The sequence below is a fragment of the Vipera ursinii genome, assembly GCF_947247035.1.
Source record: "Vipera ursinii genome assembly, chromosome: Z".
Taxonomy (NCBI): Eukaryota; Metazoa; Chordata; class Lepidosauria; order Squamata; family Viperidae; genus Vipera; species Vipera ursinii.
Window position 1 is genome coordinate 40,775,185 of NC_139517.1, and position 288,358 is coordinate 41,063,542.

The window sequence follows — 288,358 nt, forward strand, 5'->3', positions numbered from 1 at the left end:
AAACATTCATTGTTTAGCTGAAGATCACTTAAGGGAGGATGCTATCAACATTATGGAAAACTTAACATGGCTTCTCTAGAATTTATCAAATGTGTAGCTTGTGGGGATGGTCCAAGTGCAGAGTTGGATCAGGGATTATTTTAAAAAAAAAGGAAAGTCCTCTATGAAGATTCTTCAGTTTATGGAATTTTTATGGTTTTACTTGCATGCTTTGCTTTATATACTTTTTCAGAAAAAAGCTTCATAAACTCACCAACCTGTAATACTTAAAAATGACTTACTTACATTCTGAGATTTTTATTATCTCCATCAGTGTTTTCATGTTGAGGTACTTCAGAAATGAGCTAGCTAGAATTCAAATATTCAATTATAATTAAAAATAATATCATCATAGCCTGTGCTTGCTGTCTTAGTTTCAGAGCCAGTTTTTCATATCAACTATGTGTTAAGCTGCTTTGGGATGCGGTGGCTCAGTGAGTTAGGACGCTGAGCTTGTCGATCAGAAGGTCATCAGTTTGGCGGGTCGAATCCCGAGTTCCACAAAACAGAGTGAGCGCCTGTTACTCGTCCCAGCTTCTGCCAACCTGGCAGTTTGAAAGCACGTAAAATGCAAGTAAAAAAATAGGGACCACTACGGTGGGAAGGTAACAGCGTTCCATGTGCCTTTGGCGCCTAGTCATGCCAGCCACATGACCACGGAGACGTCATCCGACAAGCGCTGGCTCTTCGGCTTTGAAACGGAGATGAGCACCGGCCCCTAGAGTTGGAAACGACTAGCACTCATGTGCGGGGGAACCTTTACCTTTATGTGTTAAGCTACGACCATTACATCTACATTCCACTACTTCACCTGAAAAATACATGCATGTTCTTACCTTACTGCTCTATAAATAGGAATTATCAGGGATGTATATGATAGGCATATATATAAAAAAATAGAAGAGGAATTGCAAAAAATCAGCTTTACTTGGAACACATCCTGCTGTGATACTTCTTAACACCATCAACCATCCACATCTGCCTATCCCAGGTCCTTGGCAAAGACTCAATAGACAGACAAAAATGCCAAATCCAGTCTGAACATCTGGTTGGCTGAGCATCGAACCATAATAGAAGGGATATCTACATTGATAGGCTTATACAAGTTGTAGGTTTATCAGATAATGACCTTAGTTGAACTAAATATATTTCATTTGCTGGTTACTTATAAGTCATCTGGAATATACCATCTGGTAAGCTTCACATTTGCTTCAGAAGACTCATCAAGTGTGTGATATATGGTACATGTGTCTCTACATAAATGTAGAAACTAATGGAGAAAAGAGATGCTTGCATTGTGGGGTCCTTTGTGCTCTCTGAGCTTGGTTGTTTTCTAGCAGACGTTTCACTACCAAACTACGTTTTCATTAGAAGTACAACTGAAGTATATATACAAAGAGGGCTGAATCTAATTTTGGCTCTTTTTTCCAGGAAATGTTTACCTAACTCCCCCATTTTCCTATGTCACCTTGTTTTATTGCTTCCTCTTTTCATAAATAACACTATTATAAGCCCTTTCCCTAGATTTAAATCCTGAATTTAAAAGTCTTTATGTTAAAGTGCTGAAAAACTAATATAGAACATAATTCTGTATCATAATTTATGCAACTTAAGCTTGTTTACAGTCTTTGTGGGGGTCAGCTGTGTATTATTAGCTGCAATCTCTAAAGATTTTATTTTATTTATTTATATAGCATCTTAATTAAATTTATGAATAACTCAAGGTGCCAAGCTTATTCAACATACCTTCCTCCTATTTTAACCAAAACAGCTGGCCCAAAGTCACTTAGGTGGCTTTCATGGCTAAGGCAGGATAGAAATCAATCTCCCACTTTCTAGTTTGGTGCCTTAACCACTAGGTCAAACTGGCTTCCATATATCTTGTGAGGAAGGCTGAATTATTGGGACTTCTAGTTTATCAAGATTAGAGCAAAGACGAAGAGAATCTTATTGAATATAACCATTTCCATGGTAGCAAAAAAGTCTGCTACTGTTGAATCTATGTCAATTCCATGTTATAAAGATTTTATGACAGCTTGCTTTAAATGTTAGCAGTGTTCAGAAATCCCCTTTGACAATTCTGTGAAGAATTCTGCAGATAAAAATGCCTGGATCTGTTCTAATGTGGGTTATGCTCAATAGTCGTTCTGGAGAACACTGTGCTTCGTCTTGGTAATCTTTGTTGAATATTTTTCACTTTGCATGTACTGATAATTGGACATGGAGAAACACATTTTTAAATGCCCTGAACTGGATCTTTCCAAGCCTTAGGAAGTATTGACCAAACAAGACTGAAAAGACTTGTTCAAATTTTGAACAGTGAAGCCACTGAAATACATACATTTTTCAAAAGTGTATTTTTACAAATATACATATGTACATGGTACTTTACAAAATTAAGAGATAAAAGTCTTTGTCCTAAAATGGTTCACAATTAAGCATTGGGATGAAGCAGGGAGACAAGTGAAATAATAAAACTAAACATACCAGAATAAACACAATGAGTTGTTTTCCAACTGGACAATCTCATCCATCAATTTTGTTACAGTGGCTTTCTGAAATTGAAAGAAAAATCATTTTCCTGTTTTCTGCCATGTGATGCATGCCATTAAGAATATTAAGCAACTCCAGAACCTTTTGTGTTCTGTTTTATCCAGTGCTTTTTTTGTAAAAGAAAAAGGTGCTGGAACTCACATGTCATACAACCCGCCTTGCTTACCTTACAAGGTTCCATCCAAAAAAGGTGCCGGAACTCTGTTTTGAGCGTTCTATGACAAAAAAAGCTCTGGTTTTATCATAAGATACAGCAATACAAGATAGGGGCAGGGCTTTGTTTGTCATAGAACACACCGGAACAGAGTTTCGGCGCCTTTTTTCAACAGATTTTCCAGAGTTGCATTCTTTTCGTATTGTTTCCCTTCCTATCCTTGTTTGTTTTTGAAAATGCTCCGCTGGCAGTATGGTGCGAGCGGGGTCCCCTCCAGCGTTGCCTGCCTCCTCTAGGAGGAGCCATGAGGAACCAGAGCACCACAGTCAGAGCGTGCCTTGATTGGCTGGGTGGAAGCCGATGGTGGCGGTGGGAGACACATAAACATGGAGGCCATCTTTCATGAGAGGGTGAGTGAGCCTTTTGCCTTCCCTTACAGAAGGTGGGGTGCGAGGTTAAAAAGAGGCCAAAGTGAGAGGAAAGAAAGGCAGCTGGTGTGGAAACTTGCCCGACAGCAAAACTTTGCTGTTTTGGTTCCTTGGGTAGTTGAAAGGCTGGGATGTCTACGAAAATCTCTATAGTCTTTTATACCTTATATTCAAACTGCAGAGGGAAAGAATAAGAATAAAGCCAATGTCTTGTGATTTGGAGGTGTTATAATTAATAATATATATTAACTATGTATTGGTCAGATGTAAAGGTAGACCTACAGTACGAGGTTTAATCTGATCTATTAAATTGGAAGAAACATCAACAACCTAAGATATGCAGATGATACCACTCTAATGGCAGAAAGTGAAGAGGAACTAAAGAGCCTCTTGTTGCGAGTGAAGAAGGAGAGTGCAAAACCTGGGTTGAAACTAAACATTAAGAAAACCAAGATCATGGCATCTGGCCCTCTCAATTCCTGGCAAATAGATGGGGAAGAAATAGAGGTAGTGACAGATTTTATTTTCCTGGGCTCCAAGATCACTGCAGATGGGGACTGTAGCCAAGAAATTAAGACGCTTGCTCCTTGGGAGGAAAGCCATGGCAAATCTAGACAGCACACTAAAAAGCAGAGATATCATCCTGTCAACAAAAGTGCGTATAGTCGAGGCTATGGTCTTCCCAGTTGCAATGTATGGCAGTGAAAGTTGGACCATAAGAAAGGCTGAGCGCCAAAGAATTGAAGCCTTTGAACTATGGTGCTGGAGAAGACTCCTGCGAGTCCCTTGGACTGCAAGGCGATCAAACCGGTCAGTCCTAGAGGAGATCAACCCCGACTGCTCTTTAGAAGGCCAGATCCTGAAGCTAAAACTCAAATACTTTGGCCACCTAATGAGAAGGAAGGACTCACTGGAGAAGAGCCTAATGCTGGGAAAGATTGAGGGCACTAGAAGAAGGGGACGACAGAGAATGAGGTGGCTGGATGGAGTCACTGAAGCAGTAGGCGTGAGCTTAAATGGACTCCAGAAGATGGTAGAGGACAGGAAGGCCTGGAGGAACGTTGTCCATGGGGTCGCAATGGGTTGGACACGACTTCGCAACTAACAACAACAACATTAAATTGGGTTTAACTTAAAAGTAATCTGTTCACTGACAAAGTTTCAACTTTAATTTGTTTCAAGTCAATATCCATATTAAACTCCAAATGTAAATTTTTCCACCGTTTGACAACTTCTTAAAAATAATTCAATCTTTTACAAGCCAGCAAATTTTGTTTTATTGGGCCAATTTCATTCCACATAGAAAGCTGACATTTCCACTCATTAAACTAAATTGGTATGCCAGTGGTAAATGGTTCCAAAAGATTAATAAAATGCTTTCTTGTAATTTAAAGCCACAAAGTGCATGGTAACATTAATAGTATTAACTTACCTTGAATAAAATCCTAGTCTTTTAGATACACTAAAAATTGAAGGGTTTTTTTTTTCAACTAGAAAGGTAAACCTTGTAGGTTAGGCAAGGCGGGTTGTATGACTTGTGTGAGTTTGAGCACCTTTTTTTTTTTTTTTTACAAAAGAAGCACTGGATAGGGGTAAAAGCAATTCATCATACAGAAGTTTTATTAGGGTTGGAATATAATATTCTAATATAGGATTGGAAAGCAATACTGCCCAGATTTTTTTAAGGAAGTTACCTCAAAGGGGGAGATTAAGAAGAATTGGAGAATAAGAAACCTTACCCACTGTGGACAATAGTGAACCACAGTGTTGTTCTGCAGTATGGCTATTGATTTTTATGGCTATAGATGGTCTTTAACATTAGAATCTCAGTGCCAGCTGCTTTGGACCAATACTAGGAGTATGATAGTACTTTTAAGCTTTTCGAAGATATTTGCTTGATCACTCTTAAGAACAAAAGGTTAAATTAGAATAGTTTTCTAATTTAATGGTAGTTGCTCAGATTTGAAGAAGCAAAACCAGAATCACAAATAGCTTGGATCTTGCCAAGTTTGTTTGACAGTAGCCTCTCCCGTTTTTGCTTGCCTTCCTTTGGCTATTGTGATTTTGTTATTTTGCAGCTTGATTATTCATAAGCTAAATCTGCTTCAGCAAAATTTTGTGGTCGAAGTAAAAATGTAAATATTGTAATAAAAATCGAGGCGGCTAACTTGGTCTTTGCCTCTTTTAGCGCCCTCCACTTCTCTCCTGTTAGGAGTCTAATCAGGGCTTACTCTATCAGAAGACTACTGGAATCTTTTAACACCCAACGGCTTTTGGTAAAAAATGTGAAGGAAGACATCAATTGGCTCCGATTAAGTTTGCTGAAGAGAGCCATTTTAACCATCTGCCGCTAGAGGGAGAATTTTCGGGTCTACTTTGGAGGAACGCCTCTACCAGGGCTGCTTCGAAAGAGACCCGAGGATGCTGATGTCCTTTAATGCAAATTGGTTTCGCGACGTGGGTTTATAGAAATAATGCATTTCGTTCCTCTAGTGTTGTCCCTTTCTGCCTCCATAGCTGAGGGAGATTAGCTGAGGGCCGGGCGAGGCGAGGTTATTCAGCAATTGCGGGATGTGTCTTGAAAGAATGATGGCGCGGGCGCAGGATGCGTGCACTCAACGACCAACCATCAAAATGACGTCTATTTCCTCTTCTTGAAAAGGTGGCAAAAATTTGAGGAACCTAAAGGCCCTCCATCCTTGGCAAGTGATTCCTCCCGCCCTCCGCTCCCTTTCCCAATGTTATATGTACACGGGTACCTACATCCTAAAATAGATATAGCTGAACATGGTACATCCTACCTCGGGGACTCAATGCCCATTTCCTCTTCTCTTGCCCCAGTTCGGGCTCTATTTTGTCTTCCCACTCTTTCAGACAGCCTTCCTCCGCCTGTGCGCCCCTCCCCACTTTTGCTGACTGGGGATAATAGAAATTACTGTAGTCCAGCACATCTGGAGGGCGCCGACATAGGGAAAGAGCCTGGTCTTCAGAACCTGCAGTTCTGGCAGAAATTCTGAAGCTCGTCCTATTTTGGAAAGGAACTAAGAATAACCTAATAACACGCCCCGAACGGGAATCCATGGGCTTTGAGACCCAGGGAAGCTCTCCTCCCGTCTCTTGCCTTGGCTGCTGTTGCTGTCCGAGACCCTCATTCCATTAGCAGGTGACTTTGCTATTTCGTCCCTCTCCTTTTTTCCACCGGCGTCTCCTTCTGCCTTCCAGGCCAAGGATCCTGCCTGGGGAAATGGGCAAGCTGCGTCTTCCCTCTCGCTGGCTTCCCCTGCTTTCCTCATCTATCCATCCCAGCCTTTGCAAAATCCGCGCGCTCCCTCTGCGGCTGCTTTCTGCTTTTCAGCCCAACTGAAACCTTCCGTGTCAATGGACGAAGCCACCCAACGAGAGATTTAACGTTTTTGCCTGCGACCTCTATAGAAGAGGACCTGCAGCGCAGCGGTGTAGCAAAGTTGCCGCTAGCTTATTTTCGGTGCACAAATATTCCAAGCCAAACACCTGCATTGTGACTTCCTGTGCTCTCGCTTTCGATCCTTCCTCTTTTTTTGGGTGGAGGCGAGGGGGAAGTTAAGCGGAGGAGCTCGTCACTTCTCGCCTTCTCAAGAGCCACCACGCGTTGTCTCTGCCGCTTGCAGCGGATCAGAGGATGCACCTTTTTCTGAAAAAAGTTCTGTTGCTACCTTCGCGTGGAAATTGAACCCATCAACTTGAATGTAGAAAAGCGCGAGGCAGAGCTCTCCTGTCTAGTGGTGGCCCCAAAGGAGCAGGGCTAAGCGGTCACCTCGTTGGGCGACGTTCCCTCTAGTCCACCACGGCCATTTCTCCTGTTTCCGGTAACTCCAAACGCCAGAGCAAAGTCATGGGCAACCGTCACAGCTCCCTGCCTTTGAAGATTTTTTAAACACGTGTAGGGAGCTTCTGGAACATCCCCCTCCCATCTTTTTCCCGCCTGTTTTTTTATTATTATTATTTTATTTTATGGGGGTGATTTTTCTTGTACGAGACTCTACCTCCCCTTGATCTGTTTTCTGCTTCAAGGGAAAATCGGGGGATTTTTCAACTTGCAGCCTTTTTTCCTGATTTTATTTTGCAATCTTAAAATCCGAGAATGGGCAATGCAGCCAGCAGCATGGAAATGTCTCCAGCGAAGGAGATTAAAAGCCAACCGACTGCTTCTTCACCTTTACCCCCCAAACAGCCTGCAACCCCCAAACTACCTATGCCCAATGCTGAGGAATTGGAAGAACGATTCGGACATGTTCTGGTAAGTCTCTTGGAAGCCTTCCTCAACCTTTACCTCCTCCTCCCGGCTGCAAAAGCCATTCTTTAACTTCACCTTCCTTTCCCCTTCATCATTTTTGCTACCTTGTATTAGATTGGATAGGGGGGGGTGTCTTTAACATCAAAGAGATATCAAGGGCAAGGGGAAGAGGTATGTGCAGAACAGAGAGGTTGTTGATGTGTAGAGTCTTTGAAGTGACCATAGCTGGTAATAAATAAATAAATAAATAAATAAACCTTTATTGTCAAAGTACAACATGTGTACATTGAGATTAGCTGAGCCTCCCCCTGTGCTCTCTCCCCCCAACACACAGTGACAACAAACCCTCCATCCCACCACACTATGTGAACCAACTACACTACACACCGGCCTCCCAAGTCAATTCTGCATAAGATTATGTCCCATTTAAAAGCCTAACAGCCCATGAGATAATGTTTGAGACTTCTGTTGGTGGATTATGTTATCAGTAGTACTTCTTGTGCCACATTTCTCTCTTGATTAAAATGATATGAAATCCAGTTCTTGTGCTGAAAATCTGTAATGGGGATAAAATAAACCAACAAGAACAGTATTCGCAGACCCATAGTCCTAGCTAAGTTAGAGGGAGGGTGTGACAATGGATGGAGGAAAGAGAGTGAGATCAACTCCCAGTTCATTTATCTGGAGAGGTATGTGCTCTTGTCTTGCCTCCAGTTCCAAATGGAGGTTAAATCTTCCTTAGCATTCACAGAAATCTATTGTAAACCACAGATCAACTTCATAAAAAGTTAGCTCTCCTTTTCCTGTTTTCTTATTTGATGTTGGTAACAACAGCCAATTCCTCACTGCCCTTTTCCAATCTTGAGTGCCCAAATGAAGTAGGACTACATCACCCATTGCCACCCAGCTCTGGGAATAATGGGAATAATGTTCCCCCTGAAGGGGGTTACCCTGTCCAAATTCTACAGCACAGTGCTTTATCACTGATGTCACAGTTTACAGCTATGTTCCTAAAGCATTCTTCTTGGTTCCTGCCTTCATCATGCTGGGGCTGAGATTTCAAGGTAATTGTAATCCCAACACAATGTGGGAAAAACTGGATTGAGACAGTCTGGCCATAGCTGATTTTTTTCTTCTTCTGGATTTGGTGGTTTTCAGAATCACCTTGGATTTTGTCTCTAGGGAGACAGCATTCTCAGCACTTAAGTTTAAATGTGACGAGATAAATCCCTAGCAAGCCACTTTAAAGACACAGAAAATAAACCTCTTTGAGAACCATGACTGAACTTTGTACTCCATAGCTTCATTAAAAAAAATCAAATATTAATATACTCTTATCCTATTAGTTTGCTCCAAAGCTTTACAATAATCCAGGTGCCTGCCAGAAAAACAAAACAAAACATTGGTTTATTTTAAGTATCCTGAAATGAATGATCAGCGCTCTAGTGTGGAAGATGGTAGCAGAACTATGTATGATGTACAGTTCTCTATTTGAAGCTGGAGTTGTGCCTTCAGATAGTTCCTGCTCTTTTGTGTGTGGCATTTTGTGTAAATTCATAGTTGTGGGTATTACCTTTTTGGGACCAGCTAGAAATGGTACTTGCTTTATTAAAATCAATAATTGAAATACTGTGCAAATTTGCTTGAATATTATTTTGACAATATTCAAAAGAAGATGCCTGGATTGAAAAAAAAGACATCTGAAAAGCAAGAGATATGGGTATTGTCAGCAAAGAGCAGAGAGTTGAATGAACATTTATTCACTTGTAGATGTTAAGAAATGTGTGCTCATATATTGCTAAAAGCAGATTATTCTCCCTTATTTTTTTAATAATTCTTATAGAACCATAAAAAATGTCAATATTCATTTTCATATTCATAATTAGCAAAATCTTCTCATAAAACCAAGAGTATGAGTGTAAAATGGAGAAGGCATCACTAGTTCTAGGTTTGTGTATAATTGTATAAATTACTCTGCAACAATTAGGAATGCAACTTTCAACCTGTTTTCTATACATAGTGAGGAGTTGTACAAATCTCCTGATTTTAAAAAACTATTATCCAGGCTCTGGGAATGATCCAGCTTGTGGCTGAAATTGCTGCATAGCTTGATCTACCATGTTCATGTTTCTGGAATATGTTCCTTTAAAAACTGGACTTTGATTAAGCAAGGAAGCTTTGAAATTTGCAGTTCAGAGACCCTCAACTTCCAGGCAAATAGGCAGAGAGGTTTCATGCAGAGGAAAGGATTGGTTGTAAATTATCCTTTTCTGAATGTTGCAAAACTGATTGTCAGAAGGTTGAAGAGGAAAAGAATAACACTTTTTTTCTGTAAAATAAATTGATTGTTGAGCCACTCAGCAAGTTAGCACAAATTGTGTAATTGTGACACAATTGCTCGGAAACAATCAGGTGTAGTGGATAGTTAAACTTTTCTGACCTAAGGTCACTCCACCTTTCCCAAAATACAAAAACTCGGATAATCAGCAGTCATAAGCCAAATCTGTTAACGGTTACATTTCTGCAGTGCTCCTCGTCACTGATCCATTACAGCATTTTATACACAGAATAAAAAGTTTTCAGCTTCCCCTTTTTTTGGCATGAATACCACAGCACTGCCACTGACAGCATGGGGGGGGGGGAACAGACTGTGGCCATAGCTCTAGCTATGCTGATCCTTATATATGGTCTAACAATTCACATGTTTTTAGATGCCATGAAATAAAAGCAAAGCACTTTGCCCTTTACACCGTTCAAAAGCATATTTTTTTCTGGGCAAAATTCTGTGTGATGAGTATGGAGTAACTTAATTTGCAGTCCTGCTTGCAATAGAGCAGCCTTCTGAATACAACACCCTGCAAATATGTTAGGATTACATCTTCCAGAATTTTCAGCTAACATGCTGATATGATTTCTGGGAGTTACAGTCCAATACTTCTGCAAGGCAAAAGGATAGAAATGATAAATTAGAGAATAGTATCTGCAGTTAAAACACAGGGGAAATTACTTTTAGCTACATAGGAATTTAATAATGTGATGTAATTGCTCCAGATACAGATATACCCAAGCACTGATAGTCAAACAACATGGTTAATAATAATTATTCTTTTCACATTCATTGCCAATCCAATCAATGATTTGCTATTGAACCTGTCAGCAACCTACTTTTGAAATAGCAGTATCTTGGTCCACAACTATTTCTCAGAACAATATAGCCTTTGGGGAAACTAGTAGTTGACTTAATTGTAGAGGGTACTTTTGTAAGTGTTTGAAATTCATATTAAAATGCCTGTTTTCACACTGAAAACGAATGCATGGTGTTACATTTTGTTTAAAAGCCTGGAATTCAGAAAAAAAATAGTTAAATGGGGCCTTGATAGGGTACTTCCACCAACAAAATAAATCTCCACCCATAAGATATTAGGGAAGAACAACAGGTGTGACATCTGTATAGCACTAAACAATTGAGTGATAATTACAGCACTGGGATAATAAGATAAACCTGATTACAAACCTGAGTCCTATTTAGAAAGCCCTCTCAGTTCATCTATTCTGATCATGTCAGGATAATGCAAAAAAGCACAGTAGGAAACCAAGTGATAGAAAAACTTTAGGGAAGTTAGATATGTTTGGAACAAATCACCCAAGAATGAGAGCAATCGCCTTTTCTTCTAGAAGTTGTTATTTAAAGATTCTCTGCTTATGTTCTTGGAAAAACCATATAGCTGTTCCCAGAATTTTAACACTGGCTAAAAGCTCCGGGGTTCAAATCTGATGCCCATGTTTCTTCTTCCTTCTATGGAGAATTAACAGTGATTGGAGGGACATGTAGCGGGGCTGAAGAACAATTGCCTGGGGATTTTAAATCCTAGTATATTACCCTCAATTAGTTTATAGTCTTGGTACTTGTGAATCTGTCTAGTTTGCTGTTAAGGACATCCAAGCCGGTAGCCATTATTATATGTTAAGTAAAGGTATTCCAAGTCAAAATATGTGTTTTGTGGTGAAATGCTAGTTTGACCTGCCATTCAAGTTCATTAAATGTTCCAATTCTAGTATTATGAGAGAGGAGGGGAAGATTCCATTTTCTTTATTCAATGTATAATTTTATGTACATTTATCATCTTTCCTGCTATTTACCCTCGAGGATCCATCATCTTCCAGCCGGGGTCATGGGATACCTCCAGAAGCTGAGAAAACAGAACATTTCCTCTGTAGTTTCTGTCTAGTAGTAGGAATCAAAAGGGTTGAAGATGGAATTCCTTTGACTCTCATACAATGCTCTACTAGTAATAGTAACTCATTTCATAAGAAGCTCTCTAGACAAGAGAACTACTTGACAGGATTTTTGGAAGAGTTGTGTTGATAATTTACATAAGCACATTTTTCTTTTTTAAGACAAAAATACTTAATAAACAATATCATAGTAAATTAAGTGCAACAGGAGGCTTACTCTTTGTTCCAGGAATACATATACAAATTTGGATATTATAAACACATGAAATTGATTGCTCGCTCCACCGTTAAACTACACGACTCATTCCACTGGTCTGCAAAGTAATGTGTGAAGATCAATGTCACTGCTGTCATTTTGGATCAAAGGATCCTTTGCAGGTTTATGTGCTCTATTTGTATTAAAGGAAAAAAGTTTTTTAAAAAATCATTAATACATTTTTGTGACACTTTTTTTTAATTTCCGTTGCTGCAGAGATTTCTTCAACTAACCAGATAATGCAGGTTCGATGAGAACAGAATTGTCTAGAGATACTTTAGTGCATTAAGGGGGGGGGGAAATCCAAGTATTGAGAGAATTGAAGCGTCCCCATTTCTCCTTGGTGTGTTTTCCTTATCCTAGTTTACAGAATTGCATTTAGGGCTCTAAAGTTTTTTGGGTCTGATTCCAGAAAGATAGTTTGGAGCGTGCAGAAGTGTGAATTATAGCATTGGTCTCAAATTCATCAAAATATCTGTAACATTTCTCAAAATATTGGACTGCCTTCTAAAACTGCCATGCAATCATTGGCAGACAAGTGCTACTATAGATAGTCCTTGACAGTCCGTGACCACAATTGAGCCCAAAATTTATGTTGCTAAGTGAGGCAGTTGTTAAGTAAATCACTGCAGTTGTTAAGTTAGCAACATGGTTGTTAAATGAATTTGGCTTCCCCATTGACTTTGCTTTTCAGGAGGAACTGTAACCATCAATTGCCAAGTCCAAATTTTAATCACATGACCATGGGGATGCTGCAATGGTCATAAGTGAAAAACAGTCATAATTCACTTTTTTAAGTGCCATTGTAACTTTGAATGGTCACTAAATGAACTGTTGTAAATCAAGGACTACCTGTATTGCACTCACATATGCAATGAAATACCGTTTTGAAATTGAATTTAAAGAATTGTCAAGCATTAATAACATCAATGTATTTAATAATAAAAAGTTGATTATTTTCTTTGTCACATTTTCCTTCCTCTTTGTAATTTGCACCAAGGGAAGATTTATAGAGATAATAAGACTCTTGAACCTATTTCCTAGATGAATAGATACTCCATTAACACTGTGTACCTTCTGAAGCTCAAATAATAGATTCCCCCTATTGTAATCTGCTGGATAATAATCTGACCTATCAGGATTGTTATAAGATTCCAGTTTAAGTGAGGTGAACACTTGGAAATACTGTGCAAATATATATATGTAAAAATTCTTGTTGGCAAGAAAAAGAACTCACTTGAAATCTAAGGATGAACTTTTAGGGTATTTATCAGACATTTAGGAAAGGTTGCTTAACATTAGGCAGTAGTTTATTTTGGAGCGTGTCCTCCTTTATAATAATTTATTTTATCAGGTTAATATGCTGCTCCAATCAATACCATTTTTCAGTGGCTTACATACCTAAATATATAAGATGTTATGGTTTGTTCCCTTGTAAGCATTACAGCTTCCTAGAATATACTGTATTTTCTGGCGTATAAGACGACTGGGCGTATAAGACGACCCCCTACATTTCCTGTTAAATTATAGGGTTTGGGCTATACTCGCCGTATAAGACTACCCCCTTCCAATGCACACCAAATAAAAATTAAAAAACATCAGATTTGATTTTAATACGGTAATTTTAATTCAAATGGTTATGACATGCAGGTGCTTAGTAGGAAAACTGTCACTTATAAACATAAGGCTGTTTGTCATCAAACATGTAAACATAAAACTGCAAGTGGATTAAACTATAAGAAGAAGAAGAAAAAGAAAAAGAAAAAAGAAAAAAAAGGAAGAAAAAGAAAAAGAAAAAAGAAAAAAAAGGAAGAAGAAGAAAAAGAAAAAGAAAAAAGAAAAAAAAGGAAGAAGAAGAAGAAGAAGAAGAAGAAGAAGAAGAAGAAGAAGAAGAAGAAGAAGAAGAAGAAGAAGAAGAAGAAGAAGAAGTTGGAAGGGACCTTTCAGGCAAATGGCTGTCCAGTCTCTTCTTAAAAACCTCCAGTGTTGGAGCATTCACCACCTCTGGAGGCAGGTTGTTCCACTGGTTAATTGTTCTAACTGTCAGGAAGTTTCTCCTTAGTTCTAGGTTGCTTCTCTCCTTGATTAGTTTCCATCCGTTGCTTCTTGTCCTGCCCTCAGGTGCTTTGGAGAATAGCTTGGCTCCCTCTTCTTTGTGGCAGCCCCTGATTCCAGCAACCATTCCCTATTTTCCTAATTCACTTTTTCACTTTTCCTAATTCACTCTAAAGCTTTCCCTGCGCAGAGCCTTAAGTAACACAAGCTGCCTGCAATTAGTGCAGGTTCGCATCCCACCAGGCTCAAGGTTGACTCAGCCTTCCATCCTTCCGAGGTAGGTAAAATGAGGACCCAGATTGTTGGGGGCAATAAGCTGACTTTGTAATAATGTTCCTTGGGGGGGGGGGTGAAAGCCCTAATAAACAGGCATATACAGAGAATGAAGGCTATTGCTAAGCACATTGATTTGTGCTTTAAATTGTAAGCCACCCTGAGTCTTCGGAGAAGGGCAGGATATAAATGGGATTTTTTTAAAAAAAAGACCAAATGGGAGATCCGCTCCAGGTTTTCCAGCCAGCCCGCCCAGTTCCTGAGTCAAATGTGTCCTTAGAGCTAAGCCGCTGCTCTGGCTGCTGGCTTCCCCACCTGCCTTTCAAGTTGGGATATACTACAGCTGGTCTTCAACTTTAGAAGAAAAGACGCCCAGACCCCAGCCTGTAAAAAATCACAGACTGCAGCTTCTTCTCCAATTGGTCCCGCTTTCCCTGTGCAGACTAAATGGGAGATCCGCTCCAGGTTTTCCAGCCAGCCCTGTCCCTAAATTTTCAGCACCCGGCCTATAAGACGACCCCTGACTTTTGAGAAGATTTTCATGGGTTAAAAAGTAGTCTTATATGCCGGAAACTACAGTAAATATATATTCCAGACACTCTGCCTCCCATTGACAGTCTACTGAAGTCCAGCATGAATCCTATCAGACTATATCAACTTCAATCAGACTTGTATTGAATAGGAACATCAGTATTTGTATTGGTGTTTAATACTGTTACAACATCATACCAGCTTACCTGAAGGTAAAAATACACTGTTACCGGTGTATCTAGGTCAGGGGTAGGCAACCTGGGCTCTTTTATGACTCATGGACTTCAACTCCCAGAATTCCTGAGCCAGCCAAGCTGGCTCAGGAATTCTGGGAGTTGAAGTCCATGTGTCATAAAAGAGCCGAGGTTGCCTACCCCTGATCTAGGTAAATGAATAAAGACTTGCCTGGATTAATAACACAGAGAGACAATACGTGGAAGATGCTGATTTGAAAGAGGCCTTTACTTTTCCTTTCTGGTTACTGGAATTCCCTTGCCACCTTAGTTATTGACAGAAACCTCCAGTTGCTATCTAGAGTGCTTAGAACAACTCTTCTCATCTTCAGAACATAACCCTCCTCATCTATGATGGGGTATTCTAGCCTATTTAGAAAGCATTAGTTGGAAAAGCCAGTGGTGAGCTCTGGGTAAACTGCTTCTGGCAAACTAAAGCAGTTACTGGTACAAAGGTGGGAACTCTTGGACCTCATGTGACTTTGAAACCATTTTATATAAATTCTGTAGTACTCAGAATTTGCACTATTAACATTTGTTAGCAAATTACCCAAAAATTGGAAGCAGGATTTCCTGTTGCTCCCCGTGGAAAATGAACTAAATAAAAATCTGCTAAACTTAGTTTATTTAAAACCAAAAAAAGTAACACCTCTTACTTGGAACAATGTCAACTAATTATTTTGGAAAAATTATTCCCACTGCTTAATTGCATATCATGTTTGGCATAGCGGCTGAGGCATCAGGCTAAAAACTGGAAGGTCCTGTGCTCTAGTCTTGCCTTGGACACCTAGCCAGCTGGATGACCGTTGGCCAGTCACGGTCTCTCAACCCTAGGAAGAAGGAAATGACAAACTAATTTTAACAAAATTTTGCCAAACATTTTAGGGACTGTCAGACACAATTGAATAGGGAAAAAAGAACACCACAGGAATATAAATACTATTATTGTTACTACTACTATTATTAATAATAATAAATATAATGTAATGTATAAGCTATTCTCCAAAGCACATGAAAGCAGGACAAGAAGCAACGGATGGAAACGAGTCAAGGAGAGAAGCAACCTAGAACTAAGGAGAAACTTCCTGACAGTTAGAACAATTAACCAGTGGAACAACCTGCCTCCAGAGGTGGTGAATGCTCCAACACTGGAGGTTTTTAAGAAGAGACTGGACAGCCATTTGCCTGAAATAGTATAGGGTTTCCTGCCTGAGCAGGGGGTTGGACTAGATGACCTCCAAGATCCCTTCCAACTTTATATTATTATTATTATTATTATTATTATTATTATTATTATTATTATTATTATTATAATAATAATAAATATAATGTATTCTGTATCCATCCTTATGATATAGTTGTATACCTGTTAATTCTGTAGAGCTAAAGTTCAACTATCAGTTCTTCAACTACTAATGATTCTTTCTTTAGCCACATTGTTACTCAAGTGGAAGATTTGTCTTATTACTGCAAGACAAATCATAATTTATTAGAATTTGTACTTTTAATTATAATAGAAACAATGCTAATATTAATAATATCTCTTGTCAGTGGGAGGCAGAGAGTCATCCTGGTTTCTGAAAAGCTATGGAAAATAAATTTCAATATTTGTAAAATGTTATTTTTTTCTGAAAAACTAACATTTTAAAATGTAAGGTGAAATAACTTCAGTTTAGTGCTAAGAAAAAAAAAGTATAGTTATGTGATAAGTCTCCAGAAAGCCTGTGTATCTGAGTGTAGTTACCAGTTATAAGGAAAGTTCAAGAATCTAGCGGCTATTAGAATTTTATTGAGTTATTTATTTAATCCATTTATATGCCCACACATTTCACAAATTGTGGCTCTGGGTGACTGATTAAACCAGAAAACAACTTAAAAACCAAAAACATGACACAGGCAAGACAAACCAAGTTCATAATCCACCATTACAAAATGGGCTAATGCATTAGCTTTCCACCAGGTGGACCTTTGCCCCAACAGGCCATTAAAATGCATCTTTGAGACCAAGTAATCCTTTTCATTTTGGACAAACACTGGTCAGGAATTGCCCATTGCATAAGAAAGCTGCAAAAGAACTCTGGCTTTCTGGAACATTTCTCTTTTGTCAGGTGCTCATAAAAAACATCCCATCTGTGGTTGCAGATTCTCATCAAAATCCCTGGGGATTTCCCTATTATTTATTTTCTGAACTGCAAGTGAATTTTTCCCACCTTTTATTTCTCACGATTGAATGGAAATATGAGTTTATCAGGGGCAAAGCCCACGCTGCCTAGTCCTAGTCTATACAGCAGTAGCTTTTGCCTGCCTATCCTTGAAATTGCTTTGATTTTCCTGAGGTAACATCACACAGCTGCCTTGTCCTCCCTCCTCCCAGGAATCTGCCTCAGAAAAGAGGAGAAAAACTGTGTCTGAGAAAGAAGCCTGCTAGCCATAGATTCATAAAAGTGGAGAAGCTCTAACCTATTATCCAGGTAAAGTTTTGGCGTTATAAATCTCTCACCAAGCTTTATTTTTACACAAAAGTAAATCATACTGTTCAATGGAGCTTGTTCCTCCATAAACATTAGAGCTGAAATCCATTATTTATGTATTTTAAAAGGTTTCATCTTTAATTGAAAAGTTTACCTGCTGCCATTCAGCAAAGCTTCCAGGCCATTCCATAAAAACAAGGTAAAATTTATAAATAAAACATATTAAGTTGAAGGAAAAATAGCCACAGTATGGTGTCCTTCAGATATGGGATTAGAGCTTCCAGTGGGATCCTGGCTGGAAATTCTAAGAGTTGCATTTCCAATACATTAGGGGGATGCCAAATTGGGGAAAGGGACAACCCATTGAAAATTTTAGGGAAGAAAAGAATCTTCCCTATGCCAAAAGATACTGATTAATTATGTATCGTCATGTTGTTGTCTTAGCAACCACATAGATTTTCTGCCTGCCAGTCTATTCCTAACTCTGTCTTCCAACAACCATCAATTGCCACTGTAACTGAGTCCATCCGTTTTGCTGCTGGTTGTCCTCTCCTATTTCCTTCTACTTACAGAAGGAATTATAAGACTCCATTAAATTGAAGACACTTGTCTAAAGGCTTTGGCCTTTACATAATGCATCCCAAATAGAGCAATCTGAGCTTGGACATTTGTGAAAACTCTGTGCCAAAGGATAGCAATAGTGTTAATAGGTAGGCCTCTCTGGAGGGAATTTGAGATGGTTTTTTCCTTCTCTGCTGTTTTACTTTGAGTGGTGAAAGTTGCCTGGAGGAAAGATCTCCCCTCACATGTCTTTATGAGTTAGGTGGTATGGGAGTACAGACAGTCCTCAACTTACACCCACAATTGAGCCCAAAATTTATGTTGCTAAGTGAGACATTTACTAAGTGAGTTTTACCCCACTTTATGACCTTTCTTGCCACAGTGGTTAAGTGAATCATTGTAGTTGTTAAATTAGTAACATGTTATTAAGTGAATCTGGCTTCCCCATTGCTTGTCAGAAGATCACAAAAGCTGATCATATAACCCCAGGACACTGTAACCATCATAAATATGAAACAGCAATGGTCATAAGTGTAAAAAAATGGTTATAAGTCACTTTTTTCAATTGCATTGTAACTTTGAGCAAAACAAACTGCCTTAAGTTGAGGATTACCTGTAAATGGTTTTTCAGTATCTGCATCCTACGCCATGTAGAATTTTAAAGGGACTTTGAACCAGTTTGGGAAATACACTTAACACGATTAATATCTTTAGATATATTCTCATCTAATAGCTAAGGAACTGTATTCAGTACTACATTTTCTAAACAAAATATCTCCTGATTGTATACATTATTGTAGTCAATCTTAACATTACTGCAATACTGTAGTCCACACATAAGTAGCCCAAGTGGCAAGTCAAGTCACAACAGTTTGTTACAGATACTATTGGAATCTCTGGGGACAAGGTTGGATCCAGAATAATCTCAGCATGAAAAACTGATTCTTTAGAGACAGAGATGAGGAACTGATGACCACTGAAATTTTGATGAAATTCTATCATTCTTCAGATTGACTGTTCTAATTGGGATTGTTGGGAACTGTACATATAGTACGTAAGAGCTGGAGGTCCTCAGATTCCCTATCCCTGAGAAGGCCATGTTGCCATTATAATCTGGAGCGGGTGGATCACTCACTCCCAGTTATTCAGCAAGAGGTGGAAGAGATTAAAACCTGCTTCTTCTCTTGACACATGAGCAGGATTTGAGTGTGCTACCAGTTCAAGTAGCTGATGAACAAACAGACTTATGCAACTGAGCAAAATCCCACAAAATTAGGAAAAAATAAAAAGAGCCCAGACTTCCCAGTGATTAAGACATTCTTATTCATCTATCTTTGAGCCAGTTAACTGATTAAATGTATTTGTAGGTGACCAAAAGTGGAAGACCACCGCCTTTTTATGATAAGGAAGTGTGAAGAAATGCACAGTTTAAGAGATGGGTGTTACCATCCATTAAAGAAAAGATATTTTATATTTTGCATTATATTCTCACAGCAACAATATATGAAAACCAATGTAGCTTTAAAAAGTTAAATATGCCTTTAATCCACAGTTCCTGATTTAAAGTTGGTGCTTTAATCATTTCAAGCCTTAGAAATAAAACAGCTCTCAAAACAAGAAGTTCATTAAACTAGGTCAAATTTTAAAGGTCCCTGCAGATTATATTTTTTTTAAAAAAAACTAATACTAAAACACTCAAAATTAGCTGCACACACAAATAGGATAAACTGCTTTCTTGGATTCTGTTTATAGTTTCAAACCTGCACTGAGATGGCAAAGCCTTTTTTTTTTTGGTAATGATTAAATGATTGCATGTCATAAAGGAATATGGCAAACATAAGGACTGATTCAAAACATACAGCTTTCAGTAGGCAGGCAGGAAAGGAAAAGAAAGGAAAAAGTTATTCTGGGTTTTCTTTTCTGTGCTAAGGAAAAGATACAGAAAGTCATGGAAAATATGGATGGACTACAAACGTGTCTTCTCTCCATCCCCAGATTAAAGCAGAAAGGCGCTACAGAATGAAGCACTTAAGGCAGGAGCCCCAGTGATGGAAGTGCTAATGTGCACAGGTCACGGATGCTCCCATAAATTGGTTGCCACAGTAGTTATGGCCACTCACAAGACGTTCATGTAAACAGGTAGTCCTTGACTTACAAACACATTTGTTTAGTGACGGTTCAAAATTACAGGAGCTCTGGAAAAAGTGACTTGTGGCCATTGTTTATACAACCGTTCCAGCACCCCCATGATAACTGAGCAAAATTCAGATGTTTGGCAACTGGCATGTATTTATACAGGTTTCAGTGCCCCAGGGTCGTGTGATCACCTTTTATTTATTTATTTATTTATTTATTTATTTATTTATTTATTTATTTATTTATTTATTTATTTATTTATTTATATTACATTTATATCCCGCCCTTCTCCGAAGACTCAGGGCGGCTTACAAGCTTAGCAGTAGCCTTCATTCTATGTATATGCCTGCTTGTTAGGGCTTTCACACACACACCCCAAGCGGCATTATTACAAAGTCAGCTTAATTGCCCCCAACAATCTGACAAGCAAAGTCAATGGGGGAAGCCAGCTGTGTTACTACGTAACCACTTCAGTGAATCACTTAACAACGGTGGTAAGAAAGGTCATACAGTGGAGCAAAACTCACTTAACAATTGTCTTGCTTACCAATGGAAAGTTTGGGCTCAGTTGTAGTCGTAGGCTGAGAATTATTTGTACCAGGAGGCAAGCAAAACACTGCAAGCTGCAGTCACACTCTCATTTCTGAACTGCACCAGGGATCTGTTGAGGCTCAGAAGCATTGTTATGCATATAGGATACTCTTGAGGCTGATGCACTAAAGCATATTCTGTCAATTAATCATTTTCTAATTACAAGAATCTTAATTTATTATAATTAATTATGCTTTTCCAATTATCACTTTGATGGCTTAAGTCCTATGGCCTCTGTCAGATCCTATGAAAGGGCAAGATATTAGGAACAAAATAAGTAAAGAATGACAGGAGGAATAACATAATTTCTTTCCTTATTGAGATCAGAGTCAGTATGAGTTGAAGCCACGAAACTGTTTAATCTGGGTCTCTAGTGGGAAGAGAGGTCCTGAAAAAGAGAAATAGGAAGGAGATGAAGAAGAGTGAAGTGAAAGAACAACATGTCAGCTTGAAGTAACTCTGTAGCTAGGGACACCTAATAAGTTTTCAAACTTCAGTTGCTGTTTTAACCCACATAATCTTCATGAACAGGAAGTGGATTTGTGCAAGACATTTCCGTCTTTTGAGAGCTCAGCTCTTGCAAAAGCACACAGCCCGTTTGTCAATAACTTTAAGGAAATGCGGTGAAGAGTAAACGGTTAAGATGAAACTGCCAAAGACAAAGGTAGTATGCTAGCAGCTGTTAAAAAATTGTAAAAGAACTGTGGAGGAATTTTATTCAATTTTTATAATCTAATTTTGTAGTTCAAATCTGTCTGCATATATAAGTAAAAGCTTTTTTCCCTTTTTGGTTGTGATGCCGATCCACTCTTTATATAACAACAGTAGCCTATGGGTAAGTCCCCAGGTGCAAAGATGCAACTCGGATTTAATAACATTGGTTAGAAATGTGAATGGATTCCCTTTAATAGCACTCTGTTGTCTTGAACTAGGGAAAAGATAGTTGCCAAGTATAATCTCTACAATGGCAAAGTTCCCATGGTCAACCCTTGCCATATCTGGAATAGAAAATTGGGGATCTAGAATAGAAAAAAAAATCATGAACTACTTGAAGAGATTCTGGCAATCAAAGTAGATAATGCAGGAATGAATAATCCAATGGTCTGATCAGTGGTGGAATTCAAATATGTGAACAACCGGTTGTCTATGTGGATGCCACTTCCAAATGTCCATTCTGGGCCTGGGCAACAAAAAATTAGCTACCGGTTCTGCCAAAGTGGTGCGAACTGGCTGAATCCCACGACTGGGTCTGATCTGACATTAAACATTTCAACTATGCAGGCTAATTTGCAGTTTACTTACATTTACAAGGAATGTTTGTATGCTATGCATATATCCACATATAACAGATCATTACTGCATCTAATGGTCAGTGCAGAAATCTTCTAGTGCTTTATGTAGCTATAAGCTGAGCTTTAAGCAATCGACGTCTTATGTGCTAAATCTGATTTCCAGGCTTTTAAAAACAAGTCTGTTAACCATATCCCATCTTTTTCATGAATAGAGAATTATGTGGAACTTTCCAATTGTTTGTTTGGTTGGTTGGTTAAGAGCAATCATTTGGTGTTAAAATCCACATAAATACTCTTTTTAGAATGATTTGTCTGGAACCTGGTTTTTCAGGTTTTCAAATAGTATAATCACTGCTACAATTGGGTTAATCAACCTTGTGGCTTTTCCTCTTTTTAAAATGGTATAGGGTCTCCTACTTGGGCAGGAGGTTGGACTAGATGATCTACAAGGTCCCATACAACTCTGTTATTCTAATAAGAAAATTTCCTTCTGACTTTTCTAGATTATGATTCCCCAGAGGAGTTGGGTCTTTGCGTAACATTTCTAAAATATAATAATTTGAAGTTAATCATTTATATTTGAGTGAGAATTCTAGATTGATTTGTTCTGTAATCCCATTTGTTTGTTTTCTTGGCTACCCATGGTATTCTCAGGAATCTATTCAACACTAAAGTTCAAAAGTAACAAAACTCTTCCTAATTTGCTTCTTCAAAGTCTAACTTACACTTCCATAGACTGTCAAATGAAAACCACTTCCTGCAATATTCTAATCCTTGTACATACAGATACCAATACGGCATCTGAATATCTGTTCCTCATCCTTCATTGGTCTTCTGCCAAATTCTAGGCTGCAGTGGGTTTCTTGATTGCTGGTCCCTTTATTGTTAATAATGAGCCTTAAAAATCAGAAGTTATCCATCACTTCAATAGCTTCATTGTCAATTCTGGTTGCCATGTCAGTTTGGTTTTATTTGTAGTTAAGCACAGTCCTGCATTTTCATTATGTCCGTTGACTTTTGTGATTGGAGAATATATATCACTTGCATTTTCAGCTAACGGAGCAGGAAATTTCCTTAATAGTTCTAAAAGCCAAGATATGAAGCAAAAAAAAAGGCTACTATTCTGCTCATTTATTTTAAGAAACTCTTTCCCATCACACACACACACACACACACACACACACACACACACACATAATGAAAGAAGGCACAGTGGAAGAAATTTTCTGATTTCCTTTTCACAGTAAGACAGTATTTTTTAACACAATTCCATGATGGGAAGTGATTGCTGCTCTGTGGGGGAAAAGAATCAGAATCTAATCATGTGCTTATTTTAAAACAAATAAACAAAACCAAAGAAAGACAATAATTTGTAATATTTCTAACTGTTGAACTTTTTAGTAGTATTTTTCTGACAGTGGAAACATAAAAATAATCCTGCTAATGCATGCAGGTAAACTCCACCATTATTATATACACATTGCAGGAGGCTGAAAACTATCATGCTGACATAGCAAGATCACCCAGAGTTATTATGCCTGTTTTTCTGAGGAAGGGAATGAGACTTGTGAATGGGAACCCTTCAGTATAGTCCAATACTGTTGACTGTTCTTCAGGAGTTTTGTTTTGGGAGATTCAAGGGAATGCCCTGAAGATGCATTGTTGTTGTTGTTAGTTGCGAAGTCGTGTCCGACCCATTGTGACCCCATGGACAACGTTCCTCCAGGCCTTCCTGTCCTCTACCATCTTCTGGAGTCCATTTAAGCTCACACCTACTGCTTCAGTGACTCCATCCAGCCACCTCATTCTCTGTCCTCCCCTTCTTCTATTGCCCCAGCATTAGGCCTTTCTCCAGTGAGTCCTTCCTTCTCATTAAGTGGCCAAAGTATTTGAGTTTTAGTTTCAGGATCTGGCCTTCTAAAGAGCAGTCAGGGTTGATCTACTCTAGGACTGACCGGTTTGATCACCTTACAGTCCAAGGGACTCACAGGAGTCTTCACCAGCACCATAGTTCAAAGGCCTCAATTCTTTGGCCCTCAGCCTTTCTTATGGTCCGTCTTTCACAGCCATACATTGCAGCTGGGAAGACCATAGCCTTGACTATACACACTTTTGTTGGCAGGGTAATGTCTCTGCTTTTTAGTGTGCTGTCTAGATTTGCCATGGCTTTCTTCCCCAGGAGCAAGCATCTTTTAATTTCTTGGCTGCAGTCCCCATCGGTGGTAATCTTAGAACCCAGGAAAATAAAATCTGTCACTACCTCCATTTCTTCCCCATCTATTTGCCAGGAATTGAGAGGGCCAGATGTTATGATCTTGGTTTTCTTAATGTTGAATTTCAAGCCAACTTTTGCACTCTCCTTCTTCACCCGCAACAAGAGGCTCTTTAGTTCCTCTTCACTTTCTGCCATTAGAGTGATATCATCTGCATATCTTAAGTTGTTGATAATTCTCCCGGCAATCTTAATTCCAACTTTTGATTCATCTAGCTCTGCCTTTCTCATGATGTGCTCTGCATATAAGTTAAATAGACAGGGCAACAGTATACATCCTTGCCAGACTCCTTTCCGAATTTTGAACCAATCAGGGGTTCCGTGTCCAGTTCTCACTGTTGCTTCTTGACCCGCATATAGGTTTCTCAAGAGACAAATAAGATGGTCTGGTACTCCCAACTCTTTAAGAACTTGCCACAGTTTGTTGTGATCCACACAATCAAAGGCTTTAGCATAGTCAATGAAGCAGAAGTAGATGTTTTTCTGGAACTCCCTAGCTTTTTCCATGATCCATCATATGTTGGCAATTTGATCTCTAGTTCCTCTGCCTCTTCGAAATCCTGCCAGTACTTCTGGTAGTTCTCGATCCACATACTGCTGGAGTCTAGCTTGTAGGATTTTGAGCATAACTTCACTAGCATGTGAAATGAGAGCAATGGTGCGATAGTTTGAACATTCTTTGGCACTGCCTTTCTTTGAAATTGGAATGTAAACTGATCTTTTCCAATCCTGTGGCCACTGTTGAGTTTTCCAGATTTGCTGGCAAATTGAGTGTAGCACTTTTACTGCATCGTCTTTTAAGATTATGAATAGCTCAGCTGGAATACTGTGACCTCCACTAGCTTTGTTGTTGCTTAGCCTTCCTAAGGCTCATTTCACTTCACATTCTAGAATGTCTGGCTCGAGATCAGTGACCACCTCATTGTGGTTATCAGGGACGTTAAGCTCATTCTTGTATAGTTCTTCTGTGTAATTTTGCTACCTCTTCTTAATCTCTTCTGCCTCTGTTAGGTCTCTGCCATTTTGGTCCTTTATCATGCCCATTTTTGCATTAAACGTTCCCTTCATCTCTCCAATTTTCTTGAAGAGATCTCTGGTCCTCCCTATTCTATTGTTTTCTTCTATTTCTTTGCACTGTTCATTAAGAAGGCATTCTTATGTCTTCTAGCTATTCTCTGCAATTCTGCATTCAATTGGGCGTATCTTTCTTTTTCTCCCTTGCCTTTCACTTCCCTCCTTTCCTCAGCTATTTGCAAAGCTTCCTCAGACAGCCATTTTGCTTTCTTACATTTCTTTTTCTTTGGGATGGTTTTAGTTGCTACCTCTTGTACAATGTTGTGAACCTCTGTCCATAGTTCTTCAGGCACCCTGTCTATCAGATCTAATTCCTTAAATCTATTTTTCACCTCTACTGTATATTCATCAGGGATATGATTTAGTTCATACCTGAGTGGCCTAGTGCTTTTCCCTACTTTCTTCAGTTTAAGCCTAAATTTTGCAACAAGAACCTCATGGTCTGAGCCACAATCAGCTTCTGGTCTTGTTTTTACTAACTGTATAGAGCTTCCCCATCTTTGGCTGCAGAGCACATAGTCAGTCTGATTTCTGTGTTGATTATCTGGTGATGTCCATGTGTAGAGCCGTCTCTTGGGTTGTTGAAAAAGAGTGTTTGCTATAACCATCGTATTCTCTTGACAAAATTCTGTCAGTCTGTGCCCTCCTTCATTTTGTACTCCAAGGCCAAACTTGCCTGTTATTCCAGTTATCTTTTGGCTTCCTACTTTAGTATTCCAATCCCCCATGATGATAAGGACCTCATTTTTTGGTGTTAGTTCTGTAAGGTGCTGTAGGTCAGGGATTTTCAACCAGCGGTACGGGTACCACTTGTGGTACATTGGCACCTGGCAGGTGGTACACGACCATCCTAGAAAAGTGGTAGTGGGGGAGGAGAATGAGCTGAACCAGTGGCAGCACTGCACAAGCCTGAGCAAGAGATGGCTGGAGCTGCAGGGCTCTCAGAGCTCAGCGGAAGCGCCAGGATCAGCACCAGGCCCCAGCTGGAGCTCAGCACTGATCCTGATGCTTCTGTTGAGCCAAGAAGAATCGCCGATCAGCTGGAATGTTGCAGCATCTCCAGGGTCTTGTGATTTACATTCAGATGCTTGGCAAGTGATTCATATTTATGACAGTCACAGTGTCCCAGGGTCATGTGAAGTAATCAAAACCTGCTGCAACCACCCAGCAGAAGGGGGGGAATAAAAACCAAACACCCACCCCCCACCCCACCCCTGCTGCCAATCCTCAACATCAATGCTCAAAACAATGAAAACCTTGGACAGGAGGAAGAGCGCCACTGGGCAGGCAGGCAGGTGCCTTGCTCAGCTGTGGCTTAGGGGGCACTTTTTTCAGTGCCATTGTAACTTCGAACAGTCACTAAGCTAACTGTTGTAAGTTGAGGACTACTTGTACTCCATCACTTTTTTCCTTTTTTTTTTGGTCATCAATTTTTTGACACCTTACTAGGCGACTGGTGGTACTCGGATGTTGCCATATTCTAAAAGTGGTACAATGGTGAAAGGTTGAAAAGCCCTGCTGTAGGTCTTCCTAGAACTGGTCAATTTCATCCTCTTCAGCACTAGTGGTTGGGGCATAGACTTGGACTACTGTGATATTGAATGGTTTGCCTTGGATTTGAACTTAGATCATTCTGTCATTTTGGGGATTGTATCCCAGTATTGCTTTTCCTACTCTTTTATTGACTATGAAGGCTACTCCATTTCTTCTGAGGGATTCTTGCCTGCAGTAGTATACCTGATGGTCATCTGAATTAAATTCACCCATTCCTGTCCATTTTAGTTCGCTGATACCTAAGATGTCAATGTTTAGTCTTGTCATCTCTTGTTTGACCACGTCCAGCTTGCCTTAATTCATGGATCTTACATTCCAGGTTCCTATGGAGAAAAAATCTTTACAGCATCGGACTTTCCTTTCACCACCAGACACATCCACAGCTGAGCATCCTTTCGGCTTTGGCCCAGTCGGTTCATTCTTTCTGGCGCTACTAGTACTAGCCCTCTGCTCTTCCCCAGTAGCATATTGGATGCCTTCTGACCTGAGGGGCTCATCTTCCAGCATCATATCTTTTTGCCTTTTGGTACTGTCCATAGGGTTTTCATGGCAAAGATACTGGAGTGAGTTGCCATTTCCTTCTCCATTGGATCACGTTTTGTCAGAACTCTCTGCTATGATCTGTCTGTCTTGAGTGGCCCTGCACGGCATAGCTCATAGCTTCATTGAATTACGCAAGCCCCTTCGCCACGACAAGGCAGTAATCCATGAAGGGGGAAGATGCATATCAAGTTCATTTAAGTAGTATTGCTATTTGCAGTATTACGGTATATTTTTGTAGTATTAACTGTAAGGCAAAGAAACCAATATCAGTTTCTTGTTCCTTATGGTTTGGGCTGCTTCTTTTCTCTTGGTGAGAATATTGCAGCTGAGGTAGCATGCCACATGGGTGAGCAATAATGAAATTTTTTCATGTATTACAGCAGGGCTTTTCAACCGTTTCACCCATTGTACCACTTTTAGGATATGGCATCATCCGAGTACCACCAGTCGCCTAGCAAGGTGTCAAAAACTTGACCAAAAAAAAAGAGAGGAAAAAAGTGATGAAGGATAGGTAGTTCTCGACTTACAGCAGTTCACTTAGTGACTGTTTGAAGTTACAATAGCACTGAAAAAGTGCCCCCCAAGCCACAGCCGAGCAAGACAACTGCCTGCACGCCCGGTGGCGCTCTTCCTCCTGTCTGAAGTTTTCATTGTTGTGAGCATTTCTGTTGAGGATTGGCAGTGGGGGTGGGGTGGGGGGGTGTTTGGTTTTTATTCGCCCCTTCGGCTGGGTGGTTGCAGCAGGTTTCGTCACTTCACATGACCCTGGGACATTGTGACCATCATAAATATGAATCAGTTGCCAAGCATCTGAATGTAAATCACAAGACCCTGAAGATGCTGCAACATTCCAGCTGATTGGCGCTTCTTCTTGGCTCAGAAGCACCAATATCGCGCTGATCCTGGTGCTTCTGCTGAGCCCTGACAGCCCCAAAGAAGCGCTGATCCTGGCATTTCCTCTGAGCCCTGACTGCCCTGCAGCTCCAGCCATCTCTCGCTCAGGTTTGTGCGGTGCTGCCACTTGTTCAGCTCATTGCCCTCCCCCGCTACCACTTTTCTAGGATGGTCGCATACCACCTGCCAGGTGCCAATGTACCACAGGTGGTACCCGTACCAGTGGTTGAAAAGCCCTGTTTTACAGAAATAAATATTACCCTGGTACATTGGAAAGCATTACCTTGGAAAGGGCAACAAATTGAGTTCCTATATAAGTAAAACAAAGTGGGAGCAATAGTGATCTGAGTTGCCTATTTCTTAAAATCTGGCAGACTAACAATAATAAAAATGAAAAAAAAAAGAATTATAAGTAACAATCATTAAAACGATGATTCTTTGCTTACTGGCAAAGCGGCAATAAAGTCTGAACTCCATTAAGATCTACTGAGAAGGCCTTCCTCGTATTGCTGATTTTATGGCAAGATAAAAAGAAGGCTGTTTCCTCAAGTTTCCTAAAAACCAGATAGACTTCTATGGGACAATGTACTCTTCAGATAAGCTAAGCCCAAGCAGCAGAATGAACACCTCAAACATGCTAGAAACAAATGTGTAATTATTGGATTTGTTTAAATGAGGGAGTCACACAAGTCTCATATTCAGGCCATTCATATTATTCTGGATCAGCAAAGTTTGCACACTAAGCGGCTCCATATAGAAAATGCCATAAAACGTCCAGATGGGAATGCATCTAAACATACATCATATATGTGAAATCTTTAAGAACAGATTCAATCAGAAATAGACCTGTGGACCTGGTAGATCTAACAACTAGGTACCTGCCTACTAATCTGTCAAGATACACATGACCTTATACCAGGTATTATCTTTTGTTTCCAGGCCTAGCTCTTGTTCTTAGTTTGTATACCTGTTGAATGGAGCATACTTAGGGATAGCATCTAGTACAGAAGCAAGTAGGCAGTCCATAACAGGATGACTTTGTATGCATAACATGTTAGGGGAAGGGCCACAGGCTGCACCTCTGTCTCATTTGAATTAAGATTTGGTTTATGGTCCATTAACAATACTTACCTTTCTAACTTCAACTGAAACGAAGTTGGAAAGATCCCAACTATACAGTATAGTAGTAGAGTAGAGTATAACAATATATGCTATAAAATATATAAACTGGTAGCAATATACATAACAGGACAGGACAGTATAGTGTAGGTAATAGTAATGTTTTTAGGTGTAGTATAGTACAGTATAGTGTAGTAATAGTAATACTTATGTGTAGTATAGTATAACCATTTCTCTAAGTTCTTATCTTGCTTGATATATACAATCAGTAGATTTATTTGTCCAAATTGTACAGTTCATCAGATACAGCAGAAATTGTATATCTTTTCTTTAATGTTGCTGTTAGTTAAAATTATTATTAAACATGCAATTAGGCATAAATTTTGTAGTTTCAGAAGCAAAAAATGCCGAAAGTAGTAAGTTAACTGCTGAATAAAATGGGTGATTAACAGGTGAAAGTAAAGCATATCCAAGCTTTAGCTAATGTCACCTATTTCTTCCTATGTAAAACCATTCCTACAGGAGTCACTTCCACAGTATTTTCTCTGGAAAGATTTTCAAGATGTTTCCTATCAACAATTACTTAGCCTGGGATATTATGAAGTAGGTGCTTGCCTATTTGAATTCTAATGTCCTAGAGCACCATAGCTTGTTAATTTTCTATTACAGGTAGTCCTCAACTTACATTTGTTATTGAGCCTAGAATAAGTTGTTGCAGTTGTACATCGAGGAATCCATGTGACTGGGTGTAATTTTCCAGCCTTTTTCAAGGTTAAGTGAACATCACTATTGTTAAGTGAACTGATTCATGTGAATGCGTGTTTTTTGGTGGAAACTGGCAAAAATGAATCACAGACATGTGACCATCGAACACCCCAACGAGTTGTAAAGCTGATTTATTTGACATGCAGTCACATGACTGTGAGGGGGAGGCAGCATGACCATTTAAAGCAGCCAGGGATATTTATAGCTCCTAAAGCACCTGTTCCATGGCTGCCCTGTTTGAAAGCTTTGTAAAATAATTGATTGTTAAGTAAAGATTACCAGTACTTTGTCAATTTTGTGGTCCCAACAGTTCTTGCCTGCAGGAAAATGCAGATATTCCAATGTATCATTGTTGATACTTTGACCTACTATTGTTTTGCAGTCATTTTGTGCAATTTTCTTGCAGCAGCTAACTAGGTGATACTATTTCTTCAGCTTCTTTGAAAAAGCAGCATTTGATGTCTGTTGCCACCTTCTCAATTCTGGCGTTATATGCATTTGTTCTTAAGGGTTGGCCTTGTGCAGCCAGAATTTAGCCCCTCTGTCTCTTTCTTTGCTTTCCCTGTTATTGCTGCTGTTGTTGTTATATAAGATTTAATCTTCAATTCTTTTCAGTCTGAGACTGGTAAAATATTACAGTTCAAGTCCTAACTAAGGACCTAAGAGCTGTTAAGGTAACATTAGAATATATAGGCAGTTCAGAGTAATGTGGTTTTTTTTTGTAAAGTCAAAATATTCAGGTCTAATAAGTTCAAACTTTCCTCTAGGGAGCCTTTTAGTTATTGCTCCAAGGACTCCTATCACTATTGGTACAACCATTGATTTCTTCCTCCACAATCGCTCAACTTCAATTTGCAGATAGCAGTATTTTGCTTTGGTTTTTTTTTTTTGTAGCTGTTTCTCTTCAATTTGTGCATCAACTGGTATTGCAATATCAATGAACCAGACTTTCCTAGAGAAAAAGGTCCATTAACAATCATTTGTCATATTTGTGAAGTGGAAACAATGAGTTCAGAGGCAAATGTACCTCTATTTTACAATTTGGGGGCTGCAGGCTAGCAAGCCACATTTTTCTTTCAAAATAATACCCACTTCCTGTTGATGTCTTCTCACAGTGCCCAAGTGCTGCATACACTATATGCACACACCCAAAACTACTTTCATTTCAGAGTAGTACAAAAAGGAAGTGGCACCTATAGAAGGCCTCAAGATCCAGCAACTTTTTTATAAGAAGCTCCCAGCAGGGCTGTCCTACTCAAGAGGTAGTCTTTTGGTCTGTCAAATCCATCAACTGTAATCTGAGTACAAAAGCCAGAAACCGAGAAGGAAGGAATTGAGTGCTTCAAAACCTTTTTGGAGACAATATATTTCACCTGGGCCTTTGGTGAGGGAGAGTGAGATCTCCCTCACTTCCTTGTACTTGGAATCTTTTATCTTTGCTTTTTATTGATTTTGTTTCTTTGTCTTGAGCTTCTCAGAGACCTTAAGAGTAGGTAATATACAGGTGGAATAAATAATAATTTTAAAGAATATTTTTATCCTCCTTTATTATTTTTATGAATAACTCAAAGGGGCAAATAATACCTCCTTCCTTCTCATATTTTTCTCACAATGAACCTGTGATGTGGATGGGGCTGAGAGAGAGTCACTGGCCCAAACTTACCTAGCTGGCTTTCATGGCTAAGGTGGGACTAGAAACCAGTGACTCCTGGTTTCTAGTCTGGTGCCTTAACTACTAGACCAAACTAGATCTTCCATTATATTCTAATACTAAATTATCAGTATTAGCATTAGTGCTAGTATTATTGTGTCAAAACTGAGTTCACAGATTTTCATGCAAAAAACCCTCTATAAATCTTTCTTCGTTTGATCATTTAAGATAGTTGAGGGGAAGGGTTCAGAGCGAGAGGGCCTTTTTCTTTTAAAGTACTAATTGGAAGTCAGAAATCTTTGCAGAGCTACATAAAGTCATCTGAAAAATCTGCCGGTAGATTCCAGATGAACCTCTGTTGGGTACTGTGCTTTAGCATTTGTATAATCTGTTCTTTTCAGTGAACAGTGAACAGATGTATGCTGAATATGAAAAGAGAAACATTTCTGTAAAGTAATAAAAGGAAAAGAAAAATCTAACTACATTAGCAAGGGAATCCACTCTTGTAGTCCTACCAGCATACAACAATGTGGAACCCCTGACAGTGTTAATTGTCAGACAACCGGAAAAAGGAATGCAAAGAAGTACATAGGGATTGAGGATAGACCAACATTCATTCTACTTCTCTTGCATTCTTTAGATCACAGCGTCTCTAATATCAACCTGTATCTATTTTCTTAAATCTTGTTTTAGCATATAAACTTAAAACATTACAAGGAGCAGAATTTCTATAACATTTCTTCTCTTCAAAGCATATTGCTACCTCAGTGTGTAAGAAAATGTGCTTTCTTGCTCTGCTTCCCCTCTTCTATTTTTCCACAGCTGCTATTTCCATTTTATCTTGCAGATCATGTTTTGTACTAACCAGAAATAATAAAACTAACATACCCCTTAAGAACACTTGACAACTGAAAACCAATGCAATCCCATAAGAAAAGACTATAGAAAAAATAATTTTAGGGCATTCCTCAAGGTCTATAGTTAGGGAGATTGATCAACCTTGAATGGTAATGAATTCAAGGGACACTTTCTGCCCTACTTCTGCCAATTGGACCATTCTTAGTACTAAACAATAAATAATAATAATAATAATAATAATAATAATAATAATAATAATAATAATAATAATAATAATAATAATAATGTTGGAAGGGACCTTGGAGGTCATCTAGTCCAACCCCCTGTTCAGGCAGGAAACCTTATACCATTTCAGGCAAATGGCTGTCCAGTCTCTTCTTAAAAACTTCCAGTGTTGGCACATTCACCACCTCTGGAGGCAGGTTGTTCCACTGGTTAATTGTTCTAACTGTCAGGAAGTTTCTCCTTAGTTCTAGGTTGCTTCTCTCCTTGACTAGTTTCCATCCGTTGCTTCTTGTCCTGCTTTCAGGTGCTTTGGAGAATAGCTTGACTCCCTCTTCTTTGTGGCAGCCCCTGAGATATTGGAACACTGCTATCATGTCACCCTTCACTCTTCTCTTCGTTAAACTACACATACCCAATTCCAGCAACCGTTCCCTATATGTTTTAGCCTCCCGCCCCCTAATCATGTTTGTTGCTCTTCTCTGTACCCTTTCTAGAGTCTCGACATCTTTTTTACATCGTGGTGACCAAAACTGGATGCAGTATTCCAGGTGTGGCCTTACCAAAGCATTGTAGAGTGGTACTAGTACTTCACTTGATCTTGATTCTATCCCTCTGTTAATGCAGCCTAGCACTGTGTTGGCTTTTTTGGCAGCTGCAGCACACTGCTGGCTCATATTTAAGTGATTGTCTATTAAGACTCCGAGATCCCTCTCACAGTTACTACTATTGAGCAAGGTACCACCTATACTATACCTATGCATTTGATTTTTCCTGCCTAAGTGTAGAACCTTACTTTTTTCACCATTGAATTTCATTTTGTTAGATAGTGCCCAGTGTTCGAGTCTGTCCAGATCCTTCTGTATCTTAAGCCTATCTTCTGGAGTATTGGCTATTCCTGCCAGCTTGCTGTCGTCTGCAAATTTGATGAGTTCCCCATCTATCCCCTCATCCAAATCATTAATGAAGATATTAAAGAGCACTGGGCCCAGAACAGAGCCCTGGGGCACCCCACTACACACTTCCTTCCATGTAGATGCGGTTCCATTGAGGACCACACACTGAGTATGGCCTGTCAGCCAGCTATGAATCCATCTGGTGGTGATGCTATCTAACCCACATTTTTCTATCTTATCAAGTAGTAGGTTGTGATCTATTTTATCGAATGCCTTACTGAAGTCCAAGTAAATTATATCTACAGCATTCCTCTGGTCCACTAGTTTTGTCACTTGGTCAAAGAATGTAATAAGATTTGTCTGGCATGATCTGTTTTTGACAAACCCATGTTGACTTTTAGTGATGACTTTGTTTGCATCAAGGTGTTCGCTGATTTGTTGTTTGATTATCTTTTCCAGAATCTTCCCAGGTATTGAGGTCAGGCTGATAGGTCTGTAGTTTCCTGGATCTATTTTTTTCCCTTTTTTGAAGATGGGAACTACATCAGCTCTCTTCCAGTCCTCTGGTAGTTCCCCAGTGCTCCAGGATCTTTGAAAAATATAGTTCAGTGGTTCTGAGATCATGTCTGCCAGTTCCTTGAGAACCTTGGGGTATAATCCATCTGGTCCTGGTGATTTGAACTCGTCTAGGCTGGACAGGTGCTCACTTACCATTTTCTTGCCTATCTTAACTTGCGTTTCTATTCTGTTTTTTATGGCACTGGTTTGGGTAGGTTGGACTGTTTTTTCCCTTTGTGTAAAGACAGATGCAAAAAACAAATTAAATAGTTCTGCTTTCTCCCTATTGCTTGTCACCTTCTTGCCACTTTCCCCCACTAATGGACCAATCATTTCCTTAACTTTTTTCTTGGTTTTTATATGTTGAAAGAAGCATTTTTTGTTATTTTTGACTTTGGTCGCAAGCCTTAGTTCATTTTGAGCCTTAGCTTTCCTCACTTCATCTTTGCAGGCACGGGCTATTTGCTGATATTCTGACTTAGTTATGTGCCCCTCTTTCCAATTCTTATACTTGTCCTTTTTATCTTTCAATTTATCAGAGAGTTCTTTATGCAGCCATGCTGGTTTCTTTTGAGAGCTGTTATTTTTCTTCTTTGTTGGTATTGTACTAGACTGGGCCTTTATTATCTCACTTTTCAAAATTTCCCAAGCTTCTTGAGTTGTTTTCCCCTTTAGGATTCTCATCCATGGAATTCTTCCCATGGTCTCTCTAAGTTTATTGAAATTAGCTCTTTTAAAATCCAAGACTCTAGTTTGGCTGTGTTCTATTGCTTGTGCCTCCAGAATGTTGAATTCCAATATTGCATGATCACTTCCCCCCAAGGTTCCTGTGGCTTCGACACCTTCTATCATTTCATCTCTGTTTGTGAGAATTAAATCCAATATGGCTAATCCCCTAGTTCCCTTCTCTACTTTTTGGGAGAGAAAGTTGTCTGCTAGGTTTGTCAGGAATCTGTTTGATCTTCCACTTTGTGCAGAGTTTGTCTCCCAGTTGATATCAGGGTAATTAAAGTCCCCCGTTACTATTGTGATGTGCTTCTTACATACCTTAGTTAGCTGACTAGCAAAAAGTTCATCTATTTCCTCTGCTTGGTTGGGCGGCCTATAGTATACACCTATGGCAATGTCATTTTTTCCCCCTTTTATATTGACCCAAATGCTTTCAAGTTTACAGTTTTCGTCATTGTTGTGCTCTATTTCTGTAGAGATAAAGTTATTTCTTATATAGAGAGCAACTCCTCCTCCTCTTTTGTTTAGTCTGTTTCTTTTAAATAGTTTAAATCCCTCTAGCTGTGTGTTCCATTTGTAGGTTTCATCCCACCATGTTTCCGTAATGGCAACAATATCATATCTGCCCTCATTTACCTGAATTTCTAGTTTCTAGGAGCTCCCACTACAAATCTTAGAACAGGATGGGCTGATTTGGATTGAGTACAGGTAACTTGGTCCCATATCATTCAAGACAACAGAGATTAATAGGCATTTTAGAGTTCACTCAGAAATTGCACTGGAAATCAGTGAGAATGGAAATTACCTAAACCCAATTGTAACTCTTCCTCCAGAGTGCTAGATTTCCTTATTTGCAGCAACTTTGTCTTACATAGATTATATTACATTTTGTTTGTCCTCATCAGTTGCAAGACTGTTCCTAATATCCACATATGAGTTTCACATCTCCCTGAGTTTGAGAAATAAAAACAAGAGGTAATGCTGAAGATTTTCTAAACTCTGCAGTTTCCAGGACCATAGATCAAAGATTTAGGGTAAAATCAAATATTTCTGCCTTTGTGCATATAACAGTTTGCTGCAGTTCTCATAAAGCTCCATAGTTTTTTTTCCCAGCTGCTTATCCATCAAATCTCAAAGGCCAATAGTTTCAATAGTATATGACTTTTTAAAATCTTCTGTATTATTTATTATGTGTAATTGAGCCTAAAACGTTCTGCCATTTTACATGTCTACGAAGCATGATAAAATGTCCCTTCTTGTTGGTTATATTTCCCACATATGTTTGAAGAGCCTGACTACATTCTAGTCAGTTTTTTCAGTGACATGTGTCAATGTTATTATCATTTTATAAAAATTCTCTTTTAAGACTATAACATAACATAAATTTAAGACCTTTCACCACATATTTTCCTACTGATCCATAGGTACATTATAACTTTTTAAACCCCATTTTATCCTACATTCTTTCACTTGTTCTTTTGGTTTGTATTTCAATAAAAGTTTATAAATTTAGTAATAATATAATCATCATTTGTACCTAGCTCCATTTCTATTTCAGTCTTACATTATTTAAAACCAAGAACTCCTTTAATTACTTAATTACTGTAGATCACAACCTACTACTTAATAAGATAGAAAAATGTGGGTTAGATAGCATCACCACCAGATGGATTCGTAGCTGGCTGACAGGCCGTACTCAGCCTGTGGTCCTCAATGGAACTGCATCTACATGGAAGGAAGTGTGTAGTGGGGTGCCCCAGGGCTCTGTCCTGGGCCCAGTGCTCTTCAACATCTTCATCAGCGATTTGGATGAGGGGATAGATGGGGAACTCATCAAATTTGCAGATGACACCAAGCTGGCAGGAATAGCCAATACTCCAGAAGATAGGCTTAAGATACAGGAGGATCTGGACAGACTCAAACACTGGGCACTATCTAACAAAATGAAACTTAATTGTGAAAAAAGTAAGGTTCTACATTTAGGCAGGAAAAATCAAATGCACAGGTATAGTATAGGTGGTACCTTGCTCGATAGTAGTAACTCTGAGAGAGATCTCGGAGTCCTAGTGGACAATCACTTAAATATGAGCCAGCAGTGTCTTGCAGCTGCCAAAAAAGCCAACACAGTGCTAGGCTGCATTAACAGAGGGATAGAATCAAGATCACGTGAAATACTAATACCACTTTACAATGCCTTGGTAAGGCCACACCTGGAATACTGCATCCAGTTTTGGTCACCACAATGTAAAAAAGATGTCGAGACTCTAGAAAGAGTACAGAGAAGAGCAACAAAGATGATTGGGGGACTGGGAGGCTAAAACATATAGGGAACGGTTGCTGGAATTGGGTATGTGTAGTTTATTTATTTTTATTTTTTTTAATTCCATTTATATCCCGCCCTTCTCCGAAGACTCAGGGCGGCTTACAAGCTTAGCAGTAGCCTTCATTCTATGTATATGCCTGCTTATTAGGGCTTTCATACACCCCCCAAGCGGCATTATTACAAAGTCAGCTTAATTGCCCCCAACAATCTGGGTCCTCATTTTACCTACCTCGGAAGGATGGAAGGCTGAGTCAACCTTGAGCCTGGTGGGATGCGAACCTGCACTAATTGCAGGCAGCTGGTGTTACTTAAGTTTAATGAAGAGAAGGGTGAGGGGTGACATGATAGCAGTGTTCCAATATCTCAGGGGCTGCCACAAAGAAGAGGGAGCCAAGCTATTCTCCAAAGCACCTGAAAGCAGGACAAGAAGCAACAGATGGAAAGTAGTCAAGGAGAGAAGCAACCTAGAACTAAGAAGAAACGTCCTGACAGTTAGAACAACTAACCAGTGGAACAACCTGCCTCCAGAAGTGGTGAATGCTCCAACACTAGAAGTTTTTAAGAAGAGACTGGACAGCCATTTGTCTGAAATCGTATAGGGTTTCCTGCCTTAGCAGGGGGTTGGACTAGATGACCTCCAAGGTCCCTTCCAACTTCTTCTTCTTCTTCTTCTTCTTCTTCTTCTTCTTCTTCTTCTTCTTCTTCTTATTATTATTATTATTATTATTATTATTATTATTATTATTATTATTATTATTATACATATCTATGGAGATTCTCAGTCATCCAGGTCATGATTGTTCCAAAGGTGCTTTTTTTTTTAAGGCAACCAGTCTTTCTTTTTGCTTGAAGACATGCCATTCATCTTAATCACAGAAATTCTTCCCAACAATGATAGTTGTTGTTTCATCCATCTTAATATGTGTTTTTTATTACAATCCAAGGGTTAACATAATTATTTCGAAGCAGCATATAGATCATATTTATCATTAATATCCAAATGTTTCATCTTCTCAACTTTAAAATTCATGTTATTCATCAATTCTATTTGATCAGGATATTCATATTTTCTGTTAACATCTTTGTCTTCTTTTTATTGATCTTAAAATCTGCAAATGCACCACATTTTTTAAAATTTTCCATATATATATATATATATATATATATATATATATATATATATATATATATATGTAGATCTAGAGTCTCGGGTTTCTTCCCACGTTCCTTTCATCTTCAGAAAGTTGTGGCGACGTTTCGACGAAATCCCATCCGTCATCATCAGGCCGGAGTGTTCCTCCTGCTGCTTTCAGCAGCAATGCGTGGTCTGTCTGTTCCTTTCCTTCCAACTGCCGGTGGGGCTGTGTTCTGAGGCGTGGCTGTCTTCTGATTGGGTGGATGCGTGGTTGTCTTCTGATTGGTTGGAGGCGTGGCTGTCTTCTGGTTGGGTGGGGTGTGTTCTGAATGGGTGGGGTTTTTTGTTGTGTTGTAATATCCTGAGTGTTGTGATTTGGTGTCCTGAGGAGTGGGCTGTGTAGTGGCCTCCAGAGCTTTGGTTTGGCTCCGAGTTCGAGGACCTGCTATGTATCTCTGGTATGGGTCAGTCAGGTTCGTGTGTGCGTTCTTCTGTTTGGGTGATGGCACTTTTGCTTGACTTGAACAAGCAAAACACGAAGCACACACGAACCTGACTGACCCATACCAGAGATACATAGCAGGTCCTCGAACTCGGAGCCAAACCAAAGCTCTGGAGGCCACTACACAGCCCACTCCTCAGGACACCAAATCACAACACTCAGGATATTACAACACAACAAAAAACCCCACCCATTCAGAACACACCCCACCCAACCAGAAGACAGCCACGCCTCCAACCAATCAGAAGACAACCACGCATCCACCCAATCAGAAGACAGCCACGCCTCAGAACACAGCCCCACCGGCAGTTGGAAGGAAAGGAACAGACAGACCACGCATTGCTGCTGAAAGCAGCAGGAGGAACACTCCGGCCTGATGATGACGGATGGGATTTCGTCGAAACGTCGCCACAACTTTCTGAAGATGAAAGGAACGTGGGAAGAAACCCGAGACTCTAGATCTACACATACAGACACCCGCGAGAATCTACGAAAACATATATATATATATATATATATATATATATATATATATATATATATATATATATATAACAGGCGCTGATCGGCAAGCTCAGCGTCCTAACCCACTGAGCCACCGTGTGTGTATATGGACGTGGTGGCTCAGTGGGTTAGGATGCTGAGCTTGTCGATCGGCAGTTTGGCAGGTCGAATCCAGAGTGCCACATAACAGAGTGAGCGCCTGTTACTCGTCCCAGCTTCTGCCAACCTAGCAGTTTGAAAGCACATAAAAATTGCAAGTAGAAAAATAGGGACCACTACGGTGGGAAGGTAACAGCATTACGTGCGCCTTTGGCATCTAGTCATGACAGCCACATGACCATGGAGACATTCTAGGATAAGTGCTGGCTCTTCGGCTTTCAAACGAGATGAGCACCAGCCCCTAGAGTTGGAAACGACTAGCACACATGTGCGGGGGAACATATATATATATCTCATCCGTCATCCTCAGGCTGGTGGCTTCAGCTTCGTTCTTCGTTCATCCACTCAAAACACACCCCCACCCAATCAGAACACAGCTAACCCCCCACCCAATCAGAGCACACCTCCACCCACAGAACACACCCCCTCTGGCAGTTTAAAAAAGAGGAACAAACAGCCACTACCACACACTTCTCCCAGAAGAACGAAGCTGAAGCCACCAGCCTGAGGATGACGGATGAGATTTCGTCGAAACGTTGCTCTTATACCTTCAATTCTACCTGGGGAAAAAACCCGAATGACCAAAGATCTACATACAAACACCCGCGAAAACCTCAGAAAATATAAATATATATAATAAGACAAGAGGAGATGATTAAGGGGATGGATATATATATATATATATATATATATATATATATATATATATATATATATATATATATATATATATATATATATATCCATCCCCTTAATCATCTCCTCTTGTTACTATTTCTAAAGGTGGAATAAATAGGAGACAATGTACAACTCTGCCTTGTTCCTTTTTATGTTGCACAGTTTAGATGAATCTCCATTATATGTGTCTTTTGTGAAGTATAATTCAACGTTATCAATTTAATACATTTCTCCCCAAAGTTTATATCTGTCAATTTTTAAATAAAAAAGTTCATTGTGAAAAATTTTCCTGCATCAAAAAAAAATTAATGAAAGTTATTTTTCATTGTGCTGTTCAAAATATTATTAAACGTCCATTCTAATATTTAATTTTCTTTTTCGTAAACATTCATCTTCATTAATAAGTTGTAATATTATTTTCAATGTATTAATAAGCTATGATCATTGTGAACAGTTTATAATAAGTAGTCATATCGGTCTATAATTTCTTTTCTTTGTCAAATCTTGTTCTTCTTTAGGTTTTAATATCATATATGTATCTTTTCATGTCTCAGGCAACTTTCCTACCTGTAAGATAAAATTCATTACACATCACAAAGATTGCTAAACTTTCCAAAGAATTCCTGATCCTTCTGATATTCAGTCATAAGGGTGCTCTCTGGGAAATTTAATACTTAGAGACCATTGGAGAAATGATCCCTTGAGGACTTTCTAATTTGTATCATTATGGTGAGATTCCACTAATGTTCTTTAGTAAATGATCTAGCCTAGCCAAATGTATGCCAGTGCCCAGAGCTGGTGTAGAAAAGTGATTGTGTTTTGTTGTGATGGCAAATACAGGCAGGTCCGTAAGGGACTTCTTTTTTATAAGAAAGAAATTTAAAACCAAGAGAAAATGGTGAAAACTCTCCCCCACTTTGAATAGTTAATTTAAGAATGGTGCTGTCACTGCAGAATCTAGATGGCTGAATCCATCAATAATCGTAGGTGGCTGGAAACTGGGATGTTAGCCCAGAAACTGTCATTCAGAATTCCATTTAAGATTCTGCATGACTTTGGGCAAGCCAAATCCATAAAACAAGTAGAACTGAGTAGATTTTTACTGACTGTTGGTAAACCCATGCAAATTTTGTGTGCCATAAATAGGTTTTGGTTATGTAAACATTAGTTAATTAATTTGTTACTGTATATAGTGCAATATTTTAAAGGCTTGAGGTCACCAGCAGCTTTTCATAGCTTTATTATAACCCATAGTTTAAAAGTTGAGCATGGTCAGGATAAAGAAATAGGTAGGACCAGAAAAAACTACTTGATAGAGAGCCACTTTTGTGCAGTGGTTAAGGCACCAAATTAGAAAGAGGGAAACAGTGAATTGTAGTCCTGTCTTAGGCCCGATGGTTTTCCATGTTTCACCCTATGTTCTCTGTTGTGGCATAATGTCATGACAGCCATATGACCATGGAAACACCTCAACAATGCTGGTTCTTTGGTTTAAGAAACGGAGATGAGCACTGCCCATTAAAATCAGTTACAGTTAGCAGGGTAAAACCTACAGGGCCAGTCATTCTGTATCAGCCCCAGGAAAGAGGCAATGGCAAACCACTTACAAAATCTTGCCAAGAAAACTGCATGGGCTTGTCCTGGCAGTCACCAGGAGTCAACAATGACTTGAAAAGGCAGACACAAACATATACACACACAAACCAAAACATTAACTGATATGTTAATTAATTTCCCCTACCTAAGACATATAATGTAGCTGAAATTTTTCAGAGATTCTGGGGAGCTTATGGACCATCTCTTTTCCCCAGATTCTTTTGATTCATTTCCCTTAAGTGTTGAGTTTTAAAAGATGCAAGCCTTCTGCCCCAGACTGGCTCCTTTAATAATGCTGAAGTTGCAACTCCTCGAATTCCCAGCTAATTTATTTAATAATAGATGAGAATTCCAGGATGGGGAATGTTGATGTAAATAAACAAGAGGCTAAAATGAATTATTCTCTATTTTTAACTTAAAGAAAGTGCAAGCCAGATTTCTTCAAACCACTCAATGGCAATAGGAATCCCACATTTCTCCCCCTCAACATGATTTATAAATATACAATAGTTTAAAAAGTAGGTAAACAAGTCTGATATAAAAAAAAATCTGAAAGACAAGTGGGAAGAGGTTGGATCCATTAAGCTCATTGTAAAAACACTTAACTGATGATTTCAAGTTGGCAAATGGCTTCAAATAAGTACCTTTACAGGGAGAAGGCCGTAGAGTACTAAAGAGATTCTTAATGAAGAGATAGAAATAGGTCCACAAATATTTCAAGCAGTAATGGGCAGGGTGCTTTAAAATCAAATTGTGAGGGTCAAAACAAAATACAAGAATGTTTCTCTGTTCCCTAGGTTGTTTCAGTTTATTGCAGTCCTCACTGACAGGAAATTGATCTTTCAAAATCTATCAGATCATCATGCAACAAACATTACCCACATTTTAACACCCATCACAAGAAATATATAGGTAATCCTTGACTTGCAACCATTTGTTCAGTGACTTAATGACTGTTTTTCATACTTATGCCCATTGTAGTATCCCCACAGTCACATGATGAAAATTCAGACGCTTGTCAACTGGCTCATATTTATGACGGTCACAGTGTCCCGGGGTCATGTGATCACCTTTTGTGATCTTCTGACAGGCAAAGTCAAAGGGGAAGCCAGATTCACTTAACTGTGTTACTGATTTAACAATTACAGTCATTCACTTAACAACTATGGCAGAAAACGTCATAAAATGAGGCAAAACTCACTTAACAACTGTCTAACTTAGCAGTGGCCATTTTGGGCTCACTTGTGATTGTAAGTCAAGAATTACCTGTATTAGCATCATTCTGGAGAGCAGCTCTGATACAAGGAGTTGTGCTCAGGATGGGAACCCTGAGTAGTGTTCAGGCTGTGTAGCTGCCCATCTCAACAGATGACTTTGTGTGGCCTGCATCATAAAACCTATTAAATGGTTAAAACAATGCAAAGTAAATATACATATGGCTCCAAGTAAAAGTGTTACTGTCAATGTTATAGCCAGGAAATGGTGCCCTTAGCCTACTCAGGGACCCAGGCATTTGCTTAAGAATCTCTAAAAATAAAAGTTCTATAGCACTTTGTTCTAATCTCACGCCATCAAGAAGTTCTTCCTAATGTTCACACCACATATTTGGAAACATTTGATTCAGTCTCTGCCCTTGGAGTACCATGTAGAGAAGAGGTCAATGGCATCGTCCGAGAAGGATGATATTGTTTTTATTTCTTAATGTTCTGATCCTGAGAAGTGCTGACAAGAAAATTGAAAGCAAATCATGCATCAGTGATTCTGGGGATAGGATTTATTTTCAAGCATTAAAAGTCAGAGCGAACAGATCCTCAAAGCAATAAGAGGGCAATAAGAGTCGTTAACTGCAGTGGTTTGGTGTGGCTAATTTGAAATTTAGGAGGTTGTGTTCATTCTTTTAGAAGGAGTGCTATATTCCAGTATGCTTTAAAAGAGCATTTTGAAAAATAGCCAGGTATCTTTCTTAACAGTTAAATAGATTCCTAAACAATATGCTATGGTAAATTTGTTGTAGGCTCAGGAAATGGGTCTCTTACTTTCAAGGAACCTTTCCTATCTTTTGTTCATTTTCTGTCAAAGATTCCTTCTGTCAAAGATTCCTCCCCTTATAGTGGCTTCACCATATATGGCCCAGTACCATACAGGTAGTCCTCGACTTAGGACCACAATTGAACCCAAAATTTATGATGGTAAGTGAGACATTTGTTAAGTGAATTTTGCCCCATTTTATGATCTTTCTTGCCATAACTGTTAAGTGAATCATTACAGCTATGAAGTTAGTAACATGATTATAATGGTTTCCCCATTAACTTTGCTTGTCAAAAGGTCACAGAAGGTGATCACATAACACGGTAACTGTCATAAATATAAACCAATTGCTAAGCATCTGAATTTTGATTGTGTGGCTATGGAGATGCTGCAACTGTTGTAAATATGAAAAAAGTCACTTTTTTCAGGGCCGTTGTCACTTTGAATGGTCACCAAATGAACATAAATAGAGGACCAATTGTACTTTACAATAAGATACTTTTAGGATTTGCATTTGTTTATGTATGATCAATGGCTAGCTGATTTTGGCTGATTCAAGAATTCAAGAATAAACAGGATTGGACCAGATTAGTATTTGGGGTGGGGGGTAGGGTGAGGAGGAGAGAATACCAGCAGATATTCCAGGGCTATAAGGTTAACTAGAAGTATTCCCAGTATTCGGTCAAAATATCTCACTAAGGAAGAATGGGCCAACAAATCTCAACTAAGAAAAGTGAATGTTCCAAGAATAGTGTAGGACGTGAGAATTTCCTGGAATTGATGCGGCCCATAAATGGACTATCCATTTAAACAAGTCAGTGGTAAACATCTGTGCCATTCATTACCTTAAGAAACCATTATTTGCTTAATAGCTTCCTCTAGATTAGAAGAAAGTTTTACTATCTCATAAAAATCCTAATCATTCCTAAACTGGACACTCTATCAACATTAGCCCTTTTAAAACCAAGTTGCAAAATTATTCACATTTCTTTTTAGTAATCATCACCCAAATGAGGCCCTGAAATAGTATAATAAAGCTAACAGGTGTGGGTTTTGTTGCCTAGGGCACACAGCAGAAAATATCAGAAAAACAAGGAACAGAATTGTAAGTAAAGTCAAGCACCAATTAATATTATTGTCACCCAATTCTATAAAGCCTTTTTGGAGAAAGTCTTTTTTAACTTCTGAAGAATAGAAATTTTGGCAGGAGTTTACTCCAGGCAATTATGATATTTTTATAATATTTCATCAGCTCACATCAAAATTGACAACTTTAAATCTGGTTTTGGAAACATTCATAGCTGAGTTAGGCTGCCCTGCTTTTTGATTTATCAATTGACCCATTTACAAAAGCCATTTGTGGCAGGACCTCTTATTTCCTACCACTTATGTCTGATGGACATTTCTTAAAAGATGCAGTATAGCAAAATAATAAACAGATTTACAAACTAGCTCCCAAGCAGAAGTTGCTGTGTTTGCAATGCTTAGTTCCCCACATGGTTTCCATTAACCAACACCACTGTAAGTTATGATGGTCCACATCCTTATCATATGTCTTCACTACTGCAGTACACTATCTTTGAAGATGACTTGGAGGCTATAATTGGTCCATAATATAGCACTTATTCTGAAGTCTCTCCATTGGATGCTAGTAAACTCAGATCCAATTCAGAGTTCTGATTATGACCTACACAGTTGTGCATGGCACAGTACTAAGTTGAATTAGAGACAATTTAATTCGGTAAGGTCATTTAAAGGGGGCTTGGTTAGGACTCTATACACTTGAAACATGAAAGGGATGTGGCTCTGAGACCAGATCTCATGACAAAGACTGTCCCAAAGATGGCTTGCTTCCCTCAGTTCTGATGTTCTGTCACTAGATTATGATTGCAGCCCATGCCAGATTTGAACCTCCTGGCCTCCTACATCAGTGAACCCTGTATCACCTTGTCATCCCATTGCCCAGTAATGCCATGGAAGCAAGCATTCACCATAGAGCAGAACTGCAAGTCAGCTGGAAGATAAGACAATGCTATATGAGATCTAATGAAGATCAACAAGATGATGATGCATTGTTTGTTTTCTTGCTATGAGTTTCCTTTGAAAAAGAGCTGGAATTCTTCCTTTTTGTATCAGACAGAGGAGACCTATTGATTTTTATACTGTGGCAGTTTTTTAAATTGCCTGGTAATTTGAATGCCAGCAGCTTCTTTCAGCGTGGCTGCTATTAATAGCAACAAAGATGGAAATTCCTGTAGAGTCTCAAAATCACATATTCTCAGTATCCAAGAGATTTTGAAAGTGAGAAAGAGGAGTATTAGATTAATTTATGAGGCCATCATGGAGCATTCACCAATAATATAGGGCTTGTTTTTCACCTTGATTTCTTTCTGAATGCATTTATTTGGAATGTTTCTTTATGATTTTAAGCCCCCTCTGAATTTGCACTGCTAAAATGTACCAGTCGTTCCTGAATTTTAGTTTTTGTTTTAGTTTAATTTAGTTTTAGATAGGAGATTAGGACTGCATTCCCACGCTAGACATATACCATGAGTTTTAAACTATAGAGTTTGAATGTTACACTGCACTAAGCCAGAACTAAACCAACCTAGCATAATATGTGAGACCGATTCCCCACTCATTGGACTGAACCTAGATTATAATGAATCTAACACAGAGCATTTTGTAAAGTAGTACAGGTAGTTCTCCACTCTTCGTTTAGTGACCATTCAAAGTTCCAATGGCACTCAAAAAAGTGACTTATGACTGTTTTTTACCCTTAAGGTCATTGTAGCATCTCCACAGTCATGTGATCAAAATTTGGAAGTTTGAAAGCTGGTGTGTATTTTATGACTGTTCCACTGTCCCAAGATCATGTGATCACCATTTGTAACCTTCCCAGCTGGCTTCTGGTAAGCAAAGTCAATGGAGGAAGCCAGAATCACTTAACAACCACATGATTCACTTAATAACTGCAGCAATTCACTTAACAACTGTAGCTAAAAGGTCATAAAATGGATCGCAAGTCACTTAACAACTGTCCTGCTTAACAATGGAAATTTTGGGCTCTGTTTTGGTTCTAAGTTGAGGTAGTTCTCCTAGATGAAGTTCACATCTTAAAATTGCTCAGATTGAAAAACACTGCTGTGAAGAATGGATCTGGGCAAACTGCTTAAGTGAATATTGGCTGATTTTTAAGCATTTTAAAGAAAGTTGATTTTTTAAAATATCCATTTCTGCTGGTTTTAGATTGGTTTTCAGGTCAAAATGAACTTCGGTTCTTCAGTGGAATTACTTTTGCCAAAGAAGATAAAAAATTGGAGACCTCAGCAGCTTTCCATCTCAACAATCACAATATCTTTCTGGATGATTCATCAGAATTGGCCATTGGTGGCAATGCCTTATACTCCAACTTGGATTACCATTTCCAAGAAATGTATTGGGGCATTAATGCTTGGAGAGAGAGAGAATGGGAAAATGAGAAATAACTGATTGTTGGATAGAGTTTATAGTGGGAAAGGAGGAGGAGGAGATCTCTTGGAATTAACTATTGAAGATTTTTGATGGTGTACCTATTTTATGCTATCTGTTCAAGTCAGACTTACATAAAGTTTCAACTGTTTATCATCAGCTGGTCGTCCAGATGAATGAAAAATAAAATATTTCTCCTCTCAGGCATATACATCTCTGCCAAGAAAAGAACTAATGAGAGATGAGATAATATGCAGATGTTTATCCTTTTTGGGTACGAACAGCAAAGCTTTAAACTGTCTAAGAAACTATGCCACTTCTGACCAAATAAGTCTAATTTCATCATACTGTACTACTATTTATCCCACATTACTTTTTCCACGTTCATGAAATGACATGTAGGCAGTCCTCAATTTACAACCACTATTGGGACCAGAAATTCCATTACTAAGTGAAGTAGTTAAGTGAGTCATGCCTGATTTTATGACCTTTTTGCCATTGTCATTAAGTGAAGCATATGTTCATCAAGTAAATCTGGCATCCCCCACTGACTTTGCTTGTCAGAAATCATCTGGGAAGGTTACAAAGGGCAATCGTGCGACTCTGCAACATTGCAATCCTCACAAATCCATAGAAGTTACCAAGGGCTTGAATTTTGATTAGGTGATCACAGGAACAAGGCAGGGGTTGTAAGTGCGAGGACCACTTGTAATTTTTGTCAGCACTCTCATAATTTTGAATGTGTCTGAATTGAGGATTAACCGCAAGCAGATTACTTAGGTATCCGCTATATTGAGTACATGTAGTTTTATCTCTTTTTGTCTTATCTATGTGATGTCTTGAATTGATGTCCAAACAGAATAATAGATTGGTTGAGGGGCAATAAACTGGATCTGCACCTGAGGAAAGATGAATGTTGTAATTTTTCAGTTTCTACCTCGATGATATTTAACCTGGTTTGGAGAAAGAGTCTATCTTTTAGATGACGTTTCTGAATCTATCATTGTCAGTGGAGATATAGGTGGCCTTTGCTCCTAAGCTAGGAGTATATTTGATCATGTTAGGCTCATACAACAGATGCAGCTGGAACTGCCTGGACAGGCATAGTCTGGCATGAACACTTAGGCCAGACATGTCAAACACAAGGCCTGGGGGCTGGATCTGGCCCGCAAAGTGGTTTCATGCGGCCCGCGAAGCCATCCTGGAAACAGTGAGGGAACGGCCCCCACTGCCTTGGCCCTGCCCCAGAGACCCTCCTTCTGCCAGAGACCCTCAGATCTGTCCCACTTCTCCCCCATAGGCACCCTTGATGTGAACGATGTAGAGCTAGCCACGCCCACCTAGTAGGCCATACGTACTTTAGCCACGCCCACCCAGTAGGCCACACCCACCCAGGCCACACCCACCTGGCCCCCTGAGGGAAACCGCATGCTGATGCGGCCCTCAATGAAATTGAGTTTGACACCCCTGACTTAGGCAATCTAAATGAAACTATCTTTGAAAATAATCTAGAATAGTTAGAAACAGTATGGTCAAAACAACAACTGTTTGTCAGGGGTTTAACAGGAAATTCTCAAGATAATCAAAATGGCTATTACTGAGTAAAAAAATAATAGTCATATTTTCAAAATGACTTATTTGAGTTTTCAGAAATAGGAGCTGGGGCACCCCAAAATTACAACCCTGGTATCTTATGAAGAAAACATGGCACATCACCAGTCAGTTTTGACCAATGGTCCTTTTTTCCATGCTATGTGGAATGGTTCAATCAGCAAGTTGTAAGGGAAATGAGAACAGGTTGAGAAAGAATGGTTGCAAGAACCAAAAGCACAGCCAGCTTGCAACTTCCTGCCACTGAGATAATCTCCTCTAAATACATGCTGATTTCATTCAAGCATAATCACAAGAAGCCAAAGACTTCTTTTTTGGTTGTTGTTCTTTATGTTGAAGCAAAAGAGGAACACAGCAGTCCATGAATATGAGCATTATTTGGGCAGCCAGGCCTTTGTACAGTGAGCCAGGCCTTTTGAGTAGCATGTGACTATTAGTAGACTTGATTTACCAGGTCATCCCAAGGAAAGTTTAATTTCCATTGAATGAAATTTCCATATTGCAGTGCAGATATTCTCCCAACTCAAATGGAAAGTAGTAATAAGTGGGAGAAGTTCTTGAACTTTATTAGTTGAGAGTGGATGTAATTATAGCTGGAGATGTTTCTGGCCATCTTGTAAATGTACCTCCAACTGAATATAGGAAAAAATGTATATTAACTATAAATCAAAGGCACAATTAAAACAAAACAACTTAGAACCTTTGTCAAATAGTATATATGTATTTCACAGCATATAACGGCTGTCCCAATTATAGACTCTGGGAAGCTCACAATAAAAATGGAAAAATATACACTCAGATCATACAATTTAGACTAGAGGACCCAGATTTTTTAAAATTGTTCTTAAAATGATCTGGAAATGATTCTCCACCCTCTGCATTTACATTATTCTTTTCTCCCCATTAATCAACCACTAGCCCCTTGCTATGTGATGCTGGCCCTATACAGAACTGATTATTTTATCTTAAAATTGATGTTTAGGTATGAGCCCCTTATAATAAGCCCAAAATGGCATCATTCATATAGAAGAGGAAAATACCAATTCTGACACTTTCAGAAGTACAAAAAAATCTTTAGAGGAAATAACCATAAGAAGTGGAATTCCCCTCCCCTCAAATTCAGGCTCTCTTCCCCCCTCCCACCCCCAAGTATCAGAAGCTGCTGACACAGAGCGAACAATCTCTACAGAAGATCTCCTAACATGGAGTATATCTGTAGTTGTCTGGTAAAAATAGATAAAGAAAATGAATTAAGAAAAGTATAGTTTTATAGGAAACTTCAATGAACAAGCTGTGGGAGCACTGGAGAAAAACAGTGATTATGGGAGTAACACACCACAAATGTGCCAAATAAGCCGCTTGTACTACTCAAAAAAGAGACATGGGGGGGGGGGGTTGAGTTAAAGTAAAAAAAAACAAGATGAAAGTCATGACTACATAGCTAAAGCTTTCTCTGTGTATCCTCAAACTGTTCTACCATTGCCTTGCCTTTTTCCTCCAGTATTACAAGTAGTCCTCAACTTAACAACCATTCATTTAGTGACTATTCAAAGTTACAGTGGCACTGAAACAAGTGACTTATGACCATTTTTCACACTTATGACCATTACAAGATCCCCATGGTCACATGATCAAAATCCAGCTGCTTGCCAACTGGCTTGTATTTATGACAGTTACAATGTCCCAGGATCATGTGATTACCTTTTGCAAACTTCTGACAAAGAAAGCTAATGGAGAAGCCAGATTCACTTAATACCCATGTTACTAACTTAACAACTATAGCAATTCACTTAACAACTGTGGCAAAAAAGGTTGTAAAACAGAGCAACACTCACTTAACAAATGTCTTCCTTAGCAACATAAATTTTGGGCTCAAATTGTGATTGTAAGTCGAGGACTACCTGCATTAAGAACTTTACATGGTTGAACGTATCACAATTCTTGTTATTCAATTATTCTGTATTAATAATATTCTCTCTTTTTTTAGAATTCTATGAATCTGCCGCCAGACAAAATGAAGCTCCTGAGTCAGTATGATAGTGAAAAGAAGTGGGAATTAATATGTGACCAGGTAAGAGACCAGAATGGTATATTTAAAGTAACTATAGCAGACATGTCAAACTCACAACGTCGTGCGACGTATCGGAGCTTTTTCTCCATTGCCAGCAATGGGGTGGGTGCAGTTTCCTGATGACATCTGGCCCATGGGCTGGCAGTTTGATACCCCTGAGCTATAGAAATCATAATTTAAAATAGTTTCCAATGTGGTTTAATATTCAAAGCTTCTCATATATCTGAGAATTCTGGGAGTTGTAGTTTCTGTGTCTGGTGATCATTTTTGATCCTTTCTATTATAGAAGGAGGACCTGTAGTAAAATACCTATTTATTGTAAAGTAAAAAAATAAAAAGTGGTGAATTTGTTTCTTGCAGTTGCCAGTCAGTGGTGGGATTCAAATACCTGAACAACCGGTTCTCTTATTGGATGCAGGCCTGGGTCTCTGAGGCCTAGAATGGATTTCTGGAAGTGGTATCCATGCACTTCTGGCGGGCCATTCTAGGCCTGTGAAGCCTCCTCCAGACCTCCGAGGCCTAGAATGGACTTCTGGAAGACTGTGCATTAACCCGGTTCTCTGAACTCAGCAAAATTTAGCTACCGGTTCTGCTGAACTGGTGCGAACTGGCTGAATCCCACCACTGTTGCCAGTAGAGCTTAAGGTACTCTCTAGCCCCCCTCCCCTAAATTTACCTTTCCTGTTTTATTAATAGGTAAAGATGTATTACCAAAGGGCTGTACAAAAGTCTGTAACTATGATTTGCAACTTGACAGCTTCCCATTTATTTATGTATTTATTAATAATGGTTCTAAAAATAAGATTTGGGCAAGAGAGCTTATAGGCGCTGAGAGATATTCTACAAGCATTTTGGTGTTGTGTATAGTACTATAATTATGCTTGTTTTAGCTCTGACCTAACATGATAAATGTCAGAGATTCTTGATAGGACACCTGTGGCAGTTCAGTATAACTGGAAATCTTGTGTAGTTTGTCCTTGAGAAGACAGGATAAGCAGGGCTGTTTCTATCTTTGCTTTCCCACAGGAAACAGTTAGAGAAGAAAAATAAAGTAGGTCTGTCAGCAGGACAACAAACATCCAGAATTTCAGAGTTGATGCCCTAATACAAGTAGCTTAGGTTTTGAGCAGTGTAATATATTCAAAAGACCAATATATGAGAGTCTGGTTGCATTCATCATGTACTCTGTCATGCTCTTCGCAAGTGTCTAAATTTTTAGGGAAACCAATTTGTCCTGCAGGTGTTCACAGAAATTTATTTTGGATAGAAGAAATAGGCATTATTTTATCCCTGATCACATGCTTTCCTTAGCTATTTGAATAAGGACAAAAGCGTAAATCCAAGAGATCTGCTAGGTGATTGGGCAGATTTCAGCCTCTCAATCAAATCTCACTGCAGTGCATTTGGTTTAAAGGAAGTATATCTGTTTTTCAGAGCACTAAACCAGGTTTACTACATGGTTGGAAAAACAATGACTTTGTGTTTGTGGGGAGAGATAACTAGCTTTTAGATCTGTTTGTACCTACCAAGATGAACCAAAAGTGGTGTCAAAAGAAGCATTTTTCAGTGGGCTCATTTTAATGTTAAATTGTTTTTTTGTTTAAACTAGACATGTCAAACTCGCGACGTCACGTGATGTCACTCAATATATCGGGACAGTTTGGCCATTGCCAGCAATAGGGTGGGTGCGGCTTCCACGTGTTGCATCTGGCCCGCGGGCGGGCAGTTTGACACCCCTGGTCTAAACCATTGTTTGCAAAGTTCACACTTTCTACTAAGCCAAAACTAAAGAAGCCACACTGTGATATGAACCTAGTAAAAAAAAAATCCACTACCACCTTGGTTAAAACATTTCAAAATCCTGCCAGAACTAAATGGGTACATATGAAAATGGGGTGTGTCATAACAAACAGCTGTTCCTTCTTTTGAGTTGTCTTCATGCATTTAGTAGTGGTGGAGAAACAGTCTTTCTCCATCCTGAGTTAAACAAGGAGGTGGTTACTTAAAGTTCTCTTGTGAAAACAAGCTGTTGGCAGGGGGGGAGGGGAAATGGCACCTGTTCATGCTGTGAAACTATATATTCCTCAGTTTAATAAAGGCACAGCCTTGCGAATGATGCTGAACAGAAAAAGAGGAGAATGACTCATTCTGGGTTATGTGAATGTGTCTGTATGATCCAGGTCTTCACAGACCTGCTAAAACAGCCCCGGCACAGGGCGATTTCCGAATGCCCTTTTACTCCAGAAAATAATCTTAAGGTGTTTATTGAGTGGGCAGTTAGGAATCAAGAAAATATCTCACTTGATCTTCTGTGTTTGAATGAAATCAAGTCACAGGACCCTTGTGAAGTGGAACCTATTAGTGTCTGCTTTAGCTCACAAGAAATACAGCTGAATGATGGACAAAAAAATAGTTTGGCCTTCATTTATCATGAATCATACAGGAAGTGGCAGTGTGGGTTGTAGAGATGTTGCTCTTTGATTGGGAAGATATAATGGGTGCCTGTATAACTGTCTTCACACAGCACATTTAACTCACAACATATTGACTCCCAATTGGATTAGTAAGGAGTGAGTATACAGATCAGTTAAACCATTAAATAAATAACCCCTGTGTCCTACTTCAAATTAAGCTTGGTATGCATTGATGCAATGAACATGAATTGGGGCAAACTCTGGAGACAGTTGAGGACACAGGAGCCTGATGTGCTATGGTCCATGGGATTGCAAAAAGTTCGGCACAACTTAGTGACTGAACAACAACAATATGCTATGCATACAGCCATCCAGGCAACCTCGCTAATTATGCTGTTCTGTTGTAAATGAAATTCTTAATGAAAAATGGCAGTGAATACAGAGTGTAGCTCACAGAAAAATGGAACAAATATATAGAGGCAGCTCTGCCATGAGTTAAAGCATTTACCTCAAAGGGTAGATAATGATTATATAACATAGGTACACATGTTGAACAGCTTCTAATTACAGGTCATCATCGACTTATGACTACAATTGACCCCAAAATTTCCATTGATAAGCAAGACAGTTATGTTTTCCCCAATTTTACAAATTTACTTGGCACAGTTAAGTGAATCCGGTAGTTGTAAAGTTGGTAACACAATTGTTAGCTGAATCTGACTCCCTATTGACTTTGCTTGTCAGCAGAAGGATCACATGATCACATGATCATGGGGTACCGCAACTATCATGAATACATCATGCCTGTTGTCAAGCATCTAAATTTTGATCACTTCAGGATGTAGCTATGGTTGTGTGAAAAGTGATCCTAAGTTACTTTTTTCAATGCTGTTGTAACTCTGAACAGTCACTAAATGAATGACTGTAAGTTGGGGACTACCTATATCCACCACAATCCTAAGATCACTTCCTGCCCCACCACTGCCATCTCGGGATCATTGGCTTGTAAGGGAAAGTGGTTCTTTCATGGATTCAAAAGATAGGCTGAAAGCAGCATCCCCACTTTTACAGATGGAAGCAGCTCTGAGTTTTTAAATTTTTTCATATCTCTTAGACCTCGGGTCCCAGGCTATAAAAGTCAAGATGAATGCTTCTGATCACTGAAATTTTTGCAGGGCAATATTTTAGCCCTAGACTAGAAATAGCCCTAGAAATATATAGAATTAAAATTCCTTGTCAAACACATCATCCAAAAAGCATTAGTCCACATGCACATTCAAGAACAATCCTTTTTTTACATGTATATACATATACACATCACCTTGTCATCTCTCTCACTTTTTTCTTGAACTGCTCCAAGGACATCTGCAGAAAATGGTCAAAACCCCCCCCCCCCAAAATGGTAACTGCTACAATAAAGTAGAAGCTTTTACCATACTCTGAGGACACTCCTGCCTTACTCTATTTTTTAGACACTTTCATTCATTCACACACCCAGGTTTTAAATTGCTACAATATTAACAATGCATCCTCTAATTATTGCAGAATCTTTTGAAGTAAATGTTTTAGCACTTATGCTTCAAACAGTTAAGAACAGGAGGCAGTGCACCATCACTCTTGTGAAACATTGTGTCATATTGTGGCACAGGGTGATGCAATCCAGTTATTATGGGAAAAACAAGCAGGGTGGCTTACATGGGACTAATTTGATTTGAATTATACATTTAAATAGCGTGTATGAAAAGGATTATCTGCAACCTCTTTCTACAGATCCACAGATTCTTTAAAGTTTACGTTTACAATGATCAGAGTTGGGTGAAAACCATAGCACATTCCAAAGTATACATTTGCAGACTTAAAGTGTTTTAAGAGACAGGTATTGTTGTGATAGGGGAACATATATGTAAAGGTGGTCCTCAATTTACAACAGTTTGTTTAGTGACGTTCAAAGTCTCAACAGCACTGAAAAAGTAACTTATGACCATTTTTCACATTTATGACCGTTGCAGCATCACCATGGTCACCTAATCAAAATTCAGATACTTGGCAACTGACTCATATTTATGATGGTTGCAGTGTCCCATGGTCATATGATCATCTTTTGCAACCTTCTGACAAGCAAAGTCAATGGGGAAGCCAGATTTACTTGACAGTGTTACTAACTTAACAACTGCAGTGATTCAATTAACAATTGTGGCAAGAAAGATGATAAAATCTGACAAAACCCACTTAATAACTGTCTCGCTTAGAAACAGAAAATTTTTGTTCAGTTGTGGTCATAAGCTAAGGACTACCTGTAATGCTGGACTGTAAAATTGGAGTTTTCTAAACTTCAACAGGCCAGAATATATCCAATGCCTTTGAATATTGAGACTTTTTTTCCTCTTCATATTACTTTTCATACTTTGACAGTTTAGCATGTTGCATAAACATTTACATGCTAGTGCTGTGCCCAGAAGCACCTGCAATATTTGTAATTTTGGTTATGTCTCCTCAGCAGTTTCCACAAAAATAGATAAAAAGAGACACCTAACTTGCACATCCTCATAACATGTTTGCATTTTCAGAATCTTCTCTATTCCTTATGGATTTAATGAAAACAAATGTGTTGTTTCTCTTCTTCTACCCCATCTGTGCCTATCCATAGGAACGATTCCAGGTCAAGAACCCACCATCTGCCTATATCCAGAAATTGAAGAGCTATCTAGACACAGGTGGATTCAGTGGAAAGGTAACTTGTGGCTAATGTGGCCATTTCATATTCTCTGCCTTCCACAATTGCTTTCCTGTTCTTTCTATTCTCTCTCAACTGGAAATCTATATATGCCTAAAACATTCCTTCCCATAACCTTTAACCTGGCAAAATGCTGCATCATAGGGCAATAATTTTGGAACCAATGTACCTAAAATGGAGTAACTTACAGAATGTGTCCAAAATCTTCGACCTGTGATTACTGTAGATTTCAAATGTGGCAAACTTTATAAAACATTTTATAACATAGAAATAATCATAAAACACTTTATGACATAATACAAAATAATATAAAACATTTCCTGTGCTGATGTTTGTGCTACAAAGTTCAGCATGAGCTATTTTCAAGGCAGATACATCTCTGAATATATCCCAGCTTTTTCCAGTGAAGGGAGTAATTAGTTATTCTGTCATAATTGAGCCATAGAGGGACTGTAGTAAGGAAATATCTCTGAAAAGATGACCCTATGAGACACGGGCTGTCTAATTTTATATATAGTAAAAGTAAAAAAGATGTCCTTTTTCTGACAAACCATTAGCAGCTGATTATCATAGTTTTCTTCCCCAAGACTGATTTTACTTTTAGGTAAACAGAGCAAAAACCATCAATCAATCAAAAAAAAATCTTCAGTAGACAAATACAACTGGATTTTTTAAAAAACTTTTTGATTTCCCAAATGAGTAGAAATTACTACTCTGCATGCAGTTACAAATTTATTTATTTATTTACTGCAGCTATTTGTATTTCAGAGTAACAATCCTTCATTAGATTGCAAACAATATAAGCAATTGTAGATGAAATACAATGAGCATTATTGAAAAAGAAATGCAGTCACAAGATCCTTTACACAGAACCAGTGATGCTAAAGGCCTGATAGGGGTGTGGGATTGTGGGGGGGGGGGGAGCACATTTACATATTCTATATTATAGCAACACCTGTGCATCTAACACAAAAGATAGACTGGCGATGGCATGCACAGTATTTCTTTCTCGGTCTGGCCAAATGCATGGAAGTATAATTTGCAGGAATTATTGTGATGTGAGCAAAATAGGAAATGCACAGACAGCCTTATGTTAAGAAATAGATCACATTTTAGTAATAAAAAATTATCACTTTTGAATGAATTGAATGCCTTGATATACCTGCCAGAAACTCACACTTCCTATAGTCTTAGTTTTTTAAAATTTGAGCCATAGGCTTTATTTGAACAGATCCCTTTATTTGGGGTATTTTTATTTGCTTTCTGGGTGTATGATTTTTCTTTGCTCATAACCATAATCTGCCTGCAATCAGTATGAAAATGCAACCAGCAAAAGAACTGTTTCGTAATTCACTATTGATTGCAAGGCATACTCGCAGTCTGAAATTCCTTGTGCTATCTATATTATTTCCCATTGATGCCTAGATAACTTTTTCAAACCCAGGATCATTATATAATTCATAAGTAAGTCACAGGTAGATAAATATATGCCAGGTTTGTAATTTCTACGGGATTTGATTTGCTTTCTTTACCCAGTTTAAGAGACGAGTTCAAGAATCTACCCAGGTTCTTCGGGAATTAGAGATATCCCTGAGAACAAACCACATTGGGTGAGTAACAGTGGAAAACAAAGTCATTAGTTATTCACTTACTTGTTGTGCACTCTCCAACTTGCTATTCCTAGTCATGAGCAAATTATATTCATTATTAGCAATTATAATATATTCATTATTTGAATATTATAGAACATTATTTGAAAAACCTGAAGCCTCATGACCACTCCAGAGACTACCTTTTAGCACTTAGGTCATTCATCGACTCCTTCAGAGTCATTGACTGAACTAGGCAGCTATAGAAATTGAATGAACAAATGAATGAATGAATTCTCAAAATAGTTTATATTCTACAAAAATTATACTCTGTATGCTTTCTAAAGTTAGAAATAACACTTTTTGTAAATAAATGCCCCAAAGAATGCCATGCCTATTGGAGAGACAAGGAGGTATATGTTTGGACAAGAATACAGAGCATTTCTGATTGTGCTCAGTGGGCTCTGTGAAAAACAACATGGCCTGGGTAAGGTTAAACCTAAGTTTGTTAACTCCCCTTCTACATCCTAACAGACTCTAGGTACTGGGAGAGCACATTGATAACATTGCCTGGATGGCCAGGGATCAAGATGTACAAAATATACAAATGTACAAACCAGCATACTGATGATACCTGACTCCATGCCCTCCCCCAATAAGCGCCCCCAACAATCCCTGGTAGATGTTGAATAAGAATAGGTTAAGATTAAATAGGAATAAGAGATCCAAACCATGAGCCTCAGATTCCATCTCTCCCTTTCTTCAAGGAAAGGTGGAATTGGCCCCAAAGTGGAACTACTGAGTGGAATTACCCCAAAGAAATCAGAGTAACAGAATTGGAAGGGTCCTTGGAGATCTTCTAGTCCAACCCCCTGCTCAAGCATGTCAGACAAATGACTATCCAATCTCTTCTTAAAAACCTCCAGTGACGGAAAACCCACAACATCTGAAGGCAAGCAGGTCCACCGATTAATTGTTCTGACTGTCAGGAAAATTCTCCTTATTGCTAGGTTGTTTCTTTCCTTGATTAGTTTCCATCCATTGCTTCTTGTCCTGCCTTCAGGTGTTTTGGATAATAGGTTGATCCCCCTCTTCTTTGCGGCAGTCCTTCAAATATTGGATCACAAATATCATGTCAACTTTAGTCTTCTTTTCATTAAACTAGACATACCCAATTCCAGCAAGGGTTCTTTATATGTTTTAGCCTTCAGTCCCTAATCATCTCTTTTGCTCTTCTCTGCACTCTTTCTAGAATCTCAGCATCTTTTTTTATATTGTGGCAACCAAAACGGGATGCAACCTTCAAAAGGTGGTTTTACCAAGGCATTATAAAGTGGTATTAACACTTCATATGATCTGAATTCTGTCCCTCTGTTAATGCAATCTAGGGCTGTGTTAGATTTTTTTGACAACTGCAGCATATTTCTGGCTCATATTTAAGTGTTTGTTCACTAGGTCTCCAAGATCCCTCTCACAGTTACTACTATTGAGCCAGGTACCATCTATTCTGTATCTGTGCATTTGGTTTTTCTTACCAAAGTGGTATAACTTTACTTTTCTCATCACTGAATTTCATTTTGTTAGATATATCCCAGTGTTCAAGTCTGTATCCATCTGTATCTTGAGCTTATTTTCTAGAGTGTTGGCTATTCCTGCCAGCTTATTTGCAAATTTGATGAGTTCCCCATCTATCCCCTCATCCAAATTATTTATGAAGATATTGAAGAGTACTGGGCCTGAGCCTTGAGGTAGCCCACTGCATACTTCCCTCCATGTAAATGCAAATTCATTAAGGACTACATGTTGAGTGTGATTGATCAGTCAGTTACTAATCCATCTGATAGGGACGCGGTGGCTCAGTGGGTTAGGACACTGAGCTTGTCGATCAGAAGGTCGGCAGTTTGGTGGATCAAATCCCGAGTGCCGCGTAACAGAGTGAGCGCCTGTTACTTGTCCCAGCTTCTGCCCACCTAGCAGTTCGAAAGCACGTAAAAATGCAAGTAGAAAAATAGGGACCACTACGGTGGGAAGGTAACAGCGTTCCGTGCTAGTCATGCCGGCCACATGACCACGGAGACGTCCTCGGACAAGCGCTGGCTCTTCGGCTTTGAAACGGAGATGAGCACCGGCCCCTAGAGTCGGAAAGGACTAGCACGCATGTGCAGGGGAACCTTTACCTTTACCTTTAATCCATCTGATAGTGATGCTCCCCCATGGGAGTTTGGAGAAAAATTATCCAGTGTAATTGGGACTAGTGTCAAGGAAGGGGCATATCACTTCCTCTTTCAAAGATAAATTCATTGCCATCTGGATCTAACCACGTGTCATCTCCCAGGTGGGTTTGACCAGTCAGAAGAGACATGGATCTAAAGGATCTGGATCTGGCCTTTAAAAGGAGAAAGGGAGCAATGAATCACTGGCAGAAAAACAAAAGATAACTTAGTCCTAATAAAGTGGAAAGTGTGAGAAAGGAACTCAAAATATTCCTGCCTTAATCTTTTCTTTGGTAAGAGAAAGAGCAGAGACAAACTCTGACAGGCTTTCAAGATTCTATTCTTCTACTCTATGGCAATAAAATGCATCCTTGGAATCCTTGCTGTTTCTATTTCTTGATCTTACCTACTTTGAATGACTGACTTTGAATGACTTTCACTCACAGTTCAGAAAATCCTACCGTGTTTCCCTGAAAATAAGACCGTGTCTTTTTTTGGGGGGGGGCCCTTCCGAAAGAGGCGCCAGGTCTTATTTTCAGAGGGGGGGATGTCTTTTATACTCACCTCTGGCACCGACAACTCCACCCAGCCAGCCCACTTCTTCTGCAGCCGAAGGAGCAGCTTCATTCTGCAGCTCAGAATGGAGCTCCAGCCTGCATTTTGCAGTCAGGCCTTTCCAGAAGGCCACTGCAGCCAAGTACCGAGCTATAGATTCAGTCATAGCTCAGTTCTTGGCTGCAATGGTCTTCTGGAAAGGCCCGTGACTGAGAAATGCAGGCATGGCTGCAGAAGACACCACAGAAGACGTGTACTGGCAAGGAGACACCTGGCTGTCAGGTAAGTGGGTGCAGGGCACGTGGGGCAGTTCCACATCTCCACCTCCTCCCTAGATTGATTTTTAGTTCTGTGCCTCACCCCAAAAATAGGGCTTAGTTTTTGGGCAGGGCTTACATTAGACCCACCCTCCAAAATCAAACTAGGGCTTATTTCCGGGGTAGGCCTTGTTTTCAGGGAAACACGGTATGCAGTTCCTCAAGACTCATAGGTTCAAATTCCTCCCAGATAATAGAGCTTAACCCACTTCAATAGGATTCCCCTAGTCAGAAATAATAATCTGAGTGATTATATCTATAGAAACTTAGTGTGGTCTTCACAGCATCTCTTCAAGATGTTCATCAGAACATTCCCTTCCTAAAAAAGTACAGCTCACCCCAAATATGATCAGTTGGGTGACACATTGCAGATATGCTAAAAATGAAAAAAATCATGTTTTATTGTTCTTACTGCCATAAGATACTCCTTAATCTAAAATCAGGCTCACTCCCAGTTTTTCTCCAACAATGTCATAGATATCTTTTCTGTTGCTTCATTTCCTAGAGCTCCTCAGTGAACCAGGAGGCATTTAGCATTGATAGGCAAAGAGATGCTACTTAAGAGCAATCCAATGAAGGGCTGTCACCCTCCATTCATTCCAAGAATTTACTAAAATCTCTATTTAATAGCTCACCACAATCTTGGAAAACTCCCCAACCATTCTCTGTAAACCAACAGGATCCATAAGGCTCCTGGACAAACTGATCCAACAGATCTCACCTTCCTGATGGAGCAGTCCAGGGTAACCAAAGATCTGAACACAAGGGACAGAAGTTAATATCCCTTGCCCTGAAGTAGATTGGATGTTCTTCCAGAGGATTTGTTAACTGAAAAGATGAAGCTGGGAGGGTGGGGAGTATTTAGAATCTGTGTGATTGTTTTTAATACTTCTTTTCTTCATTCCATTTTTGGCCTGCTCTTTCCTTAGGGCTCAATAAGAATGGCAGCTTGAATTGATGTTAGCACATATTTAAATAGAAATTGGAATTGCAACTACAGTCTGTAATATACAATATATCAACAGTTCAAAGCCACGAGACAAGGCCCTTGTTTGCTAAATAGCTATTTATAACCTTTTGTTCTAACATTCAAATCTCTGATGATTTTCTGGGTGGGAAGAAAGTCCCATAACTGTAGAACAGCCAGAAAAATGCCGTTTTATGTCATTTGTTTTCCGGGTTTGACATACAAATTGATTAATCAAGAGCAGACATGTCAAACTCGTGACATCATGCAATGTCACGCAATGTATCGGGAGTGTTTTGCCATTGCCAGCAATGGGGTGCTGCTTCCATGTGACGCATCCGGCCTGTGGGCCGGCAGTTTGACACCACTGATCAAGAGGGTATCCTCAGGGCTTACACATAAGGTCTATTTTTAGTTTTGCAAACAATGGCAGTAATGGTGTTCTGACCTTACTTACACAGTATAGATATTGTAAGGGTCCAAATAAAATTATGGGTTCTAATCATGTCTTTTGCAAACTGCCCATAGCTCATCAATAAAGTATATGCTCTAAGACCACTGAGTTTTTAAATGATATCTGGCAGCTACTAGACTGAGTGATTAATGTTGGTACTGGCCATTCTGGACTTACTGCTTTGCTTGTTGAGTCAACCACCTTGCTTGCAATTTGAAGGCTTTGGTGCTGATTTGAGGTTAACTTTTGTTCCCTGTTTTTACTATTATTTTTGTTTCCTATGTCTTACCTGTTAACCTCCCCGAGTTGTTGGGAATATACAAATATAATAAATAAATAATGTAATGATATAAAGACCAGTAATTTTTAAATTTGTTTGTTTTGCCACCCATCTCACCAAGTGATTCTTGACACCAAATAAAAAATTTAAAAATAAAACATAATAATTATTTTTTCTATTTTCTGTTGGGCTAAGTTTGTAAGCCGCCCTGAGTCTTCGGAGAAGGGCGGGATATAAATGGAATTTTTTAAAAAAACTTTAAAGCTCAATTTTATATACTCTTGCTCATAATAGTTGATAACTAGCTATTACTGTCTCCAGATTTTTTTTGTAATCCTCCCTCCCACTCCGAAATTCTGGCAAGCTCTTAATTCTTGTTTAGGTTTTGTGTTTTTAAACATCATAAGTAATTGAGTAATGTATTTATTAATAAATGGTCCAATCCTCATATACTGAATAGGTTTGAATAAGGCTATCTGAATAACTAGATGACTTGATTATATACAGTACATCCAACATTCATTTGTTTGTCCAGTCAGATCAAACAGGGCCAAGTCTCTTCAGATCCAGCTACCTATGTTCTAATGAAATCTAGGGAACAAGTATTTCCAGTCACTGTCCCAGCTTATGGAATTCTCTCCATATGGCGATTCCTTCCTGGATTATAGATGAGAAGTTAAGAGCTGGCCCTTCCATCTAGCTCAGGAGGAAGAAATGTTTTGAATGTCAGAATGCATAAACATGACTTTGCATATCTATTTTTAATCTTTTATGTTGCTGTTGAGATTTCTAATGGGGGGGGTATCATTATTGAGGACTTTTTAAAATGAAGTTTCTGGCTGTTAGCCACTGAGTTCCTCTGGGGCTGAGGAGCATATCAATTTAAGGAATGAAGAAATAAAGTTTCCTTTAGAATACATCTGAAATGCTGAAGTAAATGAAACCAAACTGATTATAACATTGCTGGAATTCACATTTTACACATAATATGGCTTTGTTGGTTTCCAGTTTAGAATATGTACAGTTTGTAAGCCCTTCACTAGAGGTTTAATGTTATTTATTACTTAATCGAGAAACTACAGCTTGGTATAATTTACGATAGGTAATGTCTCCTGCTCCTGCTGTTGACTTCATATGCATTGAACCTCAAGCTCATTAAATTCTTATCTCTGCTTTTGTAAAAACTATTTCATGCAATATGTGTTGACCTGGAGAATGCCTGTGAAGTGGGAAAGTGACACTTGAAAGAAAGTAAATCCAGGCTTGATCCTCCCTTTCTCAGCCTCAAAGTAGGCAAGAATGCCTAGGGATTCTCTACCTGTGTTTGGAATGAACAATTAGGTCAGGGGTCGGCAACCTGAATTGGTGAAAGAGCCACTTGGAACCAGTTTATTTTATTTATTTATTTAATTCCATTTATATCCCGCTCTTCTCCGAAGACTCAGGGCGGCTTACAAGCTTAGCAGTAGCCTTCATTCTATGTATATGCCTGCTTGTTAGGGCTTTCACACACACCCCAAGCGGCATTATTACAAAGTCAGCTTAATTGCCTCCAACAATCTGGGTCCTCATTTTACCTACCTGGGAAGGATGGAAGGCTGAGTCAACCTTGAGCCTGGTGGGACTCGAACCTGCACTAATCGCAGGCAGCTGGTGTTACTTAAGGAGGCATTAGCCCACTGCGCCACCAAGGCCAGTTCCCTCACAAAAAAAAAACAACAACCCTGGGAGCTGCAAAATGTGTGCATGCACAGAACAGGGGGCTTGATTAAAGAGTGGAGCCTACCTAAGGTGAAACATGTACTGGCCCAGCCCCCTGTCCAGCTCTGGTATGGATGGCTCTGCCATCCTGGCTTCTCCCCTCAGAAAAGACTGCTCGGAGGGAGCGGGGGGGGGGGGGGAGGCCAACAGGGAGAAGCTGCTGAGGCAAATCTTCCGAGGCTGCTGCTTGGGCTTGCCTATTTCAGCCTGCTGTGGGATTTGGGGTTTTTTGTGGGATTTTTGCATGCAGTTTACTTGGGGGGGTGGGGAGGAGGAGGAAGTGCGGAGCAGCCAGTCAGAGCCCAGATTGTTTGCTTACTGAGAGACAGACAGACAGAGAGAGAGAGAGAGAGAGGGAGGGAGGGAGGGAAGGAAGACAAGAAAGGAAGAAGGCAGGAAGAATATGGGAAGGAAGGAAGGAAAAAATAAAGAGAAAGAAAGAAAACGGTTGCCGCTTGACTCGCTGTTGCGTGGCTGGAAGCTTTGTGCGGGCAGGCAAGGGGGGCTTCTCTCTCTGCGGGTGGAGGGAGAAAGACGCATTCTCCAAGTGGCTCTTCCTTCCCCTTCTCTGGGCTGGGCTGCAATCTCGCCCGCTGCTTCTCCGCCGCCGCCTTCCTCCTCCCCCCCTTGCAGAACAAAAGTAGAAGGGAGGCGGTGGGGCAGGGGGTTTCCCTTCTTTGCCCAATCCCAGTGTTTGCAAGAGAGGCAGAAGTGATTGCCCTTTTGCAAGCAGGAAATCTTGCACGGGAATCGCAGCTGGGAATCACCCCCCCACACACACACACATACTTTTCCTGGAAGGAAGGAAGAAAGATATAACCTTCAGCAAAGCAGCCTCTATGCAAAAGAAACACATTCGAACTTAGGTGAGCAGACACCTGCCCCCACAAACAGCTTCCCCCCTCAGCCTCCTGTAAGCCAAAAACCTTGCCCTGCCTTAATTGCAGGCAAACCTGCCAAAAGCCACACCAGCCCGTGCAGAAGCGCTGCCTGCTCACCTTTCCAGGGCGCTCCAGCCCAGCTTCTTTCCTCCCTTTTAGCTGGACAACCTTTAAAATCAGCCTTTTCTATTTATTTATTTATTTGTTTGTTTTTTTTGAGGGGGGGGGGGAAATCTGCAAGCATTCCAACTGGGGCAGCGGGTTGGGCTGGAGAAGAGTGGGAGTGAGGAGAGCCGCAAGGCCAGGAGGATGCATGACCTGCCCACCAGCTGATCCAGGCTGAGCTCCTTGCAAAGCAAGGACACTGGCCGGGTGACGCCGAGGCCACTTTGGAAAGCAAAAGTAAGCATCAGGCAAAGTGGAGCTCGGTTTCTCGGCTTGCCTTCATCCCTCGGAGCTGGGAAGTGCACCTTTGGAGGAGGAGGAGAAGGCGCCGTCAATCTGGTTGCTGCATCTCTTCCCTCGTGGATGGGGGGACCATGGGGGGAGGCTCCTAAGCCCCGTAGCTCTTCCGAGGGGAGGAGGAGGAGAGTGGGGAGGGGCTGTGCTTGGATCGCGGCTGCTTGTGCCTGCCGAACAGTGCTGCGGCTCCGCTTGCCTGGCAGGGCGGGGGCAATCTGCCCGGCCTTTCTTCCAGCCCCAAGCAGCACTTTTGCCTCACAGGTGCATTTGATCAGCCTCTGCTTGCCTGGCAGGGTGGGAAAAATCTGCCCGGCCTCCCCTCCAGCCCCGAGCAGCACTTTTGCCTCACCTGCGTGTTCAATCATCCTCCGCCTCCCCCCCCCACACCCCATCTGACCAACCCACACACCTTCTGTCCAGCATTCCTCCTTCTTCTGCTGCCATGTGCAGTCCGAAGAAGAAAAGAGGTTTGTGGGCAGTCCCACAAACCAAAGAAGTTCAACCAATCAATTGAAACTGCGAGATTTTTTTTGTGTGTGAGAAGTTTGAATTGATTGGTTGAACTTTTTTGGGGGGGGGGACTGCACATGGCAGAGGACTGGGAGCTGCAGGAGATGCCTGAAAAAGCCGCATGCGGCTCCGGAGCCGCGGGTTGCCAACACATGAATTAGGGATACTGAGGGGGGAGGTATGTGCTAAAACTATTGGTCTGGCTTAAAGTAGGATAGACTGAAGACTCTTTGCTTGTGACATTATTGAAAGGGAAGAAGGTAAATACAGTACATAATATCAATAGGGTCTTATGAATCAGGGCTAAGCTGGAAACTTAAGAGGGAAGCTAGACTGAATTCATTGACTACAGTTCCCTGTCTTATGGTTCAGTCCTGCATTTTCTTTTACAGTGCTCCAACTAGTAATCCTATACCAACTCCTTTAGTGTCTTACTTTTGGAACAAATAAACTAATGACTGAAGAGAAGAAACCAAGACAAAGGGGAACAGAATAAATTCATTTCTCACTAGTTAGCCTTCTGCTGAAGCACCAGGGGGATGAAAAATGTGTTAAGAATTGTCTGTGTGATGTTACATTTTAATTGTTAAAATGAACATCAGCCTCAATGGTTAACTGACTAATTAATCTGGCTAAGTGGCTAATTTCTTTTGCCGGGAGCTAAGCTGAATTCCACTCTTTTCCCTGTTTCTAAAAGTCCGCTGACGTTTCCAGCAAAGGCCTTGGCCCTCTGTAGAGAAGGTGACCCGAGCATGTTGGAGGCAGCAGCCAACACCATTAAGGACAGTGATGTATGCAGGCTAATTAACAGTTTGAATGAGAAAGCATTTATCTCTCTGGACCAACTGCCTGCAAGCAGTGAGGAGATAAAAGGGAAGCCAACAAGCCCACATTTTGTCAGCATTTTCTGATCAAATATACTGTTAAGCCCAAAACAATGTAAAAGACAAAACAAATTACACATTACAATGAGATATAGGTCCTGGCAGTGGCGTAGCGTGGGGGGTGCAGGGGGGGCCGGCCGCACCGGGCGCAACATCTGGGGGGGCGCGCTCGACGGCGCCGGGATCCGGCAGGGCGGAGGCACCGGAGCCCCAGCCGGGAAGGGCCTGACGCCCCATGGCGTGCCACACACACACACACACACACAAACACACAACCACACAGCGTGACTCCTCCTTCGGGCCGCTCCGCCTTCGCTCCGGCGCTGGACGGAAGCCTTCTCTCCCTCCTCCCCCCCGCAAAGGAGAAGGCGGCTCCTGAGCGTGCACAGAGCGCGGCCCTCCTGCAAGCCCGGGGCTCCGCTGCGGAGGCTCTCCCAAGGCGCTCCCGGGGACAGTTGCCAAAGGCGGGGGGGCGCGGCAGGGCTTGAAAGAGGGTGGATTTCCCACGGGGGGAGGATCGCTGCAGCGTCTCTCCGGGGGTCCCTGCTCTGGAACGAAAGCTGCGTCGGCAGGTTGCCGATCCAACCGTGCATCGGCGATCGGGACCGCCGCCCCCGACACACGTCGCCAGCAGCGAGAGTTTCCAGCCAGGCCGGCGAATCTTTGGGGTGAGGTGCCAAAGAGAAGGAGGCGGCTTGGCTTGGATAAGCAGCGTCTGGGCAGAAAATGGGTCGGGCGCCGCAGCAAGTATGAATTCCTGGGGTTCAGCCTAAGCAGGCAAAGCTGCAGGGTGGGTTGGTTGGCTTTTCCGGCTTTGGAATAACCTTGGGAAGCTGAGGCATTGTAAGTTGGAAGTCATTGTTTGTCGCCTAACATGTTGGGTCAACCCCACGCCACATGCTAAGCCATAAACCGTGGTTGGTATCCAGGGTTTAGGACAAGATGGAGAAAACTAGCCAATTGTGGGATCATAAATCTTGATGAAGCCCATCATCGCTCCATGCGATGTATGCACTCAATCTACAAACGTAGTCCAAGCCTATTCACATCTGTTGTAAGGTCATTCTCTCGTGGGGTTTATCCTGACGTCCACTAAGAGTGGAACAAACATGCCCCATTAACCATTTTCAACGCCATGTCCTCTCTTTGTCTCATCCTAAATCACAGCTGAGGCACCTTAAAGTTGCCTTGTTTCAATTTTAAACTAGCATTTTCCCTCTTCTCCAGAGACCCTTTTTTGCCTTGAACCTAACTCAGGGGTAGGCAACCTTGGCTCTTTTATGACTCATGGACTTCAACTCCCAGAATTCCTGAGCTAGTGGAAGAGACTCAAGTGCTAAAATCCACAGGTTAGGGGGCGCAAATTACTTGCCTTGCCCCGGGTGCTGACAACCCACGCTACGCCACTGGGTCCTGGGTACCAGGAGAGGCAATGCAACCCAGCAGAAATGGTACCAAACAATTTTTTTCATGACATAGTGGAATTCATAGTATGCACACCAAGAGCTTATGCACCTGAGACAAATTCCTTGCATGTCCAATAACACTTGGCCATTAAAGATTCTTCTTCTTCTTCTTCTTCTTCTTCTTCTTCTTCTTCTTCTTCTTCTTCTTCTTCTTCTTCTTCTTCTTCTTCTTCTTCTTCTTCTTCTTCTTCTTCTTCTTCTTCTCCTCCTCCTCCTCCTCCTCCTCCTCCTCCTCCTCCTCCTCCTCCTCCCCTTCTCCCCTTTTCTTTGGCATTTGCATCACATTTATAATTTGTTGTATATTACCTACATTAACCAGGTACTACATGATTATACTAAACACCTTTTCCCCTTTCATTCCAAAGTAATGCATAGTGCTAATTTGTACTGTCTTTTGAGTAGACTAGTATAAAAAAGGAAAAACTATATAATTAGAATTCCACAGATAAAAGTAGGATGTAGGCACATATACATACTCACACACACTTCATTGGAATGCCAAACTATTCTTTAATACTTTGCTTTGCACCATCTCAGTTTAGATTCCCCTTGTGTCTGCTATAGTTCCCATTTTCTGCATAGAAAGCAAATTTTGCGGGGGAGGGGGGAGAAGAGAAATGAAATCCAGAATGAGAATTAGGATCTTAATGGCAGACAAGCTATTAATGACTCCCATCTGTCACAGTAGGACAGTCGTCTTCTTTTGCATTTCAAGAAGCCATCCACACAATTGTTAATTTTGTGAATAGTGCCATATTTAGCTTTATTATTTAGCTACTACTAATTTAAAAACAAATCCTAGAAAAAAAATGTATAGCACAAAAGTTTGAAAAATAAAAACATTGTAAGGATTAATTAAGGAGAATTTTTAGATGGAGATAGAGAGAACAGGTTTTTATGGGTGCAAAATCTCAAGTTTTATCATTTTAGAACTTCAGGCACCGAAACATATTTTAGTTCCCCATCTTTTTTTTTTCTGGGCAAAGGAGAAATTCATCCTTTCAGTCTTAACATTCATAATATAAATAAGTTTTTTTTTCCAAACTTTGCAACTGAGTGGACTTCAGTTCCCCATGTTGGCTGAGGAATTCTGGGAATTTGAAGTCCACTCATCTTAAAATTGCAGATTTTGAAAACATTGGTATAAATAAATACTTTTAATGGAGAAAAGTATTTTGAGTAACACCAAGCAACACAGAAAATGAGGATGAAGTGGGAGTAGGATGGGATAGGCAGGAGAGAAGGCATGCCACCATCATTGAATGCATCCTGCCCAATACTTGATTTTCTGGGAATGGGCATTGCCTGACTGAGTGATTATTCCAGAATTTTAGTGATTTATGTGAATGTAAATTTCAGTTCATGTTCGAAAAGGCCTTTGCGTCTATCCTACATATGCCAATGAAGAAGAATCCTCAATTACGTTTGTTTGATTTTAATGCTAGGCAGATAGAATATAGGATTACAGCACAAGAAATATAACTTGGAGAACATTTGTTAAGAAAAATAAAAGAAGATACTAATGCACACAATAAAATTGCTATAAATGATTACATAGTATGTTAATCAATAGTGAAAATACTTGTTAGGACTAGGCTTTCTCAAATTTCTGTTCTTCAAATGTTGACAAAGGAATTATGGTACTTACAATATGACACATTTATAAATCAAAGTACCTTTGATTTACCATAGTAAAAAAATAATGTGTGAACAAGCAAGTATTCTCTGGAATCTTTGGTACTTTCTGATCTTGATTGTTTTCTTGTAGACATTTCATTACTGATTAGGTAACATCTTCAGTGCTAGAAGAGAGTGGTGTTTGCTCTCTGTTTATATATGGCAGCTTGCCCTGTCAAATTGATGGGGGTATTGTTTTCTCTTTGGTGGTTTTTTGATTTAGAATGTTCTTTCTTACTTCATTGTTTATCTAGTGTAAATCTCTGCTTACCTGGGGTGCTGATTGGTGAGGAGGTGTTAATGGGGTTTTTGTTTCCTTTTTATTGCTTCTTTTGAATTGTATATAAATATTTATCTCTATGTGCCTGTTGATGCCTGAGTTGTCTAAGTGCCAGATTTAGCCTGGCTTAGGATGCTCAGTTTTCCAGTTGAAACTATGAGTTTCTGTCCATTATAATTAAATTAAGGAGTTATCTTCAGAACACCTCTTTCAGTAGTCAATACCCAAATAAGCAGGGATTTGCACTAGATAAATAAACAAGCTGTAAATAATATCCTAATCAAGGAACTACCAGCTTGGACAAACAATCAAACAGTAAGCAACAGCCTAATCAAGGAACTACCAAGGACAAACCATGCCCCTACCAAGTTATTGTATGTAAACAGAGAGCAAATCCTACTCCTTTCTAGCACTGAAGATGTTATCTAGATAAGTAACATATTTGCAAGAAAATAGACAAGTTCAAACAACACCTGGGACTCCACTATTCAGCCCTGAGCTGTACCCTATTGGAAGTGAGTGTCCTGGGGAAGTTCCAGGCAGAGAGAGAAGTAAATGAGTAAATTCATGTGTTGTTTTCTCTTCTCCACAGTTGGGTCCAGGAGTTCCTAAATGAAGAGAATAGAGGTCTTGATGTGTTGGTGAATTATCTCGCCTTTGCCCAGTGCTCTGTCACGTAAGTTCACTGTTGTTTACTAAAAGCAATAAGTAAGGAAAAAAGCAGAATTGTGATGAAGCTTCTGTCATAAACATAGCTTTAAAACTGGGAGTTGCTTGATCCAGTTATGCAGCGAACACAAGTCTGGGCACCCAGTGATATAAGGATGCCAGTAGCTACTTTATCTCAATAGTGTCACTCTTTAGGTAGGTTTGATATTGCTTAGAGAGACATTCTTTATTTAATTATAAATTGTTTTAAACATTACCAAGGGAATTTTGAGGTCATATTCAGGAGAAGCCTGCTATCCTGTTTAATGGGGAAAGAGCCTAAAGGCTTCTTGACCTCACAAAAATAATTTCCATGACCTTTTGAGAATTGGACATACATTGTATTTTGTCTGTATACACATATGCATGAAATTGGTATCAGATTATCCTTTTAGAGGGGAGTTCTACTAGTGAAACTTATCCAAGATTATATATTCATTCAGCTCTTGTCACTTTCCAATGAATCAGTTGACACACAACAATTACAATACATGTTAAACCTCAAACAAAATAGCTTGTTAAGTTGTTGATAACGAGAAAGGTGATAATAGCTGTTTGGACTGAAATCACATTTAAGACAGGAAAGCAAAGTTTCCAATCACATAGATTTCTTCTTCTAGTTTTAACATTGGAATTGGAAAGCAAGAATTGGTAAAACATTTCCAATGTAGGTTAATATCAGTCAGTTCCAACTGTGTCAAGAAAGAATCAGCAAGAGAAATGTCAAGTTACACTAATAAGAATGTTTGCTGTTTTTGCTGAAACTGTGCTCCCAAATGAGGATAGATGAGTCATATAGGAGCCATAAGGGTTCTCCCCCCCCTCCCACTTCCTGGTACAGGAAACTAGAGAGTGGCAAACTTGTAATTTTTTGCCTGATTTTACAAACTTCTACTTAATTTCAGGAGACATCTGCAAGGTATCAGTTCAGAAAAGCTATTTTTTTATGTTAAGGAAGAGAGAGAGAGAGAGAGAGAGAGAGAGAGAGAGAGAGAGAGAGAGAGAGAGAGAGAGAGAGTTGATTCTGCTAACAGACTAGCATTGGTCTTACTATAATGAACCCTCTGTAAATTATTTCAAAGGAAACATAATGCTTTATAGAAAAAACCCTTTTCTGTTAAATATATGTTAATCATATACCACTTTACTGAGGAGTATTTCCTCAATAAATGAAGACATTTAAGCCATAGTGATATGGGTGGTTGCTTCTCTAACCATGACTGACAGTCTAAGACCAGTTCATTTCTTCAAGGCCAAGTATTATTGTTAATATTTATTAAGTTTTTATGCCACCCATTCCCCTATATGTGACTCTGGGCAGCATACAAGTTAAAAAGAATAGAAAAATAATTAAAATATTACAACACACTAAAACTGCACAGATTAAGAGTATGGAAGGTATATTAAAACTAGAACTAAGAGATGACAGGATAGGGGATAAGGTCTTCTTACCCTCTCAACCCTTAAGCAATGAGTAGCCTCTTCAGAGCCACAGGCCAGCCAGCAAAGCCACATTTTAATATCCTTCTGAAAGACCAAAAGGGTGGGAGCAGTTCTCAAGGATGGGGCCACAGTGGAAAAGGCTCTTATCCTTGAACTTGCCTGCTGGAATTCCTTAGCAGATAGGATTCCTAGTACAGGCTCCTTCTTCTGGCATGAGCTTGTCCCATCAGGGAATGACAGATCCTCAGATGCCCTGGATCCAAGCCATGTAGGAGTTTAAATGTAACAACCAACACCTTGAATTGCATCCAGAAGCAAACTGGTAATCTGCAGTTTATGCAATAGTGGTGTTATATGTGCAGTCCTAGGACTCCCAGGAGTGTGTGCACCACTGCATTCTATACCAGCTGCAGCTTCCAAATACTCTTCAAGGGCAGCCCCATATAGAGTCTGTTGCAGTAATCCAGCTGAGAGATGATTAGGGCATAAGTGACCATGCTCAGTGCTTCATGATCCAGGTAAGGGTGTTCCTGGGGCAAAACATGAGGTTGCACAAAGGCCCTTTTTGCCACAACTGTCACCTGCTCTTTGTGCAGGAGTCATGAGTAAAGAGGACTCCCAAGTTCCCCCACCGGATCTGTGTGGGATAGTGCAATCCTATCCAGAGTTAATGATGATAAACAATTGGATCCTGAAGTCCCTTCCACCCACAGTCATTCCATCTTGCCTGGGTTAAGCTGAAGCCTGTTGTCCCCCATCCAGATCCCTAGAGCCTCCAGGCACTGAGAAAAGATGGCCACAGCATCATTTGGATTACCAGAGGATGGAGTATGTAAAACTGTATCATGGAGATACATACTGAGGATATCTAATCCCATAGGGTCTGATGATCTTACCAGTGGTTTCATGTAGATGTTAAAAAGTACCAGTGGCTTCTCACAAAGGAGTGGCCATGGACTGGACCTCTTGCTTTCTATTGACATCTCTTGGGACTGGCCTTGGAGGAAGGAGCTGACCCAGTGCAATACAGTGCCACTCAGCCTCAAAGCCCATAGCTGGCCAAAAAGATACTATGGTTGATGGTATGACCAATGTGATTTCTATCCCATAATCCATTCTGAAACCTGACTGAAAGAGGTCCAGATAATCTGTTTCATCCAGGACCCTCTGGAGCTGCAAGGCAACCACTTTCTCCATCACCTTCCCTAGAAAGGGGAGGTGGGAAACTGGATGAAAATTGTCCAAAGGACTTGGGTTCAGTGATAGTTTCTTGAGGAAGTGGTACACCAAGACCTCCTTAAATGGTGTTGGAAACACTTCCCCTTGCACTGATGTGTTAATCCCACTTGGACCCATTTGCAGGTCACTATCCTGGAGATTTTCACCAAGCAAGAGGGATATGGATCTAATAAGTGAGTAGTTGCCTTAGCAGCCCCAAAGATCCTGTCCACTTCCTCAAGTCCAATAGGATCAAATGATTCCAATGGACACTTGGATTCAAACTGAGAATGGATCTGAGCGGGGCTCTTGAAATGATTATCAAAGCCCCACTTCTCAAGGAGGGACTTTGAACAGAGCCTCTGGCAACACTCTGAGAATGCAATAAGACTGGAGAAATAGTGATTTTTTTCCACTCTTACTGCCATGAGGTAGGCTTTAATTGTGGCTGTGATCCGTATCCAGTCAGCTTCATTCTTAGATTTCCTCCAGCAGTGCTCTATCTGTCTTTTGTCTCTTTTCAGCACCCTCAGCTCCTCCATAAATCTTGGGGACTGTTGGGCCAGGAGAGTGTGCATGGCAGTGATACTGTCCAGGGCCTCGACTGCTTTCTGATTCCAGGCTGCAGCCAAAGCCTCCACTGGGCCATGCAGCAGAACCACCAGGATATCCCCCAGCTCCTTCTGAAACCCATGTGGGTCCATTAATCACCCAAATAGGTCTGCCTCCCTGCGTGGCGGTGAGCATTGGAAAATCTCACAGCTACCAGGTGTGTTCTGGGAATAATGACAACCCCCCTACCAGATTACATTGTCACTGTTCCAACAAGAAAATCGTATTCAGAGTGACTGCTATCCTGAGGAGGTCCTTGGATGCTCTGGGCCTGTGCCAATGACCACCATGGCATCCATGAATTCTGGGCTGCCTCTGAGGCAGACTGAAAGGATGGCAGATTGAAGTCCTCCAGATCCACAAACCTGGGAAACTCCCACCATCAAGCAGCTCAAGCAGGGAGGTGGCCTTGCAGCAGAGAGGCTGGTACAGAAGCAGCCCTCCCAGCCGATCTCATGTGCCCAGCTTTATTATGTTGTATAAAGGAAGCTTTGTTTACAAATGAAACAATTGTATATGTTCTTTTAGCATAAATTTATTCTGCTTCCGCCATTACAGGCAAAAAAAATGGCCACCTGCAGGTTTTTATGCCCAAAACTAAAAGCAAACTTCACTGCGTATTGTAGGAAAAATAGAGGTAATCCTTGACTTACAACCACAATTGAGCCAAAATTTCTCTTGCTAAGTGAGACTTTTGTTAAGTAGAGTTTTGCCCCATTTTATGACTTTTCCTCCCAGAGTTGTTAAGTGAATCATTGCAGTTGTTAAGTTATTAACCCGGTTGTTAAATGAATCTGGCTTCCCCATTGACTTTGCTTGTCAGAAGGTCGCAAAAGGGGATCACATGACCTCGGTACATTGCATGTTTCATAAATATGATTCCGTTGTCAAGTGTCTGAATTTTGATCATGTGACCATGGGGATGCTGCAATGGTCGTAAGTGCGAAAACGGTCATGTCACTTTTTTTCAGTGCCATTGTAACTTTGAACAGTCATTATACGAATGGTGGTAAGTTGAGGACTACCTGTAAACATACCTCAACAATATCTAGTAGAAGTGCATATGAGATAGATCCAGATCAAGGACAGATAATTAATCCCTTGCCGTACATATAGTCCTTGACTTATGACCACAATTGGAACTAGAATTTCTGGCATAAATTGGGGAAGTCATAAAGTGAGTCATCACATGAATAACCTTATTTTAGAACCATTTATGTGAAAATTGTTAAATGAATCACATCACAGTCCTAGTGGACAATCACTTCAATATGAGCCAGCAGTGTGCTGTAGCTGCCAAAAAAGCCAACACAGTGCTAGGCTGCATTAACAGAGGGATAGAATCAAGATCATGTGAAGTGTTAATACCACTTTACAATACCTTGGTAAGGCCACACTTGGAATACTGCATCCAGTTTTGGTCCCCACAATGTAAAAAAGATGTCGAGACTCTAGAAAGAGTACAGAGAAGAGCAACAAAGATGATTAGAGGTCTGGAGGCTAAAACATATAAGGAACGACTGCTGGAATTGGGTATGTCTAGTTTAATGAAGAGAAGGACTAGGGGTGACATGATAGCAGTGTTCCAATATCTCGGGCTGCCACAAAGAAGTCAAACTATTCTCCAAAGCATCTGAAGGCAGGACAAGAAGCAACTAATCAAGGAGAGAAGCAACCTAGAACTAAGGAGAAACTTCCTGACAGTTAGAACAATTAACCAGTGGAACAACCTGCCTCCAGAAGCTGTGAATGCTCCAGCACTGGAAGTTTTTAAGAAGAGACTGGACAGCCACTTGTCTGAAATGGAATAGGGTTTCCTGCCTGAGCAGGGCGTTGGACTAGATGATCTCCAAGGTCCCTTCCAACTTTACTATTATGATTATGATTAAGTGAATCACACAGACATTAAGCAAATCCACCTTCCCCAGTTGAGGTTTTTTTATGGAAGTGAAATTGACAAATGTGATTGTCAAGCAATTGAGCCCAAGTGACTGCAAAATGCTGCAACCAGTTATAAATGCCATCCAGTTCCCAAGTGCCCCAGTTGTGATCACATGACTGCAGGTGTGTGTGTGTGTGTGTGTGTGTGTGTGTGTGTGATGCAGTGGTTGAAAGTGTAAAGACAGGCCTTAATCACTTTTTCCCAAAACTGTCATAATGTTGAACTGTTGTTATAAGAACAGTTGTAAGTCGAGGACTACCTGTAAGTTCAATGATTTCTTGACAACAATATTTCATTGATTTTAAATATTAATTATGACAATAAAAAAACAACAAAACAATTAGCAGTTTGGTAAAAAAAAAGCTGTTAATATTATTAATCTGAAGTAATGCAGATGTAAGTTTGTATTTATGTGGAAGCTACCTTCCATATAAAGTATATAATGACTCCGCCTCCTAAGCTACCATCTTGCTCCATTTATTACACTTATAATAACATTGTGCCTGAGTCCAGCTAGTGGACCTCAGGAACCTAGTTAAAAAGAGAGAAAGAATCCTGGAAACTGTTTACACCAAAGTAAAAGACACAAAGACAGTTTGCTCAGCACCTTGGATAGCAGCCCAGCTTTGACGCTGCCAAAGCCAAAATGGAGCCTAAGCCATGTTTATTTCAGCAACTGAGTTGTGAATCTTTACAGGGAGGAGAATTTATTGAAATGTATAGAATGGTAATGCCCGGAAAAACAGTTCTCCTTTCTTCTTCCATTTCACTGCCAGAGCCTCTATAAACCCCACCCACTCACCTGTTGATGCACATTTGTGTTTGTCTGTGTGGCTCCAGGTATGATATGGACAGCACTGACAATGGGAGCCCCGGGTCAGACAAGGGAAAGGCCCTGGACAGATCTGTAGAGGACCTCAGCAGAAACAATTGCTCTCCCACACAGGGTTCCATCAAAACAAGGCACTTGACTGTCAGGTAACCAAATGAAATTCGGGTAGGTTTTCTTAAACAACTTTCCCACTACTCAGATGAAGCACATGGGACGGAAAGACAGGCAGCCCCGTTTTATATTTTCTCTGCACAACAAACTTCTCTAGAAAATAAAATACAAAAATTATAGAAAAGCCAGCAAGTTAAGGGCAGTGGCCCCCAACCTTTTGGGCACCAGGGACTGGTTCCATGGAGAAAGGTTTTTCCGCAGACCAGAGCGGGTGTGGTTTTGCATGCTGCTTGCATCCCGTGGATGGGCCTTGGCTTGTTTGCACAGACTGGTTTCTGGCATGCTGCAGACCGGTGCCGGTCCATGGACCGGGAGTTGGGGACCCCTGTCTTAGGTTTTGGCACATGTTAAAAAGCCTTTGCTATAAAGTATCATTTGCTATAATATAAGCAGTGTGGAAATCAGAGGCCATTTCAGTTAGTGTAAGCCACAATTTCTTACTCTTTTAGATCAGGCCAGAATGATGCCAAATGAAAGAATTGTATGACAGAGGGTGGCAGGCTGGCTAGGTGTAGCTTGTTTATTTACTTGTCTATGTATATTCAAGTATATGTATAGGGTAAATCTCAGAACCATCTAAAACAGGGGTCTTCAAACTTGGCCCTTTTATGACTTGTGGACTTCAACCCCCAGAATTCCTCAGCCAGGCATGCTGGCTGAGAAATTCTGGGAGTTGGAGTCCACAAGTCATAAAAGGGCCAAGTTTGAAGACCCCTGATCTAAAACAATCAGAAATATTTTGGATTTAAGATAGCTCCGAGTTTAAATGGAACAATGAGATTAATTGCTCATTAAAATGAGCTCAGTAGGAAGCAGTATGAGGAAATGCTCCACAGATTGTTTCCTGTTTTTTGACTTCTGTAGACCAACTTAATAACTCATACTAAAAGCTCTGATCCCACCAGATTTCTTAAAATTTCTTAAAGTTAAAAAAAAAAATTTTTTTTTCAAGAGATTACTCATTTTTCAATTTCTAGTTTAGAAATTAAAAGTTTACTTGCAATGCAAAGAATGCAGTGTGCACTGTTCTTTCCCCAGAGGAAAATGACTACAAAGGAGCAAGGTTATAGTTGGAGAGTTTTTTTAAACATTTTCTTACATTTATTTATTATTTATTTATTTATTTAATTTATATACCGCCCTTCTCTCAAGAGACTCAGGGCGGTTAACAGGGCAATACGTAAAAGACAGATACAAAAGTTAAAATTATTAAAACATGATTAAACAATGCCCATAGTACAAATTTAAAATTAAAGTCATAATAACAAACCCACCCCATCCCATCAGGCCAGGCCCGCTTCCTTAAAGAGATGGGTTTTAAGGTCGCGCCGGAAGGAGCGGAGGTCGGGCGCCATCCGGAGCTCTACCGGAAGATGGTTCCATAAGTCCGGTGCACCCACAGAGAACGCTCTCCCCCTGGGGGCCACCAGTCGGCATTACATGCTAGAGTTACTATATTAAGTAAACCAATCTAAAATAATAGTATAGAATCTTAATCTAGTTTCCAAGTTTTTCACATTACCTCAAAGGTAGCGCTTTCAATAACAAATCTGAGAAGATGGGGTCTTTTCCGTGTTAACTGCTAACTTTCTAACAAACTTGCAAAACCAGTGTTTTCTTTTCCTCTCCTTTCTCTCCTCTCCGTCCTAACTCCTTTTCTTCCTTCTTATTCTAACCCCACGCTTTTTTTGCATGCTTCCATTTGGGGAAATGCCTCATGGTAGGTACCCAGATATTGCCTTCCTGGATAGGGAGAATATAGTTGATGGGATATAGTACGTGTGTAGTTTGGGTTCATCAGCTCTGGAGAGATTCAACACTACGATCCATTGAATCATAGTTTGAAAAGGAAGCCCACATGTATGTTTTTTTCTCTCGTTCTCTTTCATTTTTGATAGGCATTGAGGCATTAATCGATATGTGACTCTCGGAGGAGTGCGCCAAAGACATCTTCCATGCTTTGTTAATGTGATTTCTTATGCAACATTAGAAGCCTTTCTCTCTACTTACATTTCAGAAGTGAAGTGAAAACCAATGCACCCACCCTTCAAGATTGGAGGGGCTGGGCCTTGTGATTCAATGGGCTAAATGCTTTAACTGATTCCAGATTTTCTTAGGCTAATCAGCCTTTTTGTTACATAAGATCCTAATCCTGAATAGGATGGTGTTGACTTTGGAAAACCACTGACTTAACTGACCCAAGGTGGATTCCCCACTCCTGCAGGCAATTTCCCCCCCCCCCCAACAATCTTGGGATAACCAAAGCCACACAATTTAGAGAAGAAAATATTCCTGCCCATAACGCAGAGAAAATCCCAAAGAGTATAGAAGTAGACTTGCATTGGAAAATTGGGTAATAATGGGCTGGATTTACCTAAAGAAAATGCTAAAGGGATGTCAAGGTTGTTTTGCAAGTGACCCTCCCTATAATTCCAAAACTGTCACTTTCCCACCATGCTCGGGAAGGGGGAGGGACAGGGAGGCATCCACCTGAAGCATCCTATTTTTCCCTCCTGTCCTGCAGGGTTGCACTCTTCCACTTCCTTCAGGTGTTGCCACTTGAACCAGCAGATCCAAACATTCTTTCAACAAGTCCACCCCAGCATCCCCTCCTCCAGCGCCCCTGGCACCGAGCAGGACTGTAAGCCCAGGCCACCTGTGAACTCTTACTCACCCCGGTGAGCTTCTCCCAGACTTCATCAGAACACCCTCCCCCACATATGCAGCCAGAGGCTGTAAGATTGGCTGGGGCAAGGCCACACTCGCCCTTCTTTTTCACCTTTGTGTTCATGCATAGGCACTCCAGATACTGAACACTGGGAGTCTTGAGGGCTGGAAGTTTGCTATTTTAAACATCCCAAATGAGGCAATCCATCCCTAAAAGTTCAGTCACTGGAGTTATTTTGGAAAATCTGGGATATTTGCAGGTTTAGATTTTCATTGTTTTCGATAGTCACCCCAAGGGGTTTTGGTTAGTTTGTTTTGGCTTTATTTATTTATTTTTTTCTTGCTACTGTCATGAAGCTTAGGAAATTGGCTGAGAGGTTCAGAGGTTGTGGAAAGGGAATGTTGAGCATTAGATGAGCCTGAAGTTTTACAAAAATAATATGAAGTTTCATCTGGCTTGTCTTCAGTCATGACATCTAGAAACCTTTTGTAAGGCTGAAGAACTGATACCAGGATCCATCTTCTGTATTGTCCTTCAACCACATCCATGTGAAAGACTTTGCGTAATATTTTTTCCTATAGTCGTTAGCTCCATTCTTGAGATTCTTTTCCATGTCCAATCATATGGAAGCAGCAATGCCCTGGAAACTGGACTGGAAATCTTCAAAGGTGACAACATCCTGTAGGCCAGAATTTCTCACCTTCCAGATATGTTGGACTTTAACTTCTATAATGTCCAGCCAGTCACATCTAGAAATTATAGGGACTAAAGTGCAACACAGCTGCAGGACAACAGATTGGATAAAACTATTCCTGGAAGCTATTTATATTGGAAATTTAGAAGGAAAGGAAATTTTAAACTACTAACCTGCTACTAATACTGACTCCTGCTACTCCCCTTCAAATTCTTCTCATATGCTATTCTTTATACTTTTGGACTCTTGTATGAGACTGACATCCACTGTCATTGAGCTGTTTCTCCCCCCTCTCTTCCCCATTTTAAATTTATTTCTACCCCAGACTCAATCCGGCACACAGCAGGAAGGCACTACGGAACTCACGCATCGTCAGCCAGAAGGATGATGTTCATGTCTGCATCATGTGTCTCCGTGCTATTATGAATTATCAGGTAATTGAGAAAGAGGATAAGAAAGGTGAAAGTTTCCATGTGTAGAAAATAGATATACAACATTGGGAAGGGATTTTGAAACTTGCCTACATTTTAGAATTGATGTGTGAAGTGATGTATATTCATGGTATCGGGGAGAGGCAAGGAGGAAAAACCCCGCAGAAAATCTGTACCATACAAAAAAATCCATCCCCAATATTTCTAGATAGGGCTGGAAAGGTTCCCAATTGAAGAGCTAATCTGAATAAACCAATGTTCAATATTGGGCAGTTTTCTAATATGTCATCTCAAATGACTCATAAATCAGCTGTAGGTGTAGGAATAATATGCCTATATGCATTCTCAGAAAAATCCTAATGTTTTAATGTTAGAATTCCAGATTTCATTGTTTTGCGGTTTTCTGAGAACATGGAGTGTAAGCAGCTAGTGCTTTCCAAAATTGTTGGACTCTGTTATCTGTAATTATTAAATGGCCTGCTTGCATGGGGCTTTTAGTCATCAACATATAAGAGGAATTTGGTTTTGACCACAGTAAGCAAATTGGGAAGAGAGAATTCAATAGCCCTTAAAGTAGTCAGTGGTGCTTGTTGCAAACCAATGTTAGATTTGATGAACCCTCTTTTATTTATTTGTTTGTTTAAAACATTTATGCAGCTGCTCATTTTATATCAAACTGGGTAGTTCACAATTAAAAATTAAAACAACATAAACACCATATTAAAACTATTAAAAGCAAACTTATAAATTTAAACACTGGAATTTTTCGTACAGTACAGACAGATTTGCACAATCTGTTTGCAATGAATTCTTATAAGTAGGTAGGTATGCCTAGGAAATCATTTTACACAATATTTTGCACTATTATTTTTGAAAGGAAGATGTTGCCCAGTAGTCTTACTCTCATCAGATATGGTTGTGGGAATTGGTGGAATGCCCAATATTTGAGCAATAATCAAATGTTTGAAGAGCTCAGGTGTCTTAAGGACTAGTATGGCTTTTAAAACTTTTATATGTTATTGTTAAATGACATCACACAAACAATTTGGTTAAATTATGAAAGTGTATGTGTGTGACAGAAAATGAGAGAGAGAAAGAGAGATTTTAAAACTCTATGTGCAAAGAAATTCATAATTATCACTTGAAAATGGGTAACCAGCAGTTTGGCTTGCCACAATCAATCATTCCATATGGCCTCAGTTTGCTTAAAAAAATATACTCTTTGAATCTCTTTGTAACCAAAGATCCATGCCTGTGTGTGTTTCCACTTTCAGTCATCTAGATTCACTTCAGCTGCTAATTTTGGCTGCTAATTGTCTCACTTCTCCCTTAGTCTGGATTCAGCCTTGTGATGACCCATCCAGCCTGTGTAAATGAGATCACACTCAGTCTCAACAACAAGAATCCCAGGTAGGAATTCTTTATGGTTATCCTTCTCAGTCTGAATGGTTGTGTTAGCCAATTGCTATCCAGGTCAGTGTCAGAGATGAATTCATATATCATTTCTGCATTAAACACTACTTTTATTTTAAAATAAAATAAATGAATGTTTAAATAAAATAACAACGAATGTTTCCTAGAATACATTATTTTTAAATATATCTTCTAATAATGTACGTTCTGTGTGCACTTTGGAATGTATTTTGAGCTGAGAATGGAAGCATCACATCCAAAGGGCTTCAGTTGGCATAGATGTTTGAGAGGCATGGAGCAGATTACTTCACTTCACAGTGCTGATTGCAATACAAACCAAACAAAATCCACAAGCATCCTGACTTGTTCTCAGTATTCATTTAGTTTTATGGAGTGAGTTACTAAAAATCAGGACTGGTTAAATCTCATAGTATTCTGACTAATAATAACTCTCTGAGTTCATATTTGGGCAAAGAGTACAATATTGGTATACTAGTGGTAAGGGATATGGAATACACCTCCGTTCAACAGATTCAAACATTGCAGGAAATCATAATGTAGTTTGGCTGACTTTGCCTTAATGTGTTATGTAAATCTAATCATCTATCTATCTATCTATCTATCTATCTATCTATCTATCTATCTATCTATCGTATCTCTGTTTTAATTTGTAAATAATGGATTAATTTACAGTATATGATTTCAGCCACATATGCATTATTCAGAAATATATGGTTAAAAACTCATAGCTTAAAATTACAATCTTTAATCTACACATTTAAACAAATATATCCACATCTATACATCTCTCTCTCTCTCTCTCTCTCTCTCTCTCTCTCTCTCTCTCTCTCTCTCTCTCTCTCTCTCTCTCTCTCTCTCTCTATCTGTCGATCTATCTATTGATCTATCATCATCATCATCGTCATCTATCGGGCTTATACAGCTGCTCATCTACTATAGCACAACTGGGTCTGTCCTAATAATAATGTAGCACAACTGGGTCTGTCCTAATAATAACAACCTCCTCAAAAATTCTTGGCATTATAGAGGGTCATGTTGTACTTGCCCTCTGAACTAAAGAAATTCAGCTAATTGTGTTTAGATTCAGATCATTCAATTCAGTTTAAATCTTTCTTAGCTTCACAGCAATGGTTCATATGCAGGAATCCAACAGAGCTTCATCCACATCTAGAAAGCATACCTTGCTCAGTGACTTAGTCTATCTCTTTGCTATGATGCCTAGTCCTTACATAGAGTAATCCTTACTTAACAAGCACAACTGGGACTGGCAACACCAACACTAAACAACACAGTCATTAAGGCAGACATCATAGCTTGCAATTTCACTGCTGGCTTCTCCATTGAGTTTGCTTGTAAAAAGCTGGCTGTGCAGTTCACATTGCAATCATGTGATTGTGGGATGCTTTGATGGTTGCAAATGCACACCAATTGAGAAAGGACTGAATGATGATCATGCAGCCATGGAGACACTGCTATGGTTATAAATTTGAGACCAGTTCTGAAGTCATTGTTTCAGTAGCACTGTAATTTTGAACAGTCACTAAACAGGGCAGTTGTTAACCAAGGGCTACTGATATATATGTAATATCCATCAGAATAGGGAATTGTGGTCTGCAAAAATAGTCCTAAACTGCATCTCTCAGCAATCTTCACTACTGTGCACGTTGAGAGTGGTTGCTGGGATATAAAGTTTAACATTATGTGATTTACGAGTTTTCCCAAGTTTCATATATCCTTCAGTCCTTTTATCTATTTTCCAACCCCCAGGTGTTGGAAGAGTGGAGCATTGCTTTCCAAGAACACCTAGCTGCCCTTGCTTGGGAAGCAATATACTGGATTAAATGATGCTGTAATCCAAATAGAAGAGGGTAATTCTTACATTCTTGTACAGGCTTAAATTAATTATAGATTGCTCTATTCTAGGAAAATTAAATATTTTAGCTTATGCATATGACAAAAAATAGAACTTCTGCAGCATCTATGCAATAAACATTATTCAGCTTCCCGTGTTACATCTGTTTAAAACTAAGGTTCCAAGGAGCAATACTTTCCCATGAACATTTGGTTGCATTTTTCTTTTTGATTACTTTATCCAAAACAAGTCCATACATTTCCTTAAGCCATTGTTTAGTTTAACCACAGATTATTGAATAAGCTACACCTGTCACTAAATCATGGTTTACAATCCATATTACAATCCCTGCTCACATAACATGTCAAGTCACAAAGAAGCCAACCGCATTATGGAATAGCAATTTCCTGCTTATACTATATTAGCAGCAATTAAGGTGTCAGGTGTGTAGAGAAATAGTACCTCTAAAGTTCTCTGGTTGCCCCCCTCTGGTTGCAGATTTGGGACATAGTTGTCCTTCATTCTATTACTGTGCTCCCCTGTGTGCTACTACGTTTAATTAACTTTGTCCTTGATATAAACACAAATATGCCCAGTCCATTTATGTAATCATAGTTGAGAAACAAAAAATATGTCTAAATTCAAATAAACCAATAAGAAGACCTGAACTAGCTGATGAAGCTTACCACCTTAGTTAATTTCTTTCTCTTTTTTCTCCATCATCTACCATTTGTTTGTTGCTTTGGGGGACTTTGCCTCCAGTCATTGACCTCTGTTGGCCTCACTCTCTTCCACTTGTTTCATTCTTAGACCCCAGTTTCTTTGAACAAATGTGAAACCTTTGCTCTCATTGTCTTCTGTATTGCAGAACTAAAGCTCTTGTCCTTGAGCTGTTGGCTGCTGTTTGCTTGGTCCGAGGAGGTCATGATATTATTCTGGCTGCCTTTGACAACTTCAAAGAGGTTTGTGAGCTCTACCTTCTTGTTTTGTGATTGGTACTTAGGTAAAGTGATGTTCACCAATTTGGAGCTTTAATATAAAATAATTATATATTTTTAAAATGTTCTAGGTGTATAACTAGCTAAAGTTTAATATTAAATTCTAGATAAAATGGCCTTACAAAAGCTTCTCTCCTAGATGGCAGTGTATATATTCATTTCCTTCAAAATGGCTCAAATCAATATTGCTATTTCTCAACTTTTTTCTCTCTCAAAATATCTGATCAGGACTGGTGCCAAAATATGCTCTAGAAGATCACATGTTAATTGGCTGCATTACTTAATGTTCTCTTTCCAAAAAAAGCTCCAATGAAAATTATTCCATTTTGCTATTACTTTGTTTGAAATGTGATTGGTATGTTTCATTGCTACCTCATGCAAAGTTGTAGCACCCACAGAAGGAGTATACCCAAGACAATTACTATGTGGAATAACATAACCTGAACTTCTGTAAAAGCAGATCAATAATTAATTGTTTTCAAAAGAAAGTCTTCAGTTGTAAGAGTGTAGCACACTTTCAGATTTAAATCAGTGAGAGCAGAAAGGGAAGTGCAGGGACTTTGAAAGGGGATAAATGTGAGGCCACACCCAGCTCCATATATTTTATTCTGGATCCCTTTGTTGTTAACAGCCTGAACATAATTCAGCCCTTGCCCAAATGAACTGAAGTGCTAAGAATTGAAGAATGAAAGCAGAGGTTTTGTTGAAATATTTGTTGAAATATTTTTTTCAATGGCTCTTAACAATGAAAGCAGAAGCAAATACAAGGGGATATGTCCTCTCACTATAATGTAATATGTACAGTACATATGAATAGCGAAAATGAATGAAGTATACATGGTTTAAAATACATGGTTTAAAAAATAATTTTGTATTTAGTACTATTCCTTTTAAAATGCAAATTGAATCACTTTGGAGGTAGAGTGGGAATTAATGTCACAGCAAATTTCTCTGCTTTGCCACCCAGAAAAAAATATTTTTCATTTGAAGCTTGTGATTGCATTAGGAGGAAATTACCCATTTTTGCTTAACTTGGTTTTTAAGATGCTCCATGGGAATCCCTGGAGATGTTGCAAAGGCTTCTGGAAATGGAATACACTAAACCAGGGGTAGGCAACCTTGGATCTTTTATGACTCGTGGACTTCAACTCCCAGAATTCCTGACCCAGTCATAAAAGAGCCAAGACTGCCTACCCCTGCACTAAATAAACAAACAAATAAATACATTTAGGCAAGAAAAACCAAATGCACAGGTGGAATCTTGCTCAATAGCAGTAACTGTGAGAGGGATCTTGGAGTCCTAGTGGACAATCACTTAAAAATATGAACCAGCAGTATGCTACAGCTGCCAAAAAGTCAACACAGTGCTAGGGTGCATTAACAGAGGGATAGAATCAAGATCACGTGAAGTGTTAATAACAATTTACAAGGCCTTGGTAAGGCCACACTTGGAATACTGCATCCAGTTTTGGTCAACACGATATAAAAAAGATGTTGAGACTCAAGAAAGAGTACAGAGAAGAGCAACAAAGATGATTAGGGGACTGGAAGCTAAAATATATAAAGAATGGTTGCTTGGATTGGATATGTCTAGTTTAATGAAGAGAAGGACTAGGGGTGACAGGATAGGAGTGTTCCAATATCTCAGGGGTTGGCACAAAGAAGAGGGAGTCAAGCTATTCTCCAAAACACCTGAAGGCAGGACAAGAAGCAACAGATGGAAACTAACCAAAGAGAGAAGCAACCTAGAACTAAGGAGAAATTTTCTGACAGAACAATTAATCAGTGGAACAAACTGCTAGAAGTTGTGAATGCTCCAACACTGGAAGTTTTTAAGAAGAGACTGGACAGCCATTTGTCTGAAATGGTATAGAGTTTCCTGCCTGAGCAGGGGGTTGGACTAGGTGACCTCCAAGGTCCCTTCCAATTCTATTATTGTTGTGTTGTTGTTATAATAATGATAGATAGATAGATAGATAGATAGATAGATAGATAGATAGATAGATAGATAGACAGACAGACAGACAGACAGACAGACAGACAGACAGACAGAGACAGACAGACAGACAGACAGGAAAGTTGGGTCTTTGGTCTTCATACTGTTTTCTGTAAACTGATCCATGGATATCTGACAAGAGACCACTTAAATTACCCACGATGGTAGGCAGTAGAACAGTTGGTTTGCACTAAAACCTTTAGGAGGGAGGATTCCAGTTACTGAATAGATGCAAACTGATCCTATTCCCAGCATGGCTGAGTAATCTACATTTGGCTGGTAAAGTGGCTTGTGAGAATCAGGCTTAAAAACAAGGTTATTGAGATAAACCCAGAAAAAAAGTTAATTCAGCAGATATTAAACTTATGTAAGGTGAAAAAAATGAAAGCAATTGCACTAACTCAAAATCTGTTTACTGTATGTCACTGAGCTTACTGGAATGAATACTAAATACTGTAATCTTCGTGTACTGATCTGGCTGCCAAGTATCCTGTTGTTCTAGAAACAAATTCTTATAAATAAGTAATTATGAAACATTTGTCATCATTGAGAGCTTGATGACTGTTGAGAGCTTTTGCCAGCCTTATCAGGTGGACCCAGTGGTGGGATTCAAATATGTAGACCACTAGTTCTCTGTGTGGATGCCATTTCCGGAAGTCCATTCTGGGCCTGGGCAACAAAAAATTAGCTACCGGTTCTGCCAAAGTGGTGTGAACTGGCTGAATCCCACCACTGGGTAGACCTGATAGGAAATGCAGCAAATAAGCTAATTCTATATTAATGTAAAGTTACACTAACAGAATCTTGCAAATATAAAAGTACGCTTCTCCTTTATAGCCTGTGAAACTTGGGAGGGTCTCTTCTAAGCCAGTTGCCTCACCCATTATTTAGCTGCAGGCTATGCTGTCCTGTACCTGGTTATTCCCGAGGCACCATCTTTGCCTCAACTCCCAAGGTCTTTCCCTTATGCCATTACAGTTTTACATTTACAGCCACCTGAAATGACTGGTTCTATGTAAGGATATTTGGCTCTTTCATGGGTTCAAAATACGTTCTGGAAAAGGTTTCTCCACTTACAGATGGAAAGCAGTGCACCTGAGCTTTTCTAATATCCTAAAGACTGGGGCTGCAAAAATCTGGGTGACCAATAGAAAAATGTAACCCTTTGCTGCTCTCAGATCTGGTAACTTATCTACATTATAAATGGCAGCTGGGCAAAAGAGAGACAACAGCCTCCCATGGAAGTAACCTCTTCCCCCCCTTCTCTTATACACCACTATCCCCTAAATCAACATCTGTCATAGGCAGAGGAGTTGACTGTTGCAATAATACTTGGCAGAGTAATAATAGTATCTCTGATCAAGAGATATTTTAGGAGTTGTTGTGTATTACTAGAATTTTGTGTACAGAGTCTTTAGTTACAATCATAAAGCTTTCATAATTCTTTGGAATAAATGTTGTGTTAGCTCAAATTATTTTGCTATTGGGCACAATCTAGATAATTTAAATTTAACATTATTTTCTCCCCATAATGCCAGAAGTGACCTTGAGTTTCACTTGCACATCAGTTCTCAAATGTGTGCATGTTGTTAATGTGAGTAGAAATCCCAAATGAGCAGTATTTGAATTGTAGATGAAGCCTGTATAAGATTTGTAAAATTTATATTAAAATCCAAAATCCAAACTTTTCATGCCATTAGATTATGATATAGTTATTTATTATTTACTAGAAAATAAAGTTGGCTAAGACAGGGCTACAATATACACTAGATAACCAGCCTGTTGTCACTTTTAATAAGACAGATCAAATGGTAGTATCATTACAAGCATCTCATTTTAGCATGGTGCTAAAATTGTCATGATTTTCTCTCCAAAACTGTCATGGCTTCCATTCCAAGGGAATCTAGGAACCAGTGCTAGGGAAAAGAGGAAAATGGTATTCTCTTATCCCCCCATGGAAGTCATTTTTCAGGACAGAGGAACTAGGGCTGGTGACCTAAAAGAGTAAAGTAAGTGAGAGAAGGTAGGAGACATGTGAGGTAGCTAGATTTGGGCCAGCCAGCTGGTAAGCAATGAAACACAGACTCAAATAGCAGGACTATAATTGCTGAAACATACTAATCAGGATGGAGGCTTTCTAGCCTTGCATGCAAACTGAGACTCAAAGCCATGTGTCCCCAAAGCTTCTCCCAAATTATAATTTCAAATGTGACAAAAGGGGAGAAAAGCTATACTCTCTCTCTCTCTCTCTTTTTGGGGGTGGTGGTGGTGGTTCCTGGCCCCACCTATTTTATCTCCTTTTTTTGGAATGCCATTAACAGCACACAACAAAGGTTAAACCATTATTGCTCTCTCATAGGGCTTACTAAAAATCCATTGGACCTATCATCTAATCCTCCACAAATTAATTAAAACGGAAGTGTTTTAAGCAGTGAGCGGTTCCCTTTTTGGTGACTGCCATGAGAACACAGAGAATAAAATACTTGAGTCTAGTTGCTGGAAGCTCCTAATATGTGTATCAACAGTTTAAACTCTTTATTGCCATGGCAGGTCTGCAGTGACCATCAAACAGAATTCCTTCCCTTTCTCTCCCTAAAGGTTTGTGGTGAGAAGAACCGTTTTGAGAAGCTGTTGGAGTATTTCAGAAATGAAGACAGCAACATAGATTTCATGGTAACAAAATGAAGCAGAGGGACTGATTTCTTGGTCACCCATAAGATTTTTTCTAATACTCTTCTCCAATAGGCAGACTGTGCCAAGAAATTCGCTTATGTTCATGCCGTGTTTCCTATACCTAATTAGCAAAGAATAATTACACGATTTAAGTTTATCCAGTAATTAATGCTTTGGGATCAGAGAAGCAATCCTCAAAACAGGGTTAAAAACAATCCTCAAAGTATCAGCCCTTATGGAGCACATGTTGGAGAAATCTTGTACTGCACAAATTGATAGTATGATGAACAATGTCTCTAGCTGTTTTGGGCTTAGGTAAAATCTTAAGCATGCCTTCTGAATCATTTTCAAAGCATATTTGGCCTTACTAAGAGCTCAATAAAGTATTCTTAAAATTATCATTAAGGGGCTTAAAAACTAAATGAACTATATAATGATATTCCCTATGATTAAAAAAAACCCTGAAACTCTCAATATCAGTAAACACTTTTTTTAATTTTCAAAAAAGCTCAAAGTTAGTTTTTGCGGGGTGTGGGTGTGGGGTGTGTGTGCCTTCAAGTTTGTGTTGACTCCTCATGACTGCCCAGGCAAGTCCTGCAATTTTCTTCGAAAGGTTTGGAAGTGACTTGCCATTGCCTGTTTCCTAAAACAGAGAGTGATTGGCTCCAGGTCACCCAGTTGGCTTTATGCCTATAGCAGGAAAAGAAGTCACATTCTCTCCGTTTGTTTGTTTTGGCATCTTTCCCTCCCTCCCTCCCTCCCTCCCTCCCTCCCTCCCTCCCTCCCTCCCTCCCTCCCTCTCTCTCTCTCTCTCTCTCTCTCTCTCTCTCTCTCTCTCTCTCTCTCTCTCTCTCTCTCTCTCCCCTGCAGTTTTCTTGGAAGACTTTTGGAAGTAGTTTGCCACTGCTTTCTGCTTAGGGTTGGAGAGAGAGTGAATGGTCCAAGAGCATTAAACTGACTTTGTACTTAAAGTGGCACTGGAACTCACCATCTCTCAGTTTCTAGTCTGGCGCATTAACCACTACACCAAACTGGTTCTCCCAAAGTTAATATCCAATTATTTAAAATATATATCTCGAATATTTGTGTGTAGGGATGTAATAAGCAAAAAGTATGAAAACCAAGTAACAAAAGTCCACATGCCAAGAGAGTCTTAACCACCAAAATCCCAGCCCTTCAAAATTGTAAATCCTCTAGAAAACGCCCTTTTTTTCTCCATTCCCAAACATCTAGGTGGCTTGTATGCAGTTCATCAATATTGTGGTTCATTCTGTGGAGAACATGAACTTTCGTGCCTTCTTACAATATGAGTTCACACAGTTAGGTCTTGATGAGTACCTACAGGTATGTGGTTATTTTTAATTGCTCTTAATTTCCCATTAATTGTTCTGCATTTGAAAAGTGCTTAGCAATTCTGAAATGTTTACCATTCTTGGAAACAAGCAACAGACATTAGTTACAAAATAACTAATTTTATTACTCAAAATAGGAAATAGAGATGGAGAATTCGTGTGCTTCTCTACTTATTTTGCTGATGCTATTTTATTACTTTTGGAAATTGTTTTCTATATACTGGTAGAAATTAGAATTAAGTTCTTCATAACTATATTTGCCTTTTTATTTACTTTCTTTATAAACATTTCAATCTAAGTAAACTTGCATTTTAAAACTGAAGCATTAAGTGTCTGCACCATAATTGATAATATATAGGTTTTGAAGGAATAAAAAATTTGCAGTAGATTTGGAGGTGATAAGAGCATTTTTCAAAAATGTTCTGGGAAAATTTGCTGGCCTGGTTCTTTTAGCATGTTTATTTGGATTTTGTGTCATAGAAAATTAAATAATGCCTACAAACATTTTATTAAAAAAAACAGAAGAAAAAGAAACACTTGCAGATAGACCGTGTACTGACATTTATAATTCCAAAAGTTCACGTCGTAAAGAATGATCATCCAGACCCAACTTTTAAATCAAGGTTTCCTTCCTGTGATTGAACAGAAGCTGTGCTGTACAGAAAGTGACAAACTGCAAGTGCAGATCCAAGCCTACCTGGATAACATCTTTGATGTTGGTGCCTTGCTGGAGGAGACCGAGACCAAAAATGCCATTCTGGAACACATAGAGGATTTGCAAGAAGAAGTTGGACAGGTAGGGGAGCTGACTAAACAAATTCTATGGACAATGCACATCTTAAGATGATCGAGAAGCAGCAATTCAGGAAGGTGGGATGGTTGGTGACAATCAGGTCAACAGGAGAATATATTCCATTCCTGCACCTGGAATTCATATGGACAAAGTGCATCCTTGCTTCAGTACATAGGATATTTGTTGACTGCTTTACAGTTTGGCCCTCCCAAAACATATTCTCAATACAGTGATTCTTTTCACAGCTCACTGAGAAACTCCAGGATGCAGAAAATGAATCCGAGGCCAAAATTGCTGAGCTAGAGAAACAGCTGTATCAGTCACGCAATGAACTGGAGATCCTGAGAGCAAGAGCAAGTGATGAGCCGGTATGAAAGCAAATAGAAAAGTGTTAGGAGAGCTTTTGATCAGAACTGATTTCAAAATAAGATTAGGAAAAGAACTTACATTCTTTGTTATCAGTATATCCACACTTCTGGGCTAAATTTAGATTGTTGCACTCAAACCTCAGTTGATACTGTGTGTTTCAATTTAAAAAAATCTATGTTTATTGAATAAATGTTAAAATTATCAGATGGAATTCAAGTACATGCAGCCTCTTGCATCACCATCTCATTGGAAGTGGGGGGAAAGGTGCAAAGCATTTCAAGCTTAAAACATTCTGGATCCAAAACATTCCCTTCCAACCTTAGAAAGTCTGATCTTACGAGAAGAATTCAGACTCATCTCAATCTTACTTGAACAAATCTAACCTCAAAATTGATAGTTCCGGCTGTGCAACTAAAACCAAGTTTCAGAAATCCTAAGCTCAGAATCTTTGAAATAAATTGCATATGTAATTAGGAGATCTGCTGCATCAGGGCAAGTATCCATCTAACATAGTCACCCCTCCACAAAGCTCACAATCTGCACATGGTGGGCAGATATGTAGAATTAATTGGAGGTAACAGATGATGAGAAGGTCCTGTAATAGTGGAAGAGTATTAATGTGCTCAACATAATTGCCTAATCCACCCTTCCCCTCATCTTTTCTTCTCTGTGACATACAGTCTGGAGATGGCTAGTCAGTGATTGGTCAGCTTATTAGCTATCCCAGTTTATTTTTTTTTTATTTTTTTTTTAATTCCATTTATATCCTGCCCTTCTCCGAAGACTCAGGGTGGCTTACAAGTTTAGCTGTAGCCTTCATTCTATGTATATGCCTGCTTATTAGGGCTTTCACACATACCCCCAAGCGGCATTATTACAAAGTCAGCTTATTGCCCCCAACAATCTGGGTCCTCATTTTACCTACCTCGGAAGGATGGAAGGCTGAGTCAACCTTGAGCCTGTTGGGACTCGAACCTGCACTAATTGCCGGCAGCTGGTGACAGTCTTCCCAACTGTCACAAAAATTAGTTAGAAATTTATGTCCTCCCCCCCACCCCATTCCTGGCTTTTAAATGTATTTGTTTGCTTGTTTCTTTTATTTCCTAAAGGTTAAAAAATTTAGTGCAGTTAGAATCAACTCTGCAAAAGCCAGAGTCATGGAAATGGCTTCCTCACTCTTCCCACTCACCCACCCACCCACCCACCCCCTTTTTTGCTCTATTTCATCCCCCAGGAAGAAAAAGAGTAAAGGAAAAACAGTGGAGAAAAAGTGAATAGAAAAGCTGCATTTTTGTAGAAGACATTAAACCCATTTGAACAAAAGAAAGTTAATTTAGTCCCAAATTTCTTTTGGAGCAAAAATTAAATCTCTCAAGATTACTTGAATGGATTGGTTGACTGGGTTATATTGTTTGCCTGACACAACAATCTCCCCTATGTCGTGATCAATCATGAAAATAGGGGTATCTGAAATTCAGAACCTGTCACATTAACATGTGCTACATTCATCTCTGAGAAGTGTCTGTCTTTGTATGTTTTTTCCCTCAAACTGATATGAGCTAGTGTACTGTATAAAAATATTGTTTATTCCAATAAACCCAGAATATTTTTTTTAAAAAAATTGGGAAAATAAATGCCAAGTCCATACCATAGCAGCATATTCAAGATCTTAGAAAATAAAACCTGCTCAAATGCAGAATAACAGAATAAATTCACTAGACTTTTTATTCAAAACTTATGATTCTCTAAACTTTTTCTCTCAGAGCAAGCTGGATCAAATCAGCAAAGTTAACAAGCCAGGAAGTCCTTCTTGGCTCCCAATGCTGCTTCCACAAGAGTCAAAAATAACTCCACAGTACTCTGCTTTGGAGCACAATCTGGAAGAACTAGAAGACAGAGGTTTAATCCGGATTCAGCGGGGGTCTGGCAGTGACATCATCATTGGCATTGAGGTCATCCCTGTTGTTACTGTTGAAGCATCTTCATCAACTAGCACAGGTACATCCTCATGGAACAAGCAAGGTAAAGCCTTACTTGGAGCATTTTGCAATATAAATGAAGAATTATATTTCTGAGTTTTTTCTTCTATTGGGTATTGTTTAACATTGCAATTCTGCAATGTTAATACGTTATAGTAAATTTTTGTCTGACTTCTCATTGAATAAAACAAAATGTTATATTGCTCAGTTCTACAAATTAAATGTTACTCTACATGTGAAGCAAATGAGTTAAAGAACCTTACAACTTTATATATAAAGAGGATTAAAAATACTGAACTTTATTTGTACATATATTTCCTTAGTTACTCAAAGGAATTTGAATTTGCTATTTTGCTGGCAGAAATTCCAGAGGGAAACAAGTGTTTCTGAGAAAAGCCAAACACAATTATCAGTAGTCTTTATCAAATGATTATAAAAATCCAATAATAGTTGGATATTTTTTACAAGATCTTTTTTTTAGCCACCAATCTAGTGGGTAATCATAATAAGTAAATAAACAGACAGGTCTCAGTTGTACTGTACAGCAAATAGATTTTCACCATTTAAATTGTGTTAAAGTTCCCATCTATTAAATTTGGTAAAAATTGTAATCCCAAATTGCTAATGTGTTCCTGATGGTTCACCATTCACAGTTTGAGAAACCCTACCCTATATGACTATATTCCCATATATAGCTAGCAGATCAAGGACAAGAATGGTTTAGAAATTTTCCTCCTCGGTTATGTATGTAACAGAGGATTTGTTCGTTTGCAATGTTTTGTCTTAATAGAAGATTATTCAGGTAGCCAATACTCCAATTTGAACTGCCCCAACACATCAACCTTTGTACCCTATGGTCTTCCAAATGGCTTATCTCTTGGAGACCACTCCATGATATGCACTAGCTAAGAAATCACCACCTATCATACAGGGACAAGTGTTTTAATATGGTTGGGACATAACTTTCTCTTCCCCAGGAGATTTAGGCAGGATTATCTTCCAATGGGCAAGACAAGAAGACATTCCACATATCTATTCTGTTTCTTTCAGATTATCCCTCCACATCTACATCGCCTGTCCCTGCTCTTGCTCCAGAAATACCACCTGCACCACCTTTACTTTTCATGAAAGGCAATGATTCTGTGGCTTTCCATTCTTCTCAAGAGGAGGGGCTGTCACCTGTTCCAACATCTCTTCCACCACCACCACCACCACCCTCACTAGGGATCAGTGAGCCTCCACCTGCCCCACCACTGCCTGTAACTAAATCTCAAGCTCCTCCTCCTCCACCACCACCACCACTCCTCTTAACATTTGGTGGCCCTGTTGCTCCTCCTCCTCCACCACCTCCTCCTCCTCCCATGACTGATGGGACAACTTTGCCAGCAAGTACAGTTACTGCAGGTAAATTGCATATATAGATCTTTCTTAACAGCCATTCTATTTGCATATTATTCATGTGTAAATTTTATATAAATATATATGGAGAGAGAGAGAAAGTTCCTTGAGTATCTTATTGTATATAACAGAAAGATAAAATTGAAATATTTAAAATAACTAAATATAAATAATATATTCAGAGTTTTATTTGAGAGTTGGGATACTTCCTCTGAGATGGTGTTTTCATTCTGTACTTTTATAAAAATTTCCATTAAAAATCATAATATGTAATTATAAAGAAATTGATTTTTAAAATTAATCTAAAGCATCATTTATAGGTTTATGTTCATACATGTAATTAATTAACAGGGCAATTCTAAACTGGGCATGTCAGAACCATGGTGAGCTCAGTAAAACTCGCTGAACCTAACAGATTTTCAGCCTGGTTGTACCATGGTTACATGGTACATTCCTAACAATGTTATATGATTTTCTTGAGGGGGACAGAAGCTTGGTGATATTTACTGGAAAGTGTAAAGGAGATACCAAAAACAATAACACTGGGAAGAGAGGAATTATGGCAAATTACTTGCCAGACATTTTCTTTTTTCAATTGCTCTTTCTTAAAATATCATATGAATATATTATATGAATATATAACATTACCAAGTTTTTCCTCAATAATAGAGGCAGCAGACTTTTAAAGAAATTAAAGTTAAGATCTTTCAGATCTAAGTTCTAGCTTCTAGCCTACAGAATACTCAGGGCTAGAAATTACAAAGTGAGTAGAATTTATATCCCATGCTGAGAGTTGGTTTATCTCTATTTAGTTACTGCATTTATTTCTTGCTTTTGCTTAAAACGGCATTCATAAAGAATTATGCTGAAAGACAATGATTGGGTTCAAATATAGTGCTAAACAGTGATTTGTTTAACCCTGATTTATTGCATAGCCACACATGGCTGAGATCATACATTACTGCTAATTCATAAACTATACTTCCTATTGGTAAGCTAAAGCCAGATTTGTGGAATAGCAACTTCTTGGAGAACCCGGTGGCCTTTCGCAAGGCTCTGAAGACCTGGCTTTTCCCCCAGGTGTTCCGGTCTGGGGGTTAGGTTAACCCTGTTGCTGATGAAGTTTTATAATTGGCAATGTCATTTATCCAGGATGCCATGGGTTGTTTTAATTGGTGGGTTTTAATTTTTGTATTATCTGAGACGCATTTCCAAATAAATAAGCAATCTTATGGCTCAATATGTTGGGGAAATCAGCCAGTTTCACTCTTTAGGCATCATGAAATTGTGTAAATTGTATAAATTTGAACCCAGGTCTTCTCAATCCAATATTTTATCAATGATTGCTCAATGCTTCTACTGTTTAGAAAGATTTAGCCACATCCAATTTATCACAGATAAAAGTTTCTTTTTCATTTTATGCCCAATCTGTAAGAAGGCTCTTTCTGGAAAAATAAAATTGGGAAGAGACAAATGTGTAACTGAGATTGTAGAGATTTATAAAGCACTAACAAACTTTCTTATTCATTGGAAGCTGTCAAGATCAAGAAGCCTATACAGACCAAATTCCGTATGCCTGTTTTCAATTGGGTCGCTTTGAAGCCTAACCAGATCAATGGGACCATCTTCAATGAACTCAATGATGAAAAAGTCCTTCAGGTGGGTGCTCCTTTACTTTTTCCTTTCCTATTCTCTTCCCTTCCCACCAAATGCATATCACTCTGTTTATTTTGGCTTCTCCTTGGTGCAGGAGCTTGACATGAGTGACTTTGAAGAACAATTCAAAACCAAAGCTCAGGGTCCAAGCAAAGAAATCAGTTCCATAAAGGCAAAAACTTTACCGAAAGTTCCCACTAAGGTTTCACTGATTGAATGCAACCGGGCAAAGAACCTGGCCATCACCCTCCGTAAAGGGGGGCTCAATATCGACAGCATTTGCAAAGCCATTCAGACGTAAGTAGGTCCACATTTTCTCATGAATTCCACCTGCCAATCAAGAGGGAAGACTGAAGTGAACACGTATGTGTATGTTCTTGATATCCACATTAGATATGCAAAATGGTTAATTTTGTGATGGGAAGTTACTTACTGTAACGACATAAAGTTCTGTAATCTAGACAAACACTTTAGTCCTCTCCTACCTAACTAGTTATTCCTGGCTTGCTTTATTCTTGTTTAGATATGACTTACAGACCCTGAGTCTGGATTTTCTGGAGTTACTGATGCGCTTCATCCCAACGGAATATGAGATGACACTAATCCGCAAATATGAAAAAGAGCAACATCCACAGGATGAGCTTTCCAATGAGGACCAATTCATGATCAAATTCAGCAAAATTCCCCGCCTAACAGAACGCATGAACATCATGACCTTCTTAGGCAGTTTTGCAGATACTGTACAACTCCTTCTGCCAGTAAGGAACAAAGCAGGCAACTGATTATAACCAAGAAGCGGTGTCAATCAATAATATCTTGGATTAATATCAGTTGGAAGAGTATAAAAATGGTTATAAAAGTTGATATAGTATCCTGATTGATGATTCTTTTAAAATAGTATTTTTCTTCTTTTTCTGTCTTCTTATTTATTCCAGATGGCAGAAAAAAAGGCACGATGTGCTGAATGGCTTAATAAGGGCAGCAGAATGAAAATTGCAACTTTGCATAGGAAGTAGATCCGGGGCTAACTATAGCATTTTTAAGTATCCAGTATTGTTGGGGGAGACAGCAACAAATCTGGCACATAAGACATCACATAGCAGCAGGCGGCAAATCCTTTTAAAGTTTTTTTTTAACCTTTTTTGCCTGGTATAAAAAGTAAAACTTAAGAACATGAACAGTCTCTCTGGGAAGAATTCTTAAATTTCAGCAGAAATACCTGTGAAAGTTTACTCACATTCAGTAGCCCAGCTATAGGGGAAATTCATAGAGAAACTGGTGATGGAGACTGCTGTAGGGTTTGTATTTATTGTTGATGGTAGTGTTACAGAAATTCTCTTCTATCAACGTACTGATTGTGGAAGCAATTCAAGGCCTTGCCAAGCCATTATGTGAAATTAACCTCTATGGCATTATCAGGGTTTGTCATCAAATTCTCAAGCTATGTTGTATTACCTCAGGGAAAAGGTTGCAATTATCTCCTTTTGAAAAGATCCAGGCTTACACCTTGCATGATAAACTAGGATTATTAAGTATCTTATGCAGTATGTAGCAGTGCTGGCCGCTAAAATGGTGCTTTAATTTTTTTTGTTCTGATTGTATTTAAAATATTCAATTTCATGATTTTTTTAAAAAATCAAGTGTTAAATGTTTCTGGAGTAAAGTCACAAAACGGGAAAATGAAATGTACACAAAATATAAATGTTCGAAGTCTGATAAGTAACCTTAAAATGTCCACATTTACACTTAGTTCCAATAAGTATATCAGTTAAGGTAGGTAGGAAATTGGGGTCAGAATTAAGGTCAGAAGTTGTCAAGCCAAGTAGGAAATCTGATTATGTTATTCTCACATTTCATTTGCAGCAACTAAATTTTGTGATTGTTGCTTCAATGTCAGTCAAGTCATCTACCAAACTGCGTCAGATTTTAGAGGTGAGGTTCCTTAAAGATAAAGAGGTCTCCACAACCATTTAAGTTGAAGGACAATTTTTCTTTGGTCTTGGGTAGTAATAATTAAGTTGGCTCCCAGAATTTTGACAACTGAGTCGCACCCTGTTGTCTACATATTCTTAAACCTTAGCATACTTTCATTTATTTGTTTTATTTATTTGTTAGGTTTGTATACCACATTTCCTCCAGGAAATCAGTGGCATGCATTGTATTCTAATTCCCCTGTGCATGTGTGCACACGCACGCATGCACACACACAGCAATCCCATGAGACTGAATATAGGACTATCTCAAAGTTATTCAGTATACCATACTGGCAGGCATTTTTAATAACATTAACCAACAGAAGTCTCCCAGTACATTTCTATGTGAATTTGGCGTGTGGTGGGGGGGAGGGGAGAGGGAGGGAAGAAGGAAGTAAGGAAGTAAGGAAAGAAAGAAAGAAAGAGAGAGAGAGAGAGAGAGAGAGAGAAAGAAAGAAGAAAGAAAGAAAGAAAGAAAGAAAGAAAGAAAGAAAGAAAGAAAGAAAGAAAGAAAGAAAGAAAGAAAGAAAGAAAGAATTTTTGGACCTTCACAGTAGCCAGGATCTGCTATGTGGGTTCCTTTGATTCATGAGTTTATTGGATTATGTGATGCAACCAATTGATTGTCATACAGAACTCTGGTCTATTATGCATGTCTGGAAATATTATGCTATAAAGACATCAGAGCCACCATAGACATTCATTTCCCAAGCCTGAGGGTGGAACCTGAGGGCAATAGTTTTCACCCTTTCACTCTTTCCCCGGATAACTGGGCATCAAAGACATAGTAAAATCAGTATTATAATTATTAATAACCATTCATATTTTTTATGAATATGTATAATCTTTCAAAGCCATCATTGTTGTATATCCATTTTCCCTTCCAGTAGTTGGCCATTCATATGAGATCACATAAAATGATATCCTTCCTATACCCTGGCCTATCAATGCTTTCATCTAAGAGATTCCAGTTAAATATGACTCATTTTGATTGCCTGTCTGCCTCTCCATAGATTGTCCTGGCATTTGGGAATTATCTGAACAGCAGCAAACGGGGAGCAGCTTATGGATTCCGGTTGCAGAGCCTTGATGCGGTAGGTGGGAAGGAGGCATGGAATCTGTAGGACCTGCTTTTAGCAGAAAAACACGGCCAAATAGTAGGGTGTGAACTTGAAAGTTGGTTGTGGCCACAAATCAGGAAAGAGCTAAGGCTGAGAGCAATGTGCAAGATACTGAGTTCCAATTATGCATCAGCCACACACACCACCTAATATGTGTACTTCAGCATTTCAGAACAGACTTTTATAATTAGCAGTAGGTTGTGCTTTCTAGTAATCGTCCCCAAGCTACTATAGTTTGAGCCATTCAGCATTTCCTTACCTTGGGTTCCCTGATGATGTTCAACTTATCGGGAATGTTGATACTGTACTCCAAGGACATGTCTTCACAATATCAGAGGTATGTTCATATAATACATTACCCATACCAACGGGAATTAAGCAGAAGTGGAAAGAAAATTGCAGAAAAAGAAAGGGCAAGTGTTCTATAACGGCTTTGATATCTTAGTTTTTTCTTATCCTAATTGCTATTTTTCCCTGTAGCTTCTGGACATGAAATCAACAAACCGGAAACAGACACTACTTCATTATATAGTGCGGGTGATCCAAGAAAAATATCCTGATCTCCTGAACTTTTCCAGTGAGCTGCACTTTTTGGACAAAGCAGGGATAGGTATGGAGTGGCAGGTTATGGGCAAGAAGAAAACATTGAGTCAGCTTCCTAATGAAAAATAGAGCGCTGCTTTTTCTCTTTGCCTATGGAAAATGCAGGATGGCGATAGGTAGAAGAGGATTTGTCCTATTAAAAAAATGAACCTAAAAGGGGAAAGTAAGTGAGGTGGAAGTAATCCAAATTGGCTGTTCTTGCTTCACCTGTCCATGCTTTTTCTCTTTCCTTCCCACCTATATAGTGTCACTGGACAGTGTGCTTCAAGATGTGAGAAGCCTACAGCGGGGCATGGAGCTAGCACGCAAAGAATTCATGCGCCAGGATGACAGTATTGTACTCAAGGATTTCCTAAAGATGAACACGGAAATGATGGAAAAGCTTCAGGCAGACAGTAAAACTGCGCAGGTAAGGAGAAAGTGAGCCTTTGTTTAAAAGGGCTGTCGCAACAATACGATGTTTGTGGGCTTGGAAGAGAGTTCATCCATGTTGGGAAAATAAAACTGTATTTCTTTTTCCACAATCCATTTATGAATTCTCAAACCATAAATCATGTTTTAAATGGATGTTTGTAAACTCTATACATCCATAGACCTAAAATCCAAGCAGTGTTGTGACTGCCCCTTCTCAGTGCCTGGAGGCTATAAGGGTCTGGATGAGGGGGCCACAGGCTTCAAAAGAACCCAGGTAAACATGCTATGGGTGGAAAAAGATCCGGTGACTTATCATCGTTAACTCTTGATGTCTAGGAGGGGCTTTGTGCAACTTTTGCATTTTGTGCACCAGTTGTGCTCTTACCTGGATGGTGAGGCCCTGCGCACAATCCATGGTCACTCATGCCCTAGTCATCTCTTGGCTGGATTACTGCAATGCACCCTACATTGGGCTATCCTTGAAGAGTATTCAGAAGCTGCAGTTAGCCCAAAATGCAGTGGTGTGCACAGACCTGATAAGGCTCCACTTAAAACACCGTTACTGTGCAAGTTGCATTGGCTACCAGTTTGCTTCCAGGTCCAATTCAAGATGTTGGCTGTTACCTTTAAAGCCCTACACGGCATGGGTCCAGGGTATTTGAGGAGCTGTCTCTCCCTGATGGGACAAGCCCGCTCCACTTGTGCCAGCAGAAGAGGCCTGCTATGAATCCCGTCTGCTAAGAAATTGAAGCACGCAGGATCAAGAAGAGCCTTTTCTGCTGTGATCCCATCCCTGTGAAACATTCTTTCATTGGAGATGAGAACTGCCCCTTCCTTTTGGTCTTCTGGAAGGGTATCAAAACCTGGCTTTGCCAGTTGGCCCGGAGCCCTGAGGAGGCTGCTCACTACGGGAGGTGGTTGACAGGGTAAGAAGATCTCATCCCTGGCCTGTCTATCTCTTGGCTCCTGTAGGCTTGGTTTTAGCCCAGTTTTTAATAATATTTTAATGTTGGTTTGTTCTAATCTTTTAACTATTTTTACTTGCTTCTACAATTTTAAGCCACCCAGAGTCACCTTGTAGGGTAGATGAGCAGTATAGAAATACAATAGATAGATAGATAGATAGATAGATAGATAGATAGATAGATAGATAGATAGATAGATAGATAGATAGATAGATACAGACGGACAGACAGACAGACACAGACAGACAGACAGACAATAATGAGTTTGTGATTGACACAATGGCTCTTATAATTATAAGTGTGAATCAGTGATTGTTTTTCTTGCTCCATAGGAGGCATATGAGTCAACAGTGGAGTACTTTGGGGAGAATCCTAAGACTACTCCCCCAACTATGTTCTTCCCTACATTTGTGCGCTTTATTAAAGCATACCAGGTAAAACAAAACACCTGTTTCCAATATGTTGTAGCCTAATGACCCATAGAGAGTATTTGGGTTCATCTCATGCCTGAATCATGGATTCTCGAGATGGCTATTCTCTTCTGTTTTCTGTGCCATTTTTGCAATATGAATATTATTAAAGTAGTTTCCTCTATTGAAGTTTTATAAAGTTTGGACAGAAGATCGATATAATTCTTGAAATATACTAAACCAGTTTTTCTTTAACCCAAAACATCATTAGTCACCTGGGCTGGGAGTTATGAAATGCATAATTCCATTATACCTAGAGCGCATCACATTGGAGAGGGCTGCACTAAATCGATGTAAAGTTAAGACAATAATTGTGGTGTAGAAATTAATTAAATAATTATGAAAAATGCTCAGGTAGAAGTTAATTCATTCAGGTGTGGGGAGGGAGGTTGACAGAGTCCATCAGTTCTCTTCCAAATTGTTTAATTGACTGCAGCTATTAAGCTATGGTCCATCATGGAAATTGCCTCATTTTCTTGTCTCATTTTGAAGTATAATTCTGTGGATGGCATTTGCTGCTAATAATTTCTAATGTTTTCCTGACAGTTATTATTGCAGGGATACAAAACAACCTCGTGGTAAAGGACTATTTATTGATGATATTCATAGAAAATTGCATGAATGTAACTGTAGTTTATAAGCAAGGGTGTTAAAAATAGTTTCTTCCAATAATAGCAGCTCATTCTTACGTCTTAATTCCTTCTAATATTAAAAAAGAAAGTTTCTGCATATTAGTATGCATGCATATTTGAGAAGTTTATACATTAAAAGAAATGTAACAATTACACACTTCTCATAACTCTAACAAGCTTCTTTCATTAACAGGTTGAGTGAAGCTCTAGGATCTGAAGAAGAGAGTAATACATGGCCCATGCAAAACTATGTCCTTAATGTCTTGGCAAAATAAATTCATTGGAGGACCTCCTTGGCTCATCTTACTATGAATAATAGATTTTGGTTCCACTCTATGAAAGCAAATTGACCACAATCTGATAGATTGGGTTCTCTCAAAAACAGCCTTACATATTTTAGGCATCAATAAATCTTAGCAGAATTCAAGTAGAGGGTCTGGAATTTGATATTCAGTCAGATAGGGCAAACATATCCCATCTTTATTATACATAGAATCACCCCACATCCTGGACTCACCCTAGCTATTTTTGAATGCTTCCAATAGGAAGATATTTAGTGCGGCCTTAATCAATGCATTAATATCATGGTAACAACTGAAAGCTATTTCAACCTCCTAAAAATGGTCCTTGCTTAACAGTCACTTGTTCAGCAACTGCTCAGCTTATGGCACTGAACAAGTGGTATTTATGACCAGTGCTTGCCGTTTTAGCTGTTGCAGCATCCTCACAGTCACATGATCTCAATCCAGGGGCCAGACAACCAGCTGACAATTACATCACAGTTTCTTGTGGTTATGTGATTGCCACTTGCAAGTTTCACAGCCAGCTTCTGAAAACGAAGTCAGTGGAGAAGCCAGGAGGGAAGGTCACAAATGGCAACCATGTGATATCAAGATAATTTCAAAGAAAAAAAAAGCAGGGTGTGCAAAGGAGGAATGGGCCATAATCTTTGTTGAGGGGAAAACATCTCATTGTATAATAAATCAGTGTTTCTCAACCATGACAATTTTAAGATGTGTGAACTTCAATTCCCAGAATTCCTCATCAGCAAAGTTACTAAGGTTGAAAAACAATGGTCTAGTTGAGATATCCATGTTTGCTTAATAGGATTGTTATTTTTTTCTCATCCCACTAATATAAAGAAAGCAGAGGAAGATATCCAAATGTGGAAGAAGCAAGAAGCAGCAGCCAAAGAAGAGGAGTCAATTTCCCCTGGCAAGGAGGAACAGGCAGTACCTAAGGTAAGGGTTAAGATTTCCTCATCCTTTCCTTGTTTTCCAAAATGTACAACATATCTTCTCCATAAGTGGACTTACTTCCTATACATCACTGTTGGGTGAGCTTTACAGACATCTTCACTTTCATCATGATACATGGGTAACCATAGCAACAATTTCTCTTCCTTAACAATCTCCCACCCATAAGGCCAAGCGACAACAGATGGACCTCATAGCTGAGCTGAAGAAAAAGCAGATGGTGAAGGAGCCTCTCATTTATGAAGAGAAGGATGGCGCCATTGAAGACATTATTTCAGGTGAGAAGGGAAATTGACAGATTTATCAAAAAATTCTGAAATCTCTGCAGATCCTCCCTAGAGGCCCAAACATGAAGTGAGAACTGCTCAGAATCCTATTGACTGGGAAAACTGATCCTTTGTGACCTACAAATAATTTGTTCCAAGTTACTGTTGCTCTTTAGATACTGTTGCTTTCTTTTGGAAAAGCAAATGAGGTGTAGCAATATTTTTCATTGCATGGGTACTGTTGAGGATCTTTCTGTTTATCTCTGGGTAGCAATAAGCTGGCATATGTTACTTCTTTGGGTCCCTACCACATTTGTTGAGAAGCTAGCATTCTGTAGCACATTTCTAAGATCCATTTAAAGTGCCCACTTAATTTTTCTTATTGCAAATGTGAACTATATTTTTTCTTACAGTTTTATCCTGCCAAATCCCAATTAATAATAGCAGGGAATAACAATGAAATAGATACTTATTGATTACAAGCCATGCCTTGTCTGAATTTCTTTTCTTCAGGGGTGGGTGGGGTAATATGCTCAAAGCACTATCAAAACATTAAACTATTTAAACTGATCAATAGAAACGCAGAAAGACTGTGGGGGCAAAAGTAATAAGTATCTCTACTTCTGTAATCCCAATTCATGCCTAAATCTGGATTTATCTTCTCTGGCAAATTTGTATAGATTAGTAGAACCAAGCTATACATGGATTCGTGATTTGAAGCTCTGTGGGACTTTAAAGGAAGTTTCTGACGCTAGCTATTCATTTCCTTCTGACTTTTTTGACTTGTTTCTCTTTTGCCCTTCTTAAGCCTTATCACTTCTTTTGGAAGTCATGTTCATTTGCTTTTACTAACTCCTGCAAGATACCACGCTCAATTTAGATAATACCAATATCTTTCTCCTGCCTTGGATTCTCAAAGAATACATCCATCGTGCAAACAGGGAATTTGGAGATTAATATTGTGTCACGGCATCAGCATCTAGCCAAATGTGCTAATTTCAGAAACTGAGGAGGTCAGCCTTAATTGTTTGATTTATATTCCACCTCTTTCAGGAACTCAGAATGGTATCCACAATGCTCCTGCTTCCTATTTTTTCTCCACAGCAGCAACCTGTTAGTATTGGATGGGGAACATCTGGTAAAATGAGGTTGTCGCTAAACTGAGAAGCCTGGGAGGAAAAAAACAAGCCTGGGTAATCACTTAGATATCATTGCCAAGGAAAGTGCACGGACTCAACCAATAGCTCATTCAAAGGCATCTTAACCTTGAATATGACATGGGGAGTTGGGGGTTGGATGGCTGTGGAGACTCTCTAAGAGAAAGCAGGTAGCCTTTCCCTAGATACCTTTTGTAGTAAGTAGAGTAATGCAACTTACTATCAAGGCATATTTCTTTGTACAACCCATTCTTTCACTTGCCTACTGCTTTTCCTTTCTTTTTTCCCCTTTTTCCTTTTCTTTCCTCCCTGAACTGTCCTTTTTTAGCTTTGAAAACTATTCCTTTTACTGCTCGGACGGGGAAACGTTCATCTCGCCTCTTCTGCGATGCCAGCTTCAATGAAGAAAGCCCACTGTAACTTGTGGCTTTAGGTAACATTGGTCAGCAGCAGGAGCTGAATTTATTTGGGGGAAGGTTTATGGCAGATACCAATTAGCATGGCAGATTAACTCTTTCCAACAGCAAGAAAATTTTCTAAATCTATTTGGAGCACCTATCCTCATTGAGTCTGGCAGAATGGCCCCAAAAGGACCCTCTTTTTTATCCTCAAATTCTCATCTGACAGGAAAATTACATGATGAGCATCATGACTGGAGATTTAATCTCCCCATTATATCCATCTTGCTTTCCGAAGTAAAGAGCTAAAAACAAGTACTTTTATGATACGTGCTTATTTTTAATTTGTACTGAAATTTTAGTGTCTGATGCAAAGATGTAGGGTTTCTCTAAAGTATTCTTGGCAATAGCCAATTTTTTGATACTCTTAACAAAACTTTAAAGCTGGAATCCCAACATTTTTTCGAACATAGTGAATACTGAGAAGCAAGTAAAATAATTTCTTTCATATTTATTGAAGATGTTCTGTGGGGTTTTTTATGGTTGGGTGGAGAATATGTACTTTCCAAAGCCATAATTGAGTTTTCTTTCATGGCAGGTCTACGAATCCAGCCATACCGACGGGGGGACACTGGTCGGCACAGTGGCAAAAAACGGGCCACTGGGCAGACTCTTCAGGTGACCTCCGAGATCTCACTGTGACAGCCTTGAATGAGAACAAGCTAAATAAGCCTTGGTTTGCTGGGTGAAGCAAGGACTCAGGCCTGGACCAAAGACTTTTCCCTCCAAGGAATAAAGGGACTCAGGCCAGAATGACTGTCCTCTCCCCTCCCCCACATATACACTCACTTATAACCTTTGCACATGTAAGTCCTGCTGGCTACATTGCCCACTGGATCAACAACATTGCTTCATCTAATAAGCAACAATCATCTTGGCCACATTTGATTGACCTACCATGACAGCAGTCAGCAGGATGGGGAGACTCAGATCTCTAACACAGGGACAGCCACTGGTGCTAGAAAACTCCACCACCAAATCACAAGAAGCATCTTCAATCTCCAAAAACTTTTGTGGCTGCTGCTGCCTCTGCAGAAGAAGAAAGCAATTTGATCCAGATCCTTTCCCTCCTGCTTTCTTTTATATCCAACTATTCTTGTTTCTTTATCTAAGGCATTCATTCTATTTCAGTTCTTCAGTTCCTCTTCTATACTAGAGGCAAGGTGGGAGAGGATTGTCTGTTTTCCTTCAAGTGTCACAAAAAATTGTGCTTGTCTAAGTACTGATGTGGTTGTAAGGATGATTACTTCCTGAGAAAGTGTAACCTCAGGATCATTTAAGCCATTATAGCATAGCAAAACAGGGCTAATTAGTAAATCCAAGCTATTTGAGTGGAGCAAACACCATGTATACAATAGCATTCTGTTCTAGCATTTTTTACATTTTTTTCTGCAAAGGTGCTGCATTAATTTCATCACTTTAGAATCTAAACCATATTCAGCATTCTGATATGGAATGAGTTGGCTTCAGTGGCCTATAACCTTTTCTTTTTGCAAAATCTCACTTTTGGTCCTGGCCACATATGGCCCTGTTGCTTCCTTAAGAGTTATGAATATATGACAAGTTCTTAGAGTTGTGAAAAGAAAAATGAGGGAAGAACAGGAATCATGGGGGGTTTTTTTGTCCTTTTTATACATTTTCATACTATCTACGTCTGCCCCATATTGTGATCTATATTTCACATTCTACTACATGTCAACTGTAACTGCATGACTGTTGCATCCAATGTAATTAGAAACCCATTGAAAACAATGTTGCTCTTCTCTTGCTCCCTCTAGCAAATAGTTTCCTATGATTATATATTCCTCTAGAATATTTAGTGAGTTCAGCATCCTTTTCTAGCACAACAATCAGTCTAGGGAGTTAATCTGGTCAGTTGAACAGCATCTCAGGATTTAGCAAAAGTTTGGCACTTTCAAAAACTACTCATTCTTCTGAGTGTTGGTGACAATCACACTGGTTATGGGAATTGCTGTTCTTTTTCTTGCCACATGGTGTCATTCTTCTGTGGCTGAACACTTCTTTCTTCCGGGTTGCTGCAAGTATATATTACCTATAATATATTATCTCCCCACTTCCAACCTTCAGATGTATATTATTAGGAGCTTTACTACAAGAGACAGAAAAATATAGAGTGAAGGTGACAGTAATTAGATAACTCAGGAGATCTTTAATAAAGATTTAATCCATCATTACAATGCATAGTTCTAATTCTATACTGAGATTTTACAACTGTTAGTTCATCTGAAGGATACCACATCCTAATCCAATTGCATGTTTCCCCACTTGCCGGAAGCTTGGGGAATGGGGTTAACTCATGAAAAATGCTTTCCCCCCCCTGCTTTTGTAGCTCCATTGTACAGGCAACAGACAATACATCTTACTTCCTCTCCCAAATCAAGCCAGTTTTTATGGATTCTAGCTTTCCCTTCATTTACTGAGGGAGAACAGATTATATTCTCTAAAGTATGTAGAGGGGAAAAGCAACTTGCCCATGCCCCTCTTTTTCGGGTGGGTGGGTGTGGAGGAGGCATGGGTTACAATAACTTCATTTTGTATAATTGGACTCCCTCTGGAGCACTTTAAGCCTGATGCAAAGTTGCACTTTTGTTTTCCCTCTCAAACTCCAGCATGCAATAACATATTGCAATAGCTACCTATTTCAGGAGAGATTAGATATGCATGGACTACAAATTTGTTCAGTCTCAACTTGGATGAAACCAAATCCTCAACTGCCTTTAGCAATATATGGCCAGGTCCCTATTGTCCATCCAAAACCTGTTGTAGACTAGGTATGCTTAGAAGTCCAGTTTTAGGCTACCATCGCTTTCCCCATAATTTAAGAAAAACTAAAATTATCACAGCAAATGCTCAGAATAGCACAATTCTTTATGCCATGTCTGGGAGCAAAGGGAAAGGTGGGAGGAATGGTTAGAAAAACAATTGAATGTGGAACTTAATTGTTTTCTTAAGATGCCTTGAATCCTGTAGATGAGCCACAATGCTCTACATGACTTGTATACATTATTTTTATATATGGTGTGTGAATTGCATTTAACCCAAAGCAAGTTAACAAATGAGAAAATATAATACATGTGTTGTAACAATGAAAATTATGTTCTTGTTTGGGAAGCACACTGGAAGACAGGAAATATTCAAAATTGCAAGAAATCCCTCAAAGAGGAAGCAATACAAGTTGCAATAATATCAGGGTGTCCACAGATGCATCCTATGATCACAAACTCATAGAAGCTCAGAACTCTAGTCAAGACGTGGGATAAGCAAAGGAGCTTACACTACCCAACTGGTACACTTAAACTTACTTGCCCTGTCTGGTTTGTAAATAATGACTTTTCATAACCGAAGCTAGTCTTCTAAGGCAGGGCTTTTCAACCAGTGGTACGCGTACCACTAGTGGTACGCAAGCACCTGGCTGGAGGTACGCAGGGTCGCCTTCCTCCCCCCCGCTTCCCCCCTCCTCCCCCCCCAGCTCCTCTCCTTCCCAGCTCACTTGCTGCTGGAAAGCATGCTGCTTGGCAGTGGCCTGCAGGAACCCTACAGAGGGCGCGCACAGGCGCAGAGTGAGGCCCCGCCCTCCCCAGGGAATTGCTGTGCAGCAACCAGATTGACTTCTGATTGGTGCTTCTTCAGGCACACATGGCCGGGAAGGTGCGTCGGAGTCCCAGGTACCTATAAGGCGATCAGCCTGCTCCTCCCCCATCACCCGCCAGCTCCGGGAGAGGACAGCGCGAGCGTCTCACCGGCTGCCAAACCCTGCCTTTCGAGCAGGAGCGGCTATCAAGCCCCGGGCTTGACAAACCACCGAGGGGGGGATCCGTGCAGCAACCCGGCTACCTGGCCTGCCAGCCACTCGTTGCTCCGCCGATCAGCTGGGTGGCTGAGACTCTGGATTTGAGCCACGGACCAAAGAACACTGCTGATCAGCTGGGAGGCTGGGACTCCAGATCCAACGATAGGGCTTGAGAGCCGCTCCTGCTCAAAAGCACCGGCGCTCCCAGCTGACTGGCGCCATGAGAGAAGGTTGCCGATGCTCCTGGCTGTTTGGCAGTGGCGGGGCCGCCCACCGGGACTTCCAGCTGTCTGGTGGAAGTCCCAGCCTCCCAGCTGATCAGTGGTGTTCTCCTCTGGTCGGCTCAAATCCAGAGTCTCAGCCAGGCAGGAGCCTGGGATCAGTATTTCTGAGAGTGACTTCTGAGTGCAGCTTAGCTGATTCTGGGCTCCTGCCTGGCTCACTTAGCAAGCAGCCTCTTTTCCACAAGCAAGTGAGCTGGGCAGAAGCCCGGGATCAGCTGAGTCGCGCTCAGAAATTGAACTCAGAAACGCTAATCCCGGGCTGCTACCCAGCTCACTTAGCAAGCAGCCTCTTTTCTGCAAGCAAGTGAGCTGGGGAGGAGCCCAGGCAACACCGGAGCTTGCGGCTTTTCTGCAGCACAGACCCTAGGGCTGCTTCATTCCCACTAAGCCTCTCACAGGACCCGGGCTGACTGCACTGGTGAGAAACGCAGCACTTCTTTTTCTGCAGCAGTGGAGTGCAGGCGTCGCTTGGGAAAGACTCTACGAGACGGGCCTTTGCAGCTGGTTCCCCTTCTATTGTATATATTGGAGGTTTGAAAGGCAAGCTATTCCCAGGGCGTAAAAGTAGAATCCAAACAGTGAGAGTGACGCAGCTCTCCGACTCTGCTTCAGGCTAAACTCAAAGTTGGGTCCAGAGATTACTTCGCCCGAAGGGTGACTTGGTGGCGATGCGGGTTTGTTTCCTTTGGAGGAGGGAGAAAAGCGTCACTCTCTTCCTTCGGATAGGTGCAAATGTAACTTAACAATGGTAGCAATGCGGCCAGAAATGGGTATCTCTTGACAGCGCTGGGAAGAGCTATGGGAAGAATGATGTACACGGAGAGGATTGGGGAACCTGGCTCAAATGCTGGGCTCCGGGAGGGGAAAAATGACTGGGAGAAGTAGTCAGTTCGTAATGTACATGCCTGAAAACAGGAGGTGAACTGGTGACATCTCCACCCTGCCTGTGTGCGCGCGCAGAGGCTGAGGTGCAGGCGCTCTCTGCCTTTGTGTGTGAACAGGCAGGACTGTGATGTCAGTGGTTTTACTTTGCCCGGCTGCTCTGTGTGGATGAGAATGCACCGCTACCTACCAAAACCAGGCTGCAATCTGGGTGGCGTATCACAGGACGGAGGGAGGGAAGGAGGGAGGGAGAGACAAAGTGGGAGAGAAGGAAAGGAAAGAAAGAAGGAAGGGACAATGGGAGAGATGGAAGGCACCCATCCCAGTCCCACTCCCTTCCACCAGACCCACGGATTCCCCCCCACACACACAGGCACCCCACCAGCTGAGTGATGACCTGGCCATTGATCACATGACCCTGGGACACTGAATGTTATAAGTATGAATCAGTTGTCAAGCATCTGAATGTAAATCACATGACCCTGGGGATGCTGCAACAGTCATAAGTGAAAAATGGTCATAATTCACTTTTCAGTGCCATTGTAACTTCGAACAATCACTAAGCGAATTGTTGTAAGTCGAGGACTACTTGTACTTTATCATTTTTTCCTCTTTTTTTTTGGTCAAGTTTTTGACACCTTCCTGGGTGACTGACTGATGGTACTCGCATATTGCCTTATCCTAAAAGTGGTACAATGGGTGAAAAGGTTGAAAAGCCCTGTTCTACGGTGTCATATCTTCTAGATGTTGTGATTAAGAAAAACTATCCAAGTGAACAGTATAAGTATCAATTTTACCACTGACAGCACAAAACTGCCACCTCATTCATTCTCACCTAGAGTTCACAGGCTATTTACCTTTCCCTGCCCCAAAGAATAAAACCATTAATTTAAATGGTTTGTAAAAGGTGTTGCAACTTAAGTTAAAATGCAGATGACTATATCCATGCACTTTTTCTCACCAGATGTAGTTTGCCTTTCAGAATGTGTTTTCAACTTCCCAGATTAGCCAAGGAACACATTTTTGTACTGCAAGCATATCTGATAGTTGTTAATCCATGACAGATTCAGAATGATTTCCCTCTGAAATCAGTACTACATGTCGGATAGATAAATTGGTCTGATCAGTTTCAGAAATCAAATGTTTGAGAGACTAACCTAGGGGTCTTCAAACTTGGCCCATTTATGACTTGTGGACTTCAACTCTGGGAGTTGAAGTCCACAAGTCATAAAAGGGTCAAGTCTGAAGACCCCTGGACTAACCACTGCTGGAATACCACACTTCTGCTTATATAACTAGTAGACTCTAGTCTCAGCCTCCCCTACTATCGTGTGATTAAAATATATACAGTACTCTAAATTTTAAGGTCAGGTTTCTACCACACTATACCAAAATGCTTTGAATGTACATGAATGCGCCATCATTTTATCTGATTTATAAACCCATATGTGTTACAGACTTAAGGTGACTTTCATCCATTTTATCCCAACAGCCACCTTGGGCTGGGCTAACAGCAAATGGCTGACCTGAAGATACCACTTAAATATCCATTAAGAAGTATTCAAGTATCCATGGATGAACTTGGGACTTTAAGCTGTTCAAGCTAGTCATTCTCACAATATTTTAAAGCCCTCCCTCTTATTGCATTGTAGGACTTGAATTAAAGATAAACCTCGAATTGGATAAAATGCAATGTGCAAGGGAATGAAGAAATGCCAGCACTTTGAGTTCAAATTTTCAGCTGCACATGGGTAAAGATAGCCTTTCTATTGTTTTGGCAAAAGAAAGGCTTGTCAAACTCATTCACAAAGCTAATCCTTCAGCAGCCCTCCTGATAATGGCTGTTTCCCAGCTTTCCCCATAATTGGCAAACATTTTATTCCCATTTTTTATTCCAAATTACAAATCAATTGTAAGTTGTATGAATTACAATTTAAGATGTGGAAAATGAAATTTTTCTTCAAAAGACAAATATTTATCAATGTTGGGCATTAATTTTTTATGAAGCAATCGCTACGGTAAAGGACAGTAGACACCCCTTGTCATTAGCATGATTTATGGCCTTCCCAAATAAATCATTGTGGGAGACAGTATGATTTTGGTATGTGATGGGACTGTCACATCTGCCCCATTGTATGCTTCTGTTGCAAATTCATAAACTACACTTGGTTATTACTGAGTCATTGATATCCACCCACCCTTAGCCAAAATTCCAAAGAAAAGAGGAACAGTAGAAAAATAGTGAAATAAATAGATGCCACCAAAATATGAGCTAGAGGCACTGTGATTTAATTTCCTTGATTGAAAAAGGTATATTTAGCCTTCACACACTTTACAAAGTTAAAAAGCAGTATGAGTTACTCTTAATCTTCACAGAATCACAGACAACATATATTGTGCTTATATGACATGATTATACAGTTAATAAGATTTATTTTTCTGGACTGAAAACAGCACACTGAACCATAAACTACCGTAATACAGCTAATACAGGTCTTCAGAAAACACTAGACTAAATATAGCTGGCAAATTTGTGGTTCAGTGCATCACATGAACATAGTAAGTGATTTTCATTTAAAATCTATCTGTATGTTCTTATTTTCCCCTCTTTCCCCCCTCCATTAAAATATATTTTAAGTTGAAAACAACAAAATGAACACTTTCAATTGAAGTTTCAAGAACACAGTTTAGAAGCATCTTTAGGCCACTCTAATTACTATCCTGGGTTTGGCAAAAGGAACTCCAATCTAAAGAGCTGTTACAAATAATCCTTTCATTCTATTCATTTTAAAAAGCTTTGTGGCATTTCTGGAGCGGAGGGAAAAGTATCCAAGATAGAGAGTCTGTAATGCTGTGGCTTTCTAGCATTCCATCTGTTGGCTTTTTCAAAATCAATATAATCTCAACATTGAAAAAAACGGACAGACTTTGCAAGCAAATTAGTTACTTAACAGTTTGAACAATGGAAGCAAGAAAATTAATAAATTCTCCACACAGAAAGCTAATAATATTTTAGCCGAAACTCATATAATGCTCCTAAATACTATGAACAAATTGTTTTCATCATTTGCTCAATATGCCATTGTGGCTTGACTTGATGCTACAGAGAGTTAATTTATATATATCACACTATAAAAGAACACACGTGCAGATCTATGATCCATGAGCTCAGTTGGTATGAGCTCACTATCACTAACTTATCACAATTGCAAATCTGACAAAAAAACTTCTTACTTTATACCAAAGAACAAAACAAATGGAGAAAGCATGCATGATGATGATGAAAAAAAATATTGTGCTTTTCTGTATATTAATCTAGATCCCCATTTCTTGAGTTAGGGTCCGCTACTTCCTTTGCAGGAAGCAATGTGCTGCAAGTAGATTAACTGGGGAGGCAAAGACCCCTGGATTACAATCACAGGTACTTAAGATATCAAGATAAACATTCAGATTTTTCAAAATGTGAAGATTGGTTACTCCCCTGATGCATATAGATACTTCATATTGCTATGTTTCTTTCTTTTGATTGGATCATAAATCATCCATTCCTGCAAATTAAGAAGTTGCTTAAAATAGTCAAGATTTCCACAGCACACTGACTGAGAAAGCTATATAATCTACAGAGGGCAATTTGCACTTTTTTTAAGGTTATCTCCAGTTAGGAACTAGGTGATTGGCTCTGCAGCCATTTTCTTCTCCATAATTTTTTTAAACAGTTCCAACTTGAAATTAGGTGACAACTAAAAATAGAATTTACTCGTCTATCCACATATATTAGAACTACATTCTTTCACATGAACTCTTACCTATTGAGAGAATACAGTACAATATGATTCTACAGACTACAGTCCCAAACCACAGTACTTACAAATTAAGTTTTCAATGGCAAAATTAGAGGCTGCTTGCCCTTTTCATCCAGCCACTCTGGTCCTGAGGAGATATTTTAATATAGCTTCTCCCAATTATTGTGGCAATTTTTTGAACCACAAATTCCGTAAGTTCATTAGGTTACCGAATTGCAAAAGCAATGATTCCAATTCTGAACAGCATTTAATTTTGCAAAGAATTAAATTTAATAACAATTATATGAATGTCAGACAACTGAAGTCACATACAATCAAAAACACTCACTGGTCTATTTCAGCTTTCTGTTGTACCAACTGGGAAGATATTGCTGTTTAAAGCATAACTATGATCAAATTAGCAGGATATTCAAGCAAGATTTCAAATGCAGTACAGTACAGCTTTTAACAGACTCTTGCCAATTAAGGAATAACCTATTATTAAGGCACAACTTTAAGCTTCTAGAAAATAATCTACTTGTTTAGAATTACAGTAGATTTAGGAGCCAGTGAAAGTAGCAACAAATTTTATTATCCAACAGTAAAGTCAAGTTAGAAATGAAGACATTGTTTAACTCTGATGTGAAATGAGACATTTACAAGGAGAAAGATTATAGAATTTACAGTTGCTATATGGCCAATTTTTTGTAATTTACACATTAACTCTACCTGCCTAGGAATTACATTTGAAAAGATGGATTGAAAAGATGCTGCCCTCCAGAATTTGCTTGGTGAAGAAGTATGCATGTTTGGAAAACAGAAGTATGAAATCTTGAAAATTTAGTTGGAATTTAGTCACTGAAAATCAGGCTGGTCTATTGCTCTCAAACCCAAATGTTATTTTCTTTGAGAGAGAGGAATAAAAATCAGGCACGTTTTTAAATCCTCTCCACCCCATTTTTATTTGTGAATTGGACTTATCTTTTCTATATAACTTCAAAGTTCATTCAAAAGCAATTATGGGTGAACACACTTCAGATGTAATTCAGAACATGCCAGATGAGGTTTTGTGAATGAGGTATCTTTGCACCTATTCTTCTTACACCCCTAGTCCAATGATATTCATTTACGTGACCAGAGTTTTCTTCCCACAAAATCTACCACAGCATAATAAAATCAATCTGGTCAACTAAAAGCAAGACTAATAACACTACAAGGACTTGCCAAATCTATCTCAAGTTTAAATTTTTGCTTCAAACTATCGTTGCATAGATGGAATCTAATCTCTATGAGCATTTACACTGTAGTAAGCCTTGTTGCATTCAAAAGGGCTTATTTCTTATGTCATAAACAGTAATAGATTGATGTAATTCTCATTTACGATTATAAAAAAATTAAAAAATTAATGCCTTCTTGAAAAGTATGATTTGTTTAATCTTAAAAAACTATCTGTATTCCGACCGGTAGTTTAAAACTCTGATAAACGTGTAATTCAGCTCTATAAAACAGATGTGTCCAATGTTTATTAATCTATCTAAGATATTAACAGGAAGAAAATGAATTACTATATAGTTTCTATGTGAGTGATAAAATTATTGCTTCTGCAGAGATATGTTAGTTATTCACTCATCAAGGTAAAGGTAAAGGTTCCCCCGCACATGCGTGCTAGTCGTTTCCAACTCTAGGGGCCGGTGCTCATCTCAGTTTCAAAGCCGAAGAGCCAGCGCTTGTCCGAGGACATCTCCGTGGTCATGTGGCCAGCATGACTAGACGCCAAAGGCACATGGGACACTGTTACCTTCCCAACATAGTGGTCCCTATTTTTCTACTTGTATTTTTACGTGCTTTCGAACTGCTAGGTTGGCAAAAGCTGGGACGAGTAACAGGTGCTCACTCTGCTACGCGGCACTCGGGTTTCGACCCGCCAAACTGCCGACCTTCTGATCGACAAGCTCAGCATCCTAACCCGAGCCACCACATCCCTTATTCACTCATTACACACTGGCTATTATATTTGGAGGTCATACATTCCTCCGTGGAATTCAAAAGCTCAGACTGTAAAAAGGCAAGTTAAAAGATGACCAAAAAATATCACTTTAATTAGGATAGTCCTTGATAGTGGGATAAAGGAATCACAGCAACTTATGTTCCTCCAAGCTTCTAAGGTTGATTTTGTTAAATGCAGCTCTACATAGAAGTTCATCTCACAACACCTTCCATAGGCACTGGATGAGGCAAACAAGCAAATAAGGAACCTATAATCTCCTTTAGCAGCCAGCTATCACCAACAACTTTCTGCTTTGATCCTTCTGCAAAGTCACATTTGTTGAATATAAGATGTGAGGAGGAAAAAAGGCCTTACAGCCGCTTCTCTAACTGACCATGTTTGACCCTCCACTTCCAGCCAGAACTGCAATCAGGAGCCAAAGTGCACTGAAGTTCAATGCCTGAATCAGGGACCTCCATATCACAAGGAACAGGATCACCTTCTTTTGTGAAGAAGCTGAATGCAGAGGCTGGTATCTAAGAAAACAAAACAAAATAAAAAAGCAAGTAAAGGAAACCCACTCTACTTACAGGTTCATATTATTGGCAATCCTAAATAATACCTGTATAAATCTGTCAAATCACTCTCTGAACCTAGCAGCTCCTGTTTTGTGACCCTTGGCATGCCTCTGGACTTTTACAATACTTGGATTTAAGGATGAAATCATGTGCAGTGTTTAAATATAAGTGCATAACAAATAAAAAATATGAATAAATTGGCATTTAAAATCTTTCACAGTATTCTGCCCCTCCCCAAACTGGGCTAATTTTTCTAATTGGTGCAGGGCTATGGCATCCCAAAGCTTCAGACTGGATCAGAAACTGTAGTCCCACCCACTTCAATGATATCTAAGAGATAAAATTATTACTGCCATAGAAAAGTTGTTCACCTTGCAAAATTTAGATTTCTTTCACCGAACGTTCTATTTTAATACATAGCCGAAAAAGACAGGCTCTCCAGCACAACACCTACCTGGCTGCTAATTCCAGTGGCAACATCTCCCACCTTAGTTCCACGGAATTCCCTGATGTGGAGGCTTTCCCCACTAAGTAAGCAGATCTCAATTTTCACCCCTGGAGAAAATAAAAGAGAGAGAGAGAAAAAATAACTTTTTGTTCCAATTTTATTGCAAAGAACCTTATTCTGTAGAGATCAATAGCTCTCAATCTTCCTTCTACCCATCCCTGGACTAAACTTCCTTCATCAAACATATGATGCTCCTCAATATTCCAGATAATACTAGTGCAAAAATAGATCGTTAGGCTAATATTTCCAACACTGATGACTTTAAGGTATGTGGACTTCAACACACAGCATGCTAGCTGGGAAATCCTGAAACTTGAAGCCCAAACATGTTTAAAGTTGATAAGAGTGGGAAACATGGATTAAGACCATGGTTCTACAACCTTTTGGCTTCTCTGAGCTGCACTTAGCGAAGAGGAATTTTTAGGCCACACATATAAAATATATAATTTTATGTCAAACTTCCTTTATTTTTTTATTATCTTGTGGAGCTGCATTACTAGCTGTCCAGGGCCATATGCAGATCATGGTTTGGATACGCCTGATTCAGACCATCTAATCCAAACCCTGGTCAGTGTAAGAATCCAAATGAAAGCAACAGGATCTAAAGGAGCCCAAAACCACAAATATATTTTAAGCATCCAGCATTTCATTAACTTTTGTTGTTGCTGCCACTTTTTAAAAAAAATTCAGCTGAAGACACAGATTTTACAATCATTTTGAAAATAATGTAACATACACATAACTAGATTAATCTTTGAAATCTCACGGCACATTTAAGCTGTCTTTAATTCTTTAAAACAGCCAAAATCTTTACCATTTAGCTTCATCAAATAAACATTTTCCAGAACTTAGGTTAGATTGTTACTAGAAAAATCTAGTAAATAATGGGAAGGAATAGTTATTTTCCAGGGTGCTATATCCTATTGTTCTAGCTCATAATGCCATAATTCAAGTAGTAATACTGATTTTTAAAAAATCGTATTTGACAAACACCATCAAAAAAGTAATTTGTAGCTGTCATTCTATAACCATGTCTTACCGTTAACATAAGTGGGCATATCTGTATTCCTGCTACGATTCAGCCAGCCGTTCCAACTGGTGCTCTGTCCATCTGCTTGGCTGTTCCAGGAATGTACACCTGAACTCATGGTATCCTTCAGACTGTGGGACATTTTCAATGAGCCCTAAAGGATCAAAAAAGGAGGAACAATTGCATTTATTTATTTGAGGGGGGGGCGCTTGGCTGTCATATGTATCTTTTTGTTACATTCTTTTTGCATTCTTTTCCTCAATCCGTATACCTGCCCCCCCTTTGCCGCGGCTCCTAAAACACAGAAACTACTCAAGAAATGCTAGAGTGTGCAAATCTGTACATGGCCTTGCATCTGACACCTAGTATATGGAGAAAAAGGTAAATATGAATATTTTCAAACATGAGAAGGAATGTATTTTGCATGCTAACATTGCTAAAGAAAAGCTATACATGAGAGACATAGAGACAAGCAGAGAGAGGAAGACAATTTTATTTTAGTATGCATGCGGTATAGAAATCTAATTATAAATAAATAAATAAATGTATGTTTTGGAATGGTTATGGATAATGGAACTTCTAACCAACTGTTTATGGAGTTGATAATATGTCCGAGTGCCATGAGGATGAAGGTTCGTTCTCCGAGCTTGTGGGTTGGTTTTTGAACATTTCGTTACCACGCTAGGTAACATCTTCAGCAGAATAATTTAGGTAACCTTCACCCTTATCCTACACCTGAGCTACAGATATTCGTCACTATTGAGTATACCAGGGGTAAGCAACCATGGCTCTTTTATGACTCGTGGACTTCAACTCCCAGAATTCTTGACCCAGCAGTGCACGGCTGGCTCAGAAATTCTGAGTTGAAGTTTATGAGTCATAAAAGAGCCAAGATTGTCTACCCCTGATCTATACCCTTTTATTATAGGATACTATTTATTATATTTTGTTATATTTAGATTCTGTTGGTTGTGACTCATGGAAGATCTTTACATTTTGGCTGAGAGTGAATAGCTGGCCAAAGTTCATCCAGTTGATTTCACAGTTGAATGAAGATTTGAATCTGATCTCCCTGTCCCTAGTCCAACAACATAAACACTACATTGTACTAATGTAACTAAACTGCAGCGAGTAGAAGTTATAGTTTTCCAGAAAAGCACAAAGCCCTGGGAATCATCTGAAGTGAATGGAAAAGAGATTGGAAAGAAATACTGAAGACTTTTTCACCATACAGGTAGTCCTTGATTTATGATTATTCATTCATTCACTCATTTGAAGTTACAACACTGGAAAAAAATGACTTATGACTGTTCCCTGAAGTTATGGCCATTGCATTGTCCCATGGTCATGTGATCAAAATTTGGGTTCTTGGCAGCTTGCTCACACTTACAAACACAGGGGTACTTCAACTTACCCCACGTGCCTTTCTCTTGCCCATCTATCCTTTTGGCACAGCAGCATTCCTTGACAGTTGCGTCAAAGCTGGGGCTGAAGTAGCAGCCCAGGGCCTTCAGCAGTTGTAGCCAGCTGCTATTATCCACGAGGCCTTTTTTTTAGTCACAGAGCTGCAGCTGACACTCTTAGTTAGCTATCCAAAGACCACAGCACAAAGCACTAGTGGCCATCACTGACCTGCACCCTCCAGGCCCTGCTGCACCAGCTGACCTTTGCTATCTTCCTCCTGCTACTGACAAGACATGCCCGGCCTGACCCTTTACAAGACAGCTGCCGGCTGTACCGGCCCTTCTTCCTAAGGTCACTCGTAACATTCTCCAAATAGTGTGCCTTGTGCTTGCAATGCTTCAGGAAGCCTTTGGAAATTTTCTAAGGTCTTCCAAAGCATTGCAAGAGACAGACGGATGGCTGCCTTTCTCCAACTAGGTACCCGTTTTCAAAGACCTTAGAAAAAGCTTTCTGAAGCATTGAGAGAACAGGATGCGCTATTTGGAGACTGGAATGCACAATTTAGAGACTGGAGCAATCAGCCTTGGAAAGAAGGCCTGCCACGGTCAGCAGTTTTCTTGTGAGGGCCCAAGGCAGTCATGCTTTGTCAGCAGCAGGAGCAAGAAATAAGTGAGGGTCAGCTAGGCTGATGAAGGGCAGGGCAGCAAGGGTGGCTGAGCTAGGGCTTTCTACTTTGCTGGCCAGGGCTTCCTGGGACCTCTGCCTTGTGCTGTGCTTGTAGCTGAGTGGGTTCTTACAGCCTCAGAGCCATGACATGCCAAGAAGACTGACCTGAACTGTATTATTTCTCTTTCCTCCTTCTTGTCACACTGTATTCTAGCACCCCCACGAACTTTTGTGCATCTGGTCTCCAGGGCTCAATCCCTCTGCCCTGCCCCCTACGTTCTTTCTTTCTTTCTTATTTATCAATATCACTCTCAAGAGTGACTCTGAGTTTACGGCTAAAAGCATGATAAGCACATAAAAACAGATCAGTAAAACGGGAGCCAAGTAAAAAGCAAAGATGAAATAAAAGTTAAAAGGTGGACGGAGAACACGCAAAGCAGTAACAATCCCCAGGGTTGTATGCCACTCTGATCCCACATGGGTTGGCATAGCCAGGTCTTCGTACCCTTCCAAAAGACCTGGAGAGTGGGGCTTGCCACCTCTTTATGAGGAGAAAATTCCAGAGGACTGAGGCAGTGGCAGAGAAGGCTCTCTTCTTAGACCCTGACAGGTGAAATATCCTTCCTGTCTGACTGATGTGATGGGTGGGGAGGGGGGATGCTATGTATTTACTTGGGATTTTCTCCACTTTCTGCTATATTTGGAGTTATGATGGCCACCAGGACTGTCAGGATTGCCATTGCTAAGTAGTGCATTGCTTAGTGACAGAAATCTCGGTCCCAGTTGTGGGTTATAAGTCAAGGACTACTTGTCCCTTCTCTGACCCAGAAGATAGTGTGGGCAATTGAATATATTAGATCAATCACACATTTTATTATTTATTTCTTCTATTATTGGGTGTGCATTTCTCAATAGAATCTAGATTGGGATTCTATTCAAAAAACAGTTTTTCTTCATAGCATAAACAGGACACAAACTTGAAGCAGGAACACACAGTAAAAGATACGAATGTACAAGGCATTCAGATATGCTCAAATTGTTCTTAATAGGAATTTAGGTACCTATTTAGATACAGTCCTTCTTGACTATTCTTACTTGGGCAATCTACTGCAATTGCAAAATAGCAACTGTTCATCCTCATGTAGTTACCTTTTCACTAGTATCCGATGGAAGGAAGCTATCCAAGCTGAAGCATGACAACATTTGTTCCTGTTCTTCCAGTGAAAAGGGTTGAGAGAGGCTGTTCAAAATCAGATCTGTGGAAAGGAGAATGGAATAAAATGAAGACACTGTCGGCATTAAAAGGTTCTACCTTCTGGGATTACTCTTAACTCAGACATGTCAAACACAAGGCCCGGGGGCCAGATCCGGGCCGCAAAATGGTTTCATGCGGCCCGCGAAGCCATCCTGGAAACAGTGAGGGAACGGCCCCCACTGCCTTGGCCCTGGCCCAGAGACCCTCCTTCTGCCAGAGACCCTCAGATCTGTCCCACTCCTGCCCAGGCCCCCATAGGCACCCTTGATGCGAACCATGTAGAGCTGGCCACGCCCACCCAGTAGGCCATACGCACTCTAGCCACGCCCACCCAGTAGGCCACGCCCACCCGAGCCACACCCACCCGGCCCCCTGAGGGCAACCGCAATGCTGATGCGGCCCTCAATGAAATTGAGTTTGACACCCCTGTCTTAACTGATCTGAACTATTTCTGGATTCATTATTAACAAAAACAAGGGCTCCATCATCTTTTCATTAACATTTCAAAATATGATTATAGTTTTGATTTCGCTTCCAATAATAAATTAAATCAAGTTCCATGGATCTGTTCTTTTTATAAATGTGTATTGTATCTATACTAATTCATGTTTGCCAGCTATTATATTTAGTTTTAAACATATTACATGTATTTTTCATTTTAATTTGTTATATTAATTTCTCCTTCTCTAAAACACATCCTTTTTGCCTCAAAAGTTTAATCCAGTTAAATCCTAAGCACTTTTACTATTTATTTTGTCTTTGGCATTTCCAAAATAATCTGCCAATGAAAGATTTTTTAAAAATTTATTTAGTTTATTTGTAAACAGAATATTTGTAACTCTGGAAAAAAAATGAATATGGATATAGCATTTTGCCCACTGGCATGTACTGAGGTAAAATCTGGTTCCTCTGAATCCTAAGAACAAGGTTCTTGAAGATGTTTGAAATAAGTATTTAGAACCTTAGGTGCTTCAAAATGATTTGGAAGAAGTGGTTTGAATTTCATGCAAGTATGAGAACAGCAGATTTCTATTTATTACAGCAACCACATTGAAACTTAAAAATACAAGACAATGTTTTAATGAAAAGTAAAAAGTAAAGTATGAAGTGCTTCTTCTAAATCATTTTTGAAACACTGAACTACCTAAATAATGAATCCCTTTCACAACTTAAATAAAGGAAGGGAAAATGGATTACCAAGTTTATTGCCTCTAAAGACCTTTTTGTTTAAGCTAGTAACATTTTTTAACCGAGAATCTAACTCATGTTTTTCAAAGGATCCTTTCATTTCCTGATTCTTCTATTAAATTTGTATATTCCATATGCCTACTCTGTAAAATGCATACCATTAGAACAGGCATGTCAAACTGCCGGCCCACAGGCCAGATGTGTCACGCTGAAAACCGTGCCCACCCCATTGCCGGCAATGGGGAAAAAGTCCCAATATGTCGTGCGATGTCACGTGACATTGCGAGTTTGACATGCCTGCATTAGAATCTCCTTGCTATTTTCACACTCTAATATGCTCTGTTTCCTTCATGGATACCTGCTCCGTATTTGGCAGGTTCCTTTTATTCTGCTACTGTCATTACTATATAAATCTTATTTCATTTTCATTTCATTTTATTATATTTGTATACCGCCCTTCTCCCGAAGGACTCAGGGCAGTGAACAGGGCATATATTAAAATACTGAATACAAAAATTAAAAAGAATTAAATAGTAGCCCAGCTAAAACAATCAATGATAATATAAAAATCCCCATTAAAACCCCAACACATCCCCCATCAGGCCAGGCCGGCTTGTTCAAATAGATGGGTCTTCAGACCGCGTCGGAAGGAGCGAAGGTCAGGTGCCATCCGGAGCTCGACCGGCAACTGATTCCATAAAGCTGGAGCGCCCACAGAGAAGGCCCTCCCCCTGGGGGCCACCAGCCGACATTCTCTGACCGGAGGCACCCTGAGGAGGCCCTCTCTGTGGGAACGCACAGGGCGGAGGGAAGTTGACGCCGGCAGCAGGTGATCCCCAAGGTACTCCGGACCCATGCCATGTAGGGCCTTAAAGACCATTACCAGAACCTTATTAATGCTACGTTCAACATATCTTCCCTTTCCTTCCTTTAAACACACAAGTTTTATACGACTGGCCTCTTCAACTAAATTAAGTTAGGTAGAAATGCTATTTATAACATACAGTAGCTTTCAGTAAAATCTTCTATGATGTTGACAACTCTACCAAAAGCTTGAAAAAAAAGAGAGGTCAGGAAAATAGACTGGCAAACAAACAGCTTTAAATTATAAGAAAGCCAGTTTGGTCTACTCATTAAACATCCAGCTAGAAAACAGGAGACTGTGAGTTCTAGTCCCTTCTTAGCCATGAAAGCCAGCTTAGGCTGGTCACTCTCTCTCTCTCCTTCCTCCTCCTATTTTGGGAAAGTAGGAAGAGGAAGGAATATTTAGATATGTTTGCTACCTTGAGTTATTTATAAAAACAATAAAGGAATAATAAAGGAATCAATCAATCCTGATCCATGATTACCAAACTCCAGCTGCTGAAGGTCGTGGTCAATGCTGGGGGTCCCCCATTCTGTCATGTTGTATTTCCTAGTATTGATTGGAGCCAGGAAGGAGGATAGAAGGGAGTCACATGGTGGCAATAATTCCTTGCACAGGTCTGGGTGAATTAACTGCTTTCTCTCAATCAGATCATGACATGGCAGCGAAGGTCTAGGACTTCTAGACAACACTTTTTGGCTATCCGGGAGTTCAGGTATGGATAACAGTAGCTCTGGGAGAATAGCTTTCTGTGCCAACCGCAGGGATCTGGGTTCTCTGTATTCACCGTTCCAGGAACTCTTCACTCCTCCCACTACAAACCGAAAGCACAAATGGAAAAATCTCTAGTACAAACACCTCAGGAGAACTGGGACTCCTGTTCAACCACCAGTACGCATTTAACACAAGATAAGATGCCTTCAAAGTTTCAGATGATATATCTAGATCTTCTTAGTTATTCTAAGTTTCCATTACAAAGAGGGAAAATCTAAATACATTCTATAATAAATATATTCTATAAATATGTTCATAAAATGATTACTCTGGCATAGTTTTACTTTCTATGACAGAATAAAGTTTTATTATATTATAAATAAGCCAAAACCAGAAGGCAATAAATATTAAATTACTTTAGTTTTATTGTCAAAAGGCATAGCACACCCAGATGGAAATCAGGAGTGAGTTTAACTATTCATTTCAGTCCTGTATCACGAAGCTCAGAAAGACTCCTGGAGCTTACAATAATAAAAGCATACTGCTTTCTAAAATACCACCACAGCTGTTGCCCACAGGAACAACTGGGAAGGGTATTCCACAAGGTGCAGACCACTATCATGAGCTAAAACCATTCAGTGCTTTTATAAGGTCAAGTGCAAGTCTTTGATTTGTAACTGGAAGCCTGCTGATAACCAGTCCTATGTTCACAGTACAGAAATTACTCAATTATGATGGTTCTTATTTGTCAGCTTGAAGGAAACTTTATCTTGACCTGCGTTATTAGCCAGCCATATATAAGTACTGCTTATTATAAGGACTGCTTTGAACCTTATCTAGCTCGAACCAGGTGCTAATTGTTAGTTGAGAAGATTCCTGTGCACAGTCTATTAGCAATAAATCAGTTAAATTGAACCTTCACATGTGAACCTGATTTTCATGCATGATACTAGTGAAGGCGGCCAAATTCACTTACAGACAATGCTTGCTCTGGGACATGCTGTGTACTTTTACTTCCTTCCAATTTACAGTACACAAGTTATTAACTAAAACCTGACTTCCATGTTTTCTCTTGTACAACTCAATGTGAAAATGATTCATGGAAGCGACATAAACAGAAATGTCAGGAAGAAATAAAAGAGCAAGACTTTGTCAGGGGATTGTGGGGACAAACGCAAGAAAGGAAGAAATCGCCAGTCCAGTGTGCGTGTTCAGACAGACAAAGCAATCTCACCTTGCTTAAGTGCTGTGCAGGTTTTCTTCCTTAGCTGTGCTGCAGAAGCCCGTTTTATAGGGTCTTTCTCAAGGCCAGAGGTAATGACCTGAACAGTATATGGGTGACAGGAGGGGGGGATTTCTCTCAGAGGGGGTGGTTCTTTGGCTATCTGCAATGCAAAGACATAGGAAAATGGATACTGATCCAAGCAATCAGAAAACTACAGGCCTACAAGTAGCAATTATTTAACAATGACAACAACTACTGTAATATATGAAATAGAAATCAATTTCTCACTTTTTTGAAAACAAGGAATAGATAATACTATTTGACAGACAATTGCAATACAGGCCAAAACTCTCAATATTCTGGTACAAAAAATATTAATGTGCACAGAAATTATACCAAGCACACACTGCAGACTGATAGGTTGCCTTGAAGGCAATATTGAAAAAGGACAAAATCGTGAAAGAATTTCAAATAGGGCCAGTGCCATCCAAAGATCATTTGATGTCTGAGATGGACAAAAATTTTGTTTCCTCACTGGACATTTGCACAGCTCTTAACTCATGGCCTACTATATTTCATCAGACTGAAGATAAAAATTAGAATCCTTTTAGCCCCCGAAGAAAAGATGAAATAATTATATTCTTTGAAAAAATGAAAGGTTTTACACTATATTATCAATTGTTTGAAACGATGTTCTTTTGCATTTAGAATAGCCAACTGTGACCTAAATAGTATTCTATACACCAGAATTTATGTAAGTAATAAGAGACAACATACATCTAGCATCCACACCAAACTTCTCAAATAGAGGTCTTTGTGTAGGAGCTAATTCCTGAAACTGTTTTATACTAAAGATTCAAAGAAAAATCTCTTGATTTGCATTTTCCTCATCATAGCCCTTCAGCTTCCAAACAATCATTTCTATATGCACTGAATACTGTGTTATGTTCCAGAACTTAATGAGCTGACTTTACATTTGTGCTTTACCTTTCATTATATGGAAATCTATCACTGTTTTCATTAAAATTCAACTTCAGGTAAATGAGAATAGAACTGCAGTCTAAATGTCATCACCCATCCTTTCTTGCAGGTTCAGTGTAGACCTAAGTTGGCACATACTCATTTTCTAACAAATACCTTATTTACTTAAGAGAAAAATGACCTAAATTTAAAATGTTTCCCTCAGAATAAGGTACCCCATTTGCATATACCATTTTCTCTCACAAGTTCCTCACAAAGAGCTGTACACAAAAATATAAAATTAAATTTGAGAATGAAAGGGAAAATAGAAAACAAGAAGAGAAGCAGATGGAGATGAGAGAAGGGAAGAAGTAACTAGATAGAAATAGAAGGAAAAGAAAAAAAGTCCTATTTAAAAATCACAAGAAGCATTAAAATTTCCTCCAAACAACTTCTCTACAGAGTAATATAAAAATATTCAATATTCATTCAATTTATATAACATTTTAATCCTTTTCATTCCAACAGTTGTTTCTACTCACATGTAATTGACAGTAAAAATAGATCATGAAATAAATCAGAAAATTCAACACATCAATAAAACAGCTAGCAATTAAACTCTCACGCTGCAAAACCAAGTAACTAACATAGCATGACAATGTGTCACTCGGCATAGCTGGTACAACTTCTGAATAATCCCAACCACCTATTCTCAAACATAATATGCTCATAGGTAGAATAATTTTGAAATCTTTACAAATTATTGAAGGTATTTGTTTGGATCTGAATAAGCTGTAGACACAATCACATTATAATTCTTAACTGCTTTCTATCAGTGAACCTTCTGGAATATCAATCCTCCAGAATTATAGACAAAAATAATTTCAGAATGAATCAGAAACCCCTTTTTATACACTGTTGTTCATTTTGAACTTATCATTATAAGGACCTTACCATTTAACAAATATTGCTGAGTTTTTGGCTAAAAGGTGTGAGCAAATGGCTTTTGTTACCAAACTACTAGACAGAGACTGTATTTTTGGTGTAAACCACAAGTTCTGGAGATCTGAAAAATTGAAGTAATCCTGAGATGGGACCTATAACTTCTTGAAATCAATATAAAATAAGTGCATTGTTTTGAATGGTAAACTTTATGGATTTCAAGATATCCAACAAAAATATGTAATTACTAACAAAAGATATGTTTTTTAAATTGGTTGAGAACATTAAGCACTTCATGCCACAATTATCTGTTTTGTCTTTCAGATAAATGAACCAACATATTACCCATTTACTAATGTGTGACTTACTTTGAGGCACAGAGGATGATTATAATACTTGATCCAAGGATGATACCCATTCAGTAGGTGCAGCATCATACAGCAACTGCTCCAGATATCTATCTTGAAATCAAAGTGCTTCCCCATTACGATTTCAGGAGCCAAGTGGGTCTCAGTGCCTGGGACATAATCCCCTGGAAGTAGAATAGAGGAAATTAATTCTTTAGGGTCCTGCTGGGCCCTGTTCCACACAAGCAGCCATGCTGAGACATTCTTAAATTAATAAAGGCTAGCCCAAGAGCCCTTCACTGTAGAAGACCAGACACCACACAAACATATCAAACCAATTTGTATTGGAGTATTACAATAAAGAGGCAAGGCAAGGATACAGAAAACTTGAGTTCAGATTCATGCACTGGTAAAAAAACTCTCTAGAGAGAAGTATCACTTGAGAAATAGGAGTACCCAAAATGTTTTGAATTCACAAAGTTTCAAGTCTGAAAGAGATATTTTAAAGTCAAACAATCAGCAACTTCATTCTCAAAACATTTCTGGAACAGTTGGAAAAGCCTGCTCCAAACTTGAAATAGAGTATTTGTAACCTGAACAGCTTTATACTCCAAATCTGTTGCAAACTTCTCTTGGGAAAATTATACTGTAATCTCTAAAACTATCTTGCAATGTATAATAGCTTTAAACAAAGGAAGAGTGAAAAATGGTGATAAGAGCAGGATATATTGTACTTACTTCATGCATTAACTTATCAATGAATAGTTTTCAACTCCCTTCACCAGAAAAACATAGCTACTTTAATAACTTTTTTAAAAAAAACAACAACAAACCATTCTCAGCCTTTTTTCCTAGTATTTTCCTGCAAGTGCAGGGTATGTTTATTTTGAATCAACAGTGTTGATCCATTGGTTGCAACAGAAACAGACTAACTGGCTTGTTGTCCAAGCCTGACATTAGGGGCTGAGAGTGACTGGACTAAAATCATGCAACTGGCTTTTATGTCTAATCTGAGTCCCTCCCAGGCTCCTGGTTTCTAGCTTACTGTCTTAAACAGTAGACCCTTGTACTGTTAAATATATCAAATGGCTAATACTTTCTGCAATTCACCTCCTAAATAAAGCATACAGATAATCCTCGACATAATGGAGCCTGCCATTACAGTGGAAGGTTGGGAGGGCGTTAAATGAACCGCCTCGCTTAACAAGTCCCCATCCCTGCTCTCCCCAACACATTTGTTAAATGTAGGTTGTTAAGTGGAGTATGGGGTACCTCAGTGGTGGGGAAAGACCCTAAAGGCCTAGTGCAGGCACAAGCCCACTTGCCTCCAGCCTCTTAAGGCGTCCCCCCACCCCTAGATACCCCATGCTCCACTTCCCATCCCTTGGAGTCCCCACAGCTCCTTGGGCCTCCTCCCCACCCTGCCCCTGTCACTAATTATTCATTTACATTTTCAAGATCTCCAGAGTTCAAGGGGTTGAGGTATGCAGCTCCATTGCTGGGCCACGTGGCAGAATTCCACAAGTGGTAGTCTTTTTGTGAGATGCTGGTGAAACTCTTGGCTTTCCTTTCCTTGCTAGCCCTAACTGTCCTTCCCCAGGTATTAGCATATGCTGCTAAAGTTGATGGGGGGTGGAGGGGGGAGAAAGCTAGGGCTTGACAAATAATAGCATCTTTGCTTTTCTTTCCTCACTAGCCCTAGCCTTTCTTCCCAAGATATTACCAGCATCAGAGCAAAGAACATTTAATCTCCTAGGAAATATTGCCTAGGATTTTTGACATCATTTATATTTTAGTCTCCATTTTGAGGCAATTTTCTTTTTGGTCAAGTACCCGCAGTAGTTCAATTTGCATAATATACAGGTGAAACTCAAAAAATTAGAATGTCATGCAAAAGTTCATTTATTTCAGTAATGCAACTTAAAAGGGGAAACTAATATATGAGATAGACTCATTACATGCAAGGCAAGATAGTTCAAGCCGTGATTTGTCATAATTGTGATGATTATGGCGTACAGCTCATGAAAACCCCAAATCCACAATCTCAGAAAATTAGAATATTGTGAAAAGGTGCAATATTCTAGGCTCAAAGTGTCCCACTCTAATCAGCTAATTAAGTCATAACACCTGCAAAGGGTTCCTGAGCCTTTAAATGGTCTCTCAGTCTGGTTCAGTAGAAATCACAATCATGGGGATGACTGCTGACCTGACAGTTGTGCAGAAAACCATCATTGACACCCTCCATAAGGAGGGAAAGCCTCAAAAGGTAATTGCAAAAGAAGTTGGATGTTCCCAAAGTGCTGTATCAAGCACATTAATAGAAAGTTATGTGGAGGGGAAAAGTGTGGAAGAAAAAGGTGCACAAGCAGCCTGGAGAGGATTGTCAGAAAAAGGCCATTCAAAAGTGTTGGGGACTTTCACAAGGAGTGGACTGAGGCTGGAGTCAGTGCATCAAGAGCCACCACACAGAGACGGATCCTGGACATGGGCTTCAAATGTCGTATTCCTCTTGTCAAGCCGCTCCTGAACAACAAACGTAAGAAGCATCTTACCTGGGCTAAAGAAAAACAGACCTGGTCTGTTGCTCAGTGGTCCAAAGTCCTCTTTTCTGATGAGAGCAACTTTTGCATCTCATTTGGAAACCAAGGACCCAGAGTCTGGAGGAAGAATGGAGGCACACACTGCAAATGCTTGAAGTCTAGTGTGAAGTTTCCACAGTCTGTGTTGATTTGGGGAGCCATGTCATCTGCTGGTGTTGGTTCACTGTGCTTCATTAAGTCCAGGGTCAACGCAGCCGTCTACCAGGAGATTTTGGAGCACTTCATGCTTCCTTCCGCAGACGAGCTTTATGGGGATGCTGACTTCATTTTCCAGCAGGACTTGGCACCTGCCCACACTGCCAAAAGCACCAAAACCTGGTTCAATGACCGTGGGATTACTGTGCTTGATTGGCCAGCAAACTCGCCTGACCTGAACCCCATAGAGAATCTATGGGGCATTGCCAAGAGAAAGATGAGAGACATGAGACCGAACAATGCAGAAGAGCTGAAGGCCGCTATTGAAGCATCCTGGTCTTCTGTAACACCTCAGCAGTGCCACAGGCTGATAGCTTCCATGCCACGCCGCATTGAGGCAGTAATTGCTGCAAAAGGGACCCAAACCAAGTACTGAGTACATATGCATACTTATACTTTCAGAGGTCCGATATTGTTCTATGTACTCTCCTTGTTTTATTGATTGCATGTAATATTCTAATTTTCTGAGATTGTGGATTTGGGGTTTTCATGAGCTGTAAGCCATAATCATCACAATTATGACAAATCACGGCTTGAACTATCTTGCTTTGCATGTAATGAGTCTATCTCATATATTAGTTTCCCCTTTTAAGTTGCATTACTGAAATAAATGAACTTTTGCAGGATATTCTAATTTTTCGAGTTTCACCTGTATAAAATTGTCGGGTAGAGATTATGGACAGAGGTTAGCTTATATATGTTACCATGTAACTTTTTTAAAAATAGATAATGCCCTAAAAATATTGAGGCAGGGATAAAGATATATCTTCATGCCTGATGCTGGAAAATAGTGAGACAGACACCTCTAAGTTATTTATTTTCAGGGATGAATCCAATATTTAGAACATAAAGGAAAGAGCAGTCCAATTCTCAAACATGAATAGCCTCTTCAGAACCTGCCATAAATTACCTGTCCTTAAATATTTCCTTATGCCATCTGGATGGAGTTGAGCTGCATGACCAAAATCACAGAGAACAGCATGGCTTCTGTCACCAGATAAAAGGACATTGTCAGCTGCCAAAAGAAAAATTGCAAAGTTTTCAGGCCATCAGTATCTATATATAATATTGTAACAAGAGCACCTGGTTTTTCTCCTTAGGTGCTCACCTGACATTTTGACTTTATTACTGGAGACCAGAAGTGCAGATTTACTTGATTAAATATTCCTCCATAGAAATTCTAATACAAGAGAAATTAACCTCTCAGGCAGAAGCCTAAACAGGAGTCCCTTTCCCTCCTACTTAGTTTTTTAAGTGAAAGGAGGCTGCCAGAACATTCACATAATCTTCTTTTTTATATATATATTTTATTGATTTTAACTATAACAATTTCCAGTGTTGTCTTGGTTTATATTTTAACAAGAAAAAAGGACAGTAATAATTAACAGTCAATAATGATTAAATTTGATAATTCCACAATTAATATATTAATTAATAATAGATTTCTTTGGTCTTCCCTTCTCCCATTTGTATTTTTCTTCTTCAACCTTAGCCAAAATATAATTCTTAATATTTTCAATATATAAATGATTAGGTATAGGCATTTTTTATATTTGTAGAAATAATAATAATCTCTCTATATAACATTTTTTCAGTTTATATTATTCTCATAACCATAATCTCATTAGTTCAGCATACATCCTATTTTTATAATTTCTGTTCGCTTAGATTCCCTTATATTCAATCCAATTCTTGTCAGTCATAATTTCTTCATATTAGTCATCTCACTGTCTAAGTTTTCCAATTTAGGTACATCATCCCAATATTTTATGTCATGCATTATAAAAATACTATAATTTTAATCTGTCTTATAGTATCCTTTTTAGTTTATATTTTACTTATATTTTAATAAAAGTTACCTGCTATTTTAACATTTAATATATTATAAAACATACTATATTACTTAAATCTCATTATCCTTCTTGTTATAAGGCCCCTTTATGTTCAAACTTCTCTGTTTTTTTAGTCATATTCAAACAAATGTTTATTCACGTGATAGTCCATCTGGTAAGTCGAGTCAAATCTCTTGTATCTGTCTCTGATCTTCTTCTTTTGCCAAGTAATTTTCCAAGTTGATGTAATCTGCTTACCCAACAGTTCCTGTATTTTTACAGGAATACAAAAGATGAAGTAAGTAAGATAAATTCTTTCTGTCCCCCAAACTTTAATAGTTCTCCTAATAATTCCATTTTTCTTGTTGTATGCGTCAAATTGTATTTCTTTTCCTTTGTTATTTCATCAATTTGATCATACTCTTCTAGTTTGTAATCTCCTGTCTGATTTGTTTGTTCCTTTATTGTTATTTCCTGGGTATTTTTTAGTTGTAGATTTAGATTGGAAATATGCTTATTTAAATCCTCAGAGTTGTTTCGAATTTTGTCATGGTTTGAATCTATTGTCATTTCTATTTATCCTAACATTACATATATTTCCTCCGGGAAAGTATTTATCTTGCCTTGAAGTATTGCTTCTGGAGGCCCTTGATTTTCCAGGCTATGTCCTTCAGTAGAAAATATTGAATGTGGCATCCTGTAATTTTTTGATACATATGTGATATCCATGTTGTCTCCCCCCCTTCAAATAATCTTTCATCAATGTTTTAATTCAAGTCAATTTATCAGACAAAATTACAAATTTCATATATTAAGCCACTTTACTGTAAATCCTAAAAATTCTCCTCTAAAAGATTAGCCCAAAAGTCAAAGTTTTTTCCCCCCATAAACAGTTCTTAGGTTTAAGCAACAGTCCAGGTGTTTTTCTTTTTTCCTTTCAAACACTTTTTAATCTTATAGCTGGCTCTTCCTTTGTTCCCAGCTGTCTTCAAGGTTATTTGCAATTCAAAGGAACTTATTCTTTGTTTCTGGGCATTCTGCCAATTTCTGAGTCCTTATTGTTAGTCTTCTATTCTTTGATTCTCCACTAGGTGTCAGTAACAGAGTAAGCGCCTGTTACTTGTCCCAGCTTCTGCCAACCTAGCAGTTCGAAAGCACGTAAAAATGCAAGTAGAAAAATAGGGACCACTACGGTGGGAAGGTAACAGCGTTCCGTGCGCCTTTGGTGTCTAGTCATGCCGGCCACATGACCACGGAGACATCCTTGGACAAGCACTGGCTCCTCGGCTTTGAAACAGAGATGAGCACCGGCCCCTAGAGTTGGAAACGACTAGCACGCATGTGCGGGGGAACCTTTACCTTTACCTTTAGATGTCAGCAGTTATTTCTTTTTTCAGTTTTTCTTTTCATCAAAAAGTTATTTTTGTTATATATTTTTATAATTCCATCAGAAATTTTTTATGGTATAATCTTGACAGTTTTTTAGTTCCTAGATTTGTCCAGACTGAAATATTTTAAATCAAATTTTAGTATATCTCTTTCAACCTTTTATGTTAATTTGCCGCTTCCATCTGTAAGGGAATGGGGATATAATCCCCTCCCTTCATTTTTGAAGGTTTTCTTGCTTTGGGGATCTTTCCAAGGATTTAAATAGTAGATAGAAGAAAGAAGATCAGTACTCTCACCAATTTCAAGCACGCTGTTCACCGATTTTTAAGTTTGTGCTCTGGGACTTCGGCTGCAAGCAGCTTGGGCTAGACACTGATTTCACGCTAGCATTTCTCCTGAAATGTTCGGACAGCTTTCCCCGGATCAAACAAAGCGATCGTCATCACTTCGTGATCGACAGGGCACCCCTCCTTCACAGTCACCTCTCCCGGGCAACTTCGGACCCATCTAGGGTTCCCCAAGCAGGAAGAAACTAGCTGTGGGGAGCGGAGGGCCGATCTCGCGCAGCCATGCACTGCAGATGCAAAAACCAGAAGCCCCACTCATAATCTTCTATTGAAAACTGAAGATAAAGACAAGTTGAATCATTCAATGGGAAGTACGTCAAGATATATCATCCCCACCACCACATCATCTCATATTTTCTGCAACTGCAGCAATTAATGCCATTTTGAGCAAATTCTCTGCTACATGGGTTGGCTGTTTAATAATGATCTTACCTTTTACATCTCCATGGAGAACATTGTGGGCATGAAGGTATTCCAAGGCCTCCAGTGTTTGGCTGAGATAATCAAGAGCTCTGTCCTCAGGTAGGTATCCACACTGCTTAACTAGCTGGCCCAATGACCCACCTAGAAGGAAAAATTCCCATCTCTCACCAAGAAGTACATTAGCTGCTTCAGTCTACAAAAAAATATCAAGCGGCATCATAGTCAAGAAATCTGCAATCATGGATCCTATAAAGGGTAACAATTTACAGAGAAGAAATGGCACCTACAATTTGGTAAGTCCAGGGCCACATGCACTGCAAGTTGGATACGTTAGCTTTTAGAGCTTCTCGATATGTAATCTAATACATATTTTTAGAATGGCTAAGCAGATGGTTATGGAGAAACAAGGAAAACTATGAAAACAAGAAATAAATATTCAGGATTTTTTTTTCCTTCTGTTCAATTATGTCTGATTCTTGGAGACTACCTGAACAAGTCCTTGCAGTTTTCTTGGTAAGGATTTTCAGAAAGTGGTTTGCCAGTAACTTCCTGATGGGAGAAAGCAACTAGCCAAGGTCCGCCAGCTGGCTTTGTGCCAAAGAAAGAACTCCCGCTGTGAGTTCAACCACTGCATCAACAGGCTCTCACAAATATTCAGTTATCCTCTACTAAAAATAGAAAATACTTATCCCAAATTAAAAGAGACATTAACAGAAAAGTCAGGAAACAGTTGTGATCCTTGGCTTTTAGGAAATAAAATCTAATAGAGCACAAATCAACAGCTAGAGAAAAATAGACAATGTTTAAGGTCAGAAAAGGTATTCTGCTCCTCTGCTTAAAATTTTATAGCATTCTATATTCATAGAGTCATTAAAACCAAGGTGTTAAAATGTCATTATATTTTAAAGTGATGAACAAGTAAGGTCCAAATAATATTTAAAAAAGAAAAAAGGAAGCGTGTCTAACATTAGAGGAGGGTGGTGGTGGTCAGAAATAGGGTAGAAATAGGCTTTGAAGAAAAGTATTCTATCAAGTTTTAGTTCCATATCCCACAATGACCACATCAGGCAACATTTAATGGTTGCTTAAAGGTTGCAGAACCAATCCCAAAAGAACTTAAATTGATTAAATTAAAATCCTGCTTCACATCTAGTCACCCAATTTATTTTCAGATCAGGTTTTTGCCTCTGGAATAGTCTGTAATTCCTATTGTTTATGATTAGTAATATTGCTAGTATCTTTTTTCTGTTCTTGATCACTTACCTTCCATCAATTTCATGAAGATAGTAACCCACTGGCCTTCTTTCACTGCTCCATATAGTGGGAGGACTTTAGCATGTGTCACTTCAGCACATGTTGACAACTCTTCTGCACGAAAGTGTTCAACTTGTACCTAGAAAGAGAAGCATGAGGTAAAAAAGTTCAGACAATATTGGCCTTAAATAAAAAATAATGACTTTCACTACAATTAGAATAAACCAAAACCAACTAGTCCAGTATCTTGTTTCTTCAAATGAATTAAGGGTGAGCTGAATGAGGAAAAAAACTCAGAGCAAGGGAAGTTCAGGGCACATCTGAGATAGCAGAAGATGAGCAAGTTGGGTTATTTGGATTTCTTATCTATAAGGAACCTGAGAGGCAAACAGACCACTTGGTACCTATACCTACTTGACCTTTATTACAAAGGATCATGATTCTCACCTGCTTAAGTGAAGAACAGATGAGAATGATGGACAAAAAAAATTGAAATGGAAGAGACAGATCCTAACAAAATTTTATTAAAAAATGACGGTAACAAATAAATAGGATAGGTAAAAGAGAAGCTGGCAGAAAAAGAAGCAAAATCAAATTAACAATGAATTAAAAACAAATGTAATAGAGCATGGGAAAAGTTAATTATTGAAACAGGAGCTTGGTTTATACACACTGTTAAAGCAAATTTGTTTTTGCTATCATTTAGTGTAGCAAAGCAATCATGGTTTGTCTATCAAATTTCTCACTTAATTTCCCTCTATCTCTTCTTCCAGATTCTGAATATTTCAATTTTTTTAGCAATAATAAGGAACTGGCACTGTTTCCTCATGTTATCAGATAACTTTCCATAAATTGTTTGCACAAAGAATAAGAATCCTCTCTGTGATCTCCCACAACTGTTAACACAAACTAAACAAGCTTACTTCTCTTCCTAGGGTAACCCTGTGCTGATTATTTTTTTTCCTTCCACTCAGTTGTAGAAAAAAGCAGTGTATTTAGAAGTCACTGCTGCAATGCCAACCACTTTTCTCTGGGTATTCCCATCCTTCTGAACTAGCGGCAGTAACAATACTTTTATATTACTAGCTGCGCTGCCTAAATGTTCTTCCCACCTGCTTATTTCCAGCGCTTGACAATTCTGTTGAGAAAATCCCTAATCCAAATGAAAAGACAAAGCGACAACCAGTATCAAGTTTAGTACATATATATTGCTCAGTTCATATTGCACATGATAATACCCTATTTCATTGAATTTTATCAAAGAGACAAGCAGCAATTAGATACAGCAAATCAATATAGTAGTAAAATGACTGAGGATAGTTAACAGTTCCACACAGTATGCATTGTTTGTTCCAAGCTACTTTGTTGTCCTGCTCTGCAGTAGAGAATGATGTGTCCACCACCAGTATTGAAGTAAAACTCATCGACATCTCCGTGAAAGGGAGCAATCTTACTCATCATCTTAGGCAACAAGATATATTTTATTGGTCCCACTGAAGCTGTGTTTTCAACATGGAAGTTACAGAAAGCAACACCAACAAAAAACAGAGATCCTGGCATAAGCAGAGGTCTTGATAAAGAAATGGATATATATATATATATATATAAAGGTAAGGTAAAGGTTCCCCCCGCACATGCGTGCTAGTCGTTTCCGACTCTAGGGGCCGGTGCTCATCTCCGTTTCAAAGCCGAAGAGCCAGCGCTTGTCCGAGGACGTCTCCGTGGTCATGTGGCCGGCATGACTAGACGCCAAAGGCGCACGGAAGGCTGTTACCTTCCCACCGTAGTGGTCCCCATTTTTCTACTTGCATTTTTACGTGCTTTCGAACTGCTAGGTTGGCAGAAGCTGGGACGAGTAACAGGCGCTCACTCTGCTACGCGGTACTCGGGATTCGACCCACCAAACTGCCGACCTTCTGATCGACAAGCTCAGCGTCCTAACCCACTGAGCCACCACGTCCCTTGTATATATGTATATATATACATACATATATACATATATATATATATATATATATATATATATATATATATATATATATGTATATATGTATGTATATATATGTATGTATATGTATGTATATATATATATATATATATATATGTATATGTATGTATGTATATATATATATATATATATATATATATATATATATATATATATATATATATATATATATATATATATATATATATATATATCTCCAAGTGCCAAAAAGAGTAAGAAGGAGCTAAGGATGGGGAGAAAACAAGAACAGTTTTTCATTTCTTTGACCTTACATCTCTGTGACCTGCTGAACAAATAAGACAAACAAGCAAGAATAAGCCAATATTGCTGTTTGATATAGTGACATGTTCTCATTGAAACAAGCTGGGATCTAAAAGCTAACGTCACATTGTGCCTTCAGTTCAAAATTAGGCTAAACATATCCTAGTAGATTTTTATATAAATGAAGCTATTCTTTTTCCAGCTTGTTTTTTCAACCTAGACATTAAAATACAGTCTGCCCATATTTACAGATAAAAGCTAAAACAAGAGCTGATTATATAAAGACCGGTAAAACAAAAAATCTATAAAAGTGGATAACTGCTAAAGAGAAGGAAAATATTAGTCATTAACAGGCTAGTTGCTGCTAATTATTGGATCAGAGAATGAAACAAAGAACGAAAATTCAGAGCACAGAGGAAAAAAAAGGAATTATAAATAACACCCTCAAGACACATCAGAGAAGCTTCAGGCATCTGAGCTCCCCAACTTGTTAATTTAGCTTCCCCCCCCCTTAAACATAATACCAGCATTAAACATTAAGAGTGTGAAAGTGCATGACGTATTACAAGGAGGAAATCTAGACTGCTGCTGAAGATGCTACCAAACCACACTATGTCTCACAAAAAGGATTAGACATCTACAAATCAGCTCTAGCTAGTACCTTAAAGCTACAGCGTTAGTCTAATAAAACTACATAAAAGTTGAGACTTATGCTCTCCCACCATACTCTGTACTTAAATACAGATTGGTGGTATTTTTAAGACTAATATTTTAATTATATGGGCTGCTGTGGCTGGAGCCCACTTCACAGGATGAGGATGACTACATCTATATTGTAAAGGAAGGTAGCAAATCAAATTGCCAGGATTCAACGATCAGATTAAAGAAACTTCTATTATTAGTAATATCTGATCCTTTTACAAATTGTACAAATGATTTCTGCCATGCAAGAAAGCAGCTAAGATCGCCTCCACAGGCGATTTTGGCTGCTGCACAAGAGTGATCCTTCCCTGGCAGCCTGTTACACTCACAGCCAGCCAGATTCTGTGTTTGGTGTCACCATGGTGACGACCTCTGGCTTGGCCTTGAGGATGTGACAAACAAGTTTCAGCAGAGTATCAGTGCTGCGACTGCTCCAGCCTTCAGCAGTTCCACTGAAAAGGGAAGCAACTTTCATTTCCTCTTCTTTGCTGCTGCTTTCCCTCCCCTGAAGGCAACAGATTTGCATAATGTGCTAATGTACCTTTTTGGCTGCGCACTGAAAGCCTGTCTGCTTGTCCTCCATTTTGTACACTTCTCCAAAAGTGCCTGTGCCAAGTAAACTTTGAGATTTGGTCCAGTGAACCTCTTCACGGTACTCATAATCGACTGCTTTGAGTTTCTGCAGATTAGCAACCAGGAAACAAAAGAGGAAAAGAGGCCTTGAAAAGAGGATGCCAAAATTATTGTCAAGAACAGGCGAAAAAAACATTTTGAGCTTGCCTTTTAAAGCCAAATTATCCTGCCATTAGTTCACATGTTTACTGATTCTTCTCTATCCTTGAGTCTTAGAAATTTACTATGAACAGAATTCCTTTTGTTTCATTTTTTGGAACTAACTACAACTCACATAATTATAGCTACTCTAGTTTAAATGCCCAAAATCTGCAGTGAGAAAGCCAGATGGTTACTTAATAATTTCTCCTGCCCCTAAAAAAGGAAAACAATAGCTATCTTTTGCTTCAAATTAAGTTTACATAATCCTAGAAAATAGCAAAATTTGGAAAAAGAATAAAGATGCATCACAAAATAAGATCCCTGGACAGGGAATGACAAAGTGACATGAATTCAGGAGTTACCCAGTTCTTTTAAAGGACAACAGGGGAGTGGATCTTCCACAGGAAGAAATACTCTCTATATCCCTTCCATCCTTGACTCTGTGAGAAACAGGATTTCTATGAGCAGATTGATGCAATAAAAAAATTATAATAAATGTTTGTCTTACATAGAAACATTTTTAATGATTCCAATTGTTTCTACAAATAATTTACTTTCAGAAAATAAAGTAAATAAAATAAAGCATTCATATGAAATGCTCTTTAAACATCATGACCATCAAAAATATACCAAGTTATGCCAGCATCATGTTCACAAAGTCTTAACAACACAGCAGAACAACAGTCTTCCTCATAGTATATACAATAGCAACCAGGATTCGAAGGTATTCTTACTACCATGTTACTCACACATTATGGTTTCATGGGGTTATAGTTATGAATTTATGCAACGTTTTTCAACAGTACTGAAACTACTGATCACCTCCTTTTCTATTGGCAATAAATTTCATGAAAAAAAATCACCACGGCTAGTCATCATATACCTCTTTCTGCATGTCTAGAATCTAGAACCAGTCTACCTATCCAAATTTCCAGCTTTATTATTGGGAGCCAAACATTAAGCTATAGTGTGTTGAATAAAAGTGCTCTAGTTCTCACATAAACCTTAAAAACAGCACTTGTATTTTAATACCAAAACCAAATGAAGCCATTGTGGCATGTTGTGTGAATCATCAGTGGCTGTGTTTAGTACGGATTGTTCAGTAAGTCACAATAGGATGGATTTATATTTCCTAAGTGATAAACCAGGAGTTTATGAAAAACTGAAAAAAAAACTGAAAAACTGAGTCTTCGGAGAAGGGCGGGATATAAATGGAATTAAAATTAAAATTAAAAAATTAAAATTAACAGTTTTCAAAAGCTCACCTCTGTAAGCAACACTCCTTCATTTTCACTAATTTCCTGTAGGCACACTTTTGAACTTGATCCATCTTTCCAAGTCTTGGACAAACAAGCTAGGTTTCTTGGTTCTCCAAGAATAACATTGCCCTTCAATGCATCTACTAGAAATTCATCCACAGAAAGATTATCTGAAGTGTTTTTTGCAGACTGATGACATTTGGAAAAGCTATGTTCCAGATTCAAGTCTGAAAGATAACATTCATCATCCACATTTGAAAGATCATCAAAAAGATAAGTCTTCAAAGGGCCATGTTTCAAAGCAGGAAGCAAATAGTTACAGCCATACAAATAAGGAGGAAATTTGTTTGAAGGATAGGGATGCACAGTCTTCAATTGAGAGCCCAAATTATCTTGCGTATAGGATTTCCAAACATGACTCAAGCACTGAGCAGGGCTGATCAATTTGTGTAATTCTAGCTTTGCTTGGTTCTTTATCATGTGCAACTTGCTAGTAGATAAAACTTGGCTTGGTTTCTCAAAGGAACTGAAATCAGAACCGAAATCCTTACATAGTTCTGAATGCCATGAAGTGATATTGAAGAGGGTGCCCAAATGAGAGTCATCTTCCTGGAAGAAAAATGAATTAGTTAGCTACCCAGGAAAGCTACTAATAGGATTGCACTCTACACTCCACCAATACTTAAGGAAGCTATTTTCTCAATTTTCAGATTCCAATTAGTTAAAAGCAAAATACCTAAAAGCTGGGAACCACAGACATGAATTTCTAACATTTTGGAGGGATGGTTTTACATGAACTTTATTTATAAATAAATATGAACCAGTGATTTACAGGTAGCCCTGGACTCACTATTATTCATTTAACAGTTGTTCAATTTACAATAGCTTTGGAAAAAGTGACTTACGTCATTTGTATTTGCACTTATGACTGTTGCACTAATTGATCATAGTTTGGGTTCTTGGTTCTTTCTTTACCACTACTTGCAGTGTCCTACAGTGACACGGTTTTGAGTGTTTTACCAATTTCTAGCAAAATGCCCACAGGGGGAGCTAGATTAACTTAATGACCATGTGGTTCACTTAATGACTGCTGTAAAAATTATCATAAACTCACATCCAGCTCAACTTACAACTGCAACAACTTACAAGGGAAATTCCAGTGCCAACTGTGGTGATAAGTCAAGGACTATCTAGAATTTTAAATAAGTAATCCACTCTATTTTTGAATATTATTACAGAGAGTTCCACAATTTCTGGCTGGCTTTTATAATTATATACTGTTTGACCAACACTGGAACACTTTTTTGTAAGATGCCCTTCCTGCATTGGGTTTAGTCAATGCAGTATCACTATCAAAAAGCAACCAAGAGACATCTTTGAAACTCTTCTAAATCTGAAGAAAGGAAGGATGGTGGGAAATTGCTGGTTTGTCCCTAATTTGCTAAGACTCCCTAGGTGTTAAGAGGCAAGATGATTACTTGTCAGATGTACTAATAGGGTACAGAATGTGCTTCATGACAAGCAAATTTCTATAGTTAACTTATTGAATTAGGGAAAAGATGTAAGTGCTTTTGAAATAGAAGAGTGGAATAAAAGTTTCGTAAATAAAAAATATTTATGTATTTATCCACTCTAGTGTGCTGGATGTCAATTCCAATAATGTCTGGGATTTATGGAAGTTAAAGTCCTAAATGTTTCAGAGATGGTAAATTATAAAAAAGTGGTCTAGAGTCATACTGCTAAGCAATCATTAGTGATCTCTGTCCTCTTTCGTACTGTCATTGTACACGTCATCTATTGTAGATAATAATTTTAAAAATTTTCTTTCCAAATTGTTCAGGATCTCATCTTATAAATACATTTTGCCACAGGATAGATTTCATAAAGGTGAACAATGATATCTGAGCTGTTGCTCATTTGTGCATTGTTAATTCAATTACAAACACATATGTCTCTGAGAAAGAAAGCAGGCACTGCTGAGGTTAAGTTCCATTATAGCCATCATTAATGCTATATTCAAGCATGATTTAAAGCAGTGTAGAATATATCCTACCTGCACAGGTATAGGTACACAGCTCTCCTGCTCCGGAGTCCTTGGCTTTTGAATTAGGGAGGCTGTTCTTTTTGATGTTTTAAGTGAGGACTTTCTCTTTCGCTGTTTCTTCCGGGATTTGCCACGATGTAAGGCCTTCCAGGAATCTGGAGCCATTTTTCCTTCAGTTGCATGAGCCACATTATTGGGGATTTGATCAAGGCTGCAAGACCGGCTGACAGAAAGTAGTATTGCAGATATATTTTAGCTTAACCCACAAAACCCACAATCATTTAGCAGGTCTGAAAGCCACACACTAAGATCCTGAGAACATTTGGAATAATCATAATAAATAAGTTCTCAAACTAAAGAATGAATACATTTGTGAAAAATGTATTCATTTAAAATTTAATTTTGTAATATCCTTCATCTTCAATTGTTAACAAAATACACCAATAAAGTTATACATCTACAAATTTTTAAATCATACATTGAAACACTATAAAAATATTTTCTCAGATGTTTCCTCTTCAATAATATTTTAATATGAGAGTCAAAAGTAAGTCAAAGAGTTTTGCCTTATTAAAATGAAAGCAATGCCATGGCATACTAGATACCAGATTTATTTGCTCACAGCAATGTTGAAACATTCATGATATAAACTTTAGTGGTTTGACTTTCTGAATGATTGATATTTTGGAGTGATGAGGGAAAAAGGCAAACTTAAGACATAACAGAAAAGAAAGGACTGTGAATAACAAGAAACAGAATATATGGGGACGGGGGCTGTCCAGGAAATATTTTATTCTGCTGGTATTATTGCTTCATGTCACAATCAAAATATTTATTTTTTTTTCAAAATCCAAAATCCAAGAAGGAGTTGAGCAATGGCACCCTTTTCATACATAATACTGATTCTTTCCCCATCTTTCCCTTCTTTTAAAACAACAATTCTAAACTTTTCACAATCACAAAAAAATTTATTTGAATGTTCCTTATAAAATTTAGCCTTGCTACTCCAGTTTAGCTGAAAATCTGCAAGACCACTCTGTAGTTAACCCATAGGAACTAAGACCTTATGCAAATTATGCTACATCTGCAATGGTATACAATGTGTCTTACCAGGAATTGCCAAGTCCTGACAATCTTCAAAGAACAATTTCAAAGATAGCATTTTAACAAATATTTTGTTACATAATGCAGAAAATTCTGAAGTATGAAATTTGGTAATTCTAGCACAATGGTTTGGATACCAGTCTAGGATAAAAAGTGGAATTAAGTGGAATATATGACCTCTGCTGATTGGGGGGCATGAATCAAAGCAAGACAGCAGTCATCAAAATATGATTGAAGAGCCCAGCCCTTGACTATTTTGTTGCCCCCCAGTGTGGATATGGATGGTAGAATACTCCTTCCAACATGGATTCAAAGGATTCTCCTCTTTTTATGCAAGTAAATTGGGGATAGGGAGCAGGTGAAGGTGTTGTGGTTTTGCATTTTATGAAGGAGAACTTACCTATATTGTTTTGTGTGAGCAATAAAAGGCCTCTCTGAATAGGTGGGACTGAACTCCTGGCTTATCTCACCTGAAGAAAGTTTTTAAAAAAGAAGTCCAAACATGCCATAATGATGCAAGAAATATCAAAATCACAAACATTTATAGAACTTGGCTTCACTAAAGTGTGAGGCCATTTATTATTGTGTTCAATTTATACCACATTTCTGATCAAAGAATAGCAGTATTAGAGTTAAAATTTGATAAAATATCAAGAAAACATAAAGGAAGACTGCAAATGTATTTCAGAGAATTGAGAAGGGAAGGGAGTCAAATATTACATTAAAAGAGTCAAGCTAGAATCTAAAGAACAGCACAATTTGTTTCAAATACCCAATGGAAATCTAGACTTATATATACATATAATAGCACAGTCCTGGAGGAAATCTATTTGGTTTCTAGGAGTCAAAAACAAATTGATGGTAAATATCAATCAATTCAGACTACTTCTGAATTTAAGAGTGCTGATCAATTGAGAATAGGAGAACACATGGTTTTTTTTGATATGCCTAAATTATATTAAAATCCCAGTTTATCAGATCTTAATATAGTGGACTTCAGATGCAACACGATCTGTTCAGCATTGTACATGTAATGCCATGTTATGCATGCATTGAATTCTATTTGACATTAGTTGTTACAGAACAACTAAATTTGTATACAATGGTATAACACATGCATAAATTCCCTTTCAACATTTCATGAACATTCAGATATAGCAGATGCTCCTGTCCCCAGTGGTCTTTTAAGTCAAGGGTTTATTGTAATTCTATTCTAAGTATTTATTCTAAATCACTTACACTTTCAAAGTTAGAGGTTTCTACTAGAATTCAGACTCAGAATTACAGAGAGAGATGAAAATGCCAGGAGAAATGGAAAAGTGAATTAAGAGCAATTAATATTCAGAAAGCACTTCTCCCTTAATCATCATGGTATCCAACTGAATGTCCTTATTAAGACTAAAAATCTATTAGAAGGCTACCAATTGATCTTTCCAGAAGATAGTTATACTTACATAAACATTAACATTCTCTCTCTAACACACAAATACACACTCACACCTTCAGCTCCTCCTCCTCCTCCTTTCATTAATATATTATTTTCCACTTACATTCTGCCTGGGCAATGATGGAGATTGAGGCTAAGCTCCCTTCTCCGCTGTCTTCCTTGGCAGTTCCTTTAGCAATCACATCATTAAGGATCTTCCATGATCCATGAAACATCTTTTTATCTGGCTCCTCTATTTTGCAAACATTGCTTTTCTTTTCACTCACTACTTCTTCTGGCCCTTTGCCCATTAGGAGATCCTTTGGAGATCCAGTAGCTGGCTCTGTTTGGTCCTGGCAAGCTATTTCCATTACTGCCATCTCTTATTTTTGGTATGTTACTAAAAGACAAATCCCAGGAAAAGAAGCATTAAATGTTAATTTTTAAGAAGTTGTTCTGATAGAGCTTATGAATATTGATGATTACCTCTTTCTATACTGGACAATGAAAAGTGTTTTTTTCTTGAAGGAAGCATATTACCTTGTAGCAGAAAACAAATCACAATACCTAAGTAGCTACGTGGCTACTTAGGAATCCCAAATCATCCTTTAAAAACACCTTTCCAAATTCAAAGGAATTAAGAAGTTACATATTCTAAATGCCAACAGCAAACATTTTAGCAAATATCCTGCAATTATCACAAATGTTTTCTTTTCTTTTTAAAATAAGGGACCTTTTTATTTTATAAACTATACTTAAAAGTGTTAAACTACTTTGAGAATAAAATTTCCTTTAAAGACACAGCCTTACATACACCCATATTTTGCATCTCTATTGAAAATGTATTTATAATGCTTGTTCTTATCATTTATAATTCTAAAGCTGTCCAGTTTCTCAGAGATAGACAATATACAAGCTGAAAACCGCAGAAAGAACAATTATCAGGCAATGGGAAGGTTTATTCAAGTGCAGCATACATAAGAACATCTCACAAAGGGAGATCATAAGCTACCCTAACCCCAAACTTGGTGAAATAGTTAAGCCGTATTTAAAGAAAAGCAGGCTTGCAACTGGGCTAATCAAAGCATAAGGGACTATGAGAAGAGCTTCCCAATCCAGGAAGAGATGCAATTGGTGTACAAGACAAATTTGTGAGAAGGCCTTCCTGGCTACAGCTATCACATGTTCTTTTTGAGCAGGAGTGCAAGAAGAACTTCAAATTGTACATCAGTTCCATGTGGGGAGGGTAACCTTATTTAGAATTAGAGATACAAACTTCCCAGAACTGGAAGTTCATACCCACATCAGTATTTACTTTGTCTTGCTACGGTTGAGCTTAAATGCATTGCCCTACAATCTTCGAGCACTGATTCAAGTACTTTATGTATGAGTTGGTTGTCCACACTCAAGATGCACACGATACTGAGCTATATAATCAGCATGCCAATTATACCTGACCCATACAACGGATAACCTCACACAGGAGCTTCATATATAGTAAATGTTAATTAGAAGGAATAAGAGCAGGGGTATCAAATTCAACGTCACTGAGGGTCGCATCAAAGGTTGTGGTTGATCTCGGGGGGCGTGGCTGGGACGGGCATGGCCAGCTCAATGTAGCTCATGTTGGGGGGGGGAACCTATGGTGGCCCAGGTGGGGCTGAAGCGGATCCACTGTCTCCAACAGAGGAAGGTGAGACCATGGCGAGCACCATATCCATGTCCACCAGAGGAGCCTTGTCATCCCTCTCAGGCCCCACAGAGGATCCCTGGCAGTACAGAGAGCCCTGGGCAGTGGAAGGCAAGGGCCCAGCCCAGCCTTCCCCAAGGGGGTGCCTGGCTGTGCTTACCTCCTCAAGGATTCTGCTGCTTGGCTTGCTCTCCTTGGCCAGGTTGCTCATGGTGTGTGCAAAAAGGCAAAGGCTTCAGAATGGCCCACCCCCTCTCCATGTGAGGAGTCCCGGCTTTGTAACCAAAGCATCCTCAGCGATAGGATGGGAAACCACCAGGAGAGGTCAAGAGGATGGTGAAAGGGCAGCAGGGCTGCTTGTGGCCAAGTGCTAAGGCAGGACTTCCCTCAAATCCTCCCAATCTCTCATTATAATTTCCTTCCTACCTACCTTCCTTCCTTCCTTCTTTTCTTCCTTCCTTTTCCCCTTTTCTTTTTCCTTCCCTCGTTATCCTTTCCTTTTTCTTCCTTTCCTTCTTCCTTCCTTCCTTGCTCTCTTCCCCTTTCCTTTTTTTTCTTTATTTCCTCTTTCCCTTTCTCCTTTCCTGTCCCTTCTTGAATGCTCAATTGCAAAAGGGAAACATTTCTTGAAGCCTTCTCAGAGCTCCTCTGTTTTTTTTATATTGGTTTTCTTTACATAATCTTTAAAAGGGCTCTTCTGTGGGGATCCTGCCATGGTCTAATTCATACTGGAAATATAGCAAAAGAAAATGTTTTTTCCCACTCTGCTTTGTCCTGTTTTTGCCCCCACTGGAAATGGCTGTTTGCAACACACAAGGAAGGGATACTTTCCTAAGAGCTCACAATTCAAGAATACCAATGTTAACTTGAATCGCCAACAAAATCCTGTCTGTGACAAAACAGAACACAAAACTGCTTTCTCCTTTGAGCCCAAGTCTCAATGGATCCAGAATTGAAGAATTAGGTTTGCAGTGGAATGGAATTGGCTCTTAAGCAGTTGCTGTAGTCAGAAATGGCTGAGTTTTGGCTGGTCTTCCACAAACTCTCCTTTTTAGAGAAAGCAGCTTGCACTGACATGGTGATACATTACAAGATTTTCTATTCTGCCCCTACCAAAATGGAAGCATCATTCTTATATTGACTGTGCTGGTTTTTCTTTTTCCTTATGTTTGCCCCCCCCCCAAAAAAGGGAAAAGCATTTCACAAAAATCTCTTATTTCTCTTTTTTACTGTTTTACCCATTTTATATTCAAACAAATCAGTTGTACATAAAATATATGTGTATAGCAGTTTGACTGTGTAACATGAAGTGTAAGTTTACCTGACAATAGGTTATGAAATTAGGCATCTAAATTGGAACATACAATCTAAATTTCTGTAGAGTCCACTAATTAGAATTCCCTGCTATATAAATACTTATATAATTATTACTTTTTGGAGTATTATGTAATTTGCATCCAAGTTGTTGCCAAGAACAAAGTATTCAGGGCCAAATAAATTTGTCTTTACATTTTTGCAGAGATGTGTTCAGTCAAAATAAAAAGAGCAACTTTTCAGAAAGATCACGCCCATTACAGAATCTCTTTCAAAAGATATGAAAAGTAACTGGGAATGACATTAAATGTCACGTATACATTTTTATACTATTTGATATTCACAAACACAAACATTTGAGTTTCAATTTTCTTTTTTTTTCTTTTTTTTTGGTAGAATTTTCTTTTTTGAACTAATTAGGAAATCCTTGTGATAATTAAAAAGAAACATTAAAAACTGTTTTAATGTAAAGAAGTCAATCTTTTTTTTTTACTTATACATATTATAAAATAATTAACTGGGAGGGCATGGCTTTTTAAGATGCAACTACAGCTAAATAGGCCTGCCTTAGTGCTCAGGCTCCAGTATCTTTCTATGGCCAGGATCCTCTTTCTGTTTTGCAAGGCTGGAAGTCAAGAAAGGAACTTTGCTTCTCTTTTGATCATGGCATCTTGAAATTTTCTGGAAGACAGAAATCTTGGACTTTAAACTCTGCTGGGGTAAGCCATGCAAGGTAAGGCCACCCAGGCGAGGTAGATGAGAAATTGTTTCCTGTACTTGAAGGAAGCAGATATCTCCAGAAATATTGGCTGGCCAGGAAGGGTGGGGTTGCATTTGAAACTCATTTAAGGGATTATAGGCCTAGCATATATACTTCATCCCCCTTTGGCTTTTCTCTATGAGAGAGAGACACCCGCCTCCCCCCCCCACACACAAAAACTTATATTTGTTTTAGGCTATTTTCCTCTAAAGCTGTTTTGTTTTTTAGCTAGATGTTACACACCACATATAAATCTTGAGTCTTTTCCAAGCACTCCCATATTTTATGTGGCCCTCCTTCTGTCAATACAGCTGCCCACGCAGAGGGAAGGGCCTATCATTAAAAGATATGATAACCACAGTCTCAATTGTTTATTATTGGTCTGAGAATCACAGGCACATATACCATTTGCAGAAGAAAATATTGCTGAACTGATATAAGCAGATGAGAAGAACCAACCTGGTGTAATAATGAAAGGCACCAAGTTAGAAATTGGGACTGTGAATTCTAGTCCTGCCTTAGGCGTGACTAAGGTGAATTTCTGGGTGAATTTGGGCCAATCATTCTTTTCAGCCCTAGAAAGAAAGCAATGGCAAACCACTAACCCTTACTCATCAGTACAAGGTGGGAATCCCTATATAACCCAGATTTCGTTGAGGAGCTTATAACTCTTACCTCCCTCTAGTCTCTGGAACTAAAAAAGTCCTTTCTAATTAAGATCCCATCTTATCTTTTCTAACTAGGAACTTTTTATATTTTGATAGGACTCCTTCTCTAAAGTTACCTTTTTTAAAAAAAATTGGTCAAAATGGCTTGTTACCCAATACAGTACAAAACACAGCAGCAGGTAAAGCAAAGATTCAGATAGCTCACTTCAGACCCAGATTACAGAAGATCCTTGCCAAAAAGTACCTCCTCATCTTTATCCTAGAGCAGAAAGCCACCAAAGGAAAAATAAAATGGGTCTTGCTAGAAAAAGGAACTTATGTGCCTTCCTATCTTTGCCACCACCCTGACTTTGTTAAACTTATTATTTCATGGATTCTACTCTTAAGTCTCCTTTTTTGCATTTGCTTGAGGTGGTTTGATTTTACATACAGTAGTTGCACTCTTGGCTGAGGGCTTGGTTTTGCTTGTTTCAGCAGCCAACCCTTTTCTTGTAAAAAACGCCCACGTTCTGGATCCCACACAAACAATGCTCTCTCAGTAGATTAAGTGGCTTTTGTCTTCCCCAGCTTCAGGTGGCTGCTCAGAAAGCCTTTTCTAACATTTCAGAAGCCACAATTTTCAGTCACATCTTGCAGACACCTTTCCTTCTTAAAGAACAAGAGGATGTTGCATCTCAAAAAAGCAAAACCAATATGCGATATTGCCCCCAGTTAGGCTCATGGTCTCAAGGGATTTGCTTCAATTAGGTAACATATCAATGCTATTTTCATGAAGCAAAACAGGAAGGAGAAAATAATTTTTAACTGAATTCGTTTATGAAAGAACCATAAATGATGGGCTGTCTTATTTCCATAAACCCAAAGTTGGTATCTGCAGCTTCCAGGCCTTCCTGGTTTTATCAATCATTTGAACATTCTGAAGTTCTCTATAAGCACGATCTGCGTTCACTGAGGGAAACATATGCTCCACATTTGCTTAGCATTACTATAATTCAAATCACGGACATGCTCCAAAAGTATAATGCCTTTCTAATTAGCCCAAACTGAAGGCAGAACATCTATTCTGTTTCTGATATAGCTCAAAGGTCTCCCATAAGAGTGTTTTTAGATCAGTCCAAATGTAGTCCATGACAGTGTCACATTCTCTTTGTTGCATCATACTACATGCATTCTTCTCTAAAGTATTATGCATTTAATTCTTAAACTACTTTAAGATTAGCTTTAAAAATATTTCTCCAATATGCATTTTTGTTCACTTTTCCAAAAGGCATTATTTTATTTTTGTACTATTTTTTTGAGATGAAAAAAATAAACACAACCAGGTTGTTAATGCCTTTTTAACATAAAAAAACCTAGCAGATCATTCCATTATCATCTTAAAAATAACAAATGGCAGGTATAGTACCTTTCACTTCTTAAGTATTGATCTAAAATAATTAGGAATCAGGATATGTATACATAGAATTAAAGAATAAAATGTCTTTCAGCAATGTCAAAAATAACAGCAAATAGTTTACAATTTTACACACCTAATCTTTCATATGAAAATACAACCACAATTTACATTCCAAGCCTCCTTCCATGCTTAAGTTTTAGGAATTCTACTTACAGTTGCTAATTTGATTGTGATGATATTTCGTATTTTCAAATATTGTTTTGAACTATACACATTAGTTATATGGAAACCAATGACTGGACAATAAAGGTAAAGGTTCCCCCACACATGCGTGCTAGTCGTTTCCAACTCTAGGGGCCGGTGCTCATCTCCGTTTCAAAGCTGAAGAGCCAGCGCTTGTCCAAGGACATCTCCATGGTCATGTGGCCGGCATGACTAGACAGCAAAGGCGCACGGAACACTGTTACCTTCCCACCGTAAGTGGTCCCTATTTTTCTACTTGCATTTTTACGTGTTTTTGAACTGCTAGGTTGGCAATACCAATGGATTATTTATGCCATTTTTATAGTATTGGTAATAGATAAATCCTTCAATACTACAAATATAAATTTATGAACCCATTTATTCACTGTTGCCTGCATCACACACAAGTAACCCAAACCACTCATAAATAGTCTCAAGCAGAAACATAGCGTTAGTCATCTATAATAGGGGTCCCCAACCCCCAATCTGTGGACTTGTACCGGGCTGTGGCATGCCAGCAACCAGTCAGCACAAACAAGCAAAGCCCCATCCACGAAATGCAATCAGCATACAAAACTGCACCCCCTCCAATCAGCAGAAAAACGTCTCTCCACATAACTGTCTCTGGTGCCCCAAAGGTTGGGGACCTTTGATCTCTAATACAAATACTCCATCAGACTGCCTTTCCCTAGGGAAAGGTCAGATAGGCTTCAAGGATTCTGGGGAAGGTCAGGGCTGTGTTATTTCCTGCAATGCAAGGATTCTAAGCGCGGCCTCCCTCTTAACTCCTCCCTCTAGCTAGAGATTCCACCATATCTGTGACTTATGAAAAAACTACTTATAGACATGGAAAATGTATGGACAATTACAATGAAATATGCTTGTCCTTTACTGATATTTATTGAGTTCACCCATCACCATGGGTTAAGGTATCTACATATGCAGTAACCCTGAGAGCCAAGTGATGGTGTGACTGCCCTCTTGCAGTGCCTAGAGACTGTGGGGCCTGGATGGGGCACAACAGGCTTCAGCTAAACCCTGGCAATACCAAGTGACTTTGAATGCATGGACCCCCAAAATCCGAGACTTTGATGTATTTAGTGCTGGATGGAGTGGCACTACTCCAGTCTACAACCTGGAGATTCTTCTGGACTTCTGACTCCTGCTCAAAGAGCAAGTGGCAATCACAGCAAGAGAACCTTTGGACAATTTCATGTTGTACATAAATTGTGGCCACTTCTGCATTAGGAGTTCTTGTGCTCACTCATTCAAGCCTAGTCATCTCATGGTTGACTACTGCAATGCACTCTACATAGAGCAGCCCTTGAAGAGTCTTTGGAAACTACACCTGGTGCAAAGTGCAGCAGCATGGGCAGTTATTGAGGTCCCCAAAGCGCCCCATGTAACACCACTACTCCCTGAGTTGCACTGGCTGCCAATTTACTTCGGGATGCAACAACATGTAGATAATCACCTTTAAAGGAAGAGAAAGCATGCTGCAGGCCAAGGTGTTCCAGCTGGAACGGTCCAGGAGAAGAACCTTTTCTATTGTTGCTACTGTTTGGAATCTCATGTCCCCCTGGAGTGAGGTTGGCTTCAACCCTCCTGATTTTCTGTTATTTTTGATATTGCTCAAAAACATTCTATCCCTTAATTCTAAGCATCTTCCTCTATTCTGATGATGATACCCAGCTTTTCATCTCCACCCCAAACCACCCTAGTGATGCCCTCGATGTGATGTCCTGTTGCCTGGAGGCGGTTCAGGTCTGGATGGGGAGGAACAGGCTTCGGCTCAATCCCGACAAGACTGAGTGGTTGTGCATGCCGGCATCTCGGGAAATTCAGATTATTCCATCTCTAACTGTGGGGGGTGAGCTATTACCCCCCCCCCCGTAGATAGGGCTCGCAACTTGGATGTCCTCCTAGATTCACAGCTCCCCTTAGAAGATCATATAGGAGCTGTGACTAGGGGGGCCTTTGTCCACGTTCGCCTGGTGCGCCAGTTGCAGCCCTATCTGGACCAGGATGCCTTGCGTACAGTCACTCATGCGCTCGTGACCTCTCGTTTAGATTACTGCAATGCTCTCTACATGGGGCTGCCCTTGAGGACCACTCAGAGGCTTCAGCTGGTGCAGAATGCGGCTGCGTGAGTGGTGTTGGGGTTTCCCGATACTCCCATGTAACACCTCTACTCTGTGAACTGCATTGGCTTCCGGTTGCCCTCCGGGTGAGATTCAAGGTGCTGGTGATGACCTATAAAGCCCTAAATGGCATGGGTCCGGATTATTTACGGGAGCACCTGCTGCCAGCATCAACTTCCTTTCGTCCAGTGCGCTCCCACAGAGAGGGCCTCCTCAGGTTGCCGTCGGTCAGAGAGTGTCGGCTGGCGACCCCCAGGGGGAGGGCATTCTCTGTGGGCGCGCCAGACCTATGGAACCGTTTACCGGTTGAGCTCCGGATGGCTCCTGACCTTCGCTCCTTCCGCTGTGACCTAAAAACTTATTTATTTGAACAAGCCGGCCTGGTCTAATGGGTTTGGGTTATTTTAATATTATTTTTTATTATTTTTTATTGTAATTGGGCTTTAATATTTAATTCTATCTTAACTTTTGTACACTGTATTTTTACTGTATATATTGCCCTGTACACCGCCCTGAGTCCTTCGGGAGAAGGGCAGTATAGAAATTATATTATTATTATTATTATTATTATTATTATTATTATTATTATTATTATTATTATTATTATTATTATTATAGCGGATTCCTAACTATTTTGTATGAGCCTCATCTTCAGAATTGCAAAAAATCAATATGACATTCTGTCTATTAAGTCTATACTTATGTAAACAACCATGTTAACAAACCAGATTTATAAGATTAGCGAGGCAGATATTGATGTATATTTGATGAATGCTAATATTCCTGTTCTTACACAAAAACAAAAGGAAGAGATGAATCAATTGATAACTGAGGAAGAAATTTTTTCAGCAATTAAACAATTGAAAGTGGGCAAGGCGCCAGGTATGGATGGGCTGACTGCTGTGTATTATAAAAATTTACAGTTAGAGATGGTAAAGCCATTAAGGGAATTGTTTCAGACAATTCAAATGGGAGGAGGGGTGCCTCCGTCTTGGAAAACTGCTTTTATTTCTTTGATTTCAAAGGAAGATCAGGATGTCACTCAAGCAAAAATTTATAGACCAATATCACTTTTGAATATGGACTACACGATATTTACTAAGGTTTTAGCTAACAGATTAATGAGAGTACTGCAACAAGTAATTCATGGTGACCAAACTGGGTTTATAAGTGGTAGACAAATGAAGAACAACGTGAGGCATATAGTTGATTTGTTGGAATTTCTGGAAAGAAACAATCAGATCCCTGCAGCGTTGATCTTTTTGGATGCTGAAAAAGCTTTTGATCAATTGGATTGGCAATTTTTGTTGAAAGTATTAGATAAAATGAATTTTGGGGATAAATTCTTACAACCAATTAGGGCACTATATCAAAAGCAAACAGCCCATATAATAGTAAATAATAGTCTGACCAAAGGATGTAACATTGAAAAGGGCACAAGGCAGGGGTGCCCGTTGTCACCTTTACTATTTGTTTTAACATTGGAGATATTACTGATTAAAATGCGGGATTCGGAAAAAATTAGGGGAATTCAAATAAGAGATCAGGATTATAGACTGAGGGCGTTTGCAGACGATCTGGTTGTTACGGTGACTCAGCCAGAAAATTCTGTTGTAGAATTGATGGAGATAATAATGCAATATGGGAAAGTTTCTGGATTCAAGGTTAACATACCAAAAACTAAAATGTTGTCTAAGAATATGACAGTATCACAAAAGGCTGCTTTAGAAGGGTTAACGGGATTTGAAATTGTCAAAAGGGTTAAATATTTGGGGGTATATTTGTCACCCTCAAATGCAAAGCTATATAAAAATAATTATGAAAAGCTATGGGGAAAAGTTCAAAAAGAATTGGATAGCTGGAAAAAACTACAATTGTCTTTATTGGGAAGAATTGCAGCAGTGAAAATGAATGTTTTGCCGAAATTTCTATTTTTATTTCAAATGATACCTATTCTTAAAAAGGATTCAAACTTGGAGGAATGACAAAAGGGTATTAATAAATTTGTCTGGGCAGGGAAAAGGCCACGAGTTAAATTTAAGATTATGCAGGACACGCGTGAGAGAGGTGGTCTTAAAATGCCTAATCTTAAACTATACTATGAAGCTGCTGCTTTGTCAGCGATAAGTGATTGGATTAATTTAACACAAGTGAGATTATTAAATCTTGTAGGTCATGATTTGCTATTTGGTTGGCATGCATACCTATTGTATGATAAGAAGGTGGATAATGCGTTCAAGGTGCATATTTTAAGACATGCTCTGTTGCGAGTTTGGAAAAGTATAGACATAAGCTAAATTATAAGATACCTTTATGGGCAATACCGAAACACGCAATAGAAAATATAAGTGTTGGGTTTAAACATGATGTGACTACATATAAGGAAATTTTAAGTTTGGAAAGGAATGTATGGTATTTGAAGCCGTATAATATCTTACGAGAAGGAAAGATTGTTCAAACTTGGTTTCAGTATGGGCAATTACAGGCCAGGTGGAAAGAAGATCCGAAAATTGGCTTTTCAATGACTGATGAAAATTTGGTAAAGCAAATTAGAGATCAAGGTCAAGCACATATCAAACGGATATATCTTGCACTGATAGAAATTGATTCAGAGACAGAACTTGTTAAAGACTGTATGATAAAGTGGGCTCAGAATTTTCAAGAAGTCATTACAATGGATACTTGGGAAAAGATTTGGGTGAGAAATGTAAAATTTACGCAAGCTCAAAATTTAAGAGAGAACTTTTATAAAATGTTTTATAGGTGGCATCTAGATCCTAAAAAATTAGCAAGTATGTATCCGAATTGCCAGCCTAAATGTTGGAGGTGTGGTGGTGAAGATGCAACGTATTTTCATATATGGTGGACCTGTAAAAAGGTTAAAGCATTTTGGATTAAAATTTGGTGGAATATGCAGAAGATATTTAAGAAAAGGATAAAGTTTTGTCCGCAATTGTTTTTACTGGGCATTACTACTGACACTACTGTTGTGGACACTAAGTTGATGTTGAACTTAATTACGTCAGCAAGACTTTTAGTAGGGCAATATTGGAAGAAGGAAGAACTGCCGACCATAGAAGAATGGACTTTAAAAGTTTCCAACCTGGCGGAAATGGCAAAGATCTCAGCGTATTTGAAAGACCATTCGCAACAGAGATATATTGTGGAGTGGAAAAAATGGATTGATTACATCCAGAATAAATATGGGACTAAAAAGTTTCACTTAGCATTTGAATAAGTATTGATGTGATATCTATATTGCTTGTGGTTATTTTGTAAGAGTTAAAGTGCGGCAGATTTAATAGTTATTGTTGTTTGCATACGGTAGATTATGATTGTTTTTACTGTTATACCTTGTATTTAACTCTGGGAAGTCGGGAAGGGGGGAGGGGGAGGGAGGGAGGGGGAGGGGAGGGTTGGGAAGAGGGGAAGGGGTTGGGAGGGGTTTAGTTTTGTTTTGTTAAAAATAAAATGTACTGTAAAACTTTTCAATAAAAAAACCAGATTTAAAACAAAATCTTCCAGAAATCTTTTAAAGCAAATTCTGCCCAATGCAGTAAATTGATAATCTAGTTAACACAAAAGCTAAATACTTCAGAAAGCGTTTCAAGACCAGTCAAAGAATTTTCCTTTCGAATTCAGTTTTGAAATAGGTGAGGAAAATGTGTTTAAAAAGAACAATTTAAAAAATGCTCACGCTATTGACAGGATTCTTTGATCATATTAATGAGAAAGTACCTTGAACAATATTGGGGAGGCCCAGGCCATTCAAGAAACTACTGCAGAGAAGCCAGCACAGCTTAAGAGGTACCCAAGGAAGTTAATCCTCAGCTAAATGTATCCTATGACTCTACAGTTGCAAATATGCTCTAAAGGAACTTGGCAAGCCATAGAGCCAGACAGGATGAATCACCAGAGATGATTAGATATGTGAACTTTAAAATGCAGCCTGCACAGCCTTGCAGCAAATACTACAGGCCAGTTCTCAACAAAGTTTAGTGCTTTCTCTGCAACCACGCTTTCATACACAGCCTTCTGCAACTCCTGCTGCTATTGAAATGTAACTTGAAAGAAAAAAAAAGTGAGCCACTCATCCTACACCCAAAGCATCTACTACTACCCTGCTTTTAAGTCAAGGACTGGGAATGACTGTTGAACCTTATAAATGGGAAAACAGCCTTTTAATTTCTATAAACAAAATTAAAATCTCCAAAACAAAACCCAGGCCAAGTTTTACTGCAGATTTATTGCAAATACTGTGATAGAAGTACAATACTGGAAATGCTTTCAATACAAAATTGTCTTTTTAAAAAGAAACGTCAGCTGGAGCAGTATTGATTCAACTTGTGACACTAAGTGGATTTAACGTATATTCTTTTGCTCTGACATTGGATACTTTTTTCATTTTTAGATTTTACATTTAAATATACTTATGCAGAGTTCTGTAAAAGCCAGAAATTCACAGGACAGAGCTGTCAGATACATAGACAATACATTTTGTTGAAACATCTAGGGAGAAAAGACAAGGGCTTTGCATTGCCCTGGGTAAGAGGAAATTTGCAACCCTAACAAAGACAAAAGCAATCAACTTTGTACGTCTTTATTGCCTTGGTATGTGGGCGGAATGTCTGAGAACTTCTAAGCAAGCTGAAAATCAAACTGAGGCTTTATCAAGGAGCTTAATACTAAACTGCAAAAATTGTGAATTGGCATGAGACCATTTACTTTATGAACCATTACATTTTTTATGAACTTGCCTAAGCTTTATAATGAGCCCAAAGACTAATCTTTCTACTAGTCCACTAGTCACTGATCACATTAGAACCCATTAATCATAAATGGCTGATCCCATGTTGATGGAATTCAAATTAAATAACTGTGAAACTTTATCTCATCTAATATTATGTTGCTGGCTACTCTATGCTTCAGGATCTCATCAATTCCAAGCCAGCCCAATTTTCTCATTCCTCAAATCTATCCATTCTTCACATATTAGTTTTCAATTCAATATATAAATTATTTATTTTGCAAATATTTGTTTTTGTAATATTTGTTCTTATTACAAATATCTATTTGTTCCTTCTTCCTCTTTTATAACATACTTCATAACTCAATCTTGGCACATTTAATTAAATTTTGTGTTTCTTCTGAGATACATACATCATTTGATGTTGCTGTGGTGACAATAGGAGGAAAAAGAAGTATCATCTATGTTCACTTAAGAGTTATTTATAAAAATAATAACAGCTAGATAACAAAATTAATTAAATAATAATCATAATTTTCAGTTCACCTCTTATTTGGCAAAAGTGAGAAATTAATACTACACAAAATTATGGATGCTTTAGGACAGTGCATTCAATACTTCTGTTAGTAGACATTGTTTTTTCCTAAAATCTTAAAATTTTTCCTAAAATTAAGATGAAAATGTGTCCTTCTAATACCTCATATCTATTGATCCTCATAAAATAAAACAAACTACTATCTTCATTTAAATCTTTCTCTTGTATTTCTATTACCAATGAAGCTTTTGATTCACAATTAAGTAAAAAGGCATATTTAATTCCTTTCTGAAGGATAGATTCTGAATCAATTGGAAGATCCAATCATGTTCAAAAAGAGCTGCACTAGATTACTTGTTCCCAGGATGTCACACCATGTGGATATAGCATCTGAGAACCTCTGGTTTGTTTACTCCTTCAAGAATACCAGTTTCATTCACAATATATAGTCTGAAAATTAGTACTGTATTTTCTGGCGTATAAGACTACTTTTTAACCCATGAAAATCTTCTCAAAAGTCAGGGGTCGTCTTATACGCCGGGTGCTGAAAATTTAGGGACAGGGCTGGCTGGAAAACCTGGAGCGGATCTCCCATTTAGTCTGCGCAGGGAAAGCAGGACCAATTGGAGAAGAAGCTGCAGTCTGTGATTTTTTACAGGGTTTATAGGGTTTCCTGCCTTAGCAAGGGGTTGGACTAGATGACCTCCAAGGTCCCCTCCAACTTATTATTATTATTATTATTATTATTATTATTATTATTATTATTACTATTATTATTATTACTATTATTATTATTATTTAATCCACTTGCACTGTTTTATGTTTACATGTTTGATGACAAACAGCCTTATGTTTATAAGTGACAGTTTTCCTACTAAGCACCTGCATGTCATAAGCATTTGAATTAAAATTACCATATTAAAATCAAATCTGATGTTTTTTAATTTTTATTTAGTGTGCGTTGGAAGAGGGGTAGTCTTATACGGCGAGTATAGCCCAAACCCTATAATTTAACAGGAAATGTAGGGGGTCGTCTTATACGCCCAGTCGTCTTATACGCCGGAAAATACGGTATTTATATAAAAATCAGTTTTTTAGTATAGGATGAGGCTAGATTCAAGAGATCATGCTCTTTCCCTTCCGATTTTGCCATATTGCCTACAGATATGCACGTCACTCTTAACTATTCCTGATTTCTACTTCAAGGAACCTGCCTCCTTTAGTGTTATCCTGTTAGCCAGGAGTGCAACTTGCCTACCAAAGTTAGGTAGTTGCAAACATAACTTCAGGTTCAACATTCTGATCTTGAATGTCTCTGATATTATTTAATAAACAAATTATTCTTCTGGCTGAGAACTATATTTACGAACAATGCCTGATGGAAGTCAGAAAAGGTACTGAAGATGTCCTGGAGGCTAAAGGGAGACTCTCTTTTGCTGTAAACTCTGCAACGGATACAGTTATAAAAGGCACAAATAGAGGAGTATCCGAATAATTATGCAGGATAATACAGATAGTTCTCAACTTACGACCACAACTGAGCCCAAGATTTCTGTGACTAAGCAAGAGTTGTTAACTGAATTTTGTCCCATTTTACAACCTTGTTTTGTCAGAGTTGCTATGTGAATCAGTGCAGTTGTTAAGTTAGCAACACAGATGTTAAGTGAATCTGGCTTCCCCATTGACTTTGCTTCTCATAAGATGATCACATAACCCTGGGTCACTGCAACTGTCATAAATATGAGTCATTTGCTAAGTGTCTGAATTTTGACCATGTAACCATGGGGATGCTGCAATGGTTATAGATGTGAAAAATGGTCTTAAGTCACTTTTTAGTGCTATTGTAACTTTGAATGGTTACTAAATGAACTGTTGTAAGTAGAGGACAACCTGTGCTACAAATAGACGGAAAAATGTTTAATAAAAGCTAGTCTTACTTCAGTATAATTGAAGAACCATAGAACCAGAACTTCTATTGTTAATAAATATATACAGGATAAGGCCGCTACACTACAGCATACAGGAAAGGCGGATCTTTGATTAAACTGAGGAAAAGGTCAATTACCACAAAGGAAGAGGGGGATGCAATAGATGTCTCTTCTAGTCATAAGTGGTTTAATCCAACAAGTTTAAAATATTTTGAACCTCTAACATCAGCTCTTAGATGTGTACTGAATTCCAAGTCTAACTGAGCAGTGGGAAATCCCTCTGTTTTATTTAACATATAGAAAACCATAGGTAAAGGTAAAGGTTCCCCCGCACATGCGTGCTAGTCGTTTCCAACTCTAGGGGCTGGTGCTCATCTCCGTTTCAAAGCCGAAGAGCCAGCGCTTGTCCGAGGATGTCTCCGTGGTCATGTGGCCGGCATGACTAGACGCCAAAGGCACACGGAACGCTGTTATCTTCCCACTGTAGTGGTCCCTATTTTTCTACTTGCATTTTTACGTGCTTTCAAACTGCTAGGTTGGCAGAAGCTGGGACAAGTAATAGGCGCTCACTCTATTACACGGCAGTTGGGATTCGACCCGCCAAACTGCCAACCTTCTGATCGACAAACTCAGCGTCCTAACCCACTGAGCCACCACGTCCCTATATAGAAAACCATATAAAATATAAAAAACAAAACTGAATGGGCAACTAGAACCATATTAATAGTAGCCAAAAAATTGGTAGAAACTCTACAGACATCCTGACCATAAACTCTGGGTGGCTCACAAAAACAGTAATGCCAGTAACTATAAAATAATCTAACAAAAACAAAACAAAACAAAACAAACCCTGAGCCTTAATCATCCTATGAGGATGCCTGCATCAGGCTCGAATTAGCTTCATTCTATTTCTTCTACTTTAGACTATCTTCCCAAAGGCTAAAAGGGTAGCGCTGGAAGGAGAGTATTCCATAAGTTCTTAAAGAGGTTTATGGAATATTTGAAGGGAGGAAGCTCTAGTTATCTTGGGAGAAGTATGCTATTCAGGCTTATTTGGCTCTAACGTCTGTTAATTATATACACACGCTTCCTTTTACACAACCCTAATGTTGTCTTCCAGCCATCTGGGCTGATTGTTTTATTTTTTTTTCTTCCTTTCTATATTATACAACTTCCTTGAGATGGAATAAGAGTGAGTGGTCTTGGAAACATGGAAAGAGAAACAAGGTGTGCAAGCAATTAAAGTTTCTGTCCCTGACCACAGAACTTTGGTCTGTCCCTTTGTGGTTTTTGAGTGTTTACCACACATTTTCCATAACAGCATTACTTTCAACAATTATCTGGTTTTACAAAATTTTGTAAACAAACAGGTCACTGTATCTAACAAGAAATTTTTATATGCTTTCAAACTTTTTCTTCAAAATTAGCAAAACAAAATATCTGCATTTCTTTAAAAAAAGTTATAAAGAAGTGGTAAAGGCAGAAAGGCAGGAAAGCATCATTCTGAACTCTACAAATGACAGTTCACCTATTCTTGGTTTTGTGGGATCTATTTCAAGATTAAATTTGCACGAGTGAATAGAAGAATGTATGGTTAAGAGGGTTAGAAAATTTCGTTCAGCAATTATAAATTAAACAAATGAACTCATTTTTTCTACAAATTGGATATTTTATTTTGGAATGATAAATTTTTTTTTCAAACAATCATATCTCTGCAAGAGGAATAAATTCTGATTGATGAAAAAAGAGAAAGTAGAACAAGACATATTTACCGTATGTAATAGTTCAATATTCAATAGTAATGTTTTTGTAAAGATGATGTATGGTTAAAAAATAAGAAACTGCAGGACTGTGAGTTTTAGTCCTGCCTTAGATACAAAGCTAGTTGGATTATCCTGGGTCAACCCTCAACCCTAGGAAGAAGGTGGCAATGGCAAACACATCCTCATTATTGCCAAGGAAAGTACAGGGAATTGACTGCTAATGGGATTTGAAGAAACACTGCTATTGTGGAGTCAGTATCACCAACTATAATCAACTTTGTAATCATTAACAGCCAATTTTTCTTTTTGTCATCAGGATCCTTTACCAGCCTGTAGATAACAGTTGGCTTTGGATAATAGCTAAGAACTAAGCTATTGTGGCTGCATTTATTTTGTACTAAACCATTGCTTACTGAAGAAGCCACAAGTGGTTGAATTTTGGCAACACACTAATCAAATGATTATTATAGTTTGTCAGCTATGTGAACTAGGCCTGAATGTCCATGTGATGCCAATCAAAATATTATTTTTCTCTCCCAGAAAAATCAATTCTGAAGCTGAGAAAAAGAGAACAAGATTCTGTCATGGCTGCCTTCTGCAAGGCAGCCAGACTCAGCTTTCCTCTTTAAATATGAACCTACAAGAATGCAGTAAACAGAAATTATCTCTTTTATACATAAAAGATATGTGAGCCTTGGTGGAGCAGTGAGCTAATGCCTCCTTAAGTAACACCAGCTGCCTGCAATTAGTGCAGGTTTGCATCCCACCAGGCTCAAGGTTGACTCAGCCTTCCATCCTTCCGATGGTAAAATGTAAAATGAGGACCCAGATTGTTGGGGGCAATTAAGCTGACTTTGTAATAATGCCGCTTGGGGTGTGTGTGTGAAAGCCCTAATAAGCAGGCATATACATAGAATGAAGGCTACTGCTAAGCTTGTAAGCCGCCCTGAGTCTTCGGAGAAGGGCGGGATATAAATGGAATAAAAATAAAAATAAAAATAAAGGAACCTGGGAATGTACCGTAAATGCAGTAAATAAATATGATGCCTCTGAAGTTTCAAGAGAATTGAAAGTTTCTACCATTGAATTGAAGTGTGTGTGTGTGTCTGTGTTTGCACACAAACGCATATGAATGCACACAAATGTTTGGGGAAAGTTAGCCTAATGCACACTGGAGCAGAAAGACACATATTAGTAATTAGTTGTGCAGGTTTTGTTGCCACAGCTTGTTCTTTTACTCTTCTAGATGACACAGTAGAAAGACTACTTTTATAGTAAGTTTACAACTTTAGCCCTATGAGCATTATCCTTATAGTTTTTCAGATATTTGTACTCTTTGTACTCAAATGTATTCCCCATCCTGGCCTTTACTATAACGCATTCTTTTAACGCATACAATGCACAGGCTCAGAGATTGCAAGATTCAAGAGCCTGACCCCAGACTAAGAGTAGGTGAGAATCTGAATCCTCTGGTTCCACCAAAATGAGGCAGAGAACCTTCAGGGAGACATTTTCTAGTTCTTAGTGCGACCACCAAAAGGCCACTGCGCACATATGATTTTCCTGTATAAAACGGACAGAGAATGGGAAAATGAAAATGTTACGAATGAAATACTTTTAGAACTCCCATACAGTATAATATCATGAATAGGTTTTTGTTTCGCGGGAAGGAACTTGCTAACTTATATCAGATACAACTCATTACAGAAAACTTGCGGGGGTGGAGAGCAGGCTACGGCATCGGGTTGCAGCAATTGCAACGTCTGGGGATTTGGGGAAAAAGAACCAAGCAAACAGCAAAACCTCTCGAAAGAAGCAGAAAGCAGGCTGATTCTCAGATGCTGTTAACTTCCCTTCGAATTTTAACTCCTTCTCCCGGGGCGCTCAGAAGCGCGGGATTCCGGACCGAAGTTAAACGGGACAGTGGAAAAGAAACTCTAGGGACAGTTCAGTGAAGTAGAAGACCAACCAAGAGACCGAAAAAGAAAGAATTGTTTGAAAAAGCCGTGTCGCTCCTCTCTGTCCAACTCAAGAGTCATTTCTGACAGCAGAAACAGGGATCCGCCAAAATCAGCCCTTTAAAAGGCGAATGGTGGCGCAGAGTAGAAACCCACCTGTCGGGGGAAGAAGAAAGAGAACCCACACGACCACCTGCAGCCTCCTCCGCAGTTCAGCTGAGACTGTGAAGAAAGTGAATGCCACGGAGAAGGGAAGAGGACAGCCGGTTACGCCCCCGCCTCGCCCGTCGCGCAATCACATCCTCTCATTGGCGTGAAAGCCCGCCTCTTACAGCTGCTCCCGCGCGGGGGAAGCTGAAGAAGAAAAGCATAAAAAACCAATCCCCAAATCTTCACAAGGAAGCCGGTCGGCCATTCGCTTCTAAGAGCAGTTACGTCATTCACATATAATCTCTTGCGTGGTCTGTCCCTCAAAGTCCTTCTAATCCCGCCTCTTTTCGGACTGGTTGCTGGAACTGTTCGTGATTTCTTTTAAATCGTTCGGGCTATAGAGAAATGCTAGCCTGTCTCCTGACTTTCTGATTTGGACATTTTGGTCTTCTTCCTCCCTAAGCGGAAGTGAAAACTGACTGTACATAGAGGATATTAAAATGGCCTGATGGGTCTATAACTTCCATGTTAGAAACATGCACGCAATGATTTTCTGTGTCACAGGCCCTGAAGGAGAAAACTAAAAGAGACAAAATAAATTGACATTTTGGAAATTTAATGTTGGAGAAAACTAAAAATGCCAAGGATAAATAAATAGATCCTGTAACCAAACAATTTTAGACTTCTTACTTGAAGCAGAAATAATCAGGCCCAAATTATATTTTGGACACATTACATTATGCTGAGAACAAAGGAAAGAAAAAGAATAAGACAATCAGAAGCAAAAGTCAATTACAGTAGCGATGCATGTGCTATTATAAAGTCTGAAGGAGCAAATTAGGGGTGGATCATCCAGGATATCTACCTGTGGGGTTGTTAAAAGTCAATAGGAAATAATCAAGAGCTTTTTGCCTAGTTGTGATCTATCATTAAATATCTATGCTCCTATTACAAATTATCATATAAAGAAAATCATTCTTTTCCACATTAGTACCGTGTGAAAAACAACCAATCATAGAGCTGCAGCAGGAATGGAGCAATTCTGTCTGCAAGATTCAAATCTATCATCACTTATTTGCTTTCTAAGCCCCAATGTGTCATAATGTATGAAGACTTTCCCCCCCCCCCCCAAGATACTGTAATGAAGGTATCTGCCAGTGAATTTCATGTACCCATGGACTGCATTAACTTATTTTGGCTATCTCCCTTTTTTTCTCCCCCCTCCCACCATAGGTTAAGGTTAGATTAGGGTTAGGTTATTGATTACCTCTGCAAATTTATGTACCCACAAGTTTTCCAGCTCATAGAACATAGAAAATAATAGAGTTGGAAAGGAACTTGGAGGTCTTCTAGTCCAACCGTCTGCTTGAGCAGGAAACCTTATATATCATTTTAGATAAATGGCTGTCCGGTCTCTTTTTGAAAACCTCCAGTGATGGAGCGCCCACAACTTCTGAAGCAAATTGTTCAATTGGCTGATTGCTTTCACCATTAGGAAATTTCTCCTTAGTTCTAGGTTGTTTCTTTGCTAGGTTAGTTTCCCTCCACTGTTTCTTGCCTTTGGGTACTTTGGAAAATAATTTAACCCCCACATATTGGAACATTGGTATCCCCTAGTCCTTCTTTTCATTAGACTTGCTTAGGTCCCAAACACGGGACAAATCTTATTTCCTGTTTCAGCCTAACCCAAGGCCATCTACAGGCAGTAGCCACAGCAGTGGCAGCTCATATTTGTGTAAATTCTTTTTTGGCTTGCTAACCTAAGCAAGTGCATTCTAAATACTTAACAAACATTTAACACATATCTCCCTTGCTTCTTGGCTAACAAAGAGAGAGAGAGAGCCTGTGGCCTAGGGGTTAAAACAACTGCTTAAGATGCAGTCGGCCCAGGTTTGAACCTCAGAAGGGTATGGCTGACTGATGAGAACAAATAAGATTGAAATGATCATATCTGTCTCCCTTTATTCTTTGTTAGCAAGCCAAAAAAATTTACACACACACACACACACACACACACACACACACATATGTTAAATGTTTGTTAAGTATTCAGAATACACTTGCTTAGTCCCAGACACGGGACAAATCTTATTTCCTGTTTCAGCCTAGCCCAAGGCCATCAACAGGCAGTAGCTACAGCAGTGGCAGCTCATATTTGTGTAAATTTTTTTTGGCTTGCTAACAAAGAATAAAGGGAGACCAATATGATTATTTCAAACAACAAACAAGCATATAAAACCCAAAGGTCTACTTAAACATCTTACTGCCCTGTAATCCCCATTCAAGGTACCTTTGAGAAACATTAGAATGGATTCTCTCCTATAAGATACATCTAAAGGGAGGCAGCTATTGGAAACTACATCTGAGAAGAAAATACCAATCCAATTCTGTGTGTGTCTCCCAGAGTTTATCAGGATTTCTGGAGGAATGCCACCAAAGTTCAGTGCTTTATCACATTTCACACTACCAGTGGCAGTGTCAATTTCTTTTATAGAGAAGAGACAAGATTACTCAGAAAGCATTTAGTCTGATCACTGAAAAGTTGAAAGCACTTTCTTGATGAGAGTGGAGTGTCTTTTCATCCTTGGAGCTTTAGAGAGAGATATAACTCAAGAGGGTATTTGGCAGGAGTTATATTAGGTGTTTGTCATGCGGGTTATCTAGCTCCACCCAATTTCCTTAATAGGTTCCTAGCTTTTCTGCTAGATTTGCTGAAATTTAGTGATTCTATATATTGTTCCCACTTTTTATGTCGAACTGCATTCAAGCTGTGTAAGAATATCGGCGATCTCCAGATCACCACTGTAGTAAGGTCTGGTAGAGTCCTTCAGTTTCATCATTCCATCCTGAGATATACTCTTTTCTAAATCCTCAAGGTATATGTCTTTTCACCTAGGCAATTATTGCTTTTGTGAATCTATGATAGTGCTGTTTTATCAAGATTTTTGGCAAATTCGGGCCAATTGGCTTTTTGAAAGTTCCATCTGGGTCTAGCAGTAGAGGGAATTAGGGGACATTGGAGTCCAATTTTTAGCAAGATAGGACAGTGTTGACTGTGTGGGAATATATCTGTAAGGTCCCAGTCCCTTACTTAAACTTGAGATACCATATCAATCTAATCAGCTAACCCAAGCGGAGATTTTTTGATCAAGCAGCACTTGATTTGATCAAATTAAGCAAATGGGTGACCAACAATTTGGACTCTGGCAGAGTTATGTCCAGAGGTGCCACGCCTTAAAAAGTTGGTAGCATTGCTTTATAAACTTTGTTAGCCAATAAAAATCAGACAGCAGAGCCATTACATCATAAAGAAGACATCAATCATTCCTGTACACTCCCTTACTCCCTCCTTCAGTATATCCCATCCATGTACATGTTTCCCACTCTGGTGCAAAAGCTGATTACAAAAAGCAAGAAAGCAACAGTTAGACTAAGCAATTTTCCTTTGTTCCAGAACCTTTCATATCCATTACTTTCCTTTTTATGGGGACTGGCTGCAAGTTTGGGCCTTCTGTGATGAAGCACAAGTCTGGATTGTTTTTAATTTCATGCCACCAATTTAATTGTGCCTTTGTCTTTAGCACTGAAAATAAGCTGGACTTTGTTTGCTGCAGTTTGAGCTTTCTGGTTGTGGATAATAGTTCACCATGGTCATCAGTAGAGCAGTATTTCCAATTAACATGATGGCTATTGAAGTTCTCACATAGATTGTTGGATGTGGCCCATGTTCAGAACATGCTGTGGCCATGCTGTCAGAGGTAGTTTATAAAAGTTCACTATTGTTAGATCGCCTAGTTTTTGAAACTACTTCATGTATATTGTTTGTAGAGGCTGACACCTAGCAGGCATTCTCTATATTCCTTTTAATATATGTAGCCACGCCATAGCTGTGGTGGTAGGTGGCTCCCAACAGGTCATAGCCATGAATCTTGCATTTGCTTAGTTGCTGTTCTTTGTTTTCTATGTGCCTTTCTTGGAAGATAGCCATATGTTACTGTCCAGTAAAAGTTTGGAAACATATTGACTCTTCGATCTGCTGAGCCTTTTGACGTTGATTTGGCAACTTCAAATATTCCCAGTCTCTCTTGTCATTTGGGCCCGAAAAGGTCCATTTTTTGTACTCATTTTCATTGCCAGGTATTTTGAGAGCCAGGAAAGTCGACAGAGTAGTCTGGCTGCCAACAGACGATCAGCACAGGTTTATCTAGTTCCTTAAGAGACAATTACAGAATGAAGGGGGACAAAACTGAAAAAAAGTGGAAGAATATGTCCACCTCTCCCAGAAGTGGCCAATAAGCACCAGAATTTCCTAAAGGATATGGAGAAGCATAAGAGATTTATTCGCCATGACTGTGATTAGATGTTGTTGATTTGAAACAGAAAAAATACTTTAAAATCAGTACTGCTAGGGACAACCTAAGGCTGTTTCAGTGAAGATCTACAGATGCGATTAAAACTATACAAGATGTGGAAACATCATCAGAAAAAAAAGATGCTGCTAGGGCTTAGATGCAGTGTGGCAATTTAATGACTAGTTCACAGGCTGATAAAGAATCAGATTGCAGGGTAAACAGACAGCTGCAAAATTTTCCATTCTGGTATCTGCAAAAAAGGTGTACCTCCATCTTAATTCACCGAGAAGTCATTAAGTACCTTTCTGCCCTAAGATATTTTAGAGAATAAATTAGTTCTGCATGAGTAATAAATCAATTGCTAAAATTCCTGTAAACCTATTGCTTCCTGCTCAATAAATCATGCTCTATAAGAAACTTAATAATAATAATAATAATAATAATAATAATAATAATAATAATAATAAGTTGGAAGGGACCTTGGAGGTCATCTAGTCCAACCCCCTGCTCAGGCAGGAAACCTTATACCATTCAGGCAAATGAGTGTCCAGTCTCTTCTTAAAAACCTCCAGTGTTGGAGCATTCACCACCTCTGGAGGCAGGTTGTTCCACTGGTTAATTGTTCTAACTGTCAGGAAGTTTCTCCTAGGTTGCTTCTCTCCTTGACTCGTTTCCATCCGTTGCTTCTTGTCCTGCTTTCAGGTGCTTTGGAGAATAGCTTGACTCCCTCTTCTTTGTGGTAGCCCCTGAGATATTGGAACACTGCTATCATGTCACCCCTCACTCTTCTCTTTGTTAAACTACACATACCCAATTCCAGCAACCATTCCCAATATGTTTTAGCCTCCAGCCCCCTAATCATCTTTGTTGCTCTTCTCTGTACCCTTTCTAGAGTCTCGACATCTTTTTTACATCGTGGTGATCAAAACTGGATGGAGTATTCCAGGTGTGGCCTTACCAAAGCATTGTAAAGTGGTATTAGTACTTCACTTGATCTTGATTCTATCCCTCTGTTAATGCAGCATAGCACTGTGTTGGCTTTTTTTGGCCGCTGCAGCACACTGCTGGCTCATATTGAGGAGATTGTCTACTAGGACTCCGAGATCCCTCTCACAGTTACTACTATTGAGCAAGGTACCACCTATACTATACCTGTGCATTTGATTTTTCCTGCCTAAATGTAGAACCTTACTTTTTTCACCATTGAATTTCATTTTGTTAGATAGTGCCCAGTGTTTGAGTCTGTCCAGATCCTTCTGTATCTTAAGCCTATCTTCTGGAGTATTGGCTATTCCTGCCAGCTTGGTGCCGTCTGCAAATTTGATGAGTTCCCCATCTATCCCCTCATCCAAATCGTTAATGAAGATATTGAAGAGCACTGGGCCCAGAACAGAGCCCTGGGGCACCCCACTACACACTTCCTTTCATGTAGATGCGGTTCCATTGAGGACCACACGCTGAGTACGGCCTGTCAGCCAGCTACGAATCCATCTGGTGGTGATGCTATCTAACCCACATTTTTCTATCTTATCAAGTAGTAGGTTGTGATCTACTTTATCAAATGCCTTACTGAAGTCCAAGTAAATTTATTTATTTATTTATTTATTTATTTATTTATTTATTTATTTATTTATTTATTTATTTATTTATTTATGGGACTTATATGCCGCCCTATCTCCCGAAGGACTCAGGGCGGCTAACAACAATAAAAAACAATACAAAAATTAAAAAAGAATTAAATAACAGCTCCAAAATAAATTGATTACACAGTTAAAAATTAAAACATATTTAAAAACCCCATCATCAATCCAGGTCAGCCTGATGGAAGAAAAAAGTTTTGAGGTCACAGTGAAAGGACTGGAGGTCCGGGGCCATCCGAAGCTCAAGGGGGAGTTGGTTCCAAAGGGCTGGTGCTCCCACAGAGAAGGCCCTCCCCCTGGGGGTCCTCAGCCAACATTGTCTGGCCGACGGCACCCTGAGGAGGCCCTCTCTGTGTGAGCACACTGGGCGATGGGAAGTCGTCCCCGGTAGCAGACGGTCCTGCAAATATCCTGGGCCTAAGTCATGTAGGGCTTTAAAGGTAAGTACCAGCACGTTATATATACAGCATTCCTCTGGTCCACTAGTTTTGTCACTTGGTCAAAGAATGTAATAACATTTGTCTGGCATGATCTGTTTTTGACAAACCCATGTTGGCTTTTAGTGATGACTTTGTTTGCATCAAGGTGTTCGCTGATTTGTTGTTTGATTATCTTTTCCAAATCTTCGCAGGTATTGAGGTCAGGCTGATAGGTTTGTAGTTTCCTGGTTCTATTTTTTCCCCTTTTTTGAAGATGGGAACTACATCAGCTCTCTTCCAGTCCTCTGGTAGTTCCCCAGTGCTCCAGGATCTATGAAAAATATAGTTCAGTGGTTCTGAGATCACGTCTGCCAGTTCCTTGAGAACTTTGGGGTGTAATCCATCTGGTCCTGGTGATTTGAACTCGTCTAGGCTGGACAGGTGTTCACTTACCATTTTTTTGCCTATGTTAACTTGCGTTTCTATTCTGTTTTTTAATGGCACTGGTTTTGGTAGGTTACTTACACCAGCCAAAGCATTATTATGGAGCCTTCCCCTTTGAGGGGCATCTATACAAGCCACTTTCTTTTGTCAGCATTGCATCACAAACTCTACTCATTTTGTGCATATATACAACATCATGATGCACATACAAAAGGGGTGGGGCTTGTCACATCATTGCTTTAGACATTCTGCCCCCAAATGCTACAGTCTGTTCTGTTTGCAATCTCCCTGGGGCTCTAGAACTAACACATTTCCGATCCAAATTGTTTCTCAACAGGTTCTCTTATTTCAGTTGTTATAATAATACATTAAGACAGCCCAGTGTTTGAGGAGCGGCACACATTGCGTCAGTTATCAAGCATGAGAACAAAGAAAAATGGAGCCTTGCTCTTATGGGGAAAAGTGAAACTGAGCCTAGGGTGCAGACTTTGTTAAGTATATGTAAATCTGCATATATAACACAGACACACATTCATTGCAGTTTAGCTGAAACTTCCCCACCCTTCATTTTAAGAAAGTAATCTACAATGAGGTCATACAGTTTGCAACTCAGGCTGTTATATGAACCCAGACAATTGAGCTAATTTAGTAAAGAGTTAATTAACTATGAGCTATATACTATATACTATATATTATATGCTATAGAAAGATAGCAATAAAGTCCTAAGGACACAGTCTCCTGAATTGAACTTGACTCTTGTTGACTCAGTTTTCTTAGCAACAATACCAAAGTACTTTGCCATTGCCTTCTTCCAGCATATTTTTCCATTTTCCAAGCTAGCCTACAATCCTGGGTTTCCCTGCAGGAATTCCATTCAAGCACGATGTGGACCTGACCAAATTCAGTTGAGATAAGCCAAGGTCAACGGGATGCTCCCACCTAGCTGGAGCAAAGAAAGAAATAGGAATAGAATAGAATAGCAAACCATTTCTTCTGCCTACCCAGAAATGGAAAAATATTGGTGGTGGTTTGTTATTGTATTGGGCAAGAAGTTATTGTCTTTCAACAATTCCAATTAATTGTTTGGGGAAAATGGTTGATCAGTAATATTAACATCATATCATGAAATTATATATTATGTTATATATTATATATTATTATGTTATATAATATTACATCTGTAATTATAGCAAGATGATTGTAAGCAGAAATAATGAAATAGCCACAGTAGAAGATTGGATTATAAAACTGACAGAGCATGAGGAAGTGGCAAAGCACCAGTTTAGCCAGAGAAAAAGCAATAAAGAAGTTTTTAAAAGCCATAAATATATGGACTTTTTGATGAAAGAATAAAAAACTGAATTGAAGATACATGCTTCTGGGGATTTTAAAGATCAAAAAGGAAGAGAAAGAATAAAATGGCTGTTGCCTGATAGAAGGGCAGAAGTAATCAATTTGTTTTTATTTTATTTTTCTTATTCTCTATATTTTAGAAAAGATTTAGAAAAATTATATCTTAATTTTTTCAAAATTTTGTATTGAAGAATTCTAATAAAAATAGAATATACACTTATATTTTACAATGCTAAGAAACTTTTTTTAAATAAATGGTCACTCTTCATAATTCTTAAGAGCAATTACAAGCAGATAAATATGTTCTGTAAAATAAAATATATAAAATAATTAAATAAATTACACTGAGATAAAAAGGTTCTAGTCTGCACCAACACATGCTACAGTCATTTTTATTACCAACTCAATGTGTAAACTGTTTTTAGTGGACCTACTAGTAAGTATTTTGAAGTTACAAGCCTGTGTTCTAAGTATGCTGGAGGGTTGGCAACAGGCAAACTATTAGTAAAAAAAACCTTTCCTCAGTAGTTGAAAACCTATTTTTTAAAAATACAATCCAATCTATATTTGTTGTTAGCTCATTGGGTGTCTTTTTAGCCTTTCTAGAATACATTCATGTATGTTTTTTTTTAATCTTCATAAATAAATTCTCCGAAATGTATCACTTCAAAATAAACTGCATTAGCTCTACTTCAGAAAAATAATTGGAACACAAACTGACTGAGTCATCTCCCAACAGACTACAAGTATGAAAGCAACTTAAAGTTGTGGGGCTCAGACTTGTTAAATATCAGGAAATGACTGTCCTAACATCACTTGATTTCTTTCCAGTACTGGCACAGTTGTTTTTAATTAGTTTGAGTTTAATTTAAATGTATTTTAAAAAATAAAAGCTAATTTTGCATGCCTCAGGAAAAAAAGAGGGAAAGGGAATAATAACAGATAAAATTATTGCTGAAGTAAAATTAATACAATGAAATAATGCTGGAATAATTGCTTTACTTTTATTAAGGAGCCTTCGTATGTTCCAGAAAGCTTGTGCTATTTATGAAGATGATTTCTGACATGTGAAAGCCATTAGAGTTCTCCCTTTAGGAGATCATATAATGACTTTTGGACACAGGCCAAGTTGAAGTACTATTCACCAGTCCTTGAGTTGGTAGGAAAATACAGTAGCATAAAATTTGTGGCTTCAATTAACAAATTCTATCCTGCTATATTAATGAGGCTGGTGATTAGTACTGTTCTTACTGTTTTAATAAGGGGCAAGTTAAGAAAAGTAGATTTCCCCAGCTTAGTTTCCCTTCTAACCAGGCATTGGCTGTGCGTAAGAAAATAACAATTAGTGGAATGGAGCAAGGTTGGATGAATGTAGACAGGTGTTTGCGATGGCATGCAAAGTTTTAGGTGTGGAAAAATTGCATACCTGTAATCTCTCAATGTGGGTTTCTCTGAACATGGGTCTAATGCTTTTCTAGAACAGCACAGAACCTGCTATTTTTTTGAATAGATGGCAGGCATGATAGAGGGACACAGAATAAACTGACAGTAATAAAGAGAGGGCTAGTACTGTTTTACAAGATCCAATACTGTTTCAAAAAAGGATTAAGGTAGCTTAGAAGTTGCCTGCATAAGATCTGATAAGGTGTCTAGTCTCTCCTATGATTCAAGCCAAAATAGTATGAAGATCAACGTAAGGAGAGAGAATCTTAAGAACTGCAGTAGCCTTGAGTGGATAATATGAGATGGACAAATCCCGCCTCTGGCCACATAACTGATTGCTAGATTGTCTTCATGGAAAAAATGGTGTCAAGGGAAGAGGGAAACCAGAAGCCTTCTTATTGGGTATAGTTGGAAAAGAAATTCCCAAAAAAGATGTTACTTTCTTTCTGTATGCCACAACAGCGGCGAGAATTTTGATAGCTAAGAATTGGAAGACACAAGAAATACCAACGGTGGAAGAATGGCAGATGAAAATGATGGACTATATGGAACTTGCCGAACTGACAGGGAAAATCCGTGACCAGGGAGAAGAGTCGGTGGAAGAAGACTGGAAAAAATTCAAGGATTATTTGAAGAAATATTGCTATACCAACTAGTTTGAAATGGACTTGGAGGTGTTTATAGGTTGTAGTTTTAGAATTTAATGTTTAGCATTAAGGATAATATGAAATAATGATTGTTAAATGATAAGAAATTAAATATAGGTAGATATTAAATACGATTTAAAATTATGAAATAGAAATTGCTAATGAGGATTAACGAAGAAACGCAGATAGGGGGGATTCGAGGAAGTCACCCGAAAATGATTAGAAAGATTAGGAATAATGGAAGTTAAGTATTCTTTTTGTATTTTTGTTGTTGATTGTATTGTTTATGTCATGTCTTGTTTTTTATATGTATTTTTTGTTTAAATATATGTTTATATAAAAGCAATAAAAAAATTTTTAAAAAAGGGAAGAGGGAAAATATTATAACTGGAGTGGCTAAAGACAACTTTAGGCGGATAGCTATAGGAAGGGTGGTTCAACAAGATTTTAAGCATATGGCAGACATAGTCCTTACAAGGTTGTTTTGTATCATGTAAGTGCACAGCTGTTTGCTGGGATAAAATATGATTGGTTACTTGTTCATTAACAATCTGATGCATTATGCCAGACATGTCAAACTAACAGTGTCACATGACGTGCAACGTATCGGGATGTATTTGCCATTGCTGGCAATGGGGGTGACGTATCTGGCCCACAGGCCGGCAGTTTAACACCCCTGCATTATGTAAATCCAGACAATTTAGCTGACAGATCATGGTTCAGTTAAAATATGTTAATACTAATGATAAAAGCAAGTTTGAGACAGAGGAGAGAAAAAGGCAGAAATCATCTGAAGTCTGAAACCAAATCTCATAGGAGAAAATCATATTTATGCCAAATGAGAAGCCTTCTTTCAAAATGAAAGATAATCTTGGAACTCTATATGGTTGGTGGCTTCCTTCTTCTTTCTATATATCTGTATATTTCTGTTCTTTCTATCTGCATTATTTTTAAAAAGCAATCAAAAATTTTCCCACAAACATATTTGCATGGCTTATTCTTTGGGTTGGGCAATGACATCTTTTTATTCTGACCAAGGAAGCTGGACTGAAAAAACGGAATCTTTGGCTCTCTTTTCCAGTTGGCTCTCTGGTCAGAAAAAAACTAGGGTGCCAGAGACACAATAAGACTAATGGACATCTGATTATTATTGGGGGACACTTGGAAAAAAGTGGTTGTGAGAAGGGAAACCACTCCATCTTGCCAGAAGCTTCACCCTGAAGTAGAAACCCCAGGAACATACATAGATGGATTAGATTAAATACAATCTTCAAATTAGTAGGAGCAGTCTGGAAGCTTTGTGTTATATATTATTACTGTTATCATTACATTATAGTTAAGCATTATAAACCGTGAGGTAAACCAATAAGATTCAGGCACCGCGGCAGCCGTTTGACAGCTAACAGCTGTCAAAGGCTGCCGCCAGCCAATCGCGCATGCGTGGCGGCCGGCCGACAGCTGACAGCTGTCAAAAGCTGCTGCCTGCCAATCGCGTATGCACGACAGCCGGCTGACAGTTGACAGCTGTCAAAACTACCAGCCGAGTCACGCAGGCGCAGTTACATGGAGCTGTCAAACCTGCCAGCAGCCGATTGGCCACCGCAACAGTGGCGGGAGAACGCGCCACGGGGATTGGGCGAACGTTTGACAGGACCTGTATAAAAGGAGGATTCCTTCCTACTGTCAGCTGTCCGGTGTTCCCCCGAATAAATGCTTCATGAACCAAGCCAGCTGTCTCTAGTGATCCTTACGCGCTGGACTTTTCACCTGGCGATGAAGGTGGGATACGAGGTCACTTCAGAGCTAAGTCACTGAGCTAAGTCACAAGCCAAGGAAGGAAAACCGATTCCACCAGCCGCTGTAGTCACTCGCTGAAGTCACTGGCTGGGAAAAGGAACCCTTCACTTCTCTCAAAGCTGAACCGCGGACCCAGACAGCATGGCTAATCTCAGTCACATTCGGGAGTTTGACATCAGGCAACTGGAAGGCTGGGAGTCACACTGGGGGCAGGTTGAAGGCTACCTCCTAGTGAATAAGATCACTGAAGACCACCTTAAGGCCGCGGCATTGCTATGCCTCAGCGGACCAGTGGTCTACACCATTGCTGTTGGACTCTGCAGCCCAGACCCGGTCGCCACCGTACCTTACGCAGAACTGACTGAGCGCCTCAGCAAACATTTCATGCCTAGGCGGTCAGAGTTATACTGGGAGTTAAACTTCGCCCGCCGATGTCAGCAACCGGGTGAGTCAGCTACCGCCTTCATCGTGGGGGTGCGTCATGCCGCCCGTAGATGCCAGTTCCCCGACCTAGAGGACTGGATTCGCAACCAAATAATAGCTGGGCTGCGGAACAAATGGTTGCAGTGGAAGATAGTGGCTAAACCAACAATGGACCTTGCTGAAGTCACTCTGGAGATCATGGTGTATGAGGACAGTCACCGAGAAGACTTGTCCTCGCCTGGCCGCGGCCCCAACGGATCAGTCCACCAAGACAGCATAAAAGAACATGACAACAGGGATCCTGAGGACGACACCGGAGTCAACGCCATCCTCCCAAGGTTCAACAAGCCCCAAACACGTCACGATGGAAACAGAAGGCCAGACAGACCTGGGGCTGCAAACAAAAACCTCAACCCCCCCCAGCGCAAGGTCAAGGTGTGCCAGCTGTGGTGGGTCCCACGCCAGAGCCACCTGCCGTTTCAGAAATGCCAAGTGTCACAGATGCGGGAAGACTGGACACATCCGCACCGTTTGTCGCAGCCAGAACCGGGAGAACCTCCATGAATTAGAGGCATCCCACCAGGTAGTACAAAACCACCGCCCCAGCCCAAGGAGTTCCCCTGGCCCTAAGTTCTAATTGTCCTCTCAGACCAGGGTTCCCTAGACATCCACCATTTAAGGCCAAAAGTAAAAATTTGGGTCAGATTGCAAGGGGTCCCCTGCGAAATGGAGGTGGACTCAGGGTCCTCAGTTTCCATTATTTCATGGGACACCCTCCAGGGAATTAACAGCCGCAGCAAACGTCAAATTCCCCTTCAACCTTCCCGAATCTTGCTCGCCGATTTCCAAGGGGCTTCCATAAAGCTAAGGGGGCAAACCAATCTTAGGGTAGAATTCAAAAAGTTCTGTGGGGAACTCACTGCCCAGGTCACCAAAGGGACACAGGCCAGTCTCATTGGCCTCGACTGGTTTGAAGCCCTAGGAATTCGATTAGAAGGCACAAACCTTACACAAACCCGAGCCCCCAAAGCCGTCTGCAAACAATTTGCAGACGTGTTTGACGGCTCTTTAGGCAAATACACTGGCCCCCCAATAGACCTAAAACTAAAACCTGAGGTCTTACCTGTCAGGATCAAGGCCAGGAGGGTTCCTTTCACTCTCAAAGGGAGCATTGAGAGCGAACTGGACCTGCTGATTAAACTAGGGGTGTTAGAACCCACGGATGGGGGAACCTGGGAAACCCCTATAGTTACCCCAAATAAGCCAAATGGAGAGGTGAGGGTCTGCACTGACTACAAGGCAACCCTCAACCGTGTATTAAACCCCCACGCTTACCCGGTCCCCGCTGTTAAGGACGTCCTCTCCAAAATCAAGTCAGGCACCATCTTTGCCAAGCTTGATCTGGTGCATGCGTTCCTTCAGCTCCCAGTCACCAAGGAAACGGCGGACGCCCAAACAATTGTAACTCACCACGGGGCTTTTAAAGTAACCCACCCGCAATTTGGCATCTCAGTGGCTCCTGGCATATTCCAGGAAGTCATGGAAAAAACGCTTAAGGGAATCCCTGGGGTTTGCCCCTATTTTGATGATGTATTAATCACAGGGGAAACCGAAGATGTTTTAGCTGAAAGACTGCAGGAGGTGCTAAGCAGATTCCGCACCACTGGTCTTAAGCTAAAACGGGAAAAATGCTCCATAGGGGTGCCTTCCACTGAATTTTTAGGTTACAAAATAGACGCTCAGGGAATCTACCCCACCGATTCAAAAATTCTAGCCATCAAAGCTGCCCCAGCCCCCAAGAACAAAACAGAGCTCCAAGCCTTCCTAGGGCTCCTGAATTTTTATCATCCCTTCCTCCCCAAAAAGGCAACAATCACAGAGCCACTTCACAGATTGCTGGACAAAGGAGCCCCATGGCATTGGACCACAGTCCACGAGAACAGCTTTAAACAACTTAAACAATTACTTTCCAACAATTCCACAATCACCCATTATAAGGAAAACAAACCCCTGTGCGTAACTTGCGATGCCTCCCCATACGGAATTGGAGCAGTTCTGAGCCACCTGCAAAAGAACGGGGCACAATCACCTGTCGCTTATTACTCCAGGACTCTCTCAAGGGCAGAACACAACTACGCACAGATTGATAAAGAGGCACTAGCAATCGTGGCCACCGTAAAAAAATTCCATGACTACCTATACGGCCACCCATTCACAATTTTCACTGACCACAAGCCCCTGTTAGGTCTGTTTACATGGGACAGGCAGACCCCTCAAATCCTGTCTCCCAGGATGCTGAGGTGGACCACATTCTTATCTGCCTACTTGTTTAAGCTGGTCTATAAACCAGGGAAGCAAATGTGCCATGCAGATAGGCTAAGCAGACTGCCTATACCCAGCACAGACCCAGGCCCAGCCCCAGCAGGCCACCTCCTAGCTATCCAGGAACTACCAGAGTGCCCCCTGTCAGCAAAAGATATTACTGCAGCAACAAGCAACGACAAAACCCTCAGTAGGGTATTGGCATGGGTCACATCAGGGTGGCAGGCCATCAGCCCTGGCACAGAATTCCAGGCTTACTTCACAAGGCAACATGAATTATCCTCCCACCTAGGCTGCATACTGCAGTCTCCGAGCTTCTTCAAGTCCGTGAATGTTACAGACTCCAATGGTGTTGGCACGAACAGGTTCTCTGCTATGTCAAACATTGCTGGGCCGCACACACATAAGAGCGTGGCGACCTTCAGGCCATCTTCGGCAACCTGATTCATTCGAAGGTAATTCTCGACCCTGGACAGGTACGAGGACCACCTCTCTGGGTGAGTTATGTTGAATTCTTCCAGCTTTCCGATCTTGGCCATTTCTGCAGGTCTTTGTGGCTGGAGCTCGCTGTCTTCGCATCCTGCTCCTCCATTGCCCAGGGACTGGTCCTTTGGCCGTGTGGTCATTAGCGTGGCTGTGCTAGCCGACCGTAAGGGGGGGGGAAATTGCTTTTCCCACCAGGTGTGCTCAGTCTCTCCCCTAGTGACTCTTCAGCTCAGTTGGAGGAGCAGGATCCCATCCTCGTTGCTAGTGTTAGATACTAGGTTCGTTGCTTCAATGACAAGACGAGGCAAGTGAGTTCAGCAAAGATCATTGTTTATTGCTTGCAGGATCTGATCTGAGAAACAGGGCTGCGAATGCAGCAATTTATACCCGGGCCTCTAGGTGGCAGCCAATAGGTTTAAAGCAACCTATTGCCACCCTAGAGGCAGCCAATGGTGGCGCTGGAGACGGGTTGTCTGAGGAGATGGGAGCTGTTAGCCAGCTTCCCTGCTTAAGCAACCTTCCAACAAGACAAAGCCCAATATATTACATTCTGTTCTTTATTGGGGCCTTTCTGTAGTCAATGAAAGAAACATTGACTTAACTTCTTTGTACTCTAATCTGCATTGAAGATCCTAAATATTGTTTTACTATCATGTAAAATTAAAAATATTGTGCAACAGTTTGCATCATCTGTTCAGTCCCTTTTATTTGATATTGTTGACTAATCATTCTTCAGATTTTCTAGCATTGTTTGATTATAATCTCTAATGATTCTTCTATATTTCTGTAGAAATTACACCAAATCTTTAATCTTTTTTAATTGTTTTTTAACTTTTGTATTTTGTACTGATTGATTTTAAATACCCTGTAAACCGCCCTGAGTCCTTCAGGAAAGGGCGGTATACAAATCTAATAAAATAAAATTAATTAAATTAAATTAAATTAAATCGTGTAACTTTCTGATTTGGTAATGGCCTGAATGGAAATCTAACTTCCTCTTTCTCTTGATACCTGGATTTCAGTATATACCATCCACTCTGATTCTTTCTGAATCAGTTCCTAGCTATCCATCCTGTAACTTGTAACACACCAATTTGAGTTGAAACCTCCTTCTGTGTTTGGAGATATTTTTTTTTACATATTTTCTTTGTCCTCCCCTCTCCTCCCTCCCCCCACCCAATGACTGTTTTCTTCGTTAGTTCTTTACAGATGCTATAATACTGTTTCTGTGCTGGTCAATCTGCCTAATGTTAAGTAAGTATAATACTATTTCCTGTCTCTTTTAATTATTTCTGAAATGCTTTGTGAAATTTCCTTCTGAAATGTTTGTCTTTCTTGATTTTGGCTTCTCTTCTCTTCTTAGCAATTTTTTTAGTTGATTCTAACATGCAGTTTGCTTTCTTCTGCTTCTTGGTCTTTAATAGTGTCTTTTCACATTTATACATAACAATTTCAATTTATTTTCATTGCATAACTCCTTTGGTTTTCTATCAATGAGATTCAGGATGGCTAGAATGGCTGCAAACCACTCTACCTGCAGCATTACTTTCTTCCTTTAAAAATAAAACCAAATCCTTCACAGTTCTATAGGAGATGGATGTGAGGGGTCAAATACCTCCCCTCCCAATCAAACATCGGTTCCCAAATTTTTATATATTTTATATATTTAAATTAAAAAGTCACAGTAAGTGCTAACAAGTCACGCACTACAAAAATATTTGACCTATGGGTCAAAATAGCTATTATCCATGGTTTGGAATGAACCTAACTAAACATGAAATCATACTTACAGAACTTCATTATGACTTTTGAGGGATTGGCTCCCTCTGGAGGAAGAACAATGAACCTGCTTTATATGCATTCTATCAACCACGAAAAATCAGTTGCTGAAAGAAACAGTGGCTCTACTGTACTCGTGATACAGAATATAGCCTAGTACAAATAATAGATGATTAGCAGTTTTGATGTAATAATGGGGTTGGTGTATTCATGCATTATGGTACTTCTGGGAGTCCTATTTGTTTTATTTGTGTTTGGGCAGTATTTTTTCTTTTAACTTTTTATGAATTGTATACTTTTCCCACCATTGGAGTTGGGCAGTTAATAAATTTGAACAAACAAACAAATGAACAAATGAATGAAGTGTTCTAGTGGCAAGCATTTCTTAAACCCAATGCCTAGAGAGCAATTATTTTGGAACATATCCCAGCCACGTGCACTAACTGAATGGCAATTCTTCCACCGTTAATAAACAGCAAACAATAATTCAGAGTGACTTCAAAGTGAGATATTAAACACCACAGAACTGGGCAAGATCAAGAAAGCAAGTTAGAAATATTTTTAATTCTACTCTTATTGTATGTATACATTTTAATTCAAATTGTATCTTTCAGTGTGATTTGTTTATAATGTATCACACATAAAACAGGTGAATTGTAGTTTATTATGTTTAAGAACTACTCATCTCTCTATCAGAGAGGGTGCTATGCAGTAAAATATTAAAATCATAAAAATATATACAATTTAAAAGAAACAAGGAATGTTAAAAATTAATTAAAAGCAGAGGGGGACTTTCCAGGGCACTAACCAGCCCCACAGCTGCATGCCTCTTTGTGTTCCCCAAGCAAGGTTGCAGAACTATATTTTTACCTTTTACAGAAGGCCAAGGCAGTGGGGGCCCATTTCAGCTCTGTTGAAGTGTCCCACAGGTTGGGGACAACAGTAGAGAGGTCTCCTTTTCCAGACCCCACCAGTTGGAATTTTTTTGACCAAATGGATTTCCACCATATCTTTCTTGCCTGATTGGGTGGGATGGGCTAATGTATAGGGATGAAGACAGTTCTATAGGTAACCTGGTCCCATGCCATGTAGGGCTTTAAAGGTCATAACCAGTCTGGGAAGCAGACTGGCACCCAACACAGCTCACACAGAAGAGATTTACATGTACCAGAGTTCCTGTGCAGTCGCATTCTGTATCAGCTGAAGCTTCCGAATACTTTTTAAGGTCAGCACCATATAGTGCATTGCAATAGTCCAAGCAGGAGATGGCCTGGGCATGAATGACCAAATAGACAGCCTCCCTATCCAAGGGGTCAACTAGTGCACAACGCATAATTGAGCAATGGCCCTCCTAGACATAACTGCCACCTGTTCTTCAAGCAGGAGTCATGATTCCAAGAACCCCAGAATACCCACCAGGTCCATCTGGGTTGGTGCAAGCCTATCCAAGATGCCAAGCTCCTGGATGCAGAAGCATGCCCTACTCACAGCCACTTCATCTTCCCAGAGTTCAGTCTGTTGTTCCCTACCCAGATCCTCACAGCCACAAAAACTCAATTGGGTCATGAATCTGGGAAACATTACAGCCAACCCTGAGATGGCCTCCAGCAGTTCAGGCACAGACGGCACAATAACAACAATCCCAACTTGGGGACTTCCGGTGGCTCCGCGGCGCCGGAGACAGCCTTCCCGGGCTGCCCGCGGCTCAGCTGAGTGATTTTCGCCCGAAACAGCGCCGATCAGCTGTTCGGGCGAATTTGAAGCCCCCTCCTCGGGAGAAGAGGAGGGGGTGAGCCCCCAGGTAGGGGTTGAGTTCTCCGGGGCCGCCTGAGCTTTGAGCTTGGGCGGCGGAAGGATTGAACTCCCCCGTAGCCTGGGCTGCTCCCAGCTGGCCAGCGTCTCTGCTCCGGATTTTATGGAGCAGAGCCAGGCGTCTGTGACCATCCCTGCCTGAAGGAAAGACTATGAAAGGAAAAGAGCAGGCAGAGCGGTACAAGAGGGAAAGATGAAGAGGATTATTTTATTTTACTCTCGAGCTTGATGGACTTTTTTTAAACTTAAAGTGAAAGTGCGTCACAACTGTAAGAGATGGCGGCTAAACCTCCTCCTAGAACTTTTCGGAGTGCTGGAAATTCTCCGGTGCAACAACATTCATTATTGCAGGCACTGCATTCTTCTGATGTATTGACATTGAAGGATCTTGAAAAGCATACCCAGTTAATTCTGGAATCAATGGGTGTTAAATTTCTACAGATGGAGGAGAAATTGCAGAAATTGGAGGAGAGAATGGAAGAGAGGATGGAACAGAAATTTGGAGAGATGAAGGTAGACATTTTGACTTCAGTGCATAAAGTAGCTGTATGTGTGGAAGATCTGGATGAAAAAGTGGAAGATTTGACTCAAAAGAATGCTATATTAGAAGCAAAAGTATTGGAAATTGAAGATTTAAAAGACAAAATGGATAGCGAACTTAGCCTGGCTCAATTTTACCAGATGCAGAGAATATTAAGGAAGATCTAAAGCAGCTGGTCTCAGAGGCTTTTGAGGTGATATTGAAACAGCCAGCATCTGAAATAAAACAAGGCATGGATAAAGTGTTTCGTGTGAACTCGTGGATTGCTAAACAGAGAAAGCTGCCTAGAGATGTCGTGGTTTATTTTCTAAAAAGGGAAATTAGAGATGAAGTTATACAAGCTGCCTATGATACTAAAGTTGTGATTGCTGATCAAGAAGTTCTGGTTTTAAAAGAAATTCCTCCAAAGATTTTAAAGAGAAGGAAGGACTTTATATTTTTAGTGCAAGAGCTCAAGCAACGAGATATAAGGTTCAGATGGGAGATCCCAGTTGGCTTGAGCTTGATGTATGAAGGCAAAAGGTATTGTTTGGTTACTGTGAAGCAAGCGAGTGATTTTTACAACAATGTTTTAAAAGCAACCTCATCAATACCTTCGGAAGTTGCAGAGGGATCTGGAGAAGGAGAATATCAAGAGGATGAAGATGGACAAACAGATGAGAAGGGTGTAGGAGGAGATCAAGCCACAACTCTTTTGGATGACCCTAGAGAACAGAGGGTGACGCGTGCTGCTTTAAAACGTTCCAAAAAGATTAAAAAATAAGACTAGCAGAAATCTATGGAACTTCCATAATGTACTTACAGTTAAGTAGTGGAACTAATGGACTAAAATTACTACATACCTACAGTTAAGCAGTGGAACTAATGGACTAAATTTACTACAGAGGAAATGGAAGAAAGTTTTATGGGCTAATGTGGGTTAATTTGTGTAAGAATTATCTATTATAGACTATTATAGACTATTTTGGTTAGAGATTGATTAGGATAATAGGGATAGGTGTTTGTGGTGTGTAAATGAGAATTTGTTTAGAAAATAGAGAATTATGGAAGAATGTAGACAGTGGAGGAAGGTTTTTTTTTTTTAACATGAATGACGCTAGTTTTCTTTTTATCTTAGTTTTCTATATATATTTAATATTATTAAGGATTGGTTTATTTTATATAAGCTAGAGAGTGATGGATTTTAGAGTTTATAGTTGTTAGTATATGATTGTTTATGATTGTTTTTTTTTTGGATATATACCTTGTATTTAGCTCTGGGAAGTCGGGGGGGAAGGGGGGAGGGGGGGAAGTAGGGGGGAAGAAGGGAGGGAGGGGGGAGTTAGGGGGGAGGGAGAGGGGGAGGGGGGGAGGAGGGCAGGGGAGGGGTTTTTTTTTTTTAAAGGAAAACTGTATTTTAAAACTTTTCAATAAAAAAAAAAACAATCCCAACTTCTTCCATGAACCTAACTTCAGAAATAGGGTATTATAACTGGCAACTTGTGGAGCAATGCCCCTGATGGCTGCCTGTGTTTCAGACCTTTCCTCTCCTGCCTTTCTCTGGAATCTTGGCTGATGCCAAACTCTAAAACCAGTGAGAGAGGGCAACTTCCCTCTGAGTTCAGCCAGCTCTTGTAATACATAGTAACAAATCCCCATCTTGACTTTTTTTACTGGTAGATATGCAACAGATCAACATCTCTGGTAGAGCAATTGTTGAAGTAAGGGTGCGCTAACCTCTGTATAGCTTACCCTATTTTACCTGCTTGGTTGTGCAAGACATAGACAGCCCTCAACTTACAACCATTTGTTTAGTGAGTGTTCAAAATTACAGTGCCATTGAAAAAAAGTGACTTACAACCAGTCCTTGAATTTATGACTGTCACAACATGCTAGTCATGTGATCAAAATTCGGATGCTTGGCAATCAGCATGCATTTATAATGGTTTCAGCATCCTGAGCTCATACGATTGTTGTTTGCAATCTTTCCAGCTGGTTACTGACAAGCAAAGTCAATGGGGAAAGCTTGGATTTACTTAATGACCATGTGATTCACAACAACTGCAATGATTCACCTAACAATTCTGATAAAAAAGGGTCATAAAATTGGATGTGACTCTCTTAATAATTGCTTTGCTTAGCAATGGAAATTCTGGGCTTAATTGTGGTAGCAAGTTGAGAACTATTGAAGCCAAAATGAGACAGAAATAAGACGAGTGAGAGCAAAGCCATCTCTACCAGTTTTTAGCGATAGACCACAATATCTCCTTGCCAGCAATTAACATCCAGATTAATAACAAGATTAATATTAGACCAACAATATAATATCCCATTATCCCATTCAAGGAACTACCACTCAGATAAACAATCAAACAGTAAACAGCCTAATCAAGGAAACACCAAGAACACTCTCACTAAAACTGAAAGGGCAAACTATTTGTATATAAAATGATCAAGCCCATTTCCCTCTAACACTGATAATGTTACCTAGTTGGATAATTAAATGTCTGCAAGAAAGCAAAAAAGCTGAGAGAGCACCAAAGACCCCTCAGTCATATATCTCTAGCTGTTCAGTCAAGAGTAAGCTTCACTAAATTCATTGGGACTACATTCTGCGTAAATGTATAAAAGATTGTCAGTTTCTTCTACAGCAATGTTTCTCAAATATATCTTTAATGAAATATTTTATTATTTAGAATATGTTGACAGAATATGTGATAATTCAGAAAAAGGAAGGTTTTGTAATGAAAAACTTGCTATTTCAGAATATATATAAATATATTCTTTGAAAAATAAATTTTGAATCTGTAAGAACTAATAGTACAAATTTCATACTATATTTTATAAGTATTTTATAAGTATAAAAATATTTTATATTTTATTTTATACTATATATTATAATGCTTATATTTTATAAGCATTTCACTTCCCAACAGTCATTTCACTTCTATACGTAAAGGAAATGCTCATTTTTTTAATTAGAAAATTTTATTAAATGTACATTTAAATACAAAAGTGGACATGATTCAATTTCCCTGGCTACAACACTACTATTAGTATTATCTTATGTTACAAAAAGAAAAAACAAAAACTTAAAATACATTCTATGACAGGACAGAGCATAACAATCTGTACATATAACATCTGTAATTTTTTTCGTAAACTGTCTTTCAGTCATCAGCGTTATAGTTACATATCTTTCAGTTGTGTCCTGATATAGGTGCTAATAAGAAGTCCTTACGTTATCAACTAATCAAAAAATAGTCATCTCAGCTATCCTCCTTATCTCTAAGCAATCGTACAAATTTTGCCAAATTTCATAATACTCTATTTCAGTCTTATTTTTGATCTCTAGGGAGCTGTCAAACGGAATGGCTGTGTTGAGACGCCGCTCCGAATGAGCGTGCCGATCTCATAGCTTTTTCTCTGTTCACGGTGGTTTTTTAAAAGCCCCAGATCTCTCGGAGGGAGATCAGAAGCAGAGGTGCCCAGCTGAGCAGTTCAGGATGGCGGTCCTAGCTGCAGAAAGCAGGAAAGCCTAGGAGAGAGCCGGGTGAAGGAGACAGCCCATCATGGCGGCCGTGAAGAAATGACAGTTGTCAGAAATAGTGGTGAGTCAGCAGGACAGCGATTCAACTAACCTGGCAGAGGAAACACTCAGCGAACTCTTGTAAGTATTCTGGATTGCAAAATCTCTCCGGAGAATTTCAAAGAAGAGAAGAAAAGAGGAGAAGCCCCAGAGCGAAAGGGGAGATCACCTCCCCTGTCAGATAGCGGCAAAAAGGAGACGGGGAAAAAGAGATCTGACCTTAAACCAACAGACTCACAGGCTGCAAGGACTGGTGATCAAGGGCGGTTTCTCTTTCTGGCTCTTGCAGTAAAGCCAAGAAATTTAACAAAAAAACAAAATAAACTTGAAGAGGGACAGTGCGGACTGAGCAGAGAGAGCGGACATCTTGAATAAGAACTAACGACCAATTAGCATTAAATGAGGGAAGAGTGATACTCATAACTTAAGAAGTGAATTATTTGTTTCAAAAAGTTTCTAAAACAAAAGGGATAAATTGTAATTGTCTTGAGGGTTTAGACCAATAAGAATTAACTGAACATAACCTATTGTATGATTGAATTGGAGGAGGCTAACTAGGAACAAAAAGTTGAATGCTCAAGGGGGGGGAGAAAATTTGTCTCCTTATTGAATATAATAATATTTATAACTGAATTGACTGTAAAACCTGGTCTTTATTGTTAAAGAATTGTATATTGGTTACAATATTGAGGTAATTTAATGGTTATATCATTGTTACCTGTTTCTATATAGAAAAATTAGGACTGTATGGAATATAAACACTTGAAATTGATATTATTGTGTTTTAGAAGTGTTAGCATAATAGGTATAATAGGTTTGATATTGTGTTAGCAACAAAATATAGCATTGTTATGATATAAGGCACTAGTGATTATATTTATTTATTTATTTATTTATTTTTGGGACTTATATGCTGCCCTATCTCCCAAAGGACTCAGGGCGGCTTACAACAATAAAAAAACAACAATACAAAAATTAAAAATGAATTAAATAACAGCCCCAAAATAAATTAACTACAGTTAAAAATTAAAGCATATTTAAAAACCCATCATTAATCCAGGTCAGCCTGATGGAAGAGAAAAGTTTTGAGGTCACGGCAAAAGGACTGGAGGTCCGGGGCCATCCAAAGCTCTAGGGGAAGCTGGTTCCAAAGGGCTGGTGCTCCCACAGAGAAGGCCCTCCCCCTGGGGGTCGCCAGCCGACATTGTCTGGCCGACGGCACCCTGAGGAGGCCCTCTCTGTGTGAGCACACTGGGCGATGGGAAGTCGTCCCCGGTAGCAGACGATCCTGCAAGTATCCCGGGCCTAAGCCATGTAGGGCTTTAAAGGTAAGTACCAGCACCTTAAATCTCGCCCGGAAGACAACTGGTAGCCAATGCAGCTCACGCAGGAGGGGTGTAATATGGGAGTATCAGGATGCTCCCATCACTACCTGCGCGGCTTCATTCTGCACCAGCTGAAGCCTCCGGGTGGTCTTCAAGGGCAGCCCCAAGTAGTGAGCATTGCAGTAATCTATCCGAGAGGTAACGAGTGCATGAGTGACCGTACGTAGGGCATCTTGGTCCAGATAGGGGCGCAACTGGCACACCAGGCGAACCTGGGCAAATGCCCCCCTGGCCACGACCCCAATATGATCTTCAAAACTGAGTTGTGAGTCCAAGAGGACGCCTAAATTGCGCGCCCTATCAACGGGAGGCAACACCTCTCCTCCCATAACCAAAGATGGAACCTCTTGGACAAGTCGAGATGCCGGTACGTAAAGCCACTCAGTCTTGGCCGGGTTGAGTTGGAGCCTGTTCTTCCCCATCCAAATCCGTACCGCTTCCAGGCAACGGGACATCACGTCAAGGGCATCACTGGCTTGGTTCGGGGTGGAGATAAAGAGCTGGGTATCATCGGCATATTGATGATACCTCACCCCAAAACCACGGATGATCTCACCCAGTGGCTTCATATAGATGTTGAACAGGAGGGGCGAGAGCACCGACCCCTGAGGCACCCCACAATTAAGGGGCCTAGGGGTTGACCTCTGCCCTCCTGTCAACACCGTCTGTGAGCGGCCCGAGAGGTAGGAGGAGAACCACCGTAAAACGGTGCCTCCCACTCCCAACCTTGGAAGAATAATAAATTCTCCAGGTGTGGTTGAGGGAAAGACAAAGATCGTGTGTAAGTGGGAGGGTTGGTTGACGTCATTTAGAAAGATGACAAGCATCCCAAATCTAACAAGAGTTGGGACTGGAAGAAGGCAGATGACCCAAGCCTCATCGGCGGAATTAAATCCAGCAGGGCAAAGATCCATAGAAGAGATGATGCCACGGGAGAGAGCAGGCTCACTTAAAGATTTACAAGCAATGCTACAATCCATGCAAGAGGTTATGCTGAGAAACCATGAGGACTTAAAAAAAGAAATATTTAGCTGCCAGTGGAGCTTAGGACTGCCCCCGACCTCCGTTCATTCCGCCGGGACCTGAAGACCTGGCTCTTTGAGCTCTGTGGCCCAGGCTGAGAATTTTAATTTTAATTTTAACTGGGGTTTTATTTGTTCAGGGATGGATATAATTTTTTTTTAACTGTTTTTAACTTTTGTATTTTTTTTTTGTTTTAATCACCCTGTAAATCGCCCTGAGTCCTTCGGGAAAGGGAGGTATATAAATATAATAAAATAAAATAAATAATAAAAATTAATAAATTTATCCATACTGACCAAAACGGCTTCTTGTCTAAAAGACAGATTAGACATAATGTCAGGATCATACTAGACATCTTAGAATATTATGAATTACACAGCGAAAAACAAGTGGCATTAATTTTTGTTGATGCTCAGAAAGCGTTTGATAATGTCAAATGGAATTTTATGTTGACTCAACTCAAACAGATGGAATTCGGGGGGAAACTTATATGTTTAAAGCAATCTATTCCAAACAAGAGGCAAAAGTAATCATAAATGGAGAATTAACAAATAGCATTCAAATACAAAAAGGTACGAGACAAGGCTGTCCACTATCTCCTTTATTATTCATCCTTTCCTTAGAAACACTCACAAGAATAATCCAAAAAGATAAGCTGATTAAAGGATTAGAAATCAGAAAAGAGACATTTAAATTACAGGCTTATGCAGATGATTTAGTTTTCATTCTGGAAGACCCATCTGGAAAAAGATTATTACAGGTGCTGGAACATTATAGAGATGTTGCAGGATTGAAGATCAATAAAGAAAAAACTAAAATGTTAGTTAAAAATATGTCCAATTTACAAGAAACTGAGCTAGTAGAAAAAATTAATATCCAGATATCCAAAAGAGTAAGGTACTTGGGGATCCAACTGTTGGCATGATGTATTACACTCAAAAGAGAAAATTATGACAAATTAATAGACCAAATTACAGCAGACCTAGACAGATGGAAAAACTTGCAGCTCTCCTTTATGGGGAAAATAGTGACAATCAAGATGAATATACTTCCCAAATTACTCTTTTTATTCCAATGTGTACCAATTAAATTAGGTAAGGATTTTTTTGAAAATTTAAACAGAATTACATCCAAATTTATCTGGCAAGGTAGAAAACCAAGAATTAAATTAAAATTATTACAGGATGCAAAGGAAAGAGGAGGGATTGGCCTCCCGAACTGGGAAAAATATTATCAAGTAGCAATAGTGGTATGGATAAAGGATTGGATACACTTAAGGAACAGAAGACTCCTAGCATTAGAAGGTCATGACATGCAAATTGGGTAGCATGCTATAAAGTGGGATGGAAAATATAAGGTTCATCAGTACTTCCAGAATCATCATATTAGACAGGCACTATTAGACGTGTGGATAAAAATTAAAAAATTTAATTATATAGAAATCCCCAATTGGCTATCCATATTAGAGATTTTCATGCACCCCAAATTCATAAATTTAGGAAGAGTAATCACATATAAACATCTCTTAGATTAAAATGGAGACCTGAAAACAAGAAAAAGATTATTAGAAGATGGTATAGAGTTGGAATGGTGGGCATACTTACAAATACAGTCATGATACAGAAAAGACAAAAAAGAACCAGGGATAAAATTAGAATGTGGTGACTGACTTTTTTATTCACAAATCTATTTTTGGAATATTATATAAAAAAAGAATTGTAGTCCATAATGAGATCACAACTTCCTATTCTATCAGAGAGGAATCAAAATGGCTGCTGTGGAAGGGGGGGACAAACCCCCCCCCCTGAATTCTTCCTTAGTCAACCATCCAATCAAAAGTTATTTACCATTTAATCAAGCAATGAAATGACATTTTCAGTGGAATACTGAAGGTGCACTTGCAACTTCTTCTCACTGAAAGAAGATTTGCTTCTATGTATTAAGATATACAGCATTCTTGAAAGCATCTAAGTTTACCCACTTATACAGTGCTAGAACAGGCAACACAATTTCAAACACAATACATTTTAAAAAAATTTCAGATTCAGCAAAGGAACCATTAGCTTGTATCCGATTAAAAAATCCATTAGAGGATGTAACTTCACAAAATTTAACATTTAGAACAGCCATGTTAAATTGCAATGCAAATTCCACATCCTTTTTCAGATTTCCTGAACGAGTAAAATCTTTTTTATCCTCCAGAATTGCTAGAATAGAATAATCTGGGTCATCTGGCAATTTGAACTGTAATACATCCTGAGCTGTGAAGCAGGAGTATGCTTTATGCTTATGAATGGAAATGTAGTTTAAAGAGATTTCTTCCCTGTTATAATTATTTTTTCCATACCAGTTCTTAATGGCTTGAATCTTGAATTTTGAATCTTGATCTAGCCAATGTTCTTCTGTCACATTACTATCTTCATTACCAGGTTTATGTTCAATTGGGTGAATCTGGATTATTTTTTCATTATCAGTTCCACGTGTAACTTTATCTAGCTCATTATCATCATTTTTATCATCATTATCATCAATATTAACCAATTGGTTTTTTTCAGGTTTATGTTCAATTGGGTGAATCTGGATTATTTTTTCATTATCAGTTCCACGTGTAACTTTATCTAGCTCATTATCATCATTTTTATCATCATCATCATCATCATAATCAATATTAACCAACTGCCTTTTTTTCAAATTAATATTGCCTTGTCTCTGCATCTGTTCCTGGGCCTTTCTTTTACGGTTGTTTTTTTTCTTAGAGAACATAAAGTTAAGAAGTTTCTTAGGTATTTTTTCTGATTTCTTACCACTAGAAACATTTTGCAAAAATTCTTTCAGTTCACCGTTTCTAAACAGTTCATAATATTTCTGAGCAGTAAATGAAAAAAACGTATTCAGCACACTACACATCAGTTCTTTTTTCAGTGTCTCAAAATTATCAGGTTTCAGGATCTTTTCTAGGTGCATTATTAGCTGGTCTTGATTCTTTGCTGCATAGTCTTGCAGATCAAAAAGTGTGTATTTACCTACAGGTGGGAAAAACATGAATGAATGAACTTTAAAATGTTGCAATAAAATTTTAGTTTTCATGAAAATCAAGCTTTACGGATTGGATAATGTGTTGAAAAAATTCAGAGGTAAGTTGATAATAACTAAAATTATTAGTTATTAGAAGTATTTAATAATCAATAGCAACTTTGCATGAGTAGAAAATATACTTTGTTTTTCTTTAAAGAGGTACGTAACACATCTATTTTCCCATGCTTACTAATGTTTGATTAGCAACAGGTAGTAGAATATCTTTTTACTTTTGTTTTATAGCAGGGGTCTCTAACCAGCTCTAATGATCAAACAGACATAGATCTTAGCATCTTTCTAGATTTTAAATAAATATTATTGAATAATTCTGTTTTATTAACCTTGCATTTTTATACATACTGTGCATGGCTGTTACTATTATGATAAAAATGTTCATGTTTGGGAGAGAATGAAGATGAGAGCAAAAAACAAACTGGAAGGATGACTGGTTAATAAAAATAATGTTTTAAACACAAATTTATGAACACAACATCGCTTCTAATTATCTGGCAGGTCCACAATGAGAATTCTTCAATATGTCAGCAAAACAATAATTCTAAAGTAAAAATGAGGTGCCCCAAAATCTCAAGTTATTTTAAAAATTGCAAAAACTGTATAGATTCATTTCATCTATACCCTTCTGCACATATTTTATAGTAAATGTTGGTAAGCCATCTTCATTTAGTTATCTGTGAAGCTATAATTTAGTGACATTGAGATAATTTAAGAAAACAAAATGCATGGCATCATGTCAACATGTGGAGCCTAATCAACATGTGGAAACATAGTTCAAGAGACAGTTGCATGCTTATCCAAAATAAGATTAAACCAAACATGGCCATTTTAGAATTAACAATTACATACCAGTATATGGTGGACGGTCAGTGTTTACTGGGCAGGAACTTATTAATGCAAACTTCTCATTATTTTGAGCTTCACCTTTATTCTTCATTTCTGCATTTCACAACAAAATATAATGCTTTGATATAAATATTTTCATTAATACAAAATATAAAATGAATAACACTGGATATAACAAAGTGTTACATCTCAATAATCTAGATTATGGTTGTCCCAAAAGTGCTTTTCTAAAAAGAAACTGGACCAACTTGTTTTTTTTTCTTTGAAAACGTTTTCCTTCTCATCCAAGAAGCATCTTCAGTTCTGTAGAACTGAACTGAAGAAGCTTCTTGGAAAAGTGAAATGTTTTCAAACAAAAAAACTCCAAGAAAGTGCAGTTGTCTTTTGGAAAGGCACTTTTGGGAAAACTGGATATAGAAAAGTTTACATAGCGTTATATAGGTCAGTGACTATTTACAAGGCTGAAAAATATCCATAAAGATTGAAAGCAAACTAATGTCTTATTTGTTTGCTAATAGAATTCTCTTCCAACAGTTAAAAAAACAATCCTTTTAACCATTACCTTCATTTTACATCTTCACTTTTTAATTTTGTTAATCAAACTGCCAGATGTGTATAATTTTGTTTTGCTTTGTAGTTGTTTAATAATCATTACATATACAGCTGATAATGCTTCAATGCCATTGACTCTAATGCATAAAAAATAAGTATTTGGAATTGTACACAATAGTTGGGTATTGTGCTTATTGCTATTCATTTTTATTTGTCTATATTAAAACTGAGACGTCAAATTTTTGTTTTAATGTTTTTATGAATGCAAAATGCTATGAGCATGTGTTAATTAAATAAATTGTTCCAAAATGTCATGCAATTTTTGGAATTATTCAGTGTCATATTTTGACAGACAAATAGTATAAAGTCAGCTAGAATAGTCAGTTGTTTTGTTGCTGCCTTGTCAAGTCCATGCAGTTTTATGGGCAAGATTTTCAGAAGTTGTTTGCCATTTCCTTCTTCTTAGAACGAGAGCCACTGGTCCAATGTCAGCCAGCCGGTCTTTTGCCTAAGGTTCATGGTCTCCTGATGCCATTAACCATTATATCAATCTGCCTTTCAGTATCTATATATCTGGAATTGGGTATGTCTAGTTTAATGAAGAGAAGGACTAGGGGTGACATGATAGCAGTGTTCCAATATCTCAGGGGCTGCCACAAAGAAGAGGGAGCCAAGCTATTCTCCAAACCACCTGAGGGCAGGAGAAGAGCAACAGATGGAAACTAATCACAGAGAGAAGCAACTCCCTAGAACTAAGGAGAAATTTCCTGACAATTAGAACAATTAATCAGTGGAACAATCTGCCTCCAGAAGCTGTGAATTCTCCAACACAGGAAGTTTTTAAGAAGAGACTGGACAGCCATTTGTCTGAAATGATATAGGGTTTCCTGCCTGAGCAGGGAGGTTGAACTAGATGACCTCCAAGGTCTATTATTATTATTATTATTATTATTATTATTATTATTATTATTATTATTATTATTATTATTATTGTTGTTGTTGTTGTTGTTGTTGTTAAATGGAAAGGCAATATTCAGCCCTTTAGCCCTTACATCAGGAATATCAAAGGTTCCTATTGACCCCTCCCTAATTGTATAATCTTCCTTGAATTATTGGCACTGCTGGCCACAAACCATCTTTTTGTTCATTCATCTTGCAATAAGCCAATCATTCACACAGAGTGGAGGAAAGTTGAATTCAAACACTTTATGTCTGCATACCGGTAGGAACAAAATGTCTACTTCAGCTGATGGTTTTTGTAAATTTCAGCTTAAAAGAAAATGGGCATGCCAAGTGAGATTTAAATCATAGCTTTTATATTTTTTTCAAAAGAAGTACGTAGTTACAATGCCATTTATTGGTTATTAACATTTCCTGGGCATGCTGATTGCCCATGCACTCACATGTGCTGCACAACATGTTTAGCATGATCTCTAAGTTGCTCATTGAAATACTCAAGGACTGAGTTTTTAGTATATTAATGATGAACTTTTGTTCACCTCTGGACCCCTGCCCTGACTTATGTCCACAGCAGTAAGCTAAAGCACAGTTAAATTACTCTAGGTAACGGCCCCCTTGCAACAGAATTGTTTTCAGATGGCATCCTGTCATCAAACTTCCTCTAATTGATCGCTGCCTTCAACAAAGCAACAAAGCCAATTCTGATCTGTGGTTTATTTCTGCTGAGAAGCTTTCATTTATCTGTTGCAAAAAGCTTCTGTTTAAGTAATAATAATGCATTTTATGCAATTTAAAGCATAATTTTTACCCGAGACTCCTTTATAAGTTAATATTAAAGTAGCTCGCCTTACCTGACTAGGCCTTCACTGAACCAAGGTTAAAGAACCATGCCTTCAGTATTGCAGTTGCTGCCCTGACCACTTATTTGTGCAAAGACCCCTATTTCTAAAAGTGGGTGACCATGAAATCTGCTCCATAACAACTGAGGGCACTTAACAGTTTGACCTCTGTTCCAAGAGGACTTGTAGAGAGACAACTTATCTTGCAAAATAACTGCATCATTGATAAATTTTTGTAAGATAAGATGTTTGGTTTGAATAATAATGTAATAAATTCTACTCTCAATATCCTAAAACTTTTATAGAGATTTAGAAATAAACCAATTTTGGAATATCAGGTGCCTTTAGATACTTCACCTACTATCTTCTATGTACTATGCATCATTTCCATTATAGCTGGTCATTACAAGAATAACAAAAGATTTAAGAATTGGTGTATACTGTTTTCGTGTTCTCTTCCCACCATTATTCCTTCACTTGTGTTGTCTTTTTAAATAGTAGGTATTAGGGCTATGCAACAATCTGAATCCAAAGGGGAAAAGATGATTCAAAGCATGGGTGGGCTCATATATTGCAATTCCCTAAAGAATTTACATGTGATCCCAGGAAAAATGTGTTTTAGGAAGTATTAATTGTTGTGATATGCACACTAATGCATGTTGTAAACCATCTTTTTCTTATGAATATAGATGACTACAAAGTCGTCATGACTGTGAAAATAGAGATTTTTCATTATTCTGTAAATTACCTTCTGGCTGAAAAATGGGGCACAAAAACAATGTGCAATTCTCTTATCTGATCACTTATATAACTAAAAACACCACCACAAATCTATGACTATATGCTTTTTCTAAACTATGCATTTTCCATTCACCTAACAAGCTGGGGGCCTGTTGGTGAAAGCAGTCCTCAGCATCAACCATCAGTGCACAGCTGATGGATTCTCAGTGGCCCTGGGCTTGGAACTGCTGATTTTATCTGTAATAAAGCTACCCTCCATGTCCTACTGAAACTTAGTTGGGCTTGGCAAGGATGTACATATATGTGTGTCCCTTCTTGGATATGTGCCTAAGTAAGTTTCAGGAATTTCACCAGTCACGATTTGGGGGTCATGGAGGCACAGAGGAGGAAAAGTTTCAAGCTTTCAGGTTTCCTCCCACATAACTGGATCAGATATGTAGTCTGGCAGTTGATTGCCATGGATGGATAACTCTGATTGTCTTTTGGCTTAATGATGTCATTCACTTTGGGTTTTCCCAAGGATTGGGAGACAATTCAGCTGAGGCCTAATTACTGCCAATCATGGTTATTCTTCTGAACTACAGATGAACACAGGTTGAGGATTTGTTGTTGTTGTTAGCTGTGAAGTCATGTCCGAACCATCGCGACCCTATGGAAAATGTTCCTCCAGGCCTTCCTGTCCTCTACCATCTTCTGGAGTCCTCCTAGATTCGCGGCTCACCTTGGAAGATCACATGGTGGCTGTGACTAGGGGGGCTTTCGCCCAGGTTCGCCTGGTGCGCCAGTTGCGGCCCTATCTAAGCCGGGATGATTTATGCACGGTCACTCACGCGCTCGTGACCTCTCGCCTAGACTACTGCAACGCTCTCTACATGGGGCTTCCCTTGAGGACCACCCGGAGGCTCCAGCTGGTACAGAATGCAGCCGCGAGAGTTGTGTTGGGAGTCTCCCGATACTCCCATGTGACTCCTCTGCTCCGTGAGCTGCATTGGTTGCCAGTTGTCTTCCGGGTGAGATTCAAGGTGCTAGTAATGGTGTTCAAAGCCCTCCATGGCATGGGGCCGGAGTACCTCAGGGAACATCTGCTGCCGGCATCAAGCTCCCTGCGCCCTGTGCGTTCCCACAGAGAGGGCCTCCTCAGGGTGCCACCGGTCAGAGAATGCCGTCTGGTGGCCCCCAGGGGGAGATCCTTCTCTGTGGGCGCCCCGGAGCTATGGAACCAGTTACCGGTTGAGCTCCGGACGGCGCCCGATCTTCGCTCCTTTCGCCGCGATCTGAAAACATACTTGTTCGAGCAAGCCGGCCTAGCCTGAGGGGGGATTGGTGGGTTTTTTTTTATCATTTTTAATTGGGGTTTTTATTATGTATCAATTGTATTTTAATCGGGCATGTATTTAATTATCTTTTAATTTTTGTAAATTTCTGTGTTTTATTCTTGCCCTGTACACCGCCCTGAGTCCTCCGGGAGAAGGGCGGTATAGAAATATTAATAAATTAAATTAAATTAAATGAAATTAAGCTCACACCTACTGCTTCAGTGACTCCATCCAGCCACCTCATTCTCTGTCGTCCCTTTCTTCTATTGCCCTCAATCTTTCCCAGCATTAGGCTCTTCTCCAGTGAGTCCTTCCTTCTCATTAGGTGGCCAAAGTATTTTGAGTTTTAGCTTCAGGATCTGGCCTTCTAAAGAGCAGTCAGGGTTGATCTCCTCTAGGACTGACCGGTTTGATCGCCTTGCAGTCCAAGGGACTAGCAGGAGTCTTCTCCAGCACCACAGTTCAAAGGCCTCAATTCTTTGGCGCTCAGCCTTTTTTATGGTCCAACTTTCACTGCCATACATTGCAACTGGGAAGACCATAGCCTTGACTATACACACTTTTGTTGACAGGGTGATATCTCTGCTTTTTAGTGTGCTGACTAGATTTGCCATTGCTTTCCTCCCCAGGAGCAAGCGTCTTTTAATTTCTTGGCTACAGTCCCCATCTGCAGTGATCCTGGAGCCCAGGAAAATAAAATCTGTCACTACCTCCATTTCTTCCCCATCTATTTGCCAGGAATTGAGAGGGCCGGATGCCATGATCTTGGTTTTCTTAATGTTAAGTTTCAACCCAAGTTTTGCACTCCTTCTTCACCCGCAAAAAGAGGCTCTTTAGTTCTTCTTCACTTTCTGCCATTAGAGTGGTATCATCTGCATATCTTAGGTTGTTGATATTTCTTCGGGCAATCTTAATTCCAACTTTTGATTCATCTAGCCCTGCCTTTCTCATGATGTGCTCTGCATATAAGTTAAGTAGGCAGGGCGACAGTATACAGCCTTGCCGGACTCCTTTCCCAATTTTGAACCAATCAGTGGTTCCGCGTCCAGTTCTTACTGTTGCTTCTTGGCCCACATATAGGTTTCTCAAGAGACAAATAAGATGGTCTGGTACGCCCATCTCTTTAAGAACTTGCCACAGTTTGTTGTCATCCACACAATCAAAGGCTTTAGCATAGTCAATGAAGCAGAAGTAGATGTTTTTCTGGAACTCTCTAGCTTTCTCCATGATCCAACGTATGTTGGTAATTTGATCTCTAGTTCCTCTGCCTCTTCGAAATCCTACCTGTACTTCTGGTCGTTCTCGATCCACATACTGCTGGAGTCTAGCTTGTAGGATTTTAATGTTCTGTACCAGCCTGCTACCGGCCTTGCAGAAAAGGCAACCCCTTTATAAACGGCAAGAGGCTGGAATACGTCTGCCAAATTTATTACAAAAACAAACAAAACACATACCAAGATAGAGGAGCTTTGAAACAATATCGGAGCAGTTGCTTTCAGCAAACCAGCCCTCCCCAAACATTCCCTTTATAAAGAGTTCAGGGCGTGGCCTCTCTTTGCCTCCTTCCGAGAAGCCCCACAGCCTTCCTCTGCTTGCTCCTACTTGACTGCCTCCTGCGTCGGGCGTCCTTGAACAGGGCCAGCTGTGGGTCATCTTCATCCACAGTCAGGCTCACACAGCTGGGTCTCCACCAGGTAGGAGGGGCCTGGCTGGGGGCTCTGCGGAGCCTCAAAGCCATCATCAGCAAGTTCTTCAACACCCCCCTCCTCCCCCTCATCTGAGTCATCCGACCCAACTGCCGAACCCACAGGCTGACCCTGAATCACAACATTTAAGCATAACTTTACTAGCATGAGAAATGAGTGCAATGGTGCGATAGTTTGAACATTCTTTGGCACTGCCTTTCTTTGGAATTGTAATGTAAACTGATCTTTTCCAATCCTGTGGCCAGTGTTGAATTTTCCACATTTGCTGGCAAATTCAGTGTAGCACATTTACTGCATCATCTTTTAAGATTTTGAATAGCTCAGCTGGAATACTGTCACCTCCACTAGCTTTGTTGTTGCTCAGCTTTTCTAAGGCCCACTTCACTTCACATTCTAGGATGTCTGGCTCGAGCTCAGTGACCACCTCATTGTGATTATCAGGGACATTAAGCTCATTCTTGTATAGTTCTTCTGTGTAATTTTGCCACCTCTTCTTAATCTCTTCTGCCTCTGTTAGGTCCCTGCCATTTTGGTCCTTTATCATGCCCATTTTTGCATGAAACATTCCCTTCATCTCTCCAATTTTCTTGAAAACATCTCTGGTTCTCCCTATTCTATTGTTTTCTTCTATTTCTTTGCACTGTTCATTTAAGAAGGCATTCTTATCTCTTCTAGCTATTCTCTGGAATTCTGCATTGAATTGGGCATATCTTTCTTTTTCTCCCTTGCCCTTCACTTCCCTCCTTTCCTCAGCTATCCTCAGACAGCCATTTTGCTTTCTTGCATTTCTTTTTCTTTGGGATGGTTTTGGTTGCTACCTCTTGGACAATGTTGTGAACCTCTGTCCAAAGTTCTTCAGGCATCCTGTCTATCAGATCTAATTCCTTAAATCTATTTGTCACCTCTACTGTATATTCAAAAGGGATATGATTTAATTCATACCTAAGTGGCCTAGCGCTTTTCCCTACTTTCTTCAGTTTAAGCCTAAACTTTGCAACGAGAAGCTCATGGTCTGAGCCACAGTCAGCTCCTGGTCTTCTTTTTGCTGACTGTATAGAGCTTCTCCATCTTTGGCTGCAGAGCATATAGTCAATCTGATTTCTGTGTTGACCGTCTGGTGATGTCCATGTGTAGAACCATCTCTTGGGTTGTTGGAAAAGAGTGTTTGCTATGACCATCGTATTCTCTTGACAAAATTCTATCAGCCTGTGCCCTGCTTCATTTTGTACTCCAAGGCCAAACTTGCCTGTTATTCCGGTTATCTTTTGGCTTCCTACTTTAGCATTCCAATCCCCTATGATGATAAGGCCATCATTTTTGGTGTTAGTTCTATAAGATCTGTAGGGCTTCATAGAACAGGTCAATTTCATCCTCTTCAGCACTGGTGGTTGAGGCATAGATTTGGACTACTGTGATATTGAATGGTTTGCCTTGGGTTTGAACTGAGATCATTCTGTCATTTTGAGGATTGTATCCCAGTATTGCTTTTCCTACTCTTTTATTGACTATGAAGGCTACTCCATTTCTTCTGAGGGATTCTTGCCCACAGTAGGATACCTGATGGTCATCTGAATTAAATTCACCCATTCCTGTCCATTTTAGTTCTCTGATACCTAAGATGTCCATGTTCAGTCTTGTCATCTGTTTGACCAGCTTTCCTTGATTCATGGATCTTACATTCGAGGTTCCTATGGAGAAAAAACCTTTACAGCATCGGACTTTCCTTTCACCACCAGACACATCCACAGCTGAGCATCCTTTCGGATTTGGCCCAGTCAGTTCATTCTTTCTGGTGCTACTAGTACTAGCCCTCTGCACTTCCCCAGTAGCATATTGGATGCCTTCCGACCTGAGGGGCTTATCTTCCAGCATCATATCGTTTTGCCTTTTGGTACTGTCCATAAGGTTTTTATGGCAAAGATACTGGAGTGGGTTGCCATTTCCTTCTCCAGTGGATCATGTTTTGTCAGAACTCTCTGCTATGATCTGTCTGTCTTGGGTGGCCCTGCATGGCATAGTTCATAGCTTCATTGAATTACGCAAGCCCCTTTGCCACGACAAGGCAGTAATCGATGAAGGTTGAGGATAGAAGTCACTATTTTGTATGGTTCTTTTCCTTTCTTAGAGCTGGTTTAGTTGTTGATCAGAAAGCTGGGAGAGATTGCTTCCTAGGCTCCTTTTTGTAGGATACCATTGGGTTCCACCATCTTCCCTCTTATTCCAATAATAATAATAATAAGAAGAATAAGAAGAATAAGAATAAGAATAAGAATAAGAAGAAGAAGAAGAAGAAGAAGAAGAAGAAGTAGAAGAAGAAGAAGAAGAAGAAGAAGAAGAAGAAGAAGAAGAAGAAGAAGAAGAAGAAGAAGAAGAAGAAGAAGAAGAAGAAGAAGAAGAAGAAGAAGAAGAAGAAGAAGTAGTTGGAAGGAACCTTGGAGGTCATCTAGTCCAACCCCCTGCTCAGGCAGGAAACCTTATACCATTTCAGACAAGTGGCTGGCCAGTCTCTTAAAAACTTCCAGTGTTGGAGCATTCACCACTTCTGGAGGCAGGTTGTCCCACTGGTTAATTGTTCTAACTGTCAGGAAGTTTCTCCTTAGTTCTAGGTTGCTTCTCTCCTTGACTAGTTTCCATCCGTTGCTTCTTGTCCTGCTTTCAGGTGCTTTGGAAAATAGCTTGACTCCCTCTTCTTTGTGGCAGCCCCTGAGATATTGGAACACTGCTATCAGGTCACCCCTCACCCTTCTCTTCGTTAAACTACACATACTCAATTCCAGCAATCATTCCCTATATGTTTTAGCCTCCAGTCCCCCAATCATCTTTGTTGCTCTTCTCTGTACTCTTTCTAGAGTCTCAACATCTTTTGTACAGTGTGGGGACCAAAACTGGATGCAGTATTGCAAGTGTGGCCTTACCAAGGCATTGTAAAGTGGTATTAGTACTTCATGCAATCTTGATTCTATCCCTCTGTTAATGCAGCCTAGCACTGTGTTGGCTTTTTTGGTAAGCTGCAGCACACTGCTGGCTCATATTTGATTGTCCACTAGGACTCTGAGATCTCTCTCACAGTTGCTACTATTGAGCAAGGTACCACCTATACCAGGGGTGTCAAATTCAATTTCATTGAGGGCCACATCGGCATTATGGTTGCCCTCGGGGGGCCGGATGAGCGTGGCCAGGTGGGTGTGACCAAGTGGGCGTGGCCAGCTCAATGCTGCTCACTCAGCGCAGCTTCCTCGAAATAAAAGAAAGTTGGCAGCAGTGCCCCTGAGGGGCAGGCAGGGTGGCAAAAACAGTTTTTAGTGCTCAGCTCTCCTCAGCAGTGACCGGTAAAGTAGCTCACACGCAAAAGAAGCCCGGCAGAGGAGCCGGAACGGCTCCGCTGCTGGGCGCGCATCTCAAACGGGCCTTGCAGGATCCGGGCTGGGCGCCTCTGCTCGCCCTCAGCAGCGCTTGGCAAAGCAGCTCGCATGTGAAAGCCCGGCAGAGGAGCCGGAGCAGCTCCGCTGCTGGGGCGCGTCTTGGCCGGGCCTTGCAGGATCCGGGCTGGGCGCCTCTGCTCACCCTCAGCAGCGCCTGGCAAAGGAGCCCATGTGCGAAAGAAGCCCGGCAGAGGAGCCATCTGTGGCTCTTTCTCTGGCCACCTCAAGTCTGCCTTCCTGCCTGGGCACCTCTCCCCCTCACTGGCTGGGTGTTGCTCGTCCTCCCCCCGGTATCCCACCTCACTCCCTCCTACCTCCTCCACTTTTTTTGGAGCCACAGGAGACTAATGAGCTGCAAATGGTGCTGGGCTCCACCAGCCCACGTGCACTTGCCTCCTACTGAGCAAGTGCTCAGCCGGGGCGGCGCCAAGGTGGTGGGGGCTGGACCTTTGTAATTTCTGGGAGAGTTGTGTGGGCCAGATTCAATCATGTGGTCGGCCGTTTGTGGCCTGTGGGCCTTGTGTTTGACATGTCTGACCTATACTATACCTGTGCATTTGATTTTTCCTGCCTAAATGTAGAACCTTACTTTTTTCACCACTGAATTTCATTTTGTTAGATAGCGCCCAGTGTTCGAGTCTGTCCAGATCCTCCTGTATCTTAAGCCTATCTTCTGGAGTATTGGCTATTCCTGCCAGGTTGGTGTTGTCTGCAAATTTGATGAGTTCCCCATCTATCCCCTCATCCAAATCGTTGATGAAGATATTGAAGAGTACTGGGCCCAGAACAGAGCCCTGGGGCACCCCACTATACACTTCCTTCCATGTAGATGCAGTCCCATTGAGGACCACACGCTGAGTACGGCCTGTCAGCCAGCTACAAATCCATCTGGTGGTGATGCTATCTAACCCACATTTTTCTATCTTATCAAGTAGTAGGTTGTGATCTACTTTATCAAATGCCTTACTGAAGTCCAAGTAAATTATATCTACAGCATTCCTCTGGTCTACTAGTTTTGTCACTTGGTCAAAGAATGTAATAAGATTTGTCTGGCATGATCTGTTTTTGACAAACCCATGTTGGCTTTTAGTGATAACTTTGTTTGCATCAAGGTGTTCGCTGATTTGTTGTTTGATTATCTTTTCCAGAATCTTCCCAGGTATTGAGGTCAGGCTGATAGGCCTGTAGTTTCCTGGATCTATTTTTCCCCTTTTTTGAAGATGGGAACTATATCAGCTCTCTTCCAGTCCTCTGGTAGTTCCCCAGTGCTCCAGGATCTTTGAAAAATATAGTTCATTGGTTCTGAGATCACGTCTGCCAGTTCCTTGAGAACCTTGGGGTGTAATCCGTCTGGTCCTGATGATTTGAACTCGTCTAGGCTGGACAGGTGTTCACTTACCATTTTCTTGCCTATCTTAACTTGCGTTTCTATTCTGTTTTTTATGGCACTGGTTTTGGTAGGTTGGACTGTTTTTTCTCTTTGTGTAAAGACAGATGCAAAAAACGAGTTAAATAGTTCTGCTTTCACCCTGTTGCTTGTCACCTTCTTGCCACTTTCCCCCCACTAATGGACCAATCATTTCCTTAACTTTTTTCTTGTTTCTTATATGTTGAAAGAAGCTTTTTTTTGTTATTTTTGACTTTGGTCGCAAGCCTTAGTTTGCTGATATTCTGCCTTAGTTATGTGCCCCTCTTTCCACTTCTTATACTTGTCCTTTTTATCTTTCAGTTTAAAAGAGAGTTCTTTATGCAGCCATGCTGGTTTCTTTTGAAAGCTGTTATTTTTCTTCTTTGTTGGTATTGTGCTAGACTGGGCCTTTATCAAAATTTCCCAAGGTTCTTGAGTTGTTTTCCCCTTTAGGATTCTTATCCATGGAATTCTTCTCAAGGTCTCTCTAAGTTTATTGAAATTAGTTCTTTTAAAGTCAAAACTCTAGTTTGGCTGTATTCTATTGTTTGTGCTTCCATAATGTTGAATTCCAATCAACACTTAAACAAAACAGTTGGGTGAAATCATCTGTTAGTCTGGAGCTGAATATCATCAGTAGATTGGTGATGCCCAATTACATCTTTTAGCCTCAAGCCAGTCAAGTGTGGTTGTCAAAGTTCTGTTCCAGAACCTGGAAGTTGTGCAGTATTAATAGAGGGGAATTGCCTCTGACTTAATATGTGACTATGGATATCTGGGCCACCCAGATATGGGAATGTTCCATCTTTAATCTTGGATAGGATAGCATTATCCCATTCAAGAATGATGTGCAGTCTGGGGATATCCTGGATTCACAATTCCTACTCAATCAGTAAATAGTAGTGGTGATAAGGAAGGCTTATGCACAGTTTCATCTGGTGTATTAGTTACATCCTCTCATAGATTGGGAGGCCATTTAGACAGTCACTTACATCTTGGTCACCTTGTGGTTTAACTACTACAATACACTCTCTGTAGGGCTTCCCTTGAAGGCCATCTGGAAACTTTGACTGGTTCAGAATGCAGAGTTGAAGGCAGGGATGGGCATGCCTCACTACACCCATTTAATATTTCTTCTTCACAAGCTGCAGTGGTTGCATTTGCCTCTGAATGTGACTCAAGTTGCTGTTTGTTACCTTCAGAGGCCTGTAAGGCCTAATTATTTGTGGGCTCTCCTATTTTCCATAATATTTACCCAGCCAATTTGATCTAGCAGGATTGGTGCATACTGGGTTTCTTCAGTTAAACAATGCCATCTATCAAGATCCCAGAACTGCACTTTTTCTGCTTTAGTATCTGCCTTCTGGAATGAAGTCCCCCCCTTCTGGATGGCCCCTCTCATGCTGGCATTTGAAGATCCCAGGCCCAGGCCCCTTCTAGATAATGTGGGTTTACCTTGTTAGTTGTCTATCTTTTGTTCTTATTACTGTACACTGTTTTATTGTTCTGGGTGTTTTGATCTGTGCACTGCATAGAATTGCTAAAGAATTAGGAAGGGTTAAAATTCAATAAATAAATTACGATGGGTTACTCTCATTTGGAAATACACAATCACCCAACTTACCAGTTTCAGTTTTAGCACTGATCTTTTGAATAAGATCTTTTCTGGGAATGTTATCCAGACAATCCTTAAGTGCTTCTAGAGGTTTTTCATAATGGGACACAAATAATACTGTTGCCTTCTCTGCATCAAGATCCTCTACCTTACTTGCAGGGATATTACGGTTTGCTATATTGTTTCCATTCAGTATTTCTCTGAGTTTGCACCAATCATTACTTCTCAGGTCTTCAAAGATCTTCAATATGAATTGTCTGTTACCTTCTGCCATGATGTTTCTTAAAATTCTGTTGCAGAGAAATATATATATGGTATTCTGCAGACAGACCTGGAGAGGAATTTGAGGGATGAAATAAAGAAAAAAGCTGTCACTAACAGTTAATTGAGTTCAAGTTCATCTAGAACGTGCAACTTTTTCAAAGCTTCGACTGAAGTATCACTCTTACAAATATTAGATATGACTAAATTTTATTTAGTCTCTATATATAGATCACTTAAATAAAGTTAATACTACTCTTTAATATTCAGTACTTCTACTTAATCATACTAAAAATTACAATTTGGCAATAATTCTGGAAGATTCTAAATAAAAATATTTTGTAGATCATCTGCAGCTTGGGGCTCTGGCTTTACACTTCTGATTGATTCTATATATGAAGGATATTCACACATGAAGCAAAATCAGCCCACGATCGAACTCTGTATAGCACTTGCCCAATATATCTTTTACATTTTATGAATTAAGTATCATTTTCAAACCACTATGGACTTATTTATAACAATTGACTGGACTAGTTATGAGAATTTCATGGAATGCTCATTTGAAATACTGAAGAATGTCCCCAGCATTTGTAGCATTTAGTTAATTATCTTTAAAAAATAACCTGGTGTGATTTGTTGTTGAAAATTTCTAACAAATGCCACATGGATTTCAAAATTTTTACAGATTACTTTGTGATGTGTCTATGATATATACACAACTACTTATTAATTTCCTAACCTTCCTTTTTACTTTGTTTTAAGCTGTAGATCATGTTTATCTTTCTTCACTCACCTAACTTTTCATCTGTAAGGGCTTAGACAGCAATCAGTTGTTTTCAGGCCCAAAATAGTTACATACCATACAATAATTGTATTATAAGGCCATCAAATGCACAGCTAGAACCCATTAATTTTTGGAAAGATAAAACAAAGAATTTAAATTATTTGTACTATCTTGCGGTTAAGAAGCACTGTAGAACTGTTCTGTATGGCTTCATTCTAATCTGCAAAAAAGATTTTTATCTGGATGAGGCAAATCAATGGAAGAATCAAAACTAAGTTTTGTAGTAGTCTCTCATTTAGTTTAACATTCAGTAGGATAATAGGTAGTGATTTAAAAATAATAATACACTAAACCTTGCTGTAAGCTCTGATTTACCAGACCCCTGAAAAAATATGCAGTTGGTAGAAATAAGGTTTTAATTATCCATTGTATAGAAAAGGTTTGGAGAAAATGTTCCCAAATGGAACATTTAACCAGGTAAGAGTCATTATCAAGAATATCTATGATAATAAATCAGTAAACCCTAGTAACTTACATACTGGAGTGATTGATATGTGTGATGTAATGTTTAGAAATCAAACAATATTCACTCAATTATGCCCCACACTCACATTAGAAAGAAAAGGAAAGCGAAGGAATAAGAGAATAACAGAGTTGGAAGCAATCCTAAACCATTTCAGACAAGTGGCTGTCCAATCTCTTTTTAAAAGCTGCTCCTTGATTAGTTGCTTCTTGTTCTGCTTTCAGGTGCTTTGGAGAATAGGTTTTTTTTAAAAAAATCCCATTTATATCCCGCCCTTGTCTGAAGACTCAGGGCGGCTTACAATTTAAAGCACAAGTCAATGTGCTTAGCAATAGCCTTAATTCTATGTATATGGCTGCTTATTAGGGCTTTCACCACCCCCCAAGCGGCATTATTGCAAAGTCAGCTTATTTCCCCCAACAATCTAGGTCCTCATTTTACCTACCTCAGAAGGATGGAAGGCTGAGTCAACCTTGGGCCTGGTGGGATGCGAACCTGCACTAATTGCAGGCAGCTGGTGTTACTTAAGGAGGCATTAGACCACTGCTCCACCAAGGTTGATCCCCTCTTCTTTTTAGCAGCCCTTCAAATATTGGAACACTGCTGTCACGTCTCCCCTAGTCCCTCTTTTCACTAGACTAAATATATCCAATTCCTGCAACCAGCTTTCGGCCCCCTAATCATCTTGTTGCTCTTCTCTGCTCTCTTTCCAGAGTCTCAGAGAAGAGCAACAAAGGTAATTAGGGAACTGGAGGCCAAAACATATTAAGAATAGTTGCAGAAGTTGGGTATGTCTAGTTAAATAAAAAGGACTAGAGAGGGTTATACAATATCGGAGGGGCTGCCACAAAAAGAGGGAGTTAACCTATTTTCCAAAGTACCTGAGGACAGGACAAGAAATAACAGATGAAAGCTTATCAAAGCAAGATCCAACCTAGAACTCTGAGAAATTTCCTGACAGTTAGAACAGTTAATCAGTTGAGGGTGCTCCACAACTGGAGCATCGCTTAAAAAAGAGATTGAATTGTATTTTCCTAGAATGGCATAGAGTCTTTTGCTGACCAGGAGCTGAACTAGAAGACTTCCAAGGCCTTTTCAATTCTGTTATTCTGTGTTCTAATCATAACAGGTAGACAGATATAACGCAGCACGCCCACCTTTTAGGGACTTCGGAAAAGAGTATCGGAACTGTTGACATGAGTGGTAGCACTTCGAATCTAGAATCTCTAGAACCTCCCCCATGTCCCCGCACTGACCTTGGAGCACAAACAGTTTTCGCGGTGCAGCCGCGATGCCTTGGCGCCGGCGCTGATTCGTTCAAATCTTCTGAGGTTAGGCGGGAAAGCTTTAAAGTGCCCGGTGAGTGGAAAAGGCGGAATGGAATTGGATAACCCGGAAGGTTTCTCTTTTTACAGACTCAGCGAAAGGCGCGTTAGAGATAAACATCAGAAAAGATATAAAACTGAAAGGTTTTAAATTCTGACAACTTAAAACCGAACTTTCCAGAATGGCACTTCGCCGAAAGACATCCGGCCTTTGTGGTAAAGCCTGTGTGAGAGATAGCGTTGGAAGAATTAGGTGAGGTTGAGAGAAAGAGATAGGGTTTGAAAAATAAACAGGTTTGTACCTGCAGTCCAAGATTTGTTTGGAAGCCCGAGTTACCCGCCCACCCTCATCGAGAAAGATAAATGGAGGGGATAGAGAGCATTCAAGAAAAGAGGGATAGGTTACTTGGGAGCACTTTCATTTTTTCTTCTGTTGAAAACATTAGCTAAGAAATTCTGGGAATTGGTTTACTGAGATTGAGAAATGCTGCTGTATTCTGCTCTATAGTATCCATTCTGTGAAAGTGCCCACAAAATGACCACATTTCCAAAGTGTTTGCACTTTAAAAACTATAAGAAAAATGGGATATATTTTAAATCATTAGACTAAGAAGAGTATAAAAGGGGAATTCATGCAGAAACCATTTTGGCTAACCAGAATGAACAGCTGAGTCCATATATTCAGATAAGTTCTGTATTATGGTTCAGAGAAGCATATTTGCACATTTGCAAGCCTTTATGAAAAAAAATGTGGTTTGATTGTGCAAATGCCCTGCCATGCTTAGCTTACTTTGATATCTTTGGGTAGTATTTTTGCCTAATTTAAGCAATAATTGATAAAATGGTTATGGTAAATACACAAAAACATTTTTATATATATTTAAAGAAGTATTCGAATGGAAATCATTTGAAAGCTCCTGATATTTTTAAGCAATGAATAAAAAATAATCCTTAATCGTACTCCAACCAGCTGCTTTGTGTGTGTGTGTGTGTGTGTGTGTGTGTGTGTGTGTGTAATTTACCTGATTCCAACACCTGTTCTATTTGGTTAGGTTGGTTTTCATTTTTCAATGGACAATAATTCAGACTAGAAAGTAGACATTTACTTAAGGAAACATTTTTAAAAGGCAATTTAAAATTACCATATACTGTTAGGTTATCTTGAGAATTTATTCATTCACTATTTGTATTCAACCTTTATTATTTTTACAAATAATTCAAAGCAGGTTCTGTGTGCCTTTGGCGTCTAGTCATGCCGGCCACATGACCACGGAGACGTCCTTGGACAAGCGCTGGCTCTTCAGCTTTGAAACAGAGATGAGCACTGGCCCCTAGAGTTGGAAACGACTAGCACGCATGTGCGGGGGAACCTTTACCTTTATCTTTTACAAAGCAACTAACATATCTAGTATACCTTCCTCCTCCTATTTTCCCACAACAATAACCCTGTAAGGCTGGTTAGACTGAGAGAGAGGGACTGGCTCAAAATCACCCAGGTGACTCATAGCCAAGGCAGGACTTGAACTCATGAATATAACATAGAAAGGACTAGAGACCTGTAGTAACTAGAGGTAGTCATTGACTTACAGCCATTTAGAGATTATTCAAAATTACAACAGCACACTGAAAAAATGACATATCTGTTTTTCATACTTATGGCCTTTGCAGCATCCCAATAGTCACATGATTGAAATTCAGATGCTTAGCAACTAAGATAGATAAGATAAGATACACAATGGCACACATCAAAAATGAAATTTAGTTGCCTGGTCTCAAAGTGAAACACATAACACAAGTGAAACATACATGACATACATGACTAACTCATATTTAAGATGGTTGCAGTGTCCTAAGGTCACATGATCATGTTTTGTGACCTTCTGACAAGCAAAGTCAGTGAGGAAGCCAGATTCACTTAACAATTGTTGAAAGAAAATCTTCATCAAGGTCCAGTCCAAGCTGGGAATAAACAAAATGGTGGCTGCTTTAGAAAAAAGGTTGTTGTTTATTGAAGAACAGAGCCAAACAGAAAGTTGGCTTTGGAAAAACATGTAGTAGGGAGTGGTGGGTTTTATACCTTCTTGGGCTTTTGTATGGAGTTGTTCCTGTGGCATGAACTTTGACCTGAGTCTGTGTGTGCCTTTCTGGTATTCTGATGGTGGTGGGTTAATCCTGTTATATCCCAAAGGTCATATTCTGCTTCCCTGTGGCTGTGGCTGATGACTGTTGGATTGTTTTGGTGTGAGGGATTGTTGACTCTAGGGAATCTTTCTCTTTCTAATCCCAGCTTTCTGGCTCCAATCTTTCTGACAAGATTATCACATCTGCATTTCTGCAGACCTGATTTCTGTTTGGGGCAGAGAGACTTGTGTGTGTTGGTTTCTGCCTTTAAGATCCTTTGGGGAAATATAATATTCTGCCTTTTAATATTCCCAAAAATATTTTTCTCAGGGGGGGCTGACTTCCCACGCAATCATATTACTAATTTATCAACTGCAGTTATTCACTTTAAAATGTGGTAAGAAAGGTCTTAAAATGGAGCAAAACTCATGTAATAAATATCTTACTTAGTAATGGAAATTTTGGGCTAAGTTATGGTTGTAGGTCGAGGACTATCTGTACATAATTTTGCAGGAATTTAGAAATACGTATTTTTCATATATATTTTTTCAAATATTTTCCCACTTAAATACCCAGACTTAGAACTGATCACTGCTGTCAAGCTTTCAGAGAAAGGGAAAGTCTATTGTTGTCCCCAGTTCGGGTCTGAACCTGGTGCTAAGGCTGATGAAGAATAGACATGAGGTGCAGGTTTTGTTGTCTTTTATTGAAGCACTCCAAGAAAAAGGATCCTGGCCAAAATGCCAAGGAACCCCGAACCACAGAATTAATAAAGTTTTATACATTTTCTCTAAAGTACAAGGCAGGTTAAGGTGGGATATATAAGAAATATCATCCAATACAGGGCTTTTCAACCTTTTCACCCATTGTACCACTTTTAGGATATGGCAACATCCGAGTACCACCTAGCAAGGTGTCAAAAACTTGATGACCAAAAAAAAAAGAAAAAGAAAAAATGAAGTACAGGTACTTCTCGACATACAACAGTTAGCTTAGTGACTGTTCGAAGTTACAATGGGAACGAAAAAAGTACCCCCCAAACCACAGCCGAGCAAGACACCTGCCTGCCCGCCCAGTGCCGCTCTTCCTCCTGTCCAAGGTTTTCATTGTTCTGAGCATTTCAGTTGAGAATTGGCAGCGGGGATGGGGTGGGGTGTTTGGTTTTTATCTCTCCCTCCCCCTCTGCTGGGTGGTTGCAGCAGGTTTTGGTCACTTCACATGACCCTGGGACGCTGTGACCATCATAAATATGAATCAGTTGCCAAGCATCTGAATGTAAATTACAAGACCCTGGAGATGCTGCAACATTCCAGCTGATTGGTGCTTCTTCTGGGCTCAGCAGAAACATCAGGATCAGTGCTGAGCTCCAGCTGGAGCCTGGCGCTGATTCTGGTGCTTCCACTGAGCCCTGACAGCCCTGAAGAAGCGCTGATCCTGGAGCTTCCGCTGAGCCCCCACAGCCCTGCAGCTCCAGCCGTCTCTCGCTCAGGCTTGTGCGGTGCTGCCACCGGTTCAGCTCATTTCCTTCCCCTGCTATCACTTTTCTAGGATGGTCGCATACCACCTGCCAGGTGCCAATGTACCACAGGTGGTACCCGTACCACTGGTTGAAAAGCCCTGATCTAATAAACATTTCAATAATAATCTAAAAGTTATTCTATTGGTCTCTAGCAGTCCCTAAGCCTTGGCCAATTAATGCTTCAAGAATTATTTAATACACATCCTATTTGCTTCAGGCCATCTCTATTCCTAGCTTTTAGCACAGCTTGCAAGATGCCCAACTCTTTGTTACTTTTATCAGCTTTTTAACCACACAGAATTGTTATAAGCTTTACTTCCTGGAATAAGCATTCTTTGTTTTTACCAGACAAACTCCCCCATTACAGGCTTCCTGGTCTTTTTTTGAAGTGTATGCCTAATCTTGCTTTGTATTGGCACCCAGCCCATCATTATCAATCAGTGATTGTCCCTTCACCCAACAGGCTGGCTAGGGCTAGGCCAGGGGTCAGCAACCTGAAACAGTGAAAGAGCGACTCAGAACTGGTTCCCTCACAAAAGGAAAAACTGGGAGCCGCAAAAAAATGTGTGCGCATGTGCGTACATGCGCGCATGCGCAGAACAGGGTTTAACTGAAGAGTGGAGCCAAGGTGAGATATGCACCTACCCTGCATGTTTGAATTGATTGGTTGAACATTTTTAGTCCCACATTTTTTTTTTTGGACTGCACATGGCAGAAGACGGAGCCGCAGGAGATGGCTGAAAGAGCCGCATGCGGCTCCGGAGCCGCGGGTTGCAGACCTGTGGGCTAGGCCCTAGCCCTTTTTCAAGATTTTGCTTCGTTTTGCTGCCTTCAAGTCAGTTTTTGATTTCTAGTGACTCATTGAACTAGTCCCAAAAGTTTTCTTGGCAAGATTTTGGAAATGGGTTGCATTTGTCTCTAAACTGGTTCTCTTGGGACAGTTCATTTTACTTTGGCCTTTTTTCTGCCAATCAAGGAATAGAAGAACTTACATTAACATAACTGAAAGGAAGAATCTTAATTATACATGATTTAGAAGGGAATTTAATTTAATAATAGTTTGTATCATTAGAGGTACATTTGGTGAGCATTGATCCCCTACTCCAGTGGCTCCCCAACTTTTTGGGCACCAGGGTCCAATTTCTCTGGAGAGAAGCTTTTGTGTGAACGGAGGTCGTGTGATGTTGTGTGCTGCCTGCATCCCACAGATGGAGCTTTGCTTGTTTGCGTGATCCAGTTTCTGGCATGCTGCAGACCGGGGCCTGTGCATGTACCGGAGGTTGAGGACCCCTACCCTTTTCTCCTCTGATCACCTGTAAGCCTCCATCTCAGCCATTTCTCTCCTAATCTTTGCTCTTCCCAAGTCTTTAAATGCATGTAAACGTGTGTGGAACAAGAGAAGAGAAGAAAAAGGATTTCATAATCAGGAACTCAGATGCTAAAATGCTATTTTATCCATTATGTTTTCCTGTCTGTAATTTTATTATTATTTTTGGCTAACTTACTGGTTATATAATATTTGAGCTTTTCTGAAGAAATTATTGTTATGGGTGTTATGTTTACCTTAAATACAGCTCTAACATTCATCTCTATTGTATTTGTTTCCTGTGTCACATTGCTACTCTGATTCATCTCTATTGTTCCTGTGATGCATTGTATGCTCCTGTTCTGTTCTATGCTCTCTCTTTCTATAATTTATTTATTTATTTATTTATTTATTTATTTATTTATTTATTTATTTAATTAATTTCTATATCGCCCTTCTCCCGAAGGACTCAGGGCGGTGTACAGGGCAATAAAATGCAGTAAAAATACAATATACAAAAATTAAAATGAGAATTAAATAGAATAGCCCAATTGCAGTAAAAAGTTAATTAAAATTACGATTAAAATACCCCAAACCCATCAGACCAGGCCGGCTTGTTCAAATAGGTAAGTTTTCAGGTCACGGTGGAAAGAGCGAAGGTCAGGAGCCATCCGGAGCTCAACTGGTAAATGATTCCAAAGGTCTGGCGCGCCCACAGAGAACGCCCTTCCCCTGGGGGCTGCCAGCCGACACTCTCTGACCGACGGCACCCTGTAATGACATGTAACCTATAATGACATGGCTTCTGCACTATGATGCCTTCCTTGTATTGTATTTACTGAGTCCACATGAAACATGGTGTTACAAACATTTGAATCTGTGCTGTCTCTACATATTTGATTCATGCCAGTCTAGGACTTGTGGTCCTGTTCTGGAAGCCGAACGTTTGAAGCCAGGAAACCAGCATTATGGCAGCTGCTAACAGCATTCCACTGCCTGAGGCAATGAGGGTAAGTGGAGATTGCAGCAGTAACTGGGCTAACTTCAGAGCAGAATTTAAGGATTACTTCCTAGCTACAGCTTAAATGACAAATCGGCAGTAGTGCAGGCAGCCACACTGAGAAGACTGATGGGCAGCAAATGCCTCCATGTTTACAAGCATAATTTAACCCTTACAGAGGAGCAAAAGAGTGATATTAAAGCCATCCTAGATGCCTTAGATATCTTTTTCAGACCCTCTAAAATGTCATATAAAGAAAGATATATTTGGCAGCTGTAAGCAAGAAGAAAGTGAAGCAGTAAACAGTTGTCACACAGCTAAGAGAAAAAGCTGCAAGCTGTGATTATGGCTCTCTGAACTTATTTGTGGTAAAATAGTTCTGGGTATCACTAGTGAAAACACATACCACCACCTTTTGAGGGAACATAATTTAAGCTTACAAGCTGCAATTGAGATATGTCATACTACAGAATTTACTGACAAATGGATGGCAGCTTTGGAGCAGGATAAACAGATTAAGAGTGTCAATGCAGCTGGAGGCTAAGCATAAAGAACTACAAGCACAAGCGTCAGCATAAAATTAATCTACACACCTAGGAGCAAGTACTGTATCATGCAAGTACTGTGGCAGTGTGCGTGTACGAGAGAAAGAACAGTGTCCTGCATATGGGAAAACCTGCAGAGCATGTGGGAGACCAAATCATTTTGCACAAGTGTGTCTCTCAAGTAAAGTAGAAGTGAGGAAGCTGCACACAACTGAGCAAATGTCAGATCCTGAGGATGCACACTTGCTTACCATCAATGTGGTTTACACAAAAGAATGCATGGGTGCTGTAAACTCTAAGGGCAAAAAATGGTTTGTAAATCTCTCTCATCTGAGTAGGAGATTTTTTTGGGGGGAAGGGAAGCCTTTATAGAGAACCAATTTGGTTTTATGGTTATGGCTAAAGGCTATGAAGTTGGAAAACCGTTAGTTCAAATCCTGCTTTGGCCATGAGGGCCAGCTTCGTGATTTTGGGTTGGTTATTTTTTTCTCCCTAAGCCTTAGGAGGGAGGTATTGGCAAGCCACTTCTGTATCTGTTGTCAAAGAAAAACTGCTGACACCACTTAGGCGGTTGCTAGCAACATGATTTCCCTAGCATAAGTTATATCAGGGCAGAATTCCCAGTTTAATTTTTCAGGAAAATGTTATGACAATTTTCCTCCTGTTTTATGCTTACAGCTGTTTTAGTTCTCTGAAAGCAATAGTTTTATATTAATTTTTATACTATAGTCCTATCACAGTTTGGAGTCCTGCTCTGCATTTATTCTAATATGCCAATCTCTCCGTATTTGTCTTCCTAAGTAGGAGAAGAAAACCCTGCTTAGCAGTTTTATCTTATCTTGCATGATTAAAAGGCCAATTATGACTAGTTGAGTTCAACTAGGTTTTGATTTTTTTTTCACCCCTAGCATTGTGACTTCACCTTTTTAATCTGTTTGAACTTCGACATTCAACCATTTACCAGTATTTTACCAAAAAGGTAAAAGAAAGGAAGGTGGACACTTCAGGTTCTGGTGAGCTGTGGCATGAACTCACTGTGCCTGTGACTTCTCTGGCACATGTGGCAAGACATTGATGTCCAGGTGTCTTACTAGATTCAGAGGCTGGGAACAGCCCAAGTCAGTTACAGCATCCATTATTTTTTGTAAGTCTTTTTTTTTAACAGCTGATTTGTCTCCTGTCCAACTGCAGGTCATTCAAGCAAGGGAAGCCGTGCATCTCACCTAGTCTATGCAAGTGGAACCCCCAGGGGAGAAAGTTTACATATTCCATGTGTGGAAGAAAGAACGTGTTTTTCTGCTGGTGGACACAATTGAGAGCTACAACAACAGAACAGAAAATATCAATATGGAAACTGAGTGGACACTAAATTTCAATAGATACATGGTGAGTGCTAATAGAAGCCTGGCTCCCTGGAACTAATGACTAATGATTGTCTTTTGATCCAGTAGACCTTTTTTTTTTTTCACAAGATGGCGGCGCGTTCACACGCAGCGGCTCTGAGCTCCCGGTACTGGTGTGTGGTGATTGGATTAATATGCGTATGGATGAATGTGCACAGTGTAGTGCAAGGGGCTAAAATAGCCTACTCACGTATAGAGCTGTTAAACATCGGGCTTGCAAGGCAATCTGAAATTACTAGTGATTTTCAGCAGTCACAAAACATACCGAACTGCATAGCGAGGCCTCCAGGATCTCCATGGATTGTCTTCGGGCTGGGGAGGAGACGACGTAAGCGAAAGAGAAAGGAGTGAAAGCAAAAACGTGGCTGCAGGGCTGGGATTCTGACTCGACTTCGAAGGCAGCCTTTTAGACCAACATTGCCAAGCCTTTTTCTAAGCAATGCCAGATCCCTCGTCCATAAAATTGACGAATTACAGCTGCAGTTAGCAGAAAGCAGGCCTCTCCAGGAATGCTGTGTGATCATTGTCACGGAGACCTGGCTACATTCAGAGATACCGAATGAAGCTGTGGACTTGATAAGCCGAGTTTTTCACCGCTCTGACAGAGATAAACACTCCGGGAAGGGTAAAGGAGGAGGACTGTGTGTGTACATACACTGTGAATGGTGTGTTAACAGCAGATTGGTATACACGTATTGCTCCCCAGATGTGGAACTGATGACTGTTATATGTAGGCCTTTCTATCTGCCTAAAGAAATTACTGTGGTAATTATTATAGCTGTTTATGTTCCACCTGATGCCAATGTCAACATGGCACTTTCTAAGCTGTATGATGTCATCACCAGGCAGCAGCAAACTCACCCAGAGGGCGCTCTTGTCATGGCTGGGGACTTCAATCAAGCTTGTCTGAAGACAGTTCTCCCTACGTTTGTACAGTATGTGCAAGTTTCCACCAGAGGGAAGAATACTTTGGACCATGTGTATTCCAATCTGAAACAGGCATACAGAGCTTTCCCTCTTCCCCACCTGGGTACATCTGACCATCTTTCACTCCTGTTGTGCCCAAAGTATGTTCCTCTCAGGAAAAGGACTCAGGCAGTCACCGTTATGGGAGTTGACTCCGCGAGCTCTGGACTTTCTGAGGGCCCTCGGCTGAGTCCGGTGGAGCGTTGGAAGGCCTGGAAGGCCCGGAAGAGCATGGTAGAGCCTCGCTCCGTGCAGCGCCGACCAGCTGATTGTCGGTGCTGCGGGAGCCTGGCGGAGCCTGGCAGAGGGCCCGGAAGAGCTTGGAAGAGCCGCGCTCCGTGCAACGCCAACCAGCTGATTGTCGGTGCCGCGGGAGCCCGGTGGATTGTTGGTGCTGCAGGAGCCCGGCGGAGCCTGGTGGAAGGCCCGGAAGAGCTTGGAAGAGCCGCGCTCCATGCGGCGCCGACCAGCTGACTGTCGGTGCCGTGGGAGCCCGACGAAGCCTGGGACAACTTGGCGGAGCTTGGCGGTGCTCGGGAGAGCTTACCAGCTGCCTGGAGGAGCCGCGCTCTGTGGGGCGCCGGCTGACTGATGGTCGGTGCCGTTGGAGTTGCGGCTTGGAGCAGCGTCGGAGTGGTGGAGTGGTGGAGACATTGTGGTTGGCATCTGGGGCGGCTGGCGACGAGGGGAGTTGGAGTGCTGCGGCTGCTCCGGTATGGTGACCATGGCCCAGTGGTGGAGAGCGGACGCTTTGTGGCTTGGACGATTGGGAGGCACAAACCAGTTTTGCGCCGCCAGAAACCAGCTAGACCGAGTTTGTGGCCCAGTGGAAATACTATGGGTTTCCTGGTTTCCTCCTCTATTGGCTTAATCATTGGCCTGGTCCTCTCCTGACGCGATGAAGAACTTTGCAGCCAGGATTCCTCACCATTTTGTGACTCTGTAGGCTTTTATGCCTTGGATTAACCTGCTGACTCTTTTGCCCGTCGCCCCCCCTCCCCAAAGGTTTCGGAAGGGCCTGGGTAAAAAACCACTGTGGGAGAGTGGTCAAGACTTACCAGCTGCTACCTTCCTAGAGGTGAGAGCTCTAGGTGGTATGCCTTACCCCGGTTGTGTGTTCCATGCTGCTCCCCAGTCCCGACCGTCGTGAGAGGACGGGGGTTGATCTGTTCCGGGGTTATACCCAGCTCAAGTGGCAGTGGAGCTGGGTTCGCAGATTGGGCACTTACCTTCTGATTTAAGGTCCTCCTGTTTGATCTAGGGTCTGCCTTTTTGCCGGACTTATTTCGATAATCATTATGTGTCTTAGCTATTCCAGCACGGTTTTGTTCGCCCTCAGGGGTGCCCCCCCATCCTGGGTGCGACCCGCCTCATTTTCCATTCCGCCTCTTGATGAAGGGCTCGATTGTTGGGACCCTCAGAGATGGCTGGGCAGGGACAGGGGCCTCTGGTACAAATTTAATAAGAGGCCCCTGGTTACTTTTTTCATTAATTTTTTTGTGGAGTTATGGAGGGGGGAGGGATTTCGTGGTTGGATGGAAATGGGGGGAGTCCACCAACTGTTGTTCAGGCCAGGTCCGGGATTGATCACATAGGGGGGAGCGGGGGTTGGCTGCCTCCGAAGCTCTGGAGCGGGTCGTGGGATTACCTATTCCCACGACGTTAGGGAATGGTAGCAGGTGTACGAACAGAGGGCCGCATCGACATCCGGGAGTGCGTCTCCACTATCTCCAAGCGGTGAGGCGCTCCGACCCTCTGGTTTCGCCCTGAGGTTCCAGGAGCGAGGATGTGCAGCCACCTGAGCTCCGGCTGGTGTACTTGAATGCCAGGTCTGTTGTCAATAAGGCTCCTCTCATCCGGGATCTGGTTGAGGGTGACTATGCGGACCTGGCTTGCATTACGGAGACCTGGTTGGGTCCAGAGGGTGGTAACCCTCTGGTTGATCTTTGCCCGCCAGGTTTCCGGGTGCTGCACTAGCCTCGGGCTCAGGGTAGGGGCAGGGGAGTGGCGGTAGTTATGAGGGAGACCTTGTGTCCACAGGAGGCCACCGTTGTCCAAATAGCCGGTAAACAAATTAAATTAATAAATAAATAATAAATAATAAAAAGGGTCAGAACCTGGCCAGTGGGTGCTCTCAGTCAGTTGCAGGACTGCTTTGAAACCACTGACTGGAGTATATTTGAAGAACAAGATCTAAATTCATATACAGATGCCGTACTCTCTTATATTAGAACATGCACTGATAGTGTAACGGATAAGTGCATTAGAGTTTACAGGAACTGTAAACCCTGGATGACTGCAGAGATACGAACACTCCTGAGAGCCCGGGATTCTGCCTTTAGGGCGAGGGACAGGGACAGATACAGAGAGGCCAGGGCAAATCTCAGAAGAGGCATTAGGATGGCAAAACAACAATACAAAGAAAAGGTGGAGAACCACTTAGCGAACAACGATCCGAGGCAAGTATGGCAGGGACTGCAGCACTTAACCAACTATAAGGGCAGCACGAGGAGCATGGCAAACACCAATGTCTCGTTGGCTGAGGAGCTGAATATCTTCTTCGCCCGCTACGAGGTTAAAAGACCAGACCCCATAGCCTTTGCTGGCCGGCCTTCTGACTCTCAGCCACTCACCCTGTGTGAACACCAAGTGAGAGCTGTATTGAAGGCTGTGAATCCCAGCAAAGCCGCAGGCCCAGATGGGGTGCTGGGGATAGTGGTCAGGAATTGTGCCGATCAATTAGCAGGGGTCCTGACAAGGATTTTTAACATCTCCTTGCAAACGGCATGTGTACTATTGTGCTTGAAAGCAGCTACCATTGTCCCAGTCCCCAAGAAAACTGCAGTTGAGTGCCTGAATGACTACAGACCTATTGCATTAACGTCTGTAGTCATGAAATGCTTTGAAAGATTGGTTCTCCAACATCTTAGGACATGCCTCCCACTGGACTTTGATAAACATCAATTTGCCTACAGGGGAAATAGGTCGACTGACGATGCCATAGCTACTGCTTTACACTCTGTAGCAAGTCATCTCGAGAAGCCTGGAAGTTACGTCAGGATGCTTTTTGTTGACTACAGCTCGGCTTTCAACACCATTTTGCCGAGCATTCTCATCGAGAAGCTGACTGACTTGAAATTCTCCCCCGCCATCTGCGATTGGATTCAAGACTTTCTTAGGGATCGGTTACAAACAGTGAGGGTCGGCTGTGCTTTGTCCACCCCCCTGAAGCTTTGCACCAGCACGCCACAGGGCTGTGTGCTTAGCCCCTACCTGTACTCTTTATACACTTATGATTGTGTATCATCTGACCCATCCACTGCGATAATCAAGTTCGCAGATGATACAACTGTGGTGGGTCTTATTACAGGTGGGGATGAGACAGCATATAGGGCGGAGGTACAAAACTATCCATATGGTGTCTTGCACCTAAACATCGGAAAGACGAAAGAGATGGTGTTAGACTTCCGGAGAAAAAAGGAGGAACCTGCCCCACTTTACATCGGAGAGAACTGTGTAGACAGAGTTTCCTCCTTTAAATTTCTGGGAGTCTTCCTCTGTGAAGATCTGACCTGGAAAGTTAACACAACTCAGGTGGCTAGAAAGGCCCAACAGAGGCTTCACTTTCTTAGGGTCTTGCAGAAGAACAGGGTAGAACAACAGCTAATGACCCTCTTTTACCGGTCTACTATAGAGAGCATCCTCTCGTATGGTATTGTGGTTTGGTATGCTGGTCTGACAGCCGTGGATAGGAAAGTATTACAGAGGGTAGTGAGCACAGCACAAGACATTGTGGGCTGTTCCCTGGATGACATTGCCAGGGCTCGTTGCCTTGGAAGAGTGAGGAAGATTCTCAGGGATGACTCACCCTGGACAGTATCTCTTTAGTCTCCTACCATCCGGTAGGAGATATAGGAATATAGCCAGCCGTACCAACAGGCTGAAAAATAGCTTTTATCTGTGGGCTGTTAGGCTTTTAAATAATCTTATGCAGAATTGACTTGGGAGGCCGGTGTGTGGTATAGTTGGTTCACATAGTGTGGTGGGATGGAGGGTTTGTTGTCACTGTGTGTTGGGGGGAGAGAGCACGGGGGGAGGCTCAGCTAATCTCAATGTACACATGTTGTACTTTGACAATAAAGGTTTATTATTATTATTATTATTATCAAGGGAAACTACATCCACTTTGGGAAGAGTTCTCCACATTACTGAAAACTACAGCAATGGACGTGGTTACGCTTTTCCTGCTGATCACTACAGGTGCTGAACAGACTGATCATGATTCCAGCTACAATAAGATTGGCATTGCTACACTGCCATGTAACTGATTGACTTTGTCCTAGGACTGATTTTATATTATATTACTGGAACAGTGGGATGGTAGACATTTGGGTAGATTTCTGTGTATGTAGCTACAGGTAGTCCTTGAAATACGAGTGTATTGGAGCCTGCACGTTCCACTCGTAACTTGAAAACTCGGAGTGAATCTCGTACCTCAAAACGAGATCACTCCCTTGCTCATTAAGACACACGCAGCTCGTTAAGTGTACATGAGGTATCTCAGGATGGGGAAGGCCATGGGGGGCCTAGCGGTGAAACAGGCCCCCAAGGATTCCCCAACCCACTAAGATATCTCATGCTTCCCCCTCCCTTTCTGCTGCGCTGGGCTCACTTACCTTGCAAAATCTGTCTGCTCTCTGCTGTGGTTTCTTTCCCTTTGAGGGAGAGGAGAGTTGGCTTGGAAATGCTTTTTGTGCTGACAATGGAAGCTCCTGGGTGCCGTAATATCGTGCGTATTTTCTGCAAAAAGAAAAACCCTATTTTTTTCTCAAACCCCTTCCTGGAGAAAACAAGCCTCTGGAGAGAGCGTGCCTCATTCTTTGGCTTGTTTTTGCTGGAAAAAGCCTTTTCTCAAGCCCCTTCCTGGCAGAAACAAGCTTCTGAAGTGAGCGTGCTTCACTCTTTGGCTCTGTTTTGGCCAGGAAGGGGTTTGAGAAAAGGCCTGCCAGTGGGGTGCTTCAGAAACGGAAAGGACTGTCATATGGAGCTTCAAATCGCAGCAAATTCCTGCGTTTTGAATAGCCTCATAGGCACTCAAACACTTTTTATCTAAATGGAGACCTCAGTCATATGGAGCGTTCCTTTTCATTTCTGAAGCACCCCACTGGCAGGCACATGGACCTTTCAATCTCTCTCAGGTCTGCATTTCGATAAAAAGTGTTTGTGCGGCAGCGGCTTTAGTTTCTCCGCTCTGTCTGAGTGGAAAGAAGTCAAAGCACAGAGTGGGATTGTTCTCAATAAGGCTGGCACATGCGAGCAAGCAGTGCACCTGTGTCTTCTTGAGAGCAGTCCTGCTTTGCACCTCCGCTTTCTTCCTTTTGGACAGAGCAGAAAAACTGAAGCTGGCACTGCTGCTTTAGTGGGGAGGAGGACAAGGAGAAGAGTAGTCAGGATTTGTGCCACCGACCAGTCAAGCAAGGAGTAGGTCAGGCAGGCGGCTGGTTGGCTGGTTGGGTAAGGGAGATCGTAGCTGCTCAGGTGGCTGTTGCTGCCGCCATCAGCATCTTGGACGCAGGTGCAAGGGGATTCACCTTGCAATGCCTCCCCACTCAGTTGAATGATTTGTTCCTGCCCTCAGATCAAGGCTGGCGTCGACGAGTGAGCAGCGCACCCAGGCCACAGGTGGCATGGCTTCCTGCACCTGGCCGATTCCAATTCCACACTTTGCCTCATAGGCATGCAAACAAAGCAAATACTCCCCGCACTCAGAATGGAAGTTTCCAGGGGCCATGATCTCTTTTGGAGAGAATTTGTCTTTGAACTTGCGCAATATTACGGCACCCAGGAGCTTCCACTGTCGGTGTGAAAAGCATTTCCAAGCCGATTCTCCTCTCCCTCAAAGAGAAAGAAACTGCGGCACAGAGGAGACAAATTTTGCAAGGTAAGTGAGTCCAGCACAGCAGGAAGGGAGGGGGAAGCAGTTGTGGGGAGTGGAAGGGAATAGGGTGAATATTGCAGAGCCTCTGCAGTAACTCGTAAGGGCAAAAGACTGCTGTGGTGCTGTAATATTCATAATTTTGGGATTTGCTCGTAAACACTAGGGGGTACTGGTCACATAACTTCAAATGAATGTTAAGTGAATGCTCATAACTTGGGGATTACCTATAATAATATGATTTCATTGATTATGTTTATTGTTGATGTTCCATGTGTTTAAAATATATTTATAGGCAAACTACATCTTAAAGAAAAACCCCATTAAGTGAACCTCCAGGGAATAATCTCTGAAGATTGCGCATAGCAGACTATGAGGGTAGTAACTTGTGGGGACAATTGCCCTTGCATTTACATTTTCTTTCTACAAAAGGATTTCTTGCTCCGTAGAATAGAGGAACTGCATAGCATGGAACATGCTAAACAAGATGGCTAATATTATACCAAGATCACCTATTGACTTTGAAGGTTATTTTTCTTAATTAATATGTCCTCAACTTTGTTGTAAGATGGCAGATTTCTGAGTGTGTACACTGTTAGGCATATGGTGTTAGCCTACAATGTTGGGTTGAAAATATATTAACCATAATGCTATGTCTTTAAGAAGTTAATTGGCCAATGGGTGTGTAAGTGTTCTCATGGCCATAAGAGGAAGCTAGTAACGTAGCTTCTCTCTCTCTCTGAATTCACTGATCTCTACTATTACTGTTTTTGCTCTGCTGTTGGTTTACTACTGTTGTAAACCTGAACTGTGTATTGACCTCTGGACTGGTAAGAAGACTTTGTAGTTTGGATTACTCCTTGGACTGTTGCTATTGTGTATGACTTGGACTGTTTATTTTTGACTGTGCATGTTTGTTTTTACACCACCTCAAAAGTAAAATACTTTTTGCTTTTACAACTCAGTGTACTCCTGTGTGTGTCTGTTACTGCTCTCAGTACCCTTCCTTGTCTGTGCAACTCTTTGGTAGCACAAGGAGACCTCTGCACAACAAATTCCTTAACATACACCATTTACGGAGGGTATTGTGGAACCATGAATTAGAGATGCATTATAATTCTGTCCAGATAGCATAAGCTCTGCAGAACAGTTTTAAACAAATATTTATTGATCAGGAATCCTAGGCAGACTTACGTTTGCTGCTAGGTTCATCTGTTCGTGAGCATATCTGTCCATTCTAGCAGTGCAAAAAAATAAAGGTAGATTCACCCCATGTTCGTACAGAGTGAAGAAGCCTCGTGCCTTGGATTTATGCAGAGAGATAATACAAAGGCACGTAGCCAGGATATTCTGCAATAAACTTTGAAACTCCTCCCACTGTTCTAGATAAGCTATAAGATTTACTAACAACTAGACTACATTTCCCAGAAGCCATCTCTTAAGGAAATAGCATTTAACCCTGTAAATGCTACGTGTTCTTACATACAATTCTGCTAAGGATACAACATTAACCCTGTAAATGCTAAATACTCTAACACAGTTCTTAAGTATATGCTCTGGCCAGATGGTTACATACTGTTCCATCACAGAGGGCATCACTTTTTGTTGGGAGTTCCTTATCTCTACATGGCACCATTTTTTCTTGATGCATCTTATTTCTCAGTCACTAGGATGACTCATGAAGATCTATACTTCTTGTGTAGATCACATGTCTACCCACATAATAGTCATTTTTGTCGGGAATATGAAATACTGAAATTGGACTTTTAACATCTCTGCTGCATTGAAAAAATAGAAAAACTCCAAAGAATAGAGAATTTTGGATGTGTAGACCTGCTGCTTATACAATGTGACCTTATAAATGGTTTGGGGTTATTCAGTTGGCATTGCCCTTCTCCTTATTTCTGCATTGCTTGTTATCTATGCCCATATTACAGTCAATGCCTTTAGGATAATACCAACATCTGTATCTCTTAATTGCTATTTGGAACTACATGGCTCTTGATTTTTTATGGGTAAACATAGGAGATGTTTGTGCAGTAAATACCGTATATACTTGAGTATAAGCCGACTCGAGTATAAGCCGAGACCCCCAATTTCACCCCCAAAAACTGGGAAAAGTTGTTGACTCGAGTATAAGCCGATCTGCCGTTCTGCATGCCTCGGAGGCTGGATCCGCGCTCTGCAAGCCTCTGCCGCCAGGCAGGTCTCCGTTTTGTTCTGGGACTAGTTCCCTAGCCTTTTGGAGCTTTTGGTGTTCGCCCATCAGCTGTCTACGGGGAGGCAACAAAGCTGCCTCTCTAGGCTTTGAGAAAAGGCCCCTTGCACAAAAGGCAGCTTCAGGACGAGCTTCCAAAAACCCTTTCCTTCCTTAACGCCCTCCCCACCTTCCCCCAGAAAGCCATATTTCTTTTTTTTTTATTGAAAATTTTTATTGAAGTTACAATATTATCCCCTCCCCAACCCACCCCAGAACCCCTCCCCCTCCCCCATATTTCTTCAATAACAAAAACATAAAAAGCTGGTTGGGATGTACTCGCTGATTTCCCCCCCCCCTTTTTTTAGATGCTAAAACTAAACTCTCCCTCTGCCTTCCAACCAATATCCCTTTTTAAAATCTTACCTTGGCTCCAGATGGAAGAGTAGAGGAACTAAGCTAGTAAGGAGAGAATTTTTTCTGCAACTTTTTACTCCTGAAGTAGTAGTAGTAGTAATAGTAGTAGTAGGAATATCCCTAAAAGTTGTGCCAGAAAATGGAGGACGCTGGGTCTTTGCAAGTTTTAGCTGTCTGTCAGACTGCCTGAAAAGGGCGGCCTTCAGGCAGCCAGGCGGACAGCTAAAGCTTGCAAAGACCTAAAAGTTGTGCCAGAAAATGGAGGACGCTGGGTCTTTGCAAGTTTTAGCTGTCTGTCAGACTGCCTGAAAAGGGCGGCCTTCAGGCAGCCAGGCGGACAGCTAAAGCTTGCAAAGACCCAGCGTCCTCCATTTTCTGGCATAACCTTCGGAGATTACTTTAAAAAAAAAAAAACTTCAGAGGAAAAACAGCTGCAGAAACATTTTGTCTCCTTGCTGGCTTGGTTCATCTACTCTTCAGCCAGGAGGGAGTCTAAGGCCTAGAGAAGGAGAGCTTTGCAGCATCCCTATGGACAGCTGATGGGCAGACAGCTGATTAGCGGAGAAGGCTCTGAAAGTAGCACCAAAGCCTCGGCCGCGCACAAGTCCTCGGTAAGTTTTTTTGTTGACTGGAGTATAAGCCGAAGTGGAATTTTTCAGCCCAAAAAGTGGGCTGAAAAATTCGGCTTATACTCAAGTATATACGGTACTTCTAATTGTTATGCCTATTACCAGAGTCAGACTTTTTGTTTTTGTTTTTTTATTTTTTTAAATAGATTTTAGCTTCGGCTATCTTTTATACAGTAGTATGTGTTGCTGCCTCTTCTTCCTTCATTTTTTTAGACAAAATTTACTCCTTCCTGGTTTTCTTGAGATGCAGTCATTTGTAAATAGAGAGAAAAACAATGGAGAGAGCAGACAGTCCTGAAGGCCCCTGTGCTAATTCTCAGGTACTAGAAGTTATTTTTTCTAGCTTCACCTGTTGCTTCCTCCCTGAAACAAAAGTTTAAGAAACACTGAACTAGAGTGAGCTTTGCCACTTAGTTCCATGCCTGAGCCTGAAACCAAATAGGAAAGAATATATTTAATCCATTATAGTTATCAAACACAGCCAGATTCTGAGAATGCCTCTTAAGGAGAAGTGCGTTGCAGCCTTCTTCAAGACTGTTTGCATAACCTCTCCTGAAGTCAAGCAGTAACAACTTCATAGATCTAGTTCATCATGCCCTTACATGCCCCCTTGCAGGAACCAAAAGGGTCATAGGTTGAACCCACAAGTGAAAGGTTCATGTTAGAAAGCACCTTTTGTACAGGTCAAAAGGAATCCCAGTCAATATGGCAAGATGCTGCTCCAATCGCCATCATGGACTCCATCGATCAGGAATCTGAGCAAGTTTATTGTAGAATCTAGCAAATTGACCAGTTCAATTAATCAGACAGAATCATAATTACTATTTTAAATCTCACTGATTTTATAAGTCTGCTTTAGGTATGATTAAGCCAATGTCTTACTCATTTTTTGTATTTAATCCTTAAACAATTTATTATTCCTACTCCAAAATATTAGGTAATAATGAAGAATGGAACACAATTGTTTTAAATAACTAAATTAAAGATCAGGTTAAGAAGGATGCAGTCATATCCCTTATTTCAGAGGCTAGATCGAGCCTCATCATGTGGGACATAACACAAGTCTACCTCTGAATGAATCCAGTATGTGTCTCCTTCAGACTGGTGGCTGCATTCTGGACCTTTGGCTATGGCCGCTTGCTTAAAACTCAGAAGGGATTTTCTGGACAAAGCTGCCAGAGGAAGGAGACACAATGTATACTTACGGTTAAAAAAAATGGCCCATCTTCTCATACTCATAATGAGCCATGAGCTTAAAGGTTTGGAGAGCAGAACATCTTGTGGCAGTCAGAGCCAACCTTGGTATAAAAGCCTGGAGTGGGGGGTGCGGGAACAGCCATGCAAGGGTCTTATCCTGAGTAGTAACCAAAGGACAGTGCTGAACATTTAAGGGCTCCTTTCAGCTGGAACTTCTAAAAATGTAGCTTCAGAAAGTGCTGTTGTGGTAAAGCCTGAGAAATAATTTTTGTGAATTTAATGCAGAATTGATTTGGGAGGCCGGTGTATGGTGTAGTTGGTTCACATGGTGTAGTAAGATGGAGGGTTTGTTGTCACTGTGTGTTGGGGAGTGGGAGCACAGAGGGAGGCTCAGCTAATCTCAATGTACACATAGTTGTACTTTGACAATAAAGGTTCATTCATTCATTCACCTGATTGAATGAAATCATTGTACAACCTTTTGTTATCCATGGATCAACCACATTTTTGGGGTGGGGGACGCTTGAAGATTGCAGTGAGGATGATTTGGAGGGTCTTCCTTCCATCCATATCTTTTTCCTATTTGTTGTTGCAGAATTCAGTTTCCATATGTTTTTAAAAGCAATGGTCTGAAAAAGCTCCAGGGCCACAAAATAGTTGCTGAGGAACTACTGCTTGTTGCTTACCTGGGTCATAGTGGAAGAGATGACTTTGACTCTTCCTATTGCTCCATAGAGCTATGGCAATTGGCCAGTCTCTTGTCCCTTCTGTAGTTAACTGAGGATTGCAGGGGATTGTAAAAATGAAGTGGGGAAATAGCATTTTCCTATCTGAGATCCCCAGGATACTGCCTCTGCAGTGACTGTTGTAACTGATGGTCATAGGTAGCTCTGGGTCTACCTGGCTCAGGTCAACTTAAGTTCTTATAGATATTGGGACATTGACATTGACTTTTAAATGCAGCTGAATTTGAACCCCAGCTTTGAGATTCATTATAAATTGAAAGATACACCAACAACTTTATTGATTAGCCCTTGCGCCATATCAAAGTACAAAGTTCCAGCAACAAACAGTCACCACAACTAGATAAAAGCAATCCGAAATGGAATTTGATAAAATACAATTTAAGATGGAATTAAAATACAATTTAAGTTAAAATAGTAATAAAATACAAATTTAAGATATAGATAAAATATGGTAACGTTATATTCCGGAGTCGCCCTTACAATCTACCCCAATCAGTCCCACATATGCAGATCTTAACTGGATCATTTTGTTCAAATACTGTGCTACGTTGAATGTTATTTTCAAGTTCTGGCCGGACATAAGGTAAGTTATTTCGATATGGGGATTCCAATGGGTCATTCGTTTGGTATATAGACCAAGATACCTGTCTCTCACCCTCTTATACAGACAACAGTCAAATAGGATGTGAGCCAGGTCCTCTACCTCTGCCGCTCCGCAAATGCAGAGACGCTCATTGTACGGTATAGCATGAAATCTCCCATATCTGACCATTAGAAAGATACACAGAGGTAGAAGCAGAGTAGAAAAGGCAAAACTGTAACTGAATTGTGAAAATTTAACGTTTTTACTCTCTGGTTTTGTCTGTGCATGAGGCTGCTTACCCCAGTCCCCCACTTCCCACATCCATTTTCCTTTTCTGAGAAGAGAAGGTATTTAGCTATGCTTTGTGAAAAAACAGGAAGCAAACGGTTCCAGTCAGTAATTTGCAGAAAAACATGTCCCAAAGAGTATGAAATTGAGCATCCCTGTAACAGTTAAAAGGACATTTGGGGCAGTGTCTCGATAACAACCGTATACGTGTTTTATACGTGGAATGTGGCTTTGAATTGCCACTTTCTTGATGTGAAGAGTGTTTAGTGGCAGGGTAACCTTAACAAGTATGAAAGGATAATACAGGCTCAGTTATAGTTTTCTTTTGGACTTTTTCTGGTCAAGCAATAGGAAAATGGCTTGCAGTATTTTCTGCCTCAAGCGTTCACTGGAAACAAGAGACACGTAGGTGTTAAATTTGCAAACCATCGCAACGCAAGCTCTGACACTTAGATATTCATCTGTTCAACGTTAGTACAAAAGGTGGAGCTTGTGTTGTTACATCATAACAAGCCTTTCACTATTTTTATACTGGAAATAGGTATATATAATTCTGCATTGTGGGCTGTTCCCTGACACCACTGGATGACATCGCCAGGGCTCGTTGCCTTGGAAGAGTGAGGAAGATTCTCAGGGATGACTCACACCCTGGACGGTATCTCTTTACTCTCCTACCATCCGGTAGGAGATATAGGAATATAGCCAGCCGTACCAACAGGCTGAAAAATAGCTTTTATCCGTGGACTGTTAGGCTTTTAAATGGGACATAATCTTATGCAGAATTGACTTGGGAGGCCGGTGTGTGGTGTAGTTGGTTCACATAGTGTGGTGGGATGGAGGGTTTGTTGTCACTGTGTGTTGGGGGGAGAGAGCACGGGGGGAGGCTCAGCTAATCTCAATGTACACATGTTGTACTTTGACAATAAAGGTTTATTATTATTATTATACGCAAACAGACCAGATTGATTTTTAGCAAAGCATCTATACTTGCCAAAAGTGACTAGGTCTCTACTTCAAAAAGTGTTTTTTAAAAATATTTTTGTTTTCAAAATGCAACCTTCCCATTGATAGATGTGTTCACCCAAAAATAAAAACCTCTGCAGCCCTTACTATACATCGTTCTTCCAACCTGGTGCCTTCCAGGTGTGTTTGAAATAAACTCTTGTGATCTTCACCCAGCTTTGGCAATTGGCCATGCTGATTGTTTAAAATCAGCCCAGCTGGAGGGCACCTGGAGCTGTTATAGACCAAAGACACAATTATTTACAAGTAGTTCTGTTGTTCAGATGGAAAAGTTTATTCCTAAGAAGTTGGTTATGCATATTAAGCTAAAAATATTACATTTTCAGATTTCTGTAATGTAGAAATTAGAAAACACACAATGTTTGCATACATTGTTTTCATGCTCCTGAAACAAAGAAATAATATGCTGTCAAAATGTTAAAAAATAGTATTAAACTTTTTATTATTTTGAAAGGTTCAGCAAATATATTTGAAATTCTTTTATAAGGATGCTAGAAACATTTTTTTAATATGAGCCTAAGGAAGAAAAATCCTAACTAAAAAACTATAAATCTCAGTAGGAAACATGGTGTCCTATAGCTAATATATTCCAGATACTTTCACCATAGCCATCGTGGTAAGGAATTCTGGGAACAGTAATCCCACTCCCAGACAATCTGGAGTTAAAGAAATTGAAGTAATGTGATGTTAGATATTAGTTTATCAGATTCAATCCTTTGCTGCCTAGCCAGTTATGAGCGAGAGCGGGAAACCAATTAAGAAGGTGCCATTTGGGGAAGGGAATATAGAGCAAACTCAAGCCAGAAAGCCCATCTACTTACACATTCATTTCTCTTCTCAGCTCTTTCTGCTTTATTTTTATTGAGTCTGCCTGTCTTCTCCCCATTTGTATGTCCTTGACTCAGCTGTCCCAGGGAATCTGGAGATTGTGAATACTGCTTTTTAGTAGTTTCTAGCAGATCGGCTGCAAGCAAGAGATAAGCACATTTTTAAAGCTGCTCTGGAGTGGAATTTTTATAGTGGAACCTGGTTGCCCCAGGAATTGGTGCCCCTTTGGTTAAGTCAGCTGTGGTTGACCAAGCTGCTAGCCTTTTCATTCTTCACATGGATGCTCCCCCAAATCCCACTTCTCTGGTCTGTCTTGGTAAGCACCAATGTCTTCATACGTATCAGCTAGTTCAACTGTCATCCCCTGTTGAAGAACAAAAATGGAATCAGCCTATGAACTGAAAGTATCAGCAGTACTTTGTTGTGGGGGTGGTGGTGGTAGAAATATGCTGTCCAACTCAATTTTGTTCTTTCTGCATGCCAGTAAAAGAGCTGCTTAAAAATGTCCTAAAGGTAAAGGTAAAGGTTCCCCGGCACATGCGTGCTAGTCGTTTCCGACTCTAGGGGCCGGTGCTCATCTCCGTTTCAAAGCCGAAGAGCCAGCACTTGTCCGAGGACGTCTCTGTGGTCATGTGGCCGGCATGACTAGCACGGAATGCTGTTACCTTCCCACCGTAGTGGTCCCTATTTTTCTACTTGCATTTTTACGTGCTTTCGAACTGCTAGGTGGGCAGAAGCTGGGACGAGTAACAGGCGCTCACTCTGCTACGCGGCACTCGGGATTTGATCCACCAAACTGCTGACCTTCTGATCGACAACCTCAGTGTCCTAACCCACTGAGCCACCGCGTCCCTTAAAAATGTCCTATGGGGACATAAAAGGAATTCTCTTCAGTGAAATAAAAAGTTCATCTAGTCTAGTTCTTGACTGGTGGGCTGTTCAACCAGAAGTCAAAAATGAAAGAAGCTGACTTGTACAGTATTGAGCTAGATCCATAATCTATCCAAGACAAAATTATTTATTTTAACTGGCAATGGCTCCCCAGAGTTCCAAATAGATTTTTTCCCAAGCCCCACATGGAGAAGAGGGGAATTGAACATTTCTGCATATAAATTAGAGACTTCTTCATGGCTGGCTACAATCCTCTGGCCCAAAGACAATAGGACAGTATGGAATATGAAGAAAAATGCATACATTTTTATGTGGTTAAGACCAAGAATCTCTCACTCTGAAGCTTACCTCGTAAGTATGTTCGTCCCCAGAGGCATCTTTTCTGTCACCCTAAAATGACATAGAGATATATAATCAAACTTCAATTAGCTTGATATGTTTTTCTGATAATCACTTGAGACTCATTCGTCTCAAGTCCTTTTTTATTTCTTGCTGAGCTTATTTATTTAGTAATGTTTTATTAAAAATACCAAATTTCTTTATTGAGGGACTATAGAAAAGGCTAATTAATTGGAGAAGATCTTTTTAGATGAAATGTGATGGAACCAGATCTGATTTTTCTTCCCAAAAGGGGCAAAACCAAGAATGCACTCTGTTTGCCATCTTTGTAAGGTCCTCTTACTCTATCTTCCTGCTTGGGCCTTATGTTCATATTTTTCAAAAGAATATACTCTTCATCCTTGACCTTATCTCAGCCCGTCACTTAAGCTTCTATTTTGAGGATTTGTTTCAGTGTCTGTTCATGATGGGAACTGTAGTCCAATAAATCTGGAGAATGGCAGGGATCAGGCTATGTCATCCATAGCCAGGGGTGAGGTGGGAGGAACCCATGGCTCAGAAACAAGCTTGGAAGCATGAGTTTTCTCAGCCTTCATTGATTTAAGCATATTTGAGTTTGCTCAATTTGTTGCTTCTGGAGGCAATAATCTTCAAATAATCATTTGCCAATTTGCATGTTACTGAAGTATTTCAAGTGTTTTATCATTTATTTGTCCATATTTTACATTTGTTCATTTTCACATATAGAAGAACATGAAACAAGAAACAAAATCATGCCAGACATATTACAATGCTGGCACAATGCATCAGTGAAATATCAGCTTTCCCCCCAAATTTCCTCCAGAAGAGCCAGATCTCAATAGCTTTCCAGAATAAAAATAAGAAAGATCTCACCCTTGTATCTGGAGTCCACTGTTCCAGAGGAGAGGGTCTGAGAATAAGAAAGTGCACCCTCAGATGCTTACTAGTGGCATTTCCTTGGGGTTGAGTCTGCAGGAAAGCTCTCCCCAGATTCCACTTTGAGAAAGCAGTCCCACTGTCTTGAAGTATATTCCTGCAGTGCTTCAATATGCCCCAAAGCCCTTCCCTTATTCAGGGAGAAGTCAATGACATGCACTCATATCAAAGATCATGGTTACAGTCTAGTGGTCAGTCAAGGCCCCAACTGAACTGCTATTAAGAAAGTCCCACTCACTCACCTTCCTTTGGGTTAAGAAGACCGGTATGCTTATAAAAAGGACAAGAAGAATTGTCTGGATTAAGATGATAGCATCTTTCACCTTGTGCCGACTCTGCACTTGCTCATAGGTGCTGATACCTTTAAAACAATAAGAGGAGCCCTCCTGACGTCTCAGTTTTGCTTGTCATAAAGTGATTGCGTACCCCACTGCCCTAGGATTACATTGACAGAAATTTCCAGTTTTGATCACTGTTTTCATTTCCATCTTTCAAATGAAAATAGTCTTGTACTACATGCAGGGCAGAATCCACATCCTGTAATGTGGTTTAGGTACCGCATGTGTGTATACAAGCTAAATATCCTTAGCTTGTATAGCATTTCATCCAGCTAAGACAGGCTGCCAGTTTGAACTGACAGAGTCCCAGATATTAGCTGGTATATTTTTCTCTGCGAATAAAATGTATGGACTTTTGTCCAAGAAGTATTGTCCATAGATAGCAATACCCAAGCATATAGCATCAGAGAGGGCAATATTTAGAAGATTAAAGATTTACCCATGACTTTGAGTTCAGTACCACAGAAGGGCTTCAATGAGTCCTTGATCATACAGTGGTAGATACCACTGTCGGCGTGCTGGAGTTTGTCGATCTGTATCATTACCGTTGAATTATTTCTGGTCACATGGACTCTGGAACTGTTCATAATCTCCTGGTATTTGTCCTGCTCAGTCTCTCTATGCCAACTTGCCACAGAGCCGAAAGAACAGCTAAGGGAAATTCGAGCCCCGCCTCTTGCAGCAATGAAACGTGTATTTAACACATTCATGAAAGTGGTTGTATCTGTGTAAAAGAAGAAAAACCCACAGTAAAGAGAGAAAGATAGAGCACAGGATGGAAAAGAAGGGTAAATATCTTTACTGGACCTTCTACCAATCTTCCCCAGATAGGTTCCCTCTAGAAATGCTGCATTAACGGGCTAATCACACACAGCCATTATCTGGACCATGCTAGACTAGGAAGATAGATTGCTCTAGATAAGCTATTAAAGCATGTATCAAGTTCCAACTAATTCCTGACTAGAGGAATGAGTTTGTCAATTCTTCGCTGGAGGTGTGGAGTTGTTCCTTTTCTAAGAAGGTCTTGGGCGAAGACTTCCCAACACCCTTGGAGAGTTCCAGAGTGGGGAGACCTAGTTTTGATTGGGAGACATATTTGCTTTGTGTCTTCATTCATTTACAGAGCACAATAGATTAGGACTCCTAACCTAGTTTGCTTTGTCTTCACCATTGGGGTGAGATTGACATATGGAGCAGGGAACTGGATAGGGTCAGGCGCTGGTTGGTCCTTTCTCAGTTCAGGCTGGCTTTTTGGGATTTGAAAGGCTCATCCTCTTACAGAGTTCAAGTCTCTTTGGATGAAAAGGTAGCCAGATGTGGGAGAGAAGGTACTGACAATCAAACACAATCCAAGTAAAAACACAATCCTTGGATTGGTCCATGGATAAACAGCCAAAGGTCTATAAGGCACCCAGTGACGTGATATAAATGTGAACATTGAATTGTTTTGCAGAAGCTAAATTGTTCCAAAAATAGCAGCCATACAACTCTTGTTGTGATCAAAACCTGGCAATTATTTTACAAGTGACAAGTAACACAACCTTGGAAAAAAGATTATTGCAAGGGAATTTCAGAAATAGGAAGTGAAAGACAATATTATCTTGAAAGTACACATATACCTTGTTTTTGAGAAATGTTTCTTTCACTAGAAGCTTTGGTGATTGTCATACCTGGGGAAAGAGAAAAAAATGGTTTGAAAAAGAACCAGTTTACCTCTTCAACTAAAATTGGAATGGGGGCTGTTTGATTTTCTTTCTGTCTTCTGTGCCTTCAAGCAGAATGACCTAAACAAATGGAGAGAAAAAATCAAGCAACATTTCTGCAATGTCGCGTGGTCGCACAGAGAGACGGACACTTGAGCTGGGTATTACTTCTTTATTTGGATCGTGAATGAAGCTGGAGCAAAGGGGTTTACCTGGCATCTCTTATACCTGCCCAGGTGAATGGTGACCAATAGATTTGAACCTGGGCTTCCCGCCAGTGCAGGTGGCCAATGGATTTAAACCCTGGCTTCCCGCCAGAGCTGACCATGCCCTGGGGCTGCCAACGACTTGCTCTATTCAGGCTTTCCCGCCAAAGAGGTTATAGCCTGGAGCTGTCCAGCCCCCTGCTGTGCTGGCATTTCCGTGTGTGCTTAACAGCATACACTACAATTTCCCTCTCCCAAATTCACTTCTATAAATTTTGATGCTGGATATGCTTTCAATAGTCTTTGGATGTGTAAATGATTGGCGAAGCAGGATGTTTTGAATGTTACATCCAAAGATTGAGCAGTTCCAACCAGGGTTCGCTGCAGTCTGACAAAGGCTGCTAGAGTGGATAGAAATTGGTGTTTGGCAGGATATAACAAGAAGACTCAGTGCGTCCCCCAAGACAGATAAATAGGCAGCCATGTCAACATGCTTCCCTCCAGCCCTTGAGCTGCAAAGAAAAGTCCACTGGCATCAATTGCCCGGCCACAACAGACAAGCCTTATTCTGACTCAGAACCCAGGGTGGCAAACGTTCTCTTTAGAGTTTCAATGTGGAGCAAGATAAAGAAGTTGATACATGGATTCTCTCAGTTTCATTTGTATCACCATCACCAAGCATGATTATTGTTCCAAAAAAATCTCCAACCACACGTTGCTGTCCTTAATATCACCTGAGGGAGGGACTTTACCCTCTTCTTAAGTTTTCCAAGTCACGCATGAAGCCTATGTCCAAAATAGCCAATCAGGTAGGCCATAGAGGAGATGTGCAGGGTGAAGAAGAAAGCACAACTGATAATGATCAAATTCCATCTTCATATAGACTGCAAGGGAATGGCCATGCCTGTGATAGGCAGTGTAAAGATGCTGCCTGTGGAGAAGATGAAAAGTTGTTTCCCCAAGTAGTAAAAACAACAGAAAGAGCAACATCAGTAAGGAGGCAAGAGTTGGGGGGGCAGAATGGTGAAAGCAGAATTACGTGGAAAGCCCAACTTTTTTTGCACGTGCACTGTGATTTGTATGCATGTGCAAAAGGGCCAGAGGTATGGGGCAAAACCAAGCCACAGGTGCCTGAGCAACTACTTGAAATTGCTTGTCAGCAAAACAACGGAAAACCTGTAATGCACTCACTGGCGGCAGAATCAGCAGACAAAGCTGAGAGAGCCTTTCCTTATTTGCATTCAACTTCTCTGGAGCACGGGGTTGAAATATATTGAGGTTTAACACTATTTTACTGAGGGCCATCTTGTATAAATGAGGAGCCTGTGCAATGCCTGACAACAAGTGATCATTTGGGAAAGTTGTGGCCAGGCCTTATGTATGCAGATGTCTTTGTGGAAGCCGGGGGTCTGGCATCTTCTGCCACCCAAACCAAAATGGTCCTGGAGGTCCTGGAAGTGACCAGCAATCTGTAGTAGTCTAATGGGGTCAAGAAACTAGGTAGGCCACCACCCCTGACCATAGCATCTGCTGCATCTAAGATGAGATCCATGGGAAATATTGTGCTGGGAGAAGCCCTACTTTAAAACTAGAACTGCTGAAAACACCATACGTTGCTTCCTCTGTGAGTGGAGAATGATAGGAAGGCAAACCTCATGAAGGCACTCATATTAAAGCTCTCATCAGGGCATAATGAGGAGATGTGAGGATGAATCTTCAACTAAATAATTTTTTTATTTAGTTGTGTAAGCCAGTCCCTCTAATGGGCAAGCCTTAATTTATGACTTAGTGTACTATGTAGACCAAGATCAAGGCTTTTTAATAAAAACCACAGGGCCTGCTCAACATCTACCTACATTCTGCTGGAGGGTAGCTGGCTGGTTATTCAGGACTTCTCTACTCGTCATTATTGTTGTTGTTAGTTGCGAAGTCGTGTCCGACCCATCGCGACCCTATGGACAATGTTCCTCCAGGCTTTCCTGTCCTCTACCATCTTCTGGAGTCCATTTAAGCTCACGCCTACTGCTTCAGTAACTCCATCCAGGCACCTCATTCTCTGTCGTCCGCTTCTTCTATTGCCCTCAATCTTTCGTCATGGACTTTCTCTAATCCCAGTTCATAGTCAAGGCTAGGTGATCTCAGGTTTTTCTGAACCATCAAAGCTAAAGTGGTATTTTCCATGTTCTCTGAAATGAGCGTTGCTATTAACATGTTTCATATGTACCTTGGGGACAACTGAATTGATGATACAAAAAGGAGCTGAAGGTTTGGTGTCTATCTGGGCACATTCTCTGAAGTGGCTAATGGGGCCGTCACATGGTGGGGAGAGTACTTGAAATCATAGTTCCTCTTCCATCCCAGGTTCTCTACATGGTGTGTTGGCAGCCCAGTTAACAGATCACACATGTGGTGGCTGGTAAAACAGGAGATCAACTATCAGCCGGTCAAATACATTAGCGGGCTGGTTGACTTTCCTCCAATTTTCTCACCAGTCCTTGCTACTTCAACCTTCATTGTCATGAACAGGGGAACTGGGTCAGCAAATCTGCAGGGGTGGCAGCAGGTTTTTCAGAGATGTCCTCCCTATAACTCAGATACTGCAGGCAACCCAGGAAATTGGCAGGTGCTGAGGAGGGGGAGGGCTCAGTAGAAGTTCCAGGGCTTTTTTTCTCATAGAACGCTCAGAACGGAGTTCCGGCACCTTTTGTGGATGGAACCTTGTAGGGTAGGCAAGGTGCGTTGTATGACATGTGTGAGTTCCGGCACCTTTTTCTTTTACAAAAAAAGCACTGAGTAGAACTGAATAGTACTTCCTCCGAAGCTTGGCCACCCATACAGGTTTCAGCAGCAGAAGCGCAATACTGAATGTCCTGCCTCTCAGTCCCCACTGATAGGCAGTGCACAAGAGTAAAAGCACCCAACAGGGCATTTTTATTGTTGACAACTCAACCCCCAGCCATTCTATGAACACTTGCATCATGTAATACCTGGGATCAGGTGGCTATCTGAGTTATATTTAGAGGATTTAAGGAAAGCTGGGGAGGACAGTCTCTCCTACTCAACTGAATAACACCCAATCAGCTTCTGACAGTCAGCTAAGTCCTCCACTTCTATCCATTTGTCAGAACTTGCCTCTTCTCTTAGCCCCAAAAGGGCAATTGGATGTTTTTCTCATGGATAAGAAAACCCACCAGTCTCTGCCTCTTAACTTGCCTTGCCTTGCACATTCTCCCCTCTTGCTCCTGAAGTTGATTGCATCCTACTGACATAGCTGTGTCATCTCATGGACTGAGGACAGCATGTTAAACTGGCTGATTGGATGTGCTGCCCTGAGAAAAGCAAGTGGAAGAGATTAAGTGAGATCTGAATCCAAAACTGAGGACCTTAGTCTGCAAGGAAGTTTTGCAGACTAGAGTATTCATACCTTTAAAGATAAGAGAGCCTTCACACTCCTGACTTTCTGTGTTTTCAAGACTCACGGCCTATTGCCCACTATGGTACATTTGCAAATTGTACTTTCTTAACCATGATTTACTGATAAACTACAATTGACTGGATTCATTGCATATGTTAAGTCAAAATCCAACTAGCTATATTATGGCTTAATATGCCCTGCAAACCTAACCATTGGATGGGTTCATGCTTCATGCTAAGCCATAATATTATTTGATTTTGCTTTAGTGTCCTGGATGAACCCAACAATTGTGGTTTGTTCAACAATTCATGATAAAGTACAACATGAGTTAGTGTAATGTGTGAATCTATTTCATAACAATCTTTCTAAAACAGTGTCTTCTTTCCACAGGATAACTATTTTAAAAAATATTACAGGAAATAATATAATAAAATTTACCTTTTTACTTCTTGTTATTTGATCATGCTTTAGGCATGTGTTTTCAGTTCAGGTTGGAGGGGGTTAAAGATTGCATCCTTTTTATAATTAATTTCTGCCCAGGAAAATGAAATCTGGTCAATCCTATTTGTGCATTTACTAAAAGGTAACATGTGAAATGCCAGGTAGCTTGAGTCCAATATTATTAGGCCGGAAGGAAACTCCTTTGCACTTAAAAAAAACTTACTTCTGAGAAGTCATAGCTAGGATTGCATTGTGGAGTTCCTGTGCGCACCGTGATAGAAAAGATGATAGAAAAGAAAGTTTCCCATTTTAGAAAGCAAACACCAACGTGTCAGCTTCTCTCCACATTCAAAGCAGCTGGACAGGAAGCGTAGCAGTTCTTGTAACACAGCTCAATGAACACAATTTTATTTCCTGTTTCTGTAAAATTTCCCCTGAACAATTCTGGGGTAGGGGGTGGGAGGTGGATGAAGAAGCTCCTGGGCTCTCTCTTAGATATTTCCATCTCCCACCAAAATCCCCACTCTCTCTACTATTGGGAAAAGACCATCCTTTTTTTTGTAGAATGTGGTTACAGGTGTTTGGTTGCAGTTTTGTAAAACTTCATTTCTAAAATAAAGCATGCTCAGTAACAGAGGATGCCATTACCTCTTATTTGCTACTGTATTGCTTTTATTGAATTCGCAGCAGAATTTTCTGCTGATCCCTCTGTTAATCTAGTTTTATTTCTAGCCCTCCCATTCCCTCTCTTGTACCTTTTTCCTCCAATCTTGCAGAATAACTGGAAAACCACCCTCTGCCTCTTCCAGCTGAGTTTCAGGTTGTGCACCTTGTTTATTTATAAACCAAATCTTTACCTGGGATCCAATTCTCAGCCTACTATGAATTCAGATCAGCCTTCTCAACATGGTATCCTCTTCATGCCTCAACTATACCAATCTTAGTCAACTTGGCAGTATGGAAATTCTAGCGCTAGCATCTGAATGGCATCAATTTAGAAAACCCAGTAAACATAGTTTTTATTTATTAGGCTCATGAGAGAGGGAGGAAAACACTTTTTTAAAAAGGCAACAATCACCATTAAACCGCCTAGGACTTTAAACCATCTTAATCAATGGATTTAGCCGAAGGAGATGGAAGAAGCCATACCTGTGACTACAAGCAAGAGCCCCAGGGCGGCCCCAAAGTCCCTGCAAATCCAGAAGGAAGAAGCTGCCATAGTTGAGCAAAAGCCGAGATGGAAAGAATGTGTCTTGGATTGGAGCCTTGAGAAAAACACCTTCAGCCCTCAGTTTTTTTTTCTTTTGTCAAAGGCTGAGGCTCCTGGGCTGAGCTCTTGTTTCCTGCCCATGCAGATTCAGCGGGCAAGAGGCAGTCCCTCGGGTGACTTGTGGGCAAGGGAGAGCTTTGAACAGGGTGCAGCTGGTCAGGTGACAGGGGCGCTGAGCAGTTTGATTGGCAAGAGCTGCACTTAGTGTCTGAGTCTCACGTGGAAAGTGGAGGAGGTTATTTTGGTTTGCCATCATTGCTGATGCATCACTGCTCCTTGGTGGAGCAGTGGGCTAATGCCTCCTTAAGTAACACCAGCTGCCTGCAATTAGTGCAGGTTCGCATCCCACCAGGCTCAAGGTTGACTCAGCCTTCCATCCTTCCGAGGTAGGTAAAATGAGGACCCAGATTGTTGGGGGCAATTAAGCTGACTTTGTAATAATGCCGCTTGGGGTGTGTGTGAAAGCCCTAATAAGCAGGCATATACATAGAATGAAGGCTACTGCTAAGCTTGTAAGCCGCCCTGAGTCTTCGGAGAAGGGCGGGATATAAATGGAATTAAAATAAAATAAATAAATAAAATTTCTCTTGTTGGGGATATTGTGCTTTGAATTATTTTATTTTTATTTATACCATGCTGTTCCTTTCCAAAGACTTCAGAACAGTACCCAGAAGAAAATCACAACTAAGAACAATAACCAACAGTAAAAATGAGAACAGTAATTGAGTACAATAGTTGAAAATGATTTATTATGGCTAGCACATAGCAACCCTTTCAATCATTTAAAGGCTTCTCCCTCCAGGAGCAAATCTACAGTTGCTGAACTGAACTCATGCTGACCACTGAACGTAGTAATAAGTGCATTCAGCCAGCTGGACAGGTCCTGGCAACCGTCCACTGGATGGACTCATGAACATAAAAACAAACAGAGAGTGGGTGCTGCCTAATTCATTCTCTAGGTGCCAGAAGGAGCCAGAAATATTTCTGAAAACTGAAATAGAGAGGAGGGCAAAATGTGCATCTAATAGGATGCTCCAGTTCAAGGTTTGGCTATTCTTTGTGAATGCAGCTAGCATTTATGAAGTTGTTTCAGTAAAAGAGAGTTGTCATGGATGTTGTGGCAGATGGATTGAAAAGATTCCATTTTTTTTTCTTTCTGTAAGCTTCAGATTTGTGGCTTCTTCCTGCATAAAATTCACAGAGTGGGAATTTCCCTCTCTTCTGGCTGTTCGTATAGCCATCCCATAGTAGTAGCTCTGCCTCTACATTTTACTAGGGAGAAGTAATCTGGTCCCTGTAAGACAACTCTTACCCATGATGCCAGGGCTAGCCCCTCCCCTGAAAAAATGGCACCCTGTTGCTCCTTACAATCTTATCAGTTCTTAAGATACTTTAAATGTTACAATATTGCATGCATGTAAGAAAATATTCCAAGAGCAGTTGTGTAAAGCAAAGCAAAATTGAAATAAGATCATAAGCTCAGTCATGGTTTCATTTAGCGACAGCTTTGCTTAAGGATCAAGTTGTCAATCCCAACTGTGGTCATTAAACAACTCCCTGTACATGGCACAAAACAGTTTTTAAAAAGGTTAAACTCTTTTCTGGTGGCTGCCTGGATTGTACAGACAGCTATGGCAATGTAGTAAGAATGCACCCCTCCAATCCTTTTTACTATATCCCCTCCCCCCAATCACAAGAATAAAACTCAGGAAAAGAAATACAGAAACTTTCATGAAACCCCTGGATATTACGAAAAGTGGAAACATTGAACCAGGCCTATTGATTCACAAAGAGAGCTCAATGGAGGTAATAGACTAAAGATAAGGGGTAAAATTAATTATATTTGTGTGACAGGATTAAAAGCTAAGGAAGTCAGTATTTTAGACCCATTGCTAGCCTTTGCGAAGCAAGCTAAACAAATCTAATAACAAAAGCCCACAAAGCAAGCCGCCAAATTACAAATTTATTTATTTATTTATTTATTTATTTATTTATTTATTTACTTACTTACTTATTTACTTATTTATTTATTTAGATGTATATACTGCCCTTTTCCTGAGGGACTCAGGGCGGTTTACAGGGCAGATTAAAACAATACAATATATACAAGTTAAAATAAAAATTAAATTAGATAGCACCCAAAAATTGAAAATTAAAACCTTAAAAACCCTCAGTCCAGGCCGGCAAGCTTGAATAGCCAAGTTTTTAGGTCCCGGCAAAACGAGCAAAGGTCGGGGGCCATCTGGAGTTCCACCGGCAGCTGATTCCAGAGGGCAGGCACGCCCACTGAGAATGCTCTCCTCCTGGGGGCCGCCAGCTGGTACTCCCTGACTGGCAGCACCCTGAGACCCTCCCTGTGGGAGCGCATAGGACGATGGGAAGTTGATGCTGGCAGCAGGTGCTCCCGAAGATAGTCCAGACCCATGCCATTTAGGGCTTTATAGGTCATCACCAGCACCTTGAATCTCACCTGGAGGGCAACTGGAAGCCAATGCAGCTCGCGGAGAAGAGGTGTTACATGGGAGTATTGGGAAACCTCCATCACAACTTGCGCGGCCACATTCTGCACCAGCTGAAGCCTCTGAGTGGTCCTCAAGGGCAGCCCCATGTAGAGAACGTTGCAGTAGTCTATCCGGGAGGTCAATGAGATTTTTTTTAAGTACAATTACCAAATGCAATAAACTGGTTTTAGGTATATTGGTGCACTAATTATTTCAACACCAATACATTTTAACAACATATTCTATTTGTAAATGAATGCAAATGCAAATTATAAAAAAAAATGTGCAAAAATAAAACAAAACAACAGATTTAAGAGCTGTTATCATTAGTTATCCTTAGATAAAAAATAATTCCATCATCCAAACTTTGTTATACTGTATTTAATGAACAGATGCTTTGGGATTAAAAAAAAGACTGACTACATTTGATTGTGTATCACCATGGCATTAAAACAAAATTCGAACAATGTATGAAAAATAAAGGTTCCCTAAATGTCTGCTGGCTATATCTATACATTTTCCTTGATAGCACTCTATTGCCTTCTTTTTATCCTTTTTTTCAACTTCCCAGCCTAAAAAAGGCAAGGCACCAGGAACTGAAAGAAACAGAGACTGTTTAAGCAGGTTGCTAAGCAACCTGTTCACACTCGGCCCTTCTTACCCTCCCACTTTTAAATTAGCTTGTACGGATTGCATTTCCTTCGATTTGAGCCATCTGAAGGCCTGTCGCTGCGATGCATTCTGCTACTCTGCAACCTGGCTGCCTGAGGAGAATTTGGCTGTCTGGAACAGTTTCCTTCAGCTTTTTTTTGTGTGTGTGCAGAAAAAGCTGCCGGAACGCCATTCTGAGCGTTCTATGGGGAAAAAAAGCCCTAGATATATCACATATAATTGAAGATTGTAATTAGTTGTGTGTGCACGTTCAGCAAGTATGATGTATTTGTGCTGGCATTTCTAGGCCTCTTTCCAACCACATCTAGAAAAATTTGTAACAAACATTGGAATTCTTAAAGCTGTCAACTCCTCGTCTTCGCCGGATCAACAAGCACACGGGAAAAACCACGACGAAGTACGGATGACTGGAAAGAGTACCTTTAATAGCAGGATCTCTAAACATGAATAAAGTCAGCGTTGGGAACCACTCGTCCCAACGCTCCTTTTAAATGTCTTTACTAATTGGGTAATAGTCCCACCCGACAGCCCCACCCGTCAGCCCCACCTTCCTCTACGTGACCAGCATCTGCGTAAAACTCCACTCCTCCATCCTGTCGCCCCACGCCCCGCTTCTGCCTCTGGCGCCAAAGTCCATACAGCGCGTAAGAAGGTGTAAGTACAATATCTCCCCCCCTCACCCCCTGGAATCCCTAACGTGCTCCCCTCCACCAACCCGGTGTCTTGGCTCACACCCGTTTCAAGCCGCCGCACAGCTGTTACGGCTGGCGCGGCTTCCCCATGCGTGACGAGGCCCGCTGCCGGCCGCCGATCAGCCGTGCGAGCAGGCGCAGCCTTGGTGTTGACGCCCGGGGTCCTCGTTAGCGCCGATCAGCTGGTCGAGCCGGCCGCCGATCAGCCGTGTGAGCAGGCGCAGCCCGGGTGTTGACGGCCGGGGTCCTCGCTAGCCGCCGAGCAGCTGGTTGAGCCGGCCGCCGATCAGCTGTGAGAGCAGGGGCGGCTCTAGCGATGTCGGCCGAGGTTCCTGGTAGCCGCCAAGCAGCTGATCGAAATGTTGCGGCCGGAGCTTTCCTCGGCCGCGGATCAGCTGTTAAGAGCCGAGCAGCTGTCGGGCGCGGCTTCGGCTGTGGCTGCGGGCTGCGGGCGGCGACCGGAACTCCCTCCCGGCGAGCATGTCGAGCCCAAGGGGCTCGACAAAAGCCATGTTTGGTATTTCCCAGCAATCTGTTACTGGAAGGAAAAAGCAATCCCTGTTGCGTTACTGATCCCAGAGAAACATTTGCATGTATGCAGGTATTCTTAGGGTGCCATAGTTATGGATGAGAAATACTGGTTGCAAACTTGGCATTTCTGGATGTAATACAGATATTTTGGACTTATTTTTGTTTCTTTGCATGTTTGATATTTTTTAAAAGGCATATGCTACTGACTACGCTTATGCATATATGTAACATCTTTTGCTAGGATACATGACCATTGCTTGTCCATAATGTGAAAAGTGAAAGATTGTGACTAAACAAAATTTTAATGTACAGATAATACCACCAGAAATTATTTTAGCCTTTTTAATAAATGTTGTTATTGATGTTAAGCTCACCATGGAAAACATCATATATTGTTACATATATACTAGGTTAATTATTTAAAGACTGAAGTGCAACATAACTTGATTCTAAATAATCAATTTTTCAAAACACACAACAATCCAAACAGTAAAAGTAAAGTCCAAATTAAGAATATTTCATTCTTAAGAATTGTTTAAGTGGTTCTTAAGTGGTTTAGTTGTAATAGATTCAAAATAGTTTTCAAGAGTATGTACAAAAGATACTATTTTTTCTAGCATCAACTAAATTAGACATATTACATTGAGAATAATGTTTCTCATTTCTTTCCTGTTACCTTATTAATTTCATTGCAGAGATGTTAACATAGGAAATAGATTATTTTGTTATCTAATTTTACCTTCCAAAAGACAGAAGCAGATGAAAAATGTGAGGTTCTTTCCTGTTGGCTTTTTTGAATTAGCTGTTTTAGATTCTAAAAGTTTAGTTCATAGGGTAAGCAACCTTGGCTCTTTTATGACTCAAGGACTTCAACTCCCAGAATTCCTGAGCCAGCATGGCTCAGCTTGGAAACCTCTCCCTTTCCCCTCAGCATGGCTGGCTCAGGATTTCTGGGAGTTGAAGTCCACGAGTCTTAAAAAAAGGCCCAAGATTGCCTAGCCCTGCAATAGGCTCCCTCTCAGAGGGAGCTTTTTTGTGTGTGTGTGTGTGCAAAAAAAGGTGCTGGAATGCCATTCTGAGCGTTCTATGAGAAGAAAAGCCCTGGGTGTAACTTTTTTCCGAGACTGGATCTTGGGCCTGCCATCATCAACGGAGTACATTTAGAGTAAAAGCCCATTTGAATTTACTGCTCAAACTAAAGAACCACAGTTACTCAGGGTCCATAGCCCCATTAAACAAGGTTTATAAGGCTAAGGTTGCCATGACTTTTTGGACACAGGCAAGTCATATTTTTACACAATGCCCAGTGGATTAGTTTAGCAACTCGGTCATGTCTAGCTTTGTAATCAGTTTGCGTGATTTTGCTACACTCACATATTAAATGTGAAACAGTTTTAACTTTGTCATTGCAAAGTCATCAATTTGGATTGTCAGCAGATTTTTGTATCTTCGCTTTCATGGCATTAGTTTGTAGTGCTTGTCCTTGAGCAGCCAGTATTAAGCCTTCCATTTCTTTCTTGATGGTTCCCATCTTGAGCCATGCCCATGTCAACTTGTTATCACATTTTCCTTCAATGTTTTTCAAATGCTGTCCATGTAAAGCTTTGGTTTTCCATCTATTTAATCTGTCATCCAACTGTTTTTCCTTATATTCTGCTTCTGTTTCTGTTATTTTTATAATGCTCTCTGTTTTCACAGCCTGCAGTAATTTTTCTGTACTTTGATTCACATAGTCATTCAAGCTTCATTTTTCTTCTTCTACAGTTTGGTGGATTTGCAGTAGCCCTCTGCTCCCTATTCTTCTTGGCAGGTACAACCTGTTGATGTCACTTCGTGGATGGAGAGCATGGTGCATATTCAAAAGTTTACGTGTTTTCCTGTCTAGGTGTTCCAATTCAGCCAAAGTCCAGTTGATAATTCCAGCTGGGTAGTGTATCACTGGGACTGCCCGTGTGTTAGTGGCTTTAATTATATTTCCAGCATTCAGCTTTGATTTTAGTATTTTGGGGCCTCTCCTGATGTATTCCTTTTGCGTTGACTCTTTGACTTTTCCATTCAAGATGTTATCTGCCTCCAATATGCCTAGGTATTTGTAACTGTCATTCTTTGCTAGTGCTTTCACAATACCTCAATTTCCCAGTTCTATTATTTCTATTTTTCCCATTTTTCCTTGTTGCATGGATAATATAGCACATTTTCCAAGTCCAAAGTTCATTCTGATGTTATTGGAAAAGAGTGTTTGATATGACAATTATATTCTCTTAACAAAATTCTGTCAGCCTGTGCCCTGCTTCATTTTGTACTCCAAGGCCAAACTTGCCTGTTATTCCAGTTATCTTTTGGCTTCCTACTTTAGCATTCCAATCCCCCATGATGATAAGGACATCATTTTTTGGTGTTAGTTCTATAAGGTGCTATAGGGCTTCATAGAACTGGTCAATTTCATCCTCTTCAGCACTGGGGGTTGGGGCATAGACTTGGATTACTGTGATATTGAATGGTTCGCCTTGGGTTTGAACTGAGATCATTCTGTCATTTTGAGGATTGTATCCCAGTATTGCTTTTCCTACTCTTTTATTGACTATGAAGGCTACTCCATTTCTTCTGAGGGATTCCTAAGATGTCGATGTTCAGTCTTGTCATCTCTTGTTTGACCACGTCCAGCTTACCTTGATTCATGGATCTTACATTCGAGATTCCTATGGAGAATAAATCTTTACAGCATCAGACTGAGCATCCTTTCAGCTTTGGCCCAGTTGCTTCATTAATTCTGGGGCTACTAGTACTAGCCCTCTGCTCTTCCACAGTAGCATATTGGACATCTCACGACCTGAGGGGCTCATCATCCAGCATCATATGTTTTTTTTTCCTTTTGGTACTGTCCATGGGGTTTTCAGGGCAAAGATACTGGAGTGGGTAACCATTTCCTTCTCCAGTGGATCACATTTTGTCAGAACTCTCTGCTATGACCTGTCCGTCTTGGGTAGACCTGCACAACATAGCTCATAGCTTCATTGAATTACGCAAGGCCCTTCGCCACAGCAAGGCAGTAATCCATGAAGGGGAAATTTAATCAATAGTATTTTACAAACTTTGGGAATTATTCAGCATTACAGTAGACATTCATTTACAAACTCATATTATACATACAAAGCTACCCTAAAGCTTTCTTTCAATAGATATATCAAACTTATAAAAATCCATGCTAACTAATTAAATCATTAAATTTAAGTCACTCCCTCTAGTTTGTCTTCATGGAATGAAACCTCTTTCTTCTCAGGAGCGTCTTTCAAGTCTCTTTTCTTCAAGAAATTCTCAGCCTTATTTATATCCATGAAAAACAACAGTCCGAGAGAGAAGATTCCTTGGGTGTTTCAGCTGCTGGTCAAGTCTTCACTGGAAGTGAGAAAAGATCTATCTCGACATGTGTCTTGTCTGAGAAAGGTATTTAATAAGAAACTATCTTCATGAAAGGTGTTTCTGGGCACCTACAGATGATTGGCAGTTTATTAAGAACCACTTTAAGAAATGATTTGGACAAAAGAGATCAGATGACATTAGATGACCTGACCAAAGGATTCAATATAAGTCCAACCTTACCTGGGTAAAACTTAGAAAATACTCTTAATGTCTTTGCTGACGTCTGAGTCTTGAAAAATAGCAATAGCACTTAAGATTTATTCCTGAACCAGAGTTGCCCCTAAAAACCTGAGCAGTCTCCGTGATGAGAAATAAGCATTCTTCATCAGCTTTGGCTGATAAGCTAGTTGTCGTTTTTCCTGCAACTGACAACCTGCCCACCTTCACCCTCTTGCGATCATCTTCCCGAGTGTGTTGTTTTCAAAGAGTCTTAAAATTTCAGTAGGCCAAATAATGCTGCAAGATTTTTGGAGACGGAGCAATTTGCTATGCCACTCCAGTGGTTTATTAGCTGCCCAGGATGTTTGTGGACTCAACATCTAATGCTATTTTGACTTGGGACTAAATTTTTAGAAGGAGCATGTCCTCTCACATCTTTCAGTTTGTACCATGAAAACTTTTCCAAAGGTTGTTTTATTTATTTATTTATTTTTGCTCCTGACAAGTGAAGTGAATGGAATGCTTTGACTGAAAAAGGAGAATAGTCTTATACACCTATTTATTTTTTATTTTACCATCAAGTGAATTTTGTTTTTCCCCCGTCTTTTTAATACCTATTAATATTTTCATTGTGTACTGTAAATGTGGATTTTTAGTCATACTGTGAGTCTTCTTTCATTCCCTGCTAATTTTTTATGTCACAGTTTATAGTCATAGTTTTAGTTACAGATATACAAAGATCTGATACCGTATTCTGCATTTGGGAACCCGAAAATATTATTGAAGATTTTATAGAGATGCAATAAATAAATAATACATACATATGGGGTAATCCTGCCGCTATACAAACATCATGTGGATGTTCTACACATTTGTAAAACATCCTTCTGGCACCACGAAACCTATAGATTTTATCATTGCTAGCCACTAGGGCCATGAGTAATAAGACCTTTAGCCCAACACAGTTGTAGTGGTTCCAGATGGGAAAATGCCTATTATGAAATATTTTTAAGCCTCAGGATAAGGGTAACAATAACAAAGATGAATGACAAATAATATATTTAATTATAAAATATTTAACAATAAACAGTGCTTCTTAGTCTTCTTCATCTTCATCTTCCTCCCCCTCCCCCTCTTCTGAACTTCTGTAGATAGAAAAGGAATAAAAGATGATATTACAATGTGCTTATAAAACTTCTAATAGGTCTCTTCAACTTTTGTCAAGCTGCTATTATTATTATTATTATTATTATTATTATTATTATTATTATTATTATTATTAATCCAGAATCCTTATTCTTTTCTGAGAAGAGCAAGGTTTTCAGTATTTCAGACCTGTTGAATTTCTGCCATGCTGAGTAGTTACCATGCAGAAAAGAGCAGAAGAGAGCAACTATACGTAGCAAAGATCAAGGGAGTCCTAAGACTGGCTTGTCAAAGTTCTGCCTCTTGATTGCTCCTACTTGCCTTTTCCAACTGTTCAAGCCATTAAAGGTAGGAAGATAATAGAAATTCAATACCCATTTTTCAGTTTCATGTCAGAGCCAATGACACTGCCAGAAAGGGCTTGAAAAGAATAGTGAGAGATTATGAATAACTAGGCAGGATGGCAGGTGTTCAGAGCGCAAGCGGTGTTTTCATCCATATTTCCAAGAAAAAGTAGAATGGACACATTGTTAGCCCTCTGCTAAGAAGCAGAAAATCAGCAATGTTGTCACTGTTTGCTTTCCTATCAGCTTTCTCTACTGGTGCCTATCTTGCTAAGAGCTTTATTGATGCACAACACACTGCCGCATGAGAAATGAACTCATTGATTGAATTAGCCCAGTGTCCTGGGTTGGCACAACACCTGGAGATATAAACTAAGCAACCGTATTTAGTATCTCAAGTGAACCCAGCCTAAATACGGTTGCTAAGAAGACAGCTCAGGTCCTGAGATTATTAACCATTGTAGGAGCTGCTCTAAGAGGATTCTAATGCAGAACGCAGGATGAGAAGCAATTTCAACAACGCTCTGGTAGCCAGGCGCCTTAAGGGAAGAGGACTGTGTAACCATCTGTAGAATCTTCTCACAACAGCTACTTTGGGTCTGGCAGCATCACTTTCTATCTAGGATGGGGAGAGGGAAAGAGAGAAGTGAAGCCCTAAGGTGAGCAGTAAAACAAGCTTCCAGAAGCCTTCCAAGAAGACTGAGGAGAGAACTACTGTGCTCTGGCTTCCCTTTTTTGACATGTTTGAATTAAATTAGTTTTTACAACATTAATAAATGTGTTAAGCTGCCTGGAGTTGGGGACTTATACGCATTTGTTTAATAAATAAATGAAAATTTCTCTGTCCCTATAAACCAATGTCTGTGCTCAATGAATGTTATTTCAATAAAATTTGGAATAAAATGGATGCAGTTAAAAACCAAAGTACCGTTTATCCCTAGTAAACCACTGTTTGGAAGGATTCTTACTATGGCATCCCAGTGTAAATGTACTTAGGAGTAAAACACACTATATTCTCTGTGGTTCATCTTGAATTGATTATATAGGTCAGGATGCATATTCTTACATCAAAATCAGAATTTTAACAGGCAGAACACAATGCTATTTTGCCAATTGAGATAATTTAATGAATCCTTTGAGTTTCCGTTTGTTTGTTTTCCCCACTTCCTACCCTTTCTCAACAATCCTCAACTCTTTTTCTCTAGTTTGCCAACTGCAGTTCACCCCCTACCTTGCATTACTTTCTGTCCTGAGCAGTACAGCTAATTACTAGTATGCAGTATTGCCTGTAACTCTGCCCACAGCCAGGAGTTACATCCTGATCAGCGCAAGGTTGACTCATCCGTTTCTCTTCCTGAGGTTGGTATTGCTCCCAACAATACTTTCCCCATACTGTTGGGGGTGTTATTCTGACACTATAAATATCTCAGAGAGGGCTGTAAAGGAGGGCTTTTCAACCTTTTCAGAGATTGTACCACTTTTAGGGCACGAAAATAATTGAGTACCACCAGTGCTTAGCAAGGGGTCAAAAACTTGATGACTACAAAAAAGTGGGGGATTTTGGGTTTTACTCTTAGATTCATTTGTTGTTATAGAAATGGCTAGTTTATAATATGGAAAAGTACAAAGTTGAGGTTCAATATTAATGCTTCCTTCTACTGCAGCAGAGAAAGTGGAAGTCTATGCCTTTTCTTTTTCCTTTCTCCCCCTCACTTTTTTCCTTTTTTCCTTCACCCTCGCTGTCTCTCTCTCACACACACTTCTCCCAGAAAGCATTTCCCCCTCTATCTTTCTCCTCATCGCTTCTCTAACAAAAGCCTTTTCTCTTCTGTCTCTTTCTCTGGAGTCTTTTTTTTCTCTACCTCTCCAGCCCAAACTGCCTCCTTTTATAGCCTCTCCTGTCTCTGCCCCCCACCCTCCTTTCTCTCCCGGGTGTGCCGGAAGTGCCCATCCTGGGGCCTTTGTCTTGGCCCAGCAGCCCTGCAGCTCCCCCACTACTCTTGTGTAGGCTAGGCGGGGTCGCGTACCACCTGCCAGGGGCCAATGGCACCACAGGTGATACACGTACCACTGGTTCAAAAGTCCTGCTGTAAAGCACTCTGGGGTGGTGTACAAGTTTAAGTGCTATTGCTTTTGTTAAATCTGCAATTCCAGATTCTATTAAAGCAATCATTGTATATTTTAACAGACATTGGAAAATATGATCCCCCAAAATGAATCTGTTAATAAACTCTAGAACCACCTAAAAATAACTGATGTTCGAAGCTAATTTTTCATACCCACTAAGCGTATCTTTACTTTGTATGTCCTGTATTCTAACAAAGAAGCCACACAAAAGAAAATCTTCTAAGGAAAACATGTCCATCCTTTTTTATATTTTTATCCATTTGGAGTTAGAGTTAGAAAGGAATAATAGTTTTATTGTTTTATCTTTCATTTTAGATTTCATGCTGTTTTAATTATATAGTGCTCCAGCTGAGAACTTTATTAATTTACCATTTCCATTTCTAAAAAGAGCCATTTGTTAATACCTTATTGTAACTTTTCTGACTTTTCTTCAAAGAGTAAATATAGGATCCAATTTAAATTAAATTGAAAAGCAAAACTGAAAAAGCCTCCAAACTGTTAGAATCAGATAGATAGAAAAATGATGGGAAACTGCATCCACATGTATACAACACAAACATACAATGAACGGACAATAAAGGAGTATCTGCTCCGTTTTGTAATAGGTGTTTGATATTCCGGAACTGGAAAAGGTAAAAAAGGTTTTGCTCTTTTCTAGTTTTTCTCCTTCCTTTTCCTATTTCCTACTATAACTTCTTCTTTCTACTGATGAACAATGAAATAAGCAAGCTATTAGATGTTTTATGCATTAAGTATCCTATAAATGTGGATCTGCAAATGCATTCTGAACCACTTCAAAAATTCTTAAAGAGAAATAATCCCGACTTGCACACTGTAGCTACTTACGCCTTCTTTGAAGTGCCTTCAGTTCCTTCTTCTTCTTCTTCTGTTCCTGAAGCCCTGATTAAAAAAATAATAATTTAAAGCAGAATTTAAGTATTGCTCTGGCAGCAGTTGAATATTTTATCATCACCTGGTCAGCTTGGCCTAGTGATTTATTTGTTTATTTATTCAATGTAATTCCACCCATCTTGTTCCAAAGCAACCCTGGGAGGCTTACAGCACTGAAAGCATTAAAACCATGAAAGATAAATATTTCTAAGATGATAAAAATGAAATTATAATAAAGACAAAGTTAATAAATAAAAGATAACTAAAAGATGTAAGATGGGCAGGGAGCAGGATGCTCAGGTGGGGGAGGTGGGATTGTCTCCTAATTCATCCACCACCTCCTGGGTGATGCTCCCCTCTTGGGGGGCCCAGCCATCTGGCAGAGCCAGGTCTTCTTTCCCTTGTGGAAGGCCGGAAGAGTGGGAGCTGATCTCAGGAGCTAAGATCTTCCAAGGGGGAGGAGCCACAACAGAGAAGAGTCCTTCTCCTGGACCCCACCAGCCAAAATTCCTTGACTGAGTGGGCCAGCCTCAGTGGGTGTGACTGCTCCTCAAGTAACCTTGACTTATGCCATGCAGGCCTATAAGGATAATGGCCAACTCTTGGAACTGCACCCAGAAGCAAACCAGCAACCAGTCGAGCTCTCAGAACAGTGGTGTAACATGGGCCATTCTAGGGGCCACAAGATCTTCCTGCACCAGTTATTGCTTGTATATAAGCTTGCTTTTTGTACGGGTCCCTCATGCACTTGAGCTATCATTTTAGTCCTTTTCTTCCAAATACTGTTGCCTTGAAGTTGCTTTTCTTGTCTTTCCAAATTCAGTTAAGAGAATTTTAAGAACAGGACATCAGTAAGAAGGTGCTCTTTCATCTCACATTGCGGTCTCTTCTGTCGGGCTAGAGGACAATCAACCTCATATTTAATCCTTCTTATTCAAGCCCCAGTCAAGTTGGAACATAGTTTGCAGGTAAATTAACTGTCATGGTTTTGACAAATGAAACTCTTCAAAGAACTTCAAGGCATTGTTTACCTAAAGAACCTTTAATAGAATAGCATAGCTTCGGCACATACATGGTTGAAGCTGAAATCTGAATTCCCCTCCCCTAAACACATAGTATCAAAGCACAATTCCCACCTTTAATTTGCAGTCATAAATCACATTCTCCAATTAGTTTAAAATGCAAGCTTTCCCTCCTGTTTCCAACCCGCCATTCTTTATCATCTCTTATTTCAAAAGCCCCAGAATTGACACACGAGAATTGTTAGGTCTAATTAATTCCCATCACATTCCTACTGGCACTTCTCCATTCCTATTGTGCCAGCAAGAAAATCAATTTTGTAGCATCATTAACTCAGATCACTTGCAAGTAGAGAGAGTGAGAGGACTTCATAAAATCTTCCTTAATAGGGGCACCAAAAATAAATTATGCCTCCATGGGAGGGAGGCACTCTCTGCTGCTCAAATTTGAGCAGCAAATAATTTTGGGCAGTTTCTAGCACCCAGCTAGAAACTCTCATTTGGGTTTGGGGAGTGGAGCAGTCTGGAAAGAATGGTGCTTTTTGCCTTGCATTTTTCAACCAGGTTAGCGAGTGCTAGAACTAGGAGGCATCCTGTGATTGCTAGTTCTGCTTCCCCTGATCTGAATTTTTAATTCAGAATGATCTTAGAATCTGAAATGTCTTCAGCTACTAAAAATGGATCTTCTATTTTTCTAGACCATTTCATTCTATTACAGTGCAGGAGGAATTAGGGTATTACAATTCTGCATGCAGTCTATTTTATATTTAATTTATATATGCAAAGTTTTTTGGGTGTATAGAATTGTTAATTTTAATAATGATGAAAGTGGAATAGTAACAGTATAAACTAGATGTTTTAAACAAACGCATCATGTAGATGACGTATCTTGGAGGGGGGGAAGAGGTCTGAGTTAAAGAACAGTTCTTGACAAACCGTTCTTTATATATATATATATATTTATATATTTATATATTCATTTTTATTTTTCCATTTCTTCCACAAACAAGTCAACAAATATATCGCAATACATAGATGCATACACGTAAGTTTTGGTGCTGCTTGTCCATTTCCCCTTTCACTGTATCCACCCTCCTTCTCTCTCTTCCCTCTTCTCTACTTTCTTTCTCCCTTTTTCCTTTCTTTCCTACTTCCCTCTTCTTCCTCTCCTCTCCTCTTTCCCTCACCACTCCCCTCCCATTTCTCCCCACTTCTCCCCCTCTTTTCTTCCAACCTTCCTACTTCCTTCCACCTCCTCTACTCTCTGCACTCTCTCATTTCCTTTCTTGCCTCCCATTCCTCTTCTGATACAATTCAGGGGTAATGTCCGAGCAGCTCCTCTCCTTAGATTTTCAATGTCTATTTTAGGTATGTTAACATTAATTTTCTATTACATCAATATTTCTATAAATATGACCTTCTCGGTATATACTTCCTATAAATTTTCATACTACCTCCGGTTATGCAATACTGTGTCGCCTGGGTCTCTCTCCTAATCTCCTCATTTTTCTTCCATCTAAATTAGTGTTACCCGTCTTTTAAGCATATACTCTTTTTCACCCACTTGTAAAATTTTCCCCAAATTTCATAATACTGACTCTGTACTATCTTTAATTATCATTGTTAATCTATTCATTTCCGCACATTCTATTATTTTCCTGATCACCTCTTCTTCTGGAGGAGCTTTCAGTGCCTTCCAGTTTTGTGCAATCACAATCCTAGCTGCAGTGGTTATATGAATAATCAAATATGTGCTATATTTCTCTGGTAAAATACCCAACTGGAATATTTCTGGTCTTAATTCTATACTTTGTTGTATCATCTTTTCTATCCATGATTTGATTATGTTCCAATAGGTTTTAGCTTCTGCACATGTCCACCACATATGATAGAAAGAGCCTGGTATTTGATGGCATTTCCAACATTTCATAGATCTGTCCTTAAACATATTAGCTAGTCTTTCTGGAGACATATGCCATTTGTAGAACATCTTGTACATATTTTCTTTGTACGCTGTCGCCATTGTCAGTTTACAGTTTCTTTCCCACAATTGCTGCCAATTCAATCGTGTATCCAATTTTTTTTTACCATTTTATCATTGACTCCCTAACTTGCTCCTCCTCTAATTCCCTATATAATAAGTAGCTATACATTTTTAATCCATTTTTCTTCAGTTCCCGTAAGTATTTCATCTAACTTTGTTCTCCCCAAATTAAAACCACCTATTTTAGCATCTTTTTCATATCTAGATTGTATTTGCATTCTCATGTACCAATCCATCTTTATTCCTTGTTCCTCTAATTGTTGTTTGGTTTTCAGCTTCCATGTGTCTGTTAGTAGGTCTTTATATCTTATAATGTTTCCCGTGTTAAACATATCGGGGTGTATTAACGCTTCCATAGTTGAGAGCCAATCTGGGATCCTCAAGTAATGCTTCCTCTTTATTTTCTCCCAAATCATCAATAAAGAATTCCTGATATGATGTCTCTGGAAATAGCTGTGTATTCTATTTTTCCCATACATGAACACATGCCATCCCAACTGTAAATCATGTCCCTCTAATGTCAATAATCTAGTATTCCTCAGTAAAATCCATTTTCTCATCCATGACATCGCTGCAGCCTGGTAATATAATTCCCAATTAGGTAAGCTAAACCCACCTCTGAGTCTTGCATCCTGTAACATTTTTAAATTAATCCTTGCCTTTTTCCCCTGCCAAATATATTTCAAAATTATTTTATTTAGTCCCTCAAAATATTTCTTTTCCAATCTTATTGCTATTGTTGAAAACAAAAACAACAATCGTAATATATTCATTTTGATTATTGCAATCCTACCCATTAATGATAGTTGTACCTTTTTCCATTTATCCAGATCTACTTCGATTTGTCTTTTCAATTTATAATAGTTATCTTCTTTAATTGTTGTACACCTTGCTGTCAGGTGAATCCCCAGATATTTTACCTTCTTTGCAATCTGTATCTCTAACTTTCCCATCAATTCTGTTTTTTCCCAGTAATATTTTTCACTAACATTTTTGTTTTAGCTTTATTAATCTTCAAACCTGCTACCTCACCATATTTTTCTATTTCTTCTATTAATACAGGTCCTGTCTCTAGTGGCTCCTCCAAGATAAATACTAAATCATCTGCGAAAGCTTGTCGCTTATATTCTTCTCTCTTAACTTTCATACCTTTTATATCCTTATTCTATTTTATAGTTCTATTTAGTATCTCTAGTGTCAATACAAACAATAATGGGGATAAAGGGCATCCCTGCCTTGTTCCCTTCATAATGTTAATCTTTTCAGTCATATCTCCATTAATCATTATTTTGGCTATTTGCTTATTGTAAATTGCTTTAATTACATTTATAAATTTCTCCCCAAAATCCATAATCTGTAGTCGTCTTATCATGAATTGCCAATTCACATTGTCGAATGTTTTCTGCGCATCCAAAAACATCAATGCCATCAGTTTTTCGGGATGTGTTTCATAATATTCTAATGTGTTTAATATAATTTGCATATTGTGTCTAATCTGTCTTTTGGGCAGGAACCCATTTTGATCCAAATGTATAAATTCCTTTAGGAACTTTTTAAGTCTTTCGGCCATGACTGATGCAAATATTTTATACTCCACATTCAGCAAGGAAATCGGTCTATAGTTCTTTATTTCCTGTATTTCTGTTTCTTCCTTTGGTATCAGGGTAATAAGTGCTTCCGACCACGAATCTGGTATCTTAGCTTCAGAGAGGAGTTCGTTATAGAGTTCCAGCATTACATTGCCTAACAGTTCCTGCAATGTTCTATATAGTTCTGCTGGTAACCCATCTGGTCCTGGTGTTTTGCCATTCTTTTGTTTTTTGATTGCTTAATTCCATCATTGTTATTTTTTCTTCTACTAGCTTTTTAAACTTCTCTGGTACTTTAGGTATTTCTGTTTTTTCCAAGAATTGTTTTATCCTACCATCTGAAACTACTTGTTGCTTATATAAATTCTCATAATATTCCCAAGCTATTTTTTTTCTTTTCTTCATTCCGGTGTTGTAAAGTCCCCTCAGCATCTTCCAGTTGTTTAATCCATCTCTTCTCTTTCTCCTTTTTAATTTTATATGTCAACCATCTCCCAGGTTTGTTTGCATGTTCAAAAAAGGTTTGTTTAGCTGCCTTTATTTTCCTTGCCACCTCTTCATTTTCTATTAAGTTCATTTTATGCTTGTTCAACTCCATTAATTTTTTTTATCTTTTTGTTTTGTGTATCTTTCTGTAATTCTTTTTCAAGAGTCTTATATTCTTCCTCCAGTTTTTCCCTAATTTGTCTTTTCTGTTTATTCTTTTTCCCCATATAAGATATAGCAAGTCCTCTCATGTACGCTTTCACCGTATCCCAGACATTTTGAAGTGAGGTATCTTCTCTTTTGTTTTCCTTAAAGAAGAAAGTCATTTCTTTTTCCATATATTGCTGGAAGTCTTTTTCATTCAATACAGTTTGATTTAATGTCCATCTTGTTCTTTTTTTGTCCTTTCCATATAATTGTGACTGGGTTGTGGTCTGCCCATGCGCTTGTTTCTATGTTTATATTTTGTGTACTTGTAAATAAATCTATTGATGTCCATATCATATCTATTCTCAACCAGGACAGGTGACTGTTAGAATAGAATGTATATTGCTTCTTTTCCGGATATTTTGCTCTCCAAACATCTAATATATTTAATTCGTCCACCATATTATGCAAAGATTCTGGAAGTGTTCTCCTTACAGTCTTATTTTTTGTTGTTGTATTATAATCCAGCCCGGCCTTTACGATAGCATTGAAATCTCCAATCATACATATGATTTCGAATTCCAATTCTATTGTTTTCTGGTGTAATTTTGAATAGAAATTTTGTTGGTTTTCATTTGGAGCGTCAATTGCTACCAATATTTTTTTTTTTACAATTCATAGTTACTTCCACCATTAAAATTCGCCCTTCTTCATCTGAATATAACAATGTAGTTTGTATTGATTTTTGAATATATAGTACCACACCTCTTTGATCTGCAAGTCAGGTATATAATTCTCCCAATTTTGGATATTCTAGTAGATTTTTATGTTGTTTCTTAATATGAACTTCTTGTAAGCAAATCATGTCCATTTTTTATTTTCCCAATTTATTTAATGTTCTTTGTCTTTTTATAGCCGAATTTAGTCCATTTACATTTATTGAAATTGCTTTTATCTCTTCTTCCATGTTTATTTATTTGAAGTTTTAGTTGCTCTCGTTATTCTCGTTCTTCCCATCTCTCTTTGCTCTTTTACCTCTTTTGCTCTTGTCCCTTCTCTCAACACCCTTTCCTCCTGTTCTATACTTACTGCGTTGCTTCTCTGTCTCGTCTCCTTGCTGTCTGACTACTCTTTCCCCTATCAGCCTTTCTTCTTCTTGCTGCCCAAAGTATTGATCATAGAAAAGTTCTGCTTTCTCTATTGTGTCCAGTCTACATCTCTGTTCTTGCCAATTTATCATTACTCCTTCTGGTATTAACCATCTAAAATTTATCCCTTTTTAATTAAGCATTTAATTAAGTTCTTGACAAACTGTTCTACTCACTCTGTCTTTGGAGAAGTTTCACTACCTGGGCTCTCTTTTTCAGACCTGAGAAAGAACAGAAATATGTTTTAATAGTGCTGTAGTTAAGATTTTCTCCTTCCCAGGAAATATCTGAGAGGGAAAAAAGTTCTAAGTTAAAGAACAATCCTTGAAAGACTGTACTACTCACTCCATCTGTGGAGAAGCTTCACTACTTGCGGTCGCTTTTTCAGACCTGAGAAAGAACAGAAAGACATTTTAATAGACGTTAAAAAGAACTCTTCTGCATCTAAGCTTCTCTCCTTACCAGGATAGGAAGGATGATGGCTTATTTGTTTTCAAACTTCTTAAAAGGGAAGGAAGTTTTAGACTGGTTTTCCTTATCCTCAGCAACCTTAAGGTGTTAATAATAAGCATGGCTGGCTAGGCAATTCGGGAAGTTGACACCCACACAGCTTAAAGGCTTTGTGATTGAGGAACATTGTTGTAGATAAATTGCCCTCTGGAAAATGGCTACCATGAGCTGTAATCAATCAGAGATTTTTTTTTTCTCCTTGACAAATTAAACCAAATATCACTGCATCTCAATTTGCTTGCTTATAGTTAAGGCTAGGAATTGTGAGAAGCCTCTTAGCATGGAAATTATGTAGCACATCATTTAAATAAATGTGATTCAGGCATCCAATAGCAGTAGCACTAGGACTTATATACTGCTTCATAGTGCACTACAGCCTTCTCTAAGGGGTTAGCAGAATCAGCGTATTGCCCCCAACAATCTGGGTCCTCATATTCCTGACATGGGAAGGATGGAAGGCTGAGTCAACCTTAAGCTGATCAGGATCGAACTCCTGGCAGTGAGCAGTGAGTTAGGCTGCAATACTGCATTCTAACCACTGAGCTACCACAACTCTTTCATAAATTGAATGAATTAGAATCTATGGGTGGATCTACCTTCAAGCAAAGAAATAATATGTCGCATGTATAACTCTATAGGTACTCACAGTTTCTTCGAACTGGCCTTTTTCACAGGCTCTGGAGCTGGAGGCGGAGGCGGAACCGGAGGTGGAGCTGGAACCGGAGGTGGAGCTGGAACCGGAGCTGGAGCTGGAGCTGAAACCAGAACTTCAGCTTCTGCTTCTGCTGGTGGCGGTGGTGGCATTAGTTCCCTAGGAAGACAAAACAGAAACAGAGATTAATCCCAGTTTAAAGTGGGTTAATAAAGATCCAAGTTGTGTTCTTCTCCTCTCTCCTCCCTATTCAGTCAGACACCATTTTTCCTTTCTTTTCCAAATAGTAAGCAGGACGAAAAAAGAATTGTTTTTTGAGGGTTAAAGCCTTGTACCTGCTGTTTATAGGACTCCTGTCTCCGCTCTGCTGCAACAATGTTTCTAGATGTCAATCAAACTGGCAGGAGTGGATTCAGCGTCTTGTTCTGCTAACAGCAGAAGAGTCCTCCGCTCCGGAGACTCCCAGGCTTTGAGGGGGCCCTCACCCTTCAAGCCCCAGAACAAATGCTCTGGGGCTCTAAGGAGGCTCTACCCCTTCCTGGGAACTCCCCCTCCCCTCTTCCCCCGAGGAGTAGGGTTTTCACACTGCAAAGCAGCTGATTGTCAGCTTCTCAGCGGTTTAAACAGAAACGAAGGGGCGGTGGTCAATTCCGACCGTCTGCGATGCTGGACAGCCACCCAGAAGTCAGTTCCTTTAGAGTCTTAAAGCTTTTATTAGTTAAAGGTATATCTGTTTAATTTGTTCTGCACCCAGATGACATTCCTGCTTTAAGTTAACCAGTTTTGAGAGATTTACATAAAGATTTTTGGTGGATTTGCTTGTTCAACAATCATTGCTTGCTTACATCCCTTCCAGTTCATACAACAGAGGTGTAACATGGGCAAACCTAGAACATCCAATACTGCATGTGCCAGTGCTTTTTGGACCAGTTGTAGCTTTTGAGTTGCCTTCACGGGCACTTGAAGTGATCTTCAAGGAGCTCATTGCAGTGATCTAACTTTGGACAAATCCAAATTTGTCTCAAGCATTTAGTAGTGAAAAATATAAAGACATTCTCTAAGTTGCAGAATGGGACTATTCCCTCTCTAGTCTTATTTTGATCATGTCATGAGGGGAATTCACTGGAGAATGCAATTACATTTGGAAGAGTTAGCAGTAAAAGGAAGCCAGGCTGTCAAAGAACATGGTGGCCGTACTCTATCAAAGCTGACATCAAACAGGGCAGACAGAAACTCAAGTAGTGCAAGATAGGAACATGTGGTTAGGCTTAGTCCATAGAATTGTCTAGATTTGGACATGAGTGAATGCATCATCATCATCATCATCATCATCATCATCATCATCAACATCATCATCAAGCTTTGTCAGTTTCTTTCCTGTAATATGTGCCAAAGAGGAAAAAATGAAAGAAAACTACCTGAAGCTAGTACGGTTAAATATCTCTTCTGAAGATTCTTCACTATGTAATTTATTCTTGCTGTATTTTTTCCACAGTTCATCAAAATTTTGATATGTTTCCTGAAACCAAAGAGTGTTCTCCAAAGAAGATGCTGAAGTCTAAGCATGAGGAAAGGATGTGAAAAATGATCATAAAACTTCAATCTGACATTTTAATTTTCGTGTTGCATTATCATTGTATTTATATCACAAATTCAAATTACAGATCCTGGAGTGATGGAATGTGTGGTTAACAAATTAGAGCAAACTTAACTGTGAACTCTTAATTACATCACCTGTTTTAGGTCCCTCTTTATCTATGATAGAGAATCCTGGAATATATTTTGTACTTCTGCTAATTAGTGTTAGTAGCCTATAACATTAGTAGTTAGTAGCTGCAGTTAAAAAAATTCCTCCAGTACTAGCAATCCTAAACTTTCCAAGTGTTTTTATACTTATGTTATATGTTATTTAATTTGGGTTTAATTATAATCTATGAAATAAATGTATGGCTTAATATTGTATGGGAACAAGGCTTTTATCAATTCATATGGTCGATACAACAAGTGATTTGTGTGCATCACCACTATTTCTATGGGATCCTTACAAAAGACCATTCTTGCTTCATGCAAGCTGTCTCCCAAATTACTGGTTTGAAAAAGCTGGAAAAGTTAGTTGCAATGCACAAAACCTCCACAAACCATAATCTGTTAATTTTGGTATATTTAATGTCACAAATGATTGTAGCAAAACTTTTTTTCTGAAAAGATCCCATAGGAATAATGATAAATACACAAAATACATAAAACTGTAAGATCTGGTTTACATATTTGGCTCAATTTAAGTCAGATTTTCCCTTCATGTTTTTTGAATCCAACCATTGTGATTTATTCCATAAATAATTTTCTGGTCATTTGAACTATGTCATAAAAATGTCTACCAAAAATGGTTCAAAACACTGCTTTTTTCTAAATACCAGAGTATATATTTGGGCATTTCAAACTGTCAGTCATCTAGAAATCACAGGTGTAGGACAGGCTGGGCTCAAGACACTTCAAGAAGAAAAGATACAATAGACATCTTAGAGAAGGAAACTATTATGCGAGGATTTGGTACAAATTAATATACAATGTGTAACAGAACAATTTGAGACATTTTTCATGGATATAAATAAGGCTCAAGCTTCTCCTTGATTTTATGTCAAAATGGAAAGTAAAAATTGTAGCCAACTGAATTATTGCAGTCTTTTTAGCCAGCTTTCCTTCTCGGAAGCCATTTAGACCTGCAAATTACCTATTCAATCTGCACATTGCAGTGCCATCTTTTTGATTCGCTTTTATGTCCTTACTCTTGGCAGAACATTACCCTTGCTTAAGAATGCTTTGTTGTTGTTGTTGTTAGTTGTGAAGTCATGTCTGACCCATCGCAATCCCATGGACAGCGTTCCTCCAGGCCTTCCTGTCCTGTACCATCTTCAGAGTCCATTTAAGCTCACGCCTACTGCTTCAGTGACTCCATCCAGCCACCTCATTGTCTGTCATCCTCTTCTTCTATTGCCCTCAATCTTTCCCAGCATTAGGCTCTTCTCCAGTGAGTCCTTCCTTCTCATTAGGTGGCCAAAGTATTTGAGTTTCAACTTCAGGATCTGGCCTTCTAAAGACCAGTCAGGGTTGATCTCCTCTAGGACTGACCAGTCTGAACGCCTTGCAGTCCAAGGGACTCGCAGGAATCTTCTCCAGCACCATAGTTCAAAGGCCTCAATTCTTTGGCGCTCAGCCTTTCTTATGGTCCAACTTTCACAGCCATACATTGCAACTGGGAAGACCATAGCCATAACTATATGCACTTTTGTTGGCAGGGTGATGTCTCTGCTTTTTAGTGTGCTGGCTAGATTTGCCATGGCTTTCCACCCCAGGAGCAAACGTCTTTTAATTTCTTGGCTGCAGTCCCTGTCTGCGGTGATCTTGGAGCCCAGGAAAATAAAATCTGTCACTACCTCCATTTCTTCCCCATGGACAGTACCAAAAGGCAAAGAAAGCATATTTACTCAAAAGTAAGTCCCACTGAGTTTAATATACTTCAAAAATGATAGGATTATATATATTTAAATAAGTTTATGTAACTGTCCAACTCACCGATAAGTGATTCTAGGCAGATTACAAAATTTTAAAAAAATCCACCATCCAGTCACACTTTAATTTGTATTTTTATTATTAAGACTTGGTAATTGAAGCTTGCCTAAGCCACATCTGTAATATTTATGGGTATATGGAGCCATGTTTTTCAGATCCAATAAGAAAATTGAATAGCCAGACCACCAGTGGTTGCTTCTGCATTTACATACCTTTTTTTCAGGTGTAGATTTCTTGTTTCTACCCAGAAATGTCCTTAAAGAAACAATTAAAGAGTAAAATAGTGAGTTCTAAGGCTAGATAAAACCCTTTTAACAAAGTTCAAACCAAATATGGCATACATTTCTGTATTGGAGGAGTATCCAAACTCTTATTATATATATTGCTGTTTCTCAAAATGGACTCAAAAGGCCTTTTCGTTCACAAGACTCTTCTGTGCATGTACAACCAATGTGCAAGCCATAGGACGCTTTTTTGCTTCTTATGCTGAAACACACACGTGCGATTGTCTCTAGAATTTTAAGAGCACTTGTTGCAGGTAACCACGTATCTCTTTAGAGTTTTACTTATTTTTGGCTTCGTTAGCATGGATATCCTCCAGGCAATTTCACGTTTAATATTTGTTCAGTACTGAAAATAATTTGAAGTTTCCAAGAGGACTGTTTTAGGGAACAAAGGATATGGGTCCAGTTGAGGAATGTAGCAGGAAGCCAATGCTAAACATACAAATTCAGCCAGCAAAAAAAAAGAAAGATATTTTTAGTGATGTGTTCAGTGTTTTCAACTTTTAGATGCAGCATCTTGTAAAATAAAATTCGCTTTTTAAGAGTGAAACTCAGGTGCATTGGCACCTAATCTTGAGACTGGTCCTCATGAAGAGGATTTTCAGAGTAGAGAGTTGCAAATAACTACCGCAAGTATCTCCAGGGAAGAGTTACCGGTTTTCCTGAGGGGTTCCTTCCATTCTTTTTGCAGAGCGATGATAACAGATCTGTTTAATCCAAAAAGAGAGGTGTGGTTGTAAGGGATAAATGTAGAAGATTTTTCACAGTGAGGAAAAAGAAACAATGACTGACACAGGGAACTATGGTTTTTCCCCCCCTCTGCTTCCCAATAAGAAACTCTTCCTTTTCTTCATCTGTAAAAAGGTCTAAAGCCTCCAACATGATCTTGGTAAGCCTCAAAATAAGGTCTTATAGACCACATCAAGCCCACCAGCCAGATGTTCCCTATCAGAATTGGAGGTGGAATGAATCCAAGCTTAATACACCTGTTTAGTTACCCTATTTGCCCCCCCCATCAATAATTTTAGAAAAATCAGTCCCACACTAGCTCTTCACTAAAGCAGTATATTGAGAGTTTGGGGAGAGTTTGGGGAAGTTTATCTTTTTATTACTGGACTTTGAGATATAGTGGGTACATAAATTAATATAAGGATCTCTAGAAAAATACTTTATCTTACCTCAATCAAACAAATTACTACAATGATGACCACCATCACTGTTGTCACTGAGACAGCCAACGGCCAATTGATGACATGCCTATATTGAGAAATTCCCTCCTTTGCTGTCTGCAAAGATAAACCAAGAGAAATAAAGTGGAAGATGGACCTTCTAATATTTCAACATCTACTCCATCCCAATTAATGACATAAAGGGCAGCTTGTACTCATCGGTATGTATCAGACCGTTTTAGAACAACTTCATTCTCATATAATGCTAAACTAGAATTTGCTTAATTTGAATGTCTTAGCTCATATCTAATAAGATTTGAACAACTATAATCTAAACCCATATCTTGAAGTTAGTTTACTAAGCCATACCATGTTTAGTTATTATTATTATTATCTTGAGCTAAGAATCCTGGTTTATTATTGGTTTATACGTTTATACTGGAAGATACAACATGTCTAAAGTTAAAAAATTTTTAAAAAGTAATTAAGTAAACAAGTGACGATTACTCTCTTTATGTGCAATACGATGTATAGATCTATACATGTATTAGATGTATTAGAAATATTACAGCAAATCTTATTTAGTATTATGTGAAAATAAATAATATGTACTATATACTATTATCCAAATTCATTTTCATTTGCTGTTTAGGAAATTTCAAAATTTAGCATTAAAATATTTAGATATTTCTTATAATATATATTTTGCTCCTTGCCAAAATTTAAAAGGAGAAATTAAGTTGATAAATCAGACCAGAGACAATGATATATCATTGCAATCATCATCATCGTCATCAACTTAATACAGGAAACATTTGATTATATCATTTTTCAGTGTATCACTTTCTTTAATGACCAGTTATCTACTTTATGAAACAAATCCTGCAGACTCTTGCAGTTCTTCTAATCTATATAAAAGCTCTTTTCTCCAGAAAAAAGTATTTTTGTGTCTATCTACCCTTTAAAAACAGTAAAATCCAGCTTTCCTAAAATTATCATATCTGAAATTTCTCTTTTAATTCTGATGAACCTCATTCTGTTTTTATTTGCTTTCATGCTTCAATTACTTTAGCTTTGTGCTAAACATCACTCTCCCAGAGATGCTGATCACAATTTGTAAGAACCTTACATCAATACACATGAAACGTATCCTAGTATACAGATATGGGAATTAAGTAGAAACGGAGTCTTTGCACCTGCACATTATTATAAACAGTCTAACAAGGCTTTTACTCAAAAAACCATAATTGTCGTTCATAAATGAAAGGCAATTCGTTTACATCAATTTGGTCTCCTGGGAAAAAAAGGGACACATCTAGGTAACCAAATCTTGTAATACTCCTATTTGGGCGGTTCTTAGGACTATTTATCTAGGTTGCTTTTACCTCATCAGAAGGTTTCTCCAATTTTCTAGAGCTTGCTGTAGTTATATTCTTTACATTTTTACCCTTCAACAAGGAGGATTGGAAGATAGCAGATGCCTCCTGAATGTATTTTCTCCTACTATATATTTTAATTAATAGACCTATCTTAGCGATGAGAAAACCACAAGAGCTCCTCGTACTCAGTTCTCTGCAGTCCACTTGAATTAAACGTATCAAGTGAGAAATTAAATTCCTGATGCGTTCATTGAGGATCAGCTGTGCCAAGACTTTTTGCAATGCAGCTTCAAGGAGATCTCCCTGAAGCAAAGGGTTATTGGTAGTTGAGAAAAAATCATATAATAGGGGAGCAGACGTGGTTTCTTCCTGATGTTCCAAAGGCGCTTCATTAGATAGCGTTTTCTCATCCAAACTTTTTGACTTATCAGTAGGCCTTCTGGAGTTGCTTCCTCCAATCATCAAATTTCTGAGAAGATTTTCCATTCTTGAATCATGAGATTCAAGTTCCTTCTTCACAATTTGCTCTATTGTCTTCTGGATTACATGATGGTTTCCATGTCTGGGCCGTGCTGATATGTTGCCAGATTTCAAAATAAAGATGACTTTACCAGCCTCTTCTTCACCACCATCATCCGCTACAGTAGATGACGTCAAAGGAGACAACTCAGTAGGAAGATGTAAAATGGAGCGCTTCTGTAATGAATGAACTGAGGCTTGAGCAAGTCCCATTGTATATGGGACCGGTTTTACTTGCTCTTCTGTACCTTTTCCAACATTTTTTTTCAACTGTTGCCTTTTTGTTAGGAATCTAACAAATAAATCTTCTCCCTTTGGATTTTTTCCAAGATCACGATCTTTTGCTCCAGTTTTGTGATGGCTCCTTAATTTTTCCAGAGGGCTTTCATTCCTCTGGCTGGTGTCATCAGAAGCCACAAAAATTTCCGTAGCCACTTTCTTTTGGATCTCATAATTTTTCTCTATATTGTCTCTTATTTTTCCTTTAGCAGATACTTCTGGCTGCCTGTTAAACTCCATAGGCCCTTTCCGTCCTACAGGCTTCCACCATTGTTCCACCATTCTATATGGAACCGGTTTTACTTGCTCTCCTGTACCTTTTCCAACATTTTCTTTAAATTGTCGGCTCTTTATTAGGAATCTAAGAAATAAATCTTCTCCCTTTGGATTTTTTCCAAGATCACGATCTTTTGCTCCAGTTTTGTGATGGCTCCTTAATTTTTCCAGAGGGCTTTCATTCCTCTGGCTGGTGTCATCAGAAGCCACAAAAATTTCCGTAGCCACTTTCTTTTGGATCTCATAATTTTTCTCTATATTGTCTCTTATTTTTCCTTTAGCAGATACTTCTGGCTGCCTGTTAAACTCCATAGGCCCTTTCCGTCCTACAGGCTTCCACCATTGTTCCACCATTCTATATGGAACCGGTTTTACTTGCTCTCCTGTACCTTTTCCAACATTTTCTTTAAATTGTCGCCTCTTTATTAGGAATCTAAGAAATAAATCTTCTCCCTTTGGATTTTTTCCAAGATCACGATCTTTTGCTCCAGTTTTGTGATGGCTCCTTAATTTTTCCAGAGGGCTTTCATTCCTCTGGCTGGTGTCATCAGAAGCCACAAAAATTTCCGTAGCCACTTTCTTTTGGATCTCATAATTTTTCTCTATATTGTCTCTTATTTTTCCTTTAGCAGATACTTCTGGCTGCCTGTTAAACTCCATAGGCCCTTTCCGTCCTACAGGCTTCCACCATTGTTCCACCATTCTATATGGAACCGGTTTTACTTGCTCTCCTGTACCTTTTCCAACATTTTCTTTAAATTGTCGCCTCTTTATTAGGAATCTAAGAAATAAATCTTCTCCCTTTGGATTTTTTCCAAGCTCACGATCTTTTGCTCCAGTTTTGTGATGGCTCCTTAATTTTTCCAGAGGGCTTTCATTCCTCTGGCTGGTGTCATCAGAAGCCACAAAAATTTCCGTAGCCACTTTCTTTTGCATCTCATAATTTTTCTCTATATTGTCTTTTATTTTTCCTTTAGCAGATACTTCTGGCTGCCTGTTAAACTCCATAGGCCCTTTCCGTCCTACAGGCTTCCACCATTGTTCCACCATTCTATATGGAACCGGTTTTACTTGCTCTCCTGTACCTTTTCCAACATTTTCTTTAAATTGTCGCCTCTTTATTAGGAATCTAAGAAATAAATCTTCTCCCTTTGGATTTTTTCCAAGATCATGATCTTTTTCTCCTCCCAGCCTTTTAAAATATAGCAGAAGGATCCCAACTAAAAATAGTTGGGTAATAGATATGGCAATCCATCTCATTCTGGACATCCTCTCTTTGTCAGTAAAGGATGCCTTTCAATATGGCATCCCACAGTGGAGGTGATTCTGTGCGGTTACCAAGCAACCACATGTCATTCTATATGGAGGCTGCAGGAGAAGGCCACTGCAAGCTGAGAGTTCTTTCTGATTGTGATGTCATTTTACCATGATTCCTATTGTGTAGTAGGTTTCGTAGGCAATGACCAGACCAGTATGGTACAACGGTGTTTATTAAGTAAGAACAGAACTGAGTTTAAACTGGCAAATGCCTGCAGTTTATACTTTCCACCTCTAGGGCATCAGCCAATCGCAAAGTTATTTCGCTCCCACCGAAACTTAAATTCTTGAAGTTTCCCTCCAAAGCAGTTGGAGATATGTTACTTCACAACACATTAACATTAGTACTTAATATATAACACCCCGCCCCCAAAGGATAGTTGTTATCCTTTGCTTGATAAATGCACATAGTCCTTAAGGTAGACAAGGGGACTGCGGATTTGGGCGGAGTGCCATAATGTCATTTGGGAGTCCTGTTCTACTGTACGATCATCCGTCTCTAATTGACCCATGACGTGATGGCCATTTATGTCATCTGATGGAAGAAGTGGTTTTCCAACCTCTGGTGCCTCTGTTTCTACGGAGCCGGCCCTGGCAAATGTGGGCAGATTCAGAAAAACATAGTCACTCAGTGTGTCTGAATTCCCCCCTAACTCCTCTCCCAGGATTGGCCCAGCCTGACGGTGCCGTAACTGGTCAATGTGGCATCTGAGCACGTGACCATTTTCCAGAGCCACCTCGTAAGACAATGGCCCCATTACTTTAGTCACTCTAGGTCCTAGGTTCCTGGGAAGCTTTGGTTGAGCTATTTCTACTGCTGTCCTGTTTGGGTGGAATTGGTCAAGCTTCGTTGCGAGATTGTTGATAAATGGGAATTTAACTGACAAATTTGATATCTGTAAGGGCACTAGGCAGGGTTGTCCACTCTCCCCACTTTTATTTATTTTAACTTTAGAACCCCTATTGAGAATAATAAGGAAAGATGAGGACATTACTGGGCTTCAGATAAGAGACCAAATTTATAAACTGCAGGCGTTTGCAGATAATATGGTGTTTGTTTTGGAAAACCCTCTGGAATCCAGCACGGAGTTACTAAAAAGGATTGAGGAATTTGGAAATGTGGCTGGTCTACAAGTAAATAAAGATAAGACGAATATATTAACGAAAAATCTTTTGAATAGAAGTAAACAGATGTTAGCGGACATTACAAGGTTTAAAATCGTAATAAATTACTGATTTAAACAAATTACAGTTTAAATTACTGATACAAACAAAAATGGACTTGGGAAAATGGGGTAGGATACAGTTGTCATTATTAGGAAGGGTAGCCACAGTGAAATCTTATATTTTGCCGAAATGGAATTTTCTTTTCCAGACAGCCCCAGTTTATTTTATTTTATTTATTTTATTTTTATTACATTTATATCCCGCCCTTCTCCGAAGACTCAGGGTGGCTTACAAGCTTAGCAGTAAGTTAAACTTTCGATGAAATTTTTTAAAGAGTTAGAGGGGGTAGTTTCTAGATTCATATGGCAGGGGACACGGCCCAGGATTGGAAAAAGAATGATGCAAGAAATTAAGGAAAGAGGGGGTCTTGGCCTGCCAAATTGGGAACTTTACTATCAGGCTGCCCTTTTAGTTTGGGGCAAGGAATGGATAAGTTTAAGGAATAATCGATTGTTGAGTTTGGAAGGATTCGATTTGTTGCAGGGATGGCATGCTGCCCTCTGGCGGGAAAGTACTCCTCCAAGCAAACAGTTTACTCGTCATTGCATAAGGGATATACTGATTCGGAATTGGGATAAGATAAGGGCCAAGTACTATGTGCAAATTCCGTGATGGTTATCAACCTTGGAAGCTTTGACCCATCCGACCCTACTCAAGAAGGGAAGAAGATCAACTTACAAAGAACTTTTAGATAGCGAGGGAGAACTCAAAACGCAACAAGATCTGGCTCAGCAAGGGTTTCAACTGGAGTGGTGGGCCTACCTGCAGATTCAGTCAAGGTATAAGAAGGATAAGGAAGGAAGGGGTATTTATCTGAACCTGCAGGAATTAGATAAGATTCTGCTGGGTCCGGAGAAAGGGGTGATATCTAAGTGCTATAAATTTTTGCTAACCAGGGTAGTAGGGGAGGAGGTGGTAAAAGATGCGATGATTGCCTGGGGGAAGAATTTTGGTTATGCACTTCCACTTGAGAAATGGGAAGAGATTTGGTGAATTAATATGAGGCTGGTGGTTTCCACGTCATATAAGGAGAACATATACAAAATGCTTTATAGATGGCATCTCCCATCTAAGTGGTTAGATATTAGATGAGGATTCAAAAACGGATAGAGGAAATTACAGGGTGTTTAGTTGATCTTAAACCAGAGACATATCTGCTTGGCTTCAGACTTGGAAATATTAAGAGGGGAATATGGTATTTAGTTTTACATATCTTAATGGCAGCGAGGATGGGGTATGCTCAATTTTGGAAGGCAAATCATACTCTGCCGGATGAAGCTATACTTAGGAGAATACTTGATTGTGCAGAAGCAGATACATTGACCAAGAAGTTGAAGGGTAAAGAAGAGACACCAGCATTTCTATCATGGAATAAATGGTATATTTGGATGGATAAAAGATTAAAGAAATGAGGGTGGCTTGGAGGTTGGTCCAAAATCAAATGATATAGTTTTTGTTAATGAATAAGCTTTGGAGTTGGATAGTTATAAGAGATTTAATGAGTGGAATTTTTGAATTGGTTTTCAATTTTTTGATTTCTTCATTTTCTGTATATTGTAAATGGGTTTATTTTGTTTTTGTTGGTGTATGGTGTGTTTTTAACACAAAATGTAAATAAAGATTTATTTAAAAAAACGATAAATGCACATCGTCCTTAAGGTAGACAGGGGGACTGCGGATTCGGGCGGACTGCCGTAATGTCATTTGGGAGTCCTGTTCTACTGTACGATCATCCGTCTCTAATTGACCCATGATGTGATAGCCATTTAGGTCATCTGATGGAAGAGGTGGTTCTCCAACCTGTGGTGCCTCTGTTTCTGCGGAGCCGGCCCTGGCAAATGTGGGCAGATTCAGAAAAACATAGTCACTCAGTGTGTCTGAATTCCTCCCTCCCAGGATTGGCCCAGCCTGACGATGCCATAACTGGTCAATGTGGCATCTGACCACGTGACCATTTTCCAGAGCTACCTCTGGAAAAGACAATGGCCCCGTTACTTTAGTCACTCTAGGTCCTAGGTTCTTGAAAAGCTTTGGTTGAGCTGTTTCTGCTGCTGTCCTGTTTGGGTAGAATTGTTCAAGCTTCATTGTGAGCCTGCGGCCCCACCTTAGTTCTGTAGGGATGTGACCCATTGCAGTGCTAGGAGTCGTGTGCTGGCACAGGAGAAAGTTTGCAAGGTGGTGATTCCAATCTCCCATTGTCATCCGCTTGAGTGATTCCTTGATGGACCTCACCATTCGCTTGGCCTGATGGTTGGGAGTGGGATGGGAGAGAGCAGAGGTTGCAGCCATATGATCTTGGTGTTTAGGAAGGATTGGAATTTGACTGTCATGCCTCCGTCTGAGCCTGACTCTGAGGAAGATATGGAGTGCTTTGTTGAGGCCCAGGAGGGGGTTTCTGTGGTTTTGGAGGACTGTACGGAAGATTGCTTTTCAGCAGAATTTCAACTTTCAGAGCTGCTGGGAAGTGCTCCATGCTGTAAGGTTTGCAAGGCCTGCACCAAAAAAAGGAGCGGCCCTAATGGTGCACGAATTATATAACTAAATATCAAAAACAGCAGCGGTACATTCAGGGCAAGTGCATCTGTGATTCGTTGTAACTCAGCATGTCTGGCTTAGTTCAGTGCAACACCTGTTTTGCAGCTGTCTTTCGCAGTACCCTTTTCAAACTTGGAAACTGTCCTATCTGTAAACAAATCACTAGTCTACAAGGATAGATTATTCATCTAAGGTCTGTAATCTGTGCTCTTCAGGCAGAAATTAGGTGTCCAGCCCTTCTACTCTATTGAGCCTCCATGCTATCAGCCCCCTCTACCACAAAGATCCTGCAGGAGAAGGGCGGTGTGGAGAACCGTGGGATCTGGCAGGGTGAGATCTGTGAACCATAAACCCAAAGCTTTCGCTGTGTCCCTGCACAATAGATACAGTGCCCTTTCTGATCTTAATAAGGACATTAAGGAGACAGGTAAAGGTATCTGTGATAATAAACTCAAATAAGCAGGGGATCGTGGTCCAAGATGAAAAACTTGTTTTCAACAGGGAGAAGTGTGAATCTGGTATTACACACCAGTCATGCAAGAACAGAAAGGCATCCAAAAAGAGAAGCCACCTTCTGGTTGGTGATTCAATTATAAGGGATGTAAATTTAGGAAAGGACACAGAGGTTTTGAAAAAGGTCAGGTGTCTTCCAGGTGCTACTGCCAGTAGGGACAAGAAGCGTATTTCTAAAATAATCAAGAATGCCAGCAAGGACTGTGATGTGGAGGCTATTGTACATCTTGGCACTAATGATCTGTCCCAAAAAGATGTACCCTCTGTGCAGAATGATTTCCAGAGCTTGGGGCAGGAACTTAGCAGAATAGGCTGTAGGCTTACTTTTTCAGAGGTTTTACCAGTGTATAAGGAGCAAAATGGAAAAGGCCAGCGTACAGCAGAATTTAATATGTGGCTAAAGGAGTGGTGTAAAGGAGAAGGCTTTGGTTATATTAGTCACGATGTCTGTAGCTGGTCCAATGAAAAAATGTAGAAAAGAGATGGTCTGCATCCATCCAAGAAAGGGACTGAGTTACTTGGCAATAAAATCACAGCTTGTTTGGAGGAACATTTAAACTAAATAATGGGGATAGTGAGTTAATTGATATAGGACATCACTGTCCCTGGCAATCTAAGAAAATAGGGGAAGCCAGGCACCACACAAGTTATGCAGCAAGTAAACACATGGTCAGTCATAAAGGACTCAAATATCTATACACTAATGCACAGAGTATGAACAGTAAGCAGGGTGAACTAGAAATTCAGGTAAATGAGGGCAGATATGATATTGTTGCCATTACAAAAACATGGTGGGATCAAACCTACAAATGGAACACACAGCTAGAGGGATTTAAACTATTTAAAAGAAATAGACTAAACAAAAGAGGAGGAGGAGTTGCTCTATATATAAGAAATAACTTTATCTCTACAGAAATAGAGCACAACAATGACGAAAACTGTAAACTTGAAAGCATTTGGGTCAATATAAAAGGGGAAAAAATGACATCGCCATAGGTGTATATTATAGGCCGCCCAACCAAGCAGAGGAAATAGATGAACTTTTTGCTAGTCAACTAACTAAGGTATGTAAGAAGCACATCACAATAGTAATGGGGGACTTTAATAACCCTGATATCAACTGGGAGACAAACTATGCACAAAGTGGAAGATCCAACAGATTCCTGTCAAACCTAGCAGACAACTTTCTCTCCCAAAAAGTAGAGAAGGGAACTAGGGGATTAGCCATATTGGATTTAATTCTCACAAACAGAGATGAAATGATAGAAGGTGTCGAAGCCACAGGAACCTTGGGGGGAAGTGATCATGCAATACTGGAATTCAACATTCTGGAGGCACAAGCAATAGAACACAGCCAAACTAGAGTCTTGGATTTTAAAAGAGCTAATTTCAATAAACTTAGAGAGACCATGGGAAGAATTCCATGGATGAGAATCCTAAAGGGGAAAACAACTCAAGAAGCTTGGGAAATTTTGAAAAGTGAGATAATAAAGGCCCAGTCTAGTACAATACCAACAAAGAAGAAAAATAACAGCTCTCAAAAGAAACCAGCATGGCTGCATAAAGAACTCTCTGATAAATTGAAAGATAAAAAGGACAAGTATAAGAATTGGAAAGAGGGGCACATAACTAAGTCAGAATATCAGCAAATAGCCCATGCCTGCAAAGATGAAGTGAGGAAAGCTAAGGCTCAAAATGAACTAAGGCTTGCTACCAAATCAAAAATAACAAAAAATGCTTCTTTCAACATATAAAAACCAAGAAAAAAGTTAAGGAAATGATTGGTCCATTAGTGGGGGAAAGTGGCAAGAAGGTGACAAGCAATAGGGAGAAAGCAGAACTATTTAATTCGTTTTTTGCATCTGTCTTTACACAAAGGGAAAAAACAGTCCAACCTACCCAAACCAGTGCCATAAAAAACAGAATAGAGAAATGCAAGTTAAGATAGGCAAGAAAATGGTAAGTGAGCACCTGTCCAGCCTAGACGAGTTCAAATCACCAGGACCAGATGGATTACACCCCAAGGTTCTCAAGGAACTGGCAGACGTGATCTCAGAACCACTGAACTATATTTTTCAAAGATCCTGGAGCACTGGGGAACTACCAGAGGACTGGAAGAGAGCTGATGTAGTTCCCATCTTCAAAAAAGGGAAAAAATAGATCCAGGAAACTACAGGCCTATCAGCCTGACCTCAATACCTGGGAAGATTCTGGAAAAGATAATCAAACAACAAATCAGTGAACACCTTGATGCAAACAAAGTCATCACTAAAAGTCAACATGGGTTTGTCAAAAACAGATCATGCCAGACAAATCTTATTACATTCTTTGACCAAGTGACAAAACTAGTGGACCAGAGCAATGCTGTAGATATAATTTACTTGGACTTCAGTAAGGCATTTGATAAAGTAGATCACAACCTACTACTTGATAATATAGAAAAATGTGGGTTAGATAGCATTACCACCAGATGGATTTGTAGCTGGCTGACAGGCCGTACTCAGCGTGTGGTCCTCAATGGAACCACATCTACATGGAAGGAAGTGTGTAGTGGGGTGCCCCAGGGCTCTGTTCTGGGCCCAGTGCTCTTCAATATCTTCATTAATGATTTGGATGAGGGGATAGATGGGGAACTCATCAAATTTACAGACAACACCAAGCTGGCAGGAATAGCCAATACTCCAGAAGATAGGCTTAAGATACAGAAGAATCTGGACAGACTCGAACACTGGGCACTATCTAACAAAATGAAATTCAATGGTGAAAAAAGTAAGGTTCTACATTTAGGCAGGAAAAATCAAATGCATAGGTATAGTATAGGTGGTACCTTGCTCAATAGTAGTAACTGTGAGAGGGATCTCGGAGTCTTAGTAGACAATCACTTCAATATGAGCCAGCAGTGTGCTGCAGCTGCCAAAAAAGCCAACACAGTGCTAGGCTGCATTAACAGAGGGATAGAATCAAGATCAAGTGAAGTACTAATACCACTTTACAATGCTTTGGTAAGGCCACACCTGGAATGCTGCATCCAGTTTTGGTCACCACGATGTAAAAAAGATGTCGAGACTCTAGAAAGGGTACAGAGAAGAGCAACAAAGATGATTAGGGGGCTGGAGGCTAAAACATATAGGGAACGGTTGCTGGAATTGGGTATGTGTAGTTTAATGAAGAGAAGGGTGAGGGGTGACATGATAGCAGTGTTCCAATATCTCAGGGGCTGCCACAAAGAAGAGGGAGCCAAGCTATTCTCCAAAGCACCTGAAAGCAGGACAAGAAGCAACGGATGGAAACTACTCAAGGAGAGAAGCAACCTAGAACTAAGGAGAAACTTCCTGACAGTTAGAACAATTAACCAGTGGAACAACCTGCCTCCAGAGGTGGTGAATGCTCCAACACTGGAGGTTTTTAAGAAGAGATTGAACAGCCATTTATCTGAAATGGTATAAGGTTTCCTGCCTGAGCAGGGGTTTGGACTAGATGACCTCCAAGGTACCTTCCAACTTTATTATTATTATTATTATTATTATTATTATTATTATTATTATTATTATTATTATTATTATTATTACTATTATTATTATTATTATTATTATCAGGCTGAGGCAGGCCAGGGCCCTTCAGGTTCGGAACAGGAAAGGCATAGTGCAGGTGAGGAGCAAGCCCCCCCTGATCCTAGACCAAGGAGAGCAGAGAGAAGGAGAGAACAACGGAGGCAGGCTCAATTGCTCGGGAGGAGAGCATCCTGCTCCACTTAACAAGGCATTGTTGTTGTTAGCTGCGAAGTCATGTCTGACCCATCGCAACCCTATGGACAACGTTCCTCCAGGCCTTCCTGTCCTCTACCATCTTCTGGAGTCCATTTAAGTTCATGCCTACCACTTCAGTGACTCCATCCAGCCACCTCATTCTCTGTCGTCCCCTTCTTCTATTGCCCTCAATCTTTCCCAGCATTAGGCTCTTCTCCAGTGAGTCCTTCCTTCTTCTTAGGTGGCCAAAGTTTTTGAGTTTTGCTTCAGGATCTGGCCTCTAAAGAGCAGTCAGGGTTGATCTCCTCTAGGACTGACCAGTTTGATCGCCTTGCGGTCCAAGGGACTTGCAGGAGTTTTCTCCAACACCATAGTTCAAAGGCCTCAATTCTTTGGCGCTCAGCCTTTTTTATGGTCCAACTTTCACTGCCATACATTGCAACTGGGAAGACCATAGCCTTGACTGTACGCACTTTTGTTGACAGGGTGATGTCTATGCTTTTTAGTATGCTGTCTAGATTTGCCATGGCTTTCCTCCCAAGGAGCAAGCGTCTTTTTTATTGAAAAGTTTTATAAAGATTACAATATTATCCCCTCCCCAACCCACCCTTAACCCCGCCTCCCCCACTTCCCAGACCTGAATACAGGGTTACAAATATAATAATCATAATCTAACTAACATTAACCAACTATATAAATAACCAAGTTCATAATGTGCTTTAACTCCCCTATAGCATAAATACAAGTAAGATAAAAATATTCAAGTTATTAAACAATACTAATACTAAAAATAATAATACCATATAATTAGAGATAATAATAAAAAAAGAAAAATTTCCACTATAATAATCTATAACAATCTATAATTTACTCATACGTTAAATGGAACTTTTTAGTCCCATATTTTTTATGAATATAATCTATCCATCTTTTCCAGACCGAAATGTGTCTTTCTTGTGAATGATCCCTCAAATAAGCAGAAATCTTAGCCATTTCTGCTAATTTTGACACTTTAAGCGTCCATTCCTCTATAGTAGGCAAGCAGTCCTTCTTCCAATATTACCCTACCAATAACCTTGCAGCTGTTATCAAATTCAACATCAATTTCTTTAGTATCACAATCTCTGATAACACGCAATAAAAATAGTTGTGGAGTAAACTTTATCTTTCTCTTAAAAATCTTTTGAATGTTCCACCAAATTTTAATCCAAAAAGCTTTTATATTTCTACAAGTCCACCAAATATGAAAATAAGTAGCATCCAAACTACCACATCTCCAACATTTGGGCTGTAAATTAGGATACATACGAGACAACTTTTTAGGATCCAGATGCCATCTATAAAGCATTTTATAAAAATTTTCTCTTAAATTTTGGGCCTGGGTAAATTTTACATTTCTAACCCAAATTACCTCCCATATATCCAATGTGATCGGTTCTTGAATATTTTGAGCCCGCTTTACCATGCAATCCTTAACTAATTCCATTTCCGAATCCAATTCTATTAAAGCATTATAAATTCTCTTTATATGCGCTCGAGTTTGATCTTTAATCTGTTTTACCAAATTTTCATCCATTAATGTAATACCAATCTTCTGATCTAACTTCCACCTAACTTGCAATTGAGTATACTGGAACCAAGACTGTACCCTATTTTCTTGTTTTAACTCAGCTAATGATCTTAATTGCCAGTCATTCCCTACCAATCTAAGTAATTCCTTATAAGAAATCGTATCCAAATTCACACCCATAGATAACACCCTCTATCGCATGTCCAGATCCCCCAAATTGATATTATATAATTCAACTTATAATAATACTTTTTCCAGACACGCAATAAAGCACTTCTTAAAATATGAGATTTAAATGCCTTGTCAACTTTTTTGTTATATATTAAATATGCATGCCACCCATATAATAAATCCCTGCCCTCAAGATAAAGTATTCTTTTATTTGTTAAATTAAGCCAATCACTAACCAGTGTTAAAACCACCTCATCATAGTATAATTTCAAATTAAGCACCTTAAGTCCTCCTGTTTCCTATGCATCTTGTAAAATCTTAAGTTAAACTCTTGGCTTTTTCCCCGCCCAGATAAATTTATTAATACCCTTCTGCCATTTGTCCAAATTAGCATCTTTTTTCAAAATAGGTATCATTTGAAACAAAAAGAGAAACTTTGGTAAAACATTCATTTTAACAGCTGCAATTTTCCCCACAAAGATAATTTTATTTTTTTCCAATTATTTAAATCCTTTTGTACTTTTAACCATAACATCTCATAATTATTTTTATATAATTTCGCATTAGAAGCTGTAATATGTACTCCCAAATATTTAACCTTTTTCACTATTTCATAACCTGTCAATTTTACTAACATTTCCTTTTCATTCATGGTCATATTTTTAGATAATATTTGGTCTTATTATTATTTACGTTAAAACCAGAAACTTTCCCATATTGAGTTATAATTTCCATCAAGTCTATAACCGACTGAATCGGTTGAGATAGTGTAACAACCATGTCATCCGCAAATGCCCTTAGCCTATAATCATTCTGCTTTATCTTTATTCCCTTTATTTTAGTTGATTCCCGAATTTTAATCAATAAAATCTCCAATGTTAAAACAAACAACAATGGTGACAGGGGACATCCCTGTCTTGTACCTTTTTCAATTTTAAATACATCTGTTAGTCCCCCATTAATTATAATTTGTGCTGATTGTTGTTGATATATAGCCTTAATAGATTGCAGAAATTTATCCCCAGAATTCATCTTATCCACAACTTTCAATAAAAATTGCCAATTCAACTGATCAAATGCTTTTTCAACATCTAAAAATATTAATGCCGCAGAGACTTGGTTGTTCTTATCCAAATATTCTATTAAATTTACAATTTGTCTTATATTATATTTCATATACCTGTATCTTCCGGTTATAAATCCAGACTGATCACTATGAACCATTTGTTTCAAAACTTGCATTAATCTATTTGCCAATATTTTTGCAAAAATCTTATGATCTGTATTTAAAAGCGATATAGGTCTGTAATTCTTAGGCTGGGTAAGATCTTTTTTTTATTGAAAAGTTTTACAATACATTTTATCTTTAGCAAAACAAATCCCCTCCCAACCCCCTCCCCTCCCACCCTCTTCCCACTCCCCAACCCTCCCCAACCCCTCCCTCCCTTTCCCCTCCCCCCCCGACTTCCCAGAGCTGAGTACAGGGTATAAAAATACAAACAATCATAATCTAACTTATGCAAACAATCCTAAACTATTTAAACTATCACACTTTAACTCATATAGATAAACTCCAAACATATATATATATCATATCAATAATTATTCAAATGCAAAATAATACTTTTTAGTCCCATATTTGCTTCGTAGTACCCCTCTGTTGCAAATAGTCTTTCAGGTGCACTAAGATCTTTACCATATCTCTGGGTAATTTCCTTTGTCTTGCAATCCAAGAATTAACACGAAAAAATTTATCTATATCTTCCATTATTTCATCTGCTGGTCGTCTCAGCACCCCTTCCAAGGCCTCAGAAACCATTTTCTTCAAATTTTCCTTAGGATTTTCTTTTAGGCCTCTAATCCTTAAAGCAAACTCCATCTGATAATACTGTGTCGAAATCAAATCATAATCAATTTTCTCTACCATATTTTCAGTTTCTGTCATTTTTGCTTCCAGTCTAATATCATTTTGACTGAGATCTTCCACTCTTTTGTCCAAATTATCAATACATTTAGCCATGCCTTGCAATGCAGATAAAATGTCTGCTCTCAGTTCTGTTAATTTCTCTGTAATCTTTTCATCCATAACCTTAACTAGTTTTTCTGTTAACTTCTCCTCCAACTTTTTGTCCATTATCTCAGCAAATTCTTGCATTTGCTTTTCCATAGTCTCTTGCAGCACCTTCTGCAAATCTTTTGCTGTAAGAGCTGATGCAGATACGGGTGCAGGGGACAATAAAGTTTTCAACGAAGACTGCTGCACCAGAGCAGCAACTTTAGAAGATATAGCCGCCATTTTCACCCACTATTGTTAGCTACACACTTCCACTTACAAGCTCAGCAAAGTCCATTGAGTTAAAGATCAAAACACCATCTTCACCAAACTCTCCTGCATCGCTCTGCCTGCGTCCTCGTTCTCAAAAGTTCTTCCTTGCTAGCAGGGATGGTTGCGAACGCCCTGTTCTGCTCCAAAAAACCCGGAGCAGAGGCGCCTCGCAGTCCGGAGCATGCCCAGGCTTCGGGGGGGCCTCAATCCTTCAGCCGCCAAAACTTTAAGTTCTGGCGGCCCCGGAGAGCTCTACCCCTACCTGGGCGCTCACCCCCTCCTCTTCTCCTGAGGAGGGGACTTCCGAGCCACCGAAACAGCTGATCGGCGCTGTTTTCGGCGGCTCTACGGAGCTGCGAGGCTGACAGCCAAAAAATGGCTGCCTCCGGCGACGCCTTACCATCCGGAAGTCCCCCGTCTGGGTAAGGTCTTGATCATCCTTGGGGATCAGTGATATAAAAGCCCTTCTCCAGGATGGAGGCACTTCCCCTCCAGCCTGAATATTATTAAATAATTCCTTTAAAGGTTCTACCATCTCTGCAAGTAAAATTTTATAATAATTTGCTGATAAGCCATCTGTACCAGGAGCCTTACCCACTTTTAACTGTTTAATTGCTGAGATAATTTCCTCAGAAGTAATTAAATGATTCATCCCTTCCCGTTGTTCATGTGAAAGCATAGGAATATGCGCTTCCTGTAAATACCTATCTATATCTAAAGCTTGTATATTCTCACTAGCATATAACTTTGCATAAAAATTTAAAAAACCCTTTTAAATCAGATTTTGTTGATATATTTCTTTACCTTCGCATATCGCAAGTTAGTTGCAACCTGATTCGCCATTAACATATTAAATTGCTCTTTCAACAAATTTATTGAGATCCTTAGTCTCTTGTCTGATGGATTCAAAATAAAAGCTTTCTCCTCCAATTTAATCTCTTCTTCCAATTCTTTACGTTTTTGCATCTGCTTATACCTATGACTATTATTCATATGAATCAAAACCCTTCTCATATAAGCTTTACTAGCATCCCAAACCATTTCAATCAATGTACCTTTATGCATATTCAAGACAAAAAATTCTTTCAAATAATCTCTACATTTCTCTGAGAGCACATCATATCTGAATAAGTTTTCATTCAATCTCCAAGATCTTCTGATCCCATCTTCTCTAAACAACTCCATCCATACAGGACTATGATCCGACAAAGTCCTAGGAAAAATCTTGACATTCTTGACCCTGGAAATAAGATCACCAGTAATTAAGAAAAAATCAATTCTAGAAAACGATTGATGCCTGTCCGAGAAAAAAGTAAAATCTCTGTCCTCCAAATTTCGCTCCCACCAAGTGTCTCTTAATTCCAAGTCATCTTTCAAATCAAAAAAAGCTTTAGGCTATCTAGAATGATTAGGAGAATTTTTAAAAGATCCCTTCTTGTCCTTGCATGAGTCCAAAACACTATTCCAATCACCCATCAAAATAACAGATTTGTAATCCAATTGAGTTAATTTGTCATGCAGAAACTTATAAAACTTTCCTTGCTGTTGATTTGGAGCATATAATCCAATAATAAGAATTTTCTTGCCTTGTAACACTAATTCAATAATAACATATCTTCCCTGTAGATCAGACTCAATTAATCTAGCCGATAAGTCTTTTCTTAGATAGATAACCACCCCACTCTTTTTATCTGGGGCAGATGCCATAAAATGTAATCCCAACTGGGAATTAATCAAACACTTTTGATCTTTTGCACAAATATGAGTTTCTTGTAGACAAACAATATCATTTTTATTTTGCTTCAAATAGTGAAATACTTTCTTTTTTGTGGTGAGTTCAGGCCGTTAACATTCCATGTCAGGAGCTTTATCGCCATTCTTAGCAACCTGAAGCCTATGGAACACCGCCTGAAGATCTGCCATTGGTCTCTTCGGTCACACCCCTCCCACCGGCTCCGTAGTAACAGGGCCTTGTATCATAGGCCCAGAATCTATCTTCTGTTTCAATTGCTCCTTCTTTTACGTTTATGCACAGCACGCGTCATTGGAGCAAGCGTCTTTTAATTTTGTGGCTACAGTCCCCATCTGTAGTGATCTTGGAGTCCAAGAAAATAAAATCTGTCACTACCTCCATTTCTTCCCCATCTATTTGCCAGGAATTGAGAGGGCCGAATGCCATGATCTTGGTTTTCTTAATATTTAGTTTCAACCCGAGTTTTGCACTCTCCTTCTTCACTTGCAACAAGAGGCTCTTTAGTTCCTCTTTACTTTCTGCCATTAGAGTGACATGATCAAAGTAAGACTAGAGGGGGAATAGTCCCATTCTGAAACTTAGAAAACGTCTTTATATTTTTCATTACTAAATTCTTGGAGATCACTTCAAGTGCCTGTGAAGGCAACTCAGAATCTTCAACTGGTCCAAAAAGCACTGGCACATGCAGTATTGGGTGTTTCTAGGTTTGCCCATGTTACACCTCTGTTGTATGAACTGTGCTGGCTGCCAGCTTCCTTCCGGGTGTAATTCAAGGTGATGGTCTTTACCCTTAAATCTCTACATGGCAGGGACCAGGATATTTGTGGGATCGCTTCTCCCTGACAGTATCTGCCTATCCTACTAGATCAGATAGGGCAGTTATGCTCCAGGTCCCTTCCCTGGAGTCTTTCAGTCTTTCTAGAGGGATCTCAGAAGTGAGCCTTCGCCTGTGGCTGTGCCTACCTTATGGAATACTCTAGTGGTGGGATTCAGCTGATTTGTACCCATTCGGCAGAACCGGTAGCTACTTTTTTGTTGCCCAGGCCCAGAATGGACTTCTAGAAGCAGCATCCACACAGAGAAACGGTTGTTCACACATTTGAATCCCACCACTGGAATACTCACCCCCCAAATGATTCAGCAAGCACTCACTCTTTTAACCTTTTGAAGGCTGTCAATACCTGGGCTTTTACCTACCGTATTTTTTGGCGTATAAGATGACTTTTTAACCCATGAAAATCTTCTCAAAAGTCAGAGGTCATCTTATACGCCGGGTGCTGAAACTTTAGGGACAGGGCTGGCTGGAAAACCTGGAGCAGATCTCCCATTTGCTCTGCACAGGGAAAGCGGGACCAATTGGAGAAGAAGCTGCAGTCTGTGATTTTTTACAGGCTGGGGTCTGGGCGTCTTTCCTTCTAAAGTTGAAGAGCAGCTGCAGTCTATCCCAACTTGAAAGGCAGGTGGGGAATGCAGCAGCCAGAGCAGCTGCTTAGCTCTAAGGACACATTTGACTCAGGAACTGGGCGGGCTGGCTGGAAAACCTGGAGCGGATCTCCCATTTGGTCTGCGCAGGGAAAGCTTTAGAGTGAATTAGGAAAAGTTTAATCCACTTGCACTGTTTTATGTTTACATGTTTGATGACAAACAGCCTTATGTTTATAAATGACAGTTTTCCTACTAAGTACATGCATGTCATAAGCATTTGAATTAAAATTACCATATTAAAATCAAATCTGATGTTTTTAAATTTTTATTTGGTGTGTGTTGGAAGAGGGGTAGTCTTATACAGCGAGTATAGCCCAAATCCTATAATTTAACAGGAAATGTAGGGGGTTGTCTTATACGCCCAGTCATCTTATACCCTAAAAAATATGGTAAACTCTGAAATAATACAATGGGGGGAAAGATAAGTTTGTGTACAACAAAAGGCAAATTTCCATGGGCT

General features: G+C 39.8%; 3 protein-coding genes across 4 annotated transcripts; 1 reads left to right on the top strand and 2 right to left on the bottom strand.

Annotated features, from left to right (window-relative positions):
- Positions 1 to 6,813: 6,813 nt before the first annotated feature.
- On the top strand, positions 6,814 to 110,453 carry LOC310649453 (formin-like protein 1). The gene is made up of 27 exons (XM_083377861.1): positions 6,814 to 7,450; positions 51,212 to 51,295; positions 56,357 to 56,440; positions 57,980 to 58,053; positions 71,332 to 71,415; positions 77,503 to 77,640; positions 80,215 to 80,343; positions 81,353 to 81,461; positions 82,792 to 82,868; positions 85,613 to 85,706; positions 90,337 to 90,411; positions 91,645 to 91,755; positions 92,410 to 92,559; positions 92,802 to 92,924; positions 94,689 to 94,923; positions 95,955 to 96,308; positions 97,837 to 97,961; positions 98,053 to 98,255; positions 98,482 to 98,716; positions 99,822 to 99,890; positions 100,945 to 101,025; positions 101,533 to 101,662; positions 101,901 to 102,064; positions 103,367 to 103,468; positions 105,279 to 105,377; positions 105,562 to 105,670; positions 107,812 to 110,453. The coding sequence occupies exons 1-27, from the start codon at positions 7,295 to 7,297 to the stop codon at positions 107,913 to 107,915; spliced, it is 3,498 nt and encodes a 1,165-aa protein (XP_083233987.1). The 5' UTR covers positions 6,814 to 7,294; the 3' UTR covers positions 107,916 to 110,453.
- Positions 110,454 to 113,937: 3,484 nt separating this feature from the next.
- On the bottom strand, positions 113,938 to 166,701 carry MAP3K14 (mitogen-activated protein kinase kinase kinase 14). Its single transcript, XM_083378512.1, has 16 exons — positions 166,619 to 166,701; positions 147,444 to 147,719; positions 146,294 to 146,363; positions 144,799 to 145,012; positions 142,752 to 143,354; positions 141,254 to 141,391; positions 137,751 to 137,880; positions 136,497 to 136,628; positions 133,407 to 133,511; positions 129,723 to 129,886; positions 127,462 to 127,612; positions 125,998 to 126,327; positions 123,355 to 123,461; positions 120,145 to 120,289; positions 119,052 to 119,152; positions 113,938 to 118,555 (listed from the first exon to the last, which is right to left on the bottom strand). The coding sequence occupies exons 2-16, from the start codon at positions 147,697 to 147,699 to the stop codon at positions 118,391 to 118,393; spliced, it is 2,811 nt and encodes a 936-aa protein (XP_083234638.1). The 5' UTR covers positions 147,700 to 147,719; positions 166,619 to 166,701; the 3' UTR covers positions 113,938 to 118,390.
- Positions 166,702 to 233,085: 66,384 nt separating this feature from the next.
- On the bottom strand, positions 233,086 to 243,713 carry LOC310650272 (B-cell antigen receptor complex-associated protein beta chain-like). Of its 2 annotated transcripts, XM_083379118.1 has the most exons (6): positions 243,581 to 243,713; positions 238,286 to 238,336; positions 237,106 to 237,390; positions 236,571 to 236,689; positions 235,381 to 235,422; positions 233,086 to 234,505 (listed from the first exon to the last, which is right to left on the bottom strand). In XM_083379118.1, exons 1-6 carry the CDS (start codon positions 243,648 to 243,650, stop codon positions 234,407 to 234,409), a joined length of 666 nt encoding a protein of 221 aa, XP_083235244.1. In that variant the 5' UTR covers positions 243,651 to 243,713; the 3' UTR covers positions 233,086 to 234,406. The 2 variants fall into 2 exon arrangements, with proteins under 2 accessions (XP_083235244.1, XP_083235243.1); XM_083379117.1 differs by lacking the exons at positions 233,086 to 234,505; positions 235,381 to 235,422 and adding an exon at positions 235,806 to 236,302.
- Between the last annotated feature and the right edge of the window lie 44,645 nt (positions 243,714 to 288,358).

Bases quoted from the DNA above. Each gene is read 5' to 3' on its own strand.
- LOC310650272 (XM_083379118.1), bottom strand. From the start codon at position 243,650: ATGGCAGCTTCTTCCTTCTGGATTTGCAGGGACTTTGGGGCCGCCCTG. The intron at 238,337-243,580 runs GTATGGCTTCTT...CTCTTTCCCCAG, and splicing joins GCTCTTGCTTGTAGTCACAG to GTATGACAATCACCAAAGCT. The intron at 237,391-238,285 runs GTATATGTGTAC...TCTTTTACACAG, and splicing joins AAACATTTCTCAAAAACAAG to ATACAACCACTTTCATGAAT.
- MAP3K14 (XM_083378512.1), bottom strand. From the start codon at position 147,699: ATGGCAGTAATGGAAATAGCTTGCCAGGACCAAACAGAGCCAGCTACT. The intron at 127,613-129,722 runs GTAAGTCACACA...TTTGCATTGCAG, and splicing joins ATCATCCTCTGTGCCTCAAA to ATAGCCAAAGAACCACCCCC. The intron at 123,462-125,997 runs GTAATCATGGAT...TCCTTTCCACAG, and splicing joins CCTTCAGCAGCTGGAGTTTG to ATCTGATTTTGAACAGCCTC.
- LOC310649453 (XM_083377861.1), top strand. From the start codon at position 7,295: ATGGGCAATGCAGCCAGCAGCATGGAAATGTCTCCAGCGAAGGAGATT. The intron at 97,962-98,052 runs GTGGGTGCTCCT...TCCTTGGTGCAG, and splicing joins ATGATGAAAAAGTCCTTCAG to GAGCTTGACATGAGTGACTT. The intron at 102,065-103,366 runs GTAAGGAGAAAG...CTTGCTCCATAG, and splicing joins CAGACAGTAAAACTGCGCAG to GAGGCATATGAGTCAACAGT.